The following is a 285,832-nucleotide window of genomic DNA, read 5'->3' on the forward strand; positions in this document are numbered from 1 at the left end:
ACTACAATGTACCTAACTACATTTTGTTAACTTCTAAATCTGATAAATATTAATGTTTAACAATAATAAAATAATGAAAACAATAAACTTATTAATTTATCGAAAATGTAAAAACTTTTTTAAACATTTAGCTCGACTTACTAAATAAAACAAAGAAAGGCAAATTCGAAATATACAATTTTGATTTTAATTTATTTAAACACTGCAGCAAGTTTAAAAATAGAATTAAAGTAGATTAAGAAAGGTTACGAAAAATCGTTACTTACTTGCAATAGGCGAGAAAGAAAGTTTTTAGTATGATTTCGATCACTGGCACATTTGGGTTAGTTTTTCACAATATTTTGACCGTTTTTTTGGTTGTGTAGGTTTTTACGAGGTTGTTTTTCAAGATTTTATTGTTAATTTTATAGCGCAAGTGTCCTTTGTGGATCACACCCTGGTTGGTATGTTGTGTAGGGGAACAGAGAAATGTATAGAGTCGACCAAATTTGTAACTTTTTGTATTACAGGATCTTAAAAATAAAACTATTAAAGATAAATAATATATTAAGATAGTGAAAAATATTTAGAGATTTTTTACTTACAATAATTCGTCACTAGCTGACGCGGACGGAATTTTAAAAATTCCAAGGGAATCTCTCTCTCTTCTATTTTTGGAGCTAAAAAGTAGCCTAGGCCCGTATACAGGATGCAAGCGATGTACCAAATAGATGATACCCGTAACTTCACCAATTAGGTTTTTTAAAAATCCCGTGGGAGGTTTCTGATTTTTCGGGACAATTTTTCAGCTAAATTTTTTATTCACTTATTTTATTTAGGTTAAAATTGGCCATGAAAAGCTAGCAAGCAGATAGATGGACATACTTTCGCATTTATACTACTTAGTATCGATATTATTTTCTATAACATTGCTTGCTGTAATAACTTTCTACTGGAATATTTTTCTCCTATGTATGAAAGTTTCAACAAAATCTATTTAGCACTTTATCTACATTTTTAAATCGGGTAGCTGAAATCTATTAATGGCATTTTTATCTTTAAAAACAATGTAGTTACCTACCTATATTTTAAATATACCACTCCTCTCCATATCATTCCCAATTCTTACACAGCATCCCTCCATCTCATTTCCAACCCTGCACCGCGCATGCGTCGATCTCAAATCGACGACGCATTTGTTTTCCAACTAAAAGAGTTCGTACACCGTGTCTGTCATTTCTGTATAAAGTTGTTACAAAATCGAAACACAGTGATCGACACAGTGTCTTTTCTGGTTTGAGGAAGGTAAACTTTTTTTGTTTCTAATTTCTATTAACATAAAACTCTTATATTATTCAAATTAAATAGGTAACTAGGTACTTAGTTAATTAACAATATTTTAACTCATGTAAAATATAATTAGGTGAGTGATAAAATATAATCAATTTACTTAAATGTAATAAATTATTAATAGTTATTTGTTATGCAAGGCTGCAAAATTGTTAATTTGTTGAGAGAGTTTGTATTGAATTTCGAGCCAGCGAAGAATTCTAAGGTTGAACCACTCGCGATGATAGAATCCTGAGCGTAGCGATCTCCATTATTGATTGAATCTTCACAAGAAAATCGTTACAAAAAATATAACTTTTATGTTCGATTGTACAGTGTAGGTAGGTACATACCCGGTGGTTCTATGAGATAAACTAGGTACTTACAGTGGAAACTCGATTAACCGGACTAATTGTTGTCGTTTGGGATTAGGATAATCGAATGTATGAAGAAAAGCGGGTTTCGTGCATATTATGTAGTTCACTATAATTTTCAATTTATTCAATTTTCAAAGTAAGTTAACTATACTAAGTGGGATATCATATGAAAGTGCTTTGCCTGTACATTCTAAAACAGATTTTTATTTATTTTTATGCGTAATAGTTTTTGATTTATCGTACAAAATGGCGGAAAAAATACCCGAGTATGGAACCCTCGGTGCGCGAGTCTGACTTGCACTTGGCCGAACAATTTTCGGTTGGTAGTCTGGATAATCGCGATAACTGAGGGCCGGATAATCGAGTTTCTACTGTACCTATTGCGTTACACCTAGTTACTGTAGGCTATAAGCAATAAACTAACATACATTAGAACTCTATTGGTTATCTGGCTAGAGTTCATACAAAAATGCCCATGGTCCTTTCATCGATGGGGCGTGAAAAGCTAGTAGACAGGCAAACAGACAGACTTTCGCATTTTAATTATAATTTATACCTATTATATAGTAGACGTATGGAGATTGTGAAGTTTTTACTAGGTATATTACTTATTTAAACTTCGAACTAAGAACACATTCCAAATTGTCAATCTTACTTAAGAAAAAATATCCTTGTCAACAATGGTTCTTGTTTTTTATCGTTGCGATAGTAAAATATATTATTTTCATGTAGAGTTTTAATAATTAAACCTACATTGAAGTATGGATACTTAATGTTAATTATAAATAACACGGCTCTCGGATTTTGTACGGAGGTAACGTGTAACGAAATAAATTGCACATTCATCGTACCTAATTACGCGTGCTTGTAACAAATGACCGCAATACCGCTTATTTATTAATCAATTTAGCTAATTCATAATAGTTATTATTCTGTATTTATTATATTCATCAAAACAAGTATATAAATTACTTTTCCGTAGGTAAATATTCATTATCAGTCCGTAGTCAAAATGATCAAATCATACCTATCTAAATGAAAGTCGCGTAAGGTAGTGCACTTATGGCCTGCAATGTATACCTATACCTACTCAAATAAAATATTTGTTTCATTTTGATATGTCTCTTTTTAATTGGCTTAGAAATCGAGTTTCATTTGTCATCGAATCAAGTTAATTGCTTGAAATATATCTACTTACTTACTTAAGTTTTTTTTAACTTAGAAGAGCGTACGTAAAAAATGGCTCTCGAGGACGACATGGCATAACGTCGGAAAGCTTTCAACGCAAATTCAAAGGAAAAATATCACCCGCATCAATTTCAATCCAAACACCAATAAATTGGCATCTCTCAACGACATCGCTAGACTGTTTATTACTGAGGTTTATTAATAGACATATTTTGTAAATCCTAAGACACCCCTCGAAAATCAGTATGGCGCGAATCGTTGCGCGCGGCGCTCGAAGTTTAAAAAAATAACTGTCAATGTCAAAATGAGCTATAGTGTCTATGATTGCGGATTCGAATTTCAAAAAGTGAACGACAAAGAGTGCTGTGATGGAATGAAAAAAGAAAAGAATGAAAGTGAGGCGAAGGAAGAACACATTCAGCACGTTTTAGGGCCGAGTCGGCGGTGCTTAGCGTGGGCTTGCAAAGCTTGTAAAAGGAAAACAGCGGCGGTGGACAGAAGAAAAGCGGCGACTTTGCGCGAAAGGCGGAGATTACGGAAAGTAGGTTGTTAAATAGACGTCTCAGAATTTTAAACATTGTAAAGCTTGAGTGCATGCGATTGTTCTGAAGTTTATTAATCTTATCCTACTAATATTATAAATATCAAAGTGTGGATGTTTGGATGTTTGTTACTCAATCACGCAAAAACTAAGTACTTACTGGACGGATTTGGCTGAAATTTTTAATGGAGATAGATTATCTGGATTAACACATAGGCTTTTTAAAACGGAAAATCAAAGAGTTTCTGCGGGATTTTGAAAAACGTGAATTCGTCCACCACTCACCATATCTGCTATCAAAAATATCTTTAAGGTGCCCACGGGTTAACTCTCGGCATCGGAAACTGTTTCATATTGCACCAAGTAAGACAAAACATGCTGATAACACATTCATAAGACGAAGTTGCAACCAATAAGCTAATCATCTATTCGCGAAAAAATATATTTTTCATCTCTCTCTCCATAGGTATAAATTAGCAATTAAGGATGTATTATCAAATTCTGACTAGTTATAGTTTATACTTTAGTCGATTTTAGTTTGTTCCGTGCTCCATAAATTACCTACCTAAGTATCGTAGGAGCTTAAGGCTGCTTTTCCACCAGTGATTTGCTAGGTATGCAGCTGAACTGTACCATAACTAAATCACGCGTTTTTAAAATTTTTGTCTGTCTGTATGTCTGTTTGTTTGAACGGGCTAATCTTTGGATTGGCTGAACCTATTTTGACAGGACTTTCACAGGCAAGTAGAGAATCAATCGGGGAGTAACATGGGCTACTTTTTTAACCGACTTTCAATATGCTGTGAAGAATTCAATATAAATGTTATCTTGTATAGGTATATGAAAAGAAAAGCTGACTGACTGTCAGATCTATGAACGCAAAGCTCAAACCACAAGTATCACTTGCTTTAACGCTGAAGGAAAACATCGTGAGGAAATCTGCATGCCTGAGAGTTCTCCATAATGTTCGCAAAGGTGTGTGAAGTCTACCAATCCGCACATGGCCAGCGTGGTAGACTATGCCCAAAACCCTTCTCACTCTGAGAGGAGACCCGTGGCTCTGTAGTGAGCCTGCGATGGGTTGATCATGATGATGATGATGTTTGATTTATTGCAACTTGAATTATTTTATACATTTTTTACTTTTACAAAAGTAGTAAGTACATGCTTTACGTTTACAAAAGTAGTACCTACAAAAAATAAGTTCCTGTGAGTTCTATGTACAAAATAGTCGTTTCTTCTTCTATGACTAGTTTATACCTTCCCTTCTCACTCTGAGAGGAGACCCGTGCTCTGTAGTGAGCCGGGGATGGGCTGATCATGATAATCAGGATGAATACCTTCCAAATGTAAATCCTTTGAACGTGCGATCCCGGACGCGTCCTGAAATGTCCTCGTAAGCTCATAAGCCGAGAAACGTGATCTGAAAACCGTTTCTTCATAATATTTTAATTACCTACGTGTAAGACTTGTGACAAATTGAATGGATTAAGATTTCCGATCGTTTGTATAAGAGTTTATTAACGGCTGGTGGCTAGAAATAGTTTTGTTTAACTCCTTTATTTTATGTGTTGAACTTTAAGTCCCGCAAATTGCTAATGCGTGTGACCGCCATCTTAGTGACGTCAGCACTGGACTGAAGTTTCGAGCTGATGGTATATTTTTATTTCGGCTGACGTCAAAACGCGATGTTAATGAGACATGGTTCCAGCGCTATAGCAATTTGCGGGACTTAAACCTATACCTATCATAAATGCGAAAGTGTGTTTGTTTGTTGGTTTGTCCTTCATTTTCAACCGTTATTGCTTGAAAAGTATTCACGCAATATTAACACTAGTACGCAGTAGTAGTAGGTATAATACGCGACAGGTTGAGATGGCAATCAGGGTGGGGACGCCCTGCATACTCGTACAGCCCCCGCGCTAACCGGGGTCGGCATAGCGCGGGTGAGGTGCGGGGAGTCCCCCCGCTTCATACGCCGATTGCATTCTCGACCTGTACTATAGGTAGGTAAAGTGTGACAAGGCTCTCTTGGCACTTGAATGACATTGACAGGGGGGCGCTGTTGGAGAACAAAGGCTTAGAATATTCAAACAAGAACAAAGTGGACACTTGACGGCAACGTTAGTTCCGATTTTCGCCACGCGCCAAGATAGCCTTGTCGCAACTCGCACTGTATACATAATGTGCAGGACCTTAGCGGCATTTTCAAGGTGTTTCCACCAATGTTTCATCTTCCAAAAAAATTCTACTAAAGACATTAGCAAAATTCATTCCCCTTATTTTAGTCACCGAAATAGCATAAAATAAAAGTAAGTAAGAAGGTACTAAAATCGAGTTAAAAATAAAGCAACTAAACTAGCCCTAAAGTGGTACCGTTAATTTGAGGTGACAGATTCCTCTTACGGCACGACACGAGTGTTTAAAATACCATTAACTGGAGTGACATGCAATCCAGAAAACTACTTAGGTGCCCTAGAACTTTACGTTATTTATTTCCATCTAGAATAGTCTAGAATAATTATTTTACTAAGTAAGTGTAATATGAAAAAAAACCGCCGTAGTGCGAGTCAGACTCGCGCACCGAGGGTTCCGTATTCGGGTATTTTTATCGACATTTTGCAAGATAAATCAAAAACTATTGTGGATAAATAAATAAAATTCGTTTTAGAATATACAAGTAAAGCCCTTTCATATGATATCCCACTTGGTATAGTTATCTTACTTTGAAAATTTAATATTTTATTTGTTCATTAACACATTTTTTTTGGGGTGATGTGATTACAAATCGATGGTATTCGGATTTATTCCTTTACTTGTACTATAAGACCTACCTATCTGCCAAATTTCATGATTCTAGGTCACCGAGAAGTATCCTATAGGTTTTCTTGAAATAGGTACACGACAGACAGACTGACAACGAAGTGATACTAACAGGGTTCCTTTTTTCCTTTTGAGGTACGAAACCCTAAAAACTGCCATAAGTAGGTACAAGAAGTTCCTACCTACTTATGGCAGTTTAGTTAGACCAGAGATAATATATTGTTAATATAAATTATCTCTGGTTAGACCAAGTTAGACCGCCGCGCTCCCATACCTATTTCTCCCATCATCAGACTTCACACCGCTTCTTTCATTTAACACCGCGGATGTGACCCCAGTCAAGGGCTAGCTTATTATAGAATTTAAAAAAAATGGCTGACTACACAAACAAACCCCTATTTCACCCCTTAGGAGTTGAATTTTCAAAAATCCTTTCTTAGCGGATGCTGACGTCATACTAAAATCAAACAAAAATTTAAATTAAAACTTTGAAATAAGAACATGAATATGTCTTAGTGCATATTTTCCCGTATTTACACACCATCCTTATTTTTTTATTAAAAACTTCTTATAATTTAATTAATTTATTAGCACAGTAAATCAATAAAACCCCTGTAACATTAACAAGGAACACAGAATTCACTGATTCCCTTTCAATAAATCACCCCCCACTTGGACGACTGGTGCGCACTTTGACAGATTTATTCCAAACGATCATAATATTTGAAGAGGCTTACAAAACGGTACAAGAGTTTCAGAATAAAAATAAATTGTATCGCTTTGAACAGCGCGATAAATTTATTTTTATGTGAAATTAAGATGTCCCCCATATATTTCACGGTTTATTGGACGCTATTTTTGATGTAAGGGCGATGTCACATGGCGTTCAGGAAGTTTTATGGGTGCATCTTTCAGAATCTACGAACTGCTTATTGGCGAAAAAATATTCCGTCGTCCGCATGGACTACACAAATTTCAAATCCGTATTGTGCACCCTTAGGGGTTGAATTTTCAAGAAGCCTTTCTTAGCGAATAGCTATCTGCTACCAAATTTCAGCCCGATCCGTCCAGTGGTTTCAGCTGGGCGTTGATGACTGACTGATCTCTGTCAGTCAGTCAGTCAGTTAGTCAGTCAGCTTTACATGTACTTATTTATTTTGTGACAAAAAAAATCGCTGGAATTAGATTTTCAATTTATCTAACCTACATTTAGGTACACAAGAAACAACAAACGTATTATAATATCATAGTGGCAAGTATGAGGAGCGATGATAGCCTAGTGGTTAGTACGTCGGTCTTCTACTCGGGAGATCCGGAGTCATATCCGCACGCACCGCAATACATTAGCTTTATCGGTTAAGAAAACTAATGTCTCAGCTGGCCAGCGTGGTGAACTATGACCTAAACCCGTCTCACCTGAGAGGAGACCTGTGCTCAGTAGTGAGACAGCGAGCGGCTATATGGGTATCACACGACGATGATGATGACATTTTTGGGATGAGAACATCAATCCATCTCTTTACCAAGTTTCCGGGATGAAAAATAGCTTATGTCCATCTCCGGGATGCAAGAATTGTCACTGCTCCAAACGTTAAAATCAGTGAAACGTATGTGGGTGTTAAAAAGCAGAGAGATTTGCATTTATAATACCTATTATGGGTTTATATTTAAAATTGTGATTAATAGAAAGGTCACAACTCTCAGAAATTGGGAATTCACGCAGAAATGTTCGAAGAAAATTCTTGTGACAATATCAAAGGCAGGGAAGGGTGTCTCGTCGGTTGTCCTTCAGCTTTATAGTTGTCAAAATAAATTTTTATTAGAACCGCTCCGTGTAGCGCTCGTCAAATGGCTCGGAACTAATAAGTAAGTGTGCGCTATTTTGTTCGAGCCCAGAGTTATTTTTATGAGCGATTTTCTCTCAAAAGAAAATTTTACAAGCACGAAGGCAGCTCATAGGTTTTCTGTTCATACATTTTTATCCAGAAAATTTTATAAACCTTTACAGAAAAAAAATTGATTCGGCTCCCTCTTTCTTCCCATCTATAGTCTAAATGCAAAATCGCAATTGACTTGGCCAATCCTCAGAAATTTTCAGATTCAGTAAATTATTACAATTACAATTTAAGATGTTTACGTATTTCATGTTTAAAAAATAAACAAAGTTACTTTACCATTAAAAGTCGTTTGTATAAAGTTTAGTCATAATATAATTTCACGATCAACGTCTATCGGTTTTTAACCGACTTATTTGAATAGATAAGTATTATGTGCTCTTCAGCCCTCCGAACTTCCAAATTCCAAAGCAGTGCTTAGAGTTACGAGCAGCGAATTAATCGGGTACGTACTACGTAGTACAGTACAGTACACGACCGGCAATCGGAGGGATATACTGGCAGGACCAACAAGCAACTTTAACGGTGAAGGAAAATATAGTGAGCAAACCTTCATGCCTTAGTTCTTCATAATGTTCTATGTTGTGTGAAGTCCGCCAATTCATACTTGGCCATCGTGATGGTCTATTTCTATGCCCTTCTCATTTTGAAAGGATGCTTGCTTAGTGACTAGTAAGGTGATGCTTTGAGATGAATGATATTGTTGTTTCAGGTGAACGCAGCATTCGAAGAGCTTCGAATACGAGCGCGAGCCGGCAGCGGTCGTCTGCCCAAGCTGGAGATATTGCGAGCTGCCATACAACACATTGAAAGGTTGCAGGCTGCATTGCGAGCTGCAGCTGCTGTGAGTAATCTAACTTTGATCAATATAGACGAATGTAACCCTTACTTCTGATAGGTATCTATGAATGTAACTTATTATAAGTTACTAGAAATGGTAAAAAACCGACCAAGTGCGAGTCTTACGCACCGAGGGTTTCGTACTAAGTACAGTAGTATTTTTTCGACGTTTCGCACGATAAATCAAAAACTATTATGCATTAAAATTAAAATAATTCTGTTTTGGAATGTACCTACAGGTAAAGCCCTTTCATATGATTTCCCTCTTGCTACAGTAATCTTAGTTCTTACTTTGTAAGTTGAAAATACTAATTTCTTAAGTATTTGTTTATGGACACATTTTAACTTTTTTTTGTGATGTTGCCACAAATTCACGGTTTTCGGATTTATTCCTTTACTTGTGCTATAACACCTACTACCTACCAAATTTCATGATTGTAGGTCAACGGGTACCCTATACCCTATAGGTTTCCTTGACAGACACGACGGACAGATATACAATGATGTGAACCTACAAGGGCTCCTTTTTCCTTTTGAGGTTTGGAACCCTAAAAAACAGTTTTAACAGCATACAGAAACTCGGTTCAGTGTCAAACAAGAAGTGCACAAAATGTGAAGCCAATTAAAATAATCCGATCTCGGTTCCCCGTATTCTATTTCTCGGCGGCACCGCGCACGTGTACAGATAAATAATGTCCGACGTGAATTAATGGCGATTTAACATCGCGACATGCCGTTTTCCGCGGTTAGATGCTATATTTAAAGCGAATGACGAACTTTTTTTCTTTTTTACTTAAAAACCTTCGCGGGATAATTTTCTATCAATATTTTCACGGTAGGTTCGATTGTACAAAAGCGGTAGCAAAATTTTACATATCTACCTACAACCCGTTTACTAAAAGAATGGACCTGGCGTCGATTAAAAATTAAAAAAATTAAAAACTCAACAAGTCTTCTTCTTCCTTACCTTATCCCACGCTACGTGGGGTCGTCTGGGGTAAAAACTCAACAAGTCTTCTTCTTCCTTACCTTATCCCACGCTACGTGGGGTCGGCTGGGGTAAAAACTCAACAAGTGGCAGACAAAAATTCGTAGTACGAGTATATGTTCGCTTCTTTGTCACTGATAGGTGGTCGTAGGTAGTAGTTGAGTTTTTAATTTTTTTTTGATTTTTAATCGACGCCAGGTCCATTCTTTTAGTAAACGGGTTGTAACTTGTACATAATAAATATTATCATATACCAAGGTACAATACAGCTTCATCTACTCATGTAGGTTGTTGTTATTCTTGTATCGATGTCTGTCCGTACATTCGTTCCACCCCGTCGCGCGTCTCCTCTCCACGTCTCTTTGTAGCGATGCACGACGGATAACTAGGGATTAGGAGCCCTAGAAATAAACTAGTGTCTAATTCGAAACCACAAAAGCTTAGCGGTATAATGAGCAGTAGGTACCTATAGGCTTAGTAGGACGAGTTTGCACCTTTCGAAAACGTTGATCGATTTCGAGATCGATATCGAAAGAGTAGATACTACCAAAATTGGATCTAACAATTCCCCTGGTTTCGAATCCGAACTTTGAGTTTGTATTCTGCCGTACTTTTTCTAAAAGTCGGCTAACACCAAAAAGTTTGTTTTTTAGCAAGCGCCAAAAACAAGGAAATTTAGAAAAACAGGTGTTTCTAAATAGTAGGTATCTAGCTACTTAGGATCAAACTAGGAGAAAAAAACTAAATATTACCTGAAAACCTGGGTGCTATACTTACGTAGCCGTACACATCTACGTAGCTCTGTAGGTTTATGTATAGTATTTTATCTAGATTCAAGATACCACTGATGTACTGGTAGGTATGTCGTCAATTGAGATTGAGGAACATGTCAACAATAACATAAAATGCAGGTTTAAATAGACTAGTCGAAAATAAAGAAGAGATCCATCCATCAGTCGTCATACGCGCAGTAAAATAGCGACCATCATTTGATATCATCGCTGCAGCAGTTTTGTTGGTCTTGTATCGTTTGTATGCTATGTCCTCGCATTCGTCACACCCCGTCGCCGTATCGCTGCCGTTTGAAACGCATCTGATATTCTCAGATCGAGAATAAACTGCTTACAAAATAGAAATAAACTTGCTGAGATATTCTGAATTAAATTGACAGGACCTAGGCACTGAGTATTGAGACATCACTGGTATTGAGTACCCAAGAATTTTTCCTTATACTGTGGCCTAGTCTAGTGGGAAGCTTAGTTGTCTACTACTCACAAAACATTTCTACAGGGTGTAACCAGAACGCTGCTGGCAAAAGCAAAGACAGGTGGTAGAACTGATGATTACTAATACGATACCACAAAAAAAACCGGCCAAGTGCGAGTCAGGCTCGCGCAATGAGGGTTCCGTACTACAGTCGTAATTTTTGGACATTTTGCACGATAATTCAAAAACTATGATGCATAAAAATAAATAAAAATATGTTTTAGAATGTACAGGTGAAGAGCTTTCATATAATACCCCACTTGATATAGTTATCTCACTTCGAAAGTAGAAAATACTAATTATTAGTTCATGACCACAATTTGATTTTTTTTGTGTGATCTAAGACAGATAGACAGACATTCAAAGTGATCCTGTAAGGGTTCCGTTTTTCCTTTTGAGGTACGGAACCCTAAAAACTAGAAAAAAATTATATAAAATCCTATAATTTTGTAAAAGTTTACGATATATTATTATATTATTGCAAATAAAACATCTGACTGATGCTAGAGGTCAACGAACGTTGCGTAAGTAGGCCACTCAGCGTCAATGCCGCGTTGTAGGTGGGGTATTGACTCGAGTTTTGCACGTAACTTTTTCAGGGTTCATGTACTTATATTAAATATGTGAGTTTATTTATTCCATCATAACTTCTTATTCCATCATAACTTCTAAATGCCTGAACAGATTTGGATGTATGGAGTATGGTTAGAATCCTTACATCATTCCGACTGACACTGGCCATCATTGTTTTTAAAAAATTCAAATTTTCAAATGTTGTTTTTCGTTTTTTGGGAGGGCAGACGTGTTTTTATTTTTTCAATTAGGTAGTATTTAGAAGTTATTTTAAATAACTAGGTAAGTGCAGCGAGTATTTAAATGATACCGCAGGTCACCTAAAATTGCCACCGCAACTGAACATAGGTAGGTACGTATTTTGAAAGATCAGGGAACCACCCAAGCATTGCTTGTTCACCCAAAACTGCTAACCCGTTTCCAAAGTTCTGTAGAACTAGAAAAATTAGGTCATTTGTTCAGTACGCGGCAAAAAGTGATGAACATCGATCTTTAGAAGGAGATAGCAGATTTATAGAGCACCGTCTCGGCCGTTGAGGCCGACAAAACGTCATATGGGTATGAGTGACAGAGACAAGGCTCTACAAAGAAGAAATGTCATCCTAAAGGCCGATGTTCATCACTTTCGGCCGCGTACTGTAACTTATTATTTTATTCCCCAGTTGGAGTCGGACAGCTGTAAAGGCTACGTGGAGCCGACGACGACGAAACCACAAAGCGAATCACGAGACACAAAAACAGACAGAGAAAAACCATTTCTAAACGGTAAGCTTTAGTTTATTTTGGTAGGTACTCGTATAGGTCGTGAATATTGTTGAATTGTTAAGTGCCCTGTAAAAAATCAAATATGTTTGTCAAATATTAAGTGTTTGTCAAATTATTAGAACGTGTGCGATCGTGTTTGATGCGTTTGTCAAACAAACTACGTGTTTGGCAAATTGTTTGTCACACATGCTTGATGCGGTCATTGGTTTGATATCAAAATTACTTATATCAGTGATCAGTGATCACTCTTATTTCATTTTGCAAATACACCCTGACGGCGGTAACGCGCTCATCCGATCCGAGTCCGTGAACATACGTTCCTTTTTGTTTTCTATGGGAGCTTATGACATAATTATGACGTAGAAAATCGCTCGTATTCTCATGGACGACGGATAGAATTTGAATGACGGAAGTGCAGTGCGTAATCGCCGTTAAGCATATCAAAACTAAGTATAATTATTGTTGAACCTCCGAAGGCATTCGGTACTGGCCGTATGCCAATGCCGTAAAGCCTACACCTACATTGTCTCTTAGACTGAGATCTATAGAGCGCACTTTGACTTTGCTCTGACTTTAGATTGAGTAAAAACAGAACAGATTTATCTGAGAGGTGTATACCTCTCCTATGAGTTAAAACGAGACAGATTTATGTGAGAGATATCCATCTGTCTCGTTTTAACTCTGTCTTAAGTCTAAGCAAAGTCAGAGTGAGCTCTATGGATCTCACCCTTACTTACTTAACTGAGCGGATTACAGCAAATTAAGCTTTTGGTTCATTGTATATCATGGACTTCCGCAAAGTAACGCCTGCTTCTATACAACATTTATACAATACTTAACTGAGTATATTTTACTTTGTTTTAGGAGAGTCTGCATCTTGTGGATTGAATAGCTTAGCGCGCCTCCGTTGCATAGTGCAGGCGTTAGCGAAGGACAACCCGTAGCCTGCCTAGATAGATCTCTTAACATAATAATTAAAGTAACTGGTGCTCAATTATAATAAATATTTATTTATATAATATTTTTTATTTCAATCCAGTAAGTATTCTAATTCCTGTCTTTCGCCAAACGGAAGAGTTCTGCTAAGTTGGCTATCCCATTCCATTCTCGGATGTTTCTACGCTTCTTTCCCTCAATTGAACCAGTGCGATATACCTACCCACTTATTTTACCAAAATTGTATGGCGAAGTACGAGTAGATATATCTCGCAAACGCGAACGCACATAATATGTCAGTGTTTATATGATGTCTCGTTTTCAGCTTATTAGATGTAAGCTACTCTACTTAACTAGAACTACAAAATCAAAATTTATTTATTTCATGTAGGAGAACTTTTGTCTCATGTGCGCAGGAGTCGTATTGTGGGCGGCACGAGAATAGACCACGTCCAGTGCAAATAAATCAAAACCAATAGACGGTTCGACGCGACTTGGCACCGACATGCAAGAGGAGGGATTAACTCATGTTTCGTAAGTGAATGATACAAAGTATTCATGGGCGTACCCAGCATTTACTTAAGGGTGGGGCAAAAGTAAGGAAACTCGACAAATAATAGAAATAAAATATTTTTTATTTATATCCTTATTTCAACAATAACCTGCGAGGATTCTGGCAAAATCTGTTTAAAATTTCGATTTCAAACTTATTTTGTGCTTCTAAAACCCTCTTCCTATGCGCACTCATCATGCAGAGGCCGACAAGTCGATTTTCTGTCATAGTTGACCGTAACCAAGTTTTCACTCTGCGTAAAGTGCTGAAGGACCTTTCGATAGTGCACGTTGTGCAGGGCTGTGCGAGTGAAATATGAAGCGCCTGTTTTATGGCTGGATAAAACAGCTGTGTTTCTTTAACTAGCGCAACCAATTCCATTTCCTTCAGTTCGCTCTGTGCCATATTTTTTTGTTCCCACATATTATACCACAGTTCTGCTTCACTAAGAAAACCACTTAAATTATAATAACTACAAAAAGGTTCTGTTTTTTTAATAAAATCTTGATATGACATTTGAAGCATTATGTGAGGGTGCAATGTAAGCAGTGAGTACGCAGGTAAATTGTCCTCGGAAAAACGTTGCTCTAGAGACAAAATTAAAGAATCAAGGTAGGGAATCATTAATGATCTCTTCCAAAACTCGCTAGGAGTCTGTGCCGGAGGATTTGCACGATGTGTCTGCCGATTTGTAATCCGTGGCATTCTCAAATCTGTTTCAAGATCGTCAGCGATTGACTCTGCTTCGGCTATCAAACTTTCGCTTTGAAGATCGGCAGTTTCACGGTGTTTTCTCAAGGTGTCCGTTATTCTTTTTATATGGTTTGCACACTGAAGCAAATCTATACTTTTCGACTGCAGAGCATTCACTATCGGTTGCAACTGTGCAGAATATTTTGCTATGAGGCAAACACTAACAATGAATTCAGAATTTGTAGCTGCGCAATGTAACTGAAAAGCAGATTTTCTGGTTGCATTGTTGCCGTCTGTTGACAGTGTTGAAAGGGCTTTCACCACCTGGACATAGTGCTCCTTAAAAATGGCAATACTTTTATATTTCTGAGACCAACGGGTTTCACAGAACATTGGTATATTTGGTACACATTTTCGACGAAGGCCCGATTCTCGAAAAAATTTAATTATTTCTTTTATTGTAGTAACTGTATTTCGTATTACTGCTATTTGGTTAAGGTCATGCACAACTAAGTTCAATTTGTGACTAGCACAGTGAAAAAATAGTGCTTTTTGATATTTTTCTCGTAAAATTTTCTGAACACCACCATCCTTGCCTGACATAGTTGAACATCCATCATACCCTTGCCCTACGCACTTTTCTGGATACAGACCCGTGTTTACAAAGAAGTTGTCGATATTAGAGGCTATAGATTTTGCATCCATAGCAGATAATTCCACAAAACCTAGAAATTCTTCACAAACCACCATCTTTTCTTCATCAAAAAATCTGACACCAATGGAAAGTTGCTCTTTTCCAGATACATCGCAGCTCTCGTCTGCCAAGATACTATAGGCATGTGCCTTCTTTACTTCAGCTATAATATCGTCTCTAATGACATCTCCGCATAGATCAATTATTTCATTCTGAATTCTCGGTGAAGTGTATGTGGCATTTTTGGCACCGCTTTCTATATGTTCTTTCATTATCTGGTCACCAGATTCAATTTTAAGTTTTATAAGGTCTTCAAAAACGCCTTCATGTTGTCCTTTACCTCTCAGAGGTAGGTCATGCGTACCACAGAATATCACGGTCGAAATTATTGAAGCTAGCACTTTTTTGTTAGCATCTATTTCTTTTTGATGTGCAGATATCAGCTGGACATCAACCGGCATATTTTCAACAAAACATTTCGCAGCTGTTGCCGATGATTTGTGGCATTGAGATGACGCATGAGTTTTTGCGAATTCGTGCATATCCTTATAACGAGTAAAAGGTCTCACCATAAACGAACCTTGCATATTAGTTAATGTTGGTGGAAACAACACACAATAAATGCACAACGCGCCCTTTAATGTTTGAGAATACGCTAACCAAGGAGCATATTGCGCCAACCAGCTGTGCTTAAATTTTCGTTTTAATTGCACAGCGTCCTTAGCAAAGTCATAACTTGGTGGTGGAATCCAACAATTTTTTAAAATTTCTAGTTTTTGAGAAGAGGTCATATTATATGAACGACCTAGCCATTGGCCCACGTCATTCGAACAGTAGATTTTATCCTGTGTATCAGAACTAGACGGTAGCAATACAGGAACCGGTGCAGGTGGTACAGTTGAACTAGTACTGGCGACGCCATCGCTAGCGGTTGCTACGTTCTTCTGCTTCGAGTCTTCTCCGCCGCTATCACTGTCACCACTACTTTTATCTGCCTGTTTTCTTTTCTGATTCTTTCTCCCTGAAAATGAGTAGGTATAATTAGATTAGATTTAGGCCAACCTGAATCCTGAACATTTTATTTTAAAATCACCAGTTAAATAGGTTTTAGATGGTTGGATCCTCGGTAGCTTAGTGACTAAAGCGTCGGACTCGGATTGTCTGTGGACGCAGGTTTGACTCCTGATTTGAGAGCTGAATCCTAAGAGTTTTGTCAATACTTTACAATTTTACTGTAGTGAAGTTTGTATTGTATCTATGAGCTATACGTCTACCAAAACGATTTTGAATTTAGTAATAGCACCGAATAAATAAACGACTGAACAACAGTTCAGTACATGTGTGTGACCTCTAGGCTCTAACCGACGGATTCACGAACGCGAGCCGAGTGGCCCCAAACGCGGCTTCGACGAAAACGAGCGGCCCAAATATCCAGAACGGCGAGAGTTGCAGTCAAAGGCGAGCGACCGCCACGAGTTCTTAATATTTTTCTACTTCGAGAATTATTATTGAAGTCAATGCAAAGGCAAAATTAATACTTCATACCTGTAGTGCAAGTATAAACACATACACATAACTACATAAAAACTAACATTTTATCCATATTTTTGTTTGACTACCTACCACGCAATAATAGGCTAATAAAATTGAAGCTCCTTGGGATCTGTTAATAGTAAATGTTATCTTATAAATAAGTAGGTAGGTATAATAATAAAACCTTTCTTAGTAGGTACACTATAACACTACCCACCCACCTGATTTCTCCGCTAATTAATCCAACCACATCAAAGGCGAAATACTAAAACTAAATTACTTAGGTATGTTAAGTACCTAAAACATTTCAGGAATAATAATAATAACAGTCACGTACCTTGTGCAGAACTAAAAAAGTTTCTTATATCCATTTCAAGCCAGCCAATTGCAATTTATTTTATCACTTATTCTATTTTTTATTTATTCGGACAGAGCAACTATTTAGAATAGTTAGCACTATTCACTCACAAGCAGAAACAAACATATTAAGTCATTTCGCTCTAAAATACAATTATAACATAACAAATAAATTAAACATAAAAAAACAATGAAACTCAGCGTGTGGTGTCCGTGTCGGTGCAATATACGAGTCGAATGGAATCGGCATTCGGCGTGCGAAGGAGGGGCGCGGGCGGCGAGGCGCGATTTAAAGAACTTCGGTGGTCGGTCGCACTCGCAAGTCGCACTCACTCACGAAGGCTTGGAAACGGAATTCGCGCGCTCAGTTCACCGACACTGCATTGTCTCGCGCGGTAAATTTGAATTTATATTGAAGGATAATTAATTTTGTAACTTCACGTAATTAGCTTTATGTACAGAATTTCTTCAAGTGAGAGGGTGGGGCAAGTGCCCCACCTTGCCCCACCGTGGGTACGCCAATGAAAGTATTTGATATTCCTAATGCTGATATGTGCGTCAAAAGTAGGTAGGTACCACTTGGTTTAAGTAAAGTCAGATATAATTTACTCTATGCGTAAGTATACGAATAAGACTATTTTATTACCTACTAGATGATGCCCGCGACTTCGTCCGCGTGGATTTAGGTTTTTAAAAATCCTGTGGGAACTCTTTAATTTTCCGGGATAAAAAGTAGCCTATGTCCTTCCTCGGAATGCAAGCTGTCTGTGTACCCAATTTCGTCAAAATCGGTTGAATAGTTGACCCGTGAAAAGCTAGCAGACAGACAGACAGACACACTTTCGCATTTATAATATTAAGTATGGATTTGCTAAAGACGTACTCCAGAGTAGGTACTTAATCGCATAATAAAATGCCAAGTTAAGTAATTAAAAAGTGCCGCTCCAACATTTAAACCTGCAGCCCACTTGGTAAAAATCCAAGTGCACTGAGCACTTCACGGCTTTAAAATCCTATCAATAATTTGAAGCAATTTGTCCACTCGTCAAAGGTGAATGTATGCGCGTACGCCGAAGGCGGAGTTTGGCAAACACCACGTCCCGCCTTGTTCGATTCATCCTCGTTATACTATACGTACCTAAATATTATGTAATTCTAGATATACTTACTTATTTGAATGAACATGTTTCTGATATCTATTTCTAAACACTAAGCGGTGGCCAGGGGGTGAAAACTAAGTATATCCAAAGAGACAAAAAATTAGCATATTCTGGCCATAGCATCAGCACTTTGGGACCCCAACGTCTATGAGTTTTTTGAGCTAGGTACCTATATTATCTTTAATGTGTCGCTCACTTTTAGCAGCACACGCATGTAGATATACGAGTAGTTTGAAAGTGAGTGTTCCAGCGGCGAAGAGTCAATATAACACGATTCCTATCGGCTTCCCTTTAAGAATTGGCATAATATAGCGTAAGTAGGTACTATTCACATAAATTCCGTAATACATTCGTAAATACAAAGGTTCGATCGTCACAAATGCTATTTTTTTTTGTTGTTATTAAGTACTAATTTAAGTTAAAAACATAACAGCTAATGTAAGTAACATACACCTACAGTCCTACACCATACAAGCCGTAAAATATCGGATTCCCTAGTTAGATTTTTGCTTAGTATTTATCTCTTTCATTTCCCTAGCGAAAGCGAAAGGAACGAACTAGGTCTGTCTCGCTCTACGGTCGACTAATAAAGAGCACACCAATTTAGTCTGGCCCAGTAGCGAATACGAATTTGGAACTCTGACAGGTCAGACAAATTTGACGTAAATAACTCGGTTGGATCCGAGTTACCCTATAATACCTCCAAATTAAAAATTATATTAATACTATTGTTTTAACAGGTACATGCTACTATTTTGAGTATTTTGTATTTTGAAGGGTGATTTGATATTGATACATTTGTTTTTGTGAAGCGGCCATGCTTGTTTGTTTAAGTTGTTAGTGGTGTTTTATTTTGATATAATAAATTGGGGATGTGATTAATAACTTATAAGTGGTAAGTTCACGGTAATTTTGATTCAGTTTGGTAAGCCAAAATCAGAAATGGCCTTAATTCACATAGATTGTTGTTTAACAGATTTCTTGTTACGTAACGATAGTAATTTTTCTAAATTAAGTTTTGAAAACAAAAATCGAACAGCTGATATTCTTTTAGGTAAGTACGTTTCCGGCTTCCCTTTATCAGATTTTCACCCTTCGCCACTGGAGTGTTCCAAACTGTAACGGCGGTTACGCACTCATCCGATCCGAGTCCGTGAAAATACGTTCCTTTTTGTTTTGTATGGGAGATTATGACATATGTCGTAGATAATCGCTGGTTTTCTCAAGGATGACGGATAGAACTCGGATGACGGAAGTGCAGTGTTAATCGCTGTAAGGCCATATAAATACGTCTCGACGATCGTACGATTTCTGTCTCTTGTAAGAAAGCAGACGGTTACATTTACTAATGCTCTTAGGTTATTTTGGGGTCTAATAAGTAAAAATAAACATATAAAAGTTTAAAAAACATTGTAATGAATCCAAATGTAACATTTTACAAAAATATATTTACATTTTATTATAGCAATATGTATATCGACATACAGACTAAAATTCCAATATATAAAAACTTAATTTCGCCTGGAAACTAGTAAAAACTATACATCTTTCTTCAAATATTTTCATTGTCTGTGAAAGTATGGAGGCTTAAGTATAACAATGTGGCTAATTCCATTGTACACAATCTCTAACCTAAACTAAAATGACACGCCTAAATCTATTGCTATCCCTTTCATAATGCTGCTCGCGGAAAAGGATGGCATTCGATTTAGATCTGTTAATTTAGTTTAGTTTAGAGATTGTGTTCAAGAGAATCGGCCCCAATAGTTGTCTATGTAAATTGTAAGCATTCAACCATTCAACGCACTCATGCGCCATTTTAACTTTTTATGTCAAATTTCATGTTAAAAGTACGATTTTAGTCCTTATTTTAAAGGTGAACCGTACTTTCGACATGACAGTTGACCCATAGTTAAAAAGGCGCGTGAGGAGTCATTTTGTACGGACTACAAGTAACTTTATTCTAGACACACAATTATTTTATCGTTCCCTTTCTAAGAAAGCTAGGTATCACTGCAGGTTTGCGAACACGGTGAATATCCAGCTTAATAAATCTATTCTAATATAGTCCCGCAAATTGCTATTGCGCTGGACCCGTGTCTCATTAACATCGAAATGACGTCATTTTGACATCAGCCGAAATAAAAATATACCATCAGCTCGAAACTTCAGTCTAGTGCTGACGTCACTAAAATGGCGGCCACGCGCATTATCAACTTGCGGGACTTATATTATACTTATGCGATAGTCCGGGTTGTTATTCTAAGGTGATAGTGCATCTGTCTGTCTGTTTGTTACCTTTTTACCATCCAATCATTTAACCGATTTTGGCGAAGTTTGGTACTTTAGCTTAGCGTAGCTTTCTATCCCGGAAAATCAAAGAGTTCCCATGAAATATTTAAAAACCTAAATCCACCATGCGGCCTAATTTGCGGGCATCAGTCAGTAACTAGGCATATCTATATAACGCTGGCCATACACGATCAAACGATCAAGTTATCTTTCAAGTTAGCAGCGGACTTGAAGCCGCGGCGTGCGCCTAGTAAACTCGACGGTGTATATATTTTATGTATATTATATATTTTTATTTTTATAGACTTAATGAAAAGTGAACATTTTACGCCACACTTTAGACCAAAGCACTAGATAAAAACTGTGAATGGTGTATGCATGCAATTTGCAGCCCAAATAGACCGTAGTCTGTGCTAGGCTGTGTATGGCTATCAATTGACTCTACGCCGTTGCAATCTTAACGGTAAACTTGATCGTGTATGGCCAGCGTACGACGTTTAATAAGGCTCCCTTCGACGATACGTTCTGCTTGAAAAAAAAAGACCACGAGTGATGAATGATTGATGGGGCAAAGAATTTTTTGTTTAAAAAAATATTAGCCAAGTTCATCATGCTGGCTTTCCTTTCCCCTTCAATTAAGCGTAAAGCTTGTGCGAGGAGTAGGTATGACAATTTATAGTGCAACGGGTGGGGTTTAAACCGGCGACCTTTCGGTTTTCAGTCCACTCTTTAACCGTTGAGCTATCGAGGCTCTAAATTATCCAGGTATTTGTCATGCAAACATCAATCATTGCACTAGGCTGTAGGATATCAGTCAATCACAGCAGTGGCAAAACTGAACTTGTGCTCATAACCCTTCCGTACAAGTTGATATATTATTTACATAATATAGACTTAAAAATAATAATAACATAACAAAGATATAAGTATACCTAGTAACGTACAAGAAAATTATTAAAGACTTCAAAAAGAAATATAAACTTTTAAAAGTTAATTACTATTAAGTACATTTTTACCTATGAAAATGAAACGAAAAAAATAAATTGCGTGCCGAGCATTTAATTGTGCGTGCATATAAAGAGGTAACAAGTGGACGCATTCTATTTTGAACTCTACCGATATGGGGGTAAGTATACATTTACAACGGCTACCTACATATTTACGTAATAAATAGTATCTATATCGAGGTAGCTTTGATTTTAACGTTACTTTGACAGCCACTGGAAAGAATCCACATTTTTCGTCAACTGGTAGAGCGATCACGCACTCATCCGACCCGAATCCGTGAAAATACGGATATAAAAAATATCTACGTCATACGTCATAAGCTACCATACAAATAGTTCTATGACTACTTCGGAACGTATTTTTACTGACTCAGATCGGATGAGTGCGTAACCACCCTAAGGTTACATTGAAAAGCAAAGTTACCCCAATCCGCGGTTAAAAGTTAAAAGCTTGACCGAAAATGCCAATTTTTATACAATTCGACAAGGTTTCTTAAAATCTGTCCTTTGAATCAAATACTGAAACTTAATAGGTACTTAGTTATGTTTTTATTAAAATATATTCAGAAACAATTCAAATACTGTTCGTGTAAAATCCTTTTTACAACTTGAACTATTTCTTGCTAATCGAGATTTATAACCTCATTTATAGTTTAAAAGTTTGTGCAAAAAACAACTTAAAAATCTGTTATTTGTACAAAAAAATCATAAATTAGCAAATAACAAAAACGTTCTATCGACACGTAGAAGCTTTCTATACAAATTGCTATTCATTTGACAATGGTGTTAATCCGGTTGTAAACAATCTCTGAACTAAAATAGGACTACAAGCTGTTGAATCATAAGTGGAACGCGCTACTTTAAAAAGTACGCTTTTGCAATTACTTTGCTTTTTTGGACCTGTCCATTTAGTTGGTTTAGAGATTGTGTATAACCAATATCACCAATAACTGTGGAATCTTATAAGTGTCCACTCGCAAGTTTTTTTGCAGAAGAAATTGAGGGTTACATTTCAATGGAAAAACTTAGAGAAACTGATGATACTGAATAAAACTTGACTGTGGACACTTGGCATAAGGCTGAATTAGAGGTTTCTTATTGTATATATAAACGCAACGCGTACACGTTGCGTACGCTAAACCGCGTTAGTATTGCGGTTTGTACGCACCAAAGAACCCGGCGCTGCGTTCGTACGTTGCGTGTATGCTTGCGTTTTTTATATGCACGAAGGAACCTCTTTGAAGGCGATATAGGGCGTTTTTATCGAAGTTTGTTATACCCGGCAGTAAATATTACACATCAAGCTTCAGAAAGAGATAATCGGCAAGTTCTGCTGCGTACGTGACGTTTCTGACACTAATATCTATAACGTCATATAGTGTTTTCTCACTGACTTGTCAGTCTCAACGACAGAGGACGAATCCAAACACGTCTCATATATTAAACCCGTAAAAAATCTTGAAGAAATCGGTCGTCATTCATTTAATTGTAATATTAACAGTGTGTTGGAAGACTTAATTGGGGCGAAAATTGGGGGAATTAGGCGCAGAGTCAAAGCGTACCAAGCAGTCTTTTTGATGTCGATGATTATATTTTCGTTGTAACTATACAAAAGGTAATTTCAACACCAGCAAGGAAGAACATTGTATCTCAGTTTTGTGGTGATGTTGTGAAGAGTATCGTTCATATTTAAGAACTTAAAAACAATCGAAACTCAAAATCACCAAAAACTTACATTCCATGTTCGTCCTCGCAAGTGTCGATTTCTCAAAAACACCTCATATAAAAACGCCCTATGCAAATTCTCGTACAATATGTTCATATAGTTACGAAATAGGTCGTATGTTTTGTCTCGTATAATGTATACTATAATAACTTAAAAACTAAAGTATATCGCACTAGTATCACTGTTAAAGCCATCACGCGTTACTCAGCAACTCACTGGAACAAAACATACATATGAAAATATATATAATATACTTCTGATCACATTTACTATTCGAACTTTTCCTTTTGTCAGGGAATAATAGTTGTGTCAATTGATTTTCGATATAACTTCAACATCAAAGCAAATTAATCACAAGCAAAGATATGCGCAAGCAAACAACATTTTTCACGGTTTTGGAACCAAATAAATCAGCGCCACCTCTTAGATACTAATGAACGACCTGTTTGAAATCCAGACGTCACTCAGGTTGCATTCTTGCTAAATAAACATTTTAGGACCAATGAGTCGGCGTCATTTTACTTGTTCAATGGCCCTGTCCTTACGAAGTAATATATAAGCCAATGGTCGGCAGTGAAAAATGCTCTATGCTGCGCCTCTGCGTCAGCCAGGTGTATATAGTACGCCACAGTCAAGATGGCAATCGCTGTGGGGAACGCCCCCACACCCACACAGCCCCCGCGCCAACCCGGTGCGGGATAGCGCGGGTGACAATACCCTGATTGCTAACTCGACCTGTCGCATACTATAAGTGTCAGTAGACAGGTATCCTTAGGGCTGACGCCAGCGTGAAGTGGAGTGGGAATATATTAAGCCGTCCAATATAATGAAGAAAAAGAATAACGTCACAAGTCACATATATAATTATCACATTTCCGCTCCGTTTCGCTTCAGTTGATAGAAAAAAGTTAGAGTTCAACTAAGACTTACTTGGTCAGTTCCCGAGTAGTGAGCGGCCCGGTCAGCCCCGACCGCGACCGCGACCGGTTCAGCTGTGCTCTTCGTTCAGCTGGAAGAAATACAACTCATTAGTTTGCTTAGCAAAACGGTGGTGACATACTTATAATTTTTATGATATTGGCACCGATTCCGTTGTCTTCCTATAAACTAAATTTAGAGTATCTGCATCCTTTTCTTTTTAACAATGCTAAAAAGGGACAGAACATGAACTTTACATTTAAAAACTCTAAATTTTAGTGCACGCTACAAATTTAAAGAGTAGGCTCGCGACTGTGCGCTATAATCACGGGTTTTACCATCTAAAAATAAATTTAAAACTGTCAAACTGCGTCTGTCAGAGGAGGATGCGAATACTCTAAAATTAGGTTGTGCTCAGAATCAGTACCAATTTTTTAGTAACATGATTTTAAATCATATAAAAAAATTGAACCTCTTTTTGAGGACTTCCGAAGATTTATTGTATTACATGTTCATTGACGCAACTATTATAACATTGTGGTAATTTCGTTGTGTACACAATCTCTTAACTAAACTAAATTGGCAGGTCTAAATCTAGTATTATGCTTATATCAATATCAATGTAGTATTATTCTTATATCAATATCAATCTAGTATTATCCTTTTCCGCAGGGAGCATGATGAAAGAGATGGTAATATATTTAGACCTTTCGTTTTAGTTTCATTTAGAGATGGTGTACAACGGAATTTAGCCACAAATATATAAAAAATTAGAGGTAGCATGCTAAGGACAAATTATAAAAAACACAGAACGTAAAAATATTAAAAATCTCAATAACGTGACAACATCATGACTCAGCTACTGCATTCAAAAAAAGGCTCTTATCATTTTACGGTGGGTTCATCTCCTAAGTAACTTAGTTATTTGTTTAGTTAAGTTCTTTTTATTTGTCAAGATATTTTGCAAATGCTGTGTACACATTTTATAGATACATTTATCAGCCTATGTTTGTTTATAAGTGTCGTAGTTTGTGTTAAATTAATGTATTGCATGTGTTTCTAATAAATAAAATAAATAAATAAAACATCGAAAGCTCAAATCATAGGTCATAGTTTATTATCTAACAATTTTGGAAGGTAATTTAATTCTACAAACAAGCGAACTGTTTAGTAAGAATAACTTTGGGTTTAAAGGTATTGTTAACAGTATAGAATAGCCTGTGCGAGAATATCAGCCAAAAGGACAGATTTCGACAATAGCATTGATTTTAACAGCTTTAAAGGAAGGTTTAAAGGCTGTTATATAATACAGTTGGTTTCACGTAAAAAGAGTTCTAGATGACAGGAGAGGGGATATTTTCACGTAGTATGACGCAACGTTGGTGGGACATAAAATCTCGTAGTAAGCGTCTTGGTCACAGGTCAGAGCTCTGTTGACGTGACGCCAACTTAGCCTGTTAATAACATCAAAAGTTATTTAGTAAATGTAACAACTTGTCTATAGTGTTCAAGTTTCGGGGACGAGCGGCGTCTGGTGCGACGCCGGCCGCAGCGCAACGACGATGCCGACTCTGTTTTTGAAAAACTTGTGAGTTGTTGTAATCAATTAAAACACAAGTCAAATGCGAGTCAGACTCGCACACGAAGGGTTCCGTACCATCATGACACTGTGAAACTACTTTTTTTTTGCATGAGGGCATGTTCCTCGTTGGCCATTTTTAATAATAGCCAATGTGGTGCGTTTCATCGCCGCGTATATCTGTTTTAATTCTAAGGAGTTAGGTTCCCATCCGAACTATCCATTAAGTGGCTTCGCTTCAAAAATATATTTTCCTCTAGTATGCCTAAATGTACTTTGTAGTGTGACAGTTGACAGACGTAGTCCTTTAATATACGCAGCGTGGTATGCGTTTTGTTCATACGTAATGAACCCCTAGATTCACTGAAAAAAAAAAAACAATCAAAACAGGTACCTTAAAAGATATTTAAATGGAAAGCCAAATAAAATATAAAGCAAAATGTTCTAAATGATGGAAAATTCAGTGCGTTTCTATGTACTTGTGGTGACCGTACCTGCAATACGGTCCAAAATCGCTTGCACCAATCCCTGGTCTTCCTCATTATCCTCTACATGACGTGCGTGCAAAATTGAACTTTATGATTGTGTGTGTACCACAGATCTTGTGTACTAAGGGTAAGATCAAACTAGAAACGTCGTGACGACACGATGGTCACAAGTTCTTTATTTTTAATAGATATGACAGAAGCGAAGCTTCTTTCGCATGATACATATATGAAATCTTGTACCCTGCTCGCTCAGTCATATGGGAAAATAAGAGATGCAACAGACATCACGTTCATTTTCTCTCTTGTACTCTGACTCGCTCACTTACATGGGCAACAATAGCGCGGCCCAGCGAATGTCAAAATTATGTTGTCGACAGCGTCGTATTTTTGTCATGGACACAATATGATGTCACCTTTGCGTTTCCCGTGTAAATTGGGAGTTCCCACAAACAAAATTTGTCGCACGCCTTTTCTCTAGTATGATCTTACGCTAACAATGATGTAGGCGCTCCGCCTAAGTCCGGCAATCTGTGACCGATTTTGACAAAAAAATTAAACATACAGATTGCAATATTTAAGCCTCAATAGCTCAACGGGTAAGGAGCGAGCTGAATTCCGAAAGGTTGCCGGTTCAATCCCGCCCGTTGCACTAGTGTCGTACCTACTCCTAGCACAAGCTTTTTGCTTAGTTAGAGGGGAAAGGGGAATATTAGTCATAATAATTAACAAGGCTAATATTCTTTTTTAATTGAAATGTACCGACTTGTTGTATAACGCGCACTGCGCGTTTTATTGTTGCATTCTGAATGTTTAATTTTTTCCGACAAAAATCGGTGACGGATGGTCGGAAGTGACTGGAGCGTAGTGATAGGTGAATTAAATTAATTCAAATTGTATTCTAGCATGATATTTGTCTGAGAAACTTCGTCTTTCGTTAAAATAATACCCCCTTAATTGGCTCTAGGACAATTTTTCAGCCGCCAAAATTTATAATCATCAAGTGAGGAATTTTGTTCTGACAGTTTTGTGTAAGATATATTACGATTTTTTTCTTAGATGGAACTAACCACTAAAAATCAGCTTTTAGAAAACTAATGACTACATGACAGTTTATATTTTTTTTACACAAAATATGTATTGAACATGTAGCACATTAAATACTAAATAATTATTATAATTATCATACCTCCTGCCACTCTAGGGTTAGCCTTTTTTCTCGGCCGCTCTCGACTGAAAGCTGAACCGCTTTGTAGGGCCTCCATCAAACTATAAACAAAAACATTATATTAATAAAACATTCCAAACAACAACAAGTCTTGAGACTGATGGTTCGATCCATGAGATAAATTTATCAAGTGCGATCTTCTTCTTTCTTTGGGGATGTGTAGATTCTTCTCTGCGTCTCCGATCCATTGTGATCGCCACCAATTATAGAGTTCCATGCCAATACTTGTACCTGGTACATCAGCACTTTCTGGTCTAGAATTAGAGTAGCTTCCTCAAGGTGTATGATGTATTTCCCTACGTGGATGCTACGTTTATGCATTTAGAACGGGGCAGTAGCAGAATATGTGCATCGGAGTCTCGTCAGACTCCTGGCATAGTCTGCAGACATAGTAAGGGAACTCTCGGCTTGATTCTGAATCGAAGATATTATGTCAAATATTGGGCTATGATGACATAAAATCATAGAAAAATAGAGCTACTAATGTAGCCTGCGTCATATGTACCACATTTGACGCCTGCCAGTGACGTCGAAGTCTCGACGTTTCATACAAGTTCCCTAACTATTATGAACTGTGCTTCAGATGTGTACCCTGGAGTTTAAATATATCACATGTGATACTATTATCCATACAATTTTGTGAAGCTCTACAGTAAATAAATATATACCTATCCATAACACCATCTTGCGCTTGCTCCATGTCCACAAACTGCTTGTAGCGGTGTTGTCGATCTCGCCTCTCGCGCTCGGCTACCGCGCGCGCATCACGCGCTCGCCTCGCTCGCTCCTCTGTCTCCCGCACCACCACGTTTTCGTGGTAAGCGGTCTATTGACAAAATATGTTTAAAAAACTGAAACCTGACTTCTAAATAAATCTTAACATTTTAAGCAAGCAATAATCTCTAAATTACCTCCGAATTTTCAGAATTATGTGCGTTTTAAGCAATTAAATATCACTTGCTTTAACGGTCAAGTTTGGAAAACCTCGTCTTAAAATAAGGCAAGGATTGACTTATAGGCATGCATTTTAGAATGTCGTTAAGCGATTACTCTAATATAGTGCTTGCTGACGCATCAAAAACTGTACGCAGTTTGGTAGTGATACTACACTAAAATCAGTCTCAATCAGTAAAAAAAGGGAATGAGTTACGTAATAATCTTAAGAAATGATCACTGAAAATGTTTATCTCTTTATTAATTACTTGAGTTATCCAAAAATACTTTTGGTTCAGGTTCATCAATTTTGGAATATCTTAATTTAATTTAATTTAAAATAACTTTATTGTTAATAGATTTACAGAGAGTAAGAATACAGGATACACTTAAAAAACAAAGGGCGACCTTATCACTAAAGTGATCTCTTCCAGGCAACCCATACTTAAGAACTTATAGAACTGTAAGACGGGGAGTCGCAATTTAGCTATAAATATAATATAATATATCTTATTTCATATCTTTTTAATAAACATAAAACTTTACTCGTACCGGTTAGTTTTGCTGTTTTATTCTGTGTTAAGATTACATTTTAATCATTTGAGTCCGTGTTTTTCGAAACCTCATCCGTGTAGATTGAGGTTTTCAAAAAGTCCTTTTGGAACCCTGTGGCCCTACCGCGGTTGTTTGACAGCTACAATGTCACGATCGCAATCATCTCTGATTGGTTAATGCTCGCTCACTATTGGCCACAATGCATTGTTGCAACAAGAATCGCACAAATTCAGCCAATCAGAACAATAGGCTACTTGACAATTTTTTTAAGTTGGTCTTAAATGGTTAATATTTGTCCTATTATATCAAAAAATTAACACTATATTTTTTTGCGCCCTAAAAACCGTAAAACTTTAATTTAAAAAAATATTTTTCTTAGACAGGTGAAAACACTGTCGGCCATGTTTGGCCGATAGATTATCTGTGCTCTGACGTCATGCATTTGTAAACAACAGTATAACCCGTTATACTGTTGTTTACAAATGCATGACGTCAGAGCACAGATAATCTATCGGCCAAACATGGCCGACAGTGTTTTCACCTGTCTAAGAAAAATATTTTTTTAAATTAAAGTTTTACGGTTTTTAGGGCGCAAAAAAATATAGTGTTAATTTTTTTGATATAATAGGACAAATATTAACCATTTAAGACCAACTTAAAAAAATTGTCAAGTAGCCTATTGAGATTGTAATAATGATTGATGCAGGTTTTAGACAATCGCCCTACTGTTTATCGGGAAAAACACACAAAAACAAACACGATGTTATTGTGGTTTCGTAATAATAAAATGACTTACCGCAAAAGCATCTTTGAAGGTTTTAAGGTCTGAGAAGAATTCCTCCAGGGTATACTTGTGAGGGTCGAACACGTAGTATACGGCCAGCTCGCCGTAGAGCGCCTCCATTTTCTTGAACATCGAGTGAAGGAGGTCGCATTGCTCGCGCGCCTCTTTGGCGAAATTCTGTGCTTTAGTTAAGGATTGTTTTTTTTAGTTTTTATCACAACATTCAGTTGCAACCCTCTTTAATTTTTTTTATTACTAGACTAGCTTATGCTCACGACTTCGTCCGCATGGACTACATAAATTTCAAACCCCCATTCAACCCAATTAGGGGTGGAATTTCGAAAAATCCTTTCTTAGTGGATATACCTTCACTTTACAAAGAACACACCCTCCAAATTTCATGTGTCTAGGACCAGCGAGCGGTTTAGGCTGTGCGTTGATATATAAGTCAGTCAGTCAGTCAAGACTTTGAATTTTATATATACAGAAGATGAAGCCCGCGGCCTTGTCCGCGTGGGTTTTGAGTTTTTAAAAAAACCCACGCGGTCTCTTTGATTATCCGTAATAAAAAGTAGCTTCTGTCTCCGAGATGCATGTTATCTCTGCACCAAACGTTAAAATTGGTTAAGCGAATAGGCTGTGAGAAGGTAACAAACGGACAGACACGCATTCGCACACACTAAATATAGAACCATGCACTTTATTTTTACTGCAAAAAACGTACACAGTTTTAAAATTGTGTGGTTTTATACTGCATGTGTCACTACGTATTTGGTAAGAATTAGTAACCTGCAAAAAACGTGCGGTGTTAATCCTGTGTGTACGGGGTATAGAGCCTCTGAGCCTATAATGACTAGATAAACTCGCAATATAAAAGGATACACTCATAGTCTCGTGGAAGAGATCGTCAGGGCCCTGCGGCACGCGCGAGTTGTTGAGGTCAGTCTCCAGAGCCTTGATGTCGTTGTCCATCTTCTTTAAAGCTTTCTGCAGATTCTCCATCGACACGCGTGCTGCTCTGTGGGTATAGATAGACCAATATAATTTGATGCTGATTCGGATTCCAATAAAATTGAGTATTTACAAATAAGTTACAAGAAAATAACAGACAACTTATTGAGGGAAAATCTGTCAAACCTTGTTACTTTACTATATATTATAATATAAATATAATTAATGGTTCACTAATGTGTAATGAATTAACAAAAAAACGTATAACAAATGATCATTTCACCAAAAACGTTTCAAAAACTAATCAAATCACAAACGTCATATTCCGCAAACATAATTTTATCACTGTTTTTTTTATTTTTAAATATCATTTGTAAATTTATATTTCATCAAATAATTCGTTTTCTAAATTCGCGAATTTGATGAGGGGGTTAAAGTAAGTAAAAGTGTACATAGTAAAAAATTATTTTCCGTCCTTTTCTAACAATATTAAAGATGATGAAAGATGCAGATTTTTTTTACGATTATATCCATCCAATTTTTACAAAGGTTTTAGGAAGTACCTGCTAAAAGTTCATGGTTATCCTTTATTGACACATACCTGTCTATATGTGGCATCTCGTCGGCGAACGAGAGAGCGTCCGGGAATTTGCCCTCTATCGTATCCACCAAGTAGTGTAACAGGGTTTGTTTGTTTTCCAGATCTTTCGTTGACGTTAACTGCAACAAGATGATCAATCTATACACCCATACTCCATACTAATATTATAAATGCGAAAGTGTGTCTGTCTCTCTGTCCGTCTGTCTGTCTGCTAGCTTTTCACGACCCAACAGTTTAACCGATTTTTATGAAAATTGGTATAGAGTTAGCTTACATACCGGGGAAGGACTTAAGATTTTTATCCTGGAAAAGGAAAGAGTTCCCACGGGATTTTCATAACCTAAATCCACTATCCACGTGGACGAAGTCGCGGGCATCACCTAGTAAACGTCTCGTCGTAATAAACATTGAAATAGAGTGAAATTATTTTTCTGATGCTTGGTATATTTTAACATTGTACTATATTTATATATATTTTGTGAATTCAGAATTTTCTCTTTTATTTGATGTCCTACTTGATACAATAGTAAAAATCTTAAGAGACCCTACTTTTTTGGGTGTAACATCATTTTATTCCTATAAAATGTTACCTATGTCACATGGAACATACTAAGGAATCGATTGACACCTCATCAAAATCAGCTTACTAGTTTAGACGTTATGGTGGAACATACATAAATACAAACAAATAAACATACATACACTACTAAAACCACAGCCCTTTTGACTTTGCCATAGTTGGGTAAAAAGGAGAAACTGAACTGACTGACATATCAACGAAGATGCGGATCGAAAATTGTACTAACCTTAGTGAGAAAACTGATTTCGAAACCATATGCCCCTGCGTTATTGGAGCCGGTATTCATATAGTTTCCGAGCAGCAGTAATAGTTCTAGGATCTTTGCGAACTTTCGACTCGATTTCACTTCTTCACACGCCGCCGTACCAGAGACTATGTCCTGAGGAATAACGTAAATGTTAATAGCTTGTGCTTGAAAATAAAAATAATTAAATCGCGTTCCATCTTAAGCCACATAATTACAATCAGATGTGATTGTAGTCAAGCGTTTGCATTTAGTGAATTTTAAAAATATAATCTTCATTTAAACAGTGTACCGCATACTCTTATAATGGCTAGACTCCTCAGCCGGGGGATGAGGCGTTTGACGTCCGCGACGGTGGCCGCGAATTGTTCCGCTTCCGTCAACTCTTCGCTCTTGCATTTGAGGTCCGCTAGTTTCTTCAGCTGATCCGCGGGCGGGAGGTACTAGTAAAGAGAAAGTAGGTAAATAGACTTACCGGTTTAAGTTCGGAAATGATCTCGCTATAGTGCTCCCGGAAGGCTAGACTCCTCAGCCGAGGGATGAGGCGTTTGACGTCCGCGACGGTGGCCGCGAATTGTTCCGCTTCCGTCAACTCTTCGCTCTTGCATTTGAGATCCGCTAGTTTCTTCAGCTGATCCGCAGGCGGGAGGTACTATATAAGGAGAAAGTAAGTAAATATAAAGTCGCAGTTGAGCGATCAATAGGGATAATGACTACTAGTCAAATCGGCGACTTTTTATCAAACGTCTAAATGCTCGCTTATGGTGACATCTATAGAGCGCAGTTTGACTTAGCTCAGACTTAAGACACTGTTAAAACGAGACAGTTTTATCGCTGACATAACTCTTTCTCGTTTTAACTGAAACGCTAAGTCAAAGTACGCTCTATAGATCTTGGCCTTAGTATGGGAGCTTGTATGAAATTCACAGTTGTGACGTCATACACATTTGATGTAATTTGACGTACGATAATCGGACGAAGTCGCGGGCATCAGCTAGTGTTGTATAATTACGTGATGATCATCATCATCAATCATCATATAATTTCGACCTGGTCCCTCCTTCACCTTTCTACTGTCGTACCGCAACGCAAGGCATTGCCAAGGTTTGCACCCGTACGTAGTCGAAATACGTACGAAGCGATTTGCTTCCTCATTTCTAATTCGAACCGCTAAGATTTAGAACACCCTTCCAGCATCAGTTCTCCCCTCCAATTATAATATGGGTACCTTCAAGTCAAGAGTGAATAGGCATCTTAGGCTGCATCATCACTTGCCACCAGGTCTCATTGCAGCCAAGCGCTAGTCAATAAATTTAAAAAAATATATAGTTTATGAGTAGGAACTATGACAGTTTGAGATCTCACCTGTATCAATAAATCTAGTACATTAGCAGTAAGTACAGTGGTGTCACATCGCAGCACGCACGTTCGTATGTGTTCGTAGGACATGTGTTTGAGCGACCCGCCGAGGAGGATGGACAGATTCTGTGCAGCTTTGCTGTCTAGGACTTTGAGGTCTTTCACTTTTTTTAATGTATGAACCCTGAAAATAAAAATAATTAATTTTTTTATAGTGTTTTACCTCCACTTCAGGGAAATTTCTAAATTATTTTAAATACATATAAAAAATTGCGGACCAGCAGGAATCGCTTGCTGCCAGTGACGAGTGCCGTAGCTCAGTGGTTAGATCGTCGGGCGCGATCCCAGGAGACGCGGGTTCGATTCCTGTCGGTCCGCAATCCATACTAAAACGCGAAAGTGTGTCTGTCTGTCTGTCTGCTAACTTTTCACGGCCCAACCGTTCAACCGATTTTGACGAAATTCGGTACAGAGATAGCTTGCATCGGGGAAGGACATTTAAGGCTACTTTTTATCCCGGAAAATTAAAGAGTTCCCACGGGATTGTCAAAAACCTAACCAATATAGTTTTTGATATGTATTTAAAATTGTTTACAACTCTAAGACAACTAAAAGTGTTGTCACTCTCCAAGTCTTTATCCATAACCATGCAAAAAATCACGTCAATCAGTTGCACCGTTGCGACGTGATTGAAGGACAAACCAACAAACAAACACACTTTCGTATTTATAATGAGGTTACTGATAATAAGTTTTCAACTCTCTTTAAACAAGTGCCCGAACTAGTGTTGGTAAAAAACCAGTTTTTTTAAATAGCAAAATCCTGTTAAAAAAAAAACTTTACTGTCATTACTGTATACAGAATATTTACTGTTTTTTTTTTAAAAAGCAAAGTAATACTCACCTATCGACGTTGTCTTCGTTCCTCTTAGCGACCGGTTTACTTGAGAACCTCGCCGCCAGGCCTGTGAGTATGTCAGGAGACGCGAGCTTGTCTTCTTGTACCTATGAAATAACGAAAATTATCATCAGCCAGAGTATTTAATTCAATGTGCCAAGTTTGCTAATTTTCAGTTTAAACCATTTAAACTGTTATTATTATTTATTACTAGCTGACCCGGCGAACTTCGTACCGCCTAACAGTCGATTCTAATTTTTAAATTTTTTCTCTCCGTAAGAACCATCCTCGTATATGGAATATTATAAAAAAAAGATTTAGCGAAATCGGTTCAGCTGTTCTCGAGATTTGCGATCAGCAACACATTCAGCGATTCATTTTTATATATAGAGATTAGTAAGGGAAAATAACGTACTAAAACTAAGCTGTCGGTGAAAAGTTTTGGAATAGTATATTTATTGTGATTCTTACCGTGACCCAGAATGCTTTTTCTGACATCTTCTGTGGCACGATGGTTTTCCAGTTGGCACGTTTGAGTGGACCTTCCACTTCCCACTTCTTCTTCGGTTTTAAGCCGTACGGTAGGATATCTGGTTGGGGCTGGAAAAAAAATTGAATAAAGTGATATAGTTTTGTGACATAATATACTCTATTCGCGGAAAGAAGTTAATATAGCGCTCTCTCTGTTACGTTATCCCATACAAATGATAGAAACAAAACTCTTAGTAGACCCTAACCATTTTGAGACACCAACCAATCTGGGTGGTAATAATGTGGGTAGTGATTCTGGTATGCTTACCATCCTGGGCGCCATGGGACCCATCATGCCCGGGGGTGGGGGTGGTCGAGGCCCCATGCCCATCATGGGGGGTGGCGGTGGCGGGCCCATGCCCGGCATGGGGGGCGGCGGTGGGGCTCCGGGGCCCCCTGGCATTGGCGGTGGAGGGGGCACTGGTAGACCCCCACCTGAAATCAAAAATCTAATGAAATAATTGCATAAAATGTTCGGACTACACATCAAAGATTTATTTAAAAATAAATTAATGAAAAAAAAAAGAATTATTTGTAACTGACTTTTAAAAAGGGGGAGGTACTAAATTCGGTGTGTTTTGTTTTCTCTAAGGTGTTTCTGGACTAATAAGCATTTTTTTCAATAAAGTAAGTTTGCGAAATTATCCTTTTTTTTTTTGGATCCAACTTCTTGATCCTGATGACCAGCAAACAACTTAAGCGAAAAGCGGCGTGGAGAAGTAACCGCGCATAACGGAATACAAAAAGCAGCTTATCAACCAATCGCATGCTTCCGTGTGGTAGAAATTTCTTTTCACCCCTTTCAATCCGCTAGAAACCTAAAAACCGATATGCGCTTTTTTTCAAGTTGTTTTCGTTCACTGTAAAAGAGAATTTAAAGAGAAACATGCACCCACCTGGCATCATAGGCGGCGGGGGCGGCGGGGGAGGGCCCCCTCCTCCTGGAAACACACACCGAGACAGACTTGTAGTGCCACATGCATTTATAGTGTTATCTTTGTGTGCTTTCAAAAGAATTTTATATACATTCTATGCAATCAAAGTATTAGAAAAGACTTTCCGCCATATTGTAATGATTGAAATGGATAATTTAATGAATCAATCCTGTCTGCAATCTGTCGATAGGTTACAAGGTCATTGACTTTTCTATACTTACTTTGATCGCATTGTATTAATATTTTTTTAGTTATTCCTCAACCTTCAATAAAATACTGTGACATAAATACATAACAATATAAAATAAAAATAAAGGTCATTTTTATTTTTTACTGTCCATTCACTGAAACAAAACAGGTGCTTTTCAACATATAGTTACTTATATCATAAACTGATAATAAATTAATAATTTATCAAAATTTTGAGCTAGTACTCTTACACGATGTGAAATTACTATGCGAAAAGATAGATTCGATTTATTTCGAGATAGATTAGTCGGTATTACGGCCTAAAATTTGCATTTTAATAATTTAAGGCATGATATAGTACGGGACAGGTTGGCAATCGAGGAGGAAACGCCCCGCACACCCACACAGTCCCCGCGCTAAATCGGTGCGGGCGAGCGCGGATGACATACGGATGTGCGGGGCGTCCCCCCGCCTCATTGCTATCTCGACCTGTCGCGTACTATACATTGGCAGCAAATCGAAGGGAATTCCTATACATAACTTATTAAACTCCTCTTAAAGCACAAACTCTGATAAAAAAAATTGCGAGAATGTTTGAGAATTCCTTTCGTTTCGCTGCCAACATAAATAAACCATCAAGCAAAAAAAAATGCAAAAAAAATATTTAATAGATCAAAAAGTTATAGCTACATGCACCTTATGTGAGATTGTATAATATTTTGAATACCCTTAATTTGGACTTACCTCCAGGCATTGGCGGAGGCGGTGGTGGCGGCGGACCACCGGGGCTTCCTATCGACTGTGAATAAAACAATAGCGATCTAAATGACTGATGAATAACTGATGGGGGTGACTAATAGTGGAAACTACTAGTACTAAATTTCAGTTTTCTAAAAACAAAATCGCCCACTGCGCAGGTTCAATGTCAGAGCTTATATTTCCTGTACTCTAAGGCTGAGATCTATAGAGCGAACTTTGACTTTGCTCAGACTTAAGATTGAGTTAAAACGAGACAGATTTATGTGAGAGATATACATGTCTCGTTTTAACTCTGTCTTAAGTCTCAGCATAGTCAGAGTATTTCGTTAAACCAACTATAGTCTTAAATGATTGTACTAGGAGAGCAAATGTAACGTGGACGTGTGTATGATGTGTTCCGTGTATTGTATTTTGGCATCTATTACCTTGGCAATAGCAGCTATATTCCCTTGCGTGACACCCCCCGGGCCGGTGGGCGCGCTGGCCTGCTTCAGTCGGTCTTCGAGATGCGCGGCCCGTGCTTCAGCTTCCTGCCTCGCTGCGATGGCGGCTTCTAGTTTAGTCTTCAGTTCATCCACCTTCCTTTCCTCTTCGGCGCGTGATTTTTCTGGAACATTCTATTTTTTTAATATTTCTAAATTTTTAACTGTGGCTTATTATGTTGTACGAGTGAGTTCATGGTACTATTATTATTATTATTTATTTATTTATTATTTAATTAGAACGGCCATAAAGCCCAATTACACTAATTAAACTACGAGTACTAACTAACATAAACATACTTACAAAAATTGTTAAAATTATAAATTTTTAAAAAGCAAAATTATAAATTTTCACAAAAGTGCAAGATCTGACCCATGAGATCAGCCCATTTGTCAGCAAATATGTCACAGCGAGGGGACAGAACCCAAACCTCGCTCGCTCACCCATGGCTCGCTTGCGCTAGAATGACAGCTTTGACAATTGCGATAGTAATAAAGATTAATGCTCCCTCCCCCCCTTAAGCCATCCTCACATCGGGCAGTGCGAGCAGCGGCGCGCAGTCGTAACCGCGACGCGTGCGCGAACTGACTTCCTGAAAAAGGACCCCGGATGGGTTCGAAACTAGTCGGGCTAACGTCGACTAAACACACACGTGAGTAACGCCGGGTGAAGAATATTATATAAGATGGTAAAACTTACCTATTAACCCGTCAATTAGCGGCTGAACATCGATATTGAAGCGCTGCGTCAGTCTGAAGTCGGGATCGTAGCCGTTTTTATGCAAAACAATTTGGGTTATGCATTCCTCTACTAATTTGTAGTACGCTGGCCTGAAATACATATTTAATAGCATCATCATCATCATCATGAGCAACCTATCGCTTGCTCACTACAGAGATTCGATAGCTCAACGGTTAAAGGAGCGGACTGAACACCGAAAGGTCGCCGGTTCAAATCCCAGCCGTTGCACTATTGTCGTACCCATTCCTAGCACAAACTTTACGCTTAATTGGAGGGGAAAGGGGAATATTAGTCACCAATTAACCTGGCTAATATGCTTTTCTTTTTTTTAATTCAAAAATTCAACCTCTTAGGGGTGAAGTAGGGGGTTGAAATTTGTATAGTCCACGCGGACGAAGTCGCGGGAATAAGCTAGTAATAATTATAAGAAGAATTACCTATTTTAGCGTTTAAACTACCGTGAGTGATTTCCATTCTAAATAATATCTTCCGTCCCGCAGTCAAAACCGCGGCACGTGCGCGGACTCCCTTGAAAAAGGACCCCGTATGGGTTCGAAACTAGTCGGGCTAACGTCGACTAAACACGTGAGTACAGCCGGGACAGATATTATTTGGAAAGAATTACCTAATTTCTTCGTCATCTCGTATGAACAATAAATGCTGTAATATCGACAATAGATACGGCTCGGCCGGCGTTTCCACCACTAGGTTCTTTACTAGCTCGAAGCATTCGTTGACGTCGTTGAAATCCACTCTGAAATATCAAACCAATTAATTAAATTTATTCACATAGCAAACAAATATCCTGGCTCAAGAACCTTCGCCAGTGGTTTAACATGAGTACAAGATCACTGTTTAGGGCAGCAGTAAACAAGATCCAGTTAGCCTTAATGATTGCCAACCTTCGGTAGGAGATGGCACTTGAAGAAGAAGAAGCAAACAAAGTTGTGGGTCATCTAGTCACTATGTGCTAATCTCAGAAACTACTGTACGGATTTTCATATGATGCCCGCGACTTCGTTTTTGATTTTCCGGGACAAAAACTAGCCTATGTCACTCTCCAGGTCTTTGACTATAGCCATGCAAAAAATCACATCAATCCGTTGATCCGTTGCGACGTGATTGAAGGACAAACCAATAAACCAACAAACAAACACACTTTCGCATATATAATATGGGTAGTGATTCGATAGTGTGTCTGTCTGTTAGCTTCCCATGACCCATCAGCTTAAAAGATTTTAACGAAATTCAGTACAGAGACAGCTTGCGTTCTGGGGACGGACATGAGCTACTTTTTGTCCCGGAAAATTAGTTTCTTCTGTCTTTAACAGGGGCATCCACTAACGGCGGTTATGCACTCATCCGATCCGAGTCCGTGAAAATACGTTCCTTTTTGTTTTGTATGGTAGCTTATGACATGTCGTAGATAACCGCTGGCATTCTCACCGATGACGGATATGTGCAATGCGAGATCGCCGCAATACAGGATTTTGAGAAATTAAACCCGAGCGAAACCGGGGCAGGTCAGGTGGCTCGTGAAAATGATTGTTACCTGACGTCATCAAATTTGGCCAAGTATTCATCTTGATCGGCCGCCGCGTGGCTGTCGAACACGTTTATTTGTATTTGTCGGCCACTGTCCTCCGCGCCCGCTCGCAACTCATCTGTAACATCAAATTATAAGGATCTTAATTGAATTTTATGTTAAAAACTCTATCACATTACATTCAATAGAAAAAGCATATTTAATTTAAACCAAATCAAAAGTACAACTCAGAGCCAAAACTTGAATCGCAATGCAACGTCACATCATCGAAAACTGCGAATAAAGTTCGACGCTTCGTAAAAATTAAACTCACTTTGAGTGTATAAAGGCAGGCACACGCTTGCGCACGCACACGAAGCGTACACACGATGTTGTGACGACTGGCGTGTGTTCGTGACGTGCACGTGTGAACAGAGACAGTGACGCGTCCATAAGTGTTCGATGCGCGTTGTGTGCATGGTTCGTGCGCGTGCGCAAGTGTGGACGCATCTTAAGTACTATTTACACTTAAGTTATTAATTTGTGGGCTGTGGTACAAGAAAAAGAAACATTTACTTTCTTTCAAATCGAAGAGTTATCAAGGGAAAACTTAACAAGGTAAACTGATAGTAATCCTTTCGTAGTAGGGTAAAAAGTCATATTGTTAGGACCGTACCTAATAAATCACAAAGGCCCGTCCTCATGAACTCGCTCCTGAGGTGCATTCGGAACTCCAACTCTTCAGGTTCCGTGGTTATCGCGTTCATCAGTTGCATAGCACCATTCTGAAACATACAGATAGCTATTGAAGTTATGTGCTTTATGGAATAAGAACCTGCGAGGGCCAGACCTTCGTTATTTTTTTGATTTATGGATATTACCCTTTCCTATATCCAACCAAATTTCTCTTAGGTTGCAACTCCCTGGAGGTCAGACGAACTTGCGATCAACTAAAAATTATGTGTCGAATTTTGCGAGATGTTAATGCTCCAGACCTTCATGACCAACTGTGTCGTATTTGTGCCCCTAAATCTAACAGTTATCTTCGTCCACGAAAGAATAAACTTTTCGTGGTCCCACATCATCGCACTGTTGCTAGAGCTATGGCACCTATACCGCGTTCATTGGCATCGTTCAACGCGCTTTCAAGCGTTCGTTCAAGCTGAAAGTCTATCTGCGTATTGTCCCCAACATAGGGAGGAACGATCAGCGACTATGAAGTTTGGATCATGGTGGTTTTGGGAGATAACAGGTCACAAAGGTGTACAAAACTTACGTCAAAATAAAGTCTAATTTTTTTTATAATATTTTCTTTGGTATTAGAAATCATGTCATGCAACACTTGCATGCCACATCGTGGCAACCCCCTGCCAAACACTCTTAAACTTTAAGCTTTTATTACAAACTCTCGCACACACACACACACATATAAACTTTATAATATTAATGTGATATTTTAATGTGACAAGTACCTTCAAACTCTCCGGCGCCTTAGCTTCCAGACACTCGATGATGGGAAGCAATCTCGCCTTCCGACTCGATTCCCCCGCCATTGTGATCGCTTCCAACACTTTCTCGTGGCCGTTCGGAATGAGACATATCGCTGCGAGCACCTGAAAAATTTGAATTAAGTTCAGATTTGCATAAAATGTTAAACCTTAACGTTTATATTTTAAGGCTTATTTTAGTCCTGATTTAATTCTGCATTATATTTTAAATTCATTATCACACCTTGGCAGCCTCCAACGCGCAATGCGGTTTCCTAGCGTCGAGGCTTCTGGCTAGAACTGGCAACGCTTCTCTGCACTCGAACACCGCTCGGATGCCGACCGTGTTGTTGAGTATCGCGGACAGACATCTGATACACTCGTATTGTACACGGTCGTAGCGGGAGTCACTGGAAACAACGAACAAGGAAGATATACTATAAACTAGGCATATCTATTGGATATAGGCGTTGAAACATGGGCCTCCTTACCCAGGTACGGAGCAGGAAAGTCATGTTTTTTTTGTGATGGTTTTCCTAGCCGAGTTTTTATTCCATCTTGGGGTCGATTGCCATCGTAAGTTTCACATTACAAACTAGATGTCGCTAGTAGCTACACGCAGTTGGATCACGCTAGAAAAGTTTTCGTCAGCAAACAATATGGCATGTGTCAGAATGTAATGTATGAGTGGAAAATCAGAAACTAACCATTGGTGCACATTATAAGACTGTCGAGGGCATAACTCGCGTCGAACAATGTAAATTGGATTTAAAAATAACAAAATCTTACCGATAAAATCCACTCCCACTGATAGCATGTAAAATTAATATTAATTTACAAAATCAAAACGTCATGGAATGTTAAAAATTTACAAAAGTTCTGGATCAAAATAAAAAAACCTATTTAACTTAGATGCATATCCTTTCTATTTCGGTAAAAAAAACGGCAGTATTGGTCCTTAGCATTATTCAAATTGAATTGTTTTGAAGACAGTATAACAGAAGACAATAAACTAAATTTAGAGTATCTGCATCTTTCTCTTTTTATTATGGCTAAAAGAGGACGGAAAATTAATTTTAAGTTAATTTAAAATTTTAGTGCTACAAAAACACTATGCTCAACACCTCAAGTCGCGAAGCTTGACAGTTTTTAATTAAAGTAAGTTTGTCTGTCGTTTTCTTATTATATTGGTAATGGTAAGAAAAACAGCTAGTTATACGAATACTCCAAAAGTTGCCGTCAGAATCTCAGAATCAAAAGAAAACCATTGGTTAACTAAAACGATACAAATAGAATTTTATATTAACTTACTTGATATAACAAACATTGAGGGTAGTCAGCAAACTCTCGATCCCTTTGGCTCCGAACTCCTCGATCCACGAGAGTGGGTTATTGGTGAGCGCTATCCTCAAGTTTTCCATACAACTGTGTAGTTTGCCCACCGAAAGCTCGGGCTGGTTGAGGTATGACACATAATCGGACGGCTTTTCGAATTTTGAGCGACCTTCCTGTAAAGAAACGTACGTTGATTGATTTACTATACAAAATCACTTGAAAAAAAAAGTCTGTTTTTATATCTGTCTGGTTGTATAAGTCCCGCAAATTGCTATCGCGCTAGAACCATGTCTCATTACCATAGAAATGACGTCATTTTACGTCAGCCGAAATAAAAATATACTATCAGCTCGAAACTTCAGTTTAGTACTGACGTCCCTAAAATGGCGGCCACGCACATTAGCAATTTGCGGGACTTATACAACGCAATGGTTACTGCGATTTTATATTTAAAATACTCCAACCTCACCCTAAAAACTTACTTACTTTATGATAAAGCAGAAAGGACGAAATACGATTTGAAAATCACAAGTTGATCAAAATCTATATTTACTCCCTAGTATTAGTATTAATAGAGAAAAAACCCATGAGGTATCGCGGGCCACCCCAGCTGTACTTTGGCTCACGTAGAAAAGAAAATGTAGGAATGTTCTTTATAATTTTGAGTACGAACCTGAGCATTAACAAATTTATAGGCGACTAGCATCTTCTTTTTCTGATCTCTTGAGTACTTTCGTAGCGGCTCTTTCTTCTTCTCCACGATGTTCATATCAGTCTGAAAACAAGCAATGTGCAATCTATAAAATATACTCAGCAACCCGGAACATTCCTAGTTCCTGTCCAACCAAATTTGATAGGATACCAATTTTACGCAGTTTAATTGGAGAACTTTATGGATGAACCCATGCAGGGTTGGTCCTAAAGGGCGAAGATTGCTTTACCTAGAGCGAGCGCAATATGCAGGTAAAACTGAAGACACCTCACAACCATTGAGTCTGTCGAGCCAACACATTTTCCCGTTTCTCCAGTCTTTTATCCATTTAAGTGTGTTGGGGTTTAACCTCTGTCCTACCTGACACTTGACTAGAGCGAGCACTCAAATCTCACAGTAGGATACCCACCAGCATCTCCTCAAAGCGCCGCTCGAGCTGCGCTTCGTCCAGCGCGTCGATCTTGCTGGTGTACTCGGCGGCGGGCTCGTCGTCGTCGGCGCGGGGTTCTGCGCGCGGCATCGTGTCGTAGCCGCGCTCCAGCCCCGCGCCCGCCTTCTTCGGCCGCCCGAACCATGTGTCCAGCTGGAAAACCAAATGAGTATTTGAAGTTTTATTGAGCTTTGCTGTGAGGAGGTCAAAGCTAAGGTACGAAACTATGTGACCGTTTGCACTAATGCTAAGCGGTGTAGCGGAGCGGGTATGATGTACTATGCAGATGCGCCGCTGCGAGCTAAGACATGCATCGACGGTAGAGAGAGCATGGAACTACACCACACGCGTAGCCTAGCTCCCATCCATAGCACGCATCTCTCCACATCCATATCCATACTAATATTATAAAAATGTGTCTATCTGTCGGTCTGCTAGCTTTTCACGCCGCATCCCTTCAACCGTTTTTGACGAAATTTAGTAACATAGCTTACGTCCCAGGGAAGGACATAGGTTACTTTTTATCTCGGAAAATAAAAGAGTCCCCAGACCCCACGGGATTTAAAAACCTTAATCCACACGGGTGAAGCCGCGGGCATCACCTAGTACAAAATATAGCTTTCCACCAATCCAAAGCCATGTGGAGCAATAGAAATGATTGATGGATACCACATCCATAGCAACGTAGCATAGCACATCTCTGATGGAAAAGTAGGAGTTGTGTTGTAGTTCTGGGAACTTTTGCAGACCATCAAAATGAGAAAAGTATCTGGGGCTCAGGCACGAGAGCTCCGAACTCCTACATCTCTTCACAATGGGAACTTGCAGGAAAAGGTCGATCGCAGCGTGCACGGAAATCGCGAATGCCGCCAAGCTGTTTCGCCTCGCGAAGAGTAGGTAGAACGGATTATGCTCTTACGAAGCTGACTACCAAACCTCGCCAGTCGCAAAGGCACCCGAAGTAGAAAATTTAACTGTGTTGAATTCTCACGGCATGAGTTTTAAGACTTTATGAAACACCTATCTAGAACTGCGTTGCTCTGATATGACATTGTAAGCAAAGGTTCAAGACTGAAGAGAACAAATAGAGACATATTCGCAGCTATCTGGAAAAACAATTTCAATATGGAATTAGAAGCAAGAGTTGAACTCTTCAAGAGGACAAACAAGACGAGACGTTTAGTTTAGCCGCAATTTAATTTTGTTTAGTTGATATTTCAAAGTCAAAGTCAAAGTCAAATGATTTATTCAAAATAGGTAATAAATTACGCTTATTGATGGTCTGGTATGGTGTTAGATGATTTTACTCAGATGGCTATGCTATGATGAACAGAACTAGCTAGAGCTGTAGATAAACTTTTCCATGTGACTTTCAGAAATTATACCTTTTACGTTAACTCACCGAAAATGGAGATTTCTCCCTCACATAATCTCCTACGACTTTCATAGTATCCATCTCAAATTATTTACAAAAACGTTCACTTAACAAATCAACAAACACATCTTATCACCCTATATCAAATCAAAATTAAAATGATTGTGACTTGATTATGAATTTAATTCAATTTATAAATAAGTATCGACCAGCTAGAGTTACAATCACAAACACGAATTTGAATTTTCCGAAACGCGACAGTCCAAATTGGATGAAGATGCACAACTAAATAAATATAATAAGAAACGATCTAACAGCAGAGAAGCTTATTTTTGGAGTACAAAGTGGTGTCACCAATATTATTGTTTTATATACATGCAAATTATTTTTGTAAGTCTTTTCTTGGCACACTACGTAAATCTAAATATATAAAGGGATTGACTGACTGACTGACCTACCAACAGACAGCTCAAACTACTGGACGGATCGGGCTGAAATTTGGTATGCAGATAGCTATTATGATGTAGGCATCCGCTAAGAAAGGATTTTCGAAAATTCAATCTCTAAAGTGGTAAAATAGGGGGTTTAAAATTTGTGTAGTCCACGCGGACGAAGTCGCGAGCATAAGCCAGTCTTGTATATGAATCACGGTTGTTTTATCACACGTGTATATGCTGTGTTGTTTATGTTTTTACCCGACTGTGGGAGACTGCGAGGGTTATATCTTTAACAGTCTATTCAGTCGTTTGTTGGTTAATCTGTTCACTTAAAAAGCTACTCATTAGATTTTGATAATTTTACCTATATCCCCGACAGGTCGAGATGGAAATCGGGGTATGAGGTGGGGGTCGCCCCGCACACCCGCACGTCACCCGCGAGGTAACGAGGTTAGCGAGGGGGCTATGCGTGTCTTTGAGACGTTCCCTCCCTGATTGCCATCTCAATCTGTCGCGTACTATAATGTTCCGTGTATCATAGACTACTAAGGGTATTACTATGACGTCATGATAATTTTAAAATTGCGGACATGATACAGAAGAAGAATGAATCGTCACGAAGATAATTTGATTTTTCTATGAAAATAAACAGATCTGTATTCTGTGGTGATATTTTAATAGTAATAATTAGTCAGGTTTTGGTTAGGCAAGGGCATAGGTAGGTACTTTTAAAGTCTTATTTATAGACCGAAAAAATGTCATCTCCAAACACTATCAAGGAAAGTAAACCAAATTCCTGATAAAATCGATAGACGTAGACTACAATAATATCGCCGCTATTGCAAGGTAATAAGAACCAAATTCATTTTATACCTGCAGAAATGAAAATTGGCATAAATAGACTGTAAATTTAAAAAATGTCCTTGTTATAGGACATTGAGCTTTATGCAGTTGTATTAAGAACGTGTTGAAAGAGTCAATGTTTTGTGTTTTGTTATCGCTTTGTATGCTGAGCTGAATATATTTGATGATGGCATCGATTTGAAGGTCGTTAACATTGACCTAAATGATACGTAAAATACCTACATTAGAATATTTTCGGCATCCTTTTTACGAGGCTCTTACGAGTAATTTCTGATCTAAGGATTCAGTTTTTATTAAAATAGAATTGATTTTCCTACATAATAGCAAAATATAGTACACAATGAAAAATGCTATTTTTGAACTTTCCAACACATAGGTACATGAGTTGGTATGGTATGGTATAAAATATTAATTGAATCTTTCGTTTACTTGACGGTGCTCGCAACTTTATCCATTTCGGATTTCAACGGAATTAGGGTTTTCCGTAAAAATCTCATGAGAACATGAGAATCTCATGAGATTTTCCGGGTTAATAAATAGGCTATGATACTCTTGGGGCCTCTTATTAAAAAATCACGCAGGTAAGTTTTATATGGCCGCGCGACGCTATTATATACAACGGACCGTACAATGCCCCGGGTCTCTATGAACGAGGACTTAGAAGAGCTAAGTAGTCAACCAACCTACGTCAGAGTGAACTAGATAAGGAAACTCGGTATGATCCTGGATCGACGATATGTCAAATATTAGGCGATAGGTGACGTGAAATCTCTGAAAGCTGACTGACTGACTGATCTATCAACGCACAGCTCAAACTACTGCACAATCTGGCATGCAGATAGCTATTATGGCGAAGACATCCGCTAAGAAAGGATTTTTGAAAATTCAACCCCTAAGGGAGTAAAACAGGGGTTTGACATTTGTGTAGGTTACGCGGACGAAGTCGCAGGAATAAGCTAGTCAAAGAAAAACCGGCCAAGTGCGAATCAGACTCGCGCACTGAGGGTTCGGTAGTAGTACAATCGTATTTTATCGACATTTTGCACGATAAATCAAAAACTACTGACTAGATCTCGTTCAAACCAATTTTCGGTGGAAGTTTGCATGGTAATTGTACATCATATATATTTTTTAGTTCAATCATTCTCTTATTTTAGAAGTTAAGGGGGGGACACACAGACAGACATGACCAATCTATAAGGGTTCCGTTTTTTGCCATTCGGCTACGGAACCCTAAAAATAGGCAATTCATAGGCTACCTAGTGTCAAATGTAGGTACCATTTGACGCCTGCCAGTGACGTCGAGGCGTCGACGTTTTGTTACAAGTTCCATAGATGTCGTGAACTGTGCCTACGTGTTTTGGAGCCTCCTTTTAGGCAAGCTATCAGTTAATTTAAATTAATTTAAAACAACTCCACAATGGCTCACAACAACCCGTATAAAGTTAACAGTCTTTTGTCAATATTTTAACAATAGGCAGATCTTACGTCAATCGTGAAACACGTGTACCGGTGAATCTATATTCTCTGGATACATTCCAAGCTTGTCATTATGTGTATGATCTCAACATTAAACTGCATGACGGTTATGTCGACACTTTAGAGAAAAATCGGTCAAGTGTGAGTCAGGCTCACGCACCGAGGGTTCCTCTACAGAAGAAGTAAAACGGTAAGAATCACTTTATTAACGAACTGCAAACCAACTTTGTTTGTAAAGGTTTATTGTTAACTAGATGATGCCCGCGAATTCGTCCGCGTGGATTTAGGTTCTTAAAAATTCCGTGGGAACTCTTTGATTTTCCGGGATAAGAAGTAGCCTATGTCCTTTCCCGGGAATCGGAATGCAAGCTATATCTGTACCAAATTTCGTCAAAATCGGTTGAACGGATGGGCCGTGAAAGGCTAGCAAACAGACAGACACACTTTCGCACTTATAATATTAGTGTGGATATCAATAAAACTAAACCACGGGAAAAGAAAGCTCCCGCGGGATGCGGACGAAGTCGCAGGCAACAGCTTTTGATAAATATTTTTTAATCTAAATTTCAGAATAATCAGCCAACCCTTAATAAATCTTTACCTGAATGTAGAAGTTGTATAGAAGCAAATAAACATAACATTTTGATCATGCGCAATCAATAATCATTTACGGTATGGCAAATATATCATAAGAATCCGCTTTGGTAACATAATAATATGAGAACTAGATGAAAATGGGTATCGGAAAATAGTCTAGTTGAAAAAGTTTCCAACTTACAGTAAGCATGTCCCACATCATATCCATAACTAGAGACTACCACAAAAAGTTAAAACTACAGCACTTTTAACACATAGTTTGTTTACTATAAATATCTTTTTTTAAACAAAACCCGCGGGCGTCAATTGCGAATAATAAAGGAATACTGCATGAACGCAAACATGTAAATTATTATGCGCTTACGTCGATTATACGATGCGATATTCATAGTTGGAGCCTGCCTTTTTGCTGAAGAAAAATGCACAGCTTAAAATATGTTATTGTTTTTTGCTCTGCGGATCTAGAGGGCTGGCGTATGACGGGATAAACTCTTGCAGAAATAAAAGGATATTATATTTTTCAAACTACCATGACTGTCACAAGGCACACCTATTTCGGACATTTAACAATTAATATGCTGTTTAGTAGATCCAGTAGCGTTGCGTACATCTCGCAATAAGTATTAGCTTTTTATTTTAGCAAATAAAATTATGCCCATTTACCTCGAAAAGGTATTAAAGTATTATATTGTGGATTTGCCATTGGGATATGACTTCATGTGCAGTGGTTTAATTAGGAATAATTTAAAATCATCAACTTTTGATAATATTGAGTAAAGTAAGTATTCAATTAAAAAATTAAATGACCACGATAAGGCACATTCTTATCCTTCAAGGATATTTTAAAACTCCAACTTTGCTTTGTCATTTGGAGTCTCCAAATGACAAAGCAAAGTTACGAAGACTAGAGAATAAAAAATGCAAGGATTCCACTATAGATTCTGCTCTGGCGCCATATGACTTCATACAACATAAATTGATGATGATTTTAATGACACAACCTCCCGCGTTTTCATCGAGGATCTGTGGGAGGGAGACAAAGGTATCTAGAAATAGCTGGGCTATGAGTGTAAGGGAGAAGACAAACCTCGCCGATTGGCCTACTTCAACTTCAATTGGTCATGACCCGTTTTATTCATTTTTAGGTTCACCCCCTGTATTGTTATTACAAGCCTGGACTTTAGGTAAAACTAACGGTTCCTTTTCAAGGATCGGCATTTCGAATCTTTCCTGCCCATTTTCTTTGCCATCCACCAATAGCGCAACTCAACGGACTTTAGATCTCCTCGTCGATCTACTCTCCTCCTCCACTTTACTCCCTTCTCTCCCAAATCTCCTCTCACCAAAGGTTACCTAGTGGAGAATGCTTTAAGCGACAAGACCGCCTTTGCATATAATTGTTTAGCTTATAAATTATACTTTGTGTTTTTTCCTTGTTTTGTGTGCAATAAAGTTTTCTATCTAGTTATAGCTTTCACCACAATTATCCAGAACTCCTAAACAAATTTCTAAAAGGCCGGCAACGCATCATTCCTCTGGTGCTGCAAATGTTCATGGGCGGCGGTAATCACTTAACATCAGGTGACGCGCCTGCTTGTTTGCTCGCTATCTCTATTTAAAAAAAACCTTACTATAACCAGATAACCAGCCAATGTAAAGCCGATTAATGCTCGAGGAGATGGGCCTCGTAAACCATGGCTGGTAACCAGGAGATAGTTGCCACCGACAACATAATAACCAGGCACGTTCATAGGCCTCGAGGCGGCTGCCTTACCAGCAAAACTGCTGAGCCTCATCACCTACGGCAGGTACTTAACCGGTCAAGCAGATGATCTACTCCGACAATAAAATAACCAGGTATATTCATAGGTCTCAAGGTCTTGCCAGCAAACCCCTATTGACTAATGACCCGCCCACATCAAAACGACGACTCCCGTTACTCGAATCTGAGACCTGTGGCCCTACCGAGGTTGTTTGACAGCTACAATGTCACGATCGCAATCATCTCTGATTGGTTAATGCTCGCTCACTATTGGCCACAATGCACAGTTGCAACAAGAATCGCACATATTCAGCCAATCAGAACAATTGAGATTGTAATAATGATTGATGCAGGTTTTAGACAATCGCCCTGCTGATGATCCGCAGTCGAATAAGAGAGGTTAACCATGATTGCGCTGGTGACTGGTGAGGCTATCACGGAAAAGAGAGGCGCGACCTGATGACGTAAACGCCATATTCTACAGGTGACTCAGGCGCACATGGTCAATATCGAGCCGAGGTCGTCGGGTCGAGACGTAATAGGTATTTTATTGAACGTTACACCTGCGACAATATTCCAACGATAAACACAAATCTTTCGAAAAAAATATTCCAATACAATACAAGTTATCCCTTGGCTGCGATCTAACCTAGTGGTAAGTGATGATGTAGTCTAAGATGGAAGCGGTATACCTTGGAAGGGGTATGGCAGTTTTATTAATCTCATACCCCTGATCGTTAGAAGTACACTTGGCGCCGATTCTCTAGTACACAATCTTTAAACTAAACTAAATTAACAGGTCAATCTAGTACTATCCTTTTCCGCAAGCAACATTATGAAAAGGATAGCAATAGATTTAGACGTGCCATTTTAGTTTAGTTTAGAGATTGTGTACAACGGAATTAGCCACAATGTTACACGAAGCACACTGATGTCCATAATGGTAGTCGGTTTCTACACGGCATATACCGGAAGCTAAATCGTTTGGCGGCACGGCATTGCCGGTAGGGTGGTACTAGCCACGCCGTAGTATCCCATGAGGCCAGACCCGAGACAAAGGTCCTGCGCCTGATATCTCTCCGAGTCGGATTTCCTCCGACTATCAGTCGCAGGACCGACGGCTTTACGTGCTCTATGTCTGTTGAAACTGTTGAGCTCGTCCACGTCACTCAGGTTTTATTTTTAAAACCTGCAGCATTAATGCTGAGCTGGGGCCATTTCAACCTGTGCCAAGTGGGTGCAAAAACTCATTTTAAATTAAACTGATTTTTTTTTTATTACTAACTACTACCTACTAACTATTAATTTTAAGTTTGTTTGTACCCTAGGCACAAGATGAATAAACTAGTTTTCTTTCTTTCTTTCGTTCTTTCTCTCTAAGGCAGGGGAGGTGGAACACCGTCAACTACCGGGCACAGACAATTTCTTGACAGAAAAACCCAACACGTCTGATTTTGACCCCACCCGGGAATCGAACCAAGGGCCTCGTCATCCACAGTCGAACATTCTAACCACTAGACCAACGCGTGAAGTAATAAGAAACAATACAATCTACAATTACACAAAGGACATGTCCTTTGTATGTGCAGTATCGCAAGGTGATAATTCCTATGCACATAAAAATGCGTTCACCTTGATGATCTCAGAATGATGTCATCTATAACAAATATAATGATGATTTTCATGTTTCTACAATATTGTGTGGGAGGAAAATCATGTATCAATCATGCACCTATTAAAGATTTGAGTTTATACTTCCGGATGAGCTAAGTACGGTACACGGCAGAAAATAATGTACAGTAGGTACGCGACCGAAAGTAATGTACATCGACCTTTAGAAGGAGATAGCAGATTTGTAGAGCACTCTCTCTGTCGTTGAGACCGACAAAACGTCATATAACCCACACTCGGTGGGTATGAGTGACAGAGACAACGCTCTGCAAAGCCAAAATGACATTCTAAAGGCCGATGTACATTATTTTCTGCCGCGTACTGTACATTATATTGGCAATCACATTAGTTCTCTACTTCATAATAACTTACCCCACTCTTCCTCTTCCATGTCTCTCTCCGTTTTAACCGTGGCAAACTGTTGTACATAGTGACACTTCACTTCACTTCACCACTAGCATAATTCAATAAGTACATCTTTGTTTACAGTGCCATATCATATTTTTAATCACCTGATTTGTGTCTTTAAACCTAGGTAGGTATTCATTGCACAAAATAACGACACTTCTGAAGAAATCTAATCACTTATATTAACACTTCTAGACATTAGAGTCATTTTTAAATGTAAGATTAAGCAATTGAATGTTTTTTAAACGCAAAGTGAAAAGTAAAGTATATATTCCACTTACAATTTAATAAGAAAAAATAAAATCGTACTGACGATATATTTCAATCTATCACTCTGCCACTCCTTATCTTAAAAGATAATAAGATAATGTTGATAAATATAGAAATTCTTCGGCATTAACCATGTCAAATATTTTATTGGAAACGACCTAGTTAACACGCATTTCTTTAAATTCCCGAATCTATATTAATGAAATGTGAAAAGTATTTAAGTAGATTATTGATAGTATCCTGAATAATTAACTTCACTTTTTTACTAATAGCTTTACTCAATAATGAGAGACAAATAAATATCTCATAAACTTGGGCACCATAGGTCTCAAATTCAAAAATGCCCTAGAACGGGCCACATCTGAGAGGTTAGTTATCCTTTCTAGCATAATAACAAGTGACTTACAGCGACTACAATAGGACGTTGATAATGATGTGTAGATAGGTAGTAGCCAGTGGCGTGCACAGGGTTTCAACCTAGGGTAAGCATTAGTTAGCTAACTACATATTTAATGACAGGTCATCATGAAAAATGAGCACATAGCCATTTCAACTAGGTAAGCAGTGCTTTTATGCCTCTATGACCTGCACGCCTTTGGTAGTAGCTATTATGTGTCCTGATGTTATGTCCATAATTGCTGCGTTAATTGCTAGTACCATTTCAATTTCAATGGCGAAGGTAAACAACTAGTCCTCGCGTGTAAACTAAAGATATCTGGGTACCTTTTGTTATCAGTTTTATTGGATGAAAACCGGCCAAGTGCGTGTCGGACTCATACACGAAGGGTTCTGTATCATCGTACAAGAAATAACAATTTTTAATTATTTTTTTGTGATGTATAACCACCAATTCACTTTTTTCGGATTTTTCCCTTCAGTTGTGAGTTAGACTATATAAGACGTTGCTACCTGCCAAACATTATTCTATGCTAGTTTAAAAAATCTATTAAAAATATGCTCCTGGAAAAAGCATATCACACAATTGAAGATTATCTAAATGATAAAAGAGCGTGGATTTGACCTGCAGCTCGTTCCGGCAACGCACAAGACTGCAAATACTATTTTATACATGGCATAATTTTGTACCTATATCAAATATTTGAAAAGAGCAACCGCCAAGTTTCTTGCTGGTTCTTCTCGGTAGGAAAGGCATTCCGAACCAGTGGTAGATGCATCCGACTATTCGTAAGTACTTGTAAAAGTTTATTCGAATAAAAAAGATTTTTATTTTATTTTATTTTTTTATTCTAGGTCAACGGGAAGTACCCTATAGATTTTGATTGACAGACACGACAGACAGACAGACAAACAACGAAGTGATCCTATAATGGTTCCTTTTTTCTCTGGAGATACGGAACCCTCAAAAAGTCAATTTAGTTGATTTTTTATGAAAATATCAAGATATTTACAAACTATTCAATGATACATTGCAATTAGTGCTTGAAATTGTTTTTTTTATTTTTGCTAAAACCACAAAAGAGCAATTTCAGAGACAATAAAAAGTGGATTGACGATAGAAAATAAAGCAATGGATTTGACATTAACTATTCAAAAACTTAAGAAGATAGCACATAATCGCACGCAATCGTAACATTTTTAGGGTTCTTCCCTTCAGTTGGAAGAATAGTTCTTCAACAAAGAACTATTCTTCCAACAGTGTGAGCTTCAGTTTGAAGAAAAACTGACGATAATGTTATTTTATTCATGCAAGTTTGTACGGCACTTCTCAATTTCAGTCAGTTGCTAAATAAATCTATCACCGTTATTTATAAGAAAGCACTTGTCGCAAAAAATTAAGTAAGTTGATTACTCTATTGTTTCTCTATTTTGGAAGTTTGAAGTACCTATTTATACGATGAATAGTATCGTAATTTATATTCACTACTTGAATAGGCATCGATCGTTAATTATGTTTTACTACCGTGGCCTACTGTCACTCGGATAGCATTAAACGATTTATGTTTGTATGTGTTTACAAACATTTTGTTCGTGTTTACGTGTCACAATTACGTAATACTCAACTAGGCTGACAAGTGAGAGCAGTTTGCTTGTAAACAATTATGATTAAAACTAACTTATGCTCGCGACTTCGTCCGTGAGGACTACACAAATTTCAAACCCCTATTTCACCCCTTTCGGGGTTGGATTTTCAAAAATCCTTTCTTAGCGGATGCCTACGTCATATATAAATAGCTACCTGATGCCAAAGTTCAGCCCGATCCGTCTAGTAGGTTGAGGTGTGCGTTGATAGATTAGTCGGTCAGTCAGTCAGTCAGTCAGTCACCTTTTCCTTTTATATATTTAGACAACTACATTATATTATCATAGTGTTGCCAGTGATGACATATGGATTCGAGACATGGTCGGTAACTATAGGCCTCATAACAAAGCTCAGAGTCACTCATAGAGCTAACCAATTTTATCAAAATCGGGTAAACTGTTGGGCTGTGAAAAGCTAGCAGACAGACAGAGAGACAGACACACTTTCCCATTTATAATATTAGTATGGAAGTATGGATTTCGAACTATCGGAACAATTTAGTTGCTACAAATTCGACTTTCGAAGGCATGACTTCTGAGTAGATTATCCGCCATCCGCCATACTAATATCATAAATGCGAAATTGTGTCTTGTCTGTCTGCTAGCTTTTCACGGCCCAACAGTTTAACCGATTTTTGATGTAATTTGGTACAGAGTTAGCTTATATCCCGGGGAAGGACATAAGCTACTTTTTATCCCGGAAAATTTAAGAGTTCACACGGGATTTTTAAAAAAAACCTAAATCCACGCGGACGAAGTCGCAGGCATCATCTAGTAGTACATATTTTACTCATTAGTGCAACAACATCACCATTCACACAAATTGTAACTTTAACTAAATATTAATAAGAACTTTTTAGCGTTGAAACTATCGTGAGTGATTTTCATTATACACATCTCACAACCGGCTTCACTCACGTGTTTAGTCGACGTTAGCCCGACTAGTTTCGATCCCATCCGGGGTCCTTTTTCAAAGAGAGTCGTCGACTAAGCACGTGAGTAAAGCAGGGTGTGAAATATGTATAAGAACTTTTTAGTTTTACACAGAAACTTTAAACACGCGTACGCTTATCGGATAGCTCGTGAAAACTGAAAACCTTGCGAGATAACGTGACAACACAACAATGCCTGAAAACGTGTGTACATAAATGTTAACGTTGATTGGTTGTACACGAAAACGGTATTTTCCTGGCTAGGCAACAAGATCTGTATGCAAAAAACCGGCCAAGTACGAGTCAGACTCGCGCACTGAGGGTTCCGTACTACAGACGTATTTTATCGACATTTTGCACGATAATTCAAAAACTATGATGCATAAAAATAAATAAAAATCTGTTTTAGAATGCACAGGTGAAGCCCATTCATATGATACCCCACTTGACATAGCTATCTTACTTCGAAAATTGAAAATACTAATTATTATTAGTTCATGACCACAATTAATTTTTTTTGTGTGACGTAACTACAAATACACGGTTTTCAGATTGTTTCCCTAATAAATGTCTGCTATAAGACCTACCTACCTGCCAAATTTCATGATTCTAGGTCAACGGAAAGTAGGCTTCTTGACAGACCGACAGACAGACAACAAAGTGATCCTATAAGGATTCCGTTTTTCTCTTGAGGTACGGAACCCTAAAAACAAAAAATCGCATGAAAAACCAATAAAATATCCATAAAAATAAAAGTTCTTTGCTTTCATTGTGGTGTACTAGTCGCGACTTTATTCGCGTTGATTTAGAATATTAAAAATCTTGGAGGAACTCTTTGATTTTCGTGAATAAAAAGAAACCATTGTATATTTTGTACATATTATGGTTATTTGGATATACAGTGCGACAAGCTCTCTTGGCACTTAAATGACCAGGGGGGCGCTGTTGGAGAACAAAGGCTTAGAATATTCAAACAAGAAGAAAGGGGGCACTGACGGCAAAATTAGTTCCGATTTTTACCACGCGCCGAGATAGCCGTGTCGCACTGTACTCTACTTTTCATCCTGGAAGATGGAAGTTTCTTTGGGCTTTTTAAGAAAACAAAATCCACACGGACCATGATTTTTATAAGCATCATCTAGGAAAGCTATAATAAAATAGGCGAAATCGCAAGGGCAAGGAAATACAGTATGCGGCAGAAAGTAATGTACATGTAGAGCGTTGTCTCTGTCACTCATTCCTATATGACGTTTTGTCTGTCTCAATAACACACACAGTGCTCTACAAATCTACTACCTCCTTCTAAAGGTTGATGTACACAACTTTGTGCCGCGTACTGTACCATAATGTAATTAGTACTTACAAAGCCACTTTTCGCTTTCTCATGGCGGGACATTTTTCTCTTGTGGACATTCAGGTGCACCATTCTAAAACAAAGGAAGTGGAACATAATTAATACCCACTACTTCTCCATCTCCTATTTTTACATGCCTGCTGCCCAAAAAGAGTGTAATGTTTTCAGGGTGTCTTTATTTCATCACTAGCTGATGCTAGGTTGGGTTTTAAAAAATCCCATGGAAACTTTTGGATTTTCCAGGATAAAAAATAGTCACTCTCCATGTTTTTAATTGTACCCAACCCATGCAAAAAATCACGTCGATCTGTTGCTCCGTTGCGACGTGATTGAAGGACAAACCAAGAAACCAACAAACCAACACACTCTCGAATTTATAATATGGGTAGGGATAACTTCTTAATGCCTGAACAGATTTGGATGCATGAGATATCGTTAGAATCCTTACATTCCTTCCTTAATTTAATTCCTAATAAAAATTCTTAATTTTTTGAAAATATCCAGGCGGCTATATGACACCATTTTCAATTAATTTTTTTTATTTCAATTTTTTCAGGGCTGTTATATATTTTTTAATTTTTAACTGTACAATTTTTAAGTACTACATTTCACTAGATATCTGCTCAGAGACAAGCTCATACTCTTTTACATTTCTACATCCAAGCATCACCATTTTGGAGAGCTCTCAGGCATGCAGGTTTCCTCATGAATGTTTTCCTTCACTGTCAACGCAAGTGATATTTTATTGCTTTAAATGTATTTTATTACTTAACAAGCACATATCTAGGTAAACTTATAAATGCATGCTCAGAAATAAATAAAATATTGGAGGGGTTGGGGATTCACCCAACTTCTTCAATATTTTCTTTTATTGGATCAAAAGTTTTTGGAGGTTTTGGGAGTTTTTTTAGTAAATTTTGGTACCCTTTTTAGTTTATTAAAAGTGCTTCCATCTACTGCATCAACAAACATGTATTTGTAGGAAAATTACGCATTTTACAGATACATGAATTGAAGCTCAATTTATTAAATGTGTGATACAAATTACAACAACAATGTAACGCGATAAGACATTGTCCAGACCAGGAACTATTGATATGTTTATTTATTACTTTTCGTGACTTCCAGAAACAAAGTTTTGCAACAAGTGGAATAAATATGCGATAGATTACTTCATTATTGTCGCAATCAAAATCTACGGCCCGCCAAACGTCTACAACAAAATCGAGGTCGACCCAAATAACAGAAGTTTGAACCTTAATAGTGCCTCGAAATAATGTCTACAATTCATAGAAAAACGAGTTGGAACATCAAAAAAAGTAGTTTACGAGGCAAATATGCGGGTCTGTTACCACTTAACAACCTTACCCGTGAAATAAAGCAAGCTTTTCTATTAAAAAAACTGAAAAACATGATTTCATATTGGCATCAGACTACCCCAGCCATAACCTAAACAAACTTTGTTGTACGACGTTCTTATCATGCGAGAAGATAAAGATTAGATAACTTATGTACTTTACCACTAAATTTATGTAGATAGAACTCCAAAATATTTCACAAACATCGCTTTTTTGATAAAAACATGATAGATAACACAAACAACGGTTGAAAAACACAGATGCGTCTTGCACACAAGTAGAGCTAGTGATGTCAATTTTTGTACCGATTCGCGTCATAATTCGTCACTCGTAGTGATGTCGATTAACATCAGTGTCACAAATTAACCGATTATTTTGGTGATAAAACCTTAATTTAATTAATAAAACCTTATTTAGATTTCTTTTTCGAACTGATGCTTCCATTTTCAAAGAAATGCACATGCAATAATAATTCTTCTATTGTTCTAATTTTCTATTTCAATTTCTGTTTCCTTCTGTCACAAAATCATGTAAATTATTTGCTGATTCCTTAATTTATATAATTTTGCATTTTTCTCTCATTATTTTAAAATTATAACGTTCAAAATGGACAAAACTCAAGAGAACAAGAGATGTTTCTGTACAAGATGTTTCTTGCCAATTGAATCCGAGGACAGGGTCGATATTGATGGACAAAATTTTCACAGAATTTGCAGCATGTGTTGTAAGCTACCTACCTATTTAAACACCAGTACCTATACCTAGGTACCTACTTTAGAGTTTCGTTACGCAAAACCTGCAAAATCTATTTCTTATATTCTGCAATTTAAATAAAAAAATGTTAAAGGTTATTTTGTGCGAGCATTATGCAAAAACCACTGGACCGATTAAGATGATACTTTTACAGTAAGTTTTGCTACGTGTAGCCTGCGCTATTATAGGTTAGGCACGTAGTGATTACATACTCTTTGGGTTAGGCAAAGAAGATATTATAAACTCTTGGAATAAATACATAACTACCTACTGATAAACATGTACCAAGTCAACCACGTGGTTAGTAGGTAGACCTAGGCACTCCCAAGCGAAGACGAACAGAGCCTAGTAGAGACTCGGGCTCTTCGATCAATCAGATTATTGAAAGATGACGTGATAAAATTACCACCTATTAATAAACAATTTGATTGGTTGAACTTCAGTGGACTTTAGTTCTCATATACACGCATGCTAACCCAAAGGTGTAGGATAGTTAAAGTGATAAAATACTTCTAGGCATCTGCCGAATGCTACCAACCTCATTGAAAATGTTCTACGGCCACGTGTTCTGCAGCGATTGCTTCAAGACCCACGTGATGACGAGGTTCAAGGGCGACAGTCCACACGTACACTCCCAGAGCTGGTGGATGCAGTGGGGGCCTGGAGTTAAGCCTCAAGACCAGAAAAATACTAGTAATATTTGTGAAGTAACTTCTTTGGACATGGCAGATCTTTTTCCTTGTCTTTATTTTAAGTCTCAATAGCTCAACGGTTAGAGGAGCGGACTGAAAATCAGAAAGGTCGCCAGTTCACTATTGTCGTACCTACTCCTAGCACAAGCTTAACACTTAGTTGGAGGGGAGAGGGGAATATCAGTCATCATTCTTTAAAAAAAGGTCGCCAAACAGCTAAACGTATCTAGTCAGACATACTTCAATACCTAACTAGTTTATAGTCATGTTTTTTTCTTATAAACAGATATGGAATCTGAAACCCCATCCGAAGAACATTCCAAGCGTTTTATATGCGCGCGCTGTTTGCAGCCAGTGGACGAGATTCATAAAGTGACGGTCGGTGACCAGAACTTCCATACGCAATGTGGCCAATGTTGTAAGTTTTAATGACTATTTATTCTGAAAAGTGAGGCAACATACTTTCTGTTTCAGTAAATCAATGTTCGACCGATCTTAAAGAGATCTCGAGTGTATTTGCACTCTCCTTTTCCCGACACCCATATTTCAATGGGGCGGCAATCCAAGAAGACCGGGGGAGATCAAAAACAGCACTACCGGAAATACATACGCGGCCGAAAGTAATGTACCTACATTGACCTTTAGAAGGAGACCGACAATACGTTATATAGGTATGAGTGACAGAGACAACGCTCTACAAAGCCGAAATGTTATTCTTAAGGCCGATGTACATTGCTTTCGGCCGCGTACTGTACCTACGCACTCTACAAGTCATGGCCCAATAGGGTGTAAAGGGATTTTTGCTTGATCTAGGCATGTTGACCGTTTTCAATGTTGGCTTGATGCTTAGGTAAGTCAAGCATTTACGCGCTTGCCTCGTGATTGATGCGATTTTAAATTTTGCATTCGGAGTTTGGATATTGTTCGAGAAATGAGAAAAGTGTTTTGCCGGATCAAGCTGCTTGAGCAAGCAAAAATAAATTACGTGCTGGCCATCAAGCCACTTGACCATCTCGGAAGCCCTTGGGCTGTCACTGAAAATTTCTTGATAGAAAACTCTCCATGAACTTTTTTGCCCCAACCTAAAAGTTATGATCCGCAGCCGTTTTAACTATTCACAATTTGAAACCAAGAAGATTTATGACGATTACAGATGAATAGGTTTAAAACGAACTTCTTTTCAGACTTTTGCCACAAAGTTCCGTCAACGAATCTAAAGATCTACTATGGCCAGGTGTTCTGTGAAGAGTGCTTCTACCGTCACGTCCTGAATCGTAATAAAGACAACCCTTCGGAGTTCTTCAAGAACTGTTTTGAACAGTGGTAATGCTCATATTATAATAACGTTTAAGTAGTTGACGGCTATTTTTATTCAATGATTATTTTGCTGAATGTGATCTTCCCCTATATTTAAGCAGTCATTCAGAGGACTTACCACTTTTCGGATTCCACAGCCTACGCGACATCGTACTGGAATCGGGAAACTCTTGGTAGCACATATTATACAAAGAATTAGTTAGTCTTATTTTTTAATTTAACTTGGTTTGTGAACTTGATATATCGCTTTTACTGCACTGGCATATAAAAGGCGCAAAAGCAATGCTCACCATTATTGAAATAGCTCAAAGCTCATTTTTCAATATGATCTTAGTGCTTCTTCTTCGGAATTTGTGACTGCACAAGTACAAAATCTTGCAGACCCTGTATCACGTTAACCGTTGTCGATCTATTGTGATCTCCACCATCAAAATAATGCTTAACCCTACCTCCAAACTATGTGCACGCCCACTGAGTCTGGGTTAGATAACGGATGTCTGCCTTTACAATGCCTTAAAAATGTAAAATACTTAGGTAGATAGTCCCCACAAACTAGGTGAAGAAATTATTATATTGTTAACTTGTCAATTTGTGGAACTACAGGCAGACCAGTCCACAATTTGCGGATAACATGCAAAACTTCATGGGTGGCAACAGGGAGTCTACGCCCTTCATCTTCATGATGCAGGGCCAGCAGCCACCCTTTTGCAGATGCGGCACCGGCCCTCAGGGTTTGTTCCAACACAATGAGCCCAGACCCAATGAAACAAGGAAATGTACGTACCTATGAATCAAGGAATAAATTTTATGCGATGGACCATATTTACTTAATCAATGATTTACTTATGATGACAATGTTTTAATATTCGTGTTTCACACGGTTCGACGTTGACATAACTGATGACATCCATTAGTTCGTTAGATTTTAGTATTAAATATTGATACGTTTCAGTATTGGTAGGGTATGGCATTCGAGAATGTTTGCTAAATTCATCTAAGACCTTAAATAAATAAATAAATCTTTATTTGATAAAAATTTACAAGGTATATATGAATACATAACCCTGGTAGTAGCAATGCAAAGTTCCTGGCCCCCAAACTAGGATTCCCTGTGCTATGGGAAGCCAGTCCAGATAGATGGGGTGAATTATACCGTCCGTATGAGCGTATACTCATCCATATTGTGGCATCTCCACCGAGCGTAAAATGCGTGAGCATCTGGGGCTGTGGGGACCAGTTGAAATCAGACTAAAAAAATCCTTCGTGCGTTTCGAAGATGTACCTTAACAGAGAATATTTTGTACATTAGTTTACACTAAAAATATTTTTGCTTCGTAGGTTCGTAATAGAGAAAATGTTACAGCTGCGACACTGCGTACGATCTCTTTCGGTGAGGATTCCCAAAGCTGTGATCTGTCCTTCGAAAATCGCACCGAAGTCTCCCTCCCAGAGTCGAATGAAGAATCAGCAAAACAAGAAAATTTGAATGTCACCGCAGCAGCTGAAAAAATAGAAAAACTCACAAAATACCTACACGAAAGAGTTGCACTGGAAAAAATTGACAAAAAATGGAAATTTCTCGAAAATGAGTCCTCAATAGAAGAATCCGTTTGTGGTTGGATAGATTTGCACAACCAAACAATAAGTCGGGATTGTCCAAAGTGTTTATGGCAATGTGGTCCTATTTATGTAAACAGTGAATATTACATACAAAATCAAGTTGTTTGAAGATTCATTGAAATATAATTGTATTGTATCATCCGCTACATTTTATTATTCTTGTTTTACCGGAACTTAGTCCGACTTACCTATGTAGTTACATAGAGATGAGTTAAATAATAATAATTTAAGTATTACTACATCTGAGACTATCTACGTCCACGGGTATTCCCGGAATACCCGGTCACCAGGTTTATTCTATTTATCCCACCTAAAATCCCCCCTAGGGTGGATACTCTGAAATAAGCGAGTTCATCTAGATCCCCTCCAGATCGTGATCGGGGGAGATAGTCGGAATTCCCTTCAAAAGTAAAACCTTGCAACACCCCCAACCCACGATGGTGAAAAAAATTTCTACACGGAAAGAAGTTTTATCCAAAGGTAGGTGACTAGTTAATGGTTAGTGATTACCATAGACCTAGAATATTCTAGGTCCATGGTGATTACATATTCTGGGCAGTTCGGTACATTGGAGCCGGAGCCATGCTAGACCGGAGCCGTCGACTCACAATGTTTGACAATATAAAAATAATGTACATCGACCTTTAGGATGAGATTTCGGCTTTGTAGGGCGTTGTCTCTGTCACTCATACCTATGTGACATTTTGTCGGTCTCAGTGACAGAGACAATGCTCCTATCATAGAGATAGGTGGATCGTGTGGATAGTATACATCATTTCTTCCAAGGTATACTTGCTCTACACACGAATACAAAACCACTACCTACATCTTTCTAAAGGTCGATGTAAGTATCAGAATAAATGTACGTGGTACTTACATTATTCTTTTTGTAACTTTTTAAGATTTCTTTTTGAAACCTGTCATTTGTGTTTTTGTGGTGCAATTAAGTATGATCATTACATAGGATCATTATGATTATGATATTGTACATTATTTTCTACCGCATACTGTACAATGTTACCCGTGGCTACAGACTGTATTATAAAAAACACAGATTAAAAATCATAATTGTAAACTTTTAGCATTTAGCCTGTCAAATTGATTGAAATTTACAATGAATTTGAAATGAAGTGTGATTTGAAAATTGCTTTTATGGCCGCCGCGCGTCCCCAAACAGTTTTTCAATGCAGGTGTGGCTTTTCAAAGTAAAGCAATTTTGGCAATTTTTAAACTAAATGTGAGACGCAATGATATTTCATAAAATAAATAAAAGTTTACTGTTGTATATCTGTGCTGAGCGTGTGTAAACGTAACCTTTTAGTGCATTTGTTGCAGGGCGTCAACCATTCATAAATAAATCAACAAAGTTCATGAAATGACAATGTACGGCCGTAAAACTCCTTCTACATACCGTTCAACACCTTCTGTGTATTCTCATTACACTGGCAAGTAAGTACCTATACTGTTTGTACCACACATTTATATACCTACTTATAAAACTTATTGTTTGTGTTCGCTAACTATGCTTTCGCGTATCGTTTATTCGATTCGATTCGATTGTGTTGAAACTTTGTACAATGGTTGTAGGCACTTACGTAATAGTTCCTAAACATAGTACCATCAACGTTGAAACGATGATGAGGACTATATCCTTCTCTTGTCTAATCTAAATATATAAAAAGAAAAGGTGACTGACTGATCTGCCAATGCACAGTTCAAACTACTGGATGAATTGGGCTGAAGTTTGGCGTGCAGATAGACATCGGGGTTGCTATAGAGTACAATACCATCCATTGGGATAGGGGGCAGTAAAGGGGGTGCTCCTGAAACTCTAAGTTAAAATTTCAGAGCTCGAAAATCATTTTTTTAAATAAAATTAATCACTTTAATCACAATTAGCATTTTTAGAATAAACTAAACAAACACAATACAAAATCGCAAAATACAATAGATACTGTCATAGGTTACCACCGTTAACACCTGTAATACTTTTTTTTTTACTGATTTTACGGCTCTGGGTTCTAATCTATAATACTTTTGCTGCTGCTGTACAGACTACAGACCAGTAAAGTAAACTTTTTTTTTCTAAACGGCTTTAAAGCGAGTCTTCTGGCGTAGCCTGTTTTAAAAAACTTAAGGATTGGGTAGGTTAGGGGGGGGGGGGGGGGGGGGGTTTATCCCCTTCTAACCTAACCATTCCGAGTCGGAGTGCCCCAAGTCCCGAGCTAGCTTCGCTCGCTCTTGATGGTGGGAGCGGGGGGGAGGAAAGAGACCCCCCACCATAGTGGTGGTCTCTTCTCGTCGACCGGGGCCCGTCGACCGGGGCCCGTCGACGGAGCCCCGCTTCGCGGGGCTCCTTTTTTCTGGGTGGTAAAAAAAGAAATAACCCACGAAGGGGATGGCGGGGTCTTACAGACCCCGCCATCCCCTTCTAACCTAACCCTTCCGAGTCGGAGTGCCCCAAGTCCCGAGCTCGCTTCGCTCGCTCTTGATGGTGGGAGCGGGGGGGAGGAAAGAGACCCCCCACCATAGTGGTGGTCTCTTCTCGTCGACCGGGGCCCGTCGACGGAGCCCCGCTTCGCGGGGCTCCTTTTTTCTGGGTGGTAAAAAAAGAAATAACCCACGAAGGGGATGGCGGGGTCTTACAGACCCTGCCATCCCCTTCTAACCTAACCCTTCCGAGTCGGAGTGCCCCAAGTCCCGAGCTCGCTTCGCTCGCTCTTGATGGTGGGAGCGGGGGGGAGGTATAGATTAGAACCCAGAGCCGTAAAACCAGTTAAAAAAAAAGTATCTTGCTAAGTTTACTTTATTGGTCTTTGGTTCCCAGCAAGATTATTATAGATCCCAGAGCCGTAAAACCAGTTAAAAAAAAAAGTATTATAGATTTATGTTATGGTAATCTTTATATGTGTTCGTAGTTCATACTTTGCGGTTTTGTGTTTCTAAAAATGCTAGGGACCTAATTAATTTCATTTTATTTACATAAATCTGTATAAAATACGCGATTACGTGTCTTGAAATTAAGAAATTACGTAAAGATCAGTGCAAATTAATATCTTTCCAGTGAATATTAACGAAATCTATGTAGTAATCGTGTTTTCTATTTATAATGTTAATCATTTTAAAATTGTATAAATGTCTATAAATACGTGTCTCCGAAACTTGAAATTACAGATATGTAAAGTGCAAATGAACCTCATTATACTGAATATTACCGCTATACCTATGTAGTATAATATTCGTGAATAAATAGTGGTGCACCTTTCTATAGTGGAGCCTAGACATCTACTAGGAGAGGATTTTCGAAAATTCAATTCTTATTAATTTCAGGTCATCAACAAACTTAAGGTCATCAAAATCAGTTCGCTCGCTCAGAGTTCCATGGTACCAGAAACCAATCTTACATGATGCGTGGGTATTAGATCTGCAGAGAGGGTCGCTGCTCACAGGTTTTTTTGCAGTGGTAAGAAACCTTTACTTAAATTAATAGAATTAAAAATGGGACAATGCCACGTAGGATCCAATTAGGGGTATGGGTGTAATTAATACACTTCCAAGCTAGCCCGTTTCCATCTTAGACTACATTTTCACTTACCACTAGGTGAGATTGCAGGCAAGGGCTAACCTTATCTTCATCATAATCATTATCAACCAATAGACATCCACATCGACATCTGCTGGATGCCCGGTTTTTTGTATGGACTTTCACACACCACAGTTTCGCACGGCCTGAATCCAGCGGCTCCCTGTGACTCATTTGATGTCACCTGCCTTCCAATGCTGCTCTATCCGGTGTGAGGTTGCCATTCTAGCACTTTCGGGCGGTTTCAGACTAGCGTTTTATACGCGCATATGAGCTCGTTTTTGGAAGCGCATGTAGGCGCGTATAGGCGCGCCTTTTGGCACACGCTCATCTCGTACGAGCGATGACGCGCTTCTAAGCTCGTATAAGCGCAAGCCACGAGAGACCACCACCCACCGGGCCACCGGTCCGAGCGAACACGCCGAAATATGCCCGTATACGCGAGTCCGGTTTTTCGAAGCGCGTAATATAGCGCGCGTGTAAGCGCGTATGCTGAAACGACCGTATACGCGCAAAAAAATACACTAGTCTGAAACCGCCCTCAGGACCCTAATGTCTATCAGTTTTTCGAACTATTTGCACTATGGTGCGTGATTGTGCGAATTATCACGCACGGTCGACGACCACGCACCGCGCACTAGACTCGAACGACGACGACGACGTGTCTGGGTACCACAGACGATACCCTTCCCATGACGCATCACTGCGGCCTGGTCCGCGTCGGTCCGCAATATCGCACACCGTGGGAAGCTGGTATAACTATGGCTAACTTGTATCAGAATAAAAAAAAAAACCTACTCCCTTTACAACCTCTCACACAGCCAAGGGTCACTGGAAGAGATCTCTTAAAGATATAAGTGCTTCCCTGTTTACTTTTACTTTCTTTTTCTCTTTATTTTTACAAGTTTCTGGTACAAATCAGTGCCCCTTATAATACATGCGAAAGTATGTTTGTTTGTTGGTTTATCCTTCAAATCACGTCGCAACGGAGCAACGGATCGACATGATTTTTTACATGGGTATAGTTTAAGACCTGGAAAGTGACATATTCTACTTTTGTCCTGGAAAATCAAAGAGTTCCCACAGATTTTCAAAAGTCTAAATCCACGCGTACGAAGTCGTGGGCATCAAAAAATCGGTACCCTTATTATAAAAGCGGAAGTGTGTTTGTTTGGTGGTTTGTCCTTCAATCACGTCGCAACGGGTTGACGTGATTTTTTTTTGTATGGGTATAGATAAAGACCTGGAGAGTGACTTTTTATCCCAGAAAATCAAAAAGTTCCCACGGGATTTTTAAAAAAGAAGTAGCGGGCATCAGCTAGTAAATTTTCTTATGTTGTGCATGTTTCTTCTTTACAGTTCATAGCACTGTTCAGCTTCGCACAAAGCATCTTTGACCTGTACTGTCTGGGCATGGCTGCACCTGGATCTGTGCATTATGGATATTATGTTATTAGCTTTCAGTTCGTTTACGTTGGCAGTCCTGCAGGTGAGCTTCGCAATATTCTTTTTCAAAATAATTGACTGAGTGTGTGCCAAAAGTTGCATAGTATGGTAGGATTCCATAGCCATGCTAGTTGCTACATAAATAGTCTAAGAAATTTTGCTATGTCTTAAATGGTAATTTTTTCCTAAAAGTTGTCTAAGAAATCTCATGATAATTTTAAAATTCCTGCTCCTCTAATAAATACAGAATAATAGAATATGCCCACGACTTCATTCGCGTGCATTTAGGTTTTTAAAAACCCCGCGGAAACACTTGTGTTAATTATTCAGGGGTAAGCTATCTCCATTGCAAATTTCAGCCAAAACGTTTCAGTCATTGTGATGTGAATGGCCGCCCTTTGACTAAAAAGCTGTTAAACATTATTTCTGAGTTATCGCCGAAACACGTGGGATTTTTAAAAACTTAATGTTTCAAAAATATGAAAGATGGCAATTCTGGCTATCCTTAACACAGATCTAAAAATCTAGCTAGGATAGCCAGTTCTTGATCTTGTACCATTTTTAATATTGTATATGCTTATGTCAACAAGCACGCAAACTTGTTCAAGATCAAATCGATGTATGTGTGTAATCTAGATGATTGAAAAATAAACGTTTTATTTATTTATTTATTTATTTAATTAATTATCCTTTCACATTTTACAATATTATAGTCGACGCATTTTGAACTGAGTCGTCGAGTTATCTGTCTATTTCGCTCGCACTTACAGGTCGTAGGCAGTGGCGTGCAGGTCATAGAGGCATAAAAGCACTGCTTACCCAAGTTGAAACAGCTCAATGGTCATTTTTCATCATGACAGCCTCTAAATAGGTAACCTAACTGACTAATGCCTACCCTAGCTTGGAACCCTTTGCACGCCACTGGTCGTAGGTAAGTGCGAGCGAAACTCAACGACTCAGTTTAAAATGCGTCGACTATAGCAAGTTAGATGTAACAGAAACTAAAACAATACTTTTTTTTCCAGTTCGAAACGTACTGATAGTATTTGCGCTGTTCTCCTGGATTGGTTCTGTTGTAGTGCTCGCAACAAGTATAATATTGATAATCGCATTAAGAAAGGTAAGTCTCAATATATTTAACTAGCTGATGCGCCCTGGCTTCTCTCAAGTGGATTTTCAAAAATCCTAAAAGACTAGGTAGATTGGTATTTCTTCACTTTTGACAGAAATCTCAAAGACCAATTTTCATGGATATAATTTCAAAATGACATGAATTCATACACACTTCCATCTCCTATTTAAAACCCTTAGGGATGGAATTTCCAAAAATCCTTAGTGAGATTTTGTACTACATTAAAATATATAATACTAGCTTATTGCCGCGACTTCGTCCGCGTGGACTAACACAAATTTCGAACCCCTATTTTACCCCCTCAGGGGTTGAATTTTAAAAAAACCCTTTCTCTGCTGATGCTTACGTCATAATACCTATCTGCATGCAAAATTTCAGCCTGGTCTGTCCTGTGGTTTGTCAGTCAGTCCTTTTCCTTTTATATATTATTTAGATTAAGATTTATAGAATACAGATTGTAATTGAGAAGCAAATGTGTGACTTTACATTGTGCAGATAAGCAAGGCTAGAAATTTTCTCTCTCTTAACTCAATACTCATAGTGCTTGTGATACATCATTTATAATTTTTAATCATTTCATGTCTTGTTTCTTTATGCTAACCATCCTAGTTAGTGCTGACTGGTAAAAATAAGGTAGAGAATTAAGAAAAACAGCTATTTCGAGTGGGCTTTATAAATTCATGTTTTTTTTTTAAATGATTGAATTGAAATTTTGTACAGTTGTTGTTGGTATAGTTCTTGCATTTCACGAAGGCCACTGACTCACGCTTGTGTTTAAGTCGTATCTGTATACGTAAGGTACACTAAATGTGTGCGTTTGACAGCGCTTGCTCGCGACTGATTGGTCCGACATGCATGCACACTTACGCAATGACCGTGTAAACGACGTTACAACAAGTAAATTATTAATTTGCTAATAAAGTTTTTATAAAACAAAAAGCATGTCTGAGAGCATTATGTGGACTGCAACCATTGGATACCTGTAAGCCTTTATTTAAGAAACATAATATTCTTACCTTACCCTGTCAATATTTATATGAATTGCTATTACTAGTAAAGAAAAACCCAAACTATTTTAAAACTTATGCTGAGTTGGGTGAGGTGAGATCTCGTAGAGCTCAGAGAAGGAACAAACTAGTTGTGCCTCCTAAAAGACTACAGATGTTTGAAAAGAGTACACACTATATGGCAACAACTGTGTACAATAAACTTCCTGACAACTACAAAAACACTACTATAAAAAATTTCAAGAGGAAAACTCATGAGCTGCTTATAAATAAATGTTATTACAACATCTCGGAATTTTTGATTGATGAGCTCAAATAATTTGTCTTAAATAATATCTAAATAATGTAAATCTGATGACTTAGATTAGATGACTGAAATAAATTATGGTCTTTGTAGTGCAATAGTTAGGTATCCCCTCTGTATGACATGTAAAAATTTAAATGACTGTTATTATTTCAATTTTTTTTTTTAGTTTTTTTTTTTCTCTTGTTTTTGTATGACTTAATTAATTTACTTTCTGAATATTATATAATTTTAAAGATTTTGTAATTTATATGTACTTACATGTTTTTAAAAATTTAACTGTAATGTAATACTTAAATATTCATACACCAATATTCTAAGGTAGAATGCATAAGGCTCGCCAACTAATTTTATAACCATGTTATGTCACCTGCATTCTTATGAATAAATTTATTATTTATTTATTTATTTATATTTATTTATTTAAAGTTCACTAGCCTTCGTGAATTGCAAGAACTGTAATTGTGAGAAGCTTTCATATAATATAGTTGCTTTTTCCTTAGTTGAAAAGAAACAAATCACAGAGACATGGCTAAGCGACGCGATTTGCCCGGCTTCTGAAATAAAGGTTTTCACTCGTGTCATGATTTCATTGTGCAGTACGCAGCAGAAAATAATATACATCAGCCTTCAGAATGACATTTCGGCTTTGTAGAGCTTTGTCTCTGTCACTCATACATATTATGTGACATTTTTTCGGTCTCAACGACAGAGACAATGCTCTACAAATCCGCTGTCTTCTTCTAAAGGTCGATCTTCTTGTGCCGCTTACTGTACTGAAGTTTGCATGTGTGTTTAGTTTTTGTGAAAAATCGTCGAACTGTCACTAAATTCCGCGCGCGTTTTGCCGTGGAATTCCGCTAGATTTGTTCCTAGTCTAAAGGCCTGTAAAAACAAGTGTTTTCATTCTCCCCAGGAATACGAAAAACGTATGGTCGCATGGCTCTACGCATTCGGCGTGTTCATATCATTTCGTCTCATCGCATTCATATTCGCATCGATAGTGAATGATATGATATTCGCGTACAACATCTTCATGTGCCTGTGTTGGATAGTGTTCATCGTGTGTGGTGCGTACGGCTGGCTGCTGGTGTACAGCCTCTACTTGGAGCTGTCTGATCTGACCAAGCTGGAGGACTTGGCTCATTTGAGGGTACGTACAACATCTTCATGTGCCTGTGTTGGATAGTGTTCATCATGTGTGGTGCGTACAGCTCGCTGCTGGTGTACAGCCTCTACTTGGAGCTATCTGATCTGACCAAGCTGGAGGACTTGGCTCATTTGAGGGTATGGATGAATTTGAATAAGTGCCTTTTGGGTGTTACAGCCAGCTCTATATGCAGAGCTTGCATGGAGACCGACGAGATCCTGGACTGACGTGTCAACGTACAGCTCAAACCTAGAAAAACTAGAAACTTGAAATTTTTGTTTGTATAGTACGTGACAGGTCGAGACAACAATCGGGGAGGTAACGCCTCGCACACCCACACAGCCCCCGCGCTAAGCCGGTGCGGGCGACCGCTGGTGACCTGACCCCCGCCTCATACCTCGATTGAAATCTCAATCTGTCGCAGACTATAAGATTACTTAATAACATAAATTCTTACTAAGAAAAGCGGCAGGCTCAGGTAGTATCTAATGAGATGTATCTCTTTCCCCAGATGGGTACAATGGCATCTCTCAACGCATCGCTCGCCGGTTCGCGGCCCACCACGCCGCACTCGACCGTCTCTACGATGCCCGCCTCGCAAATATGATGCGGTACCAAGGCCACCCCGACTGAGGAGACCACGCCCCTAGCGATAGGGGAGCCCGTGCCCCTCGATGAGGAAGCTTTGCTCCCGAACGATGGTGGTCTTGAAACTACTGTATAAATTCTTCAATAACTTAATATGATTCTGACTGATAATACTGTGTCCCTAAAAAGGAGTTTGTGGCCCTAGCGATAGGGGAGCCCGTGCCCCTCGATGAGGAAGCTTTGCTCCCGAACGATGGTAGTCTTGAAACTACTGTATGAATTTTTCATTAATTTAATAAATTAAAGCGATATTATAATATGACGTTAAGATCGACAGGACTGGGAAGACTGCCCTTAATGGAGGAAAAGAGGAGTTTATGGCCCTAGTGATAGGGGATCCCGTGCTCCTCGATGCTCCCAAACGATGGTCTTGAAACCACTGTATAAATTCTTCATAACTTGATAAGATTGCGACTGATAATGTTGTACCCCTAGCTATAGGTTAGCCCGTGCCTCTCGATGAGGAAGCTTTGCTTCCGAACGATGGGGGTTTTGAAACTACTGTATAAATTCTGACTGATAATACTGTGTCCCTAAAGAAGAGTTTTTGCCCCTAGCGATAGGGAAAGAAGCCTTGCTCCCGAAGGACGCTGATCTAGAAACTACTGTATAAATTCTTTATCACTTAGTAAAATTCCGACTGAGGATACTGTATCCGTAAACGAGAAGTTTGTGTCCTGAGTGATAGGGGAGCCCTTGCCCCTTGATGAGGAGTCTTTACCCCCTGAATGTAGACTGTCTTGGTATCTTTTAATACTTACCATTTTACTTACGTATGACGTATGGTAATAACTAATAATATATCGCTCTAGACAATAGGCTAGTTGACACTTTTTTTAAGTAGGTCTTAAATGGTTAATATTTGTCCTATTAGATCAAAAAAATTAACACTATATTTTTTTGCGCCCTAAAAACCGTAAAACTTTAATTTAAAAATATTTTTTTCTTAGACACGTGAAAACACTGTCGGCCATGTTTGGCCGATAGATTATCTGTGCTCTGACGTCATGCATTTGTAAACAACAGCATAACCTGCCAAAGTTTAATAAACATGACTTCTATACTAGTTTACATGAAAAATATAGTAATTATCGTTATTGTATCATCCGAGAATGTAAAAACGCATCGATAAAGACCACAGGAAAGTTGTGGATTAGAGTGCCCAGTGAAATAAATATACGTAACACGCGAAGACTTGCTTAAAGGGATCCTATATCACTAACGACTGCAACCCAAATTTATTTTTGCAAAGATCACTTTGTTGTAAGTCTTACTTAATAACTTATTCAATTTATAAAGAGAAAACGATAATTTTTTACGTTTACTATGAGTTTTTAGAAATATATAAAAACTAGCTTATGCTCGTGACTTCGCCCGCGTGGACTTCATAAATTTCAAACCCCCATTTAACCCACTCAAGGGTGGAATTTCAAAAAATCCTTTCCTAGTGGATACCTTCTCTTTACCTACAAAGAACACACCCACCAAATTTCATGTCTCTAGGACCAGCTGTTTAGATGTTTAGGCTGTGCGTTGATATATAAGTTAGTCAGGAGGACTTGAAATTTTATATATATGGATGGATACTACGTTAGTCAATAGGGATGACATTTGTTTGTTTACATATTGAATGACGTCACATCATGGCTGACAGCGTTTTCTGCGTTTCAAATAAAAATAAAAACTGTATTTTTTTAAATTGGATTTATATATCCATCCTGCGTTTTTAATAATTGTTATTGATATATTTCGTTGTCTTAAGCAAAATACTATAATAAAAAATCATTTATTGGACGAAATTAGATATGAGTCAAGTAGCCTATTTCGAAATCCGGTCACAATACCAGCGATAAGTGTCACTAATCGTACTTTTTACCTTTTGCTGGTTCTTCTCGGTAGGAACGGCATTCCAAACCAGTGGTAAATTAAAACTACCTGACTATTCATAAGTACTTGTAAAAAGTTTACATGAATAAAAAAAACATTCTATTCTATTCTACCCGTATGGGTCCATACAATGGTAACTTTTATATATAAGTGAAAAATAACGCATAACTAATATATTATTTTCTAGCATTATCGGTCATCGTCATCATGTTCCACCGTTTTAGTTTTTAAAATTCACCAATACTGCCTACATAATAAGATTGCACTGTGTGCAAATAAATGAATTTGGAGTCACGTATATTATGTTGCTTGCATTTATTATTATAAAAGTATTCTCTAAGAATCGCGACCGTTTACCGTAAGGTTTAGTTAAAGGGGCAGGACTAATGTCCTGCCCCTTTAACTGAACCTTAACTAAAAAAGTATGTCATGATGTGACGTCACATGCCATTATTTCATAGAATCTCTCATACTAAGCGCGCGTTTTGACGTCTGATAAAAAGTTATTGATTTGACTAGGTTGTCAAATACCGTATTGCAATTCACTATGTGATACTCATAGCTGTCTGTTTCTCGTGAAACATACCAGTTTTGTATCGGTCCTTAATCTTTGTTTCTTGTCTCGATTTCTTGTTTGCTTCTGGCAGCACAAATGAGGTAAAACAAATGTTCAATTGTAAAGCCTGACCAGAAATATAAAAACTTGCTCTGGGGGCGCCACTAGTATATGGTCTATAGTCACTGAGGCTGTAATCTATCGAGCGCCCTTTGGTCAGACTTAAGATTGAGTTAAAACGAGACAGATTTATGTAAGAGATATAGCTGTCTCGTTTTAACTCTGTCTTAAGCCTAAGCAAAGTCAGAGTGCGCTCTATAGATCTCACCCTAAGTATTATGGTCTTGTATAAATTGGTCCCACAGGTCTTCCGCAATATGGCGAGATATTTTAATTTTCTGGTCAGGCTTTATTAATTATATTATAAACAATGCCCTTATTTTGTTTTCTTAACTCCGTCCAATGGTTTTATTGTTAAGATTACTTTATAATATAATATTGTCTTTTAGATTATATTTTTAAATTTTACTTAATTTTAATATTGAATCTCAAAATATTAATTATAATTATACATTTTATTACGTTTTGTATTGTTATACATAATGTAGTTAAGAATTCGAAGCTGTTATTGGTATAAGTCCCGCAAATTGCTATTGCGCTGGAACCATGTATCATTAACACCAAAATGATGTCATTTTGACGTCAGCCGAAATAAAAAATACCATCAGCTCGAAACTTCAGTCTAGTGCTGACGTCACTTAAATGGCGGCCACGCGCATTAGCGATTTGCGGGACTTATAAATCAAATACATATAATATAAGTATGTAGGTATATTTTGTTTTTAAGCATAATTTTATGATTTAGTCGTAAGTTTATCATTCCCATTGAAACGTGGCCTTAATTAAAAACGTACAGCAATTTACGCAATAGAAAATATTTTGCATTAGGATTTTGAAACTTAAGTGCATCAGTTAGTCATTAAAATTAACGCAATAAATATAATTAACTAGATGATGCCCGCGACTTCGTCCGCGTGGATGTAGATTTTGAAAATCCCGTGGGAACTCTTTGATCTTCCGGGATAAAAAGTAGCCTATGTCCTTCCCCGAGATGGATTGAACGGATGGGCCGTGAAAGGCTTGCAGACAGACAGACACACTTTCGCATTTATAATATTAGGTATGGATTCACTGAAAGTCTCTAAGTATAGGTATGGTTATTGGTTGGCGCTTCAAAATGGTTAGCGACCGCTGATGTTTTTGCCTCTATCATTTGTATGGGATTAAGCAACAGAGAGAGCGCTAACTAATTTAACGCTGACAGGATAGATTCATGGTCATGGGTCGTTCCGAACAAAAATCGTATACAAGTCCAAATTAGCATTAGACTGACCAAGTTACGAGTTTTTAGCTAAGCCTGAAAATACTTTTTTTTTCAGAATGACCCGTCGAGTACTGAGCACATAGAGGTCGTTGGTACCGACCAATGAAAGCGAGTTTAAAACTGCTTGTTAATTATTGGTGTGTGTCTTCTAATCTTCTAAGTAATCTTTTTTATAACGTTATGAAACTTTACCCTATAGTTTACACTTAAGAACTTTACCCTATAGTTTACAGTTATTTAGGAATATTATTTTATAATGCGTTTATTAGGAATAATATTTTATAATGCGTGGAAATGTGTTCTAAGTTAGAACTTCTAACGAAATAAAAGTAATCCTAACTATTGAATAAGAGTATTATAATTAAGTACCTACCTATTTACCTACTATTTGTTGTATATCTAAAATGTAAAATTATCCGTCCAAACTTGAAATAAATAAACCACACTTACCAACTGTGATTGTTTTATTTAACCGGCTTCAAAAAAAGGATAAGTATGTTTTTTTTAAATTGTACTTATCCTTAGTTAGGTATGTACATCGTACATAAAGCGATGATAGTCGAGTGGATAACACGTCCGCTGACCGCTTCCTATTCGGGAGGTCGGGATTTTGATCTCGGGCACGCACTTTTAACTTTTCGGAGTTATAAGTACTTATTGCTTTAACGGTGAAGGAAAATATCGTGAGGAAACCTGCATTCCAAGGAGTTTAAAAAAGGATGTGAAGACTGTCAATCCACACTTGGCTAGCGTGGCAGACTCAAAAAAAATTTGAATGAATTCTGAGAGGAGACCCGTCCTCGGCAGTAAGCCGGCGTAATGCTAATTCAGACATCCACATCTGCATCCGCGGATGTGAACTTCTAATAATTCGCAACCGCGGATGTCAAAATATATAAATATAAAATAGATAAAATCCGCCGACTTGCACATTTTATCCGCAACCAGGGTGGTTGCGGATAAAATGTGTAAGTAGGCGGATTTTATAGTGTTGCAATGCGTCTTGCCTAAAAGTTCAGTTAATTTTAGAAAAGGCGTCGTGGTTTCCCGTTTCTTTTTGTTTCAATAGGAATATAATAATTATTGGAATACAAAAACAATTAATTTTTCAACAATTTATTTCAACATAATACATAGGTATACAAACGTATAGCTTTGTACACTACACCGATACATCCTGTATGTGACCTTGCTTCGTATCAACGCAGAAGTACAGATTAAACATAAAACAGATCATTCAGTAATACACTTACTATAACTTAGGACATAACCAAAAACATTGTTTAATTTGCACTTCATGGATTTTAAAGATTTAGGCTGAGATCTATAGAGCGCTGGCACTGGCATAAATCTGTCTCGTTTTAACTGAAACTTAAGTCTAAGCAAAGTCAAAGTGCGCTCTATAGTTTTCAACCTAAAAGCGGTTACGCACTCATCCGATCCGAGTCCGTGAAAATCAGATATTGCTTACGCACTAATCAGATCTCTAATCCAAATCTAAGCTAATTCAGTGGACCTCTTTGACATATCTACGTCATTTATGTCCGATTTGAATTCGGAACATCCGAGGTATTCTCACGGATGACGGGGAGCACTCGGTTGACGGAAGTCGGGAGTGCGTAAGCTTTCATACAAATAGTTCTATGACTACTTCTGAACGTATTTTCACGGATTCAGATCGGATGCAGTGCGTAATCACCCTAAATGCCCTTATTCATAAAAAGTTAAAATTCCTAATAGTCATTTGGCCACGGCAGTTTTACTTTAGTGTCCAATATTCCGGAACTTCTTAGTGAGAAAGCATCACAGGGCCAAATAAATTGACATTTTAATTGATATGCAGAGTATTTGAAGTTTTTATGAATATGGGGTATATATTTATTATTTACAATTAACGCCAATATAAGCTCTTAATTATATAATTAAAGCAGTAGAAGAATATAAGATCATAATATAATGACCTGTGTAATCTAACTTTTAGTGATTTCGTTCGGTAGTTAACATTATGGTTTTTAGTTTAATCATACTCGGTAGGTAATTTTAAAATAATGTTTCAATAAAGTTTCATTTAAATATTTCATAACTGTCAATAATAACATATTGAATACAAAATTAAAAGCTTTAAAGGTGATTGTGACTAATTCTGTTGTACATAATCTCTAAATTGTATGTAGGAATGCTATTCTTTTCCACAGAAAGCATTATGAAAAGGATAACAATATATTAATTAGATCTCTCATTTTAGTTTAGTTAGGAGATTGTGTACAACAGAATTAGCACACCATATTATGATTTATAAGCTTATTTTAGATTATTAAAAAACAGCAGTTTCATATACAATAATAATATCTAGTTATCACCACCGCATTAAATGCAATTACTTTTCTAACTTTATGCATATAAGTACCCAAATACCCAATTGCTAATGCGCGTGGCCTTCATTTTAGTGACATCAGCACTAGACTGAAGTTTCGGCATTCCGAACCGGTGGTAAATTAAAACTACCTGACCATAAGTACTTGTAAAAAGTTTACATGAATCAAAAAACATTCTATTCTATTCTATTCGAGCTGATGGTATATTTTTCTTTCGGCTGACGTCAAAATGACGTCATTTCGATGTTAATGATGAGATATGGTTCCAGCGCAATAACAATTTGCGGGACTTATAATATGCAACACTTATTTATAAAAATATATTGCGAAAACGGTCGCTTCGCAGACGCTAAGGGCGGCAAATAGCAATACAGTTAACAATCACTACTCAAGCAGTTGTTTTTAAGGACTGGGGTAGTTGACAATAATTCTACTGCAGTTGCAATATAGAAACTGGAGGAGGTTAGCTGCGGCAGAGCCGTCGAATGATCAGAAATCAGTAGGGCGATTTCGTAAAACCTGCATCAATCATTATTACAATCTCAATTGTTGTGATTGGCTGAATTTGTGCTATTCTTGTTGCAACAATGCATTGTAGCCAATAGTGAGCGAGCGTCAACCAATCAGAGGTGATTGCGATCGTGAAATTGTAGCTGTCATTCTACCGCAATCGCGCAGCTAGAGGAGTAAGTGAATTAGGAGTGGGTAATATCGCTTTTTCTGAATATAATATCGTTACTTGATATTGGATTTCGAAACACTATATTGGCTATGTCGTAGCCAACTAGCTATAAAAAATATCAATTTTGAAATTTATATTACACGCACATATAAGTATACTGGAAAACAACACGCCACGGAAGAAACTATACAGAACGGCAAAGGTGGTCTTACTCACAAACAAACGATCTCTTCAGAAAACCTTTGGTGAAAGGATTTAGTTGATCTGAATAGACATTTATCACTATTTTTTTGGAACTTTTATACACGTCTTCAGGGCCAAAACATTGACAATATTTTAAGAATCAGTGATTTCTAAAATATCGTAGGTAGCTGTTTCGGTCCTAAGACATATAAAAATAAATAATATTTTAAAATTACATTAAACATTTATTATATTTATACTTACCCGTAAAAATCATTTTATAGATAAAAAACCTAAATATAATTATGTTTTCTGTATGGGATATTATTATGTATATACTATATTCGATTATATACAATTTTATTAGAAAGTCAAAACATGATAATTAGGAAAAGTACAAATAAAAAAATCCCACAAAGTAATAAAACTAAATAAAAAAATAAAATACTACCTATATACCTATAATATAAAATTATTATATTATACACAGGATCCCAAGTCAGATCCCAAAATTTAAAAGTCATACGTAATACAAAACAATGATTGCCCATTACAGCAGCAACATAATTCGCTAACATAGTATAGTATCTGTTCACTAACATAGTGTCGGTACACCCACAGACATTCTTATTATTTTGCTTTTATTTTATAATGTGTTTGTTAAATTAATGTTTTTCTATTCTAATAATAAAATATCTTATGGTTATTGTAATAAACTAGGAATAAACACAAGTTAGGTAGCAAAGAGATTTTTATGAAAAAATATGAGTAGGTAGACGCTAAATTCTCCTGCGGGTGTACACCGTGACAGCGCGTTGGACAATAGGGATGATGACTACTAGTCAAATCAGCTACTTTTTATCAATCGTCAAAATGCTCGTTTAGTATGGGAGCTTGTATGAAATACATAGATATAATTCGACGTACTTTTTTAGTTAAATCGATAACTTCAAACGGTTAGCAAACTTAAAACTAACAGCGGACGTGGATTTTACGAATTATGGACGATTATTTAATACTAGCTGCCCCGGCAAACTTCGTATCGCCCAACAGTCGATTAATTTTTTTTAAACTTTTCTCTCCGTAAGAACCATCCTCGTACTTCAAGGAATATTATAAAAAAGAATTAGCAAAATCGGTTCAGCTGTTCTCGAGATTTGCGATGAGCAACACATTCAGCGATTCATTTTTATATATAGAAGATATAACCATAATTATATGACATATTATGTTATTTAGTTCCTAAAAATATTTTTGACATAATCATCATCCCACCGTATTTACCGTATCTAAGCGAACAGACTTTAAAAGTAAAGTATTTCAAAATACGTTGCATCCAGTACGTGCTATATGTATGAGTAGAAACACACTTAAAATACTGAAGTTAGCAGGAGGTGTCAAATGCTAGTATAAAGTAATATTGGCGCTGATTCTGTTGTTTTTCGCTAAACTAAATTTAGAATATCTGCATCCTTTTCTTTTTAATATTGCTAAAAAAGGACGGAACATGAATTTTACATTGAAAACTCTAAATTTTAGTGCACGCAACAAATTTAAACGATAGGGTCGCGACTGGCACCTAAAGTCACGAGGTTTAACGGCTCTAAAATAAACTTAAAACTGTCAAACTGTCTGTCCTTTTCATATTATATTAGTAAGAAGAGGATGCGAATGCTCTAAAATTTAGTTGTGCTCAGAGTCCGTACCATTGTTCACCTATGTTTCCAAGCCGGCGTGTTTGCGTTTGATCCTCGCGTAGGGTCCAATTTCGGGGTCCATCACAAAGTCGTAGAGGACAGACGACCAGCTGTGGTGTTGAGGCAGGTCGGCGTAGAACTCTGGGGCTATGCGTTTCACCTGTGGAAACAAAAAAATGTTCACTATCTATCCATGCGCTTATCCATAGTAATCCAAATTAATATACCCATAGTACTATCATAAACAGCATTATCCATACTAATCCATCCATATCTAAAATTATAAATGAGAAAGTGTTTCTGTCTGTTTGTCTGTTCCCTCTTCACGACCCATCTGTTTAACGGATTTAGACGAAATTTCGTACAGCGGTAGCTTGCATCCCGACAACGGACATAAGCCTACTTTTTATGACGGAAAATCAGAGTTCCTACGGAAAAAAAAATACAAGTTAGCCCTTGACTGCAATCTCACCTGGTGGTAAGTGACGATGCAGTCTAAGATGGAAGCTGGAAGGAGTATGGCAGTTTTTACTAAACCCATACACCTTTGCTTTCTACCCGGAACGCTTAATCGCTTAGCGGCACGGCTTTGCCGGTAGGGTGGTAACTAGCCACGGCCGAAGACTCCAGTCAGACCAAATCAGAAATTTTAGAAATTTTAAAATTCCAAAGCCCTGCCAGGAATCGAACCTGCGACCTCCCACTAATAAGAACACAGCGCTTACCACTGCGCCAGGGAGGTCGTCGAACATCGATTTTTTTAAATCTAAACCCGCGCGGGTTATATCTCGGGCATCATCCATATTAATATTATAAATGCGAAAGTGTTTCTGTCTGTCTGTCCGTCTGTCTGTCTGTCTGTCTGCTAGCCTTTCACGGCCCATCCATTCAACCCATTTTGACGAAATTTGGTACAGCGATAGCTTGCATCCCGGGGAAGGACATAGGCTACTTTTTATCCCGGAAAATCAAATAGTTCCCACGGGATTTTTAAGAGCCTAAATCCACGCGGACCAAGTCGCGGGCATCATCTAGTCTAGACATTAAGTGAGTCACAGTACATGACACATTCATATTTCATTATCGATAGGAAAATATACTACTACGAAATAGATAAAAATACAAACAAATAATAGATAACAGATGTAACACCTGTTTATCGTGAATGTAAACTAACACAACCGACGAATACCTACAAGCAATAAGGAAAACTTTCGTAAATTCAGGAAATTCTGTAAAACTTGTTTAACATATTATCTCTCTCTGTGTGTATCTCGTATTAATAATTGCTGAGGGTCGTAACCAGTTTCCATTAATAGGGTCTTGGACTGTAGTAGTAAAACGATTTGATTTTTTGTATAGTGGTAGTGTATTGGGCTAGAATTCATTATTAGAGAGAATAATTTTAAAAAGTCATGATTTTAATTTATTTTTAACATAATAAATTATTAACATCACGCTGTACGGAAAGCGAATAATGACGTCGCAATGCGTAAACAGCATATATTTTTCAATTTTTTAACATAAGAAATATTTTCCAGCAGAAATAACTCTATTTTTATGTTAAAAAACCGGTCAAGTGCGAGTCGGAATCGCACACGAAGGGTTCCGTACCATTGTACAAGGTATACCTAGCACTTTTATGTAGAACACTGCAAGTTAATGGCGGATCTGTGATTTACGAGCCTGCGAGTAATCTGCTTCGGCAGTCCACTACTGGTCCTACCTCATTAGTCTACCACTGGTCCTACCTCAGTAGTCTACTACTGGTCCTGCCTCATCCGTCTACCATTGGACCTACCTCTGGTAGTCTGCTCCCTGGAACGAGCGACGGCGAGTCATGGTATGGTGCTCATTGTAATAGCCCACATTGAAGGTAATCCAATTGAGAGGCCTGTAGTAAGAGTATGCTACAAGCCTGCCAGTAACCTGCCTTAGCAGTTTACTACTACACATGCCTCAGTAATCTACTACTGGTCCTGCCTCATCAGTCTACTATGAGACCTACTCGTACCTCAGGTAGTCTGCTCCCCGGAACAGCGGGGAAGTCGTGGTGCTCGTTGTGATAGCCCACGTTGAAGGTGATCCAGTTGAGAGACCCGTAGTATACGAGCCTGCCAGTAACCTGCCTCAGCAGTTTACTACTAGACTTGCCTCAGCAGTTTACTACTACACCTGCCTCAGTAATCTACTATTGGTCCTGCCTCATCAGTCTACTATGAGACCTACTCGTACCTCAGGTAGTCTGCTCCCCGGAACAGCGGGGAAGTCGTGGTGCTCGTTGTGATAGCCCACGTTGAAGGTGATCCAGTTGAGAGGCCCGTAGTAAGAGTAGGTTTCAAAGCCTTTCCGGAACATGTAGTGCTCCGATATGAAGTGACCTGAAACATATCCAGGAACGTTACACTTCAAGTTAAGTTGGAATCAAAAGTAAGTTTAAACTAACTTTCTCTCAAACAAAGAAGTTTGTCTAAGAGTAATTTTGTCGAATTTTTCAGCATTCTGGATAGTTGTTATCAGCATAGAAAGAATTCAGGTCAAGCAGGTGCACAAGACGCAGCCTTGGAAGACCCCCCCACTAGGTGGACGGACGACATCAGACTAGTCGCAGGGAGCCGCTCGAGTCAGGCGGCGCAAGACCGTGGCGTGTGAAGTCCCTACAAGAGACCTTTGTTCAGCAGTGGACGTCTATCGGTTGGTGATGATGATGATGATGATGAGGTGCACAATGCACATAGCTTTATAAAGAAACGTTAATGGCCCGTATCCCCGGATGCAGTCCAAATATTTGTGATGCAGTAGACAAATATACATCAAAATATTTACCTGCTACTGGATGGACCCCCATGGCCATGAAGGATCCTAAAAGAAGGTATCCAAGTACTTTCCAACCTGGAACAAATAATAAAACATTAAATTTTTACTTGTATTAACATTTTACGAAAATAATAATCGAATAAGCTAAATAAATTACAAAAAATTTAAGAGGTAAAAAATAAAATAGTGTTTAGTTTATTTTTCTTTTGCCACTTTTTACTATGATGCCCGTGACTAAGTCCGCGTGGGTTTAGGTTTATTTTAATCTCGTAGAAGTTCTTTATTTTTCGGTACAAAAAATAGCTCCATGAGGCAAGTTATCTCAGTACATTTCGTCAAAATCGGTTAAGCGGATGAGCAGTGAAATGGCAACAGACAACTGACACACACTTTCGCATTTTATAATATTAGTATTGGGTATACTTACTAGTGATGTAACGAATGTCATATTTTGGACATTCGCGGATGCGAATGCGAATATTCGTTACATCACTAATAGTTACATGATGCGACCTTTAGTTTAGTTTAGTTTGAAAGTCATTTAAGTGAATGGCTACACGCATTATTAGGTACAGTGAGAATTTTTCAAAATTATTGTTTCTAACCGTCGTTATATCATTTTATGCCTCCCTTTTTCGTAACAGATTGGGCAAGCAAGATCCTATAGATTGGCTTGGCCCCATGTGTTTCAATTCAATTTAAGCGAGGGCGATCTTTTTACAGTACCTAAAGAACAGTTGTATGTAAGTATAACGCGTAAAATTTGACTCCTCACTCGCCATTTTAACTTTTTGTATAAAATTTCATATCAAATGTACGATTTTGGTCCTTATTTTAAAGGTAAACCGTACTTTTGACATGACAGTTGACCCATCGAGTTAAAATGGTGCGTGAGGAGTACGGATTATATATAGGTTAATAAAGAGGGTACTTGCCAAAAAGTTTAACGACTACCGCGTCAAAGCACAGCTGTATGATGAGGTTGATGAGCTCCAGCGGCGTGGGCGGTTTGGGCCTCACCACCAGAGGGCGCAGGGAGTAGAACAAAGGCTGGAATATCAGCCACACCAGCTTCCCGCCCGTCGTACAGAACAGCTTCGCTTCTACTAGTGTAGGCAGATCCACATCTATCACCTCATCTCCTTGGTACTGTAAGGATAAAATCTGTAATGTGACTTATTCAATTTTAATCTCTCTAATCTAAATTGTCAGGTCTGAATCTAATACTGTCCTTTTCCGCACAGAACGTTATGAGAGGGATACTAATACATTTAGACGTCATGAGATTTTGTATAAAGGCGGAAACAAATTATCGGACGCGGATGACCACTGCGACTTATAGGTATCTGAATAATAAAATGGGCTTAACCTTAGGCTGTTTTTAAGCGCTCGGACGTCCGGTAGAATTCTGGCCCGCTGGATGATTTTGGCAGCCGAAAAAAGACTGTGCACCAGCGGCGAAGAGTCAATATAACACGATTCCTATCGGCTTCCCTTTAAGAATTGGCATACCTAAAGCGTAGGTACTACTTCACATAAATGTAGGCCAAAGGTTTGATTGTCACGCATGTTAAATTTTTTTTTGTTATTGTATTTAAGTTAAAAGCATACTGCATATCAGCTAATGTAAGTAGGTAGTAGGTAGCAGGTACCATACACCGTACAACCCGCAAGATATCGGCTTTCCGAGATAGATTTTTGCTTAGTATCTATCTCTTTCATTTCCCTAGCGAAAGCGAAAGAAGCGAACTAGGGCTGTCTCGCTCTACGGGTGACCAACATAAGAACCCACCAATTTAATCTGGCCCAGTAGCGAATACGAATTTGCAACTCTGACAGGTCAGAGTAATTTGACGCAAATAACTCGGTTGGATCCGAGTTACTCTATAATACGTCCAAATTAAAAATTATATTAATATTATTGTTTTAACAGGTACATGCTACTATTTTGAGTATTTTGTATTTTGAAGGGTGATTTGATATTGTTGATACATTTGTTTTTGTGAAGCGGCCATGCTTGTTTGTTTTTAAAGTTGTTAGTGGTGTTTTATTTCGATATAATAAATTGGGGATAGTGATTAATAACTAATAAGTGTAAGTTGACGGTAATTTTGATTCAGTTTGGTAAGTCAAAATCAGAAATTGCCTTAATTCACATAGATTGTTGTTTAACAGATTTCTTGTTACGTAACGATAGTAATGTTTCAAAATTAAGTTTTGAAAACAAAAATCGATGGGGAACAGCTGATATTCTTTTAGGTAAGTAAGTACGTTTCCGGCTTCTCTTTTTCAGATTTTCACCCTTCGCCACTGCTGTGCACACCTATAGTCCGCGACAGGTTGAGATAGGAATCGGGGTATGAGGCGGGGGGATGCCCCGCACGTCATCCGCGCTACCCCATACGGCGTTAGCGCAGGGGCTCCCTCCCCGCTTGCCATCTCGATCTGTCGCATACTATATCTGTCGTGGCTGTCAGCCGCGGCTTACGTCCGATAGTTTGTTTCCGCCTTACAGAACCATCTTGCGAATTCTTTTGAAAATCCAATCTCACGCTAACAAAATCGCAGAAATTAGCCAACATTTTTCAAATTAGTCGGTTCAAACCCTACCGGTTGCACTATTGTCGTATCTACTCCTAGCATAAGCTTAACGCTTAATTGGAGGGGTAAGGGGAATATTAGTCATCATTGGCTAATATTCTTTTAAAAAGAAAAATAAATCTTCATTCTATATCGAACAATAAAGATGAGATTTAAGTACTTTTGCATTAACTGAATTTATCACGCGCTTATCGTGATTTCAAACACTCATATTTGTAGAATTTTTCCCTTGTTATTGTATATACCTACTTGAGACATAAATATCTTGATCAAGTCATAAGACGTGAACAACGTTTTCTTTGTATAAATTACAAGTACCTAGAACTAGTAGTTACCTACTTTATGTTTCGCAGGAAAATGTTTTTTCAAGTGTTGTTTATTTTAAACGCATTTTAAACTGAGTCGTCGAGTTATCTGTCTGTTTCGTTCGCACTTACAGGTCGTGGGTAAGTGCGAGCGAAACAGACAGATAACTCGACGACTCAGTTTAAAATGCGTCGACTAGCATATTAAAATAAATAAATAAATAAAACTCTTCAAAAAATTAGGACTTGCCAAAGAGGCATGGAACGCGGCATGTTGGGATTCACCAGAAAGGACAGGAAGAGATGCAAAGATTTAAGACGAATCACCAAACTCGAAGATGTAGTCATCCACACCCAAAATACTTAAATGGAGATGGACTGGACACATGCTTCGAGAGAAGTCAAAGAAGTGGACCAAAGCTATAACAGAATGCGAAGATAGGGATGGCTCAAAGCGGAAAAGGGGTAGACAAAGGAAACGCTGGGTAGACGATATAAAGCAGGCAGCGGGATCACTATGGACAAGAGAAGCACAAAACAGACTCTTATGGAAAAACCTGGAGGAGGCCTATGCGTCAGAAGACGCGCTGATCGGAAAGAACTAAAGTGCGCGATTTAAATTATGTAACTTTTAAATGTAAATTCAATGATAAAGGCTTTATTTATTTATTTATTACACGAGGACTATTTTCTCATTTGTGTCATTTTTTACACCTCAAAAATTGAAAAAAAAAACCGGCCAAGTGCTATTCAGGCTCGCGCACCGAGGGTCCGTACTACAGTCGTAGTTTTTCGACATTTTGCACGATAAATGAAAAACTATGATGCATAAAAATAAATAAAAATCTCTTTTAGAATGCACAAGTGATGCTCTTTCACCCACTTGATATAGTTATCTTAGTTTGAAAACTGAAAATACTAATTATTAGTGTAGGTTTCTTCTTTTTTTTTTTTGTTTAATTACCAACATTAAGAATGTTTAACAAATCCAATTTAGACACAGCAAAAAACCACGAAGGTTTAAAAAGTGTGTCATTCCGTCTACTTCTTAATACATAATAATAGTAAACAATTTATTGTTTATAGAAACATTACATTACATTTTATACAAAAATGGGGATCATTACAGTTTGTTAATATAATAGGATTTTAGCTTATATTTTAAATTAAATCTAGTTCTAAATTTGTTATCTAAAGTATTTATTAGGCGAGGGATTATTTATGCACTGGTGCGCTCACCGTATTTGTTTTTTGAAGGTACGGTTATTAGTTTGTTTTGCGTAACTTTGCGCAGAACACGACAGACAGACAGACCGATTTTCTTTTCAGAGTCTAGGGTTCACATACTATCTCTTAATCGGGTAAAAAGATTGAACTTACTCTATGGTGTTCCAAGTGGTACTTCTTGAAGCTGATAGATATAGGTATCCCGATGGGCAGGTTCGCGAAGAATCCGAGCAGTCGGTTGTGCAGCGGCCGGTTGTGGCCGAACCCTAGGTTGTGCGCTAGTTCGTGAATTGCTGCAAAAACACAAATATCTTACTATAAGTCCCGCAAATTGCAAAGGCGCGTGGCCGCCATTTTAGTGACGTCAGCATAGACTGAAGTTTCGAGCTGATGGTATATTTTTATTTCGGCTGACGTCAAAATGACTTCATTTCGATGTTAAGGCGAGTTACCGAGGCTAAGCGGAAAAAACTGGTTCGCTAGATCAAATGTTTTAGGTATTTACTATTAAATAACGGTCTTGCTAAAAATATACAATATACCTAAAGACATTGTCTAAGGAATGTGTTCAGCTGTTCTCGAGATTTGCGATGACCAACACATTTAGTGATTCATTTTTATATTATAGATAGATACGTCGCTTCAAAAATGGAATTTTATTTGTCCTTATGTTTTACCAAGTAAGGTAGATAGGTAATTAACAGATAAAAACATAATACATCAATATACAACAGGGAAAAGTTCTTAATCCTCTAATAAATACACTAGTTAACTAGTTAAGTAAGTACTTCATTATCTTATCACTTACACTTGTTACAATAAACTCATGTTGCTATTATGTTTGTAGTCGATACCGAGTATTTTATCAGTGATCGTAACGTGTGAATAATGAGCCAATCGGGCACTCTACCTTTATGTACCTACTGATGATATCGGTTCGGTACTCATACATACCTAGTTCCGATAATGATTTATTATATATAGTCTAGACTACTGCACTTGCTTTTGCCCGCGACTTTTCCTGTGGACTCTGCTTCTAATATTATGTAGCATTCAAAAAGTCAAATGCCGATAGGTATTCACTTTTCACTTAGGTACCTATTCACTAAGATTTCCCCCGTAAACAAAAATAAAGGTAGGTATTCACTTCAACAATGACGAATTTTCATAAAAACTTACCTGTCCTTTTTTTAAAATACGAAAGTATCTGTGTCTGTCTGTATGTTACCTGTCACGACTCAACAACGGTTGCTTTTGACTAAATTCGGTACAGAGATAACTTGCATCCTAGAGCTGGTACTACAATCAGGGGGCACGGGAGTGTCCTCGCCAAGACGAGTAGGTATTAGGTTTATCTAGCAAAATCGAAAGTACCCACGGGAATTTTGAAAACCGAAATGCTTTATTGAAGTTTTCTTGTTGCGACAGTGCATTTTAGCCAATAGAAAGAGAGTTTCGGCCAATCAGAGGAGATTGATATACTGCAGACTGTTATTTTACCTAAGCTACCGGAAAACCTGCATTAATCATTATTACAATCGCAATTGTTGTGATTGGCTGAATTTATAGTATTCTTGTTGCAACAATGTATTTTCGGCAAGAGTGAGTGAGTGTGGGCCAATCAGAGGTGATTGCGATCGTGACATTGTAGGTGTCATTCAACCGCAAGCGACCCTTATTGTGATACATACCTAACATAAGAGAGTGGTTGATAACTCCGCCGAAGCAGTATGCCACGATGAGCAGCACTGGCCAGCTCATGTGCTGCACTATGGGCAGCATCGCGAACTGCGCCAGAACCATGAGAGTCACCACCCATTTGAACATCGGGTCATACCCGTATAGCTTCTTGATTTCTGGGTATTTCTCTGGAAAAGAAAAACGAAAATTCATTAATCAAATACGTAAGTATTTCAAAATGTTCTATTAGGGAATCTGAGCTTGACTCCAAGTTTGCTGCAGAGTTGTTTGCGAGCTTGGTTATTTTTATTAGCCCCGCAAAGCTGACTATATTAGTTCGGAGATAAGGCTTATATATGGCGATTACATGAAAATATGTGTTATTAATATGGATGATTACAGCTTGTAGTTATGCACGTGTTTAGTCGACGTAAGCCCGACTAGTTTCGCGAACCTTTCCGGGGAAACCTTTCCTTTTTTACAGGGACAGTAATCATCCATATTTATAATGGAAATCACTCACGATAGTTTAAATGCTAAAATATCTGTTATGCAATAACTTCAATAAGTCATTATCAACTCGCTGGCACACTACTAAGATGGGTCTCTTTTCAGAATGAGAAGGTTTTAGGCCTTCACACACTTTTGAGAAAATTATGGAAAACTTTCAGACATGGAGTTTCCTCGTGATGTTTTCCTTCTCTTTTAAAACAAGTCAAGTACGCACGTCTAACTCCGAAAAGTTAAATGTACGTGCATGGGATCGGTCCCCGGACCTCCCGAATAGGAGACCGAGGTCTTAACCACTAGGCTATCACTGCTTAACTAATATCTAGTTACGTTCCGGAAAACAAGGGAGTAAATTAAGAAAAGATAATTTAAAAAATTTAAGCAAACAGGAGTTTAGCGAAACTCTTGTTTGTTGAGTAAGGTCATTAAAAATTGGCCAAGTACGAGTCAGACTCGCACACGAAGGGTTCCGCACCATCGTCCAAGAACAATAATTTTCATGGCGGCTGTTTAAATTTTTTTATTATTTGTAAAAATACGCAATACGAAATACTCATTCTATAACAACTCCCTACCTATTACGGTTCATGAGATACAGCCCGCTGACAGACAGGCGGACGGACGGCTTGGTAATACGACATTTGGGTATGGAACCCTAGGAATGAAACCTTGTTAGGTATTTTCCATGTAAGTAACAGATGTTCGCACTTATCTCTTATCAAATAATCGCCAAATTAAACCCTTGATATACGACTATACGTGACCGATAGAATGATTAAGTATTATCGTATCGGTGAACGGTGAGGTCCGTTTTAAATAGATATCGTAAGAGAAAGTGTGTGTCTGTCTGTTACCTTTTCCATTTGCTTAAATATTCCTGATGGTATTGATGCAGATATAGCTTGTACAGTACCCGGCAGAAAATATTGCACATCGAACTTTAGAAAGAGATTTCAGCTTCGTAGAGTATCGTTCCTGTCACTCAAACCTATGCGACATTTTGTCGGTCTCAACGACAGGGACAACGTTCTATAAAACCATAGTTCGATACGTGCAATATTTTTCCTGCCGGATTCTGTAGGTTGAATCGATTTCGAATTCGAAAGTACTTGTAAAAGTTTATTTGAATAAAAAAGATTTTTATTTATTTATTTATTTACTTAATCGCGGCACACACATAGGCGACTTTTTATCTCGAAAACTAATGAGTTGGATTTTTCCAGGATGAAAAGCAGCCTATGTTCTTCCCTGGGATTCAAGCTATATCTTCTAAGCATATAGTTTCTTGCAAGCTATAGCTTAGCTATATCTGTACCAAATTTCGTCAGTCGGTTGAACGGTAAGGCTAGCAGACAGACAGACAGACAGACAGATAGACAGACACACATTCGCATTTATAATATTAGTATGGATTTCATTCAAATAAATGTAGGTAAATATATCAGATTTCTCAACGGCTATACTCACGTATTTAGTTTTAGTCGACGTTAGCCTGTATAAAGTAGGTAGATAATATGTCTACGAATGCTCATTGTTGAATAACACTTGCACGGTTGTAGTCTTGTAGTAGTTCACTAGTAGGTATGACTAAACGTGAAATTAACGTCTCAGCTCGAAGTTGTGTCTAATCAGAACAATTAACAACATTTATTGAGAGGCTAACGTGGGAACACTCATTAGAGCCAACCCATAATCAACCCATCGCCGGCTCACTACAGAGCACGGGTCTCCTTTCAGACTGAGAAGGGTTTTGGTCAAAGTCTACCATGCTGGCCAAGTAAGGATTGGCAGGCTTCACACATCTTTGAGAACATTATGGAGAACTCTCAGGCATGCCGATTTCCTCACGATGTTTTCCTTCACCGTTAAAGCAAGTGATATTTAATTACTTAAAACGCACATAATTCCGAAAATTCAGAGGTCGGTATCGAACCTCCGGACCTCCAATTAGGAGGCGGACGTCCGGCTATCACAGCTTACTTAAGTCTTAATACTCTGAGGAGGCTAAAGTGATCCCAGTAGTAAAAGTCGGCCAAGTGCGAGTCTGACTCGCTAACGAAGGGTCTCGTACCATCATACAAGAAATAACACTTTTTTGTGATGTTACCACAAATTCGCGGTTTACGGATTATCTGCCTTATTTCATCATCCTAGGTCAACGGGACGGGACTCTATAGGTCTTGATTGTCTTGACAGACACAACAGACAGACAGACAACAAAGAGATCCTATAAGGGTTCCTCTTTTCTGTGGACATACAGAACCCTAAAAAACATCACTTGTTGTTGAAAAAAAAAAATTTCAGAATGCACAGGTGAAGCCCTTTCATATGATACTTCACTTGATATAGTTATATTAGTTCCATTTTGCGGTTTTACATAAAGTACCTACCACATACTTACAACATTTTCAAATTTGCCTACGGAAGATAATCTGTTAGTGAAGCATAAGTTATCAATTTTTAAACTTCTTGGATCAACAATAGCATACTAAATAATATGTCACGGTAGTTTAAACGCTAAAATACTAGCATAATCTGAAATATGGATACTCTGCACATAAGTTATTTAAATTATGTGAAAAGATGATAAATAATATTCTGTAGCAATTTATTCTGGTTATACAGAACTAAGGAAAATTTTGCATTTTAAAATATTTTATTTTAGCGTTTAAGCTATCGTGAGTGATTTTCCTTATACGTATCTCACGTGTATAGACGTTAAACGTGTTAGATGTTTGTTATGTTAGACAAATTTCAGCCCCATCCGTCCAGTGGTGTGAGCTGTGCGTTGATAGATCAGTTAGTCAGCTTTACCTTTTATGTACAGATATAGATATCAATTCTAACACCTACAATTTATTTAATTCTTTAAACCCAATGGGGCATTTTCCTTTTTATTGGATATGGACTCTGCTTTTAAATATCTAGATTCTAGATGACAAAAAAGTGTAAATTGTCTCAAAAACACATTTTGTGGTTGAACAGTCAACCACTTGTCACATCATCTGACCTTCACCGTCACGGCCATTGATGACACAGAGCTATATATATATCTATACAAATAAATCTAGTAGGTTATCATTTGTGCAAACTGATAAAAACCAATGCGTTAGTTGTTTACATTGCTGGTATTATGGGATATTAAGTTCAATTGTCATCCTAAAAATAAGGTATGATATTGATTAAACTATTTTAAGTATTTAGCTGTTCTATCATTCAGCTATAAATCCCGGCAAATGTGGACTGCAATATTAACAGACAGAGATATTAATTTAAATTGATATAGATTGATTTGACCTAATATGTCTGAAGGTTGTTGTGGTTTGTTTGTTTCCTCCGAATGTTGACTGCTGGACAAAGGTCTCAAGGGATTCATGGCTTTATTTCTGAGCTTCACACTTTATACTCAATTTTAGAATTATGAGTTCTTCTTCTTATTTTGATTAATGGCTGGCATTTATAACAAACTATATATAAGTACATTTGTAATTTTTTGTAAAAGTTTATTTGAATCCAAAGTATTTGTTGTGGCTTTGTGGTTTTCTATGCAGTATTTAGTTCAGAGATAAAGCCAATGTACTTTGGTTTGTTTGTTTCTCCAACTGTTGAATGTTGACTGCTGGACAAAGGTCTCAAGGGATTCATGCAATCACTTCTGAACTTCACAGTTATACTCAATTTTAGATTTATAAGTTCTTCTTCTTATTTTGATTAATGGCTTTTATAATAACAAAATATGTAACTTGTACCTAAGTACATTTTCAATTTTTTTGTAAAAGTTCATTTGAGTGATATTTGTTGTGGCTTGAAGCTGGTTTTTTTATGCACTTATTCAGTTCAGAGATAAAGCAAGTAACTAGTTAATAACATCAATGTACTTTACACTAATTGCCTCCTCCTGGTACCTTCCAACAATAACATAACATTGTAAAGAAAGAAAAACGTTTATTTCTTAAAAAATTGTGCCTCACATTACATTTTATAACTAAGACAACTAAGAGTAGGTTATACCGACGCTTCTTCCACTTGAACAAGTTTGTACTTAACAGGTCATCATTAAAATAATTTCTGGACCAACAGTTAAACAATACTTTCTTGTTGGATTCAATTCGTAGATAGATATTAAATAAGCTCAGATTTAGTTTGCATTTGATCCTATCCTACTTTGATCAAAATCGGTCTCCTCGAGGGATCTGTCGTGGAAACCGAATTTTTGCGGATGAAGACTAAGCTAGAGCAATTGCAATGATTTTTGATCAAGCATATCGAAACAAACCACCACCAAATTTAATGTAAATTATACATGACGTAATATACCTAGGATGATCTTCCGGCGAGATGCATGCGGCTCCTCCGTGTGAACCCACTCGAAGTCGTTTCTAGACACATGAGCACCCATTTTCCAGAATTTTCACACACAATTCTTAGTCAACTTTATACTTTAGTGTCCTCTGTGCACTACATTTAGGTACGCGCGTTTTCACCGGCTGGTAAAGAAAGTATGTAAATAATAACGCCCTTATCAGGTTCGACGAAATCACGACCAACCGGTTAGAAATACGAGTGATATAAAAAATAATTAATTTTTAAATTAAATGAAACGTCGTCGCCGATGGCCATGAAAATGAAATGTCATTGTCATTAGTCATAGTTGATGTTGTCAGAAATTGTCACTTTTGTGCCATGACAGCTGACAGTAACTTTTCGTTCAGATTTGAACGTAGACTGATTAAAAAAGCCAGACTTACTGCCATACTCAGAGTCGCTAATCGTTACTTACGATTGAGTTAAAACGAGACAGATTTATGTGAGAGATACAGCTCTGTCTCGTCTTAACCAAACTTAAGTAACGATTAAGCGACTCTGAGTACGGCAGTAAAGTACTGTGTAACCACGTGTGAGATAGCGATACGTGGACGTAACGATGAATAACACGACAATTACCATTATTTAGTAGCCAAATATTTGTATAAACTGCTCAACAATATTTGTATTAAACGTTTTTTATGTGAAAAAAAGTAAATAACTAATGAGAAATACAATGACGCCACAAATTCTCAAAGTTTGTTTTGCAACTTTTGTATTCCTTGAAAAAAATCGGTTACACGATAAGGGACAAAAAATAGGTTAGCTACGCCTCTGTTTATCACGTTAGTAACTTTATCTGTGCTCTCTTTTTAGTGTGAATGAGAAAGCAAACGTTCCTTCCATAGATTATCTACTATATTACAAGGTTCCTTCGTCTAGACTTTTTACTCAGTCTACGACTACACTACAACTATTTGTCGGATTTATTTTGGGTGTAGTGCACAATCAGTATAAGATTTTAATCTGTGCCTGCCATAAACAAAATTTTCACTCCTTGTCACCTCCTCCCTCCTCACCTCCTTGGGCGATTGTCTAAAAGGATGTCTAAAAGGCTACTTTGACAGTGACACTTGACAGTTGTTCTGTCTATTCCATAAACAAAACCTATCCTTTCTCAAGTTGAGTTTGAACATGGCGGTCGGTAAAAATAAAGGCCTCTCGAAAGGCGGTAAAAAGGGCGTTAAAAAGAAGATGTAAGTTCGGAATATACTTACAAACCCCTTCTTCATTCAGCTTTCTTTTCATTTAAACAGTGTAAATCACAATTGGAATAGTGATGTTCAAAATACTTACAGATCAAACATGACTCGTGTCGATAATCAAAAGTTGCATTCCAAGTTTTCAGACGAGTTTGGTAAATTCCTGTGTCTGTATATGTTGGAAAATTGCAGTGCTAATTAAATGCGTGTATTCGTTGTATATTCTGCGTATTCTAACTACGGTACTATTGATGGTATGGTGAATGTTTTAAGGTTATGTTAATCTGTTATTTTCATTTCCAGTGTCGATCCTTTTACACGCAAAGACTGGTACGATGTTAAGGCACCGTCGATGTTCACCAAGAGACAAGTGGGAACCACCCTTGTCAACCGTACTCAGGTTCGTGGTAATTTGTTACTTTTGATAGGTTACCGACCTCATGTTGGCCTCTTGATCTATGAAGTCTTGTAAATATACTAATTCTGTAGTTACTGTTAACAAAGAAAACGTGTTTACTCGTTAGTAAACTAGTGAACCCCAAGTTTATGATCACACAAAGTGTGTGCAAAGTTAAAAATATCAATAGTTTCAAGCTTTGAACATGTGATGAATGCCATAAACAAATGTCAGTACATCTGTCTTTTTTTGGGTATTATGTGTACACAAGTAAAATTCGTGCAATTTTACTAGGCCCAGGTCACTAACATCAAACAAGTGCTAACGAAAGTTGTGCGAGTGAATAGACATCTTCTAGGCAAGCGTGCTCCATTAAAGATAGGTCAAGCTACTTGTAACCGGCCAACTTGGATGGTGTGGCTAACCCCAATAAGTAGTTGTTGAGTTATCATCTAAAAATGGACCTCAGTAAAACTGATGTTTCTAAAAAATTGGCTTTTAATTAATTTTTAGTTTGGTCATTTAGCAATAATCTTTATTCAGTAATTTACAGAAAATAGGTATGATTATTTGTTAGTATGTTCAAACTTGGAAGCTTCTCAGTATTTCAATTGGGTATTTGGCTATGTCAAAAATTAATTATTTCTCAGTGATTATTAGATAGAGTCTCCCAAAATACGTAAAATCCACGTACTTTGTTAGTTTTAAGCGTAATACCCAATTTTAAATTATCGATCAAACTAAAAAACACGTCAAATGATTGTGACGTCACATTTCAGTATTTCATAGAAACGCGCATACTAAGCTCACGTTTTGACGTTTGATAAAAAGTTACTGATTTGACTAGTAGTCAAATACCGAATTATTATTGAAGCAAATGATGATCCACCTAGCTCGCAATGATTACAGAACTGATGAAAACATTTGTTCCCTTTTGATTTACTGCTGATTTTATCATGTCATGTTTAAGACAGTAAATACACGAACAGATTCCTGTAGTGATTCTTTTGTTGTAGGGAACAAAAATAGCCTCTGAGGGCTTGAAGGGCCGCGTGTTTGAGGTGTCCCTCGCTGATCTTCAAGCTGACACTGATGCGGAAAGGTGAGTTAGTATTTTTTTAATCCATTGTCCACACTAATATTATAAAGGCGAAAGATTGTGTGTGTTTGTTACTCTTTCACGCAAAAACTACTCATTGGATTTGGCTGAAATTTAGAATGGAGATAGATTATACCCTGGCTATACATAGGCTATTTTTTATTTGGGTATATCAGAGTTCACACAGGATTTAAAAAACCTATATCCAATGAACAAAGTTGTGGCTTCAGCTAGTTATAAATGTGACAGTGTGTCTGTCTGTTTGATACCTTTCCAATTTTGGCGAAATTTAGTGTAGAGATAGCTTTTTGCATGTAGCATTATGAAAGGGGTAGTATATTTAATTGAGACTGATTTTTATAATTTTTATGATAGTGTTTTTACCTACACTTAAAGGAAATTTCTAAATAATTTTAAACACATATCCAAAATTGCAGAACCGGTAGGATTCGACCCTACGTCGAAATTTCGTCACTGGCAGTACCTGATAGTCTAGCTGTATTAACTTTACTTACCATATATTTCTTTATGTCCAGGTCTTTCCGCAAGTTCCGTCTGATTGCCGAGGATGTACAGGGCCGTAATGTTCTCTGCAATTTCCATGGAATGGACCTCACCACTGACAAGCTCAGGTTAGTTCACATAAAATGCATTCAAATTGTTAAAATGTGATATGATTGTGCAGTGTGACGATCACAACTTATGCAATCATGCGTAAGTTAAGTTATCATATTGCTGCAGTCTTAATTATTGATTCTTCTTCACTCTGGTACGTCACTACTACACGTTTATCTCTTGTGCGTTCTGAATTATTGTTATAAATTAATTTATGTTATTCTTACTGCAACAGTGCATTTTAAAGGTAACAGGTACATACCATGATTAATTTGATGTTTTCATTTGTTGATATAAAAAATCTTCAACCCAATTGACCAGGTTTTGGTCCCGTAGTGACCACCTTGTACCTGTTGCCACAAACTAAGTCAAATCATTAATTACAGTACTAAGCAATTACAGTAAAGTTTATAGTAATAATATAAATTATTTCACGCAATAAAACTGTTTTGTAGCCACAATGAAAAATAAGAAGTCTGTTTTGTTTGCCAGTTCCTTAAATCCATTTCATTTTCATATTATGTTAATATTGCAGTCCAGCTATATAATGTTGCGTCTATCGCCTTTATATCGTTTCAAACTGCAAAAAGTAACAGCTGCCATATGACATAGTGCCTTTGCGGCTATCTGCAAAGGCCTTTCGTATCGTTGCGACATATATTTTACTATAATATAACATCTACAATGGCGCCGATTCTCTTGCCGGTCTTCAAAACTAAATTTAGACTATTTGCATCTTTTTCTTTTTAATATGGCTAAAAAGGGATGGAACATGAGTTTTACATTTAAAGACAAAATTTTAGTGCATGCTACAAATTTAAACAATAGGCTGTTTAAAATTTGTTTAAAATTTGTAGCGTGCACTGAAATTTAGTCTTTTAATGTAAAACCACTGTTTTAAGTTTAATTTGTTCAATGTTTCGTTTCATTGTTTTAAGTTTTCACTTCCCCACTGACAAAAAAAATAGCAAACGAGGAGGCAGGTCACCTGATTTTAAGTGATTACCAATTTTATTGAATTTTAATATCATTTTGCCTTTGTTCCCAGATGGATGGTAAAGAAATGGCAGACCCTTGTGGAGGCCAACATTGACGTGAAGACCACCGACGGATACCTGCTCAGAGTCTTCTGTATTGGCTTCACAAACAAAGACTCGCTTAGTCAGCGCAAGACCTGCTATGCTCAACATACCCAGGTATGTATCCATACAAACATATTATGTTGATTATTCCATCATTTGTTGTTTTTATCTTAAAACTAAATCAGAAATAGATAATTACGTAAGCAGCAGCATTCCAGGGATAAAGGGAAACGAAGACTTTACTAACTAATTTTATTCTTTACTATGCTTATTAACTAAATTTCTTGGTTTTATATGGTGTCCCCTCTACCATACTGTAGGTAGTTGGCAACGAAAGTCACGTACGGAAGCTAGTGGAAACCTTGGTGATGCTGTGTGCGAAACGCGCTGTGGGGGCGAATTTCCACATGTAGTGTGTTGGTCATGCTAGCTCCCCTGATGGAGCCTGGGTTTTTATGATACTGGTATAATCCATAACTCGATTCATCTGTGCATTGTCTATGTCCAACAATAAACAATGTAGCCCATACTATAATTAGCGAAAGTGTGCCTGTCTGTCTGCTAGCTATTGATGGTCCGTTTGTTTAATTAACTGACGAAATTTGGTAAAGAGATAGCTTGCATCTCGGGAAGCATATGGCCTACTTTTGATCCAGAGTTCCCACGAGATTAAAAAAACGTAAAACATGGACGCAGTTGTCGGCACCATCTGCTTGGTACAGAGAGTTTGCATCTTTGAGACTGACATGATCTGCTTTTTATCCTGAAAAAATCAGCGTTTCCACGGGATTTTTGAAAATCTAAATTTACGCAGACGAAGTCGTGGACATCAGTAGTAAAAATGAAATTTTATTTTGAAAGTTAAAAACCTTGACACATGATTCTTTGAACAACGTAAAATCCAGTCGTGAGAATAAGCTATAGTACAATAATATAATATGCAGTCCAGCTCTATAAAGCGTACTACATCACCTTTATAGCGTTTCAAACTGCAAATATCACATGCTACCACATGATATAGCGCCATTGCTGTAAAACTAAGTAAAGGCCTTTCATGTCGTTGCTACAGATTTAAACAAACAAAAGGCTTGCTTGTCTTGTTTAAAAACAAAAATAGTACAGTTTGGCGGCCTTATCACATCAACTACAAGTTGGGACAGTTCTTGCAATGGAAATGAGTCAAAATGAGAAATTTATTTTTCAGTTGCAGTTCATTTGGCAATTGAAAAATTATCTCTGAGTAGTAAGTAAGTCTTTTGTTGTTAAAAAATCCTTATTTTATATTCTACTTTCTTTCCAGGTCCGCGCAATCAGAAAGAAGATGTGCGAGATTATCACCCGTGACGTGACCAGCTCGGAGCTGCGCGAGGTGGTTAACAAGCTCATCCCGGACTCCATCGCCAAGGACATCGAGAAGGCTTGCCACAGCATCTACCCCCTCCGCGACGTTTGTATCAGGAAGGTAAGTTGATGACTAGGACACATTTGGCTAAAGATTACGAGCGTAATTCGGACGCGGAAATCTATTCGGTTTTTATCCGCGTTGATATGGCTTACCTAACATTTCCTTACGACAAATTCTAGCGGATATCCGCGCGTGAAAATTCTTTTCGGCATTTTGTCAGCTCATACATGCTTATAACATTTGTATACGACACGTTTGAGCGGAATTCCGTGCGCCGTAATTGTTTTCTTCGTTTTATCCGCGCTGTTATGGCGCCTTCCTAACATTTCCGTATGATACATTTGAACGGAATTCCGCCCGGAAATTCTTTTCAGTGTTTTATCTGCTGTCGTGCTGCTGCTCCTAACATTTTCATACTACAGTCGAGCGGATTCCGTGTACGGAATTTCTTTACTGCTATTTGTCTGCACTGATATGACATTTTCCTAATATTTCCCTTTGACATCCTTTCTTGTCAGCATTTTGCCCGCAATATTATGTTCTTCAAACAATAACATACGACATTCGAGCGGAATTCCGCTAGTCTTTTACCACTCGTGATTTTCAGCCAGATTTAGAACATTTGGCGGTTCGCCATTTGGTAAAACTTATATTGGGAATCAACTGATAAAAGTTTTGCCCCAAATCAATAGAGTTAACCCTTTTGTTAAAAATATACCTAAATGATGATACACCTAGCTCGCAATGACACATTACATGATGAAAACTCATGTTCCCTTTTGATTTACCATCTGATTTCAACCCAAAACTAACAAACTTGTAACTTAACCGTATTTGCCTTGACATAAAGTTCAAATTCCAGGTAAAAGTATTGAAGAGACCGCGTTTCGAAATCGCTAAGCTGATGGAACTCCACGGGGAAGGCGGTGGCGGTAAGAGGGGCGAGGTCGGCGACAAGTCTGAGAGGCCCGAGGGCTACGAACCGCCCGTGCAAGAGAGTGTTTAACATCTTAATATACGTTAAAAATGTACTACCTTGTATCATTTGCTATACCAAATCCTAAAATCTATAGTTTTTTATCCAGCTAGGTTCTAAGGCTGAGATCTATAGAGCGCACTTTGACATTGCTCAGACTTAAGATTGCGTTAAAACGAGACTGATTTATGTGAGAGATAAACTTCTCTGTCTTCTCCGTCTTGTTTTAACTCTTGTCTTAAGTTTACTTAACAAGACCTCTACCTACTTAACTATGTAATGTATGAAACACAAAATGAAATTTAAAAAAAAATAATTGTGGTCACGAACTAAAAATAAGTATTTTCAATAAGTATTTTCAATTTTCAAAGTTAGATAACTATATCAAGTGGGGTATCATAGGAAACTGCTTCACCTGTGCATTCTATAACAGATTTTTATTTATTATTATGCATCATAGTTTTTGAATTATCATGCAAAATGTCGAAAAAATACGACTAGGACGGAACCCTCGTTGCGCGAGCCCGACTCGCACTTGGCCGGTTATTTTAAATATTATGTCAGTTGACGTCGTTGACCAGGTAATGCATATTTCGATTCAATATAAATCAACATTTTTGTAGTAATAAAATAAAAAAGGTGAAATAGCAAAATTTTTATTAATGTACTTAGTCATATTTATAAAATTAAAGCGTACGAAAATATAACAAAATTTGTTTCTGTTTTCTTAAATAAATAGTAGCAATTTACATAAAACAGTTAGGTACCTATCACCATCTTACTAATATACATACATACATAAAGGGAATATATCTACTTATTTCATATAAAAAGTTATAGTGTTATGTTAACTTGAGTATACTCATAACTAATTAATAAGATTCAAACAGGATTTCAAATTGATCTGATCTCAAAATATATATTATCTACATTTTATAGTAATATTTTCAAAAAGAAACCGTTAATTTATATCATCTGATCGCACACTACAAGACCTGAAAGGAGTGTAAGAACCGCACGCAACTGATATGTTCAATGAGTAGATACTAAAAATATGTGTGTAGCATCAACGGCACGAGTTGGTAGCAGCGGATGTGCCGAAAAATATGTATGACATCAGCAGATGTCAGAGCGTCTGATGTTGTCGCATCGCATCATGCTGGAAATACGTCTTTCGTATTTTCCATAGAGTAGGTACGTACTCAATAGGTAGAAAGTATTTTGAATTTCGGTTATACTCATTGTGAAAAATGCGTTTCTTGTGTCTCGTGCGGCAGTGTGCGATCAGGCTTACAATGACTTACCAAATATAAGTTCCGCAAATTGCTATAGCGCTGGAACCATGTCTCATTAACATCGAAATGACGTCATTTTGACGTCAGCCGAAATAAAAATATACCATCAGCTCGCAACTTCAGTCTAGTGCTGACGTCACTAAAATGGCGGCCACGCCCATTAGCAGTTTGCGGGACTTATAACATAAATTATAAATAACTAGCGACATCTAGCGGATGAAATAATTAAAATTAATTTAACAACCTCTAGGAAAAAGCTATTTTTTAATTATTATTTCAAGTTTTAACTGTGTTGTTAAAGAAAAATCTTCGGCCAATAAAACTTGGCTTTTAGCTTTCTAACCTAAGTAATTTACACACACACAGTAATGTTCCAAGCAGAAATCAATTTAATTTATCTATAAAAGTTTGTACTTTATGCATTTATGCAACAGTTGGGTTTGAGACAATCTACGTCTACGCCTATTCTACTGTAAAATCGATACATTGTATTTTTCGATATGAAAAACGAAAGTTTGATATTATAATTACCAAAGTAGTCAATCATAATTAAATGTAAAGTGTATCTAAATGTAAAATTCAAAATCTATTAAAATAACCTGGGCCCAGCGAGCTTCGCTCGGCAATAGGTTGGTGTTTTCCCTGAATTCTGAATAAAATAACTCAATTATCTATCTAAAATAATTAATTATTGTCATTATTGTCATCTTATGTTACTTTTATACATTTAATTTTATGTTAATTTTAAATAGAAAATTAGTAACATTCTTATCGATTCACTGAAAGGCATGGTTTTGGAATCTAATAGGAATTTGTCTGCCTATCAGTAACTCGGTTTCCAAAATTTCATATTTATAAATTAATATACTTACTTAATAAAAACAAGGTGAGGCCAAACGAGCGTAATTTTTTGAGTTGTGAGTCGCGCGATACCATACGGATCTCTAACTATTCGGATTACAGTACGCGGCAGAAAGAAATATACATCGGCCTTTAGAATGACATATCGGCTTTGTAGAGCCTTGTCTCTGTCACTCATACCTATATGAAGTTTTGTCGGTCTCAACGACAGAGACAACGCTCTACAAATCTGCTATCTCCTTCTAAAGGTCGATGTACATTACTTTCGGCCGCGTAGGTATTGTCAGTAAGTTTTGGAGTTTTAGATCTTTGCTCAGAATCTCCTAATCATGGATCTGTCCATGATTAGTAGATTCCAGATTGAATCATGGACAGAAACTCCTCGGCTGACAACTTGAAGCACAATAATTCATCCACATTATTTCCAAATGTCAATGGTAACCTGAGATACAAAACAAACATCTTGTAAGCGCAGTGAGCACCATTTTTTTGTACATAGAATCTACCAACCATGGTACGCAAACCCCTCGGCTGCCTGGAAGAACCGATTGTCTTAAAACAATAATTTATCCACATTATTTGCAAATGTCAATGGTAACCTGAGATACAAAACAAACATCTTGTAAGCGCAGTGAGCACCATTTTTTTGTACATAGAATCTACCAACCATGGTACGCAAACCCCTCGGCTGCCTGGAAGAACCGATTGTCTTAAAACACAATAATTTATCCACATTGTTTCCAAATGTCAATGGTAACCAGAGTTACAAATCATATCAACACATTCACGCGAACTGAGTTTTGAGCTCGGTATCCGTGGAGACGATCTTGACGATGGCGCAGGGTTTCCTCCGCCGCCTCACCAGCATCACGAACAGGCATATGGCGGATACAGTGAGGGAGATGGTGCAGAAGGCGGACAGGCCCAGCTGCGCCGCGGCGGTGGAGTACGTGCCGTGGTACACGAGGGACTGCAGGCTCTCTGGGAGTTCTTCCACGGACTGAAACAAGTTCATCACATGACTAAAGTGAGTGATTTCCATTATACATAGGTATAATATGATAAAACGGCTTTACTCACGTATTTTGTCGACGTTAGCCCGACTAGTTTTGAACCCATCCGGGGTCCTTTTTCACAGGGACTCGGTTCTCAACCAACCAGGGTCACTCAGGGTCTCAACCGCGTGTGAGAACTCAGTCCCAGTGAAAAAGGACCCCGGATGGGTTCGAAACTAGTCTGGCTAACGTCGACGAAATACGTGAGTAAAGCCGTTTTACATGCATACTTAATTCTATGTTTTAATACGGAATCCAATCCCTCGTAATTTAACGTAAAACCAGTAAAACATTGGTCGCTGCAACCATGGTTGCGGTTGTAGTCGCCACTGGCGGGAGGCATAAGAATGGGGGACTTAGGCAACATCTCCAGGGACGAGAGAATCGCGGCGATAGTCTCGCCGATGGCACGGCGAGGCTATCGCCGAGATTCTCCCGTCGATTTCGAAATTCCATCTCCACAGGGCCGACGATAGTTTGCGATTCCCTTGCCCGTGGAGATGGTGCCTTAAATATTTTTATGATTTTTTTCCACGTGGAATTAGGTTTTTAAAATCCCGTGGGAACTCTTTGATTTTCCGGGATAAAAGTAGCCAATGTCACTCTCCAGGTCTTTATCTATACCCATGCAAAAAATCACGTCAATCCGTTGCACCGTTGCGACGTGATTGAAGGACAAACCAACAAACCAATAAACTAACAAATCAACAAATAAACACACTTTCGCATTTATAATAAAGGTAGTACTGATAGTACTGATATAATAAGGGTACTGATCATACGCTCTATTATTCAGTAAAATTAAGTAGGTTGACTATCCAAACCTATTTTAACACGGTTTTAACCAATTTCCAGCAAGCCTCGGTAGCGCAGTAGGCAGCGCGTAAGTCTCATAATCTTAAGGTCGTGAGTTCGATCCTCACCCGGGGCAATGATTTTATATTGGATATCTATCTAGGTATTTTTTTTCAATATTCAAATATTTAGGTAGATATTTATAATATGTAGGTAATAGCTAAATATACCATTTCAATCCAAGCGATGGGCAGTATGAGTCCTTGCGGTAAGTAGTGGACAGGGCCGAAAGATTCCGGTTTCTTCACTTGAATGTTCAGTTGCAAGCTGAAAGAAATCAATAAATTATTTCTATAGGTACGTCTTGATAAAACCATTTCAAGGCGTTAAAACGTTCTATTTTCAACTAGCTTATGGCCGCGACTTCGTCGGCGTTGGCTGCGCAAATATCTAACCCCTATTTTACCCCCTTATGAGTTGAATTTTCAAAAATCGTTACTTAGCGGATGTCTACGTATATCCAGGTCTACGGTCTAGTAGTGTGAGCTGTGCGTTGATAGATCAGTCGGTCAGTCAGTCAATCAGTCAGTTAGTCAGCTTTTCCTTTTTATTTTTATTCAGATACAAGTTAGCCCTTGACTGCAATCTCACCTGATGGTAAGTGACGATGCAGTCTAAGGTAAGGCCTTTTATATAGGTATGTAGATTTTAGGTAGACGTACCTAGGCACTGGTGTTTGTAATTTGTATTTAACAATTTTTAAAGCACAGTGTGGCTTTGCTTGAAGCACAAGCTTGAAAATTGTTCACATGTTAATTTGGTTAAGTTTGCAATCAATAAAGTTAATACTTACTTAGATTTCCCACTCAAAGCGATGCCAAGCGTGGGGTGTATATCGAGGTATGACTGGTGCTGTTCCGAGTCAGGGTTGAGGCCGACGAACCGCTCCCGCAGAGCTGGGTCGCCGAGGTGGAAGTGTGGGAACGAGGCAAGCGCTGGAGCCCCTACAAAAATAGTATAGAATTGTATCTACTCGAAGCAAAGTTCAACAACTAAAATGTGACTACACTCCAAAACTTGTGCTGCAACTCAGAATACGACAACCTCCCTGCCCCAGTGGTGAGCATTTTGGTCTTATTAGTGGAAGGTCCAGGGCTCGATTCCTGGCATGGGAAGTTTGGGGTTTTATAATTTCTAAAATTTCTCGGCTCAGGTCTGGTGGTAGGCTTCAAACGTAACTATTTACCGCCTTACCGGCAAACCGCGTTCCGGTACGATGCCTTATAGAAACCATTGGGCATGGATTTAATAAAAACTGCCATACCCCTTCCAGGTTAGCCCTCTTCCATCTTAGACTGCACCATCACTTAACCACCAGGTGCGATTGCAGTAAAGGGCCGTTGGGATGGTATTGGTGTGATGCTGAGATCAGAAGGTTGTGTGTTCAAATCACGTCGCGGGGTCACTACTGTTGGGATGGTATTGGGGTGTGTGGTGCTGGAACGGTCATAACACTTCGAACTTTTTAACTAAATTATTCTTTCAACGCGTGTTCGCCCGACGGCCGCTTGATAGGGCCTGACTACACCGTACGCGTACTGCCTTAGCTCCCGAGTAATGCTTAGTCAGCTCCTACAAGGCTAACTTGTATATGAATTTTTAAAAAAATACTTTATCGTTACCCATAGCACACTGAGTGACGTCTATCACGCCGCGCGGCGGACAAGAGCCGGTGTCGACTTGGCAGTAGCACTGGTTGGCGGGGTTGTGATCAGGGTCGTCGAACACGTTGCGTGGCATTGCGTACCGGAGGAGGTTCACACCGTCGCCCATCTGTGAAGAGAAACGGCATTCAGAAAAACGCAGAACTGGTTTGACGGTCACATTGAATGTGAGGTCTTTTCATTCGGCTTCACCAACTCGACCTGCGTTTCTCTACTGAGGTCGCCGGCTCACTTTTGCTCACCACCTCCCCCTTCGCTCAACTCGACCTCGTAGGCTCGCTTTATTTATGGTACGGCTCCACTAGCGGGAATCGGAAAATGATCCGAGTTCGAGCAGCATTAATTCGGCATTCGGCAAATCAACTGGCCACACTAAGCGGGAATGGCGGCGAATGTTTTGTGTTTGGTAAATATTTAAATGAGTTTAGAATATCACCTGGCTGGCAGACATGACTTCTGGGACAGCGAATAGTTTCCCCTGAGGTGTATTAAATATATCCCGGGAAAACAAAAAAATTCCTAACCCAACAATCAATTGCAAAATCTCATCTTTTGGCTAACAACAAAATTTTTCGTAACCTTTAAAAGATACGCATCTATTCTTAATGTCTTAATCTAAAACGCTAAATCTACAATACAGCATTTTCAAAAAGAAGAAAGAAACCCGAAACCGTGAGTGTTTGAACAAATTTTCCAAAAAACTCCATCCATTTTAAAGGGACTTTTACGACTGTTTGGCGTGGAACGTTACGATTGCCGCTGGCCACACAATTTGAGATATCACAAATCATTTGCCGAATCCCGATAGTGGAGCTGAACCATCAGAACCTCCTTCGCGACAGGACAGACAACACTGCGTGGATTCAGGGTGCCCTAATTTCGCTCTGAGCTACATAGGGCATGTTTGCATTACTTATGAACTTAATGATTATTAATTATTCAGGGCCGGCCCGTATGTCATATAGACTAGACGATGCGATGGCCTAGAATGCCTAGATCGCTTGAATTTGGGGTGCGGCTTAGGCACACGTATGCTCGCTAGTTGCCATTGCAACGTCACATAAAGAGAGGCACGGAAACACACCCCCCCATTTAGAAATGCGCCCCCATTGTGAGCAATATTATACCTACCTAAATATTTTATTTTGTAGCAAAGTAGTCTCAAGGGCGCCATTTATATACCTAATTGGTCTAGGGCGAAAAGTTGCTTGGGCCGGCGATGGGCGTATTGTATAGCCAAATTTTGACCAGAGTTTCAGTCATAACTACTTTGAACGGTACCATAACTCGATTTATTTATTTTTGAATTGTCTGTCTATCTCCCTGTCTGTCTCCGAGATTTCTGCACTGTCCCATAAAAAATTTGGATTCCAACTTCTCAATCCTGATGCTGTGCGGGACCGGACCTGACCGCCAAAACTGATGGAATTTAGAAACTGTCGGTTATAAATTGATATTGGAGGTACCTACCAAGTAAAGACTTTTTGAACTCGAGGACACAATTACTGATGCTGTAAGCAATTGTATTCCTAAATCGTGGTGATCCCATTCGATTTTTAAGGAATCATGCATTTAAATGTTTTTTTAGGAAATTTGGATATCTTTGTATCACGAGAACGTGCTACTACGGATAGGCTACTTTTTGTCCTGGAAATCAAAAGTTTTTAGTAGGTAGATAGCTATTATGACGTAGCCATGCGCTAAAGAAAGGGTTTTTAAAAAATTCAATCCTTAGGGATTGAATTTTAAATAAAACGAATGAATAAAAACGAACTTACTTCTACATCCTTGACGTAATTAAAGGGTATACTCCTGCACAGGTTCGGAAAGAAGACTTTCAGAGTTTGGTTTCTGTCCAAAAACGTTGGCGGGAATATGGAGCCGTCGGACGCCTCTATTCTAAAAAATAAAATTAAACAGTCTAGTAGGTATAGTCTTCTTCTTCTTCCTTACCTTATCCCACGCTACATGGGGTCGGCACAACATCTTCCACTTTCCACTCATTCCTGTCATTCGTCAACGTATTATCCACTTCTTTTTCACGCATATCCTCTTTCACGCAATCCATCCACCTTTTCTTTGGTCGTCCTCTCCTCTTTTTTCCTTCCACATGCATACTTAACATTCTTCTAGTGACATGGCTTTCTTCCCTCCGCATTATATGCCCATACCATGCCAGCCTATTACCCCTCATCTTTTCTACCACTGGCGCTACTTTCAAACTACCCCTTATATATTCATTTCTTATCTTATCCATCCTTGTCACACCACACATCCATCTCAACATTCGCATTTCAGTCGCATGTACTCGCCCTTCATCCGTCCCTTTTACCGCCCCACATTCTGAACCATACAATGTGACAGGTCTAACGACTGTTTTATAGATTTTCCCCTTAAGTTTAAGGGGCATTTGCGGGTCGCATGTAACACCTGAGACCTGTCGCCATTTCATCCATCCCGCATTCATTCTATTGTTCTATTATATATATAGTATAATATAATTTTATATAATAGTCGGGCTTGCGTCGACTAAACACGTGAGTACATCCCCAATCAGTAGTAGGTACTCTTATTATAAATGCGAAAGTGTTTGTTTGTTGGTTTGTCCTTCAATCACGTCGCAAGGGTGCAACGGATTGACGTGATTTTTTGCATGGGTGTAGATAAAGACCTGGAGAGTGACATAGGCTATTTTTATCCCGGAAAATCAAAGAGTTCCCATGGGATTTTTAAAAACCTAATTCCACGCAGTCGAAGTAGCGGGCATCAGCTAGTAATTTATATATTTTATAATGGAAATCACTCACGTTAGTTTGATCGCAAAAAATAATTGTCATGAAGATGATATGTGTCTAATAATAAAATTTGTTTCATTGAACATGGAAAATTACTTACAATTGTATGCAATTATCATAATATTAGCAACGGCCCGCAAATTTGTTCGCGTCGTTCGTCTACGTGACATTGGCGAAGTGCGTTGTGCTTGGTGTGGCACTCTACTATTATAATTATTATTCTGTGACTCTACTGAAAGCTACAAAGCAAAATAAGAATTTGTTCGCGTAGGTTTCATTTTTAGGGTTCCGTACCTCAAAAGGAAAAACGGAACCCATATAGGATCACTTTGTTATCTGTCTGTCTTCTGTTTGTCTGTCGTGTCTGTCAAGAAACCTAAAGTCCGTTGACCTAGAATCATACCGAATCAGGCAAGTTGGTAGGTATGTTGTTGGTATAGCAATTAGCAATTAAAAATTAAAATGTGTTCATGAACAAATAATAATTACTTAGTAGGCTAGCTACTTATTTTCAACTTTCAAAGTAGGATTTACTTACAAGTATTATATGAAATGCCTTTACTTGTACATTCTGAAAACAGATTTTTATTTATTTTTATGATAATTATTTTTATGCTAACGAGTCTGACTCGCACTTAGCCGGGTTTTTTCATAGGTTTCCGTACTTTGCTCAAACGCATTAGTACCTGTTGTTTTTCTATTTTATGTATTTCATCGTAGTAGTGTATTTAACTAATAACTAATATCTACTTTGGTACTTTTTGTAGATGTTTTTTGTTTTACAAATCTGTTAACGTTGTTTTCATGTAAGTATAAATATATAAAAGGTAAAGTAGACTGACTGATCTATCAAAGCACAGCTCAAACTACTGGACGGATCGGGCATGCAGATAGCTTAATTATGACGTAGACATCCGCTAAGAAACGATTTTTGAAAATTCAACGCCTAAGGAGGTAAAATAGGGGTCCGAAATTTGTGTATCTCATGCGGATGAAATCGCCGGTATAAGCTAGTATAAATATAAAGTAGATATAGATTTAGTTGTTTCTTATGTCACACCGACACACATATGAATGGGGCGAGTTATCGGAGTTCAAAGGTTATCAACACTGATAACTGCTGTGGTTAGCGCCTCATGTATTGCACTGATTACTCGGTAATTATTTATTTATTCCTTATGTATAACGACATAGCCGCCAGAAGTTACACGAAAGAGTTTATTCGTAGCGCGCACCAAACAATCGAACTTTGGTTCTCATAATAACCAGTCTAATTCTATAAAATTTTGTAGACCTAGACCTTTCTGGGTTTTATTATCTAAATATATAAAAGGACTAGGTTATGCACGTGACTTCTTCCGTGTAGACTACACAAATTTCAAATCCCTATTTTACCCCCTTAGCGGTTGAATTTTCAAAAATCCTTTCTTAGTGGATGTCTAAGTCATAATAGCTATCTGCATGCCAAATTTCAGCTCGATCCGTCCAGTAGTTGAACTGTGCGGTGATAGATCAGTCAGTCAGTCACCTTTTACTTTTATATATTTCATATAAGTATATGGTCAGTTTTTTTCCTATATACTATATTTAGAAAAGTTGACGCACTAGGTGAACAGACGACAATAAACGAGTCGCAAGGGGCCGCTGGATTCAGGCGCGTGGCGCAAGACCTTTTTAGTTTAGTTTAGTTTAATATTCTTTATTGTACACCCAAAAGAAAAGACACAAAAAGAAACATGTAAAAGAAGAACATACAATCAGCGGCCTTATCGCTGTGAAGCGATCTCTACCAGGCAACTAGGTTGAAGAGGATTTAAAGGCTAGTGAAACTGGGTTTAAGGCACCTTGGCGTGTGGAAGTCCCTACAAGAGACATTAGAGGTATGTGTTAATAGTGGCCGTCTGATTATCTATACTTACGAATTGCACTCGGGGCTTCCCCAATAAGGCAAAGCTTTATGTCCGTTGAATTCCTCTATAATATTCATTCTGTTTATGTCATGTTCTCCCGTGTTGATCGTGAAAACGTCAGACGAGGTCCCGTTTTTCTGAAAAAGTAGACACTGTATAAGTCTTATCTCTTCACGCGATACTAGCAGATAGAACGCGACAGGTCGAGATGGCAAGCGGGGTAAGAAACAGGGGGCGCCCCGCACACCCGCACATCATCTACGCTCGCCCGCACTGGATTAGCGCGAGGGCTCTGCCAGTGTGCGGGGCGTTCACACCCCGATTGCCATCTCGACCTGCCGCGTACTATAGTAAGTAGATACCACCTATCTAATAAAGTAACATCTGAAACGGGATGCCTAAACAAATCTTTGCAAAACTGCTAATTTTTTGCTTGGTGCGAAGCCAAAGGTGCGAAAAAATATGAAGCCGCTATTTACGTTCCTACTAGGAGTAGAAATCGAAATTTGGCTACCTACTGAGTAGGCTCTCAGAATGAGAACGGTTTCGGCCATAGTCCATCACGCTGGACAAGTCTGGATTGGTAGACTTTCCACACATCTTTGAGAATATTACGGAGAACTCCCAGGCATGCAGGTTTCTTCATGATGTTTTCCTTTACTGTTAAAGCAAGTGATATTTGATTGGTTCAAACTCACAAACTCCCTTAAAGTTTGATACCTATCCTATCTCAGGTCTTAACCTGCACTAGACTATCACTGCTATGGGTATACGTGTATTTTGTATCTGCATGGACAGTGGACACCCACTCCAGACAAGTGTTAGATCCAACTCTTGTTACAATACCAGAGATATCTGAATATTTTTACAGTAAAAATAGGTAAAGAATAATGTACTTACTGTCACCAAAAGTCCGAAATTATCGAAGTTCAGTTGTCCTTGGAAACTCAAATAAGGCTTCGCTAAGGTGATGATATTGTCATCGTAGCCCCAAAGAAATCTGGAAATTATATTTTGAGTTATTTACACTTACAAATTAAAAAGGTGTAGGTACTGAAAACAAAAAACCGGTCAGCTGGGAGTCGGGCCTCGCTCTTTTAGGGTTCCGTACATAATTATGAACATTATATTTTGGATGTATAAAATATTTCTTTTCCGAGCTAGAACATCGCAATAAACCGTGAAAGAAAAACTCAAAAAATGTTAATTTGTTTTGTTGCATTTGTTGTTTGTGTTGCAGGCGTACTTTGCGGAAATCTATGATATAAAATGAACCAATAGATTAATTTGCTATAATCCGCTGAAACAGGTTGAATCTATATGGCGCAATATGCAGCATGCGACATACACCGCCCGCCCTCCCACTGCCCGCCCACCCCATTTAACCCACTTAGAAGTGGACATTCGAAAAATCCTTTCTTAGTGGACACCCACTCTTTACAAAGAACACACCCGCCAAACATGTCTTTAGGACCAGCGGTTTAGGCTGTGCGTATATAAATATATCAGTCACTCAGCAGTCAGGATTTTAAATTTTATAATATATAGAAGATGCAAAAATAGATGTGTTTTCTAAACTCAGTATCCCGCCCTCCAAGAGCGTACCTACGAGATCTTTCCAACAATCGAACAAAAGGCCGTTCGTTGCTTTACTATTTATGGTAAAGATAAATATCAATTCAGTTTACCTAATACACGTGAGTAAAGGATATTTAAATATGTAAAAAAACTACATAACTTTAAGTGGAATTAGTTATAGGCAAATAGCGAGCATGGCCATTGTCATATTTGCGTTAAACATTTTTCCAATGATATAATATTTAGATAGGATATTTTACGCAACTTTACACTACTTAGTACCTACCTACTAAGTATACCTTACCTATTATAGAATTAAGTTACTTGTTAAACGTAAGTTCAAGAAAGTTGTTGAGAATGCAGGTAGCTTACGTGCAGATTTTGCTATCTCGAAGGCAGAACCAGTGTCAGAATTTTAGACTTATTCGGTTTAGATGAAATAAATGATTTTTTGTTCTTTGATGTACAGTTTAGCTAGTTTCTTACACAGAAATTGTGGTTATCTTACTAAAACTGCGTATTTTAACCAATCGTGAGGCCGCTTAACTCTAGGTACTAGTAATCGTCGAGGGTGTTGGCATAATGTTATGACATGTACCTTCCTATACCTATATATTTTTAGACTTTACCTTTGAACTGGCAGCTGTAAAAAAGCTTCCTTGTGATTTCCAAATGTATTCAACGCGGCTTGCACGCCCATACGGGCAAAAAACTCTGCGTTCTCAAATTTTGAAGTCACACCCTGAAAAGAAAAAGGTTCAAGTATAGATTTTATCTGTTTCACAGAACACGACTACTACCAACTCTCGACTGACGACCCTATGTTTGATTCTCATAGGGGTCAATTTTGCAAATATGTCAAGTTTTCTCTGGTTTGGTCTGGCTTTTTGTCACCCTACCGGAAAAGACATGCCACCAAGCGATTGAATCATTCGTTCGTTCGTTAAAAAAGAAACTGGTCGCGAGTGTTCATGAGAGATCTCGAAGCCTCCCAAAAAGCGCTGAGGGTGGCCACCGAGGGGGTTTTTATTACTATTGTATTATTCCGTGGTTTTAGTGGGTAGAAATCCTACATAACCCGATGATCTTAAAGACGAATTTTGCTGTGCGTAGTCTGGCAATGAGTTTTATATGTCTAGATAACGCTAGTATCTTTATGTTCTAAAAGCTGGAAAATAGTCTATAGCTCGAGAGTCTAGAAGGCGTACGGTAAGCGCTGAAACTTTGTGTGGCGGTTCTCCAAGTTACCAGATTATGGCAAACTAGCCTTACAAGCAGATGGTACACCACACAATTCTTAGGTTGAGATTTATAGAGGACACTTTGACTGCTCAGAAACGAGACAGCGTTATCGCTTTATATTAATACTGACAAAATTCTGCCTTATTTACAGCCGTACTCAGAGTCGCTAATCGTTACTTAAGATTAAGTTAAAACGAGACAGATTTATGTGAGAGATATAGCTCTGTCTCGTTTTAACTAAATTTAAGTAAGCGAAGATTAAGTGACTCTGAGTACGGCTGTGTGTCTTAAGTCTGAGCAAAGTCAAACGATACGATCAGATATAGATCTTAGCTGTTGTTCTTTTTGTCTCAATCTTTACTCAAAATAACTGCTATATCATGCATAGTATGTAGTAACTAGGTAGTAAGGTAATAAAAGTCATGGTCAAGGTTTTTCCATCATCCAACCAAGTTCAAGGCTTTTATCAAATTAAAATAATTTTTTTACTTTTTGTTGCCACAATATATGCCTACCTACCTATGTTTATTTTCTTACAAAAATAGTATAATTATTTTCATGAAGAATCCTCTTATAACACTAATTCGTTATAGCCTCGATAGCTCAACGGTTAAAGGAGCGGACTGAAAACCGAAAGGTGGCCGGTTCAAATCCCTCCCGTTGCACTATTGTCGTACCTACTCCTAGCACAAGCTTTACGCTTAGTTGGAGTGGAAAGGGGAATATTAGTCAGCAATTAACTTTGCTAATATTCTTTATATTTTTTTACTAGCAAGTTTCTACCTGATAAAAGAACCTCACTTGTCTTGTGTCACAACACAAGGAAAAAATACTGAGTTTTAATAAATATAAATATAATATTCTATTAAAATATACCCATTCGCTATCACCAAACGACTGTTTACAAAACAAATTGAGAGAAGTCGTCCGCACTGACCTCGATAAGACCTTATAGATAAGAAAATGACCATGTACGAATTATGAGCCTGGTGAACTTCTTACCCGTACAGACTAAGTAGTAATAATATATCAGTGTAATTTAATGTGCGATTGACCGGCTTATGCTAAACGAAATTTTTATTTTTTTTATTCTGAATTTTTTGGGATCTTTTAATCACTATGTGACTATTTCAGATCCATAATTTTATATCTACTGAAATTGAAGATGTACAAACGAAAATTATAAGGTTCTATCGGGATGGGAAATGACAATTTTTGTCGATGTTACTCTTAATCTAAGATGTTATTCCATAGCTACATCAAATCTGTATTGCGTAAGTTAAAGTGGCTGTGTACTTACTTACTGCCACAGATTTCATGTATGAATGGTTTCGGAAATGGAGGGCAGAATTCATCAACGTTACCCGGTGATGAATACTAAAGCTACGAGGGTTGGAGAAGAGCCTACAACAAACTCAGCCGGGTATTCTTTTTTATTATCACCACTTTGCAAAATCACTTATACTTAATAGAACTATCAAAGCTGTTCGGCAACTCATTCACAAGCTTTCTTATCATTTAATCAATCCTTTACATAGTAATAGGATTTTTCAATAAGTTCTGCGCTTACTTTACCGTGACGTGTGTCTACCTACGCCATCATCATGGTGGCCACTTAACTTTTTATCGTGATGTCCGTATGTACATCGTTGTACCTTCCTAAATCTGTTATTGTACCATTGTGTTTTTTGTAGATAATAAGTACCTACCTAGGGGCGTCTAATTTTTTTACGGACGCGGTAGTTTGAAGATTCTTCAATCTCATTACGTACTTACCTAAGTAATTGTTTTAATTGACTGATGTAAAAAATACTTCGAAAAATTAGAGGTGCTCAGGAACTCCGAACCCTCTGAATAGGAGGCCGGGCCCGACCTATCATAGCTTTTATATAGCCGAGCTTTTAGACGTAGATATACCACGGTGTACCCAGCACCTCGATTGCGGGAAACCTGCATCAATCATTATTACAATCTCAATTGTTCTGATCGGCTGTATTTGTGCGATTCTTGTTGCAACAATGCATTGTAGCCAATAGTGAGCGGGCGTCAACCAATCAGAGGTGATTGCGATCGTGACTTTGTAGCTGTCATTTTCCCGCAATCGCGCAGCAGAACCCAGGCAAAAACAAAGACAGGTGACAGTATTGATGATTACTAATAACATGATAGGTACCACAAAAAAAAGGCTAAAAAATATAAAAAAATCCTATATTTTATAAAAGTTTACGATAATATTGCAAATAAAACTGACTGACGCTAGAGGTCAACTAACGTTGCGTAAGTAGGCCACTCGGAGTCAATACCGCGTCCGCATTGACTCGAGTTTTGCACGCTATACATTGCGGGTTTAAAAAATACTAAATCACAAAAACTACAAATTGAGGCAAATGGTTATTGGTATTGGATAAGTTTTTGCCAGCGTTCTGGTTAAACCCTGTACCTATGTACTATATTACAGTTAAAGTAAATTCCAACTCACCAATAAGGGTAAATTAGGCACTGACACTTTATCAAAATGAGCACCCGCGCTGGCTTCGGGAAGGAACTTGAAGTTGTTGTGTTCTTGAAAAGTTAATAGGTCCTTGACGAATTTGATTTTCACTCGTTCTAGTTGTTGCCTGGAAGGAATTTTTTTATTTAATCCATATTTTATTCGAAATCAGATGATGCCTGCGATATCGTCCGCTTGGATTTAGGTTTCTAAAAAGTCCAGTGGGAACTTTTTGTTTTAGCGGATGTCTAGTGTCTACGTCATAATAGCTATCTGCATGCCAAATGTCGGCCCGATCCTGTGGCCTGATCCGTCCAGTGGTTTGAGCGGTGCGTTGATAGATCAATCAGTCAGTCAGTCAGCTTTTCCTTTTTTATACCTACTAAAAAAATTCTTTTTTCTTTACTTATTAGAATTTTAATAACTTTGCTATTTTTAAATTAACATTAACTTCGCTTTGTTATATTTAAGTTAGTAAATTTGTGATTTAAGCTTTAAAACATGTTTTATTTTTCTCTCTAAAAACAATGGTCAACTCTCCCCAGACCCTGGTTCTTGATGGTGGGGAGAGTCGACTCATTTCTCATTTTTTGTTAAAATCTGTAAGTAAGTATACAATTTTACAGTAGCATTATATTGAAAAAGTAATACAACTTGATCTTACATTATTTAATATTATAATTAATACAACTTTCATACAATCTTCAACGCCATTTTACCGCTCTTAGGATGGAATTTTTTAAAATCTGTTCTTGGCTGGCTTGGCTCTAGAAGAAACTTTGTTACCAAATTTCAAAATAACAGTAACAATAATTAAAACTTTCCCATATAAAATTTTAATCCCCTATTTTACCCCCCTGAAGGAGGTTTTCCAATATAAATGAGATTTCCAAAATACAAGTGAACAATAACATACATAATATATTATGTACAGATTTTTATTATTTAAAGCTAATAATCAAAATGCACATTTTCATGCCTCTAACTTCAAGAACAGAACTTTCGTATAACCTTCTAAACCCCACTTATATACATATATTTATATAAAAACACTTATTGACATCTTATTTTGTAAACTATATCATATTAAGTATGTGGTACTTAAATAAGAATGTTATAACAGAATGTTATACCTACCTATACATACCAAAAAATTTTATAGAAACAGGAGTAAATTTGTTTTTTAATACATACCTAGAACGAAAACTAGTTTGACCTTTATTATAAGTGACTAAGCTTAGTAAGTTAATTAATTCCATGAAGCTATACCTATAGTACATACGCGACTGGTCGAGATGGCAATCAGGGTGGGGATGCTCCGTACACCCGCACATCCCCCGCTCTAATCCGGTGCGGGATAGCGCGGGTGACGTACGGGTGTGCGGGGCATCCGCCCCGCTTCATACCACGATTGTCATCACAACCTGTTGCGTACTATAGGTACTAATTATAATATGAATGTCATGTTATATTTATAGGTAGAATCCGAACATCGATAACTTCTGGCAATAACAACAGCCTAAATTGCTTTATTATCATTTTAATCACCACCGTTATTTCATGTAATTGTGATTCTTATTCTATAGAGTGTAAAGTTTATTTTACAATGGGATAGTGATTTATTTGATATGTTCAAATTTTTTTCTTATCTCAAATCTTCCCATGTGAAATGAATTACTTATTTATAAGTACACCACTTAACATATGAAATGTAATTTCTGCAAATGTTTTTTAAGTAAGCTTCTACGTTTTATGTAATTAATGTGGCTAATTCCGTTGTACATAATCTCTAAACTAAACTAAAATGGCACGTCTAAATCTGTTGCTATCCCTTTCATAATGTTGCTTGCGGAAAAGGATAGCACTAGATTTAGACCTGTTAATTTAGTTTAGTTTGGAGATTGTGTACAAGAGAATCGGCCCCATTATCTAATGTATTTATGTTTGCTCCTAAGTTAGTATACCTAGTTGTCGGAAAAAGCTCACGTTTTTATATTATATACTTAGATACACAGCGCTGCAGTATGAACATGTATACTATAGGTAGGTAAGTTATTAATAGAGCAAGATCCTCGAAGCGATCTGTCTTAGTTTCTGAGTAGGTAAATAAATGTGTGGGATAGAGTATAGTCTCTGTATGTATGTACATCTAACGTTCGCATATTTGCTAGCTTGGACCAAGGGCCAATTTAAAGATATCAGCTGCTAAAGGTACGAAAAAACCGGCCAAGTGCGAGTCAGGCTCGCGCAACGAGGGTTCCGCACTAAAGTCGTATTTTTTCGACATTTTGCACGATAATTCAAAAACTATGATGCATAAAAATAAATAAAAATATGTTTTAGAATGCACAGGTGAAGTCCTTCCATATGATACCCCAGTTGATATAGTTATCTTACTTCGAAAATTGAAAATACTAATTATTAGTTTATGATCACAATTTAATATTTTTTTGTGTGTAACCACAAATTCACGGTTTTCAGATTTTTCCCCTAAGACCTACCTACCTGCCAAGTTTCATGATTCTAGGTGAACGGGAAGTACCCTCTAGGTTTCTTGACAGACAGATAGACAGACAACAAAGTGATCCTATAAGGGTTCCGTTTTTCCTTTTGAGGTAGGTACGGAACCCTAAAAACGACTTGTTACTTTTGATTAACAAGTTTAACCGATTTCAATGAAATTTGGCACAGGGATAGCTTGCATCCTGGGTAAGGACATAGGCTTGATCCCGGAAAATCAAAGTGTTCCAACAGGATTTTTAAAAACCTAAATCCACGCGGACGATCTAAATATATAAAAGGAAAATGATGTGACTGACTGACCTATCAACGCACAGCTCAAACTACTGGACGGATCTGGTCTGTCCGTCTGTCTGTCTGTCCGTCCGTCTGTCCGTCTGTCTGTCTGTCTGTCTGTCTGTCTGCTAGCCTTTCACGGCCCATCCGTTCAACCGATTTTGACGAAATTTGGTAAAACGGTAGCCTGTATCCCGGGGAAGGACATACGCTACTTTTTATCCCGAAAAAACAAAGAGTTTCCACGGGATTTTTAAAAACCTAATTCCACGCGGACGAAGTCGCGGGCATCAGCTAGTTTGAAATAAAGGTAAGTAGGCAAGCATTATTTTTATTTTAAGTGGACGAAGTTGCATCGCAGAGCTTCCTTTTTTTCCCGACTGCGGCGAAGCCCAAAGGAGGGTTATTCACATTTTAGTTTATCTTTATCTATAGGAGTTTCAAAGTTCTCAAATAAATACATTTAAAAATTCAATATATATGTAATGTTATGGAACAAATAAAAGTATATTTTATTCAAACTACACTAATCAATTAATAAAGTCACCTTTGTTATAAATTTTAATGCTTTTCTTCGAGATAACACAATCAATTAACCTTCAGCGAGATGAACTAAGTATAGGTATTTTCTGTAAATGTTTTTAACCACTCGTATTTTATACTTCAATATTTGGTATATTATGTAATAAGTAATAATATTATCATTTATACTGTTATCTGTTTTTTTTTTAATGAAAATAATACAGTAAAACTTAAAGCTAGCCTTATCTAATTACTATACAAATCATGCTCGCGTGGAATGGTGCCAAGAATACTGACTGCATTTCCGCGCTGGACAGCTAGGCTGATCCGTTGCGCAGATAATGAGCCAGCCCTTCTGTCACCAGATGAGGCTATTAATCGCGGTGAAATGTCTCGTAATTTTGTTTTTGCACTAAGACTCTAGGCAAACGGAACAAAAATGTAACTCTCGATAAGAGAGGCATACATGCGCCGCTTGCCGTTTTCAGCTGTTTCAGCTGCGGCTTATCTTATTTTTAAGTGCAATGTCATTTTGTACGTTTATCATCGTATTGGTTATCTACTTGGATGTTAAATAAAATATGAAACTATTTATTAAAGAATTAAGTACCTACTATGATTTATAATCACGGATTTTAACCTTAAAGTTCAGTGTCTCAAAACTATAACAAACGGGCTACAGAAATATATGAGTACATAGATTAGCAAAATAAATCAAGATCGTAATGGAGACGGCAATTTTTCGGCTACTAAATCTTATATATAAAATTAATGTTTGTGTGTCTGTTTGTTACTTGTATGTTCTTACTTCTTGCATAGTTCATACTTCATACGAATGAGTTGAAACTTTGGACAATTGTGGTTCATCTATCAATCAATCTACAATTGAATAAATCCATATCCATACTAATATTATAAATGCGAAAGTGTCTCTCTATCTGTCTGCTAGCTTTTCACGACCCAACCGTTCAACCGATTTCGATGAAATTCGGTACAGAGTTTCGGAGAATTAAAGAGTTCCCATATGGTTTTAAAAGACCTAAATTCACGCGGACATCGCGGAAGTCGTGGGCATCATCTACTTATAGTAGTAGTAGCTTTATTAATTACTAGGTGATGCCCGCGACTCCGTCCGCGTGGTTAGGTTTTTAAGAATCCCGTTAGAACTCTTTGATTTTTCGGGATAAAAAGTAGCCTTTGTCCTTCCCCGGGATGCAAGCTATCTCTGTAACAAGTTTCAATTAAATCGGTTGAATGGATGGGCCGTGAAAAGCTAGCAGATAGACAGACAGACACACTTTCGATTTAAATATTATTATGGATTAATATTTTCCTCTTTCTAGATGCGCTGAGATGTCTACGCACTACATTTATATCTAGTGGAAAACCCAAACACTTTCACTCAAGTGACCACCGCTGGGTTGCACCGGCTTTGCTTTGCCACTTTCTGAAAGCTTGAATGAAAATCCGTTGAAATAAAATCACCCTTATATTATCCCGATTCTCCATAGAGCTTTCGTAGCGAATGTCTACGCTTCGTAGAACTTCGTAGAATTTCTTACAGTTTTGCCTAATCAAGTATTACCTATACCTAGTTAGGTATCTATCGATTATCTCATGCTATTAAATATCCTGCGCAATAGCAGGCAAGCCAGTATCCTCTTAAAAGCCATTAATTTTCATTATGTATTTTGCATGTGGCATGGCGTTTTTTTCAATTCCCACCATTAAGCTGATGTCTGCTAGTATGGAATTGTTAATAAATAATAATCTATACTAGATAAACCTACTTACTATTATTATAAAGGCGAAAGTAATTCAATGTGTTTGTCTGTTTACCTTTTCACGGCTCAACCACTAAAATTGTCGTACCGAAATTTGGTAAAATCAAAATCGAATAATTTATTCAAAATAGGTAATAAGTTACACTTTTTTACATTGTCAGTTGTTGGATTTGTAAGATATAGTGGTGATAATTTTTACGCAAACTTTAAATTACAATTAAAGCTTTAGATTAAAGTAGCGGTACACGTAGCGGCAGTAACGGTACATAATTACATACATACATACATAGCTTGCGTCCCGGAGATGGGCATACGGTTACTTTTTATCCCGGAAAATCGTTTTGTAAAGGATTTAAAAAAACCTAAATTAGTTTGGATGAAGTCGCGGGCATTAGCTAGTATATTATATAAAGCTTTTTACGAACTTACTATAATAAATAATAATAAATAATTTATTGTTTCACCAACTATACTCTTCGGTAATAGGTATATTCTATTTTTCATCATTATAATATATTATAATTTACGTAATAGGTATGTAGGTATGACCATACATATAACATATTATATACTCATGTGCTTAATAGTCCCAGCAGAAGAAAAATATTTTACATTTGATTACAATAAATTAACCAAAATTAACGAAAATTTAGAAAAAATCAACTAGACTAATTTATTACCAACTAAAAATTAGGTAGACCTAACATATTAAGATGCTTTTTGGTCCATAAATTTAGTATCATAATGTTAATAGATAAATGAGAAAGTCTCTGTTTATTTGTTTGTTTGTTCATGCCTAAACCGCTGAACCAATAAAAGGCAAAGCTATAGGTGGCGATAGCCGCTAGCTTACTTCCTGGGGACGGACATTGAATATTTTTTATCCAGCATGGTCAAGGGATTCTCACGTGATGTTTAAAAGGCACGTGAGAATTCCACGCGGACAAAGTCGCGAGCATCAGCCGGTGTAACATAAAGAGGTATAAAATTGGTAGGCTAATAACCTCATGATAGTTTACTGTTTCTAAATACTTAACTATTTTTTATTATTGATATAATTTATGTAACATGGAGGAAAAACCTTTAACGCTTGATTACAATAAATTAACCAAAAATGACAACGATTTAGAAAAATACGACTAATTTATTAATAATAAAAATTAGCTATAGATATAGGTAACGAAATTGTCAATGTGGTTTAAATATTGATTTAATTAAATGTTAAGGCTCACGACATACCTACGATACAGCCCAAACAACAATCGAAATCATCAGCCGCAAAAGCTCGATCTACAGTAAATCCTAGAATTTTCCGGTAAAACCTAACCTAACCTATTTATCTAGTCTTAATGATAAAAGTCCGAGCTTTTCTGTAATAATCGTTAATTTCGGATTTTAATGGCATTCACTCTGTCTAAATAATAACTAAAATAAGTTTGAATTTGACATAGTATAAATTTTACAGAATGTTTTTTTTAAATGGGCTGGGCCAGAAGAGTTGCCCCGTCGCGCGTCGTCCCTTCATTCAACTTCAACCGACTTGACCTTCGTTTCGGTACGGATGTCACAGGTAAGCTTCGCTTGCGATTTCGCTGCTCGGCATCGACGTAGATTCGCTGCATTCAGGACCTCCTTCGCGAGTTTTTGACTTCTCGCTTTACAAAATACACCCTAGGAGTAAGAAAGACAAGACCCTATAGGGGAAGGAAGTGTCGGGTTGCTAAGATTTCATTCTGGTTTAGTTATTATTCGAACTTGGTGTATCTAAAGTAAAACCTAGGATTTACCGAGTCAATACTGGTAAAGTCAGAAATTAATCTAAATTATCTAAATCAATACTTATAATAAAACTGTAACAGGTCAAATTCTGTACATTGAAGATATTTTGAAAATTTTTTTTCGAGGGCACTCTATAATCGATACTGAACCCAAAACTGTAATTTTTTTCATTTTTGTCTGTCTGTCTGTCTGTCTGTCTGTATCACGGCCGCGCATCACGCTGAAACTACTGAATGGATTCCAATGAAACTTGGTACGATTTGAGGCTATGAGGAAGAATATAGGATACTTTTTATCCCGAAATTCAGCATGGTTCCCGTAGGAGAGGGGACGAAAGTTAAAATGTATACTGAGTTGTAATTCACTAACGCGTAGTCCGATTTCATTCATTCTTTTTTTGTTAGAAAGGGGATATTTTAAAGATTGTTCCGTAAATATTTCAAGGTCATCGGTTTTTAACCGACTGTCAAAAAGGAGGTGGTTCTTTTTTCTACATCGATTTTTTCGAGGTTTCTGGACCGATTTGCAAATATTTTTTTTAAATCAACAAAAAAAGTTTACGTCGTGGTCACATAAAAAATTCTGGATTCAACTCCTTAATCCTGATGCTGCAGGGTTACTGCCCGCCTGGGTTATCAAGATTCAGGAAGTGTTCATAGTGAATTCATATTGTAGGTACCAAGCAACGACTTTATTCTCAGACTTCAAGTCTCAACTCCTCAACCCTGATGATGTAGGGTACAGCACTCCTAAACTATAATGTTTCAGGAACTGCGGATGATGCAAAATTATTTTAGGTACCAAGCATAGGCTACATCACTGAACTTCGGATCCTAACTCCTCAATCCTGATGCTGCAAAGTACTGAAGTCCTAAATCGTGGGGATTTTAGAATTTCTGATAGTGAATTGATATTTTAAAAAAAATTAAAAAATTTGAATCGACTGTTAGGCGAAACGAAGTTCGATGGGTCATCTAGTATAATATAAAAGGAAAAGGTGACTGACTGACTGACTGACTGATCTATCAACGCACAGCTCAAACTACTGGATGGATCGGGCTAAAATTTAACATGTAGATAGCTATTATGACGTAGGCATCCGCTAAGAAAGGATTTTTGAAAATTCAACCGCTAAGGGGGTGAAATAGGGGTTTGAAATTTGTGTAGTACACGCGGACGAAGTCGCGAGCTTAAGCTAGTGATTTATATAATCATTAATTTCTGACTTTTACCAGTAGCAGTTCGGGCTATTATAATAAAACTTGGTTGGTTTGGGCTTTTACAGTAAGCGTATACATAATACATCATTAATACGAGGTTTTAAGTCGTCACGTTAGCGGTTGCTTATGGTGAAGATCTCCAATATGTTTGTCATTATTTTACTTTTAACTTACGAGTAGACGTAGGGTCCGACGTCTTGAACGTGAAACTTGGTGTCCAGACCGTCCCTGACTCGCTCCCAGTTGGTGTAGTTGAACAGGTGCACCTTCATCAGGGGGTGGACCGTAGGCCGCCTCCACATGGAGAACGCGAGCGAGTTGTTCTTGAGGACCATGCTCTAGGAGAGGAAAAAATTATAGGTTTGTATGTAAATTAAAATATAGAACAGGGCCTAGGTCCTGACAGCTTAAATTTTGGAAAGTAAAACTTCAAAACAACCCAATCCATTTATCGACCACAGGTTTTATTTTACCGCAAGAAAGAAAGAAAAACGTTTATTTTATATGTTGTGCCACACATCACAATATTATGTTAAGTACCTATACTTATACATAAGAGTTTAGTATCCTCCATTTGAGCAAAGGAAAAATGCCTCAAGCAGAAGCATTGGAATAAACTGTCTAAATCTCATCTGTCTAACTGACTAAATCACGGATTCCGTAAAAATACGAATCGAATGAGTACCTACGTCTTCGTATGACAGCCACTTCGAAGAGTCACGAATACGAACCGAATACGGATGAGTGCACAAACGCCCTAAAACGTGACAATATTATGGTAAAAATAATAAAATTCGCATAAAATTTCACGTGACTCGTATAATACGTCTGTATAATAATATTATGTAAATATTCAATGTAGATAGATACCTACTTATTCGTTTCCTATTAGGTAGGTACATAAGATTTGCATAAATCTATTCAAAATTTAAATACTTATTGACGTAGATGTAAACAACAATTTATTCCTGTTTAGGCAGGTCCATTTTACGCTGATTTAATTAGAGCAATTTAAATGTTATTGTCACTTTTACCTGGTTTTGGATTAGTAGGAGGGTATGGAGAATTAATTAGATGGTAAAAAATAAAAATAATAGATATCTATATTTAAATAGAATTAAGTGTTATACTTAACTTACTTAAATATTACTTTGGCGTTTTGTATTGGGTCTGAGAGTCAACGAATTCTAGGTTAGTAGAGAATAGAGATTATCAGTATAATCTACTTCTCGCTGAAATATCAAACATGTAAGAGGCGCACTATACGCGGCCAATAGGACACAGACAATTATACTTTGTAATGCCTAGCTTGGCGATCGCGGGTGTCCGGCTATTAGAAGCAAAGAGTAGGTATATAATCACTACGTTTATTAGAAGCAAGATTAGAAGTCTAGTAGCTTACTTAGTAGTTTGTGCCGCGAACTGACAGTGTCATTATGATACGAGTCAAAGAGTATATAAACCTTGATATAAACACTACGGATACGAGTGAAAAACTTAATGCAAGAAGATCTAAAGCGCCGGGTAAATCGCGTCGTTTACGCGTTTCGCCGAGAAGATTTCTGCGATTTTTTTAAGACAGCTAAGGTAAACTTAAAGTATCACCTCTCAGAGTAAGAAGGGGTTTCTGGTTTTGGCCATAGTCTACCACGCTGGCCATGTGCGGATTGGTTCCATAATCCATGTGCAGACTTCACACACCTTTGAGAACATTATGGAAAACTCTTAGACATGCAGGTTTCCTCACGATGTTTTCCTTCACCGTTAAAGAAAGTGATATTTAATCAATTAAAACGCACATAACTCCGAAAAGTTAGAAGTGCGTGCCCGGGATCGAACCGCCGACCTCCGATTAAAAAACCGAACCAGTGGTAAATTAAAACTACCTGACTATTCATAAGCACTTTTAAAAAGTTTACATGAATAAAAAAAACATTCTATTCTATTCTATTCTATTCTATTAAAAGGCGGACGTCCTAGCCACTAGGCTATCACAACTTATCAAACTTACCTACTAATCTAATATTATGTAATTGCAATAAAGTTACCGATAGTATGGCGTCATTGATGACGTTGGTGAAACAGAAGAATATCGTGCCAAGAAGACTGAGCGCGAAAGTGGCGGAGAGGACCACCAGAGCTGGAACAATAGAAACATGCTTTAGGTACATCGGTAGTAATCGGGATATGAGGCGGGGGACGCCCCGATTGTCATCTCGACCTGTCGCGTACTAAGTATACCTAGCTAATACAGGCTGTTAGCAAAAACGTAACGTTATACCTAAACACAATCCAATATCAATAACCATTTGCCTCATTTTGTAGTTTTAGTGATTTAGTATTTTTCAAACCCGCAATGAATAGCGTGCAAAACTCGGGTCGATGCCCCGTCTACGACACGGCATTGACTCCGAGAGGCCTACTTACGGAACTTTCGTTGACCTCTAGTGTCATTCAGATGTTTTATTTGCAATCTATCGTGAAATTTTACAAAATATAGGTTTTTTCGCGTTTTTTTGTGGTATCAATTCACTGATAATCAGTATCACCTGTCTTCGTTTTTGCCAGCGTTCTGGTATAGTATAGGTAATACTTAGCTCTTTGCCGCAACTACGTCAACGAACGAAACAAAAATCAGCGCATTTTACGCGATTCGTGTCCCCCTACTATTATTTACTCAATAACCAACTTTGCTTTATATATTTAAAAAAATCAATTGCTACGATATGAAAGATTATTATCACTTAGAACTAGGCTCCATTGGCTGCATCGATATAGTAATATAAGTCAATGATTGGCTGATTATTTTATGCTGTGTTCGTACAAGGTTCGTATGAAAAAAAACCGGCCCAGTGCGAGTCAGGCTCGCGCAATGAGGGTTCCGTACTACAGTCGTATTTTTTCGACATTTTGCACGATAATTCAAAAACTATGATGCATAAAAATAAATAAAAATCTGTTTTAGAATGTACAGGTGAAGACCTTTCATATGATACCCCATTTGATATAGTCACTCACTTCTAAAGTTGAAAATACTAATTATTAGTTCATGACCACAATTTAATTTTTTTTGTGTGATCTAACCCTAAATTCACGGTTTAGGTACCCTGTAGGTTTCTTGACAGACAGTTAGACAGTCAGACAGACAGACAGACAGACAGACAACAAAGTGATCCTATAAGGGTTCCGTTTTTCCTTTTGAGGTACGGAACCCTAAAAATTTGAAAATTTTCTTAGATAAATATTGCACCTATGCAAAACCTGGCTGCTAGTTCATTTTATTTTATTACGGAACACTGATTATGCAAGAGCAACTTGCACATAATTATCTGAAGTTTAAGCACTAAGCACTTATTTATTACTTGCCTTGATAACTGATAATAACGGTCATCAGTTAATGTGGTCATATTACGATTTTTTATTGTTGTAAACTGTCTGAGATGATAACTATATTCTTCATTTTACTATACCTACAAAAAGTACACTAATCTACCACTATTAATACGAACTACAGACCACCATCTCTGTGGTACGAACAGTACCAAATATTAGTCTACAACTGATGCCCGCGACTTTGTCTGCGTGGATTTAGGTTTTTTATAATTCTATGAGAATTCTTTGATTTTCCGGGATAAAAAGTAGCATATTTATGTCACTCTCTAGGTCTTTTACTATACCCATGTGAAAAAACGGGTACATACCACGATTAATTTGATGTTTCTATTTGTCGATATTTTAACCCATAATATCATCATCAACCGATAGACATCCACTGATGGACATAGGTCCCTTATAGGGACTTACACACGCCACGGTCTTGCAACGCCTGAATTCAGCGGCTCTATGCGACTTGCCTGATGTCGTTCAGTCACCTAGTGGAAGGTCTTCCAATGCTGCGCTTTCCGGTGCCAAGTCGCTAAGTACCCGTAGTATAAGATTTTACGTCTCACCAAACCAAACCAAATTCGAAAGTCGAAATACTTCCGCGTTACAGTAAACTGGATCTTAAAATCCTTGTTTTAAAGCTCAAATTTGTCTACACTTCTACAGCCAGCGCTCCAAGCGGAAACATTGCGAAATTAAAATCAGTGGCATTGAATATTATTAGACTTCAATTCAAGGCTATTTAGGTCCATTTTACTTTGATGTTATTGTGTTTCGACTCGAATTCTAGCAACGTCTGGTGAGACGTAAAATCTTATACTACGGGTACTGCAACTTGGGATCCCAATGTCTATTGGTTTTTTCCCAATAACTATTTTCCCTGCCTATTGCCACTTCAGCTTCGCCACCCGCTGAGCTATGTCGGTTACTCTGGTTCTCCTACGGATCTCCTCATTTCTGATTTAATTATATTGCAACTGCAAGTATGGTTCCTCCAATCACCATTGAAAATCGAAGTATGGTGAAATTGTTATCTTATTCCCATTCATTTCACAGCCGATTTTTCACAGAAATTTATTTTGAATTATATATATACGTTTGCTTCATTGATTTAACTAAAAATTATGATCAAGATCAATATAACGCTGATATTTCACAGACGTGGTTTTTCATGGAAATTGAATTTTCTGCTTTATAACTATTAAAAGTGCGGAAAGCTATCCTTGAAACGCACGTTAATCTAGACATTTTTCACTTTTTAAAACGCAGCTATGCAAGTGAAAGCTGAACACTGAGGCTGAACAGTACCAGAGTGACCAAGACAATAAGTTACAAGTGCTTACGAATAGTCGGATGCATCTACCACTGGTCAGGAAAGGCATTCCGAACCACTGGTAGATGCATCCGACTATTCGTAAGCACTTGTAAAAGTTTATACGAATAAAAAAGATTTTCATTTCATTTTCATTTAATTTCAGTACTTACTTACTGATTACACTGACATAATAATTAGAATCATTCCTTTTTAAGGTTCCGTACCCAAAGGGCAAAACGGAACCCTATTACTAAGACTCCGCTGTCCATCCGTCCGTCTGTCCGTCTGTCCGTCTGTCACCAGGCTGTATCTCATGAACCGTGATAGTTAGTTGAAATTTTCACAGATGTATTTCTGTTGCCGCTATAACAACAAATACTAAAAAACAGAATAAAATACGAAGTTATATATATAAGTCAATGAATAAAATAAATATTTAACGGGGCTCCCATACAACAAATTATTAGTATTATTGTTTCCTGTATTTTTGAATCCAATTATCAATACTAATACTATAATATTATAAATGCGAAAGTGTGTCTGTCTGTATGCTAGCCTTTCACGGCCCATCTGTTAACCGATTTAAACGAAATTTGGTACAGAGATAGCTTTCATCCCGGGGAAGGACATAGGCTTTCCTGGAATTAAGCAATTAGGCAAATATCCTGGAAAATCAAAGAGTTCAGATTTTTAAAAATCTAAACTCTTTGATTCTAAATATACGCAGACGAAGTCATCTTGTAGATAATCATCGAGACGTTCAAGCCTAGTGCGAGAATTAGTGCATGGCGCTCGGACTTAATTAATTGAATTAATTTTTTCATGTACCTAACTAATAATCGCAATAATTTACATAAATATTAATTCGATTGCTATTGTTCTTACTTACATACTGATTGTAATAGTCTTAATTGCCTTTGATGCATTGGCCTTGAAAATTGCATGTAGGCTATAATCATGACAATGAAATGCAGTCAGCTATTGAAATTTGTAATTTTCTTTTTACAAGACTTGCAATTAATTGATAAGTACGAGGTACAAACAAGTAAGTACCTTATTATTTAAGTACAGCCTACTGTCCGTCCGTCCTCGGTTAATCTCAGAGACTATTAGTGCTAGAAATATTAACCACGCCGACAAAGTGGTCAAATAAAATTTTGATAAATATTTTTTTTAGGGTAGTTCCCCTACATGTACAGTGGGGATGAACTTTTTTTTTCTCGTCTACCCCATAGTGTGGGGTATCGTTGAATAGGTATTTTAAAAATACTGTGGGTCTGGGAACATCATTTTTTGATTACTAGATCCGTTTGTAAAATATGATGTTTTAAAGTGTTAATTTTATTAAAGTCAAGTGTCCCCCCCCCCTATCAGCCAAATGGTAGTATATAGGAACGTGAAAAATTCACAGTAGTAGTATATATAATCAATTTTAAAGGAAAACTATCATGGCTAAGTAGGGTTCACAGGTTAAGGAGTTACATCTGTTTTTCGAGGATTGTGACTACGGATTCGGAACCCTACACTGCGCGTGGCCCGCCACGCACTTGGCCGGTTTTTCAATTTAACTTCTAACACGCGAGATGTCATCAATTGTAAAGTGTCAGCAGAAGATGATAACAGTACAATTACTATAAAGTGGGATCAAATTCTCGCAACAAGCGGGGCAAACAAAATAGATGGATGACTCAGTAGCACAGAATCCTACTAATCTGAAAGTGTGGATGTTTGGAAGTTTGTTACTCAATCGCGCAAAAACGACTAAACAGATTTGGATGAAATTTAGAATGAAGATAGATTATACACTGGATTAACACATAGGCTACTCTTTATGCCGGAAAATCAAAGAGTTCCCGCGGGATTTTGAAAAATGTAAATCCACGCGGACGAAGTCGCGGGCATCAGCTATAAGTATTATAATAACTTACTATCAGAAGTCAGACATCGTAGAGTGTGAGAGCTCCAAACTTGAAAGAAGGATATTTCGAGACTTTATTTTCTTGGTGTGCGTTGATCAATCATTTTTCCTTTCATGTATTTAGACTAGGTAACTGTTTTTAAAATCCCGCGGGAACTCTTAGATTTTTCGGGATAAAAAGTACTCTATGTTACTTCTCCAGGGGTCTTTGACTATATCTGTGCAAAAATCACGCCAATCTGTTACCGCGTCATTGAAGGGCAAACCAACAAACACACTCTCGCATTTATAATATGAAGTAGAAATTGATATAGATTATAGAAGAACAAAAATATGTTAGGTACCTACATATGTATTTTTGTTCTTCTATAAATCTCTGAATTTAAAATCTAAGTAATTTAAATATTTATTCAAACACTATATAGCTGCCCCGGCGAACCTCGAACCGCCTAAGAGTCGATTATTTTTCAGGATTTTTTTAAAATTTTTCTCTCTGTAAGAACCATCCCCGTACTTCAAGGAATATCTTCTATAATATAAAAATGAATCACATGTGTTGCTCATCGCAAATCTCGAGAACAGCTGAACCGATTTCGCTAATTCTTTTTTTATAATATTGCTTGAAGTACCTACGAGGATGGTTCTTACGGAGAGAAAAATTTAAAAAATCCTGAAAAAGAATCGACTGTTAGGCGGTACGAAGTTCGCCGGGGCAGCTAGTTATGAAAAAGAATTAGCGAAATCGGTTCAGCTGTTCTCGAGATTTGCGATCAGCAACACGTTCAGCGATTCATTTATATATATAGAGATATCTTAATGAATTCTTTTAAAACGGTCAAAATTAAGTATTAGTAGGCAAGTTACTATGAGGTGATGGTAATTAAATTTGTCAACATCAAAACGTTACACAGATATGGGAAATCCATATCCGTTAGGTTTATGTATCTAACAAATAAGTAATGGCCTAATGACTAAGTACAATCAAAAAAGTATGAATTGCGAAATATTGTCTAATCTAAATATATAAAAGGAAAAGGTGACTGACTGACTGACTGACTGACTGATCTATCAACGTACAGCTCAAACTACTGGACGGATCGGGCTGAAATTTGGGATGCAGATCCGCTAAGAAAGGATTTTTGAAAATTCAACCCCTAAGGGGGTGAAATAGGGGTTTGAAATTTGTGTATTCCACGCGGACGAAGTCGCGAGCATAAGCTAGTCCGGAAATAAGTGTGCTTTAAAAAAATACATAAAAAAGGTAACGGGTGCGTTTCTAATTATTTTGAAATTTTTAATTGGAGGAAGCATTCCATCCTTTCCATCCATATGTCGTTTCCATCCATATGCCGTCGACATCCCATCTACACACACGAAACGTTTTGCGTCATCATTCCTCATGCGCATGGCTAAGGTTTGGAATACTCTTCCACCTCTTCCACTATATGTATTTCCTACCAATTACAACCCGGGTATCTTTAAAACAAGAGTGAATAGGCATCTTCTAGGTAAAGGCGTCTCATCTTAGGCCGCATTATCACTTTCCGTCAGGTGTGATTGTGGTCAAGCGTTTGCCTATAATGAATAATAAAAAAAACATTATCTTATAGAGCTTAAACAGTATTTTTTTATTGTTGTTTCTCTGTCTGCCTCTCTGTGCGCGCATCACGACACGCAGGATTTTAACGCAACTATTTTTTCTTTCGAACTGTTATACTGCTGCCCTACTGTTCGTTACAGCGTCACCGGTTAACATACCTATATTTATGGTACTGGTAAAATTAAAGTGTGATAAGAATTAGTACCTATTTTCAAGTTTCAAAGTAAGATAACTATACCAAGTGGGGTATCATAATATGAAAGTAAATAATCGTAAGTAAATATCGTGCAAAATGTCAAAAAAATACGACTGTAGTACGGAACCCTCGGTGCGCGAGTCTGACTCGCACTTGGCCTGTTTTTCAGTCATAATTTTAAATTGATAATTACAATTGATAAATCATAATTTAACTTCTAAACTTAAACCTAACAAACTTTACTTTTTATTTTTGTAGGTATCTTGTTAAAGACTATGTATTTGCATGCCAACTCGGCATGGTACAGCTGGACCAATGTATTATGTATTTACACACCTGTCTGTATCAGCAAAAAAAACCCGGCCAAGTGCGAGTCAGGCTCGCGCAACGAGGGTTCCGTAATACAGTTGTATTTTTTCGACATTTTGCACGATAATTCAAAAACTATGATGCATAAAAATAAATAAAAATCTGTTTTAGAATGTACAGGTGAAGACCTTTCATATGATACCCCGCTTTATATAGTTATCTTACTTCGAAAATGAAAAACACTAATTATTAGTTTATGACCACAATTTAATTTTTTTTATGTGATGTAACCACAAATTCAAGGTTTTCAGATTTTTCCCCGAATGTCAGTTATAAGACGTACCTACCTGCCAAATTTCATGATTCTAGGTCGACGAGAAGTACCCTGTAGGTTTCTTGACAGACCGACAGACAGACAGGCAACAAAGTTATCCTATAAGGGTTCCGTTTTTCCTTTTGAGGTACGGAACCCTAAAAAGTAAATAAATACTTATACTTACAGCAGTAATATTTTTTTTCCGACTGCTTCCCCCAGCACAAAGCGCTCCACTTCTTCTTCATCCCCCCACATGCGAACTGAGCCCTACCACAACCGGCGCAGCCAGGCAGATTCGCCAGGATCGTGTCTTCCCTTATCAGAATCCTGGGCCCATTTTGTTGAGTAAGAATTATTGTTTTGTCCTTTTCTTTGGGCAGCATTGGGCTAACAGATGACGTTTTCTCCAAACTTTGGTGATCCATTTTTGATTTTTTTTAACACTGTGACATACTTTTTTAGACCGATCAGCCGTCTGGGCTCCGCGACGGATTGTGGCAGACTGAACTCAATGTGGTTTACACCCTTAGGTCATTCAGTTATCAAGTATTTTTTGTGGACTGTTTATCAGTCATGTCGCCGCTGTATGCCTGACGTGATGTTTTTTGAGGAAGAGTTATGTTTTATGGAAGGTTAAATTTTGGGTTTTTACTCGAGTCATTTTTAACTCTATCTGTTAAAACATCTACTTAGTCCGAATAATTCTTTGAAACATTTTCCTTCGTTTACCTAATCCAAGCTTTTTTCTAATGCCAAGTGGGAAAAGCTTTTGGGTTTTTATTCGAGTCAGTTCACTTAACTCTATCAGTTTTCAGATCTGTACCTACTTAATTTACCTTGTAGCGAATTGTGAAGTAATCTTAAATTATTCCTAAGTACCTACTTATTACTTTGAGTACATCACTACCCCTATTATAAATGTGAAAGTGTGTTTGTTTGTTGGTTTGTTGGTTTGTCCTTCGATCACGTCGCAGCGGAGTAACGGATCGACGTGATTTATTGCATGGGTATAGCTTAAGACCTGGAAAAGGACATAGGCTACTTTTGATCCCGGAAAATCCCAGTTCCCACGGGATTTTTAAAAACCTAAATCCACGCGTACGAAGTCGCAGGCATCAGCTAGTAGGTAATTCATATTATCTGAACCGACAAAATGAAGATTGCCTGATTGAAGATTGGTTCAAATACCACATAGTAGGTATTAATAAGACCAATTGATACTTTACTGATCACCACTTAAAAAGTTCGAACTGGCCAGTGCGTTAATGTAGCCAGTTTTCTTAACACCATTCCATGCGGGCATGATTTGTATCGTAATTAAATAAAGCTGGCTTTAAATTCACAAATATTATATTTTTTGATATTTTTCCCCCCTAGAGCCTTTTGGCCCTTTGGGCACGTTGGGTTAAATCTGCGTCTTGTATTGTAATCTGTACCTACATAATATTATTGAGCCCGCTCAGCTGCTCAAGAGACACACTATTCAATTGTCATGCTACCTCTAAATCAATTTACCTACCTAGTCTTGACTAATATTTAAAACACTAACCATAACAAACTTATCAATTTTTCGAAGTTGATAATAATATTATGTAATGTATCTACTACCTACTTGTTAATTATGTAACGGGAAAGGGTTACTCGTAGAGTCGTACTCTACAATCACTTACAATACGAGTACGTCGATAGATAGCTAGTCGATAACGAAGTGTGGATGCGTTTGTACTTTGTTTGATGATACGCAAAACAAACAACAACGTGACGTGGAAGGGTCAAACTTCAAATTAAACTGGGCTATATTATAATGAGTGCGATCTGAATGTTGTCAAAATCATTAAACACTATGCGATGAGCAGGACATGTGCATGTGCAATGTATACCTAGTACGCGACAGGTCGAGATGCCAATCGGGGTATGAGGCGGCGGGATGCCCCGCACAACTGCAGGTCACCCGCGCTGTCACGCACCGGGTTAGCACGGGGAATGTGCGAGTGTGCGGGGCGTCCCCACCCCAATCGCCATCTCCACCTGTCATACCTATGGAATGATCTATGACTCCAAAAAGCTGCTGAAGAACAAACCAGAGGGTCATAGAGGCCGAAGAAGTCTCAGAAGCCGGTGGATTGAAGGAGTAGAGGACATTCCGTGAGTTCTTTAAAAATTCCGATACACGTTAGCCCTTGACTACGATCTCACCTGGTCGTAAGTGACGATACAGTCTAAGATTGAAACGGGCTAAGTTAGATGGGGATGGCAGTTTAATTAATCCCATACCCCAGATTGCTTTCTACGCGGCTCCTTTCTGGAATGCTAAATCGGTTGACGTCATGGCTTTGCCGGTAAGATAACTTATAACCACGGCCGCTGAAGTCTTCCACTAGACCAAACCAGGGATAAGTTAGAAATTATAAATCCTGCCGGGAATCGAACCCGGAACCTCCATATTTTATGCCCCAGAGCTGACCACTGCACCAGGGAAGCAATGAAGTTGTCGTTCTGGAAAGGAGCTGCAGCTTATGACTGCCATAGATAGAAGTTTTTGCAAGAGCATAGGTTGCTTTTTATCCTAAAAATTCATAGAGTTCCCACGGATTTGTAAAATACCTAGGGAAGTACTTAGTTTCAATAAAAAGAAAAACATAATGCTAAAGTAGGTAAAAGGCTACGCTTAAAAATGCATTGAATATCTCGCAATCTCATCTTCCATTTATGTATATTTTTTTATCATAGTTTTTTTTGTTTTCCTTTATATAAAAAACTAAGTATTAGGTAAGTACCTATTTAATATTACAAAACAAAAGAAAAATATTTATATAAGTACTTAGGTAAACCTTACTTCTTACAACACTTTAATATAAAATAAAACTATAGTAAATAAAATTTCCTGTTAAAATGACTTCTCAGCTATACTTAGATCAATTAATGAAAATTATCGAAAAGGTCACATATTTTTCAATTTTTTAACATAAAAAATACTTTTCAGCAGAAATAACTATTTTTATGTTAAAAAAATTAAAAATATTTTCGTTTACGCATTGTGACGTCATTATTTGCTTTCCGTGCAGCGGCATGACAAATTAATACGTTATTATGTTAAAAATAAATAAAAATCATATTTTTTTAAATTAATCTCTTTAATAATGAATTCTAGCCCCATAAACTACCACTATACAAAAAATCATATCATTTTATTACTACAGTCCAAGACCCAATTTGTCGAATTTATCTCACGATTGCGACCCCATAACATGCCCTTATTCGAACTGTAAGTAAGCCGTACTCGTATTACTTAGCAGTAAACATGTCTGTAGATAATTATAGAGATAAACAGTTTTATTTTTAGTGCGTAAACAAATGAATTAATTTCGTAAGAATTAGTTTTTTTTTTTAATTATAAACTAGCACTTGGCTGCAATCAGACCTGATGGTAGCAAGCGCTGATGCAGCCTAAGATGGAGTGCCTATCTTTACCACTAGGCCACGGTAATAATTATACATAAAATATTACCGTGACTAGGCTATCATCGCTGTACTGAATATGTACCGTACCAAATGGTTCCATCGTCGAAAGCACCTATTGTCGAACAAGATTAATAAATAAATAAACCGGTCAAGTGCGAGTCAGACTCACGCACCAAGGGTTCCGTACTACAGAACAAGAAAAACGGTAAAAATCACTTTTACTAACGAACCGCAAAACTAACTTTGTTTGTAGTTGTTAATATCACAAAAACTATGATTTTCCTGTTAAATATAATATGTAAACAACTATTTATTTATTACAAAACTTATGCTTAAAAATAAATAAATAAACTGTTTTGGAATTTACAGGTAAAGCCCATTCTTATAAATATAACAACCAACTATCAAAAAGAGTAATTTATTACTTATTTTGAATTAATTATTTGAATTTTGAATTCTACGATATAGTTGGTATAGTTATCTTACTTACTTTAAAAATTTAAATTACTAATTCTTTGTTCATGAAGATACTTATTGTAATTTTTTTCTTCTGATATAACGACAAATTCCCGGTTTTTGGATTTTTCCAGACCTGCCAAATGTCATGTTTCTATTTTAATGTTTCATTGTTTAGCTGATGCCCTCGACTTCGTCCGCGTGGAATTAGGTTTTTAAAAAACCCGTGGGAACTCTTTGATTTTCCGGGATAAAAAGTAGCCTATGTCACTTTCCAAGTCTTTATCTATACCCTTGCAAAAAATCACGTCAATCCGTTGCACCGTTGCGACGTGAATTGAAGGACAAACCAACAAACCAATAAACCAATAAACAAAATACACTTTCGCATTTGTAATAAGGGTACTGATTTCGAGGCACTATCGTAGTTTCGTAACGAACTGACACGAGATGAGCCGGGTGAAGGGATCGGACTGCATGAGATAACGGCAGATAAGGCATAACATGTCGCCAACTATTGTTACACACATTTTGTAAAGTAATTTCATTATAATATGCCTACCTAATTTCATAGATTTATCATTTTTAGGCAACTAACCATAGAGCAGAAACAAAGAGGAGTTGGCCTAAGCAACTGTGCACTGTGATTTTCAACTAGGTCCTGACGTCATCACTGTGGGCGGGGCCTTAGTTAGTATGCTGTCTGCGTTCGTCAGGTTCACATATATTGAGACTCGTATTATCGGTGTGTTTTCGCGTTTTTAAGAACAAAAGGATGAAGTGTTGTGTTTTATCGTGTCAAAGTTATTCAGACAGACGTTCTGATGCTATGAATGGTATCACATTTCATTTGTAAGTAATTTTATACGTAATTTCTACACTTATTGACATCTAGTGTGAGATAGCTGAACTATGTAGTGACATCAATATATCGATGTTAGGTCGCTAAGCGAGTAGTTTTGCTACTAACCCGCAGATGGAAAATTGAGAAGTGGGCGGCGTTCCACAACCCCTCACCCCGCAAAATGTCACTCGATATTTCATAGGGAAATCTTAATACAACATCTCTTTGTTTCTGCTCTATGCAACTAACTGACCGGGTATGACAGGTAACAGGGTCACATATTATTGTTATAACCAATGATATTAGAAGAAAATAGGGTTATAACAATATTAAAATGTTCATGTTTTGGACAAATAAACGAGTATAACTAGGTAGGAATACGAGTATGACTAGGTATCTAACCTACTTACCTAAGCCGTTAGGATGTCCAACCAATTCAAAGACCTTATTTACTTAGTACCTACCTAGGTACTTACTTAAATAAAAAGTTCGAATATGAATCCAGGCCACCACACTATTATCACACCAAAATATCTATATATAAGTTTTGAAGTACGAGTAGTAGTAGTATACTCTCGCAAATTGTTAATGCGCGTGGCTGCCATTTTAGTGACGTCAGCACTAGACTGAAGTATCGAGCTGATGGTATATTTTTTTTTTACTTAAATATACGTCAAATGACGTCAAAATGACGTCATTTCGATGTTAGTGAGACATGGTTCCAGCGCAATAGCAATTTGCGGGACTTATACCTATCTAAATAAATAGAATAAAAAGACAGGTAGGTAGGTATTAATTCTGAGTACCTACTGGACGAATCGGGCTGACATATATATGCAGATAGTTATTATGACTATAGAGATTTTTGAAAATTAAACCCCTAAGGGGGTACCTACTGGGTGGAATAAGGGTTTATTTGTGTAGTCCACGCGTACGATGTCGCGGGCATTGACTAGTTTTAAACATCGCGAGACAGTGACCGATCATTACGACACGTTAGAAGCGACACAAAAGGGTCAAGCCAATCGGCCGTAGGTATGAATTAATGCATTTAACATTGCGTCGGTCGACGATCCCTCGGTTGACACGCTAACTGAATATAGGGCTGGAATTTCGCAACTTTAGGTAAATAAACCTGTACCTATCATCATCATCATCATGATCAACCCATCGCCGGCTCACTACAGAGCACGGGTCTCCTCTCAGAATGAGAAGGGCTTTGGCCATAGTCTACCACGCTGGCCATGTGCGGTTTGGTAGACTCCACACTGCACACACCTTTGAGAACATTATGGAGAACTCTCAGGCATGCAGGTTTTCTCACAATGTTTTCCTTCACCGTTAAAGCAAGTGATAATTAATTACCTACTTAAAACGCACATAACTCCGAAAAGTTAGAGGTGCGTGCCCGGGATCGAACCCCCGACCTCCGATTAGGAGGCGGATGTCCTTACCACTAGGCTATCACAGCTTTATACCCTACTAGCTGATGCCCGCCACTTTGTCCGCGTGGATTTACGTTTTTCAAAATCCCGCGAGAACTCTTTGATTTTTCGGGATAAAAAGTAGCCTATGTGTTAATCCAGGGTATAATCTATCTCCAATCCGAATTTCAGCCAAATCCGTCCAGTAGTTTTTGCGTGAAGGAGTAACAAACATACACACACACACACACACATACACACACACACACACACACACACACACACACACACACACACACACATACAAACTTTCGCCTTTATAATATTAGTGTGATACTTTATAATAATACGGTATTTAACACCATGCGAGAAAAAATCTAAAAATATATAGGTAAACAAGATAATAGTAGGTATTTAGCAATAAGCAATCGAAAAATGATAAAATTATATAATAATTCATGTTAAAGATTCCACTTTTTTATCTGTTTTACAAATATCCAAAACGTGACGTCACAGTCGAAATTAACATGGCGGCTAAGGTATCATACCTTAGCCGCCATGTTAATTCCGACTGTGACGTCACATGGATTGAAATTGTTTTTTTTTCAAGGGACATCTATAGATGTCATTGACTGTAATTTGTTATAGATTATACTTAACCTATTAGTAATGTCATTGAAATCATTTTTTATAAGTAAAATTAATATTATCAATGTTTTTGTGCTACATATAAGTTTAAAACAAATTGCGTACGATGTTCCGAGGTTAAGAGTCAACGATACGACTCAAATTATAGACGAATTCTACGTCGTCAAATGATCATAGCGTAGTCAGTTGTATTTTAATAGCTGTGTTTTATTTTTAAACACCCGTTTTTGTTTGACAGCTGTTAATTAAATTAAAACACAAATTCCAATAATATTAGCATAATACCAGTACCCTATACCTTACTTACGTACCTAGGAGTAGACTTCTTCTTCTTCTTGTCCTTTATCCCACGCTATGTGGGGTCGGCACAACATGTCCTTCCAGACTGTTGTAGGCAAAGGAAGATGTAATAAGAATTATTACTTTCTATATCGATGGTAATAGGTGCTATTGGAAAGAATAACAACACAAAAATGGCGGGCTTCAAAATGTCATTTATTTAATGGTATCAAAACCAGCCAGATACTAACTTGAGATTTTACTGCAACTTTTTATTTCTAAATACGAAAAAACTTTTTCCCTGATCTAATATTTATCGTGGTACATTACGCGGCCAAAAATAATGAACATCGATCTTGAGAAGGAGACAGCAGATTTGTAGAGCATTGTCTCGGTCGTTGGGACCGACAAAGCGGCATACATGGGTATGAGTGACATCTCTGTCAACGCTCTAAAAATATGAAATGTCATTCTAAAGGCCATCACTTTAGGCCGCGCACTGTACCTACTTGTTACTTAATATTATATTATTAGGGCCTTACATTTATGAAATTGACGAAGCTGTGATAGCCTAGTGGTTTGGACGTCCGCCTTCTAATCGGAGGTCGGGGGTTCGATCCCGGGCACGCACCTCTAACTTTTCGGAGTTACCTATGTGCGTTTTATGTAATTAAATATCACTTGCTTTAACGGTGAAGGAAAACATCGTGAGGACACCTGTATGCCTGAGAGTTCTCCATAATGTTCTCAAACCTGTGGTAGACAATGGCCAAAACTCTTCTCTCTAAGAGGAGACCCGTGCTCTGTAGTGAGCCGGCGATGGATTGATTATGATGATGATGATGATATGAAATTGGCATTTTGTAAAAGAGGAACATAAAGTCGATTTATTTTAAATAAAAGATAATTAAAATATCTTATTGTTTTAATGAGTTTCCTACACGATTATAAATACTTACAAATTACAATAGAAATCTTAAGTTTCTAGAACCAGCAGTTTTAACTGGTACGATAATCTGTGAGTCAGTCAGTTTATCCTTTTATTTTAACAATAGACAAGCTGAATTTCGTTCGTTAGAAAATTCGCTATCTTCAAATTGTCTTTGCGGACGTCAAAAAGTGTCCGTAAAAATATCCCCTCAACCACGATTGGGTGTGAACTTGTCATTTAGGTGATTTATGCTATAATTATTTATAAATAAGGTAAATTTTACAATGCATTCTAAATAAGTTTTACAATGCAATTTTTAAGGCTCTCTTGCACAAGGACCCTTGTATACGTTGTAACTTTTTGGCAACCGCATTATGCTCTTGGTTTGGTAAAAAGTGCAGTATTACAAAATGTAACTGCCTCAATCACGAAGGAGAAAAGAAGGCCTAGATATTATAACTATCAGTTTAACTTTGTCCTTGTGCAAGTGGCTCTAAGGCTGAGATCTATAGAGCGTACTTTGACGTTGCTCAGACTTAAGCTTCAGTTAGAACGAGACAGATTTATGCCAGCAATATAACGTTGTCTCGTTTTAACAGTGTCTTAAGACTGAGAAAAGTCAAAGTGCACTTAAAGACCTTAGGGTGAGATCTATAGAGCGCACTCTGACTTAGCTTAGACTTAAGATAGAGTTAAAACGGGACAGAGATATATTTCTCACATAAATCTGTCTCGTTGTAACTCAATCTTAACTCTGAGCAAAGTCAATGTCCGCTCTATAGATCTCAGCCTTAGAGCCACTTGCACAAGGACAAAGTTAAACTGATAGTTATAATATCTAGGCCTTCTAGGCGCTCTATAGATCTTAGCCTCAGCACCTTGCGTACTTTTTTGGTTCTGCAGAGAACAAAACATGACGCATAGTTGGTATAGTCGAAGCGTCTTTTTCCGACTTTTATGTGTAACTAAGTACCTACCTACTTAGATATATCACATTACTAAATTTAAGATCTTATAATCACAAACGTGGCATAATTTGTCCAAAGGAACACGTGGACCATACGCAGACAGGTTTAGTGACGTAGGTAATTACATTCAAAAACCAAGTCAACCTCTGTCTCAGATACTCGTATCTATAAATTAGACCGGGCTTCAAGATGAATTTTGTTTTTGATGGTTCCGTACTTCAAAAAGGAAAAAGAACCCTTATAGGATCACTTCGTTGCCTCTCTGTCTGTATCTCTGTGTCTGTTTGTCTGTCAAGAACCCTACAGGATACGTACTTCCCGTTGACCTAGAATCATGAAATTTGGCACGTAGGTAGCACACGTAAAGGGAAAAAACCGAAAACCATGAATTTGTGGTTACATAAAAAAAATGTGCTCATGAACAAAATATAATAATTAGTATTTTCAACTTTTAAAGTAAGATCACTGTACCTACCAAGTGAGGTATCACATAAAAGGGCTTTACCTGTACATTCTTAAACAGATTTTTATACATAACTAATAATTTTTGATGTACCTATAGTGCAAAATGTCCAAAAAATACGACTGTAGTACGGAACCCTCTCTGACTCGCACTTGGCTGGTTTTTTCAATTTAATTTATTTTCACAAAATATATAATTTATAAGTAGGTGAGTATAGAAATTTATAGGTATCTAGATACTTTAGGATATGAATTTTTTTTTTTATTTTTTTTTCCACACAAACAGAAAAAACACAATATTGGTTTCTTCGTGCTCGTAAGCTTCGTTCGTTCGTAATTGAAGCAGCAGAATATTATGATGAGGTACCGCCGCGCGGGTCAATTTCTGTTAGACATTCCTTAGGAGTTAGGCCACAGAGATGTATCATGTAAGTAGGTACCTACCTATTGTTTTGATGTTTGCAAGTTTTACGGTGTAAGTCCCACAAATTGCTAATGCGCGTGGCAGCCATTTTAGTGACGTCAGCACTAGACTGAAGTTACGAGCTGATGGTATATTTTTATTTCGGCTGACGTCAAAATGACGTCATTTCGATGTTAATGAGACACGGTATATAGAGCAATAGCAATTTGCGGGACTTATATTAATATTTTTATAAATTGATAACCTAATTTAAATAAATAAAATTGTTCTAACTTAGTTTCTAACGTGCAACATTAACTAATATCACATTCTGGACAAACACTTACAGTACCTAACATAAAATACCTAATATAAAAATACCTATCAGTAGGCCACAAGTAGTAGGTAGGTGTGTTAATTAATTATTATTATGAAATCGTCTATTTAAAAATACTTGTAACGATACATGTAAGATGACGAACGAACGAACGAACGAAGTCTTCTTATTATAACTACGTCTAAACACCAAAGTTTGACAGTTATACATTGTGATGATTGCAATCACCTCTGATTACCTAGCACTATCAGTAAAGCAGGTACCAACGATAAGAGTGGTCAGGTGCAAAAAGTTGTTTTTGAGTTACCTACTTCATCATCATCGCGTGCCTTCTTCGAAACGAAGTTTGGAGGTTATCATGCGAAAAGCTTCTCTATTTAAAGCCGCCTCTTTTAACTTTGGGTAACTAAGCCCTGTCCACCCCCTTATATCGTCCAACCATTTGCGTCTTTGGCGACCTGGAGCCCTTTTGCCTTCAATTCTTCCTTCCAAAACTAATTTTGGGAATGAGAATGATTGGGAATGAGAGTTACCTACTTTCTTACCGTTAAAATACGTGTGAACTTTAAAAACTGATGTTTCTAAAAAAGAAAGCTACGGAGGGCCAAGATTTTAACTTACTTTTTAGTTTGGTCCTACGTAGCATCCATCCGTTTTTCCACATTTTTAGGGTTCCGTACCTCAAAAGTAAAAACGGAACCCTGATAGGCTCACTTTTTTATCTGTCTGTCGGTCTGTCAAGAAACCTGTAGGGTACTTCCCGTTGACCTAGAATGGGTCTTTTAGCTGGCATTAGGGGAAAAATCTGAAAACCGTGAATTTGTGGTTACATCGCACAAAAAAAAAATTGTGGTCATAAACTAATAATTAGTAGGTATTTTCTATTTTCGAAATAAGATAACTATATCAAGTGGGGTATCATATGAAAGGACTTCACCTGTGCATTCTAAAACAGATTTATATTTATATTTGTGCATCATAGTTTTTGAATTATCGTGCAAAATGTCGAAAAATTACGACTATAGAACGGAACCTGACTCGCACTTGGCCGGTTTTTTTAGCGGTAACTCAGAAACTGCACTTTGCAGTTTAACCGTTTTTAGTTTTTAGAACTAGGATCGCAGATCATCGCAATGTGATAATCACAACTCCTGTGCTAACCCCTGGTAGGTATATACTATATAGGTATATAATATTATGTAGTATTATGACTAGAACTATTGAGAGAAGTTCAGAGAACACAGTAATTTTCTTACAGACAGTAATTGGACCCTAATTTTAAATTATTTTAAAGTTATAGGTTATAGATATCGAGAATCGAGATACCAACTTACAATAATAATTAACTATACTTAACTTCCTATTAAAATCAATGGTCTCTATGTAATACATTAAAATACTTAGGTAAAATACTAATCTACAGTAAATTTAATAAGATCAAATTTAATTTAGTCTTATTTGAATTCGAGTAGGTACTTAATTATATCTTCAGATAGAGATTTTCAATTAAGTATACTTACCATGTAGGTATTTGCGTTTAGGCTCAACGTAAGTCTTAGTTCTTGTTATACCTACAACTGTAAACTATAAAATTTAAACCAGCCTAGGCCCATGATCTTCCTGCTCTATGAGCTTAGTATGAGGTTTTACATCTTCGATATCACCAACGCTTTAACGCTAGAACATTATAATTTGAGAGTCCAAATAAATTTACGTAAAAGTAAAATGGACTTAAAAGTTATTGATTTAAAAGTCAAAACTTTAGTAGGTAGGTAGGTACCAGTACAATTTTTAATTTTGCAACGTCTCCACTTAGAGGGCTAACTGTAAATATATGGAGCAACTTGAGCATCAAAACAAATCAACGAAGGAGTGTTTCGACGTTCGGATCCTATCAACGTAGGTGAGATATCAAAATCTCATACTAAGTACAACTCAAAAGTCTGTTTAAGAGTACCTTGAGTACTACCACTTTTATAAATCTCATCGGCAAAATTCGTTTGCGCAGACAAGTGCAACCTAATGCCTAACCAAAACTAAAACCGAATGTACACCAATGAAATACAGTCCTTATTGCTTGACGTTAAGACACCAGTGGCCCTACCGCGGTTGTTTGACAGCTACAATGTCACGATCGCAATCATCTCTGATGGGTTAATGCTCGCTCACTATTGGCCACAATGCATTGTTGCAAGAAGAATCGCACAAATTCAGCCAATCAGAACAATTGAGATTGTAATAATGATTGATGCAGGTTTTAGACAATCGCCCTACAGAACAACAGAGACTCGTGCTATCTCACTCATAATTCGCGCGTACAAAACATCACGTGTAGGTAACAACCAATAGCGGAAGGACGCACGATATGATTGGCTGAGATGTTTCCGCGCCATTCAAAAATAAGATTTCTGCGCAGGTACATCGGCGTAATTTACAAAGTGGTAGTACTGTAATTTAATGTGTAATGTCTGACGGAGAAGGTTTCGAGGCAATGGCAACGTGCGCGTCCAAGCCGTTGGACGCTCGCGACTGTCGGCGCATCCATGGCCCCGGTTGTCTTTCTGAAACTAAAGTGCCGTTGTTAAAATTCAGCACTTGAGAGATCAGTTTAAAAAAAAAGGATATTAGCCATTATAAATGACTAATATTCCCATTTGCTCTCCAACTAAGCGTTAAGCTTGTGCTAGGAGTAGGTACGACAATAGTGCAACGGGCGGGGCTTGAACCGTCGACCTTTCGGTTTTCAGTCCACTGCTTTACCCGTTGAGCTATTGAGGCTCTATTGTTGAAACTTGAAACTGAATCTAACCAGAATTGCTCAACTCAAGTTCAACTACTTTTCTTATAATGGACTTAGGCAGACATTGCATAATTTGTAATAGAAAGAAGATGCTATTTGTTTCTAGCGTTTGTCTTAGCTTACGCTAGGACCCGCTTGTAGTAGAAATTATGTTATAAGTCCCGCAAATTACTATTGCGCTGGAACCATGTCTCATTACTATCTAAATGACGTCATTTTGACGTCCGCTGAAATAAAAATATCTTCTACTAGCTCGACACTTCAGTCTAGTCTTGACGTCACTGAAATGATGGCCACGCGCATTAGCAATTTGCGGAAATTATAAGGTTTGTATATTTACTCATCTGTGGTTATATTATATGCGTCAGGCACGTCAAACAAACACCACAAGCTGGAGAAGAAGGTTACAAAAAAAAAACCTACCCCCACTGTCACTGCTCTGGCTGATCAGCTGGTGGTACTCAGTGGACAGCCTGCGCCGGCCGTGCTCGTACTTGGCTTCTTTGGCCAGAAGTGCCTCCCGCTGCATTTGCGTTCGTAGCTCCGTAGGCACGTCCGGTATGAAGAGCTGCATCAGGCCCGTCAGACCGAATACAACATGCTGGAAGAAGATTCACTTAGTGTAGTGGGTATTTTAAGTTTCTGATTGAAGCTTTAAAATTTAAAAGCTCCCCTTGAGCATTCGTCCAGGTTACACATAGGGTCTAATAATTATCTAAAGTTCGAACTCAATTATTTCCACCATAAATATTTTTACTTCCACATAAAATGCCTAAAACTCTTGTTGCCTAAAACGTACCGTAACCGTACGGTAACGGATGTCATAAATAAAGCGAAAGCTGATTACATTGGTGACTGAGAGCACTGATGACTTTAGGATATTGATGGAAAGAAGAAAATATTTATGTAAGAAAAAACAAAAACAGCAAACAAATGGCGAATCAGATACGAAAGGAGAAAGAAGAGTAAGAATTAATTGACGTAAAAAAACTTAATACTAACAGAGTATTGCAGAATGAGATGAGAGTAATAACTTATTGTTAAAAAGATTAAAAGAATTACCTCAAAAACCACAACAAATGCGAGTCTAGCAGCGAAAACGTGCCAGTAATGTGGGGAGAGGCCGTAAGGATCGGTGTGGTGGGGTGGGTTGCGGTACCCCCTGTATGCACACACAGGGGGGTCTACTTCGTTCTCATCTGCACCCCATTCTTCCCTATAATCCGATGTATTGAAAACTGAAAAAAAATTATTATTCATGAGTTTCTTTGAATGTCATAATTACAATATTTAGATCTACAGTGTATTCTACAGTGTCGTTAGGCACACATTTCTGATTTCTGGCCGTGCTTTGTTTGTTCCGAATGTATCATCAAGGTAAGCTTTGATTTACTCTGTATTTCACAGATTTAAGATTAGATTATAGAAGTTATAAGACAAAATATTTCAAGTCAACTTAGTACAATTAGCATATAGTTACAATATCAATAGTTTATTGAATACAATTATAATATTTAGAAATTGTACCTATAACTTTGTCTGATTAACCCACAGTTAATGTTGTAAGTTAGATCATTGATATAGATGAGGTATACAATTGGTCCCAAATGGGTGCCCTGGAGTACACCGGTACACTTACGTGAAAGCGAGTGGTCAATATATCCGGCTAGAGTGTTGTCCGGCGAGTACACGTATTTGTATACCATGCGAGGTATGAAATCACTGGTGTATGCTATCACAAATGCCTGCAAATTAAGGTGACACGTCATTGCATTATTGCTATTTATAAACTTAATAATTACTAAATAATATTATAGATCCAATTACTTAATTACTAAATGAATGGGATAACCATAGGGTAAAATTAAACCTTAAAACACAAAATTTAATTTATCCGTTGGAAATAAGCAGAAGCCTATCCAAATTCCACTGGTTCTTTATGAAAATATATAGGGTAGGTAGGGTACCAAGTTATTATGCGGAAATCTATGTGAGTTTGATTATTTAATAGATATTCGGTTATTAGCTTCTAAGTAAGTAATTAGCTTTTAGTCATTTTAATATTAAAGCAAAAGAACTTACGTTAGAAACTACGGCAGCGTACGTGATGCCTCTCAGAATGCCATACCTAAAAGTGTAACAATTTAGTATATCAGAACATAAACTCCAAAACGAGGTATTGACCACTATCTATTTTGCATGGTACTGGTAATATAACAATGAAACGGTCTGGTTTTGCATACGCACCAAGCTCCTATATCTTCGACTCTTTCAGCCAAAGGTCTTCTTGCTTGCGTGACCATTTTGTATGCGTCAAGGCGGATTTCTGCGATGTTGTTCAGGAGGGCGAAAAGTGGAGCCAGAGGAAAAGCTGCCACAAATAACGTCACGAAGCCATATTGCAGGACTGAAAAAAAATTTCAAATTAAATCTATACAGAAGTTGTTCAAGTATGACTTTTAAGTCTTAAAATTAAAACTATTACCTACTGTGCTGATGAAATAAAATAGCAAAATGGCTGTTATATCCAGCGGTAAATTGTATTGTTCCGTTACAATGCTTGTATAAATAAGACAGGAGTATGAAACTTTGATAGCCTAGGACGTCCGCCTACTAATCAGAGGTCGGGAGTTCGTTCCCGGGCAAAGTGGTCATCATCATCATCATCATCAACCGGTAGACGTTCACTGCTGGACATAGGTCTCTTGTTGGGACTTCCACACGCCACGGTCTTGCGCTACCTAAATCCAACGGTTCCCTGCGACTCGTCTGATCTCGTCCGTCCACCTGGTGGGGGTTTTCCAACGCTGCATCTTCCGATGCGAGGTCGCCATTCCAGCACATTCCATTGGCGCAAAGTGGTGAAGTCTACCAATCCGCACATCGCCAGTGTTGTAGACTATGGCCAAAACCCTTCTCAATCTGAGACGAGACCCGTGTTCTGTAGGGAGCCGGTGATGGGTTGATCATGTTGATGATGATGAAACTTTAAATAACTCGCCATAACGCACAATTCCCTGATTAGCTTACAGTCTTTGGGACAGAACAAATGAATAAGTTAACTCCCAATTCTGTGTGCAAATCAGTCATGGAACTAGGAATCAGCTTAGCTTTTAAATCAGTCAACGATTTTGCAAACAGCATTAAAGCTGGATTGGCCTATTGAAAACCGAAACCGTGATTTGAAAAGGGTTTCGGCAATTTTTTAAAAATAAAAATGGCGGGCAAACGAGCAGGCCGGTCACCTAAAGTTAAGTGGTTACCGCCGCACATGAACATTTGCAGTACCAGAGGAACCACTAATGCGTTGCCGGCCTTTCAGGAATTTGTTGGTCCACCCCGCTTACTAAATAGGTATATACCTACTACATTTTATAAGTGTTTATAATAGGACAAATAATATGTTGGAACAAATATCAGAATTACTATTCGTTGATTGTAGGTAGATTTATTTTATGGAGATAATTGAACTCACTCATCTCAAGATATTCATCGAAAAGCGCCAATCTTCCAGGGTCCTGTAAATGATAATCCTGCTCCCACGCCATGTGTGGTTTATTGGGATCTCTCGTGACTGCTCGGTGTGATCTCTGACGCCACCAGTTGTGGAATTTCCTATCAAAATTATAAGTTCATGACCACAATTTTTTTTGTATAATGTAACCCTCAATTCGCAGTGTTCAGATTTTTCCCCTAATGTCTGCTATAAGACCTACCTACCTGCTAAATTTCATGATTCTAAGTCAACGGGAAGTAACCCTGTAGGTTTCTTGACAGACCGACAGACAGACAACAAAGTGATCCTATAAGGGTTCCGTTTTTCCATTTGAGGTACGGAATCCTAAGAAGGTGAATGCTTAGCTCAGTACTCAGGGTTATTTTGGGGTCAAAAATAGATATTGAATTCGATAAATCTTTTTGCTAATGCACAATGATTTAAAAAAACAAAAGAAAGCTGATAAGATAAACTTACGGGTAACCAAGTTCAACGAAGTTATTAAAGCACTGCTTGCCGATCATAATGATAGCAAGCTGAATACACAGCTCGGAAAGACAACCAGCGGGATCGCAAATGTCCCCTTTAAGCTTGAAGAACTCCGATTTCCGTGCTTGATCATCCCCTGGATAATCGAAGAAACGACCCTGGAAAATCAGTACCCTTATAAACGCGACAGTGTGTTTGTTTGTTGGTTTGTTCTTCAATCACGTCGCAACGGTGCAACGGAATGACGTGATTTTTTGCATGGGTATAGAAAAAGACCTGGAGTGACATAGGCTTATCTTGAAAAATCAAAGAATTCCCACGGGATTTTAAAACCTAATTCCAAGCGGAAGAAGTCGCGGGCATCAGCTAGTTCAAATAATAAAGACGCTAAAATCTAATTAAGTAAATGTCTGATATGATTCATTCAATATTAATTGGCTTGTTTCCACTTGAGACTGTCATTAGCAATAGGATTACATTCGACATGTCACGTAAACAATAGGGGTTAATAAACCAAACACTCATAAGTAGAGCCCATTTATTTTTAATGGAGCCGGTTCAACCTTATATATTTTGTTGCAAACCAACCAGTGTTGATGCTTTTGAATTCACCCGCCACAACTTAATCCTATTGTTATTGCTAATGACGGTCTCAAGTGGAAACACACCAGTTAATATACACAAAGTTTTACAAGATGTTCATTCTTGAAGATTTTATTGAAAGATCAGATTAAAATCGGGATACGCACATTTGGTTAGTATCAACTTTGACGATAATTTAATATTTAGAAGAAGAAAATAAGATATTTAATAAGTAAAATCAAACAAACCTTAAAGAAAGCGATATAGATAAGTGACGAATAGAAGTTTATGAATTCAAAGAAGAAAATTTTGAAAGTGTAAGAATCTTCATATTCAGTCTGCGTGCGAGGGTTTTCGATATTTGTTAAAAATACTGCTACTTTGGCGTAGATCTGAAAAATAAAAATAGACTAAAATCTATGTAAGTGCCGTTTTAAATGAACAAGCTTCGAGGTTCTGCTGTTTATTAAGAAAACAATTATAGTTAAGCAAACATTTTGACTTTTTTGAGGAGCTAGCAGCTACTTCTATCACAATCGTGAAGAACTTTTAAGAAAATCCTATAAAGCTTATTTACGGAACGATAATAATTATGAAAATCACTCAGTTGATGGTTGAAACGCTAGTTCATAGCACTTGAAAGGACATGACCAGTGGAACTATGTTCGCTTGCCTAGGTGTCAACAATCAATGTGCAGCAAAGATTAATAATATTCTTCGCTGTACATTTGCGTTTTATTATCAGCACTATTTATTTAAAAGCTCTAAAAACTGAGTAAAATAAAAAAAGTTTCGTCACGAAATTCGCCTTTCAATACCAGATAGCGCTAAAGCGTTTCATGAACTAACTCTGCCTTTCGATACCAGATGGCATTTTTCGGAATAATAAATGCATAGGCCTATAATTTTTGGATCTTACTGTAAAGTTAAAATCCTGCATATTTTTTCAAGTCGGAAGACAGGTACTGGTCATGTCCTTTAATAAAATAGGAGCCCAATAATCAAATTTTAAATCAAATATGCATTGGCAATAATTTAGCTTTAATCACAAATATACCCCGATATAATAGCTTTAATCACAAATATATATCTAGGACATCATAGTCCGCTATATAGAATGCAATTCCTTGCAAATTGTCATAGAGATGTTATAGATATCTTCTGTGACAGTATACCCACAATAAAAAATAAATTAAGTACCTTGATAAGTTAGTAAATTGTAATAAATTAAGTACCTACCTTGATAAGCTAGTAAGTTAGGAAATCTGTGAATTGTTAGTTGTAAGTTAACCTTTTTTTCTTTTTGTTTGTTAGAAACTATTTGTACAAGTTTTGTTCTTGTTTAGTTTGTTTTGATAAGTGTGTTTGTTGCGCTGTAGTTATTGTACCACCTAATCGCGCATGCCACGTCCACATCTAGTAGACACAATTAACAACTAATATTTCTGTATATCTATTAACTTGTTATCATACAATAGTTGTAGTCAGTTTTGTGGACTAATAAAAAAAAATACCCGCGTAAGAATCATGATCATGGTCAAGTTGAGGAGCGCAGCCGTCATAGCCGTGAAGATCTTTGCGTGCTTCTTCAAGAAGAACCCAGTACCGCCATAGATGACCGACACCATTGATATTCTGTAGATTATGGTGCCTAGGACAGCTCCCATTACTATTGTTATCTGTTGAGTGAAAGAAATCAAAATAAAGTTACGGTGTACTCAAGAGTATGGTGTCTGATAATGGAACAATTTAGTCGACAGGTGAAATATTCGTGGGCTTGAAACATTTTTAGTCAATCCAATCGTGCTCTACTTTATTAAACTTTGTAATTTTCTAAAACATTTCCCTTGTGACAACTGATTTTATTAGAGGAGGATAATTATATGTATAAAAAGGACATTGTATTACACAAATAGTGATGCCCGCCATACAACTCTCAAGAAAAACTGAAACTTTATAAAAAGGCGAAAATCAGAAAGCTCCTTCTTTCTTGTGAAACTATCTGTTGTCACCAAACCTTTTTTATCTATTCATAAAAGTTACCATGAAAAGCACAGCAGAGCTGGTGGCCACATATCGCATGGTTTTTTGCCAAGTAGGGAGGTACGGTTCCTTTTCTCTTGTAACTGGGTTAGTACGGAATGTTTTCACAGAGGCCTCAAACTCGGGGCGTGGGTCTTCATCCTAAAAAATAAAAGTATGATTTCTCAAATATATCAAAGTCAAAGTCAAATTATTTATTCAGAATAGGTAACATGTTACGCTTACTGACGGTGACAATTGTTAATTTGTATAGTGGTGATAATTAGTTACGTACCTACTTGAAACTATATGGCAAACGTAAAAAATACGGGAATACTGCGAGTGCTGGGAACGTACAGATCAGGATGAAGCAGCATGTGTAGACTTCAAAAATCACTACTCATATCACTACCCATGTTATAAATGCGAATAGTGGTTTGTTGATTTGTTGGTTTGTCCTTCAATCACGTCACAACGGAGCAATGGATCGAAGTGATTTTTTCATGGGTAGGTATAGCTTAAGACCTAGAGAGTGCATTGTCAGCACTCATAATAAGTAGAAAAAATCGCGGGCATCAGCTAGTTCATAATAAATAGAAAAAATGTACAAATATGATAAAAATACATACTTGATCGACACTTCCCAAATCCCACTCCCATCTAAGCACAGATTGTTTTCTTTTCCACAACTCAAGGAATGTAGTTGCTGAAAAATATCAAAGAACGTTCAGGTTCATCAAAATGTAAAAATTCTAAGGCACAATATTTAATTCTTCTTATCCGGATCCTCCCTTAAACTTGTCACCAGCAGTTTATATTTTGTAATTTTGCATCTTATTAATGTTCTATTACTTTCGGAGTTTAGACATTTACGTAGTTCATAGATTTGTAACTACCAACAATTCAGCTCAAGCTGCATAGGGTGAACATGAAAATCTCGTTTAATGGTTTATCGAAACTGAAATACGTTTGAAGTGACCAAAACTCACCCCAAAAAGACATGAAAATAGCAAAGAACACAGTCGCTGGATTGTCGAAGAGATACGTGATCTTGGCGAAGAGACAGGAGTCTGAGAGACGTTGGTACTGGCACGCCTTGTCGCAGAGTGGACATAATGTGGTGTTGCCAGGGCCGTAGCTGTCGCAGATTTCTTTACTGTAAATGATATAGAATAAAACATGATAGAGGTATACAAGAGGATACTCCTCGAATACCTACATATACCCATAGGATATGTGAATCACGATGTACCAAAAAAAACCAGCCAAGTGCGTGGCGGGCCACGCGCAGTGTAGGGTTCCGTAGTCACAATCCTCGAAAAACAGATGTAACTCCTTAACCTTTGAACCCTACTTAGCCATGATAGTTTTCCTTTAAAATTGATTATATATACCTACTACTGCTGCGAATTTTTTCACGTTCCTTTATACTACCATTTGGCTGATAGAGGGGGAGGGGGGGACGGGGGACACTTGACTCTAATAAAAATTAACACTTTTAAACATCATAGTTTACAAACGGATCTAGTAATCATAAAATTATGTTCCCACACCCACAGTATTTTTAAAAGACCTATTCAACGATACCCCATACTATGGGGTAGACGAGAAAAATAAAGTTCATCCCCACTTTACAAGCAGGGGACCTACCCTAAAAAAAAATATCAAAATTTTATTTCACCACTTTGTCGGCGTGATTAATATTTTTACCCATGCCAAATAACAGATTTCTAGCACTAATAGTCTCTGAGATTAATCAAGGACGGACGGACGGACATGGCGAATCTATAAGGGTTCCTTGTTTACTACGGAACCCTAAAAAGTATGAACTTTTTCAACACAATAGTGGCAGGCAGAAAGAGGCCCGATTGCAGTAGGATCATGACTCAAAAACTTACGTCAACGGTCTGGAAAAAACACCATCATTATTTGGAGGAGCGTATTCATCGTCATCATGATCAATCCATCGCCAGCTCACTGCAGAGCACGGGTCTCCTCTCAGAGTGAGAAGGGTTTGGCCATAGTCCACCACGCTGGCCATGTGCGGATTGGTAGACTTCACACGCCTTTGAGAACATTAGGGAGAACTCTCAGGCATACAGGTTTCCTCACGGTGTTTTCCTTCACCGTTAAAGCAAGTGATATTTAATTACTTAAAACGCCCATAACTCCGAAAAGTTAGAGGTGCGTGCACGGGATCGAACACCCGACCTCCGATTAGAAGGCCGACGTCCTAACCACTACGCTATCACAGCTATACCAAAGCGTATTACAAAGTTGAAATTACTCTAATGCTTGTCAACGTTCGTTTAAAGTGGTTTAAAAAGACGGCACGCTAAGAAGAACTAAACTTTGAAACTGCAAGATTCAGAATAGGTAATACTGGCTGACGATGGTAATGTTTTTATTTAGCGCAGTTACGTGTTGGAGTTAATGTTTTATGGAGAGCATAAAATTGGCGTTATTCGAACCTTTCCAGAAATAGATATCAGTCGATCGTACAAAACAGCTGTGATCTTATCAGTTACTTATATCGTTTCTGTATCCATAAAACTCCACATAGCATTGTAATCTTATTGTATTTAGATACTATTTTCTGCAAATCTCAGTTGTTAGATATTGAGATTAGATCGATAGATACGGTGTCGTAACGTAATCTTTCGGTAAGTAGAATAAGACAGATTTTATAAAAGGATCTGTAAAGGGTCCAAACCTGTCTTCAATTTTTTATCATTCTCCTTTATTAGGACCTACGTAACGGTGCACCTTTTAAAATAAAAACAGAATAGGGTAACATAGCCAAAAGATGAAATTAAAACTACGTACTAAATTGATAACTATCTTCTTTTTGAAATTTTATACCCTACGCAAATGCCAACACTGCGTAGTTTTATACCTCCTTCAATCACGACTTTGTTATGTTACCAACTTCTATTAATGAAGTTAGTGATATACTCAAGCCGTTCCAGTTAGAATCTGAATAAGATAAGAAATGGGGAAGGGTAACTAACCTGGGAATATTATCAGTGGAGTTCATGCTAGCAATACCGTAGAGAAAGCACAACGTCCCAACAATGGCTGGTGGGTATAGCATCTTTGTATAGAAGCCCAGCCAGCAGAAGTACAGGCCGATCTTCTCTCCGAAGTATCTTCTGATAAGCCAGAGTGGCTGCTTCTTATACCATTTGCAGGGACGCGCCCATTCCAGGTACAGAAGCTATGGAAGAACATACTATAAGTAACGTGATCATTTTGGCATCAGTTGAATTTAGGATTGCTGATGAAAGACACTAGATGGATTATGCGGTGACTGATAAACTCATAAGATCTAGCCTAAAGAATTTTTCAAACGTTACTTGACACCAGATTGATGCCAGAAGAAACCTCTAAAATCAATCATTTGTTTTATCGAGATATATGACGAAGAAGTGTTACTTGTCTGGAAATCACAACCAATATTATAAATGCAAAAGTGTTTGTTTATTGATATTCATTTGTTGGTTTGTTCGTTTGTTGGTTTATCCTTCAATCACGTCGCAACGGAGCAACGGATTGACGTGATTTTTTGCATGGTTTAAGACCTGGAGAATGACATAGGCTACTTTTTATCCCGGAAAATCAAAAACGAGATTTCCCACGGGATTTCGTGGGAACTCTTTGATTTTACGCGTGGATTTGGATTAAAAACCTAAATCCACGCGTTTGGAGTTGCGGGCATCAGCTAGTAATCTATAAACGATCTATTGCATCCTCTTTTTGAAGGTGTTGACCTTCAAAAGAGGATGCAATAGAACGTGCAAAATGGAAGTAACAAATAAAAGCACTAAGTAGCAGGAGTTCTTGCATAATCCGGGAAACTCTAGGAAAAAGAAGTAGCTTATTATGAGTGAAATTAAAATATAAAAATACCTACACGCCGATCTGTTTGAGCTTTATCCTCCATATCCAAGTCATATCTGCCTTCATGAAGAGGAAAACATGCCAAATATGTGCCGTCGTTAAGTAACCGCCGGATACCCAACTGAAAAACCAAAATAATTGCAAAAATATTACCTTAATATTACTAAAATGGTTTATATACTATTAACATGGAACTTTTTATAATAAAATATCCATTGCCCGCGACTTCAACCGCGTCCCGCGGGAGCTGTCTTTTCTCGTGAATTTTCCAAAAAATTTCTTCCATACAACCCTTGTCCAATAATAATTACAAACAAAACAGAAAAATAACCAACCAATTTGGTGCAGTCGTTTAGAAGTTACGGGTGTACCTACGTACATTTCGGCGATTCATTTTTATTCATATACCTACCTAGCTACGATGATTATCATGGAATTAATTTATTTCATATCTTGTAGTGCACTTATTTTTATTTTTATTCGGATACTCAAAAAAATACCTAGGTATTTGACCATATTATGTTGTATAATTGTATATGCTCTTAACAAAGTAACATGTATTAAAATTAATTAAGAAATTTTAACATTTTGTTTCCTTTGCGATTTAATATGTGAATCTTTATTTTACTGGTAATTTATATCATACGTGGAATTTATTGCACCAAAAGTCTGCGTTAGAATATATTCAGTATTTACTGTTTTTGGTACTTCTAAAAATGTCATACCATTAGTTATAATATTAAGTTTACCATTACTTATAATATTAAATTTGTATTATTTTTTGTAACTTTGGTTCTTCTAAAAATGTCATACCATTAGTTATAATATTAAGTTTACCATTACTTATAATATTTTTGTATTATTTTTTGTAACTTTTATTTTTAGTTAATCTTTTCTATTTATATCATTTATAACATTTATGATTTGTATAACACTTTTTGGTCATGAACTAATTTATTTAATAGGAAGATACAAAAAACAAAAATACCAAACTTATTCTAGAACATAAAAATTACAAATCGAAAATATCATCTAATTTTTTGTAACTAAGTACATATTTAATGTGACTAATTTTATCAAAACTATGTACACGTTATTAGGTATATCGTAACATATTGCATGCTAATAGGCAGAATTTGGCTGTATTTTTCTGTTTTTGTAACATCTCCACTGTGTATTCATATTCGCAATAAAGAAATTTGAAATGAATTGAATTGAAGTTGGAGTATATACTTAATATCACTTATGTTAACTTACCTTAGTATCATTATTGTCATATTTTGCTCGAAGTAATATTTGCATGACTAATAGGCTGCGTTGAGCTGGTGAAAATTGAGTGTATCTATCTTTCACTAGGAATCTGAAAATTTACTTATTATTGAAAATTATAACAAGAAAAAAAATCAATAACTTTATTAAAAATCTCTGTAAAACTTACTGTTCCTCCCTCTTGACACCAGGTTTGTCAGTTGCGTTGTTAAACGAGGGTTCAGGTTCGATTCTTGCGTGCTCATACTCGTACAAATTTTTCCATTTGTGGCGAAACTTTGTGCGCCAATGTTTGTCTAATTCTGCTTCAACCTCATCACCCTTGAAAATCGAATATTAGAATCGGTAAAAGTCAAGATCAGTCAGAAAGCCAAGAAGTCAGAAATGCAATGGGTTGATATTATAATGTCGAGTTCATCAGGGAGAGCCCATGTCATCCAATCTTTTCAACTTGTATATAAACAGGCAATGGCTTTGCTCAGGAATTTAATATGACAGGACGTATTAAAGGCAGGAGTGTTATGTAGTTGCTTAGTTAATTATGGTGAATGTGGCAACAAAGTCTTATAGAAGACTAAAATAATAAACCTGGTCCTATTTTCAATGGGGTTGAATTCAGTATGGTTGTAGTAAAGCTATAAGCGGGCGATGGAGAGCTACGCTTGGAGTTTCTCCAGATAATCAAATCTGAAATGAGAAGATCTGTAGGAGAACCAGGGTAATCGACATAACTCAACGCGTTGCGAAGCTGAAGTGGCAATGGGCACGGTACATATTTCGAAAAACCGATAGAAGTTGGGGTCCTAAGGCGCTAGAATGGCGACCTCGCACCGGAAAGCACAGCGTTGGAAGACGCCCACTGGGTGGACAGACAACATCAAACGAGTCGCTGGATTCGGACGGGGCAAGACTGTGGGGTGTGAAAGTTCCTAAAAGAGACCTGTGTTTAGCAGTAGTCCGTGGACGTCTATCGGTTGATTATGATGATGATAATCCTATAATATAGGAAAGGGGTCTTACCCAGGCTCTTACAGATATGGTAATGAATCTTTTCGTAGGTAACTTCATGCTTAAAACTTCAGCCAGCCGCATCTCAGTTTTCCAAGGAATGTGAATTTTCAGGAACCATGTTTTACCGTCAAACGATAGGCACTTGTTCTCCAATTCTAATTCAAGGCCTTCTTTTATTAGATTTTCCTGAAAGTTTAACTAGAGATATGAAACTAATAAAATATTTTATAGAGATCTATGAGAATAAGTTTATCGCGTGAATGATGATCGACATTTTGAGCATGAATAACACGACGACGATCAGAAAGCCCAGAAGGTTAAAATACCGGTCAAGTGCGCGTCGGACTGTGCACACGATGGGTTTCCGATCATTGTACAAGAAATAATACTTTTTAATTTATTTTAATTTGCATGACGGCCATTTTCTGTGAAAAGTTGAACTCCTTATCCGTAATGGTTCATGAGATAGGTACAGCCTGCTGACAGACAGACGGACTGGCGGACACGGCGTGCATACAGACGTTTAGATTTTTTTTAATATGCAAGTGTGAGATAAACTTATTATCGGCCTCTAAACTCTATACTCAATTGTTAATGGTTTTGTATGGTATATATTTTATGGTATGTTAAATCAATTGGCCGTTATTCTTTACACCTTACTTGGAATGTCCGTCTGTATTCTCTCTTCCGCGCCTCCAGTTCTGTCATCACACCATAATCTTCTTCTTCATACGCGAGAACCATATCTATACGGCGTCTGCCATCTCGAAACATCAAGGAATCTGGGTCCAAGCCCTGAAATTGATTTAGACCTCTTTCAAATTTCGAGAAATGAGTTTCAGGGCTTGTTTCAGGTTTCATCTGTATAGAATCAACTTTATGAGCGCGCTTAGGATTATTACAGATAGTTTTTAAAAATAAAAATAGCGAGCAAACGAGCAGGCGAGTCACTTCACAGCCGCCCATGAATAATTGCTGCACCAGAGGAAACGACAATGCGTGCCGGCCTTTCAGGAATTTGTTGGTTTCTGCGCAAACTGTGTGAATGTTTTGACCGCCAAGAGAGCGACGCTATGCGGGTTTATTTTATAGGATAGCTTTTGTCACTATGACAAACTATAGTGGTAAGAGATTTCTGTTGTTGGTTTGTTGGTTTGTCCTACAATCACGTCGCAACGTAGCAACAGATTGACGTGATTTTTTGCTTGGGTATAGCTTTAAACCTGGGGAGTGATATAGGCTTTTTATCCCGAAAAATTAAAGAGTTCCCACAGGAAAACCTAAATCCACGCGTACGAAGTCGCGGGCATCAGCTTGTATTATATATTTCTTTTATTGACACGGAATCATTCATTGATTGTACTTTTACAAAGCGAGAAAATCATAGACTTATCATAACCACATCACTGGAGAAAATAATCAATAGCTAGTCGTTTCCTCGTCGGTGGTGGGACAAGTGCCTAAATGAGACGTGAAAGAATTCTGTATTTAGATTGATATGAAATACACTTACCTCTAAACTAGTTTCTCCGACATTTTCCTCTTGTCCTTTCGAACCATTTGGTACAGAAGGATTTCGTTCTTCTCTGGGGTAGTTGGAACTTTGGCTGCTAGGTTTTGACTGGAAGAAACGTAAAACAGTTGGAGATGCCAAATTCATGTTATGTTTTCGAACTCTACTCGTTCAGGTTACTTTTCCTGTTTCCTTGTTTATGCTATAGATATAGTTTATGTAGGTATGGGCCGGAATTGACTGGCCGAACTTTGAGTCGAAGTTCTGACTTTGGAAATTAGGAAAAGACCACCGTGGGTCCTAGTTATTTTCATCACTAAAATCTGATACAATTACTGGAAAACTCAAAAAAATAAAATTGACGTATGATTCTTCACATTTAATATTATTCACATAATTATTTTTTATCAGTAAGGCTTGTGTGGATATACGAGTGCTCTCGTTTACTACTCGTTTTTAACTGAGGTTAATGAATAATAATAATTATATAATGAAATGAAATACATATTATTTATATTATTATATTATGTTCTATTCAGTAACATTTAAATTTTCCGGCGGTCATTACTATTACCTACTCCGTAGTTAGCGCAAATTTAAATAACTAACTTAGCCTGTTAATTTATAGGTTAACTTAAAAAAGCAAATTCTTACTATCGCATTAAAATTCTAAAAGATTAATGATTCGTATTCTCAATATTAAATATTTTTAGAATATACATAATCAGATCTTGATCTTGTTATTAAATTAAAACTGTAAGTAGGTACATCTATATATTTTTAGGATTCCGTACCTCAAAAGGAAAAACGGAACCATTATGGGATCACTTTGTTGTCTGTCTGTCTGTCGGTCTGTCAAGAAACCTACAGGGTACTTCCCTTCGTTGACCTAGAATCATGAAATTTGGCAGGTAGGTAGTTCTTATAGCAGACATTCGGGGAAAAATCTGAAAACCGTAAATTTGTGGTTACATCACACAAAAAAAAAATTGTGGTCATGAACTAATAATAATTATTATTTTCAATTTTCGAAGTAAGATAACTTTATCAAGTGGGGTATCATATGACAGGACATGCGCATTTTTATGCATCATAGTTTTTGAATCACTTGAAATTTGAATTGATCATGATGAAGGAACAGGTGAACCAATATACACGTACCTACAAACGCTACAGGTCGAGATGGTAATCGGGGAGGGAATGCACAGCCACCGCGCTAACCTGCCGCGGGCGAGCGCGGATGACGTGCAGGTGTGGGAGGCGTACCCCCGCCTCATACCCCGATTGCCATCTCAACATGTCGCGGACTATATATAACCTACGCGGTAGTCGAATAAAAATGAGAGGTACAATGAACCAAAAGCTTAATTTGCTGTAATCCGCTGAAACAAGTCGAATCTGTATGGTGCAACATGCAGCGTGCGAAATGCACCGCCCGCCCTCAACAACTATACAAAAAATGAGAGGATTTTGATAAGTAGGTATGTACTTGAAAACTAGGCAGTGGAGTGCCAGGTAACGCCGTATCCCTTTTATTAAACATCATGGCAGCCGAAGCAGCATTCCTTAGCAGTCGCCAATTCAACTTAGCTCTGCGCTCTTCTGAACTGTCACGTGAAGAGTTTAAGTCATCTCGAAGGTAGATCTAATAACAAAGCAAACGCCATAATTATCTACTTAGTATGAAGCCAAATTATTTCAAAAGAGTCTCAGCTGTTAGTCTCCAATCTGCCGTAAGAAGAATAAAATGAATGAATGAATGAAATATGTTTTATTGTAGGTACCTTTCAAGATCTCTTTTTTTTACCCTGTCATATTTTGTGTTTTGTGGTGTACTCATTCGATTAGTATTTTTACGGAATCCGTGATTTCACGGACGAATGCATAACAAAGCAATAACAAAGCAAACGCCATAATTATCTACTTAGTATGAAGCCAAATTATTTCAAAAGAGTCTCAGCTGTTAGTCTCAATCTGCCGTAAGAAGAATAAAATGAATGAATGAATGAAATATGTTTTATTGTAGGTACCTTTCAAGATCTCTTTTTTTTACCCTGTCATATTTTGTGTTTTGTGGTGTACTCATTCGATTAGTATTTTTACGGAATCCGTGATTTCACGGACGAATGCACAGACGGCCTTACGGCGGTTACGCACTCATCCGATCCGAGTCCGTGAAAATACGTTCCTTTTTGTTTTGTATGGTAGCATATTATGTCGTTGATATTTTTTATATCAGTATTTTCACGGATTTGGAACGGATGAGTGCGTGATCGCTGTTAGGGTGTAGGTGTACGTAAGTTATCATATAAATTCGCGACTAGAAGAATAGTTACCTTATTGGTAGGGCTTTCCATAATATCAGCCAGCGAGGTGCCAAACGCTGAGTCGGGAGCTAGATTGTCTACGGATTTCCAAGCAGACCGTTGGACGAGAGTATTGGGTATTGCAGAATCGTGACTTCGACGGCGAGTTGGGAACTATAAATAAATTGGAGCTTTTCATATTACTATGATCACACCTTTTGTCTTCTAAATATATAAAAGGATTGACTGACTGACTGATCTATCAACGCACAGCTTAAACTACTGGACGGATCGGGCTGAAATCTGACATGCAGATAGGTATTATGACGTAGGCATCCGGTAAGAAAGGATTTTTGAAAATTCAACCCCTAAGGGGGTGAAATAGGGGTTTGAAGTTTGTGTAGTCCAAGCGGACGAAGTCGCGAGCATAAGCTAGTGATCTATATGTACCTATCCATTATCACGATCAATGCATCGCCAGCTCACTACAGAGCACAGGTCTCTTATCAGAATTAGAAGGGGTTTGGCCATAGCCACGCTGGCCAAGTGCGGATTGGCAAACTTCACACACCTCAGAGAACATTATGGAGAAATCAAGTCATGCAGGTTTCCTTACGACGTTTTCCTTCACCAATTATTACCGTTGCTTACTTGCTTGACCACAACCTTACCTACCTAATGGCACTAATGGTAGGAACGTGACTAAATAATTGATTAGTTTCTACATGAACTAGAATTCTTAATCCTTTCCTTGGATTAGGATTGTGAAAATTCTAAACATTTTAACATTCATCATCATCATCATCAACCGATAGACGTCCACTGCTGGACATAGGTCTCTTGTAGGGACTTCCACACGCCACGGTCTTGCGCCGCTTGAATCCAGCGGCTACCTGCGACTCGTCTGATGTCGTCCGTCCACCTGGCGGGAGGGTCTTCCAACACTGCGTCTTCCGGTGCGAGGTCGCTATTCCAGGACTTTGGGACCCCAACGTCTCTGCCTCTCACCTTTTTCAAACAATGTCAGGTGAAAAGCAAACAGGTTACCCACGTGCACCGGCAATTTCGTCTGCAATACTGCGTCACCTTAAAGGTTCATGGCTGTGTGTACCTGATCGTCTACTGCACTGTCGGAACCACTCAGTTCTGTTCGCGTGGTGGAAGTTGAACTTGCGAGGTCATTCCACGCATTGTAATTGGTTATGTTGGCGGTAGGAGGTTCAGAGCTCGTTCCGTCTATAAAATTAGGAAGAAAAGTAAAAAACCGGCCAAGTGCGAGTCAAGCTCGCGCACCGAGGGTTCCGTACTATTTATTTATTTCCGTTCTAGTCGTATTTTTTCGACATTTTGCACGATAATTCAAAAACTACTATGCTTAGCTTACTATGTATAAGGCTCATCAAACATTGTTTCAACCTATTGTACCTGCATTTTATTGAATAAATAAATAATTCATTCATTCATTCATTCATTCATTCATAGAAATAAATAAAAATCTGTTTTAGAATGCACAGATGAAGACCTTTCATTGAAAATTGAAAATACTAGCTAATTAGACCACAATTTTTTTTTGTGTGATGTAACCACAAATTCACGGTAGATTTTCCCCGAATGTCTACTATAAGACCTACCTACCTGCCAAATTTCATGATTCTAGGTCAACAGAAAGTACCCTATAGGTTTCTTGACAGACCGATAGACAGACAGACAGACAACTAAGTGATCCTATAAGGTTCCGTTTTTCCTTTTGAGGAAAGGAACCCTAAAAATGGAAGGAAATTTGATAGAAAGGCAGTAAATATAGAAGTGACTTAAAAACTAGCCAGCTCTCTTTATGAATTAAGTAGTAGGTAATTATTAAAGTTAGTGGTATCGATGTGTACAGTTTTTATTACATTCATCAAAATGTAATAAAAAGTGATGTTTCATAGATTTGCATTTAAAACAGCACCAAGAATAGGCACATTTCGAAATACTTATTATGATGATTGATACACCTATAGCATAAATAGTTGTCCTGTACATACTCTTGATAATAATTTTCTAAATCCGCATACCTAACCTTAAATTCGGCCTCGTGCTTCAAGTGAAAGTACTTATTGTTTTATTTCAAAACAATCAAATCGATATTCTATATTAGGTATCACTAATAGGTATCATAATTTGGGTCACTGGTGGTCAACTTGCATAGAGGTATACGCATATTAATAATGTGAGCTGCCGAAGCAATGCATGCAAATAGTGCATGCGTTTACGATTTTTTTGCGTGTGCGTCAATGCAAGAGAGATGTAAGAGAGTGCGTGCGTTATTGTGTACACCACAGGCGTTGATGCATGGGGGATACACATGCGTAAACGCATTTACCAGCGATAAAAAAGAGTTTGGTGCATGCGCTATTGCCAGGGATAGGTACGTTTGGTTAGTTCATGCGCCTAACGCAAGCTAAAAGGGCAAGGTGTATTAAGACCTATGAATCTAAAACTACGCCTTCTAATCGGAGGTCAGGGGTTCGATCCCGGGCACTCACCACTACCTTTTCGGAGTTATGTAATTGAATATCACTTGCTTTAACGGTGAAGGAATAACATAGTGAGGAAACCTGCATGTCTGAGAGTTTTCCATAATGTTCTCAAAGGTGTGTGAAGTGTACCAATCCTCACATGGCCAGCGTGGTAGACTATGACCAAAACCCTTTTCACTCTGAGAGGAGACCCGTGTTCTGTAGTGAGCTGGCTATGGGGTGATCATGATATTATGGTAAGTTATGTCTATTCAATCAACCTATCACTTCATCATCATCATTGTGAACCGGACAGTCCAGCGCTGGCATAGCTCTTCAACTAAGTACTTCAGCTTCGCAACCCGTTGAGCTATGTCGGTCACTTTAGTTCTCCTATCACTTACCTTCTCTAAATTCCCTCTTAGTTCTACCTCCATCGTCGCTATTTCTTCTCGATGAAGATGCACTGTGACTCCCTTTAATCTTCTCACTCTCGAATGTTATCCTGTCCAAAAGGCTTCGGTGATTTGGTTCCAACGTATCAACTAATTGGTTCAGTTTTGCCAAGTCTTCCGTTGAATTTTCGAGGATTTTTGGCACTCGCTGGCTGAGTTTTGGCAATACTTTTTTATATATGACCTCTTCGCATGGTTCACGGCCATTTTCCATTGTTTTCTGTAAGATGACAATGTTTTTTTGTTAGTAGGTACTAAGATTACAATAAGATTGGATTATGGTCTTCGCACATTACACAAACTCGACGCCAACTCTCCTCCGACTCGACTGACATCAGTAAATCATGGAAAGCTTTATATCGTGTGCCTCACGGTGGAATTTTCGTTCTGAAAGAATTAGTGTACAATACGTAGACCACACGCTGCGAACTTCTTTCAATTAAATGTTGAAAATTCCACACGAGCTCACATTTTTATGTTTTACTGTGAGTCGAGTCGGAGTAGAGTCGGCGTCGAGTAATGCCGTGTAAAGTGAGAAGACCTTTGACTTACAGATGACTGTATTATCTTTATCGAGACTAGCTTATGCTCGCGACTTCGTCCGCGTGGACTAAACAAATTTCAAAACCCCATTTCACTCCCTTAGGGATTCAATTTTCAAAAATCCTTTCTTAGCGGATGCCTACGTCATAATAGCTATCTGCATGCCAAATTTCACCCCGATCCGTCCAGTAGTTTGAGCTGTGCGTTGATAGATCAGTCAGTCAGTTAGTCAGTCACCTTTTCCTTTTATATATTTAGAAGATTATATAAGCGTTATCAGCAGTAGATAGGTCAAGTTTTCTGAATCCTAGGCTACTTGACACTGAAAGACTTGTTATAACTCGTATCAAATAAACACAGATAGGCTTAATGGATGATAAAACGTATCTGATTAGGATTACTTGTACTAAGTATTCAAATTTTTTTAATGCTTAATAATAATATCATCTGGCAAGAGCTTAGACTCCGAGGATTATTTATGAGAACTATAACATCTATAAAAGGAGGTTTGTATGTAAGTTTGTGGCTTAACCACTAGTAAACTAAGCAGGAGATAATTTATATTACAAAAATATATCTATCTATACTATTATATAAAGAGGTAATGTCGTTAAGTTTGTTTGTAGGGGGTAATCTTTGGAACTACTGAACCGATTTTAAAAATTCTTTCACCAGTGGAAAGCTACACTATTCCTGAGTGACATAGGCTATACGGGATCTTTAAAAACCTAAATCTACGCGGGCGAAGCCGCGGGGATCAGCTAGTCTTCCATACTATTTATATATACTTATTATATAAAGAGGTAATGTCGTTAAGTTTGTTTGTAGGGGGTAATCTTTGGAACTACTGAACCGATTTTTAAAATTCTTTCACCAGTAGAAAGCTACATTATTCCTAAGTGACATAGGCTATACGGGATCTTTAAAAACCTAAATCTACGCGGGCGAAGCCGCGGGGATCAGCTAGTTATAAATACATTCCTTCATGTCAAGAGTGAAATAGGCATCTTCTAGGCAAGCGCGTTTCATCTTAGGCTGCATCATCACTTGCCAGCAAGTCTGATTGCAGCCAAGCGCTGTTCTATAAATTAAAAAAAAAGCTGCCTCTTGCTGCTGCCTGCAGTCGGATACGGACTTGTACCTTAATGCCGCCACAAATTGGTACGAACTCAGGGCCAGCTGTGTGTTTTACGGAGAATGATTTAAACTGAATTAATAATATAAGCTGCAAAAGTTTTACTTGGCATTTAAAATAGATTGATACCTATTATTGAACGCTACACCGTGGCGGGTAGTCTGGCCTGTGGTCTAGCCGTGTGAAATTAACACACTGTGAAAACGCGGGCGGATTCTGAATTATTGATGGAGTATCGACCGTTGTCCTGACGAGTTTCTCCTTCAATAAAGAGTTCCATTTTTCGCTTTTGGTATCAATCAAAAGTGAAACGGGTGGAGTGGTGTTTAGTAGACCAATCAGTTTCTTAATAGATGACGTGAAAAATTATCACGTCATCTTTAAAAAATTTGATTGGTCTACTGATTAGTGATTACAATCGCATAAGTAGAAGCCGGGCCTTAGAATGCTGTTAGCAAATTAGCCTGCTTGCGTCCACATCTGGACGTAGGTCTTCCCAAGAGCACGCCACCACATACGTGGCACGGTCCTCCGCCTTCCTCATCCACCCACTTCCTATAGGGTAACACTTCAGAGACATAAATGCCAGTAAAATAACAGAAACCAGGTCGCGCCTCGCGACCTTTAGATACTCGTGACTTAGATAGGTACCTAAACTCTAACACTAGATAATCTACGGTCTACACTCGATAAGTATCTAATCCCCCTGATGGCAGTTTTGTACGGTGGACCTACTACATAAAATATCGAAAAGTTTACATGTCCAACGACAAAGTTTACTAGAAACCCCGTTTTCTAAAAATAGTGTTTCAAATTGTGACAATATTGATTAGACGCATATGAGGCGAGTCAATACCTATAACCTACTTGATTCTATTAGAGGGATGGACATGGGCTATATTATCGGGTCAATACAAAACCATTAAATGTTAGCTTACGGTTACATGGGGGTTTTTAATATAGGCGCTTCGCCTCTTCGTTCCACTCGGCATGCTCGGCATGCATGCTTTCGGCTCCGTATGCTTGCCTCATCCATCACCTCCCACTCCAGGATATGTTTAGAGAGCTTCTGGCTTCGTACTTTACAAAAACACTACTCGTAGTGGACGAACAAGAGAAAGAGTCGAGTCTGCTTGTACAGATCTTGTTCTTGGCTACATTTGACCTGATTTTTTTTTTATATTACAGACCAGCGCTTGGCTGCAATCAAACCTGGTGGCAAGTGATGATGCAGCCTAAGAAGATGCCTATTTTGAAAATTCTTTCGAGGGCACTTTATAATCGATACTGAACCTAAAACTGTAATTTTTTTCATTTTTGTCTGTCTGTCTGTCTCTATGTATTCTTGACTTTGACATTGAATGTTGCCAAGAGTGCATAGAGACGTGGTGATTAAAGTTTAAAGTTTAAAGATTAAACTTTAATCACCACGTCGAGTTAATCAAACTTTAAACACATCCATATGAAGGTCTACCTAGGAAAACATGACTTCATAAAATTGAGCTTCGATCTTTGACTACCAATTAATTATTAGGATTATAGGTTAAGCTCGAAAAGACCTTTGAATAAGCCTCCTCGTCATTTTTGACGATTGCCTAGACAAACAATGTGACTGACTGATCAATCGCTTCCTCCCGCGCGGTAGAAATCCCTTCGCACCCCTCGATCATCGATGACGACATCAAACGACTCGCAGGGAGTCGCTGGATTCAGGCGGTGCAAGACCGTGGTGTGTGGAAGTCACTACAAGAGATCTATGTCCAGCAGTGGACGTCTATCGATTGATAATGATGTGGCTGCCGCAACTTGAGCTTTTTTAGACACTTCGTCTGGTAGAGTGTTTAGACGTTCATGATAGTAGCCAATTTGTACCCAGTCGTAAATATAACTTGTCAAGTTGTCACAAGTCTTTATGCATATCAATTTAAGATTTAAGCTTATTATGTTGTTTGATGATGGTTTATTCATATTGTGCTCGAGCAAGAGTTGTTAAACGTCCTGCTTTTTTAGGGTTCCGTAGTAAACAAGGAACCCTTATAGTTTCGCCATGTCCGTCCGTCTGTCCGTCCGTCCTCGTTCTTGTATTCAATATAGGTACTTACTTAGTGTGTTGTATTCGAGAGAAAACGTACGTTTCCATTTTTGTCAAACATTATGGCACGTTTCCAATCATGTTGCGGTGTGAGGGATATGATTGTGAAAGACAATTTTGTATAACTAAGTACCTACTTAGGGAAAGGACATCCCTAAGTATAATATTTTGAGGGATAACCACTAAAGGGGTGGCTTTGTCAGCAACGTTAGAAAATAAACTAAAATTTCTTGTTTTAACACAAACGCGTCACATCAATTACGGGCCCCAGAAGTTGCAATGTTAATGAAGCAGTGACGCCAATAACCATTTAAAGGAGCCCCTCGTAGCGCGCCTTGCTCCCAGCTGCCCGGCGCGGCCGGCCGCGGCGGCGCGCGGCGCGGCGTGGCGGCGCGTCGTGTCGTCGCCACGCATGCTCTTTGGAGGCGTGGCGGTCGTGTCGGTCGTCGCAAGCGGCGGTGCTCGCGCCTCAAAGACCCGGGAGAGGAAATTTGTTCAGTCGACCAATCAGACTCTTAATATAGATGACGAGAAGACAATATCACGTCATCTTTTAATAATCCGGAATAATCCAGAATAATCCGGAAATCGGACCTAAGACCCTGCACTCGTGTGCGCTGTACTTGTACGTACACTCTGCACTATAGGCACGCTAAAGCTGGCACTGGTTCCACACTAATTAGCTTCCTTATAATCAATATTAATTATTAACCGTAACACGAGAGTCGATCGCAGCAAACCAATCGGAAGCATACATTACAGCCTTACAGCTACTCTTAATTTAAGTTTTACTGCGTATCGGTCACGCGAGGTTACATTAGCTCCGATAGAGTAGAATAGCTGCTATCAATTAAAGTAGAAAGGGACTAATCGACAGTTAGGAAACTAAGTATCAAAACGTCGAGGCTTCACCCACACGAAATTGCAAACCCTTCTATAAAGTGAACCGGCGGATCTTGATCATGATGAAACGATTCGATGGTTACCCTATACATTTCGCATCCATGCTGAATTCTAAGCATGTGCTGCATATTATCTGCTAATTACAGTTTTCAGTTAATGAGATTAGTTACAGACAGCCATGCCTTTTCATAGTTACAAATGCATGCCTTGTTTTGTGGAAATATAATGGCAATCGGGGTAGGGACACCCCGCACACCCGCACAGTCCCCGCGCTAACCCGGTGCGGAATGATATTGTGATGTGCTACAGTGCGGACGCCACCCCGCTTTATACCCCGATTGCCATCTTAACCTGTCACGTACTATATATGTAACTGTAGTTGCATTTCATGGATTTCCAATTTAACATTTACTTCTTGTTAGACCGACAAAACGTCATAAGGTATGAATGACAGAGACAACGCTCTACAAAGCCGAAATGTCATTGTAAAGGCCGATGTAGGTACATTATTTTCTGCTGCGTAGGTACTGTACTACATAAGTTTTTTATTCTTCAAAGAAACGAATAAAACCATCCCATTGTTTCATGGACAGTATAAAGACTGATTGTAAAACACTTTTTGTTTAACTTTACCACAGCGCAGAATGGAATTCCAACTCTATGTTTATAGCTGTTGAAATTAAAACATTTAACTAAACTACTGATGCCTGATAACGATTAAAATGCCTGATTTATTGCAACTGATTTCAGTATTTTCAGTCATATAATTATTTCCCCAACTTTGATTTTTTTAGGGTTCCATGCACGAAGGGTGCCAACGGGACCCTATTACTAAGCCGTCCGTCGCGTCCGTCCGTCCGTCCATCCGTCTATCTGTCTGGGGGCTGTAAACTAAATCTACGCGAAATCGCGGCCCCGTACCTGCTGGTTGCCAATAAATGTATTGAACGTTTGTTTTGGTTTTAATTTCTAGAATTTAGATAACGACAGTCAGTTTTTAGGGTTCCGTACCTCAAAAGGAAAAAAGGAACCCTTATAAGATCACTTCGTTGTCTGTCTGTCTGTCGGTTTAGAAACCTATGGGGTATACTTCCCGTTGACCTAGAATTATGAAATTTAGCAGGTATTTAGCACACGTAAAGGGAAAAATCTAAAAACCGTGAAGTGGTTACATCATCAAAAAAAAATTAAAATGTGTTCATGAACAAATAATTAGTATTTTCAATTTGTAAAGTAAGACTACTATATGTACCAAGTTGGGTATCATATGAAAGGGCTTTACCTGTACATTCTAAAACAAATTTTTATTTATTTTTCTGCATAACAGTTTTTGATTTATCGTGCAAAATGTCAACAAAATACGACTGTAGTACGGAACCCTCGGTGCGCAGGTCTGACTCGCAGTTGGCCGGTTTTTTTAATTTATTGAAATGATGAAAGATATACCAAGCACATTATCACTTCTCAGTTTGGAGACATTGAAAACACTGCAGAAGGAATTTGGTTCCAGATTTTGCATGTTTTCTTACAGTACCAAAGTACCTAGGTACCACTTCACAATTCGCATATTATTATACGTATATTGGAACATCTGAATTTAGAACGCCAGATATGCTAGATTCCAGGAAACCATTCGCATGTATCAAAACAACTCATAGCCTGGGTAATGGATATGTAAAGTGCGAATAGTCTTTTAGACACATGCATCAACACCTGTCCATTTGCTACGTTGGTTACATATCGTCGATTTATGCTAGACCGTGCCGGACCCGAGCTGTGCCACGTCCGATGCAAGTCCGACGCCCGGACGATTCACGGATTGCAATTTTGTATGCAGAAACGTAACATCGACGAGGCTCGGATGACGTTAGATCGTGCCAGGCCCGGGCCGTGTCACGTCTGAGACACAGATTGGCAATTTGTATGGAGTCGCATCAGACAGAGCAGTGTCCGAGTCCTTGGAGCCTCGTCCGTTCTTCATATAAAATTGCAATCCGTGCACGTCTGTGCGTTGAACGTCCCTCGAACGTGGCAGCCTCGGGCCCGGCACGGTCTAGTATAAATCATCCTTTAGGTTGCAGTTCTTACGCGCTTCTCCATACAAACATAACATTTCTCCTCCGTGCACCTGTTATTCTACTAGCTGATACCCGCGACTTTGTTCGCGTGTATTTAGGTTTTTAAATCACGTGGGAACTGTTTGATTTTCCGGGATAACACGCAGCCTATGTCACTGTCCAGGTCTTTAACTATACCATACAAAAAATCACGTTGACCCGTTGCTCTGTTGCAACGTGATTGAATGACCAACCAACAAAACAATTGACCAACAAACAAACTTCGCATTTATAATATGGGTAGGTACTGGGTAGTGATTATACTTATTTTGTTGTTATTGATCCAAAACTAAGCCACAAATCAATTTATCTCTCTACTATGATATCTATGCCCTAAAACAATAAGTAAGTATACTTAGTGAAGACCGCCCAAGTGCGAGTCAGACTCACTCACCGAGGGTTCGGTACAATAAGTATACAGTCGTATTTTTTAGACATTTTGCACGATAAATAAAAAACAATTATTCATAAAAATAAACAAAAATCTGTTTTAGAATGTACAAGTATAAAGCGCTTCCATATGATGGTATAGTTAAAATACATTTAAATTTTTTGTCTGTGACGTAACCACAATTTTTTCGGATTTATTCTTTTACTTATGCTATTATAAGACCTACCTATACCTACCAAATTTCATGATTGTAGGTCAACGGGAAATACGGAAAGTAGGTTTTCTTGATAAACACGACGGATAGACGGATAGACAGACAACAAAGTGATTCTGTAAGGGTTCCATTTTCCTTTTGAGGTACGGAACCCTAAAAATACACAGTGTTATATCTTTCACGATGGTACGGTACCCTACAGAAGTCCGACACGCATACCGGTGTTTAAGTACTTAGCCCGTATCGGTTTCTAAGGGCGAATTATTTTTCAGCAATATTACGGAAAAAAGGTTATTAAACTCGTTAACACACTTACCTACATACACGAATTAGAGCTCCTTGATTTTTTAGGGTTCCGTACCTCAAAAGGAAAAACGGAACCATTATAGGATCACTTTGTTGTCTGTCTGACTGTCGGTCTGTCAAAAAACCTACAGGGTACTTTCTGTTGACCTAGAATCATGAAATTTGGCAGGTAGGTAGGTCTTGGCAGACGTTCGGAAAAACATCTAAAAACCGTGAATTTGAGGTTACATCACACAAAACAAAATTAAATTGGGGTCATGAACTAATAATTAGTATTTTCAGTTTTTGAAGTAAGATAACTATATCAAGTGGGGTACCATATGAAAGGTCTTCACCTGTACATTCTAAAACAGGTTTTTATTTATTTTTATACATCATAGTTTTTGAGTTATCGTGCAAAATGGTAAAAAAATATGACTGTAGTGCGGAACCCTCCTTGCGCGAGCCTGACTCTCACTTGGCAGGTTTTTTTTCTATTTGCGTGTAAACTTTGTTACTAAAAGACTTAATTCTTCGTAACTTCATAAAATAAGAAGTGATTTACTTAGGTATAATAGGTAAGAGACAGAAGAGGTAACAACAGGTAACAGACAAAAGGACAGACAGGCACAGTTTTGCATTTATAATAATAATACATAATGCATTGGCGTGAAAACTGGTAGTTGCCTTAATAAACAATTACCTACTTAACCAGTTTATAGAAAACTAGCTGATGCCCGCGACTTCGTTCGCGTGGATTTAGGTTTTTAAAATCCCGTGGGTACTTCTCTTTTTCTTCTGGGTCTTTGATTTCCCGGGATAAAAAATAGCCTATGTCCTTCCCCGGGATGCAAGCTATCTTTGCACCAAATTTCATCAAAATCGGTTGAACGGGTGGACCGTGAAAAGCTAGCAGACAGACACACTTTCACATTTATAATATTGGTATGTATGGAGTAGTGAATAGTGATTATGATTAATTATATACGTAACGGCGTGGGAATTTTGTTTTATGTAAGTGAATATCTATTGTACATATTTAGTTTAAACTACTTTTAATATATTATCCGTATTTCTTGGATAGGTTTTTTATAAGGCGCCATTAACTTCGTCGTTAGATAACTTTTTTTAGTGAGGACTCTTCTACAAACACCTATCTATACTAAGATTATTAAAAATTGTAAGTTTGTGTGTAGGGGGTAATCTCTGGAACGATTTACCGATTTTAAAATTTTTTTCACCAGTCGAAAGCTAGGTACATTATTCCCGATTGACATAGGCTATATTTTATTTCAAAAAATTGGAAATCCCTATGAAAATTGTTATAAGCTACCGTGCGAATCCGGGGCGGGTCGCTAGTTACTTATTTAAAAGGGCCATCAAATTATTTGATTCTAATAAAAAAATTGTTATCTTCTTCATCAATTTTCTCTCTTGATTTTCCGGGATAAAAAGTAGCCTATCACGAAAACCATGATAGCCTAGTGGTTAGGACGTCCGCCTCCTATTCGGGAGGTCAGGGGTTCGATCCCGGGCACGCACCTCTAATTTTTCGGAGTTATGTGCGTTTAAAAAATTGAATAACTTGCGTGGTGGACTATGGCCAAACCATTTTCTTACTGTGAGTAGACCCGTGCTCAGTAGTGTGCCGGCGATGGCTTGATGAGCCATCCCCAAGATGCAAGCTACCTCTATATTATACAAAATAGATGAGGCTCACGACTTCGTCCACATGGATTTAGGTTCTTGAAGAATCCCGTGGAAACTCTTTGATTTTTCAGGACAAAAAGTCTCTCCTGGGATGCAAGCTCTGTGTGTCCGATGGTCCGTCAAAAATAATTTAACAGATGGGTCGCGAGAAGCTAACAGACAGACAGCCAGATACACTTTCCCATTTAAAACATTAGTATGAATTATAATTTATAACTGAAATGTACCTACTTGATTAAAAATATTAGGTAGGTAAGTGTGGAAAAAAATCATAAATCATGACTGTTCCGGTCTTGCTCCAGCAGTACCTACACTACCAAGATGTTATTAGTTTATTTCAATTTACTCCTCTGAACATGTTTTTATGACACATTTTTATAGATTTAGAAAGCTTGTCTGTAATCTGTAGTTTTTAATATCTTTGCTGTGAAATATGTAACACAAGACAGGCTGCATTATATACGGACGAATGCAGCTTCTTAGATACGTAAAGTACCTACTTTTAGTGCAATATCTACAACAATATTGTTACCAAATCTAAAATCAAACAAAAATATGCTAGACTTTTCTCTTTAGGCATTGAAAATTGTTACCACGTTAGTCACTTTCTCCGTAAATAAACGCCAGTCGCGCTTTGAAAACCTAAACAAATGCAGTTTTAACGTAACTCACAAACTTACCTATAAATCAGCAGCCATTTCTGTAAACAATTAAGTAAGCACCACAGTCACTTTAAACAAAAACCTCCTTTGGTTCGATGATCAGTAGGTACTGAATTACAGGTTGTAAATAATAATAATTGTTCCTGAACGAATATTTCCCGCGCAATAATTACGCGCGTTTCCGCCGGCATTCGTTTTTCAAATAAACTATCCAAGATGGCCGCTGATTGACATGTTAGTGATGGTAACGGTTCTAAAAATATCGATGCACCTATACAGAGAAATTATATTAGGCACTTTTTTAGTTTTTAGCATTACGTCTCTTTTATGTGCCTGTAAATTCGCTATTTCGACATTTGTGTAGTAAGTGATAATGTACAGTATCTATTGGCTGACTTTACTAGTATTTTTTATTAGGTAATAATAAGTTAATTTTTTCAATTTTCATTGGTAAGCTACTTAATAAAAATATGTGTAAATAATTAAATAAAACGATAAACTAAATTAACCGCGTAATATGAACGCCTGAGTCAAATTTTGCCTGAGTGAAGTCGGTCACCTAGTTTTATTATCTTTTCTATAATATTGATCTTATAATCTCCATAATATTGATTCCATAGATATTAATATAAAATATATTATCTCGATATAAGTATTTGGCTTCCGTAAGATTCCACTTCAGCACGTGTGCTAAATTCGTAGTAACTCGTTCGTCGTAACCCATTTCTATTTTAAATGCGACGATTGATGAAAGAAGTTTCGACAGGTAGTTAAGTAGGTACCTACCTACTTAGTTTCTAAAGAATAAAAATGTCCAGTGGAACAAATTGCATTATTGTTTCATAAATTCACGGGCTGCATGTCCTTCCTTTTTATTTGTGTATGGTTTGTAATAATATTATGTTGATTGGATATTAATTACAAGTAGTTTAATAACATACAACATTACAGTCATAAAAAAATTAAGAACAATCACATTATATTTAGGTATCGATAAGTTACTTAGGCAAAGTTTGTAGGGTTTCGTACCTCAAAAGAAAAAAGGAATCCTTATAGGATCACTTCCCTGTCTGCCTGTCTGTCTGTCCGTCCGTCTGTCATATCTGTCAAGAAAACCTATAGACTTTCCGTTGATCTAGAATCGTGAAATTATGCAGATGGGTTGATCTTATAGCACAAATAAAGGAATAAAATCATTGTCACATCACAAAAATAATTAAAATGTGTTAATGAACAAATAATTAGTATTTTCAACCTTCAAAATAAGATTATTAAACCAAGTGGGGTATCATTTTAAAGGGCTTTGACTGTAGATTCTAAAACAGATTTTATTTATTTTTACGCATAAAAGTTTTTGATTTATCGTGCAAAATGTCGAAAAAATACGACTGTACTGCAGAACCCTCGCTTGGTGCAGGAGTCTGACTCGCACTTGGCGGGTTTTATATTAGTCAAAACTTGTACGGCCTTTTTTACTGACTTTAACAAAGAAGGTCTTGTTTAATTTGTATGTAGGTATGTATACTGGGTGTAACCAGAACGCTAGCAAAAGACAGGTGATAGGACTGATGATTACTGATATGATACTACAAAAAAAAAACGCGAAAAAAATGTATAAAAAATGCTATATTTTGTACAATTTTACGATATATTGCAAATAAAACATCTGACTGACGCTAGATGTCAACGATCGTTGCATAAGTAGGGCACTTAGGCTGAAATCTATAGAGCGCACTTTGACTTAGCTCAGACTTAAGATTGAGTTAAAACGAGACAGATTTATGTGAGAGATATAGCTCTGTCTCTTTTTAAGTCTAAGCAAAGTCAAAGTGCGCTCTATAGATCTCACCCTTAGAGTCAATGCCGCGTCATAGGCGAGGCATTGACCCGAGTTTTGCGCGCTATACATTGCGAGTTTGAAGGATACTAAATCACTACAAAATGAGACAAATAGTTATTGTTATTGAATTGTGTTTAGGTGGTAATATAACAATAACGGTAAGTTTTTGCTAGCGTTCCATTCTGTATAGGTATGTAAGACTGCGGTTATATTTTGACTGCTAACTACGTCGCTATCGACTTACGGATTGATTGATTAATATTAGTTTCGGACGTTATTCAACAAAAATAGAAATGGTATTATATCGATAGCGGTCGTTACACCACTAACAAACGGCAGCATGTAATTCGGTGACACGATACAAGAATACCATTATGTGTGATGTATTTTCCCATGGTAGGTATGTTTTAATAATTTATTGCTGCTGAAAATATTATATTGATTTATTAGCTATTTATTAAAAACTTTTCAATTTAACAGTTTTATTTTACCTACCTACCTACAATATCTGTTTATTTTTGACTGAAGTTTAATGAAAAAGACTTGGTACTAACAATCATCATCATGATCAACCCATTGCCAGCTCACTACTTAGCACACATGCATCGCTAATATTAGGTTCGGGTCCACTATCGGGATTCGGCAAATGATTGAGATTATGAGAAAAAATTTGTTGAATACGTATTCAATGCTATGAAGTATCAACCAATAAGCATATAGGGCGGTTGAGTATAAAGATTGGTACTATATTTGGACACCTATTTTTAACACGCTCTATAAATACGAAAGCACCTTGTGACATATAACGAAATTCGTGATGCAGCCTGACGTCACATAGACGATGACGTCACAAACACAAGCCGAATCGGCTATAGCCTATAGCCTATTTATTATTAAAAATACCTACCTACTAATAGTACGGGGTGGTACGGGAGTGACGCGTATTGGCCATGCATTTTGTATAGGGTCATCGTTAATTCAAACACTTCTTTGACCCACTAGCGGTCATGAAAAGGGCTTAGATATCCAAGTATCTCTTAGCCTGGTATTTAAGACTTCGGTCTTCTCTTTAGGGTTCTGGGATTCAATCACAGGCCTGCGCCTCTTAATTTTTGAGTAATATGCGTTTTAAGCAATTGAGAATAATTACTTACAGTTAATGAAAAGGGCGACACAGTGAGGAAAACTTGTATGCCTGAGAGTTCTCCATAATGTTCTTAAAGTACCTATTTGTTTTACTGCAGTCTGATCTGCTCTTGGCCAGCGTGGTGGACATGGTGGTTCTTCTCATTCCGGGAGGAGATCCGCCCCGCTTGTGCGGGGCGGGTTCTTGCCTACTATTTTATAAATTATGGAAGCGTTTTTCTCAGGATAATAATGCCGTCAGACATAGAGTCCCAGAACCCAGTTCCATCCGTTGAATGACCGAGTTTTAACATACATTTCACCTGGTATCTACAGCCTCCTTTTAAAACAACTAACAATAATTATTATTGCCAATGTCAAAGTTGTCACTTCTAAAGTTGACACTTCTTTGGTTCTGTCAATTAGTTGGCAAATCAGTGTTTCCACATTTAGGATTACACCCTATTTTCGAGCGAAACGACCAGTATTAGGTCCCTAGGATATAGGGTGTTTTTTAAATATTGACTTTGATTTCGGGTAATTTTGGTTAAAATCGAACTTCAGGTTGTAATTTTATTATTTATACTCAATGTATTTTTACATTTATCAAAAGGCTACTAAGTAGATAAGGAAGGGCAGAAATCAGAATGAAACTTTTTTTCAGAAATCATGCGTATTTTATAGCTGGATATTCATGATTCGCATGAGATTGAGAAATTGATAAATTTTCTGAAAATTATAACCTCCTACTGCGCAAAACTTCGGGATCGTGAAATAATAAAAAATGAAATGATGTTGTTAAATAATACTCATTTGACGTGAAATAATTGTTATGGATAAACTAAACTAACAAAAAAATTCAATTTTTTTTAGGGTAATTTAGCGTGAATTCCTACAGAAACAAGGGTAAAACCAAAATTGTACGTGGAAACACTGTGCCAAATCACAAATGTCAGACTGAAATCTGAATGTAAACAAATGTTTACAAAAATAAATACCCCAGTTTTAATTAAATAAGAATAGAAAAAATGGAAAAAGTGCCACCTAAACAGAAGAAAATAAAAGGTCTAAAAAGGGAAGACTTGTTAAATATGGACAAAAACGTAAATACCTACAATTTTTAGATAGACTTAACAACCTATATCAATGTATTTACTAGATACTTTATTCGTTATAAGGTACACTAAAACCATTAATTTAAAAGAGATACTTAGTACCAATGTTTTAAATAATTTTTACCTACTGTGTTGTTTACCTTTAACATTCAGCATGTTCTTAGTACTTATTTATAGGTATAATAATAAATTGTATTTAATACACAAGACGCTGGGAGACCACTAAATTATGTGATTTCATGAAACTCGCACCTTGAGCCATAGCCAGGAAATTAGTAGGCTTCTTGGACGACCTATGAACTAAGGAAGTCACAATAGATCTTATGTTGCAGTGGAATTATGTCAACATAGTTCAAACTAAATTAGACTAGGACTATCCCTAGAAAATAAAAAACAGTTTTTTTTTTCAGGGTAAAGATCTTTTTTTTTAAATGAAAATATTAGGTACAATAAAACTTAAAGCTAGCCTTATCTAATTACTATATAAATCATGACCGCGTGGAATGGTATGCCATGTAATACCATGGAGTCTTAGTGCTAAAAAAAATTTACGAGACATTTCACCGCGATTAATAGCCTCATCTGGTGACAAAAAGGCTGGCTCATTTTTTGCGCAACGGATCAGCCTGGCTGTCCAGCGCGGAAAAAACAGATTTTAAATATGTATGAATATTGTGCTTAATAAAATACTTAACACTTTTTTGTTTAACAGGACCTAGTTGACAAGTTAATACAATTAGAAGCACACAATGAACAGTTAAAAAACATAATTAGCAAGAATTTAGAAAATAATAGTGATATTCAAACAGGTGCTGGCAAAAGAAAGTTTGACTTCAGTAAGTAAGTATCTCATTATAACCCGTACAAATTAACATGGCACCTGGCTCGAATGAATGACGTTTAAAGAAATGAGTGCAAAAAAAAAGGTATTTTATTTTATTATTATTTGGATGGATGGATGTTTGTTACTCAATCACACCACAAAACGGCTGAACAGATCTGGATCAGGCACAAAGATAGAGAAAACAAGATGGGGTTGTTTTCGAGCCAGGTACCATGTTAATGCACACAGGTTATATTTATCTAAAGTTGAAGTCATAGTCAGCAGGCTATGCCTGTTGCAGAACCAATGGTGGTTGGGTAGAGACATGTTGTGTAGTGGAAACTGTATACTTCAAGTCAGTGTCTGACAACCCTCAGCCCACTGGACTGACAACCTTAAAAATGAGGTGGGAAATGGGTGGATGAGCAAAGCAAAGTATAGAGTTTTACTAAACAAACTACTTTTATAGGAACTAAATTAGTATTTAGTTCCTATAAAATAGAAACTAAATTAGTATTTAGTTCCTATAAAATGACTATTTAAATTTTAAATGAATGCTGCAACTTGATTTTGCTTAAAAGTTGATTTCCAGAGTCATACAACACAATTTTTGTTTTAAAATTTAAAACGTTGTTTTAAACAAAAATTGTGTTGTATGACTCTGGAAATCAACTTTTAAGCAAAATCAAGTTGTTTAAAACAAAATTTGTGTTGTGTGACTCTTGAAATCAACTTTTAAGCAAAATCAATTTGCAGCCCGATTTTTTTTTTTTCAGACTGACCTCTGTTAGTTCATAGTACTACATAGAGATCATTGCTGTGGTGTTTAACTAACGACGACAGGGTCTTCTCCGGTTGGCCGAAGGCCAAGCGGGGGTACGGGCCTCGAGGCGTAGCCTCCTTACCCGGGCAAGGCGCGGGGTATTCAATTACCCCGGTGTTGGTCTTCTAGCCGGAATTTCACCGGCTAGGGCCCGCCATCTTGGCTTGGGGCCTCGTGGCTGGTTGTGTTCCCCGCGCTGCGGGCGATAGAGTCGCCGTCGCGCGCGGGGGTTTAACTAACAAATCACTGTATCAAATAAGCTCATTGTTTTCACTAGATGTCACTACCGTCGGCTACTCCTGCGCATCTTGTACTTTGGCTGGAACTACCAAGGTCTGGCAGTCCAGGAGGACTCTACACAGACTATAGAGCACCATCTCTTTCATGCACTAAAGAAGTCGTGTTTGATAGAGAGTAGGGAGAAGTCTCAGTATCATAGATGTGGCAGGACTGATAAAGGAGTCAGTGCTTTTGGACAGGTTCGTATTTCGATTATAATGGACAGATTGAGGCCCTACTACCACTGCTTAAAGGATAATATTTTAATATTTTAATGACATTTGAAAATGTTAAAACAATATTAAAATTTCCCTACTTTAAGCGGTGGCAGTAGGGCCTCAGATTGGTACTCGGCGAAATTTACTAAATGCAACTGCTTTCCATTACCAACGTCATAGAACCGAAGCAAAATTTCCGCTAGAAATTTTCGGTTGAATTCCGCAAGAGGCTTTCCGCGTGCCGAATTTTTTTGCCTTTTAATTTTATTTGGTTTATTTATTTATTTTATTTCCCAGAACCGCCAATAGAATCATACAAAACAAAATAGATTATTCAAATCCTAGGTGCCAAGTCTTTACATTATGGTTCTTTCTGTGCCTTCCAGGTAATATCAATAACACTACGCAGCAAACACGTTCCATCTGAGCAGAATCTTCCGAGTTCTATATCGTCAGAGATGCCGTATTGTAAGATCTTGAACAGACTCCTGCCTAAAGAGATCCGAGCGGTCGCCTGGATGCCGATACCTGATGAAAAACCGGAATTCAGTGCTAGGTAACAAACAGTGAACGATAAAGTATAGTAGATCAATTTGTCATTCGAAAATAGGGGCCACTTACTTTATGTCTGTTCGTAGTTTCGTACTGAGGCTGCCGTAATTGGCCGACTCAGAGGGTCTATACAGACGGACTTTATTTAGACTGCAAAAATGCAGTTACGATGCAGTTGACACAACTGCATCGCAACTCGTGATCGTCGACCGACCGCGCAGTCTGCGTGCAATCGGCGTGTAGTTCTAGGCATTAAGTGTGAACTGCACGTGGACAGCGTACGCGATCGGCAGTTGCGATGCAGTTGTGCCAACTGCAGTCTGCAATCTGTATTATATAAAAGGAAAAGCTGACTGACTGATCTATCAACGCACAGCTCAAACTACTGTACGGATCGGGCTGAAATTTGGCATGCAGATAGTTGTTATGACGTAGAAATTCGCTAAGAAAGGATTTTTGAAAATTCAACCTCTAATGCGGTAAAATAGGGATTCGAAATTTGTGTAGTCCACGGAGACGAAGTCGTGGGAATAAGCTTGTAAAATTTGCTTTTCAACTGCAATTTTGCAGCCTGCTTGCAGTCCTACTATATAGACACAAAATGACAGCCATCGAATTGAAGACGCGTGCGGTTGAGTATAAATGCACCTAAAATATCCAAATAAATCGCTGGTAAAAGCTTGTAAATTGTAACGTTTATTACAGATTCGATTGCAAAAAACGTCAATACAAATATTATTTTCCAAAATCTTCCCTCGATATAAACGCGATGCGCGACGCGTGCCGTCACCTGATTGGTTCGCATGACTTCCGCCATCTTTGTAAAATGGACGTCGGGAACAACGTCACGGAGTTCCGTAGGGAAATATTGAAGGCGGATATCGAGGCCTTAGATCAAAATGATTGTAATAGTGGTAAGTTACTATCCATGTTATAAATAGGCCCCCACTAGGTGGTGCCGCTGGATTCAGGCAGCGCAAGACCGTGGCGTGTGGAATACCTGCAAGAGTTTTTTGTTTTTGAAGTTATTATGCAATGGTGGGTTGCAGTATACTAGGCTACAATAAAATAGACGGAATAACATTTCACAAGCAAGTACCTCTGCTTGAGCGAGAGGGACTGAGGGGGCCATCTGGACAATGGACATGTCTGTGCCTATTATTCTCTGCTTTTACGTCACCATAGCCTAATATTTGACATATCGTCGATTCAGTGGCCCTACCGCGGTTGTTTGACAGCTACAATGTCACGATCGCAATCATCTCTGATTGGTTAATGCTCGCTCACTATTGGCTACAATGCATTGTTGCAACAAGAATGGTACAAATTCAGCCAATCAGAACAATTGAGATTGTAATAATGATTGATGCAGGTTTTAGATAATCGCCCTACTGGTTTAAACCGAAAGCGCCATATTGTAACTTGGATTGGACTACTTGTTTTTCGATCACTGTATTATATTTTCAGCTACATCGATGTACACGTTAACGATAGAGGGAAACGCTTTCTTATGGCATCAGATCAGATGTATTATGGGAGTGTTGCTATTGGTTGGACAAGGGCGGGAGTTACCCAGCATTATCACAGACTTATTGGATGTACAGACAAACCCAAGGTGAAGACAATATACTTTTTTTATATATTATAGACCAGCGCTTGGCTGCAATCAGACCTGGTGGCAAGTGATGATGCAGCCTAAGATGGAGTGCGCTTACATATTCACTCTTGACTTGAAGGTACCCATATTATAATTGGAGCTGAAAACTGATGCTGAAGGGGTGTTCCAAATCTTAGTATGAAAATTCGTCATTTTCGTCAAGTTATTTTTTTATTTGCATGAAAATTTATTAATTTATAAATTATTAAATTTATAAATTATTTGGGCTTTCGTTTACAAAATAAAAAATACGTAGGTACCCACCTATTTCAAGATTTTTGAAAATTCTACCCCTACGCTGATTTTCTGAATTCCACCCGAGCGAAGCCGGGGCTGGTCAGCTAGATGACCCGACGACCTCCCTGGCGCAGTGCAAAGCGCTGTGGTCTTATTAGTGGGAGGTCCCGGGTTCGATTCCCGGCGGGGGTAAGAAATTTTATAATTTCTAAATTTCTGGTCTGGTCTGGTGGGAGGCTTCGGCTGTGGCTACCACACTTACCACCAGGTGAGATTGCAGTCAAGGGCTAAATTGTATCTTAAAAAAAAGATATATTGCTAACGAAACATTTTTTGACATTTTATTTTCACATTTCAGAAAACCGCAATACAATATGGCACTTGACGTGCCATTAAACTTATTCCATTGCTCGTACGATATAGAAGAGAGGTGGGTATACGATCAAGATGAATTGAGAAATGTTATAGTTCATCTACAAAGCGAATGGACGGTACATAGTGTTAAGTAAGTGTAAATAATTTGTACACCACAATACATAGAATTTTAGAGCCTCAATAGCTCAACGGTTAAAGGAGCGGACTGAAATCCGAAAGGTCGGCAGTTCAAACCCCACCCGTTTTACTATTGTCGTACCTACTCCTAGCACAAGATTTACGCTTAGTTCGAGGGGAAAGGGGAATATTAGTCAGAATAAACATGGCTAATATTCTTTAAAAAAATTGGTTAAGTGTGAGTCGGACACGTACACGAAAGGTTCCGTACCATCATACACGAAATAACACTTTATTTTATTTTTATGGCGGCCATTTTAATATTTTCATTATTTGTTGTTATAGCGACAATAAAAATACACATTCTGTGAATATTTCAACTCTCTACCCATTACAGTTTACGAGATACAGCTCGCTGACAGACAGACGGACGGACGAACGGACGGACAACTTAGTCACAGTAATGGGTTCCGTTGGCATCCTTCAAGTACGGAACCCTAAGAATACCGACAAAGAAAAGAACAAAAAGCATCGCGGGCATAAAATAGTTCAAATTATTTATACTTTTACAGAACCACTATGATAAAAGATTGTTTATCAAATCTAGAAGAAATTTTCGATAGCCTGTCAAAAGAGAAAGAGACAGGAGATGGCTTAGAAAACGCATCAGACAGAGACAGAGTGATGGCACATGCAGACTGTTTGTTACAAGGAGTCAAACCAAGAAACTATACACCTTTGTTGAAGAGGGAAACATGTTGTAAGCATCACCTATTTCTTGATTTTTCAATATTTATTTCTGTGTAACGATGTCGTAATGTTGTATTTCATTGTTTCTCGGCTGGTTTCCTATCATATCTTTTTCTTCATTCTGTGATTACTGACAACACCCAACATAAAATTTAAAAGGCAATGTCCCAGAGCCGTTAAACCGCTTAAAAAATTACGCACTGTCAAAAAAATGCTCGGAAAAGAATTATTTTTATAGAGGGTTCCTTTCTTAGATCATATCATTTCAAGACCTAATGTTTATTTTATTTTCAGCTAGCTTAGAAGAAAGAATAGAATATTATAGAAAGAAAAGGAAAATGGCCGTCGTTGAATAAATTGATTTAAGTTAATTTCCATAGTGTTATAACTAAGTACATTAATTGTAAGTAATAGGTATAAAAATCTAAAGCTGAATAAATCAACAAACATGTTTTATTCAAACAAATCCCTATGAACAATCCCAATGATGTAGTGCAGTAGTATTTTATAATTATACATATTATAGCAATTAGGCAAAGAAATTAGGGACAGGTTCATAAGTATAAAGTTGCAGACATATCAGGGGGCACGGCAGTGCCCCCGCCAAGACGAGCCAAACTAAAGGACGGGGCACTACGTACCTTTTCTCGAAGCGTTTCGTCGTATTTTCGAGCAGTTAAACTGTATTGTAGTGTATTGCATCGCATTTGAGCTCGACGACTGACTAAACCCACGATAGACTATAATAGGTGCCTAAGCCAATTCTCTGAGACGGCTCTAGAGGTAGGGCACGGGTTGCGGTAGGGAGACGGTCGAATAAATATCAAGGAATTCTATGGAATCCACGTTATCGTCACCCTCGCACAACCCGTAATCTACATTCTACACCATACGGCCCACGATTCATCTGTATGGCTCGGCTCGTTTTTTCTGTCGAGTTAGATACGACTCTCCACAGGACAGTTTAGGCAATGTATTTTATTAAAACTAGAAATCATAGCTGTCCGATGAGAAAGTGGTCGTATGAAAACCTTAACTAGGTAGGTAACTACCTCATCCCGTCAGTTTGTTTGAAATCACTTATGATACAATCATTGCGCTTATGTTATAAAACATTGAACAGATTTTAATCAAGTTCACACCAATAGATAGATTATTTTTTGTTTCCAGAAAAAGTTCCTATACCTAAAGCAGGTAGTTAAGGTGTATGTATACCAGTACACTAAAGACGACTCGTGCAAAGAGGACACCTAGATTAGACTATTACTAGAACTATTGTAGAAAGTATAAAAATAATTTACTTGAGTAGGTAAATAGTAACATAACTTTGGAGTTTTACTACACAGCATGGTCGGTGGCCTAACTTTTAGACTTAAAATGCACTGGCGGTGCGTGGTTGATTTAATGCAGACATCAGGTCCCGTTACGCGGGCCATGTCCCGGTTTTACCACATCTCAGTATGTTCCGACATCTCAGTTAGCACTAATGTAAATACGAAAGTGCCTATACCTACGAGTACATTTAGGATGGTAAAGTAGGCAGCTAGACATACCACGGTCACATAGACGTACAGTTCAGGTTCCCTGCTGAAAATCAGCACTATAGGTATGTTCTTATGCATCAAACATAATTATGCAGAGCTGGGACCTTTTTTCGGAGTGTGCCACACATGACAGTTTATTTTGGCGCTTCGTCTGCTTGAGGCATTTTGGCTTTAATGCTCAAAGGGAGGAAGCGCCGGGATAACCAACTCTTAGGTAAATATAACATGTGATGTGTGGGACAATTTACAAAATAAACGTTTTTCTGTCTTTTTTATTTTTTATTTGCAGTAGATCTATCATTTTATATGAATATCTACCTACTTAGTCAATAATTACGACTTACGGTGGTTACGCACTCATCCGATCCGAGTCCGTGAAAATACGTTCCTTTTTGTTTTGTATGGTAGGTAGCTTATGAGTGACATGTCGTAGATAATCACTTGTATTCTCACGGATGACGGAAGTGCAGTGCGTAATCGCCGTTAGGCTCAGTATTCCCAAAGCAAAGATTGGCGGAGATTTATGTTTAGCTGACTAAACAAAGAACCCTGGACAAGGAACTCGGTAGGTACGCATAGTGGTTAAATAAACTGTCAATACGACCACGCCGCGACAAAGATCCAATGCCACAATGAGTTAGCTTTTAGAAAGAAAAGACGTTTATTTTAGAAGTTTATTTAACTTTCAAAAAAATTGAATATCAAAAACTAATCCTGTGTGGGTGAGATCCTTTTCGCATAACAGTCATAAATTAAGTAGGTAACTATGCATGCACATATTACATAGGTACCTACAGATTTAGAGAATGCAGATTCATAATTTTGTACTTTGTGCCAGATAAATCCCGTTAGATAATTTTATTCAGACGTTGACAATAGCGTTAAGCCATTATAAAGCAAAACGAACGCGATAAATCGACCTCTAAACAGGAGCGCATTTTGTATCCGTAATTGTCTCTGTAATGATTATGGCATTGTAGGTGCATTGTACTTCGCGGCTAAACCGGCCGCGGTAAGCGGGCACAATATTTTACTATCGCACTGCACATTACTTATGCAGTGTTAGAAGGCTGCTACGAGCGTGTAGCGGTCCCTACCGCGCGCGAAGCCTACTTTCAAACAAAACTCTTCTCCATCTAAAATATCTCATAATTAACCGTTTTTTATTTTGCTTGCGGAATTCTAATAGGCATTAAAATTATCTGTACCCGCAAATATAAGCCGGCTAATTTAAATAGTTCGTGCTTATCATGTGTCGTTCAAGGTTTTTTGGGTCATCTTAAAAAAATGGAGTAGCATGACTTTGACAGTTCGCGATTTTAATTTATATGGCCGATTGTGTTTTGTTTTGACTGTTTTTTCAATGGTTGTGTTTTATTTTGTGACTCAAATTAAATGTGATATTTAAATTGTGGGGAATAACAGTTATAAACGAAGTTGCTAAAAGAAATCGTATGCAAAATTCAGGTCTGCATTTCCTCATTTCCTTTTATTTTAAACTAAACATTGAATTATTTTTAATTACTTGCCTAGGCATTGATGTTTCCTTCCATGTAAATTATTAAATAAGTATAGAAACTGTTCTAATACCTTACACTAATAACAATAGATCATCTAACACTTAACTCTTTTAACTACTTACCTACCGACTTAGAAAAGTTTTTGAAGTTTATACTGGAAAGCTGGAAAGGCAGAAATAATTATTATACTGTACTTATAATATATCTATTTGTTGCATTGTAGTCCCATGTATTTGATATCACTTACTTGTGTCTGTAATTCAAGTAAGTAGGCATGTTAATTATTTTAAATCTTTAGAAGAATCCACATGAGACCATGTAGTGCCCAGATTAATGCCCTGAGTTGTACAGTCAAGATCTATGGTCTGATTTTGTTTAAACTGATAATTCATGTTGGACTGGGATGTTTCATGCTTCTCAGAGATCAGCCTAGCCTGTGCATATTATATTGTAATATGAGTCCACCTTTTGTATGAACCATCTAACATTATATTTTGATCCCTTTTAACTGCAGTCTATCTTTACAAATTACGGCCCACTTGCATGACAGACAGTTAGAGTTGCATTAGTTAGTACAAAAAGCAAAGTGAAACTGAATACAACTTGTGGGGTAGAATGCGGTTTGAAGGAGAATGTGACAGCACATTGAATTCCTTGATTTTTACATCAACTGTCTCGTCAATTCCTGCTACCTGCCATCTGCATCCCTACCTCACAAGGTGGCTCAGTGAAACAGTATACCAGATACCTAGTGAAATATAAAGAAAGGAAAGCTGACTGACTGACTACTATCACCCAGCTCAAACTAATGGACGAATCGGGCTGAAATTTGGCATGCATTACAGATAGCTATTATGATTTAGACATCTGCTAAGAAAGGATTGTTAAAAATTCAACCCTTAAGAGGGTAAAATAGGGGGTTTCAATTTGTGTAGTTCATGCCGACAAAGTCGTAGGCATAAGCTATTTTTAACCGACTTCCAAAAAGGAGGTGGTTCTCAATTCGGCCGGTTATTTCTTTTTCATAATGTGAATGTTACTAAAATTATGCTTCTATTGTTACAGATACAAGATATGAAATCAACAAAAAGCAATCATAAATTAGTAAAAAAACATGTAGTTTAGTACCAAGTAATATATTTAAATAGTAATAAATGTTACAGTAAAAATAGCAGTGATAAATAGAATGTAAAGTTAACTATAAATTAGTTTTTATGGCCAGTACTAGGAATAATTAGGTGTATAGGTTAATTAATTAGGTTATAAGATGAGGTGTAACTTCAAAGAATGCAGTAATAAAGGATTGTTTCTATTTGTAAGTATTATTATTTTTCTTTATACAGTACGCGGCCGAAAGTAATGTACATCGACCTTAAGAAGGAGGTATCAAATTCGTGGAGCACTGTCTCGATTGTTGAGACCGACAAAACGTCATATAGGTATGAGTGACAGAGACAACGCTCTGCAAAGCCGAAATGTCATTCTAAAGGCTGATGTACATTACTTTCTACCCGTACGCGTACTGTACCCGACTACGGCTAAGCCAAAAGGTAGGGTTATGATTTTAGCAGTCTATGTATAGTACGCGACAGGTCGAGATGGCAAGCGGGCAATAAGGCGAGGGGACGCTCCGCACACCCGCACGTTGCCCGCGTTATCCCGCACCTGGTAAGCGTGGGAGCTGTGCGGGTGTGTAAGGTGTTCCCTCCTCGATTGCTATTTCAACCTGTCGCAAACTATACTATACTATACATCCATATTCCATACTAATATTATAGATGCAAAAGTGTGTCGGTCTGTCTTTCTGTCTGTCTGTCTGCTAGCGTTTCACGGCCCATCCGTTTAACCGATTTTGATGAAATTTGGTACAGAGATAGCTTGCATCCCGGGGAAGGACATAGGCTAATTTCCGGAAAATTAAAGAGTTCCCACGGGATTTTTAAAAAGCAAATCCACGCGGACAAAGTCGCGGGCATTATCTAGTTACCTATATTAGTTTGTTAGCTTCAGTTCATTAGGTGCAGGCCACACCGCGAGCTAAGCTAAGCTACCTTTGTTTAGCTTTGTTCACTTTATCATTGCCGGCACAGTACTAAGCGCGAGCTTCCTCTCAGAATAAGATGGGTTTAGAACATAGTCCACCAAACTAACCAAGTAGAGAGGCAGAATCTTTTGAAAACATTATGGAAAACTCGCAAGCATGGTAGGTTTCCTTACGATCGATGATTTAAAGTTGTTGCTTTAATAAAGCGCACATAACTCTGAAAAGTTTAGAGGTGTATGCTACTTTCCTCCTTTAAAAAATTTACTTACCTATAGTACGCGACCGAAAGTAATGTACATCGGCCTTTAGAATGACTACAATGACATTTCGGATTCGTAGAGCGTTGTCACTTGTCAGTCACTCGTACCTTTATGACGTTTTGTCGGTTTCAACGACAGGGACAACGCTCTACAAATCTGCTATCTCCTTCTAAAGGTCGATGTACACTACTTTCGGCCGCGTAAGTCTGTACTTTCTTAAAGTCTTATTTTAAGGACTGTAAAGGATAAAGGATATGATTAAACAACTTTTAATTCATTTAATTGTGTGTACCTGTTTTATCTATTAAAGTAAGTAATACTGTTATAAATAATATCTGTCCCGGCTGTACTCACGTGTGTAGTCGACGTTAGCCCGACTAGTTTCGAACCCATCCGGGGTCCTTTTTCAAGGTAGTCAGTTCGCCCGCAGTCACAGCCGCGGCGCGTGCGCGTACTGACTCCCTTGAAAAAGGACCCCGGATGGGTTCGAAACTAGTCGGGCTAACGTCGACTATACACGTGAGTACAGCCGGGACAGATATTATGTATAATGGAAATCACTCACGGTAGTTTAAACGCTAAAATAAGTAATACTGGTTTCATTCTTGCAGCTAAAAGGTGCAAATGTACACGAGATTTGGACAAAAGGCACTTAATGGTTTACATGGTAAGTAAAAATTTTAATTCCTATTCTATCTTCCTGCACAGAGTACGTAGGTAATATCTGTAAAATCGAGTCCGTCCGTCCATCCGTCCGCCTGTCTGTCAGCGGGCTGTATCTCGTGAACCATAATATGTATATACCCGAAATCAGAGAATGTGTATTTTTATTGCCGCTACAATAACAAATACTAATAATTTCAAAATTGCCGCCATGAAAAAAACCGGCCAAGTGCGAGTCAGGCTCGCGCAATGAGAGTTCCGTACTACAGTCGTATTTTTTCGACATTTTGCACGATAATTCAAAAACTATATTGCATAAAAATAAATAAAAATCTGTTTTAGAATTGATAGATATGGATCAATGAAACAACTGCTCGGTCGGACGGTCCGTTTATTACTGGAGATCTACCTACATGAAAGGTATAATACACATCACTCCTCCACACTTAATTTTTGGAACCTGCTGACAAACAATAATAATCTTAACTAAAACACAGTAGGTACCCAAATAATTCATCGCTAAGTATCAATAACAAAATAAACCGCACTAAAAATATTTTCTATAATCAACTTTTTTTCTATTGCGCTTACTTCGACATGAGAGTGTGGGTGACGGCGCGGGCGCGTTCGCGCTAAGTTCACGTTGAGGTGATTGCTCAGGGTCAGCCACCGTGGGTGACGGTCCACCCTGCGACGCTGCCGCCGCACTCCCGGATTCCGACTGCGCAAGCCCTCGCTCACACTCTCCGTCCTCACAATCGCCCCATTCTTCCCCATCACCGCCCTCTGCCACACATTCGACATCCGGTGCCGTTGTTGCTTGAGTTTTATCAGTTTCTATTTCCACCGCCAGCTCGTCGGTACATTGAGTGTTCGCGGGAAATAAGGACTGATTATTATTATCAATGGGGCTGGCGATTGCGGTCTCGGCTGAAGGTGGTGGAGAAGGTAACTGATAAGACTCTTTCTTTACATCTTCTTTACCGGTATATTTTATTATTTGATCTACGTGTCTAATACAGCAAACTTCCAGGTCGTGAATTAAAATTCTATACATTTTATTCCCTATCTTCGCTTGTATGGTCCCCAATTGCCATGTCTCCTTCCGAGCACTGTACCATCGAGTCCAAACAACGTCTCCAATGTCAAAGGTTCTTTTAGTTGCTTGGCAGAAACCACGATCCATCCTACTCGACGGCAAAATCAAGTCAAGACGGGACCGCAGATTTCTGCCAAACATCAACTTGGCCGGTGTCTGGCCCGTAGTACAGTGCACGGTATTTCTATAATTAAATAAATATCCTAATAACAATTCATGAGTCTGCTGTATTGACGGACTATCTTTTATAATACATTTTAACATTTTTTTGCACGTTCTTACCGAGTTCTCGGCTTGACCGTTACTGGGCGGATGATATATGGGTGTCGTCATGTATTTAATGCCGTTATTTAAACAAAATGTTTTAAAATCGTTCGAGTTTATTTTAACGTCATTATCGGAAACCAATACCTCTGGAAGACCATGTGTGGAAAAAATCGTTTTAAGTTTCCCTATTAGAGCCTTTGTCGACGTGCCACCTCGTCATCGACGTGGTAAACACCCGAGCTAGAATTAGGGCAAACTTTTTTTAGGTGCCCCTTCTGGAAGCACTTTTTACACTTATAACCCCTAAAAAAGCACTTTTCACTTTTATGATTATTTAACCCACAAACACTGCAGCGCGAAGTATCACGTAGCTTTGTTGGATCACCGTCGCTCGCGCGCCCGTCAGCGCGGCCTTTCCGAGCCGCCGCGGCGCGACCAGCGCGACCTTGAAACTTAGCTCGGAACAGCGGCTCCTCCTTGACTTGAACTTCGCTCGTACTAGGCAACGCCTTCGCCTTCTTGGCACACTCCGCCTGCTCCGCCAGCTCAATCGCCCGACCCAGCGTAAGCGAGGACGGCTTCTGTTCAAATAGCTTATCGCGTTCTGGTCCTGAGCCCAGACCGAGGACGAAACGATCTAGTAAGTTCGTCTCCAAGGCGGTGCCGAAGTCGCAATAGACTGCGAGACCTCTAAGTCGCGCCGCCCAGTCTCCCAATGATTCGCCTGGACTCCTGCTCGCTCCGTAAAATTTAGCTTTATCGGCGAACGAACACTGCTTCAGCTTGAAATGACTGTCGAGTAATTCTATCAGTCCTGCGTAACTTAACGACTCCAACTCTTTCGGGAATGCTAGATTACGCACCAAGCGGTATGTCTCATCGGTCATATGGGTTAGAAGAACTCCGATTTTAGATCCTTCATCCGGCACTTTATTAATTTTCAAGAATTGCACTAACTTCCCTTTAAATATCTGCCATTCACTAGTTTTATGGTCAAAAACTTGCAAATTCCCCAAATAGGCCGACATTTTTAACGATAATAATTTTTTAAAAAAATACGGGTAAGCAATCCCACCGCGTAGCCAAGTGATAGATATGGATCAATGAAACAACTGCTCGGTCGGACGGTCCGTTTATTACTGGAGATCTACCTACATGAAAGGTATAATACACATCAAGAATGCACAGGTGAAAATCTTTCATATGATACCCCACTTGATATAGTTATCTTACTTAGAAAATTGAAAATACTAATTATTAGTACATGACCACAATTTAATTCTTTTTGTGTGATCTAACCCTAAATTCACGGTTTTCAGATTTTTCCCCAAATGTCAGCTATAAGATCTACCTACCTGCCAAGTTTCATGATTCTAGGTCAACGGGAAGTACCCTGTAGGTTTCTTGACAGACAGACAGACAGACAGACAACAAAGTGATCCTATAAGGGTTCCGTTTTTCCTTTTGAGGTTCGGAACCCTAAAAAGTGTTATTTCAAGTACGATGGTACGGACCCTTCCTGTGCGAGTCCGACTCGCACTTGACCGATTTTTTATTCCATTACAAGTTAGCCCTTGACTGCGATCTCACCTGGTGGTACATGTTGATGCAGACGAAGATGGTAGCGGGCTAATTTGGAAGGAGTGCGGCAGTATTTTATTATACCCATACCTCTTATCGATTTCTACACTGCATCGTACCGGAACGCTAAAACGCTTGGCGGTACTGCTTTTGTGGCAGGGTGGTAACTAGCCACGGCCGTAGCCTTCCACCAGACCAAATAATCAGATCTTGAAATGATCTAGTTCTTATCTTAGAAAAAAAAATTAAGCTAAGTGATTTTTGAAATACAATTATTCTATGCATACAGACTTCCAGTCCGTCTGCGGTTACCCTTAGGTATTATTTATTCAAGCCGACGAAATCGCGGGAAAACGCCAGTTTGCAACATTATAGTGCGGATTAGTATAAAATAGATAATAAATCACAGATAATAAAGTCCGATCGCCATATTTTTAATGGGACAGTGAAGTGAAAGCAAAATGCTAGGTTCCCACGGTACCGTTCGACGTCCCTTTCACACCTTCACAACATCTTGTATCGGCGACAAGGACGGGCGATGTCCAATTTGCTCTATTTTGTACGCCCTTTCTCTTTATCCCTCATCCTTGTGAGGTTGTATGCGCACTACTGTTTTACTATACCTACTGCTATAAAAAAACATCTTCAATCTATCTTGAGTAGGGAAAATATTGGCCTGCCAGCTGGATCGCGGTGGATTCTAACATCTATAAATATTTGAAACTGCAATTTTATAGTGTGCAATAAAAGCGGTCAAGTGCGAGTAGGACTCGCACGCGAAGGGTTCCGTACCATCGTACGAGATAAAATACTATGTACCTGCTTTTAATTTTTTTGTGCATGATTTGGTAGTTTTCCGGAACGAAAAGTTGCTATCTTATGTCATTATTGCCCAGAGTGTAAGGCGTAAGCTCTACGTGAAATTTCATCAAGGTCAGTTCAGCCGTTGCACCTAAAAAGGTAAAAGATAGATTTATACACTTTCGCATTTAAAATATATTTGTATTAAAGGTGTGCAATGCAACTGTGCTTCTGTGCAGGGTATGGTTAGTATAAAATACTTAAACTACAGTGCGCGTATACCATTCAACTATCGCTTCCCACGAAGTTTTGCAATCTATGCCCAAAAGTATCATCAAGATTTTAGTAGGTAGGTACCTATTTACTTAATTGAATAATTGGTGCGTTTACAGTAGTTAGTAAATCAGACTTCCATATGTAGAAAGTATTGACCTACATTATGTTTATGCTTTGGTTTCCTCGACGTGATCCAATCAGAAATAAGAATTATCTTTTTTTTTTAAAGAATATTAGCCATGTTAAATGACTAATATTCCCCTTTACTCTCCAACTAAGCGTCAAGCTTGTGCTAGGAGTAGGTACGACAATAGTGCAACGGGTGGGGTTTGAACCGTCAACCTTTCGGTTTTCAGTCCACTCCTTTACCCGTTGAGCTATTGAGGCTTTGTAGAAGAACCAAAGGAACTGACGAGCTCGCACCGGAAAGCGCAGCGTTGGAAGAGCCTACCCCACTAGGTAGATAGACGACATCAAACGAGTCGCAAAGAGCCGCTGGATTCAGGCGGCGCGCGGCACAGGACCGTGACGTGTGAAAGTCCCTACAAGATACCTATGTCCAGCAGTGGATGTCTATCCCCCAATGAGTGGGCAGATGACGTCACACGAGTCGTAGGGAGCCGCTGGATGGCGCCGGCGCAAGGCCGTGACGTGTGGAAGTCCCTGCAAGAGCTGGAGCAGTGGATTTCTTTTTTTTCTTAGGTAGTAAGAAATCCTCATGGATGCCAATTGACAAGCCCGACTTCTCTGAGATTCTCTTAGCGAGCTACGGACTAAAACCTGCTCCCTTGGCTGGCCATCCTTCCCGGTACTGCAATACGCAAATCAGCAGTGGAGCAGTGGATTTCTATCGGTTGATACCTACTTTAGTTTGCCAACCTCATGCAATGTTTGTTCTAGGATGGAAGGGAGGGCGTGGGGCGCCGCGAAGGTGCCGTGCTGCCCAATACAATAGAGGTAAGAAATGTTTACTTAGTTCAATATATCTACGTAATAAAAATCGGTGATAGCCTAGTTGTTACAAAGTCGACCGACGAATCAGGGCTCCGGGGTTCGCACCTCTATCTCTTCGCAGCTGTGGGCGTTAAAAGCAATTAAATATCACTCATATCTTCAAAAGTACTTGTAAAAGTTGATTTGAATAAAAAGTATTTCTATTGCTTTGACGGTGAAGGAAAATGGTTATTCCGTTTATCCCACCTAAAAATTCCCCTAGGGTGGATGCTCGGAAACACGAGTTTATTTTTCCCCCATCCCCCCAGACTATTCAAGCCCCTATTTTAGCCCCTTGCAGGTTGAATTTTCAAAAATCCTTAGTGGATGTCTACGTCATAATTGCTATCTGCATGCCAAATTTCAGCCCGATACATCCAGTAGTTTGAGCTGTGCGTTCATAGATCAGTCAGTCAGTCAGTCGGTCAGTCAGCTGAGCGAAAATACCTGGAATCCATTATCTCGTGAATCGCGATTATAAGAAGAGTTTATAGTGTGGGAATACGTTAAGATACATAAATCAATAACTATCAACTTTCAAGTAGCCAGTTTGCTACTTCAAAAACTGTTTTCTCTATAACCACACCACAACAGCCAAATATGGCAAAAGTCTATCCCACAGCGATATCAAGTAAAGGACAAATCAATAGATCAATTAAATGATATCGGTTCAGAGATCTACCGTCAAATTAGTTCTGAGGCTTAAACAATGGCGTGATATCTCTTGGTTTATATCTGATGATATAACTGAAAGGGACGTGGATGGATTAAAGAGGTCTGGCTGACATAAGACTGAATGGACTGGTAGACCCCCCACTAGGTGGACAGACGACATTCAAACAGTCGCAGGGAGCCGCTAGATTCGGACAGCGCAGCGCAAGAAGGCCTACCTAAGCGAGGCTCTTAACTACAATCAGACTTGCTGGCAAGTTTTGATGCAACCTAAGATAGAGCACCATCGAAAATGCTGTTTTTCCTTTTTTTCTAAAAGGCCTTCCTTCCTTCCTTTTTTTTAGGCCGTGAAAGGCTAGCAGACAGACAGACACACTTTCGCATTTATAATATTATAATATTATTAGTAAATTAGTAATTAGTAATATTAGTAATTAGTAATTAGTATATTAGTATTAGTATGGAAGTATGGATTAACTAATTATTTGGTAAATTGATTTCCTTTGTAGTATTGTCTATATCCTAAAACAATTCTTTTATACCAGACTGGCTTTTGCTCGCGACTTCGTCCGTGTGGACTACAATTCAAACCCCCATTTCACCCCCTTAGGGGTTGAAGTTTCAAAAATCCTTTCTTAGCGGATGCCTACGCCATAACAGCTATCTACATGCCACAGCCCGATCCGTCCAGTAGTTTGAGCTGTGCGTTGATACATCAGTCAGTCAGTCAGTAACCTTTTCCTTTTATATATTTAGAAGATACAACTCTGAATTTCAACAGCTGAAATTACTCTATTGAAAACAATAGAGTAATTTCAGTAAATCAAAAACTATGATTCATAAAAATAAATAAAAATCTGTTTTAGAATCCACAGATGAAGCCCTTTCATATGATACCCCACTTGTTATAGTTATCTTACTTTGATAATTGAAAATACTAATTTTTAGTTCATGACCACAATTTAATTTTTTTTGTGTGATGAAACCACAAATTCACGGGTTTCAGATTTTTCCCCTAATGTCAGCTATAAGACCTACCTACCTTTCAAATTTCATGATTCTAGGTCAACGGGGAGTACCTCCTCCTGAATCCTATAGAAAAAGATCCTATAAGGATATTTTTCCTTTTGAGGTACGGAACCCTAAAAAGTGCTGCTGTATTTGGCAGCCACAGGGTATGACTAGGAAATGTGAAGTGGAAGCAAACAAATAGATCGGAGACGGTCGCAGTGATACAGTGGCCCTACCGCGGTTGTTTGACAGCTACAATGTCACGATCGCAATCATCTCTGATTGGTTAATGCTCGCTCACTATTGGCTACAATGCATTGTTGCAACAAGAATCGCACAAATTCAGCCAATCAGAACAATTGAGATTGTAATAATGATTGATGCAGGTTTTAGACAATCGCCCTTCCCGGGTATTTAAGAATCTGCATAGCTCCAAAGTATAAGAAGAAGAGGTTCGACAATAGTGTAAGGGTGGGATTAAATCTCCGACCTTACGGAATTCAGTCCGCTCTTTAACTGTTGAGCTATTGAGGCTATATTTTCCGTGAACAGTTAGGTATAAACTATAGAAGAAATCAAACATTTCTCTTTGCAGTAAGGCTTGGTTAATGTTTATGCTAAAATTGGTTTGCAGTTTGTACCGATTTCTATTAGAGGCCGTATAACAGGATAACGTATCGGAAGTTACGAGGTGCGGCACCCGAGCCACGCCTACTAGAGGTGTGGTTCTTATCGACTATAGACGAGATTTTATCGACTTCATCATAGTGTTATTAAGGCGCTACAATAAAAATGATTTTTGGATAGAAATGTGAGAAAGATAGTTTTATTCACTGTAAAATTTCAAGAAAGAGGTGACAGTAAAACACTCATTTTGGAGTTTAAACTATCGTGCAAATAAAGATAATAATCTTATTAATTAAATATCACTTGCTATAACGGTGAAGGAAAACATCGTGAGGAACCCTGCATGCCTGAGAGTTCTCCATAATGTTCTCAAAGGTGTGTGAAGTCTACCAATCCGCACATGGAGTGATCCGGCGATGGGTTGATCATGATAATGACACCCTGAAATACTGCCTGTATTTGCGTTAGTTCGATTGATGGACAAAATCATAAAAATCGATTGAGTTAGGAGTTTATGGAACAAATAATAACAAATAGTTGCTGTCGGATGAGTAAGGAATACAAATCGATTCAGTTAGGAAATAAAAATGTTTGGGATGAGACGTCATAAGATGCCTACAAAACAACCCTTCCTGTCAATGTATCAAATATTTTTTACTAGCTGCCCCGGCGAACTTTGTTCCGCCTAACAGTCGATTCAATTTTTTTTAAATTTTCTCTCCGTAAGAACCATCCTCGTACTTCAAGGAATATTATGAAAAAGAATTAGCGAAATCGGTTCAGCTGTTCTCGAGATTTGCGATCAGCAACACATTTAGCGATTAATTTTTATATAATATAGAGATTACTCACTCTCCAGAAACGTGACACTTGCGAAACAATATGTGCCCAGTTGGAACACCTAAAAGCCAATAATTGGGAGTTGAATTGAATTTATTACTTACAATTACTTACACTTTTACAATTTTATTACTTTTGTATTGTCAATTGCATCTGTGGTTTGAAATGCTTAATATGCTAATGTGCTAGTAACGGTAGTAACACCAAATAAAATCTACCTACAGAGTTTGATATAAATTACAAGATGTGCCCAAGCGAACAAAATTTTTCACGGTTTTGGAACCAAATAAATCAGCGCCACCTCTTAGATACTAATGAACGACCCGTTTGAAATCCAGACTGAGGTTGCATTGGTGCTAAATAAACATATTTTTAGGACCAATGAATCGGTGCCATTTTGCTTGTTCAATGGCCCTATCCTTACGAAGTAATATATAAGTCAATGCCTACAGCAAATCATGCAATCCTTTTTGCAACAAAAATGCAAAGGATGGCAGTACTTTTAGACCTGTAACTAATTGTATTATTTTTTTGTATATCTACAGCAAATGAATTAAACATTGGCTGTCATTACACATTAACCGTTTAATACATCCTCAATTCATGTATTACTGTTGTGTATGTCTAGAGTACCGTATACGAAAATTTCGATTATTATAATACTAGCTGATGCCCGCGACTTCGTCTGCGTGAAATTAGGTTTTTTAAAAATCCCTTGGAAAGTCTTTGATTTTCCGGGATAAAAAGTAGCCCATGTCACTCTCCAGGTCATTATCTACCCATGCAAAAAATAACGTCAATCCGTTTCACCGTTGGGATGTGATTTAAGGACAAACCAACAAACAAACACACTTTCGTATTTATAATAAGGCTATTGATTCTCTCTTGTACCTACGTTTAATAATCCAAGTTTTATTTAGTCTGTAACCTACACTTAAATTCTTGTCTGATTTTCCTCTTATTATATTTTTGATTTTATTTTTATTAAGTGACATGACTTCGATACAAATACAATCTGAACACGTCATTTTCAAGCAAAACAGCCTAAAAATGTAGTACAATTGAGTCTTATACACTAGAAATTTTATAAAGCTTCATCTACGGAACTTCTGTATAAAAGTAGATTTTTACTTGGCCGATCTTATTTTATACAATTGTTACACTATTGCTAGTGAAACAAATTGGTAATTAGTAATTACTTTTTTATCAAATTCGCATTAATTATACCGATATGGCAACGTTTCCTACGATTTAACGGCTATCATACCACAGTAATGGATAGTCGTACGGATTAGGAATGTTTGAATTATTTATATCGATGTGTTTGTGTTGTACATCCCTAGTGTCATAACACTCGCGTGCAACCGGCGGAGTGTGAAAAGGTTTCTTTGGAGAGATCCATACTGCAGAATGGTGTTGAATGTACTTAGCTATACTTGAATGTTTACTACATTGACTTATATATTACTTCGTATGGACAGGGCCCTTGTCATATTTCATTAGTAAGAAGAGGATGCGAATACTCTAAAATTTAAATAAAAGTAAAACTAAAATCAGCATAGCCTGCCTTAAAATTTAAAATTCACTACCCGTCCTTTTTGAAAAAAAAGAAATGATGCAGATACTCTAAACTATCTAATAGTTTATAGTTTAGAGAAAGACAGCAGAATCGGCGCCACTACTAAATGATGCCTACAAATTCGTAGCGAGGATTAAGGTTTTGAAAATTCCTGTATTTTGGATTTTCCGATATCAAAGGTAGCCTATGTCCGTATCGAGTAAAAACCATAAAAAATACGATGAACTACGAACATCCTCCTTTTATGAAGTCGAACAAAAATATTTATCACTAGCTCGCGACTTCGTCCGCGTGGACTACACAAATTTCAAACCCCTTTTTCACCGCCTTAGGGGTTGAATTTTCAAAAATCCTTTCTTAGCGGATGCCAACGTCATAATAACTATCTGCCATTTTAGTGACGTCAGCACTGCACTAGACTGAAGTTTCGAGCTGATGGTATATTTTTATTTCGGCTGACGTCAAAATGACCTCATTTCGATGTTAATGAGACATGGTTCCAGCGCAATAGCAATTTGCGGTACTTATACATCAAAGTAAATGAGTAGGTACTTACATATTACATAGCCGAGGCGCCGGCGCACATTCGAGCTTTCGCAACCATAGAGTCAAGGGACATCTTCAGGTTTAAATAGGGTGTGGTTGCAGTGACAGCGGTAATCATTATTACTATCCATTAGTAGGTTCTGATTTTATAAATGCGAAAGTGTGTCTGCTAGCCTTTCACGACCCATAAATGTTTAACTGATTTTGACGAAATTTGGTACAGAGATAACTTGCATCCCGGGGAAGGATACAGAATTTTTATTTTTAGTTATTATCCCGGTCTAAAATCTAAAAGTTCCCACGGAATCTTAAAACACCTTAATGTACGTGGACAAAGTTACAGGCGTAATAGAACTATTATATTATATTCTGTGGCATAATCTACTTGGTACGAGTACAAGGTAGGCATGCTTGATAGACAGACATAGACTACTTTTTAACCCGGAAAATCATATTATAGTTCAGAAGAGTTTCTTAAAACATAAATCCATGCGAAGTCGCGGGCATCAGTTACTATTATTAAGTTTAAGCCTTAGTAATTTCAAATCAAATATATCATCGAGCTTCATGAAGAATCAGTTTAGTATTTTAGCATACTTTGTCGTGTTTGTTGTACTACTTGACCTCCGAGTAATATTGACCTTCGTAATATTAAGAGATCACGTGTTACTGGTTTCATAATTTGGATTATGGACACAGACAAAGTCACGCATATATGATAGTAAAATAATATAGTCATAGTAAAGAGATATACGGGCGTGGCGCCGGCGCACGATCGAGGTTTACGCAATTCACTATGCACGAAGCATCTTTAGTCTTGAAGTTAGAGTGCTAGTTGTAGCGACGTCATAACCGGAGCGGGTTTCTGTAAATATGGAAACGTATATCATATAATAGTTTTAAATATGGACAGTAGACACAGACCAAATCACGAGTATGTGTTAGTTTCTTTTTTATTTCTTTTATTTCGGCAAACCCCCTGATATTTATATTTCAGGGCCCTTGAGTGTCGGTAAATTTAATATTTTCTTTAATAAACTGTCAAAGATTAAAACATATGTTAGTAGAATAATATAGTCATAGTAAAGGGATATAAAGGCGTGGCGCCGTCGCACGATTGAGGCGTACGCAATCCACTATGCACGAAACATTTTCAGTCTTGTAGGTAGAGTGCTAGTTGTAGCGACGTCGTAACCAGAGCGGCTTTCTGTGAATATGGAAGCGTATATATAGTCATAGTAGAATAATGTAGTCAAAGAAAAGTGATATAATATAGGCGTGGCGCCGGCGCACGATTGTGATTTACGCAATCCACTATACACGAAACATCTTCAGTCTTGTATGTAGAGTGCTAGTTGTAGCGGGAGCGGGTTTCTGTGAATATGGAAGCGTATATTAGTACGATACTAATTATACAGTCGTAAGGGCGTGGCTCCGGCGCACGCTCAAGGCACGGTAATATTATATAGATAATATTACCGTGCTCAAGGTTTACGCAATAAGTATGTTACACACGAAACATCTCTAATTTAATTTGTAGGTTTTACAGGGACGAATTACAAGTTGTAGTAGCGATTTCATATAGAGACAGTGAAATTGAATAAAGATTTCACATACAAAATCCCTTCTGTATACATCTTTTATATACCTATGAAGGTTGTTTTGAAGTGCAAATGTTAAATTTGTTAATTTCGCCATTCTTTTATTTTTTATTTAAACAACTTATTTCTGAAGTAAGTAAATTAAAAAAAAGTCGTGCAAACTTTAAGTGTGCCTTTCCACTGAAGCAGAGTAAAGCGAAGACGTGAGTTTGCGCTCATCAGATGACAATTTTACCACATCATCGCACAATAGTGCGATGATGTGATAAAATTGTCATGTCATCTAATATCTATAATATCACATACTTGGCCTATTGAAGACGTTCCGCTCTGTTTTAATGGAAACGCATCCTTACACCCCACTCTAGCTCTTAGGTATTGATTGCCAAAATAAATAAATAAATAACCTTTTATTTGGGACCCACAATACAAAACACAACAACACCAGACAAACGTACATAAACAAAACAAAACAAAAAACACAACAAAAACAAAGCATGTAGACAAAAAAGATCACAAATACTTAACTAATACGTACGGCTTTCCATGCATTTCAACCGATCTATAATCTAATCTATAATGACTACTCTCCACGCCTTAAAAAGCATCCGTCAAGCTTTAAGTCAAAGAAACTTACTCAAGATGTGCTTTATAAATTATTATTATAATAAACCCATAACTTTTAACGACATTTAAATGTTCTTCAATTAGTTAATTGGCCAAGGTTTTTTTTATAAGATTATAGCTACAATATTCGAGCGTAACTCATGATCTTTTACGTAAGTTATACACGACTCACCTTCATTCAAAATGCATTAGTGTGGTGTTAGTGCTAGCGGATTCACAAAAAAGAAAAAATTAAAGATGAGTGTCATATTAATTTTCACCCTTTTTAAGATTCAACTTTCTCTTAGAACTTCTACTAGAACTAGAAGTCTTAGAACACTTTGTCTTTCTTGCCTTTCTGTCTGTCAGTCTGTTCGTCTGTCCGTCTGTATGTCTGTCTGTCGTGTCTGTCAAAAAAACAGAATAGAATCATGAAATTTGGCAGATAGGTAGGTCTTATAGCACAAGTAAAGGAAAATAACGGAAAACTGTGAATTTGTGGTTACATCATATAAAAAAAATTAAAATGTGCTCATGAACAAATAATAGTTATTTTCAACTTTCAAAGTAAGATTACTATACAAAGTGGGGTATCATATGAAAGGGCTTTACCTGTAGATTCTGAGCAGATTTTATATTTATTTTTACGCATAATAGTTTTTGATTTATCGTGCAAATTGCGAAAAAATACGACTGTAGTACAACCCTCGGTGCGCGAGTCTGACTTGCACTTGGCCGGTTTTTGTATTTTGCCACGAACTAGGTTACTATGCTATCTTTCGCTTTACTGACCGTTGCCAGAATCTTATCGTCTGTGGTATAGAGAATGAATAATATACTAAGTAACTAGTAATAAGATTTAGCCATAAAATCACTAACATTGTAGTATTTTACGCGTCTTACAAATGTAGGTCATCTAAAGTAGGCAGGTACTATTTATGATGATGTTCATTTGATGTGATGTGTAAATTAAGTGTATATATAACAATTTATAATGTGTTTGTAATTATTTATTGATGTGAAACACCTTCGGGCGTGTTTGTTTGGCACGATCCAAACTTATGTGCAAGGTTCGTTGAAGCGCTAGTTTAAGCGGAGTGTTTCGTTTATTATAAACTAGATGATACCTGCGACTTCGTCCGCGTGAGTTACGATTTTTAAAATTCCCGTGGGAACTTTTATTTTCCGGTATATACAGTAGCCTATGTCCTTCCCCGGGATGCAAGCTATCTCTGTACCAAATTTCGTCAAATTCCCGATGGCCCGTGAAAAGCTAGCAGACAGACAGACAGACCCACTTTCGCATTCATAATATTAGTATGGATCATATACCTATGTGTTATGTTGTTTTTGAACTTATGATAAAAACTTATCGTATTATTTTACAACTACCTACCTACAAAAAAAATAGGATTTAGCGGTGAATTGATACTGTATGCCTTAGTGGTTTTTGCGAGGGTCAAATCTTTTCCTACGATTTGTTCTCTATTATCTACAAAAATATTAACAGCTACAATCTAATAGTATAATTTTTATAATAGCTGATATCATTGCGTCCTATATTGTATTTAGCTTTATTGAATGTATTTTCCATATAACTATTTTTTAATTCTTTTTTTTATTTGTTAGATTCAGACGATATGAAATTAAGTAACGTATAAAAATATCACAATATTATAATTTCTTAAAATAAGTACTTTCACTAGGGTGCAAAACTTTAAAATAGTTTTATTTCACAAACAAAGTCGCGGGCACAGACTAATCCAAACTAATGTTATAAATGCAAAAGTGTGACTGTCTGTCAGTCTGTCTGCTAGCTTTTCACGGTCCAACAGTTTAACCGATTTTGATGAAATTTTGTACACAGTTGTTACATCCCGGGGAAGGACATTAGGCTACTTTAATCCCGGAAAATTAAAGAGTTCCCACAGGATTTTTAAAATACCTATATATATATTTTTTTTTTTAAGAATATTAGCCATGTTAAAATGACTAATATTCCCCTTTCCTCTCCAACTAAGCGTCATGATTGTGCTAGGAGTAGGTACGACAATAGTGCAACGGGCGGGGTTTGAACCGTCGACCTTTCGGTTTTCAGTCCACTCCTATACTGACCGGTTGAGCTATTCACGCGGATGTAATCGCGGGCATCAACTAGTATTTTATAATGCATCTGCAATTATTTATTGATGTAAAACAACCTCGGGTGTGGCACTATGGCACGACCGGTTACGTAAAAGGATGTGCAACGCGTCTTTAAATTAGTTTTGTAGGGTGCGAGTGCTAGCGACAAATAATAAAAGCTCTCGTTTTACGTGTCTTGTTTGTTTGTACAGTCGAGTTGAGCAGTGACTTTGTTTAAGCTTGCTTAAGCTGAGGTGGAACCTACCGCCGCCCGTTAAGTGATTTAGTTCTCGAGTGTACCTACCATACGCAAGATCGCAAAGCTAACTTCACGCAGACGCATTTAAGTTTGAATCGTACTATACACGAAAACTATTTTTAAATTTTTTAACAAAAAGAGTAATTTCTGCTGGAAAGTATTTTAAAAATAAATAAAAATCATGTTTTTATTAATTTATTCTCTTTAATAATGAATCCTAGCCCCATAAACTACCAATGTACAAAAATCACGTCATTTTATTACTACAGTCCAAGACCCTATTAGGACTAGGTAGACATTATTTATGAGTATCTTCATTGCTAGATTGAGCACGTAATTCGTATTAAAGATAAAACAAAAAATGAACCTTAGATTATATAACCTAATTCCACACATACATTGCAAGTCAATAGGGCTCTAAACGTACTAACCTGCTAGAAGTGCAATTACGAGTAAGAGGCGTGGTGCACGACCGTCCTTTGCGCAATCATCGCACGACTCTTCTTGATTTGAATCATACGTGCTGCCTCTGATAGCGTGCCCATAAGCGGAGCGGATTAGCGGATTAAAAAATAAATAAAGTTGATTTAAGATGCAAAAATAAATAAAGTTGATTTAAGGTGCAATAAATATAATTCGCTAAAAACTCGTTTGTTAAATATAATTCGCTAAAAACTAATCGAGTTTTTTTTATTCGACCACAACATGATGAACCACAACGCGTTATGGCAATTGCACAAAAAGACCACGACGTGAAATTCGTGTTAGATATGGCTCTTATGAAAACGCTCACGACGCGTTGTGGTGTGCCAATCGCAGAAAGACCACATAGCGAAAGAGTCGTGGCTATGCTGATATAGAATAGAATAGAATAGAATGTTTTTTTATTCATGTAAACTTTTTACAAGTATTTACGAATAGTCAGGTAGTTTTAATTTACCACCACAACATACGATATACGACCACAACGCGTTGTGGCAATGATGAAAAACCACGATGCGTTCTGAAGTTAATTTCTGAGTGAAGTTAGGAGGCAAGCCGTGCCTTATAGCAGACCTAATAATTCGACAAGCATATTAGACTCCTAGCTTTTGCCCGCAACTTGGTCCGCGTGATATATCTACTTAGCTGATTGTAGCTTATAACATTTGAATCACTACCCATCATTACCCATATCACTAACCATATTATAAATGCGAAAGTGTGTTTGTTTGTTGGTTTGTCCTTTAATCACGTTGCAACGGAGCAACGGATCGTCGTGATTTTTAGGGTTCCGTACCTCAAAAGGAAAAACGGAACCCTTATAGGATCAATTTGTTGTCTGTCTGTCTGTCTGTCTGTCAAGAAACCTACAGGATACTTCCCGTTGACCTAGAATCATGAAATTTGATAGGTACTCGTAGATAGGTCTTATAGCAGACATTCCGGGAAAAATGTGAAAATCGTGAATTTGTGATAGCATCACACAAAAAAATGAAATTGTGGTCATGAACTAATAATAATAGTATTTTCAATTTTCGAAGTAAGATAACTATATCAAGTGGGGTAGGTGTCATATGAAAGGTCTTGACCTGTGCATTCTAAAACAGATTTTTATTTATTTTTATGCATCATTGTTTTTGAATTATCGCGCAAAATGTCAAAAAAATACGACTGTAGTACGGAACCCTCGTTGCGCGAGCCTGACTCGCACTTGGCTGGTTTTTTGCATTGGTATAGTTTAATTTAAAGACCTGGAGAGCGACATACTTAGGCTAATTTTTATTCTGGAAAATCAAAGAGTTCCCACGGGATTTTTAAAAACCTAAATCCATGCGTACAAAGTCGCGGGCATCAGCTAGTAGGGTAATAATCAGACAAGCATATTATTGTGAATCTTTACTTTGATTAAGTAATCTAAAGACTTCTAAAATACTGACTAACATCTAGTTAAGTGACTTACAAGGCGTGGTGCACGATCGTCCTTGGCTCTAATATTATGTGGAAACGAGTACACTACCATCTTCTTAAACCTGCGTGGTGCGATTGACAGCGATTTTATAAGCGGAGCTATGAAAGCTATAAAATAGCTTTCAAAAACAAGTTTTAAATTTTTAACTACACTTGAAGGAAATCCTGACGTACTTCAATACCTACTAATAACAATAACAAAATACAATACAATTCAATAGACCATCGACTTCGTCCACGTAGATTTGATTTTTTTTTTCAAAATCCCATAACTACTTTTTCGTTAGAGATAACTTCCGGAACGGACATCGGATTAGATCTATACTTTTACTAGTGAAAAACATACGGTCCTTCGTGTTTATATAAAAACAAAATACACACGGATAAAATCGCGGGCGAAGGCTAGTACCTGTTCTGTATAATTTTTATAAACTTTTTTTAAACGGTAATTTTTTTACACAAACTTATCAAAAGGTTTTTGTGTGCAGTGTTGCCTTATTGCAATTTGTCATGAAAAAAAATAGATTTCCAAAATTAATCCGAGCCACGTAGATATGAAAGTCAAATACCTATACCTACGCGACAAGTCGAGATGGCAATCTGGGAGGGAACGACCCGCACACCTTCACAGCCTTTTTTTTCGTGAGGAAAATCCATCATGGATACCACCGGCCACGGTGGTGCACTGTGGTTATGTCGGACTCCTACCGACTAAAAACCTCACGAGGTTCCACCCCACCGCTAACGACGGAGCACAAGGGACCTACAACGCTTCGTTACTCCGCCAGCGGATGTTTGCCACAGCAGACCCACCACTGGATATACGTGTCCCCAAACACCGTCAGAGGCATGCCGGAACCACAGCACACCAACCAACCCGTGGACCACAGTGTGAGCGACGGACCGCCCCGTGTCCATCATCCACAGATCCTCACGAGGGCTAGGGCTCGCGGAGAGGGCCATTCCCTCGCCACGTTCCCCATCCTCACCATTTCCCTCGCCCGTCACCAAACTGGACGCGCGGGAGACCGGTGGGGCAGCCAGTGTTTGGATGGGCTGATGAAACACTCATCACCAACCACCCACCACAGCCACACCCTCCGCTCCTGGGGCTATGCCCCATGGGTGCATCTACTGCGCCCTCTGCTCACTCAGAGGGACGCGTGAACTACACGCCCGCCGCAACCAGGTCAATTAGCCATTGCTTACAATATCCCATAAAGAGAAACTGTTAACCATGTTACCAGGGTACACCGGCCCAAGCGCTGCTCTTCCGCCGGAAGGGACTCGCAACACTCAGGCACTCGGGGAGGTTACCTGGCTGGTGCAGGTGGGGTACCACCTGCACGAGCGCGGGTCTCCCCGCCTTACACCCCGATTGCTATCTCAACCTGTCACGGACTATAGGAATGGAAAAGGATTCAATTAATATAAAAAAGCAGGTCAAGTAATTATGACAAATACTATTGATCAAATTAATTATCATTAGAAACGGTTCATGAATATCCAAAACATTGTTAAGAACTTATACAGTTAATTACTAGTTGCTGTCTTAATTGTATATTTGTTGGGAATATACCTACATCGTTTAAACAATTAATAACTTTTTGTTACTTAATTGCTGAAAGTAATTACTTTGTACTTATTATTTGAATGTAGCTATAAATATTCATTGAAACGATACCCTGCTGGACACAGAATATATAATACGCGACAGGCGAGATGGCAATCGGGGTGGGGACACACACACACCCGCACAGCCCCCGCGCAAACCCGGTGCAGGATAGCGCGGGTGACGAGCGGGTGCGGATCCCCCCGCCTCATACCCCGATTGGCATCTCGCCTGTCGCGTAATTTATAGGTATTAGGTACTCATATTATGTCATGTCTATTGTGTTGTTCTTCTTCTACTTCTACTTTGGGGCTATGCAGGTTCTTGATATCCCTGTATCACTGCGACCGATCTATTGTGTTTGCCTCCACTTCAGACTTCCTTATCACATCCTGTGGCCGCCAAATACAGCAGCACTTTTTTGACTGGAGTTGAAGTCCTCAGGGTAAACAATAGGTGGATGCTACGTTTTCTCTATTGTGTTACCTACCTAAGCATATTGAATTACTTTAAATATTCTGTTTATCTTTCAGGCATGCGAGCCGCCCATACAGTTGGAACCCGTGGACCTGAGCTTGAAACGACACTCGCCCATACCCCGGCGTCGGTCGCGATATGTTGGTAAGTCTAATATTAGAACGAACTTCCCCCCCCCCCCCCCCCCCCCCCCTCACAGTCACAGCCGCGGCGCGTGCGCGAACTGAATGCCTTGAAAAAGGACCCCGGATGGGTTCGAAACTAGCCGGGCTAACGTCGACTAGACACGTGAGTACAGCCGGGATAGATATTATTTATAATGGAAATCACTCACGGTAGTTTAAACGCTAAAATAATTAGATAATATATTCCAAAAGATCATAACTCAGATTCGACAGAAACGCGAACAAAAAGATCGAATTTTTTATCGACTTTTAAATAGCCGCGGCGTCTTAAAAAATTACGTTTAGAAAATTACTGGTGTGTAGAGCCTTGTACATTACATAGGATTTCAATAATTAATTCATTCTGTGGCTCACATAAAAGAGTTTTTAGTATGGATAACAGAAACTAGCAATTATTTACTTGAACTCTGAAAAACTGACATATTACCTTACGGTTGGTTGATTCACGGAACTGGTATATCCGATGCCGAGCGATTCTAGGGGTTAATTGCGTATCGCTTTCATATCCAGCATAGCTTTGATTTTGACAAGGTAAGAAAATGCATTAGCACGTTACAGCTGTCCAGGCCGAAAATAAAGCAATTAACGGCCGACTAATATTATACTAGAAGGAAGAGGCGAAGCCGAGTCCTATAGTACGCGACGGACCGAGATGGCAATCGGGGTGGGGACGCCCCGCACCCCCACGCTAAGCCGGTGCGAGATAGCGCGGGTGACGTGCGGGTGTTCGGGGCGTCCCGCCGCCTCATACTCCGATTGGCATCTCGACCTGTTGCGTACTATAGGTAGGCTTTTCGGTACACACACCAGTAATTTTCAACGACAATTATAGAAATTGCTGCACCCGCTCTGTCCCGCACCGTTAGCGCGGGTGTGCGGGGCGTCATCACCCCGATCGCTATCTCGACTTGTCCCGTATTACCTAAGGCAAAAGTGAATATGCATCTTATAGGCAAGCGCGCTTCAACTTGCTTTCCATTAAGCATGACTGTTGTCAAGCGGAAGTCTATCTTGCGATTGGCAAAAGTGTAAAACATTACAGCCACAGATTAGAGAAAGATTACAGCACAACCCCACTCCTGAAAGTTTACTACAGCTTTTTGCAAACCTCTAGGGCCTAAAAAGGCTATCACTAGGTATCAAAATTGGGTATTTGACTCCAATTTTTTTATTACTTTACTATAAACTAGGATAAAAATAATGCCGTAAACTGAAAAAAACTAATTAAATCGATCAAATAATAAAAAACCGGCCAAGTGCGAGTCAGGCTCGCGCAATGAGGGTTCCGTACTACAGTCGTATTTTTTACCGACATTTTGCACGATAATTCAAAAACTATGATGCATAAAAATAAATAAAAATCTGTTTTAGAATGTACAGGTGAAGACCTTTCACATGATACCCCACTTGATATAGTTATCTCACTTCGAAAGTTGAAAATACCAATTATTAGTTCATGACCACAATTTAATTTTTTTTGTGTGATCTAACCCTAAATTCACGGTTTTCAGATTTTTCCCCAAATGTCAGCTATAAGATCTACCTACCTTCCAAATTTCATGATTCTAGGTCAACGGGAAGTCCTGTAGGTTTGTTGACAGACAGACAGACAGACAGACAACAAAGTGATCCTATAAGGGTCCCGTTTTTCCTTTTGAGGTACGGAACCCTAAAAAGTTATAAGCATTTAAATATTTCTGATTAGACAGAGATAGCAATATAAAATTATGACGTCATTTTGACAAATGCCATAGTAGCTTCGTGCGGTTTCATACAAATTTTCGTTTTGCGAGAAAGGGATAGAAGACCCTCCCACTCCAAAATTAAAATGCCTGTATCTTTGTTAATCTTTGTTGGATTTTAAAATTTTTTTAGGATTTTAATAGTTTATAATAAAATAATAACACATATTTATCAAATTCAAAAGTAGTAAAATACCCAATTTACACTTGTAATCAACTGTCCATTAAAACGAACATCCTTATAACAATGTGGGTGCCAGCCTTGGGCCTCCTACTTGCCTAATCTATTTAAAATGATTAACAATCTTAAATGCCAAAATCTGAACTCGTGACCCGTGTCCATAAAAGAGTTCTTATACTTGAGATCCACCCTGTGTGAATAATCTAACCTTTCTATTGTAAAAAGAACCGATGTGAATATTACAAATTACAATATTTATGGTTTCTTCATTATAAAACCTCCTGAAAGAGTCGAACCGTAGACGAGAGTCACTCGTCTATTGGTGACTAACTTGCTCGCGACTTCGTCCGCGTGGACTACACAAATTTCACCCCCTTAGGGATTGAATTTTCAAAAATCCTTTCTTAGCGGATGCCTACGTCATGCCAAATTTCAGCCCGATCCATCCAGTAGTTTGAGCTGTGCGTTGATAGATTAGTCAGTCAGTCAGTTAGTCACCTTTTATTTTTATATACTTACTAGCTGATGCCAGCGACTTCGTCCGCGTGGAATTAGGTTTTTAAAATCCCGTGGGAACTCTTTGATTTTCCGAGATAAAAAGTAGCCTATGTCACTCTGCAGGTCTTTATCTATACCCATGCAAAAAATCACGTCAATCCGTTGCACCGTTGCGACGTGATTGAAGGACAAACCAATAAACCAATAAACCAACAAACACACTTTCGCATTTATAATAAGGGTACTGATTTAGATTTATCGATCAGCGACGAAAGTGTTTATCCCGCCGCGTCAATAAAGTTTTCGCTTGCAGCTCTCGCGCTGTAAAAAAGTAGAGTAGGTAGGTACCCAGAGGTGAAGATGGGGCGCCGAGGGCGGGACGCTTTGGTACTTGTATCTATAGAGGGCCTCCAAACCTTGAGAAAGCCTTATTATTAATTCTCAAATGAGGAAGAAATATTTTTAGGAAGAGTCGGTTTGTTTGGAGGCCTCCATAGAATGTTTCTGTAAAATTAAAGAAAACAATATGATGCGGTCAAAATAGACTTTCAAGTTAATAATTTGGGAATTGTGAAAAGTCACCATCGATCCCGCACAAAGTTCACAAGGAAAAAATTTTAAGAACATTTTTGTAGATAATTGAAAAAATACGCTCGCTCCGCTTGCGGTATTCTACATTGTCTGGTTCCTTTTATTATCTGCGCCTGTCAGGACACCCCGACCTCCCAAAAAAACAAATAAAGATCATAAAATGAAATGGACGCACATTCAGCAATATCGCCCCAGGCCTCCGACGACGGTCTCAGTCCGAATCTGAGCTGCCGGCTGACTGCGCAGTGGGATTGCAGTTCCGACGACACACAGACTGATGTAGACCGTCAGTACCAGACCCTAAAGAGTTTGTTCTAAGGCATTCCGAACCAGTGGTAGATGTCTCTAACGATTTAAAAATACTTGTAAAAGTTTAATTGAATAAAATTATTTTTATTTATTTATTTACAACTAGCTGCCCCGGCGAACTTCGTACCGCCTAACATTCGATTCAATTAGGAATATTATAAAAAAAGAATTAACGAAATCGGTTCAGCTGTTCTCGAGATTTGCGATGACCAACACATTTAGCGATTCATTTTTATATACAGAGATGTGTAGGAGCCCTAAGTGACTACGTTAACGAGTTACAGTTAACATGGTAAACGTGGACAAGTCATGAAAAGTCGAGGCCATGACGATCCGGACGTAGGGCAGGATCTACTTGATAAGGTTAAAGATTGTTGTTTTGTTAACTAGCCGATGCCTGTGACTGCAGGTGAATAACATTTTATACTCAACTAGATGATGCCCACGACTTCGTCCGCGTGGATTTAGTTTTTTTTAGGTTAGAAAATTCCCACGGGAACTCTTTGATTTTCCGGGATAAAAAGTTCCCACGGGATTTTCAAAACCTAAATCCACGCGGACGAAGTCACGGGCATCATCTAGTTCTTAGTAATTTAATACCTAACTTTTAGACACCTGCCCCCCCATTGTGTAAGAATAACGATTTCATCGCTATCGCAATCGTCAAGAAATTCTGCCCTTTGATGGTTGATTCGCTGTTTAAATTTTTTCACAGTCAATCAAAGGGCAGAATTTCTTGACGATTGCCGATAGCTATGAAATGGTTATTCTTACGCAATTGGGGGGCAGGCTAGGCCCCGTGAAATGTTAATACATGTAAACATTCGCCATGAGTTTGTGCGTTATCGGTGGCGCAACCATCGGCATCGGTTTCGCGTTAATTGAGGCAGAAGGGCGGGCGGTGTAACGGACCGTGTTCAAGTTCTAACTATTTAGCGATAAGACCGCCTTTGTACCTACTTTTAATATTTCGTTTTTGTAACCTGTCATTTGTGTTTTGTAGTGCAATAAAGAATATACATACATACATACATACATACATTTGTTAATTCGTTGTATATATGGAAGTGGCTGGATGTAACATTTTAGTTTTTTTTCAATTCCATTACAAGCTAGCCCTTGAATGCAATCTTACCTGCTGGTAAGTGATGATGCAGTCTAAACAAGTCTAGACAAGTTTATTATTCGATGATATATTATAAAGTTAGAGGTGCGTGTCCGCGATCGAACTCCAGTAGGGCGATTGCCTATAACCTGCATCAATCATTATTACAATCTCAATTGTTGTGATTGGCTGATTTTTTGCGATTCTTGTTGCAACAATGCATTGTAGCCAATAGCAAGCGAGCGTCAACCAATCAGAGATGATTGCGATCGTGACATTGTACCTGTCATTCTCCCGCAATCGCGCAGCTGATCACCCAAACAGGAAGCCGACGACGCGACGTACAACTAGGCTATCACGGTATCAATAACAAGATATTCTGAGTAATTTAATACCTAACTTTCAGAAAGTCTGCTAGGCCCCGTGAAATGTTAATACATGTAAACATTCACCGCTTTACATTTAACAATGAGTTTGTGCGTTATCGGTTGCGCAACCATCGGCATCGGTTTCGCGTTAATTAAGGCAGAGGGGCGGTGAAAGGGACCGTGTTCAAGTTGCAGCTAGATATGTTAATTCGTTGTATATGGAAGTGGCTGGATGTAACGCTTTAGATTAGTTTATTGTTCGGTGTTATTGAATCAGAATATGGTAAAAGCTTTGTGTCCCAACATAAGGGCCCATATACATAGGGACTTTGCGACTTTTGTAAGCTTTTTATTTGAAACTATAATTTTTTATCACTTAACATCAGGTGACCCGCCTGCTCGTTTGCTCGCTATATCTATTAAAAAAAAATATTATACTTTGATATTTCAAAATGTACTATTTTTTTGTGTTTACTCTGAGTTCGTAATGAACTTGAAACACCATTGGATACAATTTCTTCGATAGGAAAAAAAAATCCGAACACTGCACTGCTCCAAAATATTTGTTACATATTTGTTGAGATTACTATATTTGTCTGTTTCGCAACTTGAACCGCAACACTCGCTTGTTCCTGTCGATACAGAACACGTAACTCTCCGTTACAAAGATTTAACGCTTACCCGACATTCCATTAGGAGTGTATTGACTGCTACATAATTTATTGTTTCAAAGTTAATCTATTTTGGAGAAACGGTAACAATCTTCATAAATCTCCACCGAGAATAAAATGTTGTTCATAAAGCCTATGCCAATATCTGTGTATAAACTAGGTAAATGCGGCAGCTTCGCGAGACTTTGTTTTGTCTCGACTAGCGGCTGAAATTAATAAATCAATCATAATGTTTACTAGCTGATACCCGCAACCGTCGTCCGCAAGGATTCAGGTTTTTAAAAATCCCGTGGAAACTCTTTGATTATCCGGGATAAAAAATAGCCTGTGTCACTCCTCAGGTCTTTAGCTCTACCCATGCACGTCAATCCGTTGCACCGTTGCGACGTGATTGAAGAACAAACCAATAAACCTGTTGGTTTAGTATAAACAGCCATACCCCTTCCAGATTAGCCCGCTCCCATCTTAGACTGCATCATCACTTACCACCAGGTGCGATTGCAGTCAAGCGTTAACTTGTATCTAAATATAAAACAGAAGACTATGAATGCTAATGATGTAAATGCTTATAACTTAAATACGCTGATATAGCACTGGAATTAATTAAAATGTCACTGGATATATGGAAATGACACTAAGATACACTTAAATGGCACTCAGATACGTCGAAATGACACTCCGATACACAACTGACACAACTTGTATTTCCTAGACGATTTGGCTCTAATTTTTATTTATGTATTTTATGTTATTTAATTACTTAGCTGATGCTCGCGACTTCGTACGCGAGCAGACTCTTTGACTTTCCGGGATAAACGTAGCCTGTGTCACCCACCCTCCAGTAGGGCTATGCTGTATCTTTGAAAGTTTTCGTTAGACTTTGAGTCCAGTTGGAAATCCATGAAATTTAGGTCACGTGATTTTGTATTCCGTATCGCATGCGTGGATAACTAGTTACGAATATCTAACATTTGGCAGTTGGCCAACATTAACATACTAGCGTATTTTATCGACTTTATATGGCTAAATTAAATATCTCTGCCTGACAGGAAGCGTAGTAGAAATGTAAGACTTTTTAATTTGTACGACTTACACTAGTTTTCAATTATTATCTATGGACATTTGACATTGACATTACGAGTTACGACCTAATGTTTGTTTTGATAAACAGACTTATTTTAATTTTTAGCTGATGTTTTCTTAATTTGATCTACGGTTTTGTTTTGAAAAGTAAGTGAAAAACATATTAATGTAGAATAACTATGACTATACTGTAGAATACCGGTATTCGTGAGTGATTTTGTTGTGTACAGTAGCATAATACCTAGTTAATATTAGTTCTTCAGCATAGAACTTGAATGTGAGTCATGAATTGCCCTTTTTAACTGACTTCTTGCCTTTATAGATGGCTACATACAACTAGAAGGGTGTCGGTCCGACAGTTCGAACTCTTAGTAGAGTTCGCAGACCCAACGCGACTTGTCCATACGCGCTTGAGGGCCAACCGTTGCCCTCCAGCTAATCGCTGTTGGAGGTGTGTCCAAAGACCAAAACTGCTGAACATTGGCAAAGAGTGAGTTATTTTTACCTATTAGTATTTAAAAAACATGCTAGTCATTTCATAGGTAGGTACATTATAATACTGAATGTCATACATCGCATGCTGCAGTTTATGTTATGTCACCTTACCTATAACATAAGATCCAAAAACTAACCACAAGTAACCTGTCTATTGTGAAATATAAATTTTTTGAATATCAATATCAATGTACGGGTGGTGTGTGATTTTGATGCACTCATGCAGATAAGCATAAGCTACTTAATTAATCTTTAATATATAAATATATAAAAGGAAAAGGTGACTGACTGACTGACTGATCTATCAACGCACAGCTCAAACTACTGGACGGATCCGGCTGAAATTTGGCATGCAGATAGCTATTATGACGTAGGCATCCGCTAAGAAAGGATTTTTGAAAATTCAACTCCTAAGGGGGTGAAATAGGGTTTTGAAATTTTGTAGTCCACGCGGACGAAGTCGCGAGCATAAGCTAGTATAAATATATGAAAAAAAAGCTGACTGACTGATCTATCAATGCTCAGCTTAAACTACTGGACGGATTGGGCTGAAATTTGGCATGCAGATGGCTAGTGTGATGTAGACATCCGCTAAGATGTTGGAAAATTCAATCCCTACGGGGGTGAACTAGGGGTTTATAATTTGTGTAGTCCACGCGGACGAAGTCGCAGGCACAAGCTAGTTAATTATAAAAACTAACTAGTTTTATTAATTTCAGGATGTACTTAATGCTCGAGACCAACAAAAAGAAGTTTCAAAGACAAAGTAAGTATTTAATTTATCATCATACATCCCTTCATATAGATAGCACCTTCATTACTTCTGAGTAAGATTCTCAGTGTGAGATGACCTTGGCCAAGTGTTGATTGGTAGAATTCACACACCACAAAGAACATTATGGAGACATGGCATACAGGTTTAGTTTCCTTTAGTTAGTAAAAAAATACAACTTTTACTTTTAATAAGTTTATAATATTAAGATTATTGTAAATTTTTTTTACTTTATTAAATCCTTACTTAATATAAACATGAAAACGCCTGTCAGTCTGTCTGCTAGCTGTTCACTGCCCACCCGTTTAACTGATTTTAACGAAATTTTGTACAGAGGTAGTTTGTGGCTACTTTTGGCCTCGGAAAATAGGAGTTCCAACAGGATTTTAAAAGTCTAACTCCAAGTGGACAAAGTAGCAGGCTTCATCTAGTTGTCATATTATACTTACATTATCATTTTTTTTACTTTTGCGATTGCAAAATCTCATGTTACGTAAAGTTCACCATTTTCATTTCAGTTCAGCAGGATGTGAACCATGCCCAACTGAGCATACCAGTTGGAGACATGGCGGCTAGCCATCGAGGAGCGGCATGCGGCGGCTCTCAATAGAATTGCTAACTGCAAGCAAACTGCAGCTCTAGTCTAGAGCAGCATACTGAAGCTGAACGAGTGGCTGATGGGGTACCTATCCCAAATCAAAGACAATGCGTGTAGACTTTAGATTTGGAATTCAATCGGCATTTGTTTAGAAATCAAACCTGGGATTTCAGTTAAAGCAATCCGCATTTGCTTAAGAATCGAACCTGGGGCTTAAGGTCACAATTTACTCCTTGTTTGACTGGTACGGGTGGTGCCTTTTATTATACCATAAGGTTATATATTACATTATCCTATTACATACTTATGACTTATTAAATACTGTTACCTATGTCAGAATTTATAACTGTAAATTATCAAAGTTAGAATATTAATTATTGTTATGATTGTTACTATATTTTTTTTTAATAATAAAATTTAATTGTTTATTTCTTGCTTTTTGAATAAAAAAACACTCCTTAATAATAGGGTTGTATTCAAGAAATGACAAATTTGTTTTTGTACAATAAAAATTTATTTTTAGGGTTCAGTACTCAAAAGATAAAAACGGAGCTCTATTGATGTCATTCTGCTGTCTGTACGTCCGTTTGTCCGTCCGCATATTACAAACCTGAAATTTTGGTATTTGGTGTTGAACATTAACTAAATCGAATATTGAATTTGAAATTCAATTAAATTATTTACCAGGGGTTTACACATATGAAAAAGCGGCATGGAATTTTTCCATACCCTAGCATGTGTGGTATCATTGTCTAGAACTCACTGAGTAGACTACAAATATATTATAAAAATCCTGTGGGAACTCTGATTTTCCAGGGTATAAAGTAGCCTATGTCCTTCCCAGGGATGTAAGCTATCTCTGTACCAAATTACGTTAAAATCGATTGAGCAGATGGGCCGTGAAAAGCTAGCAAACAGATAGACAGAGAGACACATTCGCATTTATAATATTATGGATTAATTTTTTAGCAGTGGCAGCGTCTATCTCAAAAACCAAACAAAAGTTAGGAATGTGAAATTTCGGTATATTATATACTGAATTTAAACAGCAAAGATAGTAGACATCAAATACAGTTAAGAATTATTAATTTCTACTAGGCCTTCTATGGCAGAGTCTACTATGTTGGTTACTCTGCTTCTTCAAAAGATCTCCTTGATTCCGATTTGATCACATAGAGACACTGAGAGTTAAAGCATTACCACTTTTACTTCACCATATTTTGCTGAACTATGTTGGTTACTCTGATCTTCATCCCTGAAATAATCAATATATTATATACCTGAAAAAAGCTTCCATGCTAATATATAATGACAATTTCTGTATAATTACATAGGGTGTGCCATAGAATAATGGATATTTTTATCAATAATAATAAACTTATACATATAAAAAGACTAAGTCCTAGGACACACTAAACCACTGGGTTATTTTCCTGGGTCCTTTTATAATGTAGGTACACAGATTTTTGGAAACTCCACCCCTCGCTGATTTTTAAAATTCTACTCGCGCGAAGCCGGGGTGGGTCAGCTAGTAGCTGCTATAGTAGGTACATACTGGAAGTATGTGATAGCTTAGTGGTTAAGACGTCTGCCTCCTACTCAGGAGGTCGGGGATTCGATTCTGGGCACACACCTAAACCTTTCAGAGTTATGTGCTTTTTAAGCAATTAAATATCACTTGCTTTAACGGTGAAGAAAAACATCGTGAGGAAACCTGCAGGCCTGAGAGTTCTCCATATCCGCACATGGCCAGCGTGGTAGACTATGGGCTAACCCTTTTCACTCTGAGAAGAGACCCGTGCTCTGTAGTGAGCCGGCGATGGGTTGATCATGATGATGTAATAGAATAATGTGCCACGAGCTAAGGACACCTGTGACATACGTACAAACAAACTGACAGACAGACCGATAGCAGAATGACATTAATAAAGCTCCATTCTTAGCTGTAGCTTCCAGTAGCTTTAGCTGTGCGATGATACAGCTAAGCAGTTAGTCAGACAGCTTTTCTTTTTATATATAGAAGATAATAATATGCTAATTAGTTTCATGTTATTAACTTACTTTTGCATAACTATTTTCCTTTCCCTTTGGGATGCAGGAAACTAAGTACTTAGTGAGTACTTCCCAAGCATTGAGGTTTGAGTGCATCGGTTACCTCAGACTTCGGCTAAAGGTGGGTTGGGACATTTTATTTAAAATAGATGCCCCCATTGGGCGCTGGTATGTTCCCGTTGCATAAACATGCAGAGCTGCCAGGATCTACAACAAATATTAGTAAATTTTCATGTTAAATTATTAATTTCAATATTTTCCTAACTCCTCAATATACTAAATTGCAGAATTTTATTTTTATTTGTTACTAGATGGTGGATTTAGGTTTTTAACTAATCCCGTGGGAACTCTTTGATGTTCCGAGATAAAGAGTAGCCTATGTTCTTCCCCGGGATGTGCAAGCTAACTCTGTAGGTACCAAATTTCATCAAAATCAATCATCTAATCAATATTAGTATGGAAGTATGGATTTTGTACCCCAGAAAGTTGTAACAATAAAGAGAAAAAGACAGTAAAAGTGGACAGGGAAGCGCTTATTTCTATTAGAGATTTTGACCAGTGACTCTTGGCAGTGTGAGAGGTTGTAAACAGAGTAGAATACTTAGGTACAACAAAAAGTACCTATTCTAAGTAGGTAGGTAAAGGTAAGTAATTTTCTGTTTTGTTGGTTGTTATGAATGTGATAGGTACTTAATTGGAAGCAAAAGCTAATCATTGTCTTACAAAAGATCATAAGTAAGTATATTAAATAAATACCTACTTAGTACTTACCTATGTATTAAGCTATGACATGGTTTTGACTAGGACTAGAGTTAAGTACCTAGTACATGAGACTTACTTTTAGTTCATTGCGAACAGCTGTCGAACGGCTTGGAGGTAAGGCTTGAGTTCTTCCAATAATTGCTCAGACAAAAGTTCACAATGAACTCTTCTCTGGCAGCTCCATTGTGTCATATCGCGCAGCCTGCGCCTGTGTATCTGTAGCGCGTTTTGTAATTTGCTGGCGCTGCTCCTCGTCTTGCCCCATCAAAACTTCACGACCCATATTTTGATTAGATTCCTAGGTATTATCTACAACATTAACATAACCACAAAATATAAATAATAATTAAACTCACAACACTAAATTATCATGTTTATTACCTATTTACTACTAATAGGTACCTAAATATTACTATTTTAATAGGTATTATTTACTAATAATTTTCATCAATTATTAACAAAAAACGGGCTGAATTGAGTCTATTTGAAATTAATAATCCTTCGAAATTAAAACATCTCTACATTCGTTGAGATTGCTAAAAATTTATTACCTCTATAAAACGGACGCATTATAGTGGAGAGTCGCAAAACACTGGTCCCGACTAGTTGTTAAAACGATCGTTGCCACCTAATAAAGTTTCCAATTGCAAACTGTCATTTTTGCTTAGTGAATAGAGTTTTAAAAACTATCGATACGAAAACATACGTGAAAAAGCATTTCCGGTTTCTTTTCCATACCATTAATGGCTATGATCAAGAGTCATTGTCTATGACGTCATCTTCGTTAAAAACTGACGTTAGCGAATAGAAAATTTGAGTTTGACATGTAATTATTAGAAATTTTCACGAAATTAGTGTGCCACTGAGATACAGCATAACCCTGCTGGTCTTAAACTATCAAAAAACACAAAAAAACCACATCCACCCATGCAAAAAAATCACATCGATCAGTTGCGACGTGATTGAAGGACAAACATACTAACAAACACACTTTTGCATTTATAATATGGCAATGCATGACGTGATTTCTACTATTTATTTATTTTATTTATTTTGTTTATTTGAAAGTAATCAACAGCGTAAATACATAATTATTATTTAAATTTAAATCTAGTTATAACAGAAGGCCAAAAGAGATTACTTAAAATTATAATTAAAACTATTTTAACACAATAGATTTAGAATAAATGTAGGTATATACAATAATAAAAAATGTGTATGCGTGTGTGAGTGTGTGCGTGTGCGTGTGTGTATGTGTGTGTGTGTGTGTAAGTGGGAGTGTGTGATTGCATGCATATTTAGATGTTTTCTTCTTCTTTTTTTTTACGATGATAGTTTCTTAATTCCTTTTTAAATTTATTGTTTGATAGGTAAAATAAGTCAAACTCAGCGAACTGATTGTTATAAGTACGTACCAAGCGTGGAATTATAGAAGAAAATATAAAAAAATAGACTATACTTTGACGTAAGATTTTTTTACACCTTTATTACCTGTTACCTCCCAAAGCCACCATGATTCAAACTTCATAGTCGCTTATCGTTCCTCCCTGTGTTGGGGACAATACGCAAAGAAACTTTCAGCTTTTATAAAATAACGAAGGTCTGGCATGCGCTGGCTCATAGTTCAAATCGGTTGTCATTGTGCTGCGAAGGGGTAACAAGTATCAAAACATCCAAACTTTCTCGGAATATTGATATTTAATCAGTTACAAATTACAATAATATTTTTATTAGTTCAAAGTATAGTTTGTGCCCGCCCTTAGATTTTGTCGGCAAACAAATCAGAGGGCTAGATGTAGAGATTGCCCGACTTTTCTCGTAAAGTTACTACTACACCGTGTATAGGAAATGTTCACCGATATTAGAACCTTGGTCAGTTAGTTAGTGCAAGTAATTTCATTTAGACCGTTATTTAGAAAGTTTACTAAGTTACAGGTACATACTTACTGTATTGTTACTTTAATATACTATATATATATATATATATATATATATATATATATATATTTAATATTACTTTAATAAATCACTACCCCTATTATAAATGCGAAAGTGTGTTTGTTTGTTGCTTTGTCCTTCAATCGTGATTGAAGGACAAACCGCAGGTCGCAATGGAGCAACAGATCGACGTGATTTTTTGCATGGGTATAGTTTAAGACCAGTCCTGGAGAGTGACATAGGCTACTTTTTATCCCGGAAAATCAAAGAATTCTCACGGGATTTTTAAAAACCTAAATCCACGCGTACGAAGTCGCGGGCATGGCTGTACCAAATTTCGTCAAAATCGGTTGAACGGATGGGCCGTGAAAGGCTAGCAGACAGCCAGACAGACAGACAGACACACTTTCGCATTTATAATATTAGTATGGATATGGATTAGGTAGGTACTAGCGATCGGTCGCGGCTTCACTCGGCATAAATGTAAAACCTCTTTATTGCATATCCCGTGGGAATTTCGAAACATTTTATTTTCTTCCTTGTCTACATAACAAAAGGAACCTCGGCGCAAAGTTATTTAACTTGGTTTGGGCTGGGTTGTAGCTTTGTCTTTGTAGCTGGATGAGCCAGTCGATTTAGACAGCTTCCATCCACGGAGAACGACATAGGCATTACATTTTTTACCGGAAAAGCAGACTTTCTAAGGAATTTTGAAAAAACCAAAACTTACACAACCGTATTTTCTTATAAGGCCAAGTAGGTCCTGGTGGCCTACCTTTCTAATTACTATTAAACGTGATTATGGTAAAGGGCAAAATGTTACCATTAAAATTTATTTATGTTCGTCATTAGCCAACCTAGTTTTACATGACAGTCCACATTGATCGATTAATTAGGGAAGTATGTACGTTAATTGGAAACATAGCATCGAACAATTAAGAGGAACATTGGGGCCGATTCTCTTGTACACAATCTCTAAACTAAACTAAATTAACAGGTCTAAATCTAGTGCTATCCTTTTCCGCAAGCAACATTATGAAAGAGATAGCAATAGATTTAGACGTGCCATTTTAGTTTAGTTTAGAGATTGTGTACAAAGGAATTAGCCCCATTATACTGCCAATTTATAATACGTCCGGGTTCTAGGTAGTCGATGGGTGATACCACTGAAGTGAAAATAAAATATTATATCTATGGGTAATACTTACTTGTACCTATTAACATTTTCATTTAACCTCATGTTTACTAAGTACTAACATTTTATTTCACTTACTGGTTCCTATTAACATTTTCATTTACCTTCGTACCTACTAAGTACTAAGATTTCATTTAACCTACTCGTAGTTCGTACCTACTAACATTTTCATTTAACTTACTCGTACCTGCTAACATTTTCGTTTCACCTCGCACCTATACTAAGTACTAACATTTTTATTTAACCTACTCGTACTTACTAACATTTTCATTTAAACTACTCGTACTTACTAACATTTTCATTTAACCTACTTACGAGTAGGTTAGTAGGTAGGATGAACATTTTAGTAAAACTAAAATGTTCATTTAACTTCTTCGTAACTATTAACATTTTCATTTAACTTATTTGTACCTACTTATATTTTCATTTAACCTGCTCGTACCTACTAACATTATCATTTAACTTACTCTTACCTGCTAACATTTTTGTTTAACCTCGTACCTACTAAAATTTTCATTTAACATAGGTACTGCTACGACGTACTAAAATTTTGCATTTAATCTACTCGTGAGTCGTGCCTCTTAACATTTTCATTGAATCTAGTCATGCCTACATACCTACATAATAAATTTCATAAATTTCCATTATTGTTTTTAATAGGTATTCTAGTCTGTAAGGGGAGAGCACTGATGCCTATAACACGAGTGCACAACTTATTTTAGGCATCAGTGGCTTAACCTAATCTTGGCTGTAAATGAATTATTATTATTTATTTATTTATAAAGCGTGATGTGGAGAAGACCCGCGCTCTTCTGAGCCGGCCGGCGGTGATGGGTTGAGATGTTAAAAATAAGTATATTAGAGCCTGAGTAGGTATTATTGCTTCATTTGTAATCACTAATATTCATGTGAACAGCAAGAATCCAGCTCGCCTAGTCACATGCTAGTCTAACAAACGTTAAATTGAATTACGGCATGTTACAGCGAATTCGACATTGATTGCGATTCGTGATACGTCCGGAATTCAGTTCGGCTTATGTAAATGATCGCGCGATCCGACGCACGATATCCTATACTCGTTTAATAGGCGTAAGGTTTGAGCCAATTTTGGCTTAAATTCCACATACCTGAGTCTTCCTAGAAAGGAAGATAAAATATTTTGTTTTACCTTCGTCGTCTGACGTCGGATAAAAAGATTTTGAAAAATATTTAAACGACTAGCTGATGCCCGCGACTTTGCGACTTCGCGATTAGGTTTTTTTTATTTTCCAGGATAAAAATATGTCACTCTCCAGGTCTTTTACTATATCTATGCGAAAAATCACGCCAACCCGGTCTTTTACTATATCTATGCGAAAAATCACGCCAACCTGTCGCTCCGTTGCGACGTGATTGAAGGACAAACCAACAAACAAACACACTTTTGCATTTATAAAAATTGTACTGATTTGATTACTGCATAATTTATGCACCTATAGTTCTAAAGTTTATTTGCCATAGGATCAACGGTTTACCGTATACGGTACCTACGGTACGGTAGGTATACACTATACAAGCGGCCGAGACGTGAAGTAAATGTAGACCAAGTCAGTAGCACGTAGTTACATTTGACCGCTAACCTCTAAACTGACGTTAAAAGTTCAAGTACTTAAAGCGATACTTCGCGCCCGAGCATAGGCTCCTACTCTATAAGGCGCAAGTCCGCCCTCACATGGAGTACTGCTCCCACCTTTGGGCTGGAGCACCCCAGTACCAACTCCTTTCATTTGATCGGATCCAAAGGCGGGCTGTTCGACTTGTGGACGATCCCAAACTAACCGGCTCGTTGAAAAGCCTGGAGCACCGCAGAGACGTTAGCTCTCTATGCGTGTTCTATCGCCTGTATAATGGGGAGTGCTCTGAAGAGCTTTTTGACCTCATTCCACCCTCTTTTTTCTACAACCGCACCGCGCGCCACCGTAAGGAATTTCACCCTCACCATCTGGGTGTCTGGTGCACTTCGACCGTCCGCTGCGCCAGATCCTTCTTTCCACGCACGTGCAAACAGTGGAACCAACTCCCATCGGCGGTGTTCCCACTAGATTATAACATGGGGTTATTCAAGGGGCGGACCAACAAATTCCTAAAAGGCCGGCAACGCATCGGCGGCTCCTCTGGTGCTGCAAATGTTCATGGGCGGCGGTAATCACTTAACATCAGGTGACCCGCCTGCTCGTTTGCTCGCTATATCTATTTAAAAAAAAAAGTATTATGTATTTACAATTAGGTTATAAGGCTTAGTTTTTCGTTAACACTTCTCCTGGGCAATACCGATTTGCTAGTACACGTACAATGTAACACTATATCTATCTATCCACACGCGATCGAAACTTCCAAAATTTTAGAGTCCATATCGAAATGTTGTAAATGAAAGTTCGCCCTTCCAGCATCAGTTTTCTCCTCCAATTTTAATATGGGTACCTTCAAGTGAAGAGTGAATAGGCATGTTTTTGGCAAACGCGCTCCATCTTAGGCAGCATCATCATTTGTCAACAGGTATGATTGCAGCCAAGCGCTAGTCTATAAATTAAAAAAAAAGACTAGTAATTTACAGTAAACTTCTTATTCGGCGATAGCAACAGATCGCCCGGTAAATGTAGTCTCTTCCCATCGTGTAATAAAAACAAGATTTACCTCTGCCGGAAACCAAACCCGTAGTCTCCGTTCCCTACTGTAATTATTGCGAATGCGGCTTGGCTAGTTTTGTTTTGCCTGAGGAAGACCCCGCCTATTTCCTTCAAAAAAGTAGTCAAGTACGTACGAGTGTGTAGGTAGGTACCTATACCTATACGGTATACCTATATATCTGTATCTATGAATACTAACGTATAGTTCCCGACAGGTCGACTGCAGGGCAATCAGGGTGGAGACGCCCCGCATACCCGCACAGCCCCCGCGCTTACCCGGTGCGGGACACCGCGGGGGCTGTGCGGGTATGCGGGGCTTTTCCACCCCGATTGCCATCTCCACCTGTCGCGTACTATACCTTTAAGGCAAGAGTGAATAGGATAAGCATCTCCTAAGCTAGCGCGCTCCAACCTACTCATCATTGCTAAGTTTCCATAAAGCATGATTGTCGTCAAGCACAGGCCTATATCTTGTATTTTAAAAAAATCATGATGTTTGCCCATAAAATAATTTCTATAAGTAAGTACCTATTTACTATGTACGATGGTACTATGTACTAAATGGCAGAATTATACAAGCTATGTACTAGAACCTCAGAGCTGACTGTATTGTACAAACGTAAACTTATCATCAGCTAAATAGCAGTCAAGTGTCAACTGCCAAAGATACGAGTATCTCCTACCTTCTACCTTTCTCTTTATTATAATTGTAATAATTTCATGCAAATAGGTAGGCAATAGGCATAGGCAATGTCACTTGATATACTTAAGTGCCCGTGTTGATATTATTCAAACTAAACAGTCACTGCAGTGCTCCGACACTAATTATTTGTAAGTTAGGTGCTATTTAAGCGTTTACTTGAAATGGGATAAAATTGAAATCTGTGATACGGTGACGAGCGAAGCGGAAAGCGACTCGTAAGCTCGTACCTCTTCAGGGCCTTGTAGCAAGAAAATCACGTCTTGTCAACGATACCACTGGACAAATTGCCCCCCCAAGTTTACGAACTTGCAAAGCGAAAAATTAAATTAAATTAGAGATAGACGTATAATGTAAATATTTCAAGAAAGTAAATAGATGACTTTTACTAACACACTATGCAAACGTTTTTTAGTCCTTTTTAAATAACTTTAGTTCCTCCTCGCCTCTTCACAGAATCAATCTATCCATTGGGTAATCGAATGAAAATACCCCTACAGTAGTTTCTGAGATTAGCACGACAAAACAAACAAACTTGGTGGAAGGACACAGAAGCCTACTCAGTTATGAGTCTTTACTCTTAAATATTATCAATCTCCAATCTCCTAAAAGTATATTCACTATCCTTACCCTAACCATTCTAAGTTCGGATTAAGTTATAAATAAGCACCAAGTCGGCACTAACAAGGTTGTTAATCATACTATACATAATAATAGCTATTGTCACATGGTTTTGCTATTAAACGGGAGATTGCGTAAATTCGGCTTGAGAATATTTCGTTTGTATGTATATTTCATGAATCATGCATTTACTGCAACCTTACTCTGCATGAGTAAACCAACTCCACCAACACGATTGGCTGAAAAAATTATTAAAAACTAGATGATGCCCGCGGCTTCGCCCGTATGGATTTAGGTTTTTAAAAATCTCGTGGGAACTCTTTGATTTTCCGGGATAAAAAGTCCTTCCCCGGAATGCAAGCTATCTCTGTACCTTATCAAAATCGATTGAACGGATGGTCCGTGAAAAGATAGCCGACAGACAGACAGACACACTTCCTAATTTATAATGTTAGTATGGATTTAAATCACCTCCGACACGTCAAGATTGCCATGATATTGCATTGTAGTCGGGATCGAGTCCATAAGACAAAGGCAACTGATATCAAAATCAATTGTTTAACATTTGGTACAGTGGTAGCCCGCATCGCGGATATTTATATAGGCAACTTTTTATCCCGAAAAATCAAAGAGTGCCCACGAGATTTAAAAAACGGAATCTACGCAGAGGAAGTCGCGGGCATCATCTGCTTAGTAGAAAATAAACACTCAGTAAAAATTTCAACTCTCTACCTATAACGGTTCATGAGATACAGCCCGCTGACAGACAGATGGACCGCGGAGGCATTTTAATAGGGTCCCGTTGGCACCTTTTGGTCTTTTGAGCATGGGACCCTAAAAATTAGTAGGTATTGAGCTATTTCAACTATGGCAAGCACTGACTGCTTTTTAAGTAGTAGAAATAATATCGCAATACCACTACCCAGCTTTTGTATAACCATTAAGTAGATTAAAATAGATAGTCTTAGACTTAGAACATTAAAGGATAAAAGGAAACATTATAGGAATTATAGCGGTCATAATAGGTAACAAATGAGCTAAGTAACACCTGAGATACATATCTAGAAACTAGAATTCATGCTCGCGCCCCGTCAAAGCTATGCTATTTAAAGATTTTTCATGTATGACAAACCGGCTTTACTCGCGTGTTTAGTCGACGTTAGCCCGACTAGTTTCCAGTGAGTGTCATACATGTATGACGGAAATCACTCACGATAGTTTAAATGCTAAAATATTTAAAGACTAGCTTATGCTCGCGACTTCGCCGGCGTGGACTACACAAATTTCAAACTCCTATTTCACCCCCTTAGGGGTTTAGTTTTCAAAAACCCTTTCTAAGCGAATGCCTATATACGTCATAATAGCTATCTGCATGCCAAATTTCAGCCCGATCCGTGCAATGGATTGAGCTGTGCGTTGATAGATCAGTCAGTCAGTCAGTCAGTCACCTTTTCCTTTTATATATTTAGGTTCTAACGGTATACTTGTCTACTATTCGATTCTATCTATATTACCCATTCCTCCGAGTTTCTTGCTGGTTCTTCTCGGTAAGAACGGCATTCCGAACCAGTGGTAAATTAAACTAGTTGACGATTCAAAAGCACTTGTAAAAGTTTACTTGAATAAAAATCTATTCTATTCTATTCTATTCTATTTGCCTACGCCAACTGTTTGCAGCGAAACAGAAGCGACACAGCCGCAAAACTGTCGCGATACAGTACGTCGCTGGCCCGTGTCACAGTTCAAAAGTGGGAACTTCTAACAAAACGTCGAGGCTTCGACATAAATGCGTCAAATCTGTCTGTGTGTCTGTCTGTCTATCTGCTAGCTGTTCACGGCCCAGCAGTTTAACCGATTTTGATGAAATTTGGAACAGAATTAGCTTACACCATAGGGTTCTTTTTATCCCGGAAAATTAAAAAGTTCCTATGGGATTCTTAAAAACCTAAATCCATGCGGACGAAGTCGCGGGCATCATCAAGTCACATAAAGATGGCGCAGTCCGTCACTAACTTGCAGTGTTTTACATAAAAGACTCGCACTTGACCGGTTTTATGAACAATAAACTCACCCTCCCGATATTAGATTTTATATGTAGGTATAGATTAACATTCTGTTCAAGTATTTATACGACCTCTATTTACTAATTATTTTAAGCTTATTTAGTGGTTTAACGCATCATACGACATCGAAAGTTAATAGTGACGTTGTGAGTGTATTTTTCCGAACAGCTCGTAAAGTTCCAGCGAAAAGAATAAAAAAGAGGGTAGTTTGCTACTGCCCATGACAGCTCGAACTTTATCTCTCGTAGCACCGCAGTCCCGTCCCGTGCAATTGGGTTGAAATATCGACAAATAAAAAACACCAAATTAATCGTGGTTAATTAACCTACCCGTTATCTACATTAAAATAGACCACTATTTAACCTGTGATCTCATATTAAGTAAGCTCGTGCTCTAACCATTAAACCATCGGTCACTACTGAATGTCGTAATAGGTAAGTTTCTTAAGACCGTACTGGAATTGCTAACACCGAATATGCTCGTATATTTTAAGCGTAATTGTCGACTGTGAGTGTGAGAATCGGTTTAGTTGTGTTGTTCATTTTGAATTTAACTTAACTAATGATATTACTGTATTTAGTCATCATTTAGCATTAATCTAGGTCTTTACGACCTAAACGAAAACTTGTTTAAGTAAAGATGAAGCTTAATCATTTACTTACTCCTTACTCAGAATTACACTTTTCCTTGTATCCCACTTCTGATGTTTTTTGATAGTAGTTGATGAAGCTGTTGAATGATTGAGTTTGTTAAAACACCATTGAGAATTTGGAAATTGAATCCTAAGCCAGGTTTTAAGAGTCAAATATTTTACCGGACTTTTCATGGGATTTTTTTTTGCCCCGACTTGATGAGGTTTATATAGGTTCTTACGTCCCGGTCAGTAAAATTTTGTTTTTCAATTGTATAAATAAGTTAGAATTTAAGACTGGAACATGAGCGCGACTGCAGCCGAGTGCAAACATAATAATATTTGTGAAGGTCAGGATGGCCCATGAAGTGCTGGAAAACTGATGAAATATCTTCCAAATAATTGTACCTAAATTGTACTAATTAGTACCTTGATCAATTAAATAATGTGTTAGTACAGAATAAAATGTTTTGAAAGCAAAAATATGGAAATGAGGGCAACCAGCGCAACATTTTGTTTATAAAGTTATTTAGAAATGAGAATATCATGGTGACATCAGTTTTTATCAGTAAACTAGCTGCCCTGGCGAACTTCGTACCGCCAAACAGTCGATTCTTTTTCAGGATTTTAAAAAAAAATCTCTCGTAAGAACCATCCTCGTACTTCAAGGAATATTAAGAAATTTTTTGATTCATTGTACTATATATAGCTCATTTTTTATATATAGGTAAAAGCGTGAACGCAGCGAATGCGAAATTTTATAAATTTTTTCCAAAAAAAAAATTGGTATAAATTTAAGAACGGGTTATTTAAAAATATTTCGCTTCATGCCTGGGTTTGAACTTTGAAACCCAAACCACTCCTTTACGCTTGCCTACGGCCATGCTGCATTGTATTTCAATAGGAGAAAAATTGTTGAAGTATTACTTGTGTTAAACAAGGTGATTCAATATTTTTAGGGTTCCGTACCTCAAAAGGAAAAACGGAACCCTTATAGGATCACTTTGTTGTCTGTCTGTCTGTCTGTCCGTCTGTCTGTCAAGAAACCTACAGGGTACTTCCCGTTGACCTAGAATCATGAAATTTGGCAGGTAGGTAGATCTTATAGCTGACATTTGGGGAAAAATCTTAAAACCGTGAATTTAGGGTTATATCACACAAAAAAAAAAAAATTTGGGTCATGAACTAATAATTAGTATTTTCAATTTTCGAAGTAAGATAACTATATCAAGTGGGGTATCATATGAAAGGTATTCACCTGTACATTCTAAAACAGTTTATTTTCTATTTTTATGCATCATAGTTTTTGAATTATCGTGCAAAATGTTGCAAAATACGACTGTACTACGGAACCCTCAGTGCGCGAGTCTTGACTCGCACTTGGCCGGGTTTTTTTATTAATAAGCACGTGTAATTTTCTAGTTAGGTTTAGCATTGCGTGAAAAACGAAATTACCAGGAGTGCATAGCGTAACAAGAGCTGAAAAGCCTAAACAGATTTGATTAACAAATGAGTTTTTAGCGTGTCTCTACAATGTTGCGAACCAGCAATTAGTTCTTATTATGTAAATCTATACAATCAGACATTATTCGAAACCTTGTCACGTTCGTTGTGGTAGAAAAACTATCCTAATTCTTATTTTATTGATGGGTATCTTGCGATGATGGCAAGATAATTATGTAATAATTAATTAATCTCTGAGATTAATTAATGATTACATATTCATTAATTTTATACAAACGGCACAGGTACCCATTTTGTGTTGCTAAGTAATCGCGTAACTGCCTACATTTTTGGAGTTCCGTATTAAAATTCTAGTTATTCCAGCTCCTCTGTTCATCCGTCTGTAATTGTCACAACCATTTGTTCAAAAACTATTGAAACTGTAAAGTTGCAATTTGGCACAGTTACCTATAGAAAACGTTTTATGCATATAGGCGTAGGTACATACACTTTTAATGAAATGTTTGTTTATTTACAGGTACCAGCATCCCAACTTCCTCGAAAATCATCAAAGCAGAAGAATCTACGTCTACCCAAATTCATTTCGAGTAAGTTTAAACTGGTTTTTTTTACTTCTTGTAAACAAGTCAAAATTGTGAGCTGAAATCCGAGTAATTATAACTACAGTTCGCGACAGGTCGAGATGGCAGTCGGTATGAGGCGGGGGACGGACTATGCCGCACTGTGCGGGTATGCGGGGCGTCCCCACCCCGATTGCCATGTCGACCTGTCGCGTACTAAAACTGCTCTTAAAAATATTGCAACTACTGCAACTATTTTTGGAATCAACACAACATTCTCCATATAATATTTATTTCACAGTATAATCCTTAAATGGTTTTCATTTCAATGAATCTGATTAATCCATAATTAATATTATAAATTCGAAAGCGTATTTGTCTGTCTGTCCTTTACGAACCTTTTTACGAACTATCCACTCAACCGATTTTGACGAAATTTGGTACAGAGATAGCTTGCATCCCAGAGACGCACATAGACTTTTGTCCTGAAAAATCAAAGAGAGAGATTTAAAAAAACCCTTATTAAATTTACCGGAACGAAGTCGCGGGCATCATCTAATTTGAAACCTAGCTTATTCCCGCGACTTCGTCCACGTGGACTACACAATTTTCAACCCCCTATTTTACACCCTTAGGGGTTGAATTATCAAAAATCCTTTCTTAGCGAATGCCTACGTCATAATAGCTATCTGTATTCCAAATTTTAGCCCGATCCGAGCTGTGCGTTGATAGATTAGTCAGTCAGCTATTATTTTCTGCTGCGTACCTTCTATAACGAGAATATATTATGTATTTCAGATCAAGTCACGAATTACCAAGAATTAAAATAGGTCCCGACCTTCGGAGCGCTAGAAAACTGAAAAACGTTAACAGGTAATTTACATTAACTTCCATCCATCACAATTATATAATTGAGTTACTAGAATTATTCTAATTGTAGTTATCCCAAAAAAAAATCGTGTACATGAACTACTTTTACTTGTTTGTATTAAGAAAACATAAACACAAACATGTGAACGTTCTCATATCTATGGAAAAGTGCTCAATTTATTTTATGATATTTAATAAATCAACTAGATCTTTATTTTGCATGCCTAGTTAAAACGGTTACGCACTCATCCGATCCGAGTACGTGAAAATACGTTCCGAAGTAGTCATAGAACTATTTGTATGGTAGCTCACGCACTAGATTCAACTTCCGTCTACCGTGAGAATATCTCAGATGTGCCACGGATGTAAATCTGACGTAGATATGTCAAAGATGTCCATTGGACAGCTTGGATTTCGATCAGAGATCGGATTAGTGCGTGAGCAATATCCAATTCAGTCAGAGTTTTTTATATATGTACGTATTTTCACGGATTCGGATCGGATGAGTACGTAACCGCTCTTCAGATATTTTATCCTGAAAACTCTTTCTTGTAAAAAAATTATTTTTGCTAATGATTCGGCTTTCACCTGAACTTAAGGACACAAAACAGGAAGATGGGTCTGAACCACAGACAATTCAACCTCAAGAGTACAAGGTTTTGCATGAAAACAAAATTGTAAAATGTTGGCGGGGGACAGGGGAGAATGCTTTGTTGTGATTGGTGGACTCAAAAGTCACGTAATCAAGACAATAAGAGGAATGAGGATACCGAACGGGCGTGGGCCGACTTTTACGCTAAGCAACTGCCTAAGCTTGGCGATCGGGTGTGTCCGGCTATTAGGCGTCTATAATGTGGTGGTCTGTGGTTTGACCTAAGAAACCTTTCTGGATCTCTATATTCGCCTATATTACAATGAAATTAAAATTTCTTTCAAGATACATGCAAGTTTTCTCCCGACAAAGTGGTTAATTCGTCTCTAAACTAATATGGCAGGTCTATATGTATTGCTCACGGCCGAAAAGGGCAGGTATCATTAGATTTAGTTGTCTTAGAGATTTTGTACAACAGAATTAGCCACATTGTCTTGTACAGAAAAGCATGCGATGAAGTACTTGTATAAAAATAGCAAAGTTTAGTACAGTTGTTGAAAATTCATAAATAGAAATATTACCTAAGTAGTAAGTACTTATTCAATAGATTATAATTCTATTACTTTCTTTATTTCTAGATTCAAACAGCCTCAACCACTACAAACTACGCAATCGCTCTCAACTTCTATGGAACTCTCGAACAAGCCATTTTTCCCTCCAATTTTACCTTTCACGATTCCACACAACCAGATGAAACCAAATCTACCCGCTGACATGGGAATAAAAAACTTTTTGCTCAATACCGCTCTACAAAACGCCTTGACGGACTCCCTTAGTGAACTATCTCAGAGAAAGTATAATAAAATGGAGGTAGTTAAAAAAGAAAGTGACGCAGATAATAAAGAAAGTGCGAACGAGGAACAAAGTCGAAGGAGGTTACATAAATGTGATGTCGTTGGGTGCCTGAAGGTGTACACTAAAAGTTCGCACCTGAAAGCGCATAAACGCACACATACAGGTCAGTATTAACATACTTGTTGGCTTTTCAAGTATTCATCATCATCACGATCAAACCTGATCAGATTACGTATAACGTTGCAGTAGCGATGCTGTCGCTACAGTTACGCGACAGTTCATAGATTGTCCGATAGAGGGTGAACTAGAGCTCGATTGCTGTCTCCCTTCTTCTTCTTCTTACTTTGCTTTGTGGCTATTGTTGTTTCTCTGTAGCCGCTGTAAAGCGAGTTTTAGATTAGCAATAAAACTTGCAGAAGTTAACTTCCGCAAGCTATTTCTACCGTGTAAACAGTCACGGCAAGCTCACTTCCGCAAGTTTTGTAACTTGCTGGATTTGCCGCAAGTCATAGAGGTATGTTCATGTACAATATTGCTCGTAGTGTAAACAATTCTGCAAGTAATTGCGGAATAACTTGCAAGAAGTTCTTGCTAGTCTAAACCTCGCTTTACGTGTGACGTTTGACAGCAATGATCGCGAGATTTACGGCTGTCGCAAGCCTGTCGCGAGATACGTACCTAATCACCCCGCCACGCCGCGCCGGTCTCCTGTCAGAGTGCGAAGGGTTTTTAGTTTGATAACCATTTTAAATAATCGATTTAACTAAATAAATACGTCAAATTACCTACGTCAAATGTTTATGACGTCACATCTATGTATTTCATACAAGCTCCATTACTTAGCGAGCGTTTTGTTGTTTGATAAAAAGCTGCTGATTTGACTAGTAGGCATCATCCCTATTGAAACTAGTTAGTAATTACTAACAAAAAACTTCTTCCACTCAGTTTTGGCATCCATCAACGTATTGTCCACCCCTTTTACACGCATTTCAGGCAATCCGTCCACCTTTTCTTTGGTCGTCTTCTCCTCTTTTTCCTTCCACAATGCATATTTAACATTCTTCTAGTGACATGGCTTTCTTACCTCCGCATTATATGCCCATACCATGTCAGCCTATTACCCCTCATCTTTTCTACCACTGGCGCTTCCCCTTACTTTCAAACTTCGCCTTATATTATTCATTCCTAATCTTATTCATCCTTGTCACACTACACATCCATCTCAACATTCGCATTTCAGTCGCTTACTATAATTAACTAAGATAACAAGAATATTTTCGTATTGTAGGTGAAAAGCCCTACAGTTGCGGGTGGGCAGGCTGCGGGTGGCGGTTTGCCCGCTCGGACGAACTGACGCGACATACCCGCAAACACACCGGCCACCGCCCCTTCGCCTGTCCGCTGTGCCGCCGGGCGTTTGCGAGGTCCGACCATCTCACCCTGCATATGAGGAGACATTAAAGGTTTGGACAAACAAAGCGCGAGAAAATGAACGAGAATAAAACCCGCGTGTTCGATTTAAGGAGCAGGCGAACAAAACGGTGTAATTGCATAAAATTAAACTTTACAGGAATAAAAACTGAATGAAAACTGTTGAAACTTTACTGTTTTTGATCGAAATCACGAACTTTGGACTCAATTAGCAGTACAAAACAGTAGAATGCCGCATTGTCGCATACGCTATATCGCTTCGGCGTAAAAGAGCCTTTTGACTGTAGACTGTCATATACGATTATTTAAAAATTGAAATCATGATGATTTGGATATTGTATAGATTTTTTAGCTCCTAGGTTCCTAAATTATTACACCATAAATTAATGGGAACTATAAAAAAAAGGATTGTTACCTTTCCTCTTCATATTGAGTCCCGCAAATCGCTAATGCGCGTGGCCGCCATTTTAGTGACGTCAGCACTAGGCTGAAGTTTCGAGCTGATGGTACTCGTATATTTTTATTTCGGCAGACGTCAAAATGACGTCATTTCGATGTTAATGAGACATGGTTCCTGCGCATTAGCAATTTGCGGGACTTAGGTACTTTTAGCTTAAGGATGATTGTTTTATTTTTTTTATCTGATAATGTGGATACGTAGGTACTGTAAAGTACTTACCCCTAAAATTAGTAATATAGTTTTATACTAGTATATTACATTTAATGTACCTGTGACTTAAAGTCAGACACGAGTTTCTTATTTTTTTACATTAGTTTAACGTTTATAAGATTTTTTAGTGTAAGAAACATTTTGTGGCATTATTTTGCACTTAACGGCCAGTAAACCTATACATTTATGAGATATTTTTAATAGTATTGTAAGGATTAAAGTTTTATTAGTAAATAGTTTTTATTTAGAAGAATGATAGTCACCAAGTAAGGTGAAATTTTTGAAATTTTAGAGTTCATGAAGTAAATTGGGTGATCAATGAGTGCATCCACACTGCAGTAACTTTTAGAGTAACGTTTTGCAACATAATAATATGGCAACTTTTTATTATTTCTGTAAGGAGCGTTCTATTTTATCGAACATTAACCTTAACAGAATCGCAAAAAAAGTCTAATCTAATCTTATCCCAATTTACTTCCTGGGCTTTATTATTATGCAGTGCCCGGCAAACAACTCAAGTTGTCGTGAGTATTGACGCGATTGGCTGGCGAATGGCGAGTGCACGCGCATTGCACATTGGTTGATACGTCGACTTTCGCTTCTCGGATTCGCCAACTTTTTCCAACTACGCTGTTATAGGTCCTAGTTGTTTGCCGGGCAATATACTTATGTTTTAGACATTATGATGCTCAAAAGAATTGTTCCACGAAAGATACAGGGCAACGGTGGCAATATTAGATAAAAAGTATTATCTATAAGTTTTTACAGTTTTTTAAGTGTCCTTATTAAGTTATAAGAATTTACGGTGTTTTAGTTTAAGTGGAGTCTATTTCATTTTTACTATTTTTAAAATATTTTTGCGCCTATGAGATGAATCACAAACGTGATTACATTACATCTATTTTCTTTAGCATAATTAAAAGGTATCTAAATGTCTCTAAGATATTATTATCTGAGGCCCTAGTGAAACATTTCAATTTAACGGTATATGTAGGCTGATGCCGAAAAACCAGCATCAATCATTATTACAATCGCAATTGTTGTGATTGGCTGAATTTATGCCATTCTTGTTGCAACAATGCATTGTAGCTGTCATTTTATTTATTTATTCAGATACAAGTTAGCCCATGACTGCAATCTCACCTGGTGGTAAGTGATGATGCAGTCTAAGATGGAAGTGGGCTAACCTGGAAGGGGTATGGCAGTTTTCGCATCCATCTTAGATTGCATCATCACTTACCACCAGGGGAGATTGCAGTCAAGGTTAAAACTTGTATCTGAATAAAAAAAATAAAAAATTGTGTGTTTTTTAAGTCAGCTAAGGAAAACTAGATTACAATTTTTATGAAATCCAAACAAATATTCGTCGTTGACGATTTTGTATATTTATCTGTTAAGTGTTGTGTTTCTAAAGTTTATAGAAAGTACTTAATATATTGCTATTTATAAATCCATAACTTGTAAACCTGTAGATAGTCTAAGAAACTATTACTTTATTAGGCTTAAGAAGCATCAATATTGTAAGTTTACATAGAATATTAGTTACTTTAAACAATTTGTTTGCACGATTTTAAAAAAACAATTAATTCCATGCAAAAGTGTGCGAGTGCCTTTATAAATTTTAGGTATAGTCCGTATTGAACTTATATTTTAAAACTAGCTATGAAAATGCTATCCTTTTTGACAATGTCCCCTGCGGAAAAGGATAGCACTCTTTTTATACTTGTCAATTTTAAGTTTAGAGATCGTGTACAATCGAATTAGCAACTATGCCTCCAATCCGGTCGTAGACGAATCTCTAATTAATGGATCGAAGGGCCCGCACTGCGAAAAAATCTATTTTTTGAACACAATTTTGTAACAATAGAATCATATCATACACGCATTTGTTTGATATGAATTGAATGTGATCAAAATTTTTGTGCTATTTTCTGCAGTGCAGACTTACTCTAAAAGTACTGGAGGGAAGTTAGTATAGGGCTCTCTCTGTTACGTAATACCATACAAATGACAAAGACAAAAAAACATATTGGGCGTTAACCATTTTGAGTGGCTAACCAATCAGAAACGAACCTATATTTTCTGTACTACTCTTAGAGAACTCTCTGTATCGAAAAACATTCAAATTCAATTCAAAAATATAGTTTAGTTTTTGATTGGATGGTGGTTAATGACACCAACCAATCACCATGCTTATCGCCTTCAGAGTATTTTGTCTTTGTCATTTGTATGAGATTACGTAACAGAGAGAACCCTATACTTACTTCTCTCTGCGGATATAGTAAACAGAACCTGGGCCCAAAGTGTTTTTCTTCGCACTCTGAACAAAATAGATATTTAATACAAACTGTAGTATAAGTCAATGTTTATAATGTCACAGAGAGTGATTTATTATGATAATTAATACATAAGAACTAGTATTAAAAGGTATTTGGGGCCAGTATTTTTTGAAATTACTTAACGAGTATTGTGTCGAATATAATAAGCAAAAAGTGTTAAAAATTAAAAAGAAACTATAAAAATGTTGATCTCAAATTGGATATTCCTTTCTCTTTAAATCGATCTCAATTCAATATTTATTGTTTACTACTCAAATAATATAAATTATGTATTTTTATCAATCAGGAAAAGTTATTGAAGGCAAATAAAGCTGCAGATATATTAGTGTGTTGTGGTGTGTATCGACGCGACTCCAGAACACATTGGGCCAGTGCGTTCGGCCAGTGTAGCACAATGTGTAAACGCTGTTTGAGAATTGTGCCAAGATCCTTTGCTTTTGGCCGCAATTACACCTGTAAGTTTTATTCACGTATGAAGCTTACATAATTAACCTGCGCCAAATTTACTAATGTTAACACTCTTATCAAAATAAGTGTCATTTACCTTAGCAAATTTGTTGTCAATTAATAGGGTATTTTACCCTTTTTTGATTTGATCATCGCGATCATCGAGCGACTACGCTACCTGCCAACCTTTTAGGTTCATGAGCGGTCATGACGTCACACAGGTATTGGGTTTTCTTAGTGAAATACATTACAATTTCAATCCATGTGACGTCACAGTCGGAATTAACATGGCGGCTACGATATCATGCGCTTTGGATATTTGTAGAACAGATAAAAAAAGAAAATCATTAAAATGAATTGTAAATTTAATTATTTATAATTTTTAAAATGAACTTAACATTTTTCGATTGGTTATTGCTAATAATATCTTGTTTATACATTTTTAAACTTTTTCTCGCTTGGTACTACGCTGGTTTCTACTTACGTAAGTAAATCTTACAGGTGTAATCGCGGCCTTTATCTTCTTCTGCTTGGTCACATTATTCATAACTGAGAGTTTCAATTTATTTGGATATATTATAACTACAGAGAGGAGGAGAACCCAATTTTTTCCCCAAGATTAGTGTTAAAATGTAATGCTCCAATCGGTGGATCGTCGCAACACGCCACAAAACTGTGTGTGAGCCTTAATAATTTGTTTATGACTTCATAAATAACAATCTATATTTGTAATAGTCAATAGTATAGTTCATACAACATGACTCCTACACGCGCCATTTTAACTCTATGGGTCAACTATCATGTCAAAACTACGGTTCATCTAAGGACTATAATCGTGAAACATCATGAAATTGAAATTTGACACAAAAAGTTAAAATGGCGCGTGAGGGGTTAAATTTTATGCGTTACATAAAAACAAATTTGTTTTAATATGTATAAAAACAAATATGTTCTTAATATGTATAAAAACAAATATGTTTTATACTATTGAATAAATATTTTTTTAAACTTTTCTTAAAAAAGTTCATAAAACTATACAGACTTCAAAATCTTTTTCTCAATTAACATGATGCGAATAAAGTTGCCTTAGTAGTGAGTAAGTTCGAAGAATCCTGTAGATTATAAATAGATTAACCCAGCATTTTGCCGGCCAGTAAAAACATTTTTTTTTTGATTACAACATAAGATTCCTATTTACATGTTTTGCACTTTTTTAATAAGATAATATTCAAGTGGACGTCAAAACTATGTATAAAAATCTGTATTTTTTATTCGGTAATTTATAATTTTTAGGGTTCCTTACCTCAAAAGGAAAAAGGAACCCTTATAGGATCTCTTCGTTGGTCTTTAATTTATCGTGCAAAATGTCGAAAAAATACGGCTGTAGTACCGCGGACCCTCGATGCGCGAGCCCGACTCGTACTTGGCCGGTTTTTTAAATTACATAATTCAATTTTTTCAGTTTTTTTATTGTTTTTTGAAATTACTGGAACACGAAGTCAGATTTGTACTTTCAGTCGTTTTCGTAGTTTTGACCGTCCTTTACTTTTAATATTTGAAAAATGACAATAAAATAAAATTTGTATGCCATACAAATCTTAATAAAAAGTTATTTTTCCTATAAAGCGTGGTTTTATTTATTTTATTAGCGTTTAAATTTAATGTTAATTGAAAAGTATGCAAATGAAGCAATGACTCGCAACTCGCAAGACTTGCAGACAGACTTCGCTGATTCGATGCGATCGAATCCATGTCTTGTCAACTACACCACTGTACGACACCATCGCTGACTATAACCAACGTTTTTTCAAACGTAGAACTTCACGAGTCAGCGATGATGACCTTACAAAAATACAAGACGTGCTCGAATCGGTGAATAGTGTCGCACGCTTTTTTAATATTGAAAAATAAATAAATGAATGAAGTTATTTTTCATTCAATTGCCTTTCCTACCGAGAAGAACCAGCAAGAAACTCGGCGGTTGCTCTTTTTATTTTTTAAGATATTATTTATATATAAAAAAGTAATTGCAGTCCCGCGCATTGCTGGAACGAGCTGCAGGTCAAATCCACGCTCTTTTTTATCATTTACATAATCTGCGATTGTGTAATATCTGTGTGTAATAGGTATGCTTTTTTCAAGGTCGTGTGTACATTTCTTTCTGGTACCTTCGTGAATGAAGGCTGTATAGCTTTAGCTTCATAAACTTCACTACAAAAACTTTGAAAGAAAATTCATAAATTGTCAGTGAAAATGTCAAATTAGCAAGTAACATAAAATCCAAAAAAAATATCAAATAATAAAAAAATGTAGTAAAAAGTACCTATAACAAACAAAATACCTACCATTAAAATACATATAAAAATGGCGTAAGTAGTTTTTTTCACATTTCACTTTTTGATTTTTGAGTAGGTAGTACCTAGGTAGGTAAACTATAAAAAAAATTAAGGGCACCTACTGTGAGGCTGGGACCACGGCTTAGGATGACGTTTCGATGGATGGGTTGGTTGGACTTGGTTAGTCCATACGCCCCAGAAGGTGTGGGGTGAGTCCACGTCCTGGTAACGTTAGAACTAGTCTTCGCCGGCGAAGACGCTGTAAAGAGGTTGAATTTGTATGTAGCCTTACAAAAGGAGTACATTGTCGAGACTAAACCTATAGTCCCTATAAGACACGCTAAGAGTGGAGTGGCGTACCGTAACGCCGTGTCGTTTCGTGTCTGTCAATGTCATTCAAGTACCAAGAGAGCCTTGTCGCACTGTAAATGTAATATGAAACCGATATGCTTCTGACACGTCACCATACAACACGACACGCTAGTATGGCTGTGGTGTATAGAGTACTTCACTGAAAAACAGCCGGCGCATCTAGCATACACGAATTGTTTGCTTGCGTCGGGTGTTGTAAATGTGCATTATTCGGTGGCATGTAAATTATGTGTTTCAACTATAAATTCCTGTTTCCTGGCCACTACTTAGTTGCGAGGTGTGCGAACATTGCGACACTACCGTGCGCCGAGACGAGGCGGTAGTGCGAGATGGATACAGCTACCACGCTAAATGCCACAAGTGCTGTGAGTTCTTTTTAAAAATTAAAAGCAACTAGAAAAGTAGCCTATGTCTTGCCTATGGCCTTGCCAGGGGTGCAAGCTATCTCTGTACCAGATTTCGTCGGTCTCGATTCTCGCCGCATCTATACTAATACTAGGTAGGTATTTACTACTTATAAATAATATCTATCCCGGCTGTACTCACGTGTCTAGTCGACGTTAGCCCGACTAGTTTCGAACCCAGCCGCGGCGCGTGCGCGAACTGACTCCCTTGAAAAAGGACCCCGGATGGGTTCGAAACTAGTCGGGCTAACGTCGACTATAGACACGTGAGTACAGCCGGGATAGATATTATTTATAACTAGATGATGCCCGCGACTTCGTCCGCGTGGATTTAGGGTTTTTAAAATCCTTTGGATACTCTTTAATTTTCCGGGATAAAAAGTAGCTTATGTCCTTCCTCGGGATGTAAGCTAACTCTGTACTAAATTTCATCGAAATCGGTTAAACTGTTGGGCCGTGAAAAGCTAGCAGACAGACAGACACACTTTCGAATTTATAATATTAGTATGGAAGTATGGATGGAAATCACTTACGGTAGTTTAAACGCTAAAATACTTACTACTTACTAATAAATAAAATTGAAGTGTCTGTTTGTAATTTCGAAATAACTACCTCATATTAAGCTCATATGGTTATTTGAACTCTAACATAACTGAATAACACGTTTTTAAACATTTTGTCTGTCTGTCTGTCTGTTTGAACGGGCTTGTCTTCGGAACGGCTGAACCACGTAGGCACGAGCCCGCTGCGAGCCGCTCGCGCGTGAAGCGCAGTAAGTTCGCAGTGACCCGCCGAGTGGCGGTATCACTGCGAACACAAAGGCGGCTCCCAGTGTGCGCGTGGACGGCAACACGTAGCTCGTAGCTGGATACGACGTGACCGTGGACGAGCCGTACCCACTTGCAAGTTGAAACAGTATCAGATACGTTACATACTACACGGCTAGGTGAGTACCCTGCTTTAGGTAAAATATCAAATCACAAGAGTACAATGTTCATTCCAGACGTCTGCAGCGAAACTAACCTGCAAAACGCGGATACATTCAAAGGCGTTATATTTTGTTACGGCTGCTCCAACCGTATCTTACAAGGATGCTCCACAGCACGCAGGACTAAGATGAAGCGGTCCAGAAGACCTGCGTATACAGCGAATAAGGAAAGGGAAAAGCGCAGACAGGAGAGAGGTTATAATAATCGGGTTTTGGAGCTTGCCAGATTGACCGCTATGGACAGTCGGAGCCTTTCGGGACAATCTAAGGAATATAAAGCTAGGTTAGACCGTAAATAAGTATTGCAGGTAGGTACCAAGATGAGAAGGTTCAAAAAATCTGCGTATACAGCGTATAAGGAAAATGAAAAGTGCAGACAGGAGAGGGGTTATATTAAGTAGGTACATATTATGCCAATTAAGTTTTGGAGCATGCCAGATTGACCGCTACGGACAGTCGGAGCCTTTCAGGACAATCCAATGAGTATAAAGTTACGTTAGTCCGTAAGGAGGTATTGGTAGGTAAGTAGGTAAGGTGAAAAGATGAGGCGGTCCAAAAGTCCTGCGTATACAGCGAATAAGGAAAGGGAAAAGCGAGAAGGGTTGCAATAAGTATGCCAAACGGACTTTGGAGCTTGCCAGTTTGACCGCAACGGACAGTCGGAGCGTTACGGGACAATCTAAGGAATAAAAAGCTAGGTTAGTCAATGAGGAGGTATTGGTGGATAAGTAGGTAAGGTACCTACCAAGATGAGGCGGTCCAAAAGTCCTGTGTATACAGCGTATAAGGAAAGGGAAAAGCGCAGACCGGAGAAGGGTTGCAATAAGTATGCCAAACGGGCTTTGGAGCTTGCCAGTTTGACCGCTACGGAGAGTCGGAGCGTTACGGGACAATCTAAGGAATATAAAGCTAGGTTAGTCCGTAAATAAGTAGTGATGGGTAAGTTGGTAAGATGTACAGTGATCGCAAAACAAGTAGTTAATCTGATGTTTGTAACGTAGTTTTGAAGTAAGTACTTAACTACCTACCTAATCATTATATTTCATTTTCTAGCACTGCACCATCAACGGTAGCAACGGCGTTAACAAGTTACACTTACCGAATGGTAGGTATGGATTTGTTTTTTAAGGATTCCGTTTTTGAGGTCAAAAGGAATAAAGGAACCCTTATAGGATCACTTCGTTGTCTGTCTGTCGTGTCTGTCAAGAAACCTATAGGGTACTTACAGTTGACCTAGAATCATAAAACTTGATAGGTAGGTATGTATTATAGCACACGTGAAGGGAAAAATCCGAAAACCGTGAATTTTTGGTTACATCACAAAAAAATTAAAATGTGTTCATGAACAAATACTTAATATTTTCACTATTTTCAACTTTCAAAGTAAGATAACCAAACAAAGTGGGGTATCATATGAAAGGGCTTTACATGTATATTCTAAATAGATTTTTATTTATTTTATGCATAATAGTTTTTGATTTATCGTGCAAAATGTCGAACAAATACGACTGTAGTACGGAACCCTCGGGGCGCGAGTGTGACTGTGATTAAGTCTGATTTATTTTTTATTTTTATAATCTTGTCATTAAATAGTTAAGTGCTAAATTACTAAAACCTGACGTTATAATTTATTTTTCCAGCAGAACCCCTACAAATTAGAAAAAGATAGCGTAGGTAAGCTTATTGTTTTATTCATACACAATAGATAGGTATCAATTAGGTAGGTATAACGCTTTGGTCGCATTCTATCAGAACTTGTCTATCAGAAAATCTTTAAAAGAGGTTTGTTTTTCTTTTTGCAAAATCGACACCGCTGTTGTAGCACCATAAACCAAATTCTTTCTCTACTTAATCTAAATATTATATAAAAGGAAAAGGTGACTGACTGACTGATCTATCAACGCACAGCTCAATTATCACGTAGGCATCCGCTAAGAAAGGATTTTTGAAAATTCAACCCCTAAGGGGGTGAAATAGGGGTTTGAAATTTGTGTAGTCCACGCGGATGAAGTTGCGAGCATAAGCTAAGTAGTTAATAATAATTAAGTATGTTTTGCCTCACGGACCGCTCTCAAACTAAAATACTTTTAAAAAGACTTAAGTACCTGCCTATTTACTGGACGTCTTTTGATTATAAGTGTGAAATTAATTTGAATGTAGGATAATGTAATGTAATTTTTAGCTGAAATAAAAAAGTTTAAATAATTATATGTAGGTTTAGCACGATTAGAATTATATACTTTATTTGTAACCACTTCATAACAAACTAACTTATTATAATTTAATTTAATGTAATTACTAACCTAACTCCCGCACAAAATTCAATAGATATAATGTAAATGAGTGAACACTTAATAGGCATATGTACAAACTAGAAATAAGTAGCTAAGTAAAAATGTAAAAGCTGTTTGTGTTCCATAATAAAAAAATAAAAAATAAAAAATGTTTTACAGATATGGGTACAACAACGACCGTCACCAAAGAATTACTGAAACATATTCATTCGCCCACAGATGATAATATGTAAGTAAAACTATCCATTTAAAACTGCAAAAAAGTATATTTTTAGGGTTCCGTACCTCAAAAGGAAAAAAAGGACCCTTATAGGACCACTTTGTTGTCTGTCTGTCAAAAATCCTACAGGGTACTTCCCGTTGACCTAGAATCATGAAATTTGGCAGGTAGATAGGTCTTATAGCACACGTAAGGGGAAAAATCCAAAAACCGTAAATTTGTGGTTACCTACATCACAAAAAAAATTTCATGAACAAATAATAAGTATTTTCAATTTTCTAAGTAAGGTACCTAGGTAACAAGGAATACTTAGTGGGGCTTATATGAAGGGGTTATACCTGTACATTCCAAAAAAGATTTTTATTTCTTTTTATGCATAATCGTTTTTCATTATTGTGCAAAATGTCGAAAAACATTAGATTACAACATGGGGTTATTCAAGGGCGGACCAACAAATTCCTGATAGTCCGGCAACGCATTGGTGGTTCCTCTGGTATTGCAAATACTCATGGGCGGCGGTAATCACTTAACATCAGGTGACCCGCCTGCTCGTTTGCTCGCCATTATTATTTAAAAAAATACGACGGAACCGTCGGTGCGCAAGTCTGACTCGTACCTGGCCGGTTTTTTAATGATTGTATTAAAGCATTATGAAAAGTATCTAAGTTGGATGTTTTTTACAGTGAGAGTAAAACAGCTACACCTGCAAAGTCGCGAAAAAAAAGAAAAAGCAAACGAGAAAAGAATTATGTTTGTATTTTTGTTATTGTTTTACCAAAACTAATAATTAAACTAATTAATCTGGACTATGTGTTACGTATAATTTACCATTTTGAAGTGGTTTGATATTTAAGTAGGTAGGATGCGAAAGATTTTCTGGTAAAGGACGAGGCTATTTGAATTTGTAAATTAGTAATTTTAGTGAAAGTTTCAAATTAAGGTATGATTCCGAACCACGCTGCACTCAGCAGTGCTGCCGCAACAATGCTGTCACCACCTATCAGGTTTAGGGATTTTTGCGCGTATTTAAAGCTCGTCTTTGTACGAAGTCTGAAATACAGTACACGGCCGAATGTAATGTACGACCTTTACAAGGAGATAGCACATTTGTAGAGCACTGTCTCTGTCGTTGACATCCGACAAAACGTCATGTATACGTATGAGTAACAGAGATAACACTCTACAAAGTCGAAATGTCATTCTAAAGGCCAATGTACATTACTTTCGGCCGTGTACTGTCATGTTGTTTTCCGTTTACGCCATAAATAGGTAGGTACTCACTCATCTCAAGAACACGATCTTATATGTGAAAAATATCCCTACAAAAAATTAACCAACTGATTTTTTTTTCAGAAAAAAACCCACTGCAGTGATTTAAGAATTGCAGGTATTTTTAGTTAATTTAGCCGGGCATGCATGTTGCACGCCACCCCACCCGACTCAACGTTATTCGGATTAATAACATTATAGGCGGATTTTCTTAGGTTAGGTTTAGTAGAGGGAGGGCGGGTGTTGCATGCAGCATGTTGCGGGCTGCACCTTGTACCATACAGATTTGTCTGTTTTGGCGGATTATGGTTAAATAGAAGATGCCCCCGACTTCAGCCGCGTGGTTTAGGTTTTTAAAATTCCGAAGGAAGTTTTCAATTTTCCGGGATAAAACGTACTTACCCTTTATCCGTGTCCGATATGCAAGCTATCTCTGTGGCAAATAAATGAAGCCCGCGATTTTGTCCACGTGGATTTCGGTATAAATCCCGTAGGAATTTTATTTCGGGACGTAAAGTAGCCTTCGTAAAAATCGGTTGAACGGATGTGCCGTAAAAACTAGCAGACAGACAGACACACTTTCGCATTTATAATTAAGCTATTGTTGTTCCTTGTGTACTTACTACACACACCACCACAGATGACGGGGCCTGGGGGACTGGGGTTGGGTTGGGTGCCGTCTTACATGTGTTTCTGTCAGTAGGTAGGTATTTATTGCTGGCCAGCAATCGCTTACAAAGGATTAATTGATCACAAATGTTCTAGAGCTCGGTGCATCCACGGAGATAGCCCACGTGGCTTTGAGGAAGCGTTCTGAGATCCCTGTCATCATTAAATCCGAGTACGTTGAACTAAAATCTAAAACCTATTTAGTAGTAAGTTGTTATGTCAAGACAGACCGCCATGCTATATTTCTGACTGGTCTCAAAACAATACAGTAAAGGTGGTTACACACTCATCCGATCCGAGTCCGTGAAAATATATAGTAGCTTATGACATAATATGTCGTAGATAATCGCTGGTATTCTCATGGATGACGGATAGAACTCGGATGACGTAAGTGCAGTGCGTAATCGCCGTAAGTATAGGTTTTTTTTATTATTCAGATACAAGTTAGCCCTTGACTGCAATCTCACCTGATTGTAAGTGATGATGCAGTCTAAGATGATAGCGGGCTAACCTGGAAGGGGTATGGCCGTTTTTATTAAACCCATATCCCTTTGGTTTCTACACGGCATCATACCGGAACGCTAAATCGCTTGGCGGCACGGCTTTGCCGGTAGGGTGGTAACTAGCCACGGCCGAAGCCTCCCACCAGACTAGACCAGAAATTTAGAAATTATAAAATTCCAAAACCCTGCCAGGAATCGAACCCGGGACCTCCCACTAATAAGACCACAGCGCTCACCACTGCGCCAGGGAGGTCGTCGGTTTGGTGATTCGTGGCGTTCTATGGATGGAACTTGGGGGTAATAGATAACGATTTTATTATTATTAAGTATAGTTTAACTGTTTAAACTTAAAGCATACAGGTTTATAATGACTTAATGTTCTTTATTTCAAGGACTAGCATAAAGCGTACAGCAAGTGAAGCAACACATAACTTGTCTAACTTAACACAGGAATCAGGTGAGTTCACTCTATTATTATTATGCTTTTAATTCAAATATTTTAATTTGTTAAAATTTGTATAATACGTCCGAGCTAACAAAGGGAAATAGTTTCCGCCATGTTGTGACGTCTTAGTTACAAATATAGGTATTTTGATTTACTTATATTTTTAACTAGCTGAACCGGGGCGGCTTCGCTCGGGTGGGGTTTAGAAAATTGAGGGGGAGGTTGAATTATATTTTTTCTCTCCGTAAGAACCATCCTCGTACTTCAAGGAATATTATAAAAAAAGAATTAGCGAAATCGGTTCAGCGGTTCTCGAGATTTGCGATGAGCAACACATTTAGTGATTCATTTTTATATTATAGAATAATAAGTAGTATATTCTTCGCCTAAAGCCCTACATATTCCACTAAGTACTTCTTATACAGCGTGTAACCAGAACGCTAGCAAAAACTTAGCGTTATTATTATACCTACTACCTAAACAATCCAATACCAATAACCATTTGCCTCATTTTGTAGTTTTAGTGATTTAGTATTTTTCAAAGCCGCAATGTAAATGTACCTATAACGTGTAAAACTCGGATCGATGCCCCGCCTTAGACGCGGCATTGACTCCAAGTGACCTACTTACGCAACGTTCGTTGACCTCTAGCGTTAGTCATATGTTTTATTTGCAATTTATCGTAAACTTTTACAAAATTATAGGATTTTTCTAAAATGTTTTGCGTTTACTTGTGGTATCATATCAGTAATCATCAGTTACTATCATCTGTCTTCTGTTTTGCCAGTGTTCTGGTTACACCCTGTATAAAGTATATGGTTAGCAACTTGCTAACCGTACCTACTTTTCAAATGGCGGTAGAGAGATTGAGGTAATGTGGCGCTCCCATTGTTATTTGTTGCTTTGAAGGCATTATATCTAAATGTGAACTTTTTTCAGATATCTCAGGTGAAGGCGATTCAAGACGTTTGCATTATTCTGAATGCTCATCAGATTTGATAGATTCGTAAGATATTTTTATAAATTCAACTTAAAACCGGTAGATAGACGGGTATAAAGGTAGGTATAGTCTGCGCCAGGTCGAAATGGCAATCGGGGTAAGAGGCGGAGGGACACCCCGCATACCCACGCTCGCCCGCACAGGGTTAGTGCGGGGGCTGTGCGGGTGTGCGGGGTGTTCCCTCGACCTGTCGCGTACTTATAGATACGTTGGCACCTTGACACAAGCTTATATTCATTGTATCTTTTAGCAGCCACGGGATGAATCACACCATTGCAAGTATGATACAGCTACCATATAAAAGTTGTAAGTAATCAAATATTAATATGTCTATCTCTTTTATTGACACGGAACCATAAATCGATTATAAATGCGTTTCTTGAGAAAGAAACTAGTGAATAGCTAGTCAAGGCATTTCTCGTCGGCGGTGGGATGTGCCCAGGCGTGACAAGCTGTTAAACTTATGTCACGATTAAACACGGACCACCAAGCACAAATCAGTATTCATACCTCCATGATAGGTTATACAACTTGGTAAGTCAACAGACCCTGACTTCTGACTTGATTTTGCTTTTATAGTCAGTCAAAATTTAACGGATGTAACTTGAACCATCTGTCATGCAGATGGAGTTCCAATTTTAACTGAAAGACTAGAACTAGGGAGACTGAAGAAGAATATTAGGAAACGTTTGTCCTACACCTACGAATATAATATGAGTGACTGACCAATTGACCATTGTAGACAAATCACCACCTATAGAGACGCTTAATAGCCGGGCACCCCCGATCGCCAAGCTTAGGCAAGTTGCTTAGCATAAAAGTCGGCCCACGCCCGTTTGGTACCCTCATTCCGCACATTGTCTCGATTACGTGACTTTTGACTCCACCAATCACAACAAAGCATTCTCCTCTGTCCCACGGCAACATTTTACGATTTTGTTTTCATGCAAAACCTTGTACCTATATGCGTACTCTTGAGGCAGAATTCTCAGTGCCATTGTAGGTAACGTTAGTACATAATAATTGTATTGTATTGTATTGTATTTATTTATTTATTAAAGAAGAATATTTACAGTTTACAACCAGTTTGGTGCATTCATAAACTTTAAATAAGTTTTTCCGTACACCAGTGCCGTCGACAGTCGACATGTAACACATTAATTTATTGTTATACTTAATACTTAAAAGCTAACTAACACTTACTTAATATAAACTAACAAAATTGAGCTAAATGTGGGTTATTTTAAACTTAATATACATAATAGATTTAAAAAAATTCAATGGTACTTACCTATAATTAAATTACTGTTCACTTGCAGTCAAAAGAAACATTTTGGGCCGGAGTTCATTGATCGACGTCATAATGAGCAGCAGGGCGTCTGAGTGAGTCTATCTATATTCTTCATCGGCCGCGGAACTCAGATGGCAGTCAGTTCATATAAAAAAGTTCTAGTGTACACAATACCTTAATCCGTCATCATCAACCCATCGCCGGCGCACTACTGAGCACGGGTATCCTCTCAGAATTAGAAGGGATATACCTAGTCTACCACGCCTGGCCAACTGCGGATTGCCAAACTTTACACACCCTTGAGATCATTATGGAGAGCTCTTTAGCATGCCGGTTTCCTCAGAGCGGTTACGCATTGCATCCGATCCGAGTCCGTGAAAATACGTTTCTCTTTGTTTTGTATGGTAGCTTATGATAGGTATATTATGTCGTAGATAATCGCTGGTATTCTCACGGATGACGGATAGAACTCGGATGACGGAAGTGCAGTGCGTAAGTAATCGGCCGTCACGATGGTTTTCGTTCACCGTTAAAGCAAGTGATTCTTTAATTGCTTAAAACGCATATGAACTAAACCTACTTATCTCTTGTATTTTTCAGATGCATTCTTAATAAATTCAGGACACTTTTCCAACACGAAATCACAGAACACCAACGTAAGTTTGAGAAATGTTTGATATACTTATTTTTGAAGTGAACCTTTGAAGTAGGTATAACTAATCGAGATTGGTATTATCCAGAACCGTTTGCCAAAATTGTTTTATATCAGTTTTATGTTTCCCGCGATAAAATCATTATCACAACCCATATTATAAATGCGATGTCTATTTCTACTGTGAAAATTTTGTTGTAGGACGGGGCATGAAAAAACTGTTTTCAACGATAAATCGCAAAAAAGAACAATACAAATTAGGATGGTAAATATTCAGATACCCTCCAAAAATCTTGCCCAAAGATATTATAAAACTCCATATTCATACTGTAGGTACCTACTTAATTTAAACGATTTTTCAGGCTTGACGTGATGAGTCAAATTCCAGAAGATGAAAGGTAAGGTTTCAAATTTCATGGTTTAAGTTAATATAATTTCAAAATTAAAAATGCGCACCCATCCCGTTCTAATTTCCTAAACAAAGTTTATCTTTGCAGGATACCTGATAATATAAAGAAACGAGAAAAGAGGTTGGTTTATCAATGGAGGCGTCTAAGAAGTTTAAAAAAAAACTATAGTGTCTACCTGCAAATATTTTACTGGTTTTTATTAGCCATCTGAGGCACTTGCAAAGTTGAGTCGACGGTTTTTTTCAGATAACAATTAACAACTGAAACTCAGCTTAATATACTTTACCAAACGGTTGAAATTGGATAAGACGGTGGAGATCATCCTGCGGCATTAGGTACAACCCTTTGTAAGGCCTCGCCTCGTCTTCTTCCATTTATCGCGGACTTTCTCCAGTTTGTGTATTTACCTATTCTCCTCCTTCTTCTCCGCATTCTATCCTACGGGGTTTTGATCTGTCTTTTGGTCTTTTCTTGACAGTGGATATATTGAACAGATTTTGATAGAACTTACTATTTCATTTTTCAGGTGCAGACATTTTAAACAGTCTCACAGTTACCGATGTATGCGCTCACATGTCATGAGACTGGCTGGTCCTACGCGAAGCGAGTAAGAATAATTGACTAACTTATTGACTAAACAGAAATAGGTACAACACAGAACAGAAGTTCCCCAGGACGAACAGTTAGCACCCAAAATGTGACGACACTGCTCTGTCATAAAATCGATTATCAGATTTCAGAAAATTAGACATTTATTATTTGAAGAGATAGGTCGCCGATGCATCACCATGATTGTATTCAGAAATGTGCTGAATTGGCTTCATATTCTGGTCCCTCATTTTGTTCCTCTTTACTTTTGACTGAGGTTTCTTTATTTCTAATATTTTAACAAACAAATTAGATATACCAATTATAGGTACATTATACTTATTCAGGTATTTCTTTACATTTCAGACTTGCAGTTCTTCGTAAGAAAGTGAAAAATACTTTCTGTTTCAAATTATGTAAAGGTCTTCGTAATTTTAGTAAGTATTTTTAATAATAATTCTAAATCTTTACTTGGCAGTGGAATGGTGCAACCTAGGTACTAGATAGGGCTGGAGACGCCTCGCACACCCGCACAACCCGGTGCGGGATAGCGCGAGTGACGTCAGCGTAGCGTGTCATCTCGCCCTGTCACATACTAACCTACCCTACTTTCACTACGGATCAGTTATTTCAAATAAAAGAGCGTGGATGTGACCTGCAGCTCGTTCCAGCAATACGCGGGACTGCAATAACTTTTATATATAAGTATGGCATAATATTATATATCAAATCTTTGAAAGTACCATCGAGTTTCTTGCTGGTTCTTCTCGGTAAGAAAGGCATTCCGAACCAGTGGTAGATGCATTTGACGATTCAAAAGTAGGTACTTGTAAAAGTTTAATTGAATAAAAAATATTTTATTTATTTATTTATTATTTATTCCTCTACACTTGTATAGAGACTAATTCTTTCAGACGATCAGTACGTCGACATACTGACATCAGTAGCTCGTGAACAAAGCCGCAAAGTAACTGGTCCAGTAGCGATACGTTGACGCAAAAACATCTTATAAATTATATTGATAGTACAAGCACTAAGTATGTTGATAATACTTACCCCAGTAGACTGGATGAAGCCGACAGAAGCTTAAGCCTGTGAGAACAATCTCTACTAAAATCTTATTGAATCATATTGAAAAGTGTAACTTCGAAAAACTATAGGGGAACGTTTTATTGTTAAGAATTATAGCTATAAATGAAAATTTACTTTCTCTGCTATTAGATTTTTCGATCCAGCATTTCTTTCCTTAATCAGTCTTCTATTGGATTTCACACGTCTTTATTCAGACCTAAAAGAGATTCAACCTCCAATAAGAAATGACACTCGGAAGTGGTTAAGACGGATAGAACAAACGTACCTACTAGAGAGAGTCAGCACGTGCCAGAACTTCGTTTAGATCTGTCTTAGTTGTCTTACGGCCGCACTCAGAGTCGCTTAATCGTTACTTAAGTTTAGTTAAAACGAGACAGAGCTATATCTCTCACATAAATCTGTCTCGTTTTAACTCAATCTTAAGTAACGAATAACGACTCTGAGTACGGCTGTTAGATCTGATTCTGATCTGTGTTAGGGACAAAACGTAGAGAAACTTTCAGCTTTTAGAAAATAACGAAGGTCTAGCACGTGCTGACTCTTAGTCCATAGGTACAAGGAAATAACAAAATCACATTTCACAAACTTTGTTTTACAAATAAATTACAAACTAGGTACACTTATTAGTTAAATACATAAATTAAGTATATAATATAGATAATAATTTTTATCTATATATAATTGTCGGTGCTGGGCGCGCGTTTGTAGAAGGCGCGCGACACGTCGACGGGCCCGCGGAGCCCCAGCCACACGAAGTAGCCGTGGCGCCACAGCAGCATCAGCGTGAACATTATCGGCACCGCCAACAGGACACCTAGGAAATGCATCATCATTATCATCATCATCCCATCGCCGGCTCACTACTAAACACGGTTATCCTCTCGAATGAGAAGGGGTTAGCCATAGTCCTCTACCAAGACATTTCAGGGGCATTGACAAGGGCATTTTTCAGCACCTTGTTGGCGACAGCTCGAGATGGTAATTTTCTAGTGAGGTGACATCACATACCAGGTATAAGTCAAGTACAAAAGTACGATTTTAGTCCTAAAGGTGAACCGTACTTTTGACATGACAGTTAACACATTTTGTACGGATTGTACCTTGCATTTTCTCTTGCCGCTTCTCAGCTAGCTCTACTTAGCGCCTCCTGCGGGTATAGTGACCGACACGCGATCTCCCAGTTATTACTTACCAATTAGTGTTCCAAGCAGTATAGCACCGTCCTTCTCAGGTCTGTTGCCGTACTTGTCCACGCAGCGCATGGTGCGGTGGATGTCGTGCAAATGTTTCATCGTGTAACCTTTCATCTCTATCGGCTCTGCACAACTGCAAATTAAAAGTTGAGTTACTATTAGCGTTAGGTAAAAAGAACTCTGCTGGAAAGAGGAAAAACTGCATCAATCATTAATCCAATCTTGATTGTTGTGATTGCCCGAATTTATGGTATTCTTGCTACAACAGTCGCCTTCTAGTAATGTGCTAGAATGGCAACCTTGCCACGTAGCCCTTTATACTATCTGTAGGACTACGGGTGATCTGATTTGCCCATGGTCCGATTGATGAAACCACAGGCAATCTGATTTCCCATGGTCCGATTGATAGGACCACGGGCAAAAAAAGTCCCTTAGATTTACCAGTACAATAAACGAATCGGCTGATATGCGCTGTGGTAACTCGGACAGTGGACACACTCCTCAGTTCAGTCATACGGAAATTCAGTTAGGAGATTATAATTATAATAACTTACACCATATTCTCAGACGCATTGACGACCTTGTGTTCCACGTACTCCACCAACGTACTGACCATCCACTGGGTCGAGCAGTCGCAGAGGAAAGGGTTGTTGGAAACGTCGACCACTTCCAGCAGGTCCCAGCGCGAGAGGAAACGAGAGTCGATCTCTGACAGGTTGTTGGATTGAAGGTAGAGCTGTTACGGAAAATTGAAAAATCTGAGATGCATGACCATGACCCATGCAAAAAATCAAGTCGATTCGTTGCTCCGTTGCGACGTGATTGAAGGACAAATCAACAAACACTTTCACATTTATAATATTATGGGTAGGTACTGATTCATTAAAACCATATTAAAAAAAAGAAACATTCTTATTTGAAAGTACAGTTGAATGGTTCCACTTGCAACGCCAACTTAGGAGACTCCAAGGTTCCTAAACCTCAGTAGTTCTTAAAATTCATCAACATCAGAAAGTAGAAGGAAGTTCAGGTGTGTACTTGTTTAATCAAAAGTCAGTGAAAGGTCTTTCCTATAACATCAAGCTAAAACTTAGGGTGGAAATGTGAAGCTTGAGGTTTAAGCTCAAGTGCAGTCTCTGAAGGTTGTCCTGTGCCCCCGGCCTGGCGTGAATCAATACTTAGGCTTAAGCTACAGATACTAGTGTATCTATGGGTCCAAAACTTTAGACAGAAAAGGAAGTTACCTCTTTAACCAAAGGCCAGTCGAAGGTCTCTCCTATATCATCGGCCCTAGCCAGAGCTTTAGGGTCGAGGGTGCGAAGCTTGGGGTTGAAGCTCAAGTGCAGTCTCTGCAGGTTCTCTAGGCCAGCCAGCGCCCCTGGCCCGACGCTAGTCAGTTGCTTCATGTTGCACATATGTAGCTCTTGCAGTTTGCGGAGACGGGGGAAACCTCTACAATTTTGAGAGAAAAAATATTAAAACTCTGTAAATATTATAAAAATTAGTAGGTAAATTGTATGTTAATATCGACTGTGAACTGGTAACTGGTACTATTAGTAGGCTACTTCAAGAAAATAAAAAATTAAGGCGCTAGCGAACAAAACGCTGTAATTGCACGAAACAAAATTTTAGAGGATGAGCAAAAAACTAAATGAAAGATACTGAATCTTTACTGTATTAGATCGAAATCACAAACTTTGGACTCGATATTAATTTTCTAACAGTTTTAGGGGGTTTTGCTTACAATTGAATACAGATTTTTATTCAGTTAGCCAAAAAACTCCTAAAATAAAAATGAAAGTATTTCAATCAGAAGTGTAGCTCGCCAGCTCCTCATATATTACGCATAAAATCCCAAATCACTTACGGATAATCTTCAGAGTTCCCGTCCAATAATTTAATAGGATTCTGATTCAAGTTCAAGTAGAGTAGGCTCTTCGCCTCCACCAACTCCTGGGGGATGGAGGTCAGCTTGTTGTCGCTGATGTCCAGGCGCTCCAGGAACCGTGGGGTGTGGAGGAATCTGTCTGGGATGTCTGAGAACCCACAGGAGCGCAGACGAAGGACCTGGTGGAAGAAAATCTGTTATCATCGGCAGGCTGAACAACACATGACCCAATGACAGTAACGTGGTTGACGACCACTGACGACTGTCTTCGGGTTCAGAGGGTTGCCGCTCAGATCGAGTTCGCTCAACTCCGGCAGTGCCTGAACAGGTCAGGTGTCGAGAGTGTTGACAGCGATGGCAGGATGTGGACAGATTCAGAGGGTTGCCTTCAGGTCAAGCTTGCTTATTTCTAACAGTGCTCAACCAGGCCAGTTTATAAGAGTGTAGATCGTACCTTTAGCATGGGCAGACTGGATATAGCGATGGCAGTGACTTGATCGATCGTGGTCAGAGGGTTGCCGCTCAGGTCGAGCTCGCTCAACTCTGGCATATGCTCGAACAGATCCTGGTTGAGCGAGTGGAGGTCGTTGTATGCTAGGTTGAGGGTGCGCAGGGAGGCGAGAGGTTCGTACTCTTCCGGTGAGTAGCGACCCTGAAAAACAAAATAATCTATAGCTTTCAGCACGACAACTTAGAGAATTTAACTTTTGGATACCTAAGCGTAACAAGAGCATATCACACCTAAAAACTTTAGCTTCTAATCACCACCCGCATACTTATTATAAAGAAAGTAAATAACACACTTTTGTTTTTGGTTGATCTGAAATAATTGTCCCAACTGAGCAACGGATCGGCATGGTATTAGTTAAAGACCTGAAGAGTATAATATAGGCTACTTTTTATCCCGAAAAATCAAAGAGTTCACACGGAATTTTCAAAAATCTAAATCCACGCGGACAAAGTCGCGAATAAATAAAAAATAAATGAAAATGAACTTCCCATTGCATGCGACGTAAAATACTTTATAATACTTACCTACCCAATTATTCTTACGATCTACATAAGTACCTACGTATTCAGATTCATTTTTCTAAAGGCACTTCCCTACTATGTACTTATTACCAAAAAGAAAGAAAGTTTCATGCGTGGTTTTTCATCTAACGTTATAAACCCCCTTTAAAATTACCTCAAAAGCATGTGGACTCAGGTTGGCAGTGGTTAGCTTGTTGTGGCTCAGATCTAAAACTTGCATCTGCTGCAGGTTCTGGAAGCTCGCTTTCTCTATGAGCTCGATGGAGCATCGCGATAGGTTCAGCACTTTGACCGGCAGCTCTGCTACGGCTGTGATGTTTCTGATCAAGTTCTCGCTTAAATCTATTGTGGCTGGTTTCATAGGTTTCAAAACTGAAATCAAATAGGAACAGTGAATATAGCTGTTTATTCATTAAAAAACCTGGTCAAGTGGCACGGTTCGCATTCATTCGTGTGCGAGTGCGGTTCGCATTCGACCGGGTTTTAATAGAAAAAATTATTTCGTCTAGAAGTTGTAGGCTCTATGGCAATTGAGAGATAGATGACGTGCCTAATTACCGCATTTCCAATAACAAGAGCCGACAAGAAACTCCGCAGTAGGTACGAAGATATTTGATGCTGATGCAACTAAATTGTGGTACCTATAATAAATAAAAACTTACTGGCCCATTCTTCCTTCTTGAAAAATTCTACGATGCCTTGATCAAAGCAATTTACTTTATCATCTTTGCATATACATTTTCTGCAAATTCCAGTTTGCTTCCATGTATCATCAGATTTTGGCGCTTCTGTTGCGTCTGAAAAAGAAACTGTTAGTTACGCTACTGCATACTAGATGACGCTAGGCATCACGGAGTGTAAAAAATACCGTGAAAACTGAAAAAATCAAAGTTTACTAAACTTAATTTTCATAAATTATAATCAATGAAAATACTGCGACAATAATAAATAAGTTTTGTAATATAAATTTACAGACTATAAAATTATGAATTAATAGAAAACTAAAGTTGGTAAACATGAAAAAGTTGCTGATATCAAAAATAAAAAGCAACGACCCAAGTGCCCAGAACAGTGGCTGCATTACCTCGTAGAATGGCCAAATGACAAATCTGAGAGTATAATTGGTACCTTACATATTTACCATCATTGTATCTAAAGGAACAAAAATAAAAATTATTTTACTAAAAAAATTTTTTTTTTCTGAAAAAGGGTTTGGTAAAAATTGTTACTACTTACTTTCACAGTTGATTCCAATAAAAACAAAAGCCAGAATACAAACGGAAATGACTCGTCGCGCCATTTCCACTGAAAGGAAAAAGATAAGTCAACACAGAATACCTATAGTTCGCGACAGGTCGAGATGGCAATCGGGGTATGAGGCGGGGGAACGCCCCTCCCGTCTCCCACGCTCGCCCGCACCGGGTTAACGCGGGCTGTTCGGGTGTGCGAGTGTGCGGGGCGTCCCCACCACGATTACCGTCTCAACCAGTCGCGTACTATACTTATACTTTTTTTTTATTTATTCAGATACAAGTTAGCCCTTGACTGCAATCTCACCTGGTGGTAAGTGATGATGCAGTCTAAGATGATAGCGGGCTAACCTGGAAGGGGTATGGCAGTTTTATTAAACCCATACCGCTTTGGTTTCTACACGGCATCGTACCGGAACGCTAAATCGCTTGGCGGCACGGCTTTGCCGGTAGGGTAGTAACTAGCCACGGCCGAAGCCTCCCACCAGACCAGACCAGAAATTTAGAAATTATAAAATTCCAAACCCCTGCCAGGAATCGAACCCGGGACCTTCCACTATTAAGACCACAGCGCTCACCACTGCGCCAGGGAGGTCGTCAAAATATATACTCTTCATAACTGGGTTATAGGTACGTTCCAAAGGTTTAACAATATGTTATCGTCAAAATTCTTATCGAGTTTAAACTACTCTTAACTGAAATAAGAGACATAACTAGTTTTGACGAACGACGTTGATCAAGCGAGACGAGACGTTACAGGTTTCAAAATTTGCCGTTTTTTATGTTTTGCTGCGTAAATTAACTATCTATACTATAAACCTACCTACTTATACGTTTTGCACATTATGTAAACACTTACAACAATAGATATTTGCTATACGTTCATACTTACATAAGTTACTTAAATAGCACTACGCATTAACTACCTATGTTATGTATGTATTTACACTTTTCGCCACTTTTTCTTGTAACACAAATCACTTAACCACAATACGCGAGACAGTAAGGGAAATCTTTCCTGAGTTAGGAACAAAATGGCTGACTGGCTGCTATCTTATCGTACAGTGTTTTATCATTTGGTTTATATTGTTATCAGGGAAAGTTTGGTCTTACTGACAGCGGGCAAGGGATTTATTCGAATGTAAAAGCAAAAAAATTACATAGAACTATTAGCGATAATTTACTCATTATTTACTTTGCTGTTTAGATATATCACTTTTGACTTTCGTAACAAAAATTTAAAAACTTTTTTATATCCTCACTATATATCATAAATGCAAAAATGAGTCTCTCTGTCCATCTTTCTTATTCTTGAGCTTTTCACGGTCCATCCGTTTAACCAGTTTTGACAAAAGGTACAGAAATAATAGGCTGCTTTTTAGTTCAGGAAATCAGTGTTTCCACGGGATTTTTAAAAAACCTAAAACCGACCGACGAAGTCGCGTGGAATAGTTCTCTACCTAGTTTACATATTTTAAGTTCAAGTACAATCAAACTGTTAACTCTAATCCATACTAATATTATGAATATGCGACAGTGCACATCCCTCTGTCTGTCTGTTAGCTTTCTAAAGCTCATCGATTTAACCGATTTTGACGAAATTTGGTACAGACATAACTTGCATGCCAGGGACGGACAGGATTATTTTTGTTCACACGGGATTTTCAAAATCTAAATCCAAGTTTACGAAATCTATTTTGTGTAAAATACATATATATAGAGAGAGAGCCAGCGCGTGCCAGACCTTCGTTTTTTTTTTATAAAAGCTGAAAGTTTCTCTGCGTATTGTCCCCAACACTGGGAGGAACACGCGAGGCCATGCTCGCGATTTTCATTTCAAACCCCTATTTTACCCCCTTAGGAGTTGAATTTTCAAAAATCCTTTCTTAGCAGATGTCTACGTCATAATAGCTATCTGCATGCCCAGTCCGATCCGTCGAGAGGTTTGAGCTGTGCATTGATAGATCAGTCAGTCAGTCAGTTCAGTCAGCTTTTCCTTTTATATATACCTACCTATAGATAAAAGGTTCATAGTAAGTATGTTCACTTTCACTTATTTTTGAATCGCTGGCAGTGACGCCCCACCTCTGTTTACAGTGAACACACATCGCTGATATTGTCGCGATACACCTGATTCTCAGAACAATACTATCCGATTTCGTTCTCACTGGATGACTCAACATGCGACCAATTTTCAAATAGGTCATTGCGTTAATATTCATTATTCAGATCATAGCTATTTAGAACAATAGTCATATTTGATTGTTATTGATGACTAGCTATTACTTTTCCGCGTGGCCTACGCGGAAAAGATCTAATTAGGAGGAGTGGATACTAATTTATACTGAAGTATTGGTAGACTTCACACACCTTTGAGAGAAGACCGTGGGCTGAGGAAATCCCTACAAGATACCTATGCCAAACACTGGGCATCTATCAGTTGACGACGACGACCTATTTTCGTACATCGCGAACGCTTTTTTTTCAGTGCCTCAAAAGGAAAAATGGACACTTTGTTGTCTGTCTGTCTCTCAAGAAACCTAAAGGGTACTTCCCGTTGACCTAGAATCATGAAATCCGAAAAACGTGAATTTGTGGTTTTTAACCACAAATTTATACTGAAGAAAAATCCCGTGGGAACTCTTTGATTTTCCGGGATAAAAAGTAGCCTATGTGTTAATCCAGGGTATAATCTATCTCCATTCCAAATTTCATCTAAATCCGTTCTGCTGTTTTTGTGTGATTATATTCTTTACGATTACATAGGTAAGATCCTAATCCTATTTAGATGTTTGACTCCTTCTCGCCACAATGACTGAATTGATTTGGCTGAAAGGAACGGAGATAGCTTATAACTTATAAGTAGGTAAAGGTAATAAGTTAATAGGTAAGAGCTAAACTTTATTCCCGTAAAGAGTTCCCACGGGATTTCTTAGTCTATTTAGTTTATAAGTTTATATGCACTGGCACACTTATCCGTAACATATTACGAATTTGCAATAAAGATCTAAAATCAAAAAAGGTGCGCCAATATTTCCGATTACCATTTACCTAAGTATTATTAAAAATTATTTGTCTTATAAAATTGTAATCACAAAAACCTACCTACCTCATTAGAAACAAATTCAATATAGGTAGGTGTCAAGTGTCAACACTTTTTTAAATTCAAACCTTAAATCTAAAAGAATAAAGGATATTTTTCCGGGACAAAACAGAAGTATATTTATTTTTGGAAAGGGTGGCAAAGTCAAATAAGGCCGTAGGGACAGTAATCCGATGCGCGCCATCTAGTGTCGAGTAGGATAATCACTTGGTAATTGACGTTAAGCGTGCACTGACGACAAAACGCGGGAAATTGCCCTAAGTGCCGCCATTTTCTCGTATCAGATTTTCAATTAATGGGTATTTTATTTACTGGCCACTTTAAGTGGTCATTAGAATCAGTAATATTATTTTTAATCCGTTTATACTTTATTAATTAGTTTCTTTAAACTAGTTTCACTTTCATAAAATATGGTCGTAGAGCATGACCAGAAATATAATATTTTGTTTATGCTACCAGTAGAGCATGGATCATGCATTAGTAGGTGTTTAAGACTTAGCCTACATTAAAAATGACCTTTTAATCTCCGTGCAGTAGGTACCCGGCAGCAAATATTCTACATCGACCTTTAGAAAGAGATAGCGGTTTCGTAGAGCGTTGTTTCTGTCGTTGAGACCGACAAAACGTCACATACGTATGACTCAGTGACTGAGACAACGCCTGAATCTACAAAGCCTAAATCTCATTCTAAAGGTCGACGTACAATATTTCTTGCCGGCTAATATGACTTCTTATTGAGTTTAACTGATTTGTCTACCTCTAAAGCAGCTTATTCGTTAAATGATAACACACCTTACAGATTTTGACTTGATAGTAGATAAGTAGGTAGTTACTCATTAGGTAACTTCTTATTAACTTAAGACAGACCTGTTAAGGTATCTCTAACCACATCATCGCACTGTTGCTAGATCTATGTCACCTATACCCCGTTCATTAGCATCGTTCAACGCGCTTTTGGACAATAATGCTCAATGGGACCCATTTAATGATGGGTCTATAATACTGGTTCGGGAGTTACTGAAGTACGCTGAGAGCATTAGGTACATGAATATGTCATTCAATGTTCTCAGCGTCCATATTCAAAATCCTTTGATTTTTTATCGTTTTGTATTTTATGTCTTTTTTCTTGTACCTTTATTTGTATTTAAATTTATTATTACCTAATTATCTAGTTAGTGTAAGTGGCACTGCCGTTCTAATCCTCCTTAAAAAAACCTACTAAAAGCAAGCGACACCACTATCTCGGGCACGGACCTCTTTAAAAGTCCTCTATCACGCTTCAAAAGACTTTTAAAAAATCCGCACAAATTGTTTCTTAACTAAGGCACCTCTTGTAACCCCTAAGGTGAAATGCATACGATTCTGTACCTTAACACTATAACAATAAAGATGAGGGTATACCGTTTAACTGGGTAGTTCAAGACTACGCTGAGAGCTGTTTAGCGGTGACAGATCATGTAACAGATCCTAACAAGGTGATATAGGGTTGCCGCTGCTGTCTGTATATTTTACTCTCATTTTTACTTACCAAAAAAAATACCGATATCGATTACCCGGTATGTGACGTCACCTCTCTAGAAAATTATAGAATACGTACCTACTCACTTAACTATATTATTTAGAATTTAGATTATATAATAATGAGGCCGATTCTCTAGTACACAATCTCTAAACTAAACTAAATTAACAGGTCTAAATCTAGTGCTTTCCTTTTCCGCAAGCAACATTATGAAAGGGATAGCAATAGATTTAGACGTGATATTTTAGTTTAGTTTAGAGATTGTGTACAAAGGAATTAGCCACATTATAAATGTAAAAGTGTGGATGTTTAGATGTTTGGATGTTTGTTACTCAATCACGCAAAAAAGGCTGAACGGATTTGGATGAAAATTGGAATAGAGATAGATTATGCCCTGGATTAACACATAGGCTACTTTTTATCCCGGAAATATCAAAGATTTCCCACGGGATTTTTAAAAACCTAATTCCACGCGGACGAAGTCGCGGGCATCAGCTAGTTTTTAAATAAAAAAATCTGCCTAGGTACTACTTAGCGGGCTAACCTGGAAGAGGTATGGCAGTTTGATTAAACACATAGGTACCCCTTCTGTTTCCACACGGCATCGTACAGGAACGTTAAATCGCTTGGCGGCACGGCTTTGCCGGTAGAGTCGTAACTAGCTACGGCCGAAGCCTCCCACCAAACAGGACCGAAGAAAATGTAGAAATTATAAAATTCCAAATTTCCCCTGCCGGGATTTGAACCCCGGACCTTCCACTAATAAGACCTCGGCGCTCATCACTGCGCCAGGGAGGTCGTAAGTTTACACTTAAGGCGAACTTTCAGTGTCGTTCTACGTTGGTTTATTAGGGATATCATATAACCTACCTAACTACTCACTTATTTCTTTCATCCAAATCCAATCCAATGCGACCTCTGGCCCCGATATAAGTAGAGTCATTATAAGTCGCAACAGGCATTTCGTAATGTCACCCGGTCCCCCGCCGCTCTTTAACCTTTAAACGGTTTAATTTGCTAGTTCAACCCGGGTAATGACTCGGAACGACTCAAAACTTGAAGCAGCGATTTTATAGAGCATGGTAAAACATGAAAAAGGTACCTAATTAGCACGGACGTCAATGTGCCTAATCATTAGTTTTTTTTAGGTTAAATTTCTCGACAACCTCTACGCGTTGTGACAATATTATAGTATACTATCTCTATGCTCGCGCATGTTTTGGAAGGCAATTAGTTGTCAAAAATATTTTAATAATAGATAGATCATAGGTACCTACGGCCTACTTGCTTCTCTGAGTGACATACAGAACGGCCCGTGCCAATATCTGTAAATTGGTGTAAATTAATACTTACAATAATTATCAAAAAATATTAAATAAGTAGGTACCTACTTAATCATATAATCTGTTCACACGGTAAGTATAGTGCGTGACAGGTTGAGATGGCAATCGGGGAGGGTGCGAGCGAGCGCGGGTGACGTGCGGGTGTGCGGGGCGTCCACCCGCCTCATACCCCGATTGCCATCTCGTTCTTTGACACGACATGCGGTAGTTATAAGAGTGTATCTATGACACTTCCACACTATAATATGCGTTATAAAGTGAACTACGGCAAACCTGGGCGCGAGCATAGATAGTGATTTTGGCAAGAGCATAATGCAGTTACAGAAAAAGTGACAGCATTGAAAAACAACCGGCGAAGTGCGTGGCGGGCCATGCGCAGTGTAGGGTTCCGTAGTCACAATCCTCGAAAAACAGATATAAATAGAAATTTTTTCACGTTCCTATATACTACCATTTGGCTGATAGAGGGGGGGGGGCCTTGACTCTAATAAGCACTTTAAAACATCATATTTTACAAACAGATCTAGAAATCAAAAAATGATAGTCCCAGACCCACAGTAGGTATTTTTAAAATATCTATTCAACGATACCTCACACTATGGAGTAGACGAGAAAAAAAAATTCATCCCCACTTTACATGTAGGGGAGCTACCATACAAAATATTTATCACCATTTTATTTCACCACTTTGTCGGCGTGATTAATATTTATACCCATGCCAAATTACAGATTTCTAGCACTAATAGTCTCTGAGATTAACCGAGGACGGACGAACGGACATGGCGAAACTATAAGGGTTGTTTACTATGGAACCCTAAAAACCACCTAATACAGAGCAGTGTTGTACGATGCCCTTGTGCAAGTGGGCAATAAAAATTTGAATTTTTATTCCCGCGTTAGGTGGGTATACCTAGATAGGACGTCACGGGTAGACTGTATTGTCAGCCGATGCTTTCATAAAAATGAGCACTTAAAAGCTCAAAGCTTTTAAAGGTGACATCAAAGTGGCACCTAATAACGTCAATATGCGCAGATCGTACACATCAAAGACTTTCATACTCGCCAAATCACAACAAAGTGAACAAACAAGATTATCCGAACAATTCCCCCTAATAATGCGCTTGTAATAAACTTCAATTATAATATCCTACATAATAACAGGGTGATATAAACTCATTCTCAACCCCCACTCGCTGTGAAAGGCTCAAATTAAAGCAATAATAACATTTAGCGTAGCGAAAAATGCGTTAACTTTATTGACGTGGGTAGAGGTACCTAGCCTGTAGTTGATTACGGAAAATGTGAAAAAATATTTGAAACACGCTGTTCAAGTGATTATTCAGCAGTACCTAACCTGACATCACTACCTATATCACTACCCAATTTTCAGTTTGTTGGTACCTATGGCCTTCATTCACGTCGCAATGGAGACGGAACGGATCAACATGATGTTTTGCATATGGGAGTAGTTAAAGATGTGGAGAGTGACATAGGCTACTTTTTTCCCGGAAAATAAAAGGTTCTCACAGGTCTTTAGAAAACGTAAATCGACGTGGACGACGACGTGGATATCAGCTAGTACTTAATAAATAATAATACTTAAAAATAGTATCGTTACATAATATTCGCAACGAGCATTTTAATGTTACCGCGTCTGCTAAAAATATATGCGGAGCTCGCAGCTCGGCAAGCTGTATGTACTTACCTAAGCACCTAACAATTGTACCTTTATCATTTACGAACTCGAGGAACGTTTTTCTTGTTTTATTTTATAAATATTTTGTTAAGTACCTAATTGTTATATTTAATTTGGATCTTTCAAGTAGGTAAGTATTTTGATTAATATGATATACCTAACATATACAAATTTGCAACATTGAACCGAAATCAATCAATAGGATTCTGGATTGGAGCATGCTTGGAGCGCGGTCAGTGAATTTAATTTTGTTTTATTTAGGGTTGCCAAATTACTTCTCTAATTATATAAAACTGTAATATTGTGTAGGTTTATAACATAAGAACGTGCTAATAACGCCAATAAATTATTTTAATTCGAAAAGTATTTGAACATTTTTGTATGGGGCCTTGGCATGCCTACAAGTCCGCTATTTTGATAAAACATATTTCAATCGACGAAAATAAGTAATTAGGTACAATCAAAAAGCATTCAGTGATAAAATGTCGTAAGTGATATATTTTTTCAGCTATTTAAGTTTAAAACCGTAGAAAATAAAGCATTAATAATTTTGAACTCAAATATCTCAGAAAGTATATCACTTGTACAACATTTCATCACTGATTGTTCAGTAATAATTGTAATCACTTAGTGAACTAAGTCTATCGATGTTTTATCATTGGCCGCCGAAACGAGGTTTTTTCGAAATAGCGAACTTGTAGGTAGGTATGCCAACTAGGCATTCAATTAATTTATTTATTAATTCAATTAATAACTTTAGTTAATTTTACATAGGCACACATATTATCTACTCCACTTCATTATTCAATTCTATTATTTATGGTTTACACAATTTTAAGTCATTATGACAACCCTATTTAGTTGATTCAGAGTAGATTGGGGGTGAAATTGACACGTGTATCCAGTTTATTTTATGCATTTGCTTTGTTATTTTAACAATTTGTTCTCACACGCATCTAATTGTTGCAATTATTTCTTACTTGTTTTTAGGTAGGTATACTTACTTAACCAAAACAAATATTATAATAATTACAATAACAGTCTTGCAGATTATCTTTTAAATAATGCATTTTTTCTCAAACTAGTGATCATGATGATGATGATACTACATGATGTGTCTTGGTGGATGCTTATAATAACCTTATTTCACCTTACACCGACCTTTTACTTTAAGTTCGGTAAATATAGAGGGTATTCTCAACTTAAATCGTGAAAAATCAAACGTTTGTTGTTTTGAAAATTATTTATTGAGCAATATTTATTGTAATATGTACAAAAAGTTACATTATATCTTAGCTTAGAGTTGATACAGTCATAATAACACAATCTCTATAAGCTCACATCGATTAATTAATTATTTTATTATACAAAACCTTTTAATTTTTTCAATCATCAATTGTCCCATCACCAATCAAACTGACATAATTTTGGACATATTTGGCTAAATTGACTAGAATTATTTTGTTACGACTAGAATTATATATTAAGCATATCAATATCTTTATTATTATTTACTACTATTGCACATTATATCTATAGCATAATTTTATATTTCAACATTTCAAAATAATTGTAGACATTGTAGGAAATGTAAAAGCTCATTAGAAACTTTTGACTGAAGTACGTATTCTTGTTCTAATTGCATTAGGAGTAGGTAGGTTATTAGTTATTACCAAAACGGTGACAAGCAAAATAACGTTCACTTACAACGAACAGAACATTATTTAGTTATTTAAATAATAAAATGTTTCTCATTAATATTAATTTAATTCCTAGCAATATCTGTTTCTGAAATGCAAATTCTTATTATTACGCTAAATGCAAAACTTATTTAATTTATTTTTATATTTTGTTAGTGATAAAAAACCTCGCAACTTCCAAATTTTTGCATTTATAACTTCTCATATCCTACAGACTTTAAGATTTAGTATAGACTTTGCGAAAGGTTCCAATATTTCACAGCTTGTTGTTAGTCGATTAATTAATAACAAATAGATGATTTGTTATTTTATTCACTTGAGTTAAATTAATCGGTGTACTATGCAGCAGTAGACATGACGCAAATAATTTAGCATTCGACATCAATATTGTTAATATCTACTTAATTATCCACAGTTGAAAATAACAGATTACATTAATAATTTTACGTGCCGCTGTAGTGTTGTGAATAATTTGGTTCGCCTACGATGTCGATATCACTATCACTGTGTTCTGTTTCAGAGTCAGATGTTTGGGTTGTCGATATTCGGGAATCCTCCTGTAACAATAATTGAATAAAAACATTATATTTTATATTAATAGTGGAAGGGCCTGACTAGTCGTTTGAGTTAAATAGATTAGGTAACTACTCAAATAGTTTTTTTAAATATTTTGACTACTATACAACTAAACTTTTTTTAAATGTAATTAAATTTTGGAAATGAAAACGAAAATGTTTTATTGCTTTTTATTTATTTTTTATATTTCGTTTTTATGTTTATACACCTAACATACTTTTTCTAAATAAAATAGTTATTCAGCTCCACATAACACCCTAAAAATCTATCCTGTATCAATGCTAAAAATGGAATAAGTAAAATATGAAAATAAAGATGAGAAAATATACCTACCCAATTACAGTCTTATTATAAAAACTTTAGGCGTGGCTTAAGCACATGCTAAGTTTGTCGACGCACGGTTTAACGTTATTTTAAACTAAATCAAAGTTTTTTTTAATAAGTAATAAGACCTAATAGTGTCAGGATGTCAAAATTTCATCATGTTTTTATTTACTTTATTTTTAAATAGACTATCAGTTGTCATTCTGTGACTGCTTGACGCTGGTTGGCGAAAAACGGCGGGCACCAGTCAGATTGTTAATTGTCACGTTGGCAACTCTAATTTTCAAATACACTATCAGTTGTTATCCTGTGATTGGTTAACGTCAACCGGCGCAGAGCGGTGGGACCAATCAGATTGGTTTTCTCCCTTGACGGTTGAACGGCTTGGAAAATATTTTGGAGGTTTTAGCGGACAATCTCAAGAGAGGTGCTAAGAAAATATAAGCGCAAGCTGTGAGAGCAGTTTTGTTAGCAAGTATTTAAATAAAACTAAGAAAATCATTAAAGAGATATTAATGAGTAACTTGTTAGCATCATTTCCGAGTGCCTTCATCGCTACCTATCCTACGCAGGTATATAATAGCTACCAAATACCAGACGATGCAGAGTAATACGGTATCTTACTTTTCTTTCTGCTGATTGTGAGGATAGCTTTGTTGTAAAGTCCACTGCTACGGCACCTACGAACAAAATATAGGTCTGTTTTAGTAAAGATAAGAACATAGCTACAGTGGCTAAAGTATGACAAGTAAGTAAATACATAAATACTAACTTATAGGTATTTAAAAATAAATAGATCCTGTGGCACATTTCACCCAGTCCTCCCCTAACAGACATGATTTTAAAAACTGCTAAATGCCTTCAACCTCCTTCAAAAGGCTTTGGAGTTTGAAGATTTAATTATAATTAAAATATAGAAATATAGACTTTATTATCAAAGGATATGGTTGAATTTTCTATAAACTGAACGGAACAAGCCAAGATTCTCATTTAATCATCAAATAAAATAACCCTTGCACTGAAATATGCAGCTTTGAGTTTAGTGATAAAGTAGAATTTCGTTTGACATAAATTCCAAGACGTTCCGTTTCCATGGCAACGAAGACGTCAGCCATCTTGTCCTCCTAATCGAATCAGGGAACGTCTTGAGTTGTGGCGCGAAAGCGGCAATTCCAAATTTAATTTTCTCGTCTTTGAGGTTTGCTACCTCCTTGAAATTATAAGACGCTGTGTTTGGTTTCCCAGTGCCTAAAGTAATGTGCCATATGTTATCTGTGATCGTCTGAATACTTTAACTTATCGATATGTACTTAACTAGGTATCTATCTATCAACCAGCCTACCAACAACAAGACAAATGTCTAAGCTTCCTTAAGACCTTTCTAAGCGCGAACTCGCCAACAACTGCTTTGCAGTTTAGTGAGACATATAAACTGAAATGTAATAGGTTTATGAAAATAATGAATAATGAAATCCATACTCCAAACTAATTATAAATGCAAGAGTGTGTCTGTCTATCCGTTTGTCTATCTGTCTGTCTGCTAGCTTTTCACGGCCCATCCGTTTACCCGATTTCAATGAAATTTGGTACAGAGATAGCATGCATCCCGCGGAAGGACATACTTTTGATCCCGGAAAAATTCCACAAACAAAGAGTTACCACGGGGCTTTACAAAATCTAAATCCACGCGAATTAAGTCACGGGCATCATCTAGTTAAAATTAAATTAAGATAAAAATTCAAATCAGCTACGAAATGTGAATGTAAATATATGTATCCTACCACCTTCCTTGCTTCATATCCTGCTTCAAAAAGAGATTTTGACCATTGTATTTTGTATCTTGCAGCTATCTGTCTGGTCTATAATAAGTAATTAAGAAAATTCTTGCAACAAAGGAGCAAGTTTGGGAAACTAATTCATAGTTAGCTACCCGTGAGAACAGTTACCCGAGACCCGAGTTCCCATCGAGGAACTTAGGAAACTTGCTATAATTTGAAACTGCGGTTCTTAGTACCTAGTTTAAAACTATGCGTGGTCTCTAGGTTATCTATTCGATACTTACGTGTACCTACATGAATTTTGGATTTTAAAGAAGAAAAGATGCCTAAATATAAAGTTTTAAAAGCCATTCAAGTTGACAAAGAAATGAACGCCTATGCTTAGGTATAGTGAGCGATTATTTATTAAATTGCTTATCATTGGAATCGCTTAATTTCAGTATGGGAGCATGATGGGCTGTGATATAAAGTGATGGGCTACGATATAAGGTGATGGGCTACGATATAAAGTGATAAGCTACGATATAAAGTGATGGGCTCCTATACAAAGTAATGCGCTCGATAAAAAGTGATGGGCTACGATATAGAGTGATGAGCTACGATATAAAGTGATAGGCTTCGATATAAAGTGATGGGCTACAATATAAAGTGATGGGCTACGATATATAGTGATGAGCTAAGATATAAAGTGATGGGCTTCGATATAAAGTGATGGGCTACAATATAGAGTGATGAGCTACGATATAAAGTGATGGGCTTCGATATAAAGTGATGGGCTACGATATAAAGTGATGGGCTACGATATAAAGTGATGGGCTACGATATATAGCCCCCCCAATAGATGGACAGACGAGACCAAATAAGTCGCACTGAGAACTGTTACCTCGTTGCTGCTGCTGCTGCTTCCTCATTTGCTTCTTGTGCTTCATGCGTCTGTTCTGGAACCAGGTCTTCACCTGCGTCTCGGACAGGTTGAGCGCACCCGCCAGTTCCACGCGCTCAGGCGTCGACAGGTAGCGCTGAGACTCGAAGCGCTTTTCCAGCCCTGAATATTGTCATTATTTGATTAACTGTTTTTAATACTACGCAATTATAGTATTTACAAAAATCGCCTTATTTTGTATAATAATATGACCACGGCGGCCAAGGAGATTAGCCAACTGCACGGGATATATTTTACAGGTGCATCTACATCACGGACGGAAATCCGACACGACCAGAAAGAGAGCAGGCATAGCACTTTACATAGGCTTTACGTACTTTCCGAGGCACGGAGGTGAAACACTGAAACCAACTTTTTAATTTCAACTTTTTAATAGAAAATTTCTTAACAGAAAAAGCCAACCCAATATTCACCCAATCCGGGAATCCAACCCAGGACCTCATCATCTGCAGTCGAACATGCTAACCGCTAACCACTAAATCAACGAGGCATTTTTATTTTGTATGATGATGAATCAGAATATCAGGTAAATATAAAACAGACCATTTCAAATGTCACGGACGTTTTTATTTTTACTTGCTGATGCCCACGACTTCGTACGCGTGGATTTAGGTTTTTAAGTATCCCGTGGGAACTCATTGATTTTCCGGGATAAAAAGTAGCCTATGTCACTATCCAGGTCTTAAACTATACCCTTGCAAAAAATTACGTCGATCCGTTGCTCCGTTGCGACGTGATTGAGGGACAACCAACAAACCAACAAACAAACACACTTTCGCCTTTATAATAAGGGTACTGATACCAACTACTGTTCCATTGAATTTAACGTCTGATGAGGAATCAGAACATCAAGTAAATATGTAAACGTAGACCATTTCAAATGTCACGGGCCTTTTAAATTTTTTATTTTACGTTCGTTACCCAATAGCTTACCTGTAAGTTGCGGGTCGGAGAAGACAGTCCTTGCTTTCCTCCGGCGGCAATGCTTCAGTGCTGAGAGTGACAGCTCCGACGGGGTGAACAGGGCGTGGTAAGGCACACCTGACCAACAACACTCATATCATTCCTAGTTTAGGACACCAAAGATACCTATTATAAAACTATCTATCTACTATATTATTATAATACTAGCTAATTTTCCGTGACTTCGTCTGCGTGGACTACAAACCCCCATTTTAACACTTTCTTACGGAGTTGGCCGAGAGTAACTTGATCTGTTTTAGTTAAGGCACTGAGATATAAAGATATCTTTAACTTTTCTTAGTTTAAGGCAATAACAAGTACCTAATTCAAAAAGTTTTCAAAAAATTTTGATTTTTCTGTACCCATTGACACTCGCACCATCAAGACGAATCTAATGACGCATCATTTATCAACGGACATACATAGAAACAAGTCAAAAAACATAACCCTTCTTTTGGGCTTCGCCGCAGTCGGGTAAAAAGAACCTTAAAAGTCGTAGTCAGTAGTAGATCATATTTACCTAGTTATATTGATATTATAAGCTTTTTATAATGAAATATTTGGGCGGCGTAGCTATAGCGTAGCACTATTGCTACGCCGTAGCTGTCTAAAATCTAATTTTTAAATGATATTTACCTTATTATTTTTACGGTTGTGAAAAAATATCTAATTGATTGATCTGCTGACTGATTTCCTTTACGAACTGTGCACTCCATAGATACAAATATACCTACAGTATCTTTATCTTCTTTATTATTTTAGAGTAGATTTATAAATTTATAGATTTTAGAATTTGATTTTTAGACTTGAATTTAGGTTTTTAAAACCCCTCGCAAACTTTTAATTTTCTTGGAGAAATAGTAGACTAAGGAATGCAAGCAACGTTTGTACCATATTTTTCAAAATATGTCAAGTGAATGGGTAACATACTGACATCCTTTCACATTTATACTATTAGTAAGTAGGCACGGATTTTAAAAAACCATTTGATTACCTATTGATTTTCTTACTTTATTAAAAACAGTATCTTATCTTAGTTGCAGTTCTTAGAAAAATACCAACCGACAATCGACATAACCTTGAGTAAGTAGATTTAAAACAAAGATTAAAATAAAATACGTTTAAAAGTATAGTCAACTGGGTATTATAAATTATGGTCCTTTGAATTATAACATTTGCCATCAGTTTTTGCTACATTTTGCTAGTCTGATAGTTATATGTGCTACGTATATCAAAATCGTACTTTTTATCTTACAGAGTAAGATTTTACATACCTTGAGAAAGGAAGTAAGGTGTTTCCACGGCCTTATAAGTACTCGGTGTGTGTAAATACGCCCCTAAGGCGCCCATAGCCACTTGTAGATAGGACCCTTCCCTAGCCACAGGCCGGACCTCGTTGGCAACAGGAAAATATTTAGGCTCCCTTTCATAATCGAACCTTCTTGGATCAGGCTGCTTGAAGGTATTCCTTTGCCCGCGGTACAAAATATCCTCGATTAAAAAAGAAGTCTTCGAATTTTGTTCTTGGCGATTCGTATCACCGGGCGAATCACTTCTAATGTCTTGATCCATTTTATTTTAAATTTCGAATGCGAACATCACTATTGATTTTATAATATAAAATAAATTTTCAGTTGCGGAATGGTTTAAAAGTACTTAATTATATTTTTGCATTAAAATGAATCAGATTACCAACTATTTAAAGATTTCTATTTAGGATACTTTTTAGATTCTAAATAAAATACACGAAGATTCTTACTTCATTTTGATATTTTTTGGAGTAAATAGGTCTTTAAACTGGGGACTTCACTATTTTTTGTCTTAATTTAAATAACTTTAGACAACTTCTTTTATTTTGTTAAAAAATTAAATGAACTTTTTACACAAATCTAATTTTGAATCAGTGCCACAAAATTATAAGTGCCTATGTGTACAAATCAAAATGTTAATTTTTGAACGTAAATCGATAATTATTACGGATAATTATCCGTTTGCTCGTTGTTTGGGTGAAACGAGGCGATTTGGTGCGCGGACCGAGTTAAACTGTCGTCGTTACGGGGTGGTTTGGGGATGGGGTCCGCCCATTTGGGGGTGGACTCCTTACGCTTTAGCCCAGCTTTACAGATAAATTTGGGTTAGATTAAACGGTCCTTTTGTATCCATAAAAAGGTTGAACTTTGAAGCTTGAAGCTGCAAAATAACTTTGAAATTAGACATACTTAATAACAAAGATATTCAGAAATGGTTGACAAAAGATAGAATTTTTTAATTAAAAATTTCTATTGTTAGGAATATTATTTAAAGAACTTTTTATAAACTCCACATCGAGCTATAACCATCAATTTATCGTAAGCGACAATTTTTCGAGAAACCATTTTTTTTATCGCAACCGTCATCAATAGGTAGGTACGGTACATAAGACGGATATTGTCCCCAAGTCTCTATATTTATTTGAAAGCAAGATATTAGGTATACAAGCACCTTTTATCGGTGTTGTACCAATAAAAACTTATTGTAAACAACAATATGAAATGTAATATTTGCCTTTTCCAACCCCTATAAACAAGTAAAGCTCCGAAAAACCTTACAATACAATTTGTGCAATAATCCGCCACTAACATTTCGTCTACTTAGCCACTTTCGTCGGATTTCGCCTTAAATGTCAGACCATTTTCTTTTATATCGGACAGTGCCTAGGTATGCTTAACTGTTGATAGCGTTTCTTATTGAATACTAGCTGCCCTGGCGAACTTCGTTCCGCATAACAGTCGATAATTTTTTTTTTTAATTTTCTCTCCGTAAGAACCATCCTCTTACTTCAAGGAATATTATAAAAAAAGAATTAGCGAAATCGGTTCAGCTGTTCTCGAGATTTGCGATGACCAACACATTTAGTGATTCATTTTTATATTATAGAGATGTTACCTACTTACAGTAAAACTTAAAGCTAGGCCTTATGTGATTACTGTAATATAGACGTAGGTAAAAATAAGGGACATACAAACATTCATCCCCTATTTAACTCCCTTAGAGGTGGAATTTCTCTAAAACTCGAAACACGTAGCTATTTTCATTTTTAACCAAAAGCCCAAGTATCAATTTTCATGGATTACCTAAATTGAAAAATAACGGGTTTTCATAGAAACTTATTTAACCCTTTTTGGGGTGGAAATTCCTAACGTCTTAAAAGAGTCAAAATTTTAAGTTTCTAGCCGCAGCAGTCTAGGCTGTACGTTGATAGATCAATCTGAGTGAGGACAAGTCTTTTGGTATGTATAGATGCTATACTTCAAAACAATGGATCCAAATTGCAGGGACGTTTTAAGCAAGGAGCGTTCTATGCCAGTAACACCGGCAAAACAAAAGGTTCTAGACGTCGTACAAGCAATTGAAAGAGACCTCTCTTTGATTTGCTTGCTCTATGACGTAAGTTCTTTAGGTTCCTGAGCACGTATTGCGAGCGTAATAGGAGTAAGTATGCGCCTCATATCGGAACCATATGAAATAGAGTTGCAAATTGGCAGTGATATTTTCCGATAGCGTAAGGCTTAGTACACACATTTTTAACACTTTCTCTCTTTATTAAGTAGTAGTTACTTATATCAAATTACGGGGAAGTAAAACATCGAGAGGAAACTTGCATGCTTCAGAATTTTACATACTTATTATGTTCTTAAAGGTGTCTGAAGTCTATCAATGACGCACTTGGCCAAGGTGGTGCACTATGGCCTAAACTCTTCTCACCCCGAAAGGAAATTCATGCTCAGCGAAGAGCGTGGGTCAGCGATGGGTTGAGATGATAATGATAATTATGTTCAATACATACTATAAATTTGATACTTTAATAGTACTTAAATACAAAAGAAAAATAAGTATATACATTTACACGTAGAAAAATAGGGGTTAGAAATTTGTGTAGTCCACGCAGACGAAGTCGCGAGCATAATCTAGTTAATACATATTTAGAATTTTCCATCTGTGTAGTGTGCACACGCCCTTACAGACATCGTGTATCGCATGGGTTAAGTTGCCGTAAAGATGGAGCAGATCATCCCTGCACAGTGGCTGTACTACGCTCAAACGGTTTTGATACTTGCTTTATTTTCACGCAGCTTCTTGTTAATTTTCACACATTTTACGAGTACTCACTTTCATATTAAGTACCTATAGTACGCGACAGGTCGAGAAGGCAGTTGGGGTGAGGACGCCCCGCTGCCCCGCACAGGGAGTGCACAAGGACGCCCTGCACGGGTGTGCAGGGCGTCCCCCAGCCTCATACCCCGATTGCCATCTCGACCTGTCGCGTACTATATAATTATCTGTACATTTGACTGTTTATACAAGCCCCCATTTATAGGAAACACTATAAAATTTTAAGTATTGAGTACATACTAAATTTATTACAGAACCTAATGGCTAAAGTAAAAATAAATTCGTAAAAGCTGCGATCAAATATTTTCTTCTGAGCTTCATAACGTACATACTTACTTACCTACCTTTCTTCGAAATCACAACTAAGTAGGTATTACAGTTTTACGACAGTAGAGATTAGGACTTAATTCACCCGCTATTGATATGTAAATGTTTTAAACTTAAAAAATAATATTAGCTACAAAAAGATTAGTTAATCCAAGGTTCAAGAACATCCGTACCCACTACCCACCCTATCTCACCCTAATCCCAAAACTGAGGCGTGGTCTCCCCATATCAACCAATGGCAAGCGAGTGCGCGGTCACAATTTAAATTTCCGCCAATACTGTGGCGGCAATTAGGGGATGAAAAGATACGCGTTAGGGGTCGCTTGGCACCGCTTTGTCGCGTTGTTACCGGTTATTTTAGACTAGTGAAGTTATGCTTGGATTTGCATGCTTTATTAGCTGACACGCGGGGTTTGCCTACATTTTGTTAGGCTTATCAGACCAAGGCGCGTTTGGAACCCTTGTAACTTTTTTTATTCGTACGAAAAAAGATTGTAGCAATAAAAACAAAAAAAGATATAACTTACCTAAACTAGCGGCACGCTATGATGGCCGGTTTGACGTTTGTCCGCTCATGAAGTTCCGTATTAATTGATAACGACTTTGAAGGAAATAATTGTATAGTACGCGCGGCGAGAGTTTGGCTTTGACCGTTATTGCGCAGAAATCAGAAATTGGGTATCAACGGGCAATTAGTGGGGTGCGGGGCGGGTGTGTAGGCGCACGCGGTGCTCTGATTGGCGCTCCACTGCTCCAGTCGTTCCCTGCCTCTGTTTGTACAATCACGTTCACAAGTGAATTGCTATTTTCGTTAATTGTTTATTATATAAGAATCTGAATAGCACTGCTGCTAAGACTTTTTTTTAATGTTAACTTTTGTATTTAATAATTATTTTAAGTTTTCTTTTGTTTGTATGTACCAATTTTACATGTATCTTGGAATAAATAATTTTATTAAAAAACAATTATTTAGAATTTTCATCGCTGTCTCTGTAAACTTTAAAAGGAAATAAACATTTTATATAAGTAAAATAACTATCAATAGTTTAAATAAATGAAGAAGTTTATCTATTTCGTATTATTTTCTAGCATTATTACCACTGTACATGAATTTTGACCCACTCAAATATCCAACCTGGTACATAAAAAAGGAAAAGTATTGTGTGCGTGACAGTACCCATGCGCAGTAATCCCCTCCACCCGAAGGTCAAAGCCAAACTCTCGCCGCGCGATCTGTATTACTTTATTGACGATAGTGATGTGCAGAGATTCATAAATTTTATCGAATGTAGTTTTAGGTTTAGGACTCAAAATTTATTTATTAAATTGATTTCTTAAATGTATACAAGTGTAGAAAAATCAGTTTGCACCATTTAAGGGGTGAATGTACTTGTGAATATGAACAATTTTCACTATGTGGACAAACCTCTGAAATCGCAAAAAAATATCAATAAATTTTTAAAAATGGAATCTAATACGATCGTCACATAGGATCGCTGGCTAGCACAACTACTACCTCCGGCAAACTCGCGTCAATGCTCAATGCAAAACAAAGCAGTTTCGAATTGACGTTGCTTCGAAAAGTATAAACTGTCAGTGCAATGCGATTGTGATATAGTTTTGACCTGGCTTTGGATTTCAAATATTGATACTGCATTACTGTTGACCCTTGCTCGTTAATTTGGACTCTGTTCAAGCCCTTTGTTGTGGATTTCGTCGATATGACCGAACGTACGCAGAGAACTGTTCTAAATAGTCAGACACGTGAGTTCCTAATACGCCTTCGTAACTATTTCGATCGTGAAGCTCAAAATGGAGGGCCAATTTTACCTATAACGTCAGTGGTTGAACGCGTAGCTGATGCGCTTAATATTGGACAACGAACTGTTAGACGGATAACTAAAAAAAAATATGGCGAGACTGGCACAGAAGAAAATAAACTTCACACACCAAAAAAGAGAAAACGAGCAAAACCAGTCGTAGGCATCGATAGCTTTGATGCCGATGCTATCCGAAGACATGTTTACGGCTACTATTTACAGAAGGAGTATCCAACAAGAAAAAAGTTGGTGCATTCACTGAAGGAAGCTGGATTATTCTTCGGTGGGGAAAGTTCTTTAACGAAGATTTTGAAGACCATTGGATTTCGATACAAAAAATGTAACAAACGCAAAATATTGATGGAAAGATTTGATATAGCGATGGCAAGGTATACTTTTTTACGGCAAGTGAAAGAAATCAAAAATTGGCAAAATGTTGTGTTCTTGGATGAAACATGGCTTAATGCTAACCATACTGTAGGCCGTTCTTGGAACGATGACACAGCAGCATCTACTTCCAAAGTTCCTGTAGGAAAAGGATCGCGACTTATAATTTGTCACGCCGGAACCATCAACGGGTTTGTCGAAGGTTCTCTCATGGCTTTTGCGTCAAAAACCACTGGAGACTATCATGAAGACATGAATGGAGAAAAGTTTACTGAATGGTTTACCTCAATGTTGTGTAGCCTCCCTGAACCATCTATTATAATTATGGACAACGCCCCATACCACTCGATGCAAATTGACAAGCCACCTGCCCAATCCCAAAAGAAAGCTGATATCGTCGCATGGCTTCGTAAAAATGGCGTAGATGCAAACATGAATATGTTAAAAGCGGAATTAGTACGTCTTTTAAAAGAAAACAAACCAACCAAGATCCGATACGTCATTGACGAAATAGCATTAGAACATGGGCACAGAGTTATACGGTTACCGCCTTACCATTGTGAGTATAATGCGATTGAGTTGGTGTGGGCTCAAATTAAGGGATATGCTGCAAGACACAATACAGAACCCCCATTTACCACAAAAAAAATGCTAAAATTATTAGAAGAAGCTTGTGAACATGTGACTAAAGGAGACTGGGAAAAGGTTGTGAATAGAACTGTTAAATTAATAAGGGAAGATTATGAAAGAGATGTGAAAATAGATAATATTATAGAAAACGAACATATAATTATTAATGTATGTGATGATAGCAGTGACGACAGTGAAAATAGTAGTATGGACGAATCTGATTAATTATGGCCTTTTGTGGCACCTTTTTCGGTATCTTTTGTATTCATATGTTTCTTGTGTGCATATAAAGTATGTATATTCATTTTCGTTCAAATATTCAGTTCGTTCAAATAAATTAAATAAACATATACATTTTTGTTTTATTAAACCTATTTAATCAGGTACAAAAACAAAACTTAATTGTTTTTTGTTCGAGAATAAATTGACATTCCACATCACTATTGTAATGTGTCAAACCGGCCATCATAGCGTGCCGCTAGTTTAGGTACCTAGGCATGGTTTGTCACTTAAACCATGGGTCAAAAACCTGTTCACTAAGCGTGATCAATTTACTGACACTGATCGTGAGCAATTTACTCTTATCAATATTAGGAGTTCTGTTCTCGATCTCCGAAGATATTTATCAGATCTTCACCAAACTATAATGGAACCACCTCTAAAGTATGACCTACCAAACAAAAAAAGAACCAAAAAAACCAAAGAAATGAGAAACAAAATCGGTTCATATTTGGCGGAGAAATTGCGTAACAAACATACAAAAAAAATATACTTAGAATCGAATTGAGAACTTCCTCTTTTTTTGAAGTCCATCAAAAATATGCTATGCCTGATTAAAATCCTACTGTTTACAAAACTATTACACTGATCGCGAGCAATTTACTCTAATCCTCAATTAATGATATTAATATTAATTATGTATATTAGATATTAATGAGATATTTACCAAGTTAAAATTTGACCACTTCTGAATAACAACTAACCTACTTTAAATAAATGATTTGACTTTGACTTTCATACCTATTACCTACCACCGGGTAAAATCGAAGTCAAGGGCTAACCTGTCAACAAATCAAAAGAAATCTGATGAACGTGCATGTCTGAATTCCTAAATGAATGTTTATTAAGTAAATATCTAAGTAATATAATTATACCTAACTCGCATGTTTTGCCTCTCAATAAGCACTCGACAAATGGCTGGGGCCCATAGGGCCGTGGTTTCCCATAATAATTGGCGCTGGGAACATCGCACCTTGCCTGATTGGCCTCCACTTTGCATACGTGTCTTCTTCACAGATGATTTTAAACTGGAAGAGACACTATAAGGCCGAGATCTAAAAAGCGCACTTTGACTGCTCAGACTTAAGATTGATTTAAAACGAGACAGATTTATGTGAGAGATATAGTTCTGTCTTGTTTTAACTCTGTCTTAAGTCTAAGCAAAGTCAGAGTGCGCTCTATAGATCTCACCCTAAGAATTTAAACTGAGCCAGTATTAGTAGTAAGTAGGTACAGTAGCCAGCAGAAAATATTGTACATCGACCTTGAGAAAGAGGTTTAGGCTTCATAGAGCGTTGTCTCTGTCACTCATACCTATGTGACGTTTTGTCGCGGTCGGTCGCAACGACAGAGATAACGCGTCTAGCGATTTCGTAGACGAAACCGCTATCGCTTTCTAAAGGTCGATGTACAATATTTCCTGCCGGATACTGTACCTATCTTACTGAATCATTTTAAATTCTTAATTGTTTAGACAACCTTATCGAAATAATAGGTAATCAATAAGTACTTAATTGTTCTGAACATGAACTAGAAGAAAAGTGCAATTAATTACAATTTTATAAATTTTCGAAGATTATACCTAAGTTTAATAGTTTTTTTTCATCAGACTATTGACATCCAAATTCCAAATAAGTAGATACAGTTACATTAAAATGCACCAAAATATTTTTTATCAACAGCATATTAGGTAGATTAATAATTTAGGGAAGCAAAAAGATATACTTACTTCCCTAGAAACTATAGCAGTAAGTACCTACTTATAGGTAATTACTACCATAAGCCCTTATAATTTTTTTTTTAATTCTTCCAGGATTATTTAAGTCTTTGTTACACAATTAGGGTTGTCTAGCTTTACTAATATTATAAAGAGGTAAAAGTTGTAAGTTTGTTTGTAGGGGTAAATCTCTAAAACTACGGAACCGATTTTGGTTCTTGATTGATGTTTTGATTCTTTTACCTGTAGACAGTAGTAGTTCCCACAGAACTTTCGAAAATCTAAATCCACGCAGATGAAGTCGCGGGTATCAGCTAGTTTATACTATGAAATATGAATCACCAGCTGACGCCCGCGACTTCGACTGCGTGGATTTAGGTACTTAACAATCCCGTGGGAACTCTTTGGACTTTGGTTTTCCGGGATAAAAAGGGGATAGCCTATGCTATGTCACTCTCCAGGTCTTTGACTATACCCAAGCAAATCCTTTCAATCCGTTGCTCAGTTGCGACGTGATTGAAGACAAACCAACAAACCAATAAATCAACAAACAAACACTTTCGCATTTATAAATAAGGGTACTGATTGGTGTTAACCCTATTTCGCTGCACTCTACATTGTTGACACAATACACCGCCGACGTGATTTATCGGGATCTGCGGCACTCGAGACCCACTGCATCTGCAGTTAATAAGGGACATCGCAGTTAAGGGGTACTAGTGTTTATCTGATCGGTATAATCTCTATATATAAAAATGAATCGCTAAATGTGTTGCTGATCGCAAAACTCGATAACAGCTGAACCGATTTCGCTAATTCTTTTTTTATAATATTCCTTGAAGTACGAGGATTGCTCTTACGGAAAGA

At 37.7% G+C, this 285,832-nt stretch overlaps 16 protein-coding genes, 3 long non-coding RNA genes and 1 other non-coding gene across 37 annotated transcripts in view; 9 read left to right on the plus strand and 11 right to left on the minus strand.

Moving 5' to 3' along the window:
• LOC117985188 (43 kDa receptor-associated protein of the synapse) overlaps nucleotides 1-445 on the minus strand; it is a 12,823-nt gene extending 12,378 nt beyond the window's left edge. For both annotated transcript variants that reach the window (XM_069501003.1, XM_034971882.2), the window contains exon 1: nucleotides 267-445. The gene's annotated coding sequence lies outside the window, so the exon portion shown is untranslated. The remainder of the gene's footprint in view (nucleotides 1-266) is intronic.
• A 2,646-nt stretch (nucleotides 446-3,091) lies between these two features.
• On the plus strand, nucleotides 3,092-13,580 carry nau (myogenic-determination protein nautilus). The gene is made up of 4 exons (XM_034971583.2): nucleotides 3,092-3,414; nucleotides 8,845-8,976; nucleotides 12,462-12,564; nucleotides 13,429-13,580. The coding sequence occupies exons 1-4, from the start codon at nucleotides 3,178-3,180 to the stop codon at nucleotides 13,506-13,508; spliced, it is 552 nt and encodes a 183-aa protein (XP_034827474.1). The 5' UTR covers nucleotides 3,092-3,177; the 3' UTR covers nucleotides 13,509-13,580.
• A 483-nt stretch (nucleotides 13,581-14,063) lies between these two features.
• On the minus strand, nucleotides 14,064-17,836 carry LOC138402745 (52 kDa repressor of the inhibitor of the protein kinase-like). The gene is made up of 2 exons (XM_069500623.1): nucleotides 17,311-17,836; nucleotides 14,064-16,461 (listed from the first exon to the last, which is right to left on the minus strand). Exons 1-2 carry the CDS (start codon nucleotides 17,342-17,344, stop codon nucleotides 14,147-14,149), a joined length of 2,349 nt encoding a protein of 782 aa, XP_069356724.1. The 5' UTR covers nucleotides 17,345-17,836; the 3' UTR covers nucleotides 14,064-14,146.
• A 3,363-nt stretch (nucleotides 17,837-21,199) lies between these two features.
• On the minus strand, nucleotides 21,200-58,581 carry dia (diaphanous related formin 1). Of its 8 annotated transcripts, XR_011237086.1 has the most exons (28): nucleotides 58,466-58,581; nucleotides 56,955-57,018; nucleotides 43,736-43,909; nucleotides 43,288-43,389; nucleotides 42,591-42,787; nucleotides 41,524-41,689; nucleotides 41,265-41,405; nucleotides 40,469-40,577; nucleotides 39,820-39,931; nucleotides 38,893-39,021; nucleotides 38,226-38,356; nucleotides 37,469-37,650; nucleotides 37,029-37,083; nucleotides 36,057-36,101; nucleotides 35,429-35,595; nucleotides 35,101-35,229; nucleotides 34,636-34,736; nucleotides 33,739-33,916; nucleotides 32,849-33,025; nucleotides 32,356-32,508; nucleotides 31,550-31,668; nucleotides 30,880-31,015; nucleotides 30,010-30,174; nucleotides 28,394-28,551; nucleotides 27,687-27,766; nucleotides 25,928-26,004; nucleotides 24,446-24,524; nucleotides 21,200-23,730 (listed from the first exon to the last, which is right to left on the minus strand). XR_011237086.1 is itself a non-coding variant. In XM_034971764.2 (27 exons), the coding sequence occupies exons 2-27, from the start codon at nucleotides 57,015-57,017 to the stop codon at nucleotides 23,709-23,711; spliced, it is 3,270 nt and encodes a 1,089-aa protein (XP_034827655.1). In that variant the 5' UTR covers nucleotide 57,018; nucleotides 58,466-58,581; the 3' UTR covers nucleotides 21,200-23,708. The 8 variants fall into 8 exon arrangements, 7 of the variants coding, with proteins under 7 accessions (XP_034827655.1, XP_034827659.1, XP_034827656.1 ...); XM_034971764.2 differs by lacking the exon at nucleotides 25,928-26,004; XM_034971768.2 differs by lacking the exons at nucleotides 25,928-26,004; nucleotides 36,057-36,101.
• A 219-nt stretch (nucleotides 58,582-58,800) lies between these two features.
• On the plus strand, nucleotides 58,801-62,805 carry LOC117985515 (cysteine and glycine-rich protein 2-like). Of its 3 annotated transcripts, none has more exons than XM_034972255.2 (6): nucleotides 58,801-59,027; nucleotides 59,573-59,749; nucleotides 60,035-60,166; nucleotides 60,933-61,071; nucleotides 61,669-61,841; nucleotides 62,429-62,805. In XM_034972255.2, the coding sequence occupies exons 1-6, from the start codon at nucleotides 58,910-58,912 to the stop codon at nucleotides 62,791-62,793; spliced, it is 1,104 nt and encodes a 367-aa protein (XP_034828146.1). In that variant the 5' UTR covers nucleotides 58,801-58,909; the 3' UTR covers nucleotides 62,794-62,805. The 3 variants fall into 3 exon arrangements, with proteins under 3 accessions (XP_034828146.1, XP_034828149.1, XP_034828148.1); XM_034972258.2 differs by having other exon boundaries at nucleotides 62,404-62,559; XM_034972257.2 differs by lacking the exon at nucleotides 59,573-59,749.
• A 977-nt stretch (nucleotides 62,806-63,782) lies between these two features.
• pasi2 (Protein) lies at nucleotides 63,783-76,236 on the plus strand. Of its 3 annotated transcripts, none has more exons than XM_069500597.1 (7): nucleotides 63,783-63,922; nucleotides 64,007-64,134; nucleotides 66,016-66,148; nucleotides 67,628-67,757; nucleotides 68,740-68,834; nucleotides 71,074-71,310; nucleotides 71,819-76,236. In XM_069500597.1, exons 2-7 carry the CDS (start codon nucleotides 64,061-64,063, stop codon nucleotides 71,912-71,914), a joined length of 765 nt encoding a protein of 254 aa, XP_069356698.1. In that variant the 5' UTR covers nucleotides 63,783-63,922; nucleotides 64,007-64,060; the 3' UTR covers nucleotides 71,915-76,236. The 3 variants fall into 3 exon arrangements, with proteins under 3 accessions (XP_069356698.1, XP_034828152.1, XP_069356699.1); XM_034972261.2 differs by having other exon boundaries at nucleotides 63,818-63,875; nucleotides 64,021-64,134; XM_069500598.1 differs by having other exon boundaries at nucleotides 63,839-63,922; nucleotides 64,021-64,134.
• Nucleotides 76,237-76,882: 646 nt separating this feature from the next.
• Nucleotides 76,883-94,472, minus strand: ifc (delta4-sphingolipid-FADS-like protein ifc). Its single transcript, XM_069500730.1, has 7 exons — nucleotides 94,177-94,472; nucleotides 89,361-89,537; nucleotides 87,823-87,962; nucleotides 84,472-84,685; nucleotides 83,546-83,611; nucleotides 82,955-83,100; nucleotides 76,883-80,879 (listed from the first exon to the last, which is right to left on the minus strand). Exons 1-7 carry the CDS (start codon nucleotides 94,256-94,258, stop codon nucleotides 80,739-80,741), a joined length of 966 nt encoding a protein of 321 aa, XP_069356831.1. The 5' UTR covers nucleotides 94,259-94,472; the 3' UTR covers nucleotides 76,883-80,738.
• A 790-nt stretch (nucleotides 94,473-95,262) lies between these two features.
• On the plus strand, nucleotides 95,263-101,055 carry RpS3A (ribosomal protein S3A). Its single transcript, XM_034972260.2, has 7 exons — nucleotides 95,263-95,420; nucleotides 95,730-95,826; nucleotides 96,840-96,925; nucleotides 97,459-97,554; nucleotides 98,586-98,733; nucleotides 99,920-100,081; nucleotides 100,887-101,055. Exons 1-7 carry the CDS (start codon nucleotides 95,359-95,361, stop codon nucleotides 101,028-101,030), a joined length of 795 nt encoding a protein of 264 aa, XP_034828151.1. The 5' UTR covers nucleotides 95,263-95,358; the 3' UTR covers nucleotides 101,031-101,055.
• Nucleotides 101,056-101,640: 585 nt separating this feature from the next.
• Nucleotides 101,641-134,407, minus strand: LOC117985514 (scavenger receptor class B member 1-like). The gene is made up of 12 exons (XM_034972254.2): nucleotides 134,070-134,407; nucleotides 126,896-126,987; nucleotides 125,022-125,185; nucleotides 116,735-116,873; nucleotides 113,643-113,755; nucleotides 112,336-112,435; nucleotides 111,445-111,572; nucleotides 108,509-108,629; nucleotides 106,689-106,839; nucleotides 105,860-106,010; nucleotides 105,237-105,333; nucleotides 101,641-104,156 (listed from the first exon to the last, which is right to left on the minus strand). Exons 1-12 carry the CDS (start codon nucleotides 134,308-134,310, stop codon nucleotides 103,941-103,943), a joined length of 1,713 nt encoding a protein of 570 aa, XP_034828145.1. The 5' UTR covers nucleotides 134,311-134,407; the 3' UTR covers nucleotides 101,641-103,940.
• On the plus strand, nucleotides 105,070-105,142 carry TRNAM-CAU (transfer RNA methionine (anticodon CAU)). Its single transcript has one exon. It is a non-coding gene; the product is annotated as a tRNA-Met (tRNA).
• A 7,502-nt stretch (nucleotides 134,408-141,909) lies between the features above and the next one.
• Nucleotides 141,910-143,574, minus strand: LOC138402736 (uncharacterized). Its single transcript, XR_011237080.1, has 2 exons — nucleotides 142,731-143,574; nucleotides 141,910-142,592 (listed from the first exon to the last, which is right to left on the minus strand). It is a non-coding gene; the product is annotated as an uncharacterized lncRNA (long non-coding RNA).
• Nucleotides 143,575-146,013: 2,439 nt separating this feature from the next.
• LOC117985097 (anoctamin-4) lies at nucleotides 146,014-176,687 on the minus strand. Of its 2 annotated transcripts, none has more exons than XM_069500700.1 (25): nucleotides 176,514-176,687; nucleotides 166,393-166,663; nucleotides 164,599-164,723; nucleotides 163,518-163,661; nucleotides 162,671-162,826; nucleotides 161,182-161,289; nucleotides 160,329-160,463; nucleotides 159,690-159,854; nucleotides 158,827-158,978; nucleotides 158,646-158,748; nucleotides 157,402-157,509; nucleotides 156,500-156,705; nucleotides 154,478-154,644; nucleotides 154,118-154,194; nucleotides 153,510-153,650; nucleotides 152,981-153,145; nucleotides 151,715-151,858; nucleotides 150,873-151,042; nucleotides 150,375-150,514; nucleotides 149,147-149,306; nucleotides 148,982-149,027; nucleotides 148,539-148,644; nucleotides 147,962-148,137; nucleotides 147,323-147,500; nucleotides 146,014-146,666 (listed from the first exon to the last, which is right to left on the minus strand). In XM_069500700.1, exons 2-25 carry the CDS (start codon nucleotides 166,655-166,657, stop codon nucleotides 146,554-146,556), a joined length of 3,450 nt encoding a protein of 1,149 aa, XP_069356801.1. In that variant the 5' UTR covers nucleotides 166,658-166,663; nucleotides 176,514-176,687; the 3' UTR covers nucleotides 146,014-146,553. The 2 variants fall into 2 exon arrangements, with proteins under 2 accessions (XP_069356801.1, XP_034827665.1); XM_034971774.2 differs by having other exon boundaries at nucleotides 159,678-159,854.
• LOC117985190 (tRNA pseudouridine(38/39) synthase) lies at nucleotides 148,054-186,859 on the plus strand. Of its 2 annotated transcripts, XM_069500724.1 has the most exons (10): nucleotides 148,054-148,063; nucleotides 180,464-180,563; nucleotides 181,288-181,415; nucleotides 182,499-182,700; nucleotides 183,105-183,274; nucleotides 183,976-184,184; nucleotides 184,738-184,885; nucleotides 185,523-185,669; nucleotides 186,229-186,416; nucleotides 186,701-186,859. In XM_069500724.1, exons 2-10 carry the CDS (start codon nucleotides 180,489-180,491, stop codon nucleotides 186,760-186,762), a joined length of 1,329 nt encoding a protein of 442 aa, XP_069356825.1. In that variant the 5' UTR covers nucleotides 148,054-148,063; nucleotides 180,464-180,488; the 3' UTR covers nucleotides 186,763-186,859. The 2 variants fall into 2 exon arrangements, with proteins under 2 accessions (XP_069356825.1, XP_034827775.1); XM_034971884.2 differs by lacking the exon at nucleotides 148,054-148,063 and having other exon boundaries at nucleotides 180,408-180,563.
• A 2,141-nt stretch (nucleotides 186,860-189,000) lies between these two features.
• Nucleotides 189,001-243,061, plus strand: LOC117985098 (Krueppel-like factor 3). Of its 2 annotated transcripts, XM_034971775.2 has the most exons (9): nucleotides 189,001-189,417; nucleotides 190,536-190,785; nucleotides 192,386-192,441; nucleotides 197,362-197,418; nucleotides 211,415-211,502; nucleotides 234,566-234,635; nucleotides 235,407-235,481; nucleotides 236,709-237,088; nucleotides 238,214-243,061. In XM_034971775.2, exons 3-9 carry the CDS (start codon nucleotides 192,430-192,432, stop codon nucleotides 238,384-238,386), a joined length of 855 nt encoding a protein of 284 aa, XP_034827666.1. In that variant the 5' UTR covers nucleotides 189,001-189,417; nucleotides 190,536-190,785; nucleotides 192,386-192,429; the 3' UTR covers nucleotides 238,387-243,061. The 2 variants fall into 2 exon arrangements, with proteins under 2 accessions (XP_034827666.1, XP_069356827.1); XM_069500726.1 differs by lacking the exons at nucleotides 189,001-189,417; nucleotides 190,536-190,785; nucleotides 192,386-192,441; nucleotides 197,362-197,418 and adding an exon at nucleotides 210,590-210,711.
• Nucleotides 193,992-194,965, minus strand: LOC138402737 (uncharacterized). The gene has a single exon (XM_069500600.1). The coding sequence runs from the start codon at nucleotides 194,829-194,831 to the stop codon at nucleotides 193,992-193,994; it is 840 nt and encodes a 279-aa protein (XP_069356701.1). The 5' UTR covers nucleotides 194,832-194,965.
• Nucleotides 217,888-220,384, plus strand: LOC138402766 (uncharacterized). Of its 2 annotated transcripts, none has more exons than XR_011237102.1 (4): nucleotides 217,888-218,298; nucleotides 218,414-218,581; nucleotides 219,306-219,352; nucleotides 219,877-220,384. It is a non-coding gene; the product is annotated as an uncharacterized lncRNA (long non-coding RNA). The 2 variants fall into 2 exon arrangements; XR_011237101.1 differs by having other exon boundaries at nucleotides 217,893-218,238.
• On the minus strand, nucleotides 219,495-223,653 carry LOC138402767 (uncharacterized). Of its 2 annotated transcripts, none has more exons than XR_011237104.1 (4): nucleotides 223,477-223,653; nucleotides 222,847-223,079; nucleotides 222,018-222,215; nucleotides 219,495-221,211 (listed from the first exon to the last, which is right to left on the minus strand). It is a non-coding gene; the product is annotated as an uncharacterized lncRNA (long non-coding RNA). The 2 variants fall into 2 exon arrangements; XR_011237103.1 differs by having other exon boundaries at nucleotides 219,496-221,211; nucleotides 223,322-223,653.
• A 6,717-nt stretch (nucleotides 243,062-249,778) lies between the features above and the next one.
• On the plus strand, nucleotides 249,779-256,285 carry LOC117985191 (uncharacterized). Its single transcript, XM_034971885.2, has 13 exons — nucleotides 249,779-249,813; nucleotides 250,461-250,536; nucleotides 251,260-251,324; nucleotides 252,252-252,318; nucleotides 252,563-252,618; nucleotides 253,632-253,695; nucleotides 254,204-254,259; nucleotides 254,457-254,520; nucleotides 254,618-254,653; nucleotides 254,753-254,785; nucleotides 255,192-255,272; nucleotides 255,620-255,690; nucleotides 256,168-256,285. Exons 5-13 carry the CDS (start codon nucleotides 252,573-252,575, stop codon nucleotides 256,245-256,247), a joined length of 531 nt encoding a protein of 176 aa, XP_034827776.2. The 5' UTR covers nucleotides 249,779-249,813; nucleotides 250,461-250,536; nucleotides 251,260-251,324; nucleotides 252,252-252,318; nucleotides 252,563-252,572; the 3' UTR covers nucleotides 256,248-256,285.
• A 631-nt stretch (nucleotides 256,286-256,916) lies between these two features.
• Nucleotides 256,917-262,776, minus strand: LOC117985480 (leucine-rich repeat neuronal protein 3-like). Its single transcript, XM_034972212.2, has 10 exons — nucleotides 262,601-262,776; nucleotides 261,695-261,763; nucleotides 261,121-261,255; nucleotides 260,613-260,830; nucleotides 259,881-260,078; nucleotides 259,406-259,605; nucleotides 258,783-258,990; nucleotides 258,093-258,274; nucleotides 257,538-257,671; nucleotides 256,917-257,159 (listed from the first exon to the last, which is right to left on the minus strand). The coding sequence occupies exons 2-10, from the start codon at nucleotides 261,756-261,758 to the stop codon at nucleotides 257,017-257,019; spliced, it is 1,482 nt and encodes a 493-aa protein (XP_034828103.1). The 5' UTR covers nucleotides 261,759-261,763; nucleotides 262,601-262,776; the 3' UTR covers nucleotides 256,917-257,016.
• A 7,848-nt stretch (nucleotides 262,777-270,624) lies between these two features.
• Nucleotides 270,625-277,676, minus strand: LOC117985482 (brain-specific homeobox protein homolog). Its single transcript, XM_034972214.2, has 5 exons — nucleotides 276,928-277,676; nucleotides 275,624-275,731; nucleotides 274,631-274,792; nucleotides 272,594-272,649; nucleotides 270,625-271,626 (listed from the first exon to the last, which is right to left on the minus strand). Exons 1-5 carry the CDS (start codon nucleotides 277,223-277,225, stop codon nucleotides 271,513-271,515), a joined length of 738 nt encoding a protein of 245 aa, XP_034828105.1. The 5' UTR covers nucleotides 277,226-277,676; the 3' UTR covers nucleotides 270,625-271,512.
• Nucleotides 277,677-285,832: the final 8,156 nt, after the last annotated feature.

The sequence above is a fragment of the Maniola hyperantus genome, chromosome 9, assembly GCF_902806685.2.
Source record: "Maniola hyperantus chromosome 9, iAphHyp1.2, whole genome shotgun sequence".
In the NCBI taxonomy this organism is placed as follows: Eukaryota; Metazoa; Arthropoda; class Insecta; order Lepidoptera; family Nymphalidae; genus Maniola; species Maniola hyperantus.

Coding starts and splice junctions, on each gene's coding strand:
- LOC117985482 (XM_034972214.2), bottom strand. CDS start 277,225: ATGGATCAAGACATTAGAAGTGATTCGCCCGGTGATACGAATCGCCAA. Junction 274,793..275,623: donor CTCCGACCCGCAACTTACAG/GTAAGCTATTGG, acceptor GACAATATTCAG/GGCTGGAAAAGCGCTTCGAG. Junction 271,627..272,593: donor CACAATCAGCAGAAAGAAAA/GTAAGATACCGT, acceptor TTATTGTTACAG/GAGGATTCCCGAATATCGAC.
- LOC138402737 (XM_069500600.1), bottom strand. CDS start 194,831: ATGTCGGCCTATTTGGGGAATTTGCAAGTTTTTGACCATAAAACTAGT.
- nau (XM_034971583.2), top strand. CDS start 3,178: ATGAGCTATAGTGTCTATGATTGCGGATTCGAATTTCAAAAAGTGAAC. Junction 3,415..8,844: donor AAAGGCGGAGATTACGGAAA/GTAGGTTGTTAA, acceptor TTGTTGTTTCAG/GTGAACGCAGCATTCGAAGA. Junction 12,565..13,428: donor AGAAAAACCATTTCTAAACG/GTAAGCTTTAGT, acceptor ACTTTGTTTTAG/GAGAGTCTGCATCTTGTGGA.
- LOC117985190 (XM_069500724.1), top strand. CDS start 180,489: ATGGAAAAAGTGCCACCTAAACAGAAGAAAATAAAAGGTCTAAAAAGG. Junction 185,670..186,228: donor TGGACGGTACATAGTGTTAA/GTAAGTGTAAAT, acceptor ATACTTTTACAG/AACCACTATGATAAAAGATT. Junction 186,417..186,700: donor GTTGAAGAGGGAAACATGTT/GTAAGCATCACC, acceptor TTTTATTTTCAG/CTAGCTTAGAAGAAAGAATA.
- LOC117985515 (XM_034972255.2), top strand. CDS start 58,910: ATGGACAAAACTCAAGAGAACAAGAGATGTTTCTGTACAAGATGTTTC. Junction 61,072..61,668: donor AAGAACTGTTTTGAACAGTG/GTAATGCTCATA, acceptor GTGGAACTACAG/GCAGACCAGTCCACAATTTG. Junction 61,842..62,428: donor ACCCAATGAAACAAGGAAAT/GTACGTACCTAT, acceptor AAAATGTTACAG/CTGCGACACTGCGTACGATC.
- LOC138402745 (XM_069500623.1), bottom strand. CDS start 17,344: ATGGATATAAGAAACTTTTTTAGTTCTGCACAAG. Junction 16,462..17,310: donor CTTTTTTAGTTCTGCACAAG/GTACGTGACTGT, acceptor ACTCATTTTCAG/GGAGAAAGAATCAGAAAAGA.
- LOC117985097 (XM_034971774.2), bottom strand. CDS start 166,657: ATGGAAAATGGCCGTGAACCATGCGAAGAGGTCATATATAAAAAAGTA. Junction 158,979..159,677: donor CCATATCTGTAAGAGCCTGG/GTAAGACCCCTT, acceptor TCGATTTTCAAG/GGTGATGAGGTTGAAGCAGA. Junction 156,706..157,401: donor AAGCTCAAACAGATCGGCGT/GTAGGTATTTTT, acceptor GTTCTTCCATAG/CTTCTGTACCTGGAATGGGC.
- pasi2 (XM_069500597.1), top strand. CDS start 64,061: ATGACAATGTACGGCCGTAAAACTCCTTCTACATACCGTTCAACACCT. Junction 66,149..67,627: donor TCACAGGTTTTTTTGCAGTG/GTAAGAAACCTT, acceptor TCTTCTTTACAG/TTCATAGCACTGTTCAGCTT. Junction 71,311..71,818: donor AGGACTTGGCTCATTTGAGG/GTACGTACAACA, acceptor CTCTTTCCCCAG/ATGGGTACAATGGCATCTCT.
- LOC117985098 (XM_034971775.2), top strand. Junction 234,636..235,406: donor TCTACCCAAATTCATTTCGA/GTAAGTTTAAAC, acceptor TATGTATTTCAG/ATCAAGTCACGAATTACCAA. Junction 237,089..238,213: donor GCATAAACGCACACATACAG/GTCAGTATTAAC, acceptor TTCGTATTGTAG/GTGAAAAGCCCTACAGTTGC.
- LOC117985191 (XM_034971885.2), top strand. CDS start 252,573: ATGAATCACACCATTGCAAGTATGATACAGCTACCATATAAAAGTT. Junction 254,654..254,752: donor CAAATTCCAGAAGATGAAAG/GTAAGGTTTCAA, acceptor TTATCTTTGCAG/GATACCTGATAATATAAAGA. Junction 255,273..255,619: donor GCTGGTCCTACGCGAAGCGA/GTAAGAATAATT, acceptor TTTACATTTCAG/ACTTGCAGTTCTTCGTAAGA.
- LOC117985480 (XM_034972212.2), bottom strand. CDS start 261,758: ATGGCGCGACGAGTCATTTCCGTTTGTATTCTGGCTTTTGTTTTTATT. Junction 260,831..261,120: donor CAAGAAGGAAGAATGGGCCA/GTAAGTTTTTAT, acceptor ATTTGATTTCAG/TTTTGAAACCTATGAAACCA. Junction 257,160..257,537: donor ACTGCTTGGAACACTAATTG/GTAAGTAATAAC, acceptor TGCATTTCCTAG/GTGTCCTGTTGGCGGTGCCG.
- LOC117985514 (XM_034972254.2), bottom strand. CDS start 134,310: ATGGATCACCAAAGTTTGGAGAAAACGTCATCTGTTAGCCCAATGCTG. Junction 111,573..112,335: donor ATTTCGGACTTTTGGTGACA/GTAAGTACATTA, acceptor CTACTTTTTCAG/AAAAACGGGACCTCGTCTGA. Junction 104,157..105,236: donor CCATCGCTTGGATTGAAATG/GTATATTTAGCT, acceptor AACTTGTTTCAG/TCCGTGGAAGAACTCCCAGA.
- ifc (XM_069500730.1), bottom strand. CDS start 94,258: ATGGGTGCTCATGTGTCTAGAAACGACTTCGAGTGGGTTCACACGGAG. Junction 83,612..84,471: donor GGTAGTCGTTAAACTTTTTG/GCAAGTACCCTC, acceptor TATTTGTTCCAG/GTTGGAAAGTACTTGGATAC. Junction 83,101..83,545: donor GGGGGTCCATCCAGTAGCAG/GTAAATATTTTG, acceptor GATATGTTTCAG/GTCACTTCATATCGGAGCAC.
- dia (XM_034971764.2), bottom strand. CDS start 57,017: ATGGTGCACCTGAATGTCCACAAGAGAAAAATGTCCCGCCATGAGAAA. Junction 41,690..42,590: donor CTCAATGTTTGTTATATCAA/GTAAGTTAATAT, acceptor CGTTGTTTCCAG/TGACTCCCGCTACGACCGTG. Junction 28,552..30,009: donor CCTTCAAAGATGCTTTTGCG/GTAAGTCATTTT, acceptor TTTTGTCAATAG/ACCGCTTACCACGAAAACGT.
- RpS3A (XM_034972260.2), top strand. CDS start 95,359: ATGGCGGTCGGTAAAAATAAAGGCCTCTCGAAAGGCGGTAAAAAGGGC. Junction 95,827..96,839: donor CCCTTGTCAACCGTACTCAG/GTTCGTGGTAAT, acceptor CTTTTGTTGTAG/GGAACAAAAATAGCCTCTGA. Junction 96,926..97,458: donor GCTGACACTGATGCGGAAAG/GTGAGTTAGTAT, acceptor CTTTATGTCCAG/GTCTTTCCGCAAGTTCCGTC.